The sequence below is a fragment of the Colias philodice genome, chromosome 27 (genome assembly GCF_061535455.1).
Source record: "Colias philodice isolate Cphi_HAF_F1 chromosome 27, ilColPhil1 Martin Lab GWU primary, whole genome shotgun sequence".
In the NCBI taxonomy this organism is placed as follows: domain Eukaryota; kingdom Metazoa; phylum Arthropoda; class Insecta; order Lepidoptera; family Pieridae; genus Colias; species Colias philodice.
The window spans coordinates 6,065,267-6,353,624 of NC_143112.1; the positions used below are offsets into that span (position 1 = coordinate 6,065,267).

At 33.6% G+C, this 288,358-nt stretch overlaps 2 protein-coding genes and 1 long non-coding RNA gene across 3 annotated transcripts; 1 reads left to right on the forward strand and 2 right to left on the reverse strand.

Moving 5' to 3' along the window:
* Positions 1-19,535: 19,535 nt before the first annotated feature.
* sns (nephrin adhesion molecule sticks and stones) lies at positions 19,536-227,169 on the reverse strand. The gene is made up of 29 exons (XM_089711862.1): positions 226,984-227,169; positions 212,291-212,580; positions 204,441-204,590; positions 190,468-190,647; positions 113,545-113,703; positions 104,150-104,225; positions 97,573-97,688; positions 89,865-90,018; positions 68,353-68,489; positions 64,627-64,794; positions 63,171-63,302; positions 45,286-45,422; positions 44,764-44,917; positions 43,365-43,502; positions 41,919-42,083; positions 39,944-40,102; positions 38,130-38,261; positions 37,601-37,681; positions 36,720-36,999; positions 36,035-36,270; positions 35,104-35,212; positions 34,638-34,807; positions 33,207-33,377; positions 31,492-31,682; positions 27,732-27,885; positions 27,005-27,123; positions 26,271-26,391; positions 25,612-25,709; positions 19,536-22,710 (listed from the first exon to the last, which is right to left on the reverse strand). The coding sequence occupies exons 2-29, from the start codon at positions 212,328-212,330 to the stop codon at positions 22,456-22,458; spliced, it is 4,182 nt and encodes a 1,393-aa protein (XP_089567988.1). The 5' UTR covers positions 212,331-212,580; positions 226,984-227,169; the 3' UTR covers positions 19,536-22,455.
* On the forward strand, positions 45,818-46,909 carry LOC149476669 (uncharacterized). The gene has a single exon (XM_089711931.1). It carries the CDS (start codon positions 45,953-45,955, stop codon positions 46,676-46,678), a length of 726 nt encoding a protein of 241 aa, XP_089568057.1. The 5' UTR covers positions 45,818-45,952; the 3' UTR covers positions 46,679-46,909.
* On the reverse strand, positions 167,674-168,406 carry LOC149476670 (uncharacterized). The gene is made up of 2 exons (XR_016317841.1): positions 168,180-168,406; positions 167,674-168,086 (listed from the first exon to the last, which is right to left on the reverse strand). It is a non-coding gene; the product is annotated as an uncharacterized LOC149476670 (long non-coding RNA).
* Positions 227,170-288,358: the final 61,189 nt, after the last annotated feature.

Sequence of the window (288,358 nt, forward strand, 5' to 3'; positions counted from 1 at the left end):
TTCAAGTATAATATTATTAGGCTGATATTTAGGTACTATTTGGTTTCTATTTGGTAAATTTAGGTAGTAACAAGTTATGACGATTCAAAAGTGCTTCTATCTAAGAAATCTAATTGAATAAATACAAGTTTGAGGTGGAATTTGAAATAGATATCTAATCTATATGAGCGTATGGTATATTTTTAAATTTAATCTTATATATAAAAATGAATCGCAAAATGTGTTGGTAAGCGCATAACTCGAGAACGGCTGAACCGATTTCGACAATTCTTTTTTTATTATATTCCTTGAAGTACGAGGATGGTTTTTATGTAGAGAAAACGTAAATATGTACCACGGGCGAAGCCGGGGCGGACTGCTAGTATAATATAATACCAATAATATAGGTATCACGTACGTTCATGTTTACATTTTTCAAATTCAGTGAAAACAATCACCGAATATGAAAGCTTCACAAAAGCTCAAAACAAAGGTGCATTATGATGGTAATTCATTGTGTTACTAGTGTTTGTATACGTAGTATATTATTATTAGTCTGTGATTATTAGTCTGTGCTAGTGTTTTTATTAGCCAATTATTATTACTGGTTGTGAAGTTTCCATAAAAATCAAAAAAGGGGTCGTGAAAACTGTTTATTTAAGAATTCAAAGCGGTATAACAATCCTTTGAGGTGTCGTGTTTATTGTACTTAAAATATTTTTATCGAATTTAACCACCAGGTGACCAAAAATGGTGGTTCACAAAGTCGGAATTTATCTTTATTTTTAAATTTGGTCATTTGATTTTGTACGGCATCTGTGTCATACTATTTCTATACTGCTTTTAATCCATTATTCCCCAACGCCGTACAAAAATCATGGAGACAAGGGGAAAAAATCTCAACCTGTACTTTCGAATTCTCATCTGCACTCAGGTGGACAGCTTACAAGTGACGGCATAGTGCTGAATCTTATTATTTTATGCTCTTATATCGTTCTAGATAGGTCACCTGGTGGTTCAAATGACCCATAATTTTTTCAACATGGGCCTGTAGTCTATTACGTAATGATATTTATTTACGTAGGTATATCAATGCTTAAAGTTGAATAAAGTTCAAACTGAGCTGACTGCATGAAAATGCTTGAAAAACTGTGTTGAATATCAAATTCATTAAGCTGTTTCGGAGGTAAGTAAATAACACACAGACAAACATAATAATTGTAACTTAGTCTTAACTATTACACCAGTTAAAACTAAGTAAAAACTAACTAACTATTTACTAAGTTGAAAGGTGAAGGGAAATTTTGAGTAAACGTGAAAAAGAATTTAAGTTTAAGTTTAATTCTGATTAAAAAATATACCAATGAGAATAAATTATAAATGAAACATACCGCTCGTTCTGGGTAGTTACCTCGCAATTTCGACATTGGATTTAAGAGAACTTCATGAAAATTATATCTTCCAACGTTTTTGTACGTACTATTTATAATATCGCATTTTTGAGGGTAATTTACCTACGTTTTTAATTTTTAAACCTTTTTTCTACCTTGTTTTTATAAGCATGATTACGTTTTTTGGGAACTGAGTTTGCGTTTAATAGGAATTCATTTTATTAATACTATGAGCTATTTGCTATTGAAAGTTTCGTAGAATATGGTCCAGCAGTTTCGGAGTTTATAGATGTGATTATTTGAGAAAATGAGTGCAAGAGATTTTCTATTCTTTTAAAGGTAGTACAGATAATTACTGAGCTATTTTTGAAGATTGATTAAGATTTAAGACTATAATAACTCATGTTACGTGTTTTAATAATAATTTAATACATTCGAAGTCAGGTGTGAAACATAGTCGATATATCATTGGTCATAACTTGTAAGTCAATATATTAAATTAAGGCTTAAGTCCTCTCCACTGAATTAAATATCGGAAGATAACAGGCCCGCAGGTGAGAACTAATATCTCAGATTTTAATTACGGGCAATTCATACAATGGAACAGAGGTGGGGTGGAGCGGACGGTGAATTTTTATGCTAGGCGTCCATTACAGGCGGATCGGGCCGGGCCGCATCGCAACGGGCCGTCTCTAATGGACGCGCTGTTTGCTCCTGCGTCCACCTGTACGGGGCGCGGCGGACCGCCTAGGCGGATTTTATCTAACAGACGCTCGCCGCTCACATCCGCCTGCCTGCGTCCACTAGACGGGTCGGGGCGGGCCGGGCCGCAGCGCACCGCCGGCAGAAATCCGCCTGCGAAGCGATATCCGCCAATGCGTTGCGGCCCGCCCCGACCCGATCCGTCGCTAATGGACGATGTTTCATAAAAAACATAGGCCGGCGTATTTTTGCGTTGCGATGCGGCCCGGCCCGATCCGCCTAGTGGACGCCAGCCATTATACCGATTTTTTTTTTTAATTTTTTATGAGAATAGAAAAAGATGATGTGTTGGATAGTGTTTATTGAATATTTAATTTATTGCATTTTAATTCTTATTGCAAAATCAAAAAAATAACCCGTATTTAAACAAAGATAACGATTAAGTAATTCTTATCTCTATATCCTTTTAAATATATCAAGTTACTCATATCTTTCACCCTTGTTGCAGCGAAACATTGTGATATTTCGTTGAGTAAGTACTTCTGGAATAGTTCTTAAATACGATCTCATTGACGTAAGACTCCTAAATAAACACCTACTTCACAGTTTTCGCTGTTCCAAGCCACATATCTCGAACCATAATTCCCTCAAATTCAGTGGCCAATAAAAGCCACGCTGGCCCACTGCCAACCATCACTGGCTGTCCCTTATTGTCTCCAATAATGAGTTTTACACAATGAAATCATTCTATCCCATGAATATGAGCTATCGCATTTTCTATTGTCTACAGTCATTGTATGAGCGCTTTGTTTGGCTAATTTTATATTTGAAACTAATGGTCTATATTCTAATGTTGGTACTAAATCATCTATACTAATATTATAAAGCTGAAGAGTTTGTTTGTTTGAACGCGCTAATCTCAGGAACAACTGGTCCGAATTGAAAAATTATTTCAGTGTTAGATAGTTTATTTTTCGAGAAAGGCTAGGGTATATATATCATCAGCCAACAGGAGCGGAGCACAGCGGGTAAAACAGCAGGGCACAGCTAGTCATAGATAATATGATTTGAGGTAAAAACTAAAAATAACCGAAACTCAAGGATTTAGGATTTAATATCTATAATGTGATAGTAAATCTAAATTGCTTCCAAATGAACACACAAAAATATCAGATTCGGCTATTCTATTACAAAGAGTTCGGTCACTTGGTAATTTCATCAGTCTGTTTTAACAAATATAACACACTAGCTTCCGCCCACGACTTCGAACGTGCATCCCCGTTTTTCCCCGTTCCCGCAAGAATTTCGGGAAATCCTTTCTTAGCGGATGCCTACGTCCTACATCTACCTTCATGCCAAATTTCAGCCCGATATGTCCAGTGGTTTGGGCTGTGCGTTGATAGATCACTATATCAGTCACCTTTGAGTTTTATATATATTTAGAAAGTACACATTTCAGGAATAATTCCAATTAAATAAAGACTTTAAAATTTTCAATCATCTATCCAAAGCATCACAGCCCTTTACGATATAAAAACCCGTACAAAAAAAGCATGTCAGCTTGTTAAAACCGCGCTAAAAAAATAACTCTACAATAACACTACAACGCTCTCTATTACATACACATGACTGTAAAAAAAACCTCACAAACATATAGAAAATGTGTGTTCATTAAAATGCATTGTTTGTTCATTCAAACATGTTTTTTAGGGTTCCGTATCCATAGCGTAAAACGGGAACTAAGCCTCCGCTGTCTGTCTGTCTCCAGGCTGTATCACATAAACCGTGAAAAGCTGAAATTTTCACAAATGATGTATTTCCGTTGCCACTATAATAACAAGTACTAAAAATAAAAATAAATATTAAGGGGGTCTCATACAATGAACTTTTAAAGATGACTAGCTGCGCTTTGCGGTTTCACCCGCGTGGCTCTGCTCCTGTTGGTCTTAGCATAATCATATAAATTGGGCCTTCCTCAATAAATGGGCTATCGAACACCGAAGTAATTTTTCAAATCGGTCCAGTAGTTCCTGAGATTAGCGCGTTCAAACAAACTCTTCAGCTTAATAATATTAGTATAGATAGTACGGAACCATTCGTGCGCGAGTCCGACACGCACTTGGCCGGTTTTATTTCAATGTTGCCAGCGAACGATTAAAATGTTTTCCAACCTGCGCTATGACGATTTCACGCTGCCGATACGAGATGAAAATTTGATTCTATCTCTTGTTTTGAACGCAAAAAGTTTTGTATGATTTTAACATTCGATCTGTTTTATTAATAGATGCGTTCGAATAGAAATTAGGGACTTTGATGTATGAAACTTTAGTATGTACCATAGAATGGGGCTTTGAACTGTATGTAATTTTATAGTGTTATTTACAAAATGTATACTTATCTATATGATTCCAATAACTATTGTATCTATGTATATTGTATATATCAGTTAAATCTCATTAAATTACTAGCTTTCCGCCCGCGGCTTCGCCCGCGTTCTCAAAGAAAAACCCGCATAGTTCCCATTCCCGTGGGATTTCCGGGATAAAACCTATGCTATGTGTTTATCCAAGTTACCCTCTATATGTGTGCTAAATTTCATGCAAATACATCCAAGGAATAAAAAGTTTCATACAAACTTCTATCCCCTATTTTACCCCTTTAGGGGATGAATTTTCTAAAATCCTTTCTTAGGGGACGCCTACGTTATGACATCTACCTGCATGCCAAATTTCAGCCCGATACGTCCAGCGGTTTGGGCTGTGCGTTGATAGATCACTATATCAGTCACCTTTGAGTTTTATATACATATATATAGATTTTGTTTTTAATCAAAATGTATTATCTGAAATGATAGGAACCTTTTGATGTTATTTTGTAGACGCAGAGAAAAGCTTATTTTAATATACAGATAAAACCTCAGTGGTAATTAATTAAGTCGTGTTGTTAACCTTTATGAAAGAAATGTTAATTTCAACACTATACAGCCAGCGTTACATAACCATCATAATATCTTTTAACTAGCTTTCCGCTCGCGGCTTCACCCGCTTTGTCTAAAACCTCATAAATTATATACTAAAATCTTCTTCTTGAATAACTCTATTAAATAAAACCGCATCAAAATCCGTTGCGTAGTTTTAAAGGTTTAAGCATACATAGGTACATAGGGACAAAAAAAGCGACTTTGTTTTATACTATGCAGTGATACGCAGTGGGTTGTGTAGTATGTATGTCAGTTCCCACGTATCGCTCGGCTACATATATCGTGGTTCCCGTATCAAAATACGGATTTGTCGAATGTGTGTTCCATCGCGACACGTGCAGTGGAACGCACGGAGAAGCGTATGAAGGTCGAATTTGGACCATCAGATGATACTAATTACTAATTACTATTATACATATATGTACTACTAACTATTAAAACAAAAAAATTATATATTATACCTTCAGTCTTGAATCACTCTATCTATTAAAAAAACCGTATCAAAATCCGTTACGTAGCTTAAAGATTTAATCATACAAAGGGACAGAGAAAGCGACTTTGTTTTATACTATGTAGTGATATTTCTGGACGTTGGCTAATGACCAGTCATATCTGTTTTTATTTGCAGTTATTATTGTATATCTTGTTAAGAAAATATACTTTTGTTTGCAATAACTAAGAAAAAGTTTACCAAACGGTGTAGCAATTAAGACTAGTTTATATATAAGTTTTTTGATACTGTTGTCCGTCTGTACGTCGGAGTTTTTCCCTAGCAACTGTAGAAGATATAATAAGAAAGAATAAAACACAAATATATATATTATTTGTTTATTAGAAAAACATATTATTGCTATACCTAGTACACACAATATTAAAGACCGTTTTTAACACATAAACAATGCCTTACAAAACTATGTACTATGTACTGTCTCTTAAACTAGAAAAGCTATATATCAATAAATAAAACCATCGCTTTCAGAAAAAATAAAAGACCATCTTCTTTCAAGAGAGAGTCGAGCATACTTAGTCACGAATTGGGCCAGTTCGAACCCGGAAAGGTACCACACCACTAGAGAAGAACGGCGTAAAATGGCCATCCTTATCGCAGCGGCCTTTACAAAAGAACATTACATTTGCACAAGAGAATAAAAATAATCTTAATCTATACAACAGATATTACAATAAAAATAATCTTAATCTATACAATAGAAAAATGGCTTTCAGTACTGTGGCATCTACCTATGTAATATGTCTTCGATTCTAAATGAAGGCTAGTAAAAACTAGCCTCTTTTTAAAATCAAAGTTAATATGGTAACACGTACATCGTATAGAACATAGTCGACGATAAAATAGTTTAAACTAGCGAATACTAAGTATATTCACTTATTCAGCCCAAATCACCAATATATAAAAATCAAAATCGTATTGCGCTTGTGGGTTAGCTGAGTTAAATGACATCGCCATTTTGTTGTAAAGAAGCGACAAGCCGGATAAAACCAGTCGTAACTGGGTCAGAATGGCTTTTTAGGCTAGGAGCTGACATCTGAAATTTATTGCTTAACCTAGTAATACAAAAAAGACGTGTGTCACTCGGGGACTGCCGTGGTCAAGCTATTGCATGCTATGCCTTCAAGCCACACCTCCGCGCCCGTCGGAGTGGAGAGCGTGAGATTTTTCGTTACTAAATTTCTGGATTCGGTCCCCGCGCTCAAGGCCCGCGATAGAAGCTATGCAATAGCTTAAAAATAAATCCTACATATAATTATGAGTTTGTAGGAATGTTATATAGGTGTATGTTATTCTTGAATACGCGGAATCCACTGAACTGTTTCCATCAACGTTGGTTCTCAGTTTAATGGCCGGTATCAGAGCTGCTAGATATATTCTGCTATAATTCTCTCACATAAATTGAAGAATAATGCATGAAAATATGTCAATAGAAACTTGAAAGATAAGCAAACCCACTTGATGTATTTTTCGCTTATTCTTTACGAACTAGAATAATCAGTGTGTGTCCTGCTAGACCGACACATTAGTTTTATCGTATCCAGAAGTGAACTTAAATCTAATGGAGGGCGAGGAATATCAGGAGGGCAAATTGCTAAAAAACTATTGATTAAATAATAAATGTTCGTAAATAGCTTCAGAATTTTAAGCTTATATTCTGTACTCAAAAGATTTGACAAGACGGTAGTAAAATTTACAAAACTCTATTGATTTAAATAAATTATGAACATAAAAACCTCCAGCATCTCTCCGCTCATACTAACTTGGACCGCTATATAAATCAGCGCACTTTTCTGCCCCCACTCTAATATATTCACAATTGGATGCCAATAAATTCAGATAAATTAACACCCTGAGTGTAAAGAGATTTAATACAACGATAAGCGGATCTATTACTTCGCCGAATTAATGATATTCTTCTAATAAACGGCCTTATTGTGTAGGTAATAAGATCTAAAATTGGGAGGATTATTTGAGAAACTAAGTACTAATGGGACTCTGATGGAACTTTAGCTTTAGTAAAAACTAAACGTATTGAAGTTTAATCCTTGTAATTCAAACGCTTATTAGTTAGTATACGCATTATGACGATTTCATAATGCAGATGAAATGATTTATTTTCCATCGGTTCGGAAAGCAGTTTTTACAGAGAAGAGTCGGCAAGAAACTCCATAGTCTTTTTCTATATTTATACTAGCTGTCCGCCCCGGCTTCGCCCGTGGTACTTACATGTTTAAACTATCCTATCTCTCAAGTTGGATCGAACTGCACATGGTGTGCGAATTTAATTATAATCGGTTAAGTGGTTTAGGAGTCCATTGAGGACAAACATTGTGACACGAGATTTATATATATTAAGAAGATAACTCTACGAAATATTCAGCGCCTACATCGACGCTTCTGAGTTGTCAAAAAATATACTATCAAAAAATAACGGATATGTCCCAATGACTCTATTATACTAGATATGTCCTCACAAAAAGTCTAGCTATGTTTTTATGTTTGTTATTATCTAGTTCTAGGGAATAGGTATAGACAGCAGTGTATTTAGTCAGGACAAATAAAACAAAGTACAATTTTATAATACATTTTATTTTAAATAAATTAAAATAATACACAGATCGCACTTCACAAATCATTTAATCAAGAATATTATTCACAATAGATATAAATATAACAACTATTTACAATTGTTATTAACTACTTAATTAATAAAAATATGAAAACACTGTGTTTTTTATATCTATCTAGGTACATTCCGTTTTTCTTTAGGATGTTACTTTTGTAGTAATTCTAATAATGTAATCTCGAAAACTCTTTCAGATCTTTAAATCGAAGAAAACAATGTTTTTCATAATTTTAGTCTCTATTTTTTAATATTATGAAATTGGAACAAGTTCAACACTTTTTTTGCTTTTTTGTTTGTGTAAGGCCCTTTTTTAGTTTTCTACAGTTTGATTATATAAGGCCATATTTTAATTATAATTTTACATTTCAGCCCACTGAACCTCAGAAATCATCTGGCATCTGCTCACAATGTTCAGTTTAACTTCGACACTAAACTTTTGGTGTCCGTAGTTTTAAAATTTTATCATGCCTGCAATTTAAATTTTAAATTCATACTTATTCATTGTTAAGTTTGACTTGTGATACTCGGGTTTGAGTTGTTTCTGTATTTCAATGTTTTATGTTTTAGTTTCTGAATTTATTATGAATCAATAAGTATGTACTTAGATATTGGTGATAGTTTTTTTATAGATTTGAGGTTGTTGCCTCAATGGTTAGCATGTTTCATCATTTTAAGAGGATAGGTACCTGGCCTGTAAAAAAAGAGCGTGTGTGCCGAGCACATGTGTCAGAAGTAAAACTTCTTTGACAAGATTCAAAGATACAAAAATCGTCGCTTATGACGTGATGGTAATCGGTATTGCCATGACACTTGAAATTTTGCTCTCAACTCGCCGTAAAAAGTTACACTTCAAAAATATTTTTTCATATTAAAATAGTAACTGCAGTTAAGAAAAATAGTTAATACTTCAATGTACACGTGTTCTCTTAGTTACATCTAGGTAAATTGTTACATATTGTACACTAGCCGGCAGCAATACTTAAACTTCTCTTTTATTTATATGATAGTTTCATATTTAGTTCATCAAAATCCGTTCCTGGTTTACGTATTAAACTTTTCAACCGGGTTTAAAAGTGTATGTATGTATGACAAAATATACTTATTACTTACATAGATAGTGAAATATTTTGGGTATAATAGTAACACTAGAAAAACAAAGGTAATATTCATCACAATACATTCGTAATGTGTCAAACTACACCCTCTGGTAAAATAAATATACCAATTTCATATTGATATTTTTAACCTTTGTGAACGAACTAACCCAAAAACTATACAAGTTTTTTTATACATACAATAACAATAAAAATAAGCAAGAATACAATACAAGATTCAATACATAAAATATCTCGATTTCGGTCCGTTTATCGCGAATATCGGAGTAATTCAGACCCCTGTCGGACCCGCATATTGTTTCAAATAAACTACTTAGGGAATGTTAACTATGGTACCGTTTGCAGACAAAGTTAATTAATTTTTGTGTTTTATGGGTAATCTTAAATACGTGTGTGATACGCTATGATTTATTGTGTCAATAAAGACCATTTTGTTGTTTTATTTTTATTTTGGGGATGGTGTGGATATTAGTAAGGTAAAGATACTTATTAGGTATGGATTGACTGTGACTTGATTCGTTATTTTTTTTTTACAAAAGCTATTTTTAATTTGTTATGAAAATTATAACTGATTAATATCAATTTTCGATGTTATTGTCAGTAGGTAAGCTACACACAGAATGAAAGGTTAGACATCTAATGTAACTACCACCTAGGTACCTACTTAATTATTTTAACTAACTTATCACAAAAAATATCTGTTTGTTTAGGCATAATATCTAAAACCAACATTTTCAATGTCGCTAAAATGCCAAACAGCGCTTTCTCATAAATTAATTTGAATTTTTATGGCCTGTCTAAAAATTCAGAAGCCTATAGCAAGCTGGGCGTTATCATTCAAACAACGGTAGGCAGTTTGTGCCGAAAAAGTGACTCAGCGGCAGTCACGTGCATGTCAGTTATTGTGTGCATAATGTAGAGTTATGAATTTTGAGACAAGCTATATTTTATTATATTTTTTAATTAATCGTTTTAAATTCTATTCAGATGACTCTTTAATGTGTCACCATGTGTGTGTGTTTCACCCTATGATATTTTTTTCACCCATAAGACTTTTGTCTTAATATGGGTGATATTTTTTTCACCCATATTAAGACAAAAGTCTTATGGGTGAAAAAAAATCAATTAAATGAAGAGAATGGTATCGATCATCATTTTTTATTTTTCTTCCATCTACTATAACAATTAAATTACAAAAATAAAAAAACATGTTTCTGTATTTTATTTTAGAATTAATTAGTTCTAAATTGTTGTAGCTGTTTCTTTTTTAATATAGCCTAGTGTGTGTTTTTTAATTACGTTTTAATTGAATTTGTGTGCGTATAAGTAATTCAAACGAACATAAACCAAATAACACATATCGTATTAACAGGCTTGTAGTTTGCGCAACAATACGTGCAAATAGACAATATATTAAGTGTAATTGACGTAGTTTCAGTCAATTTAGGTACCTCGTGTTCATCAGTGTGATGCTATAGTTGTGGTTAATTTGCTTTGGCTGATCGAGATTGTCACTTCATGTTCATTGAAGATCAGAGATATCAATGCTAATGTTTATATTATTGGCTTGTCTAAACCTTCATAGGTCTTCTTGTGTGAATGGGCTGATGATGAAGTTTTTATGTAGGTATTTTAGGCTATGATAAGATTGGTGATGATGACGATGCATTTAATCTACCTATGAGAAAAGACAACGACGATGATGATGATGATGATTAATTTATATTAATAAGAAGAAATATAAAATATTAAGTAATAAGCTGTAAGTTTACAGTACTACACTCGTATCTACTTTTATAGCTATATTTATGTTTTTGTATGATATATCTCTATTTATTAAAGAAAGGGTCTAATTAAATATCGATTCATTATATAACAATTTTAAATTTAACTTTTCTTGCTATCCGTACATTTTAAAGACATCAGTCGCAAAGTAAAAGCTACCTATCTTTTACGGGGTTTAAGCTAAACCTAGCTACAAATCAGTTTTTATGAATTTGCGTAAATCGTTTAAAATATTGTTATTATAATGTTATGTTACAATGAAGATTGTATGTGTTTTATAGTTTCACTAGCTTTCCGCCCGCGGCTTCACCCGCTTTATCTAAAACATAATAAATTATATACTAAAACCTTCCTCTTGAATCACTCTATCTATTAAAAAAACTGCATTAAAATCCGTTGCGTAGTTTTAAAGATTTAAGAATACATAGGGACATAGTGACAGAGAAAGCGACTTTGTTTTATACTATGTAGTGATATTAGCTCTAGCCTGTGATTCTTGCTTTAAGCTTATGAATAAATAAATAAATAAATAAATATTATAGGACATTATTACACAAATCGACCTAGTCCCACAGTAAGCTCAATTAAGGCTTGTGTTGTGGGTACTAGGCGACGATAAATATAATATTTAATAAATACATATATAGATAATAACACCCAGGCCCAAGAACAAATAATTGAGTTCATCACACAAATATTTGCCCTGACCGGGGATCGAACCCGGGACCGTCGGCTCAGTAGGCAGTTACTTTACCACTGCGCCAACCGCGTCGTCGAATGTAGGCTATATGTTATTAAAAGTATTTATAAATTAAAAGTCTTTTTTTTCCTTGTAGAAACAAGCGATTTTTCACTTATGTTCATGTTTATCTATACCTAGAGAACTTGAGAGAGCTTTTATTACGTCAATGAATAATAAAATTTAAGTAATAAAAAGGTTTAGCCTACAGATTTAGCTTACACTTATTCTGCTCTTAAATGGAATATTTTTCTTGAAAATCACACAAAACTAACTGAAATTAAATTCCAATCAAAACAAGGAAATCTTTCTCCTCTAAGGGTGCATTTAGTTCAAACGAGCGAATGCTCATTCTAACCCTACTATGTCAAATTATTTTAGTGTACAGGCGTAGAGCATTCTTTCCTTGTTCTAAGTTCATTCTAGAAGATTCTATGCAATGTTCTAATACTGAACAACACTGAATTCGTTTACACTAAAAATCACGAAAGAATGCTCTTGCTCTAGCTCTATGTTCGTTTGGTTTAAATGCACCGTATATTTTTTAAATATATTATCTAAGATAGTATTTGAATTTCAAAAATAAACTGTATAGACTGCTACAAGCTAAAAATTATTATAGTGTTAAGGAATATTTAAATGATCGTGATATTAATATACTTAATATGAATCTTAATTTACTTAATCTAATTGTAATTTTATGTGTAATTTTTGTAATTATTTATTAATGTATTTTATAATTATTTGACTGTATTAATTGCATGTTTTAATTTGTTAAAAAAAATTTGCATGCCATATAAAATGGCCGTATAAGCGAGAAAAAATATTGTATTAATGACCCTATACGAGCAAATAAATCTGTGGTATTTGGTACGTACCACTTAAGTGCAAAATGGTGATTTTTGAGTATGAGCGTTTGAAAGTTTTCACGGTTGCTACCCTGTTGCTACAGATCGGAATAAACTCTTGAGTAAAACAAATTTATGATATTTAAATGTCTATTATGTTCAAGTTTTGAACACTTACAAAAAAAATAAAAAAAATGTTCTAGTTCAAGAGTAATTGTTACTTAACATGTTTGTACCAAAAGAAAAAAATGTTAAAATGATGTGAAAATGTCTAAAACGTGTGTACTTAAGTGGATTAGAGCATATTTATTTGTACTCTTAATTAGTATTTATTCCTATTTTTACCCTAATGGAAAGGATTTTTCATTTTTTTTTCGACGGAGACATAAACAGACATTAAAAAACAAATATTATGGGGAAACGTCTTCCATACAAATAGATTTAACCATATATAAAAACAAAAACGAATAGGAGTGTGATTTGCCACAAATAAGTAGATACTCATAAAAAAGCCAGGAAATATTGTGATTTTCGTGCAATATGCAATTCTCTGATACTCTCTCTACAAAGTAAAATCCTAAAAGTAGTGTGTGTGTGTGGTTCAGAAGTCACGGTAGTTCGCTTGCCTGCCGTGCTAGATGCTGCGGGATCGATCCCATCAACCGACATCTACGAATGTGTCTTTTTCATGCATAAGTAGATTCTCTAATAACCAGAGATACATCGTCTATAACAAGAAAACATCATCATTTCTAATAACAGGAAAACATCGTGATGGCAACCGGGATTTTGGTCTGAAATCACCAACCAGCAGTGAGCAAGCGTGGTGATTACTGCTCATGCCTTCTCCTTGTGAGAAGATGCCCTTACCCTGCAAATAGTTACGAGCTGGATCAAGTCAAATAAAATTTGTTTGTAAAACGTACCACTACAACATTCATTCATAGCTCGTCATCACTGTCACTGAAAGTCATAAGATTGTTTCTAGTCGGGCCATGAGACAATGATTTGAAATAATCATCATAAATTGGATCACTTATTGGCAGGAGATCTAAGAGATCTTTGAATTTCAGAGCATCGATATTGATAGGCTCATTAGAGGCCAATGGGAAAGCCACTTCGGAGACTTCTTTCTTTTTTCAGTTCTCTTAAACCAGAAATACAGCAACTCTTCATTTTCACTCAAAGAGTATTTTTTTAAAATCTACGTCATTAGACTTTTCATACATCAACCAGAAAATACAGTTCTAACCAAATGTAGTTTTGTCTGTTGCAGTATTTCTTTTGATAAAATGAGTAGGCAGTCAATAGTTTAGAAAATGGAAGATCAGATTCATTCGTTAATTTTACATCATGGCGATTGCTGGTCATTTTCATTTATCTCGGGGAACGGAGATGGTGCTGTTTCTTTTTTGAAAATGAATCTTTCAATATCTGCTTAACAGGCAAGATATTATACCGATTTTGACCTGGACAACACTGAATATAAAATAAGCTACTCTATTTCTTCTGCCAAACCGTTAATAAAATGCCATAAGCACGATGCGACTTCATCCGCACCTCTTTGAGCTATTCCTTCATACATAACATAATGGAATGTTCGTTTAGTAATAACTTTGCGGTTTTTAAATTAAAAGTCCAAAGTTTCTTTTATAAAACGTTATATTTAAGTAAGGGAGAAGACCTGTTAAGTTCACAAATAATTTTATTTGATTTGGTACAAATAAGTTAAGTGATGATAATAATTATTCAAGTTTGGTCTAATTATGTTAAGTGCTCTTACGTTGTAAAGGCCGTTCGTTGAATTGAGTATTCGTTTTACAAGTCTATGTTAAGTTATATTAATATATTTGTATCAAATAAAAATATTTTTTTTTGTACTTAAGGGGTTTTGATACAACCTATTTAAGGTATTTCTACTATCAGTAGGCTTACGTGACATAGACCAAACGAAAGAGGACGTTTTTATCAGTATAGATGGCCAGAAAACAAAAAATGGCCATTTTTGCACTTACGAGGTATATACCAAACACCACAGAAATATATTTGAATTTGAGTAACAGAATACCTAATCGTCACTTTAACCTTTTATAACAAACTAGCTGTTCCCAGCGGTTTCACCCGCATTGCTCCGCTCCTGTTGATCTTAGCGTGATGATATATAACCTATAGCCATCCTCGATAAATGGGCTATCTAATACCGAAATAATTTTTCAAATCGGACCAGTAGTTCCTGAGATAAGCGCGTTCAAACAAACAAACCCTTCAGCTTTATAATATTAGTATAGATAATCATCACTTAATCTTGTAAATAACCTTTTATACACTGTATAAAAAGGGTCTGGCAACTTTCGCCTTTCAAAGCACTTAACCGTATTTACTTAGCACAGGTTAAAAATCCTAATCTCGTAAAGATTATAAAAACTTCTGCGAAGTTGTCCAAAGTTAATACCAATGACGGATATGCTACAGGTATATGCTTTTACGTTTTTTCACAGATTGATCGAAGTTTAGTATATTGCGTTAACTTGTTGAGTTGAGATTTGAGTTGAGATTATTTTGCGGAGTTTTACATACATCCGTCATCGCGAACAGGAGTTTTATAGGCCACAGGGAAGGAAATAAGGATGAAATAAAACTACATTAAATATTAGAACAACATCTATTTATTGGAAGGCATAAAATAAATACTACCTAATACTAAATCTTAATCTTATGCAGGCCGCCGGTGACCGGTCGTGGTGAAAAACCCTGAGGGAGGCCTTTGTCCAGCAGTGGACGTCCCACGGCTGAAACGACGACGACGACGACGACTAATCTTAATCTAACTTAATACTAACTAATCTATTTGTGGAGCAATAGCTCTAGCTGCGCTTCGCGGTTTCATCCGCGTGGCTCCGCTCCTGTTGGTCTTAGCCTAATGATATAAGCTTATAGCCTTCCTCGATGAATGGGCTATCTAACACCGAAATAATTTTTCAAATCGGACTTTATAATATATAGAAGATATTCTTAAAATTTGTATTCCTACATAATACTCAATTTTCATAGCTACCTATATGATACCTATCTTTTTTATACAACTACCAAAGAAGTTGTCATTCAAAGTCCAAACTCAAACATCAAAAACCATTTCACCAGAATTCCAATCCAACTTTCAACAAAAAAGTCATCCCTCATTTCTGAGAAAAACTCCCAAAAACGCTTTCCTAGGAACCTTTCCGAAAAATAAAATATTCTTGACTTTTCAACGAAATCTTTAGAATATAGATCGATCTATTGCATTACCCTCTTTACCATAAATCGGTTAAAACCACTTCCATCATGTAGAAGGCCCATTAACATATCAATACAAACTCCTTCTTAAGCAGTATTTTATAGTACAAGTGACGAGCGGTAGCGGTTTTAAATCTGTAGTTATAATAAAACATAATTTGCTTTATGTGCAATGTGCTCATGTAATACCTTCATGAATTTAAATCATAAGATTCTATCTACCCACCTACGTACCTACATCTTTTTTTGTCTCTTTCAATCGATACAGCAAAATGTACTTAACCTTATTTATTAAAATTAGTAGAACATTTTAGGTAATACAAGTAGGCCAATATAGAAAAATTATTATTGGTGCGGATACGAATCCATTTTACACAATCAATTCATAAAAATAGGTACATATTTTCACGGTAGCCATTTTTATTATAACATAAAATGATAAAAAACGTATACAGTAATGTTTGAAAGAGCCCCAGACGAGGCACGGACGGGGCGTTGAAATGTGTAAGGCCCGTCCCCGGAACGGCATGAATCATGCTATACCTATAATCACTTATAAATAAAATCGCTTCGCTTTCAGCACATAACTTGTACCACACTAACCTATGGATATCTGCATTTGACGTTAGATCCGTATTTAGCATATTTAGGTCTAGATTCAGATTTTGGACTTGAATATTAATTCGACTTGCTCAATGCGATTTGCGGTACTTGGCAAATAAGCTGAGAACTGCTGAATTGGTTTTGATGGGATTCAATAGTCAGCGAAAGTTTGGTGTTTTATGAAATTTTCGGTTCGGCTTTCTCATGTTTTTATAGATTAAGTAGATATTAATATAGAGTATTTGCAAGTAAACTATGTATAAAATTTTCAGTCATTCTTATGTAGATAGCCACCACTTCAAAACTATGTTCTAATTCCCTTGCCTTTGATATTTTATACATGTTTTTTTTTATATTATTGCGTTTTAACAATAGTTAAGTTCATCAGCCCTATGTTATCAATTGAAGTGCATTTCTAGTTACCTGGTAGAGATCGCTACCTAGCGATAAGGCTGCCTGTGGCTATTATTTTAGTGTTCAGTTTTTTGTTTATTTTTTGTACTTATTATATAAAGACTTTCCTTCATTAATTCATTCAAACTTGGAGATAAAGACGACTTTTTACATTATTTTCCTTAAATTTCAATATCATTGCACCACACCAAAAATACAATTCAGTTGTGGACATTTATACGAGAATCCATACATTAAAGATGGGACGGTCGGGTGGGATTCAAAAAATTCGCGTCCCATTTGAAGTTTGATAAACAAAACTATGTTTGCTTTGTCTGTTGGTGCTTTGTGATGTGTTCTGTGCTTAGGCGGGGAGAGACGAGCGGTTAAACGCTTGAAAAACGATGTAAAATGTTTTTAATAGGTTATAATTGTGTAAAGTACTAGAAATACGTCAATTGGTAGGACATATTTTTTTTAAATAAACGATATATGATTTGATATCTTTTGGGTAGGTATAACAGATAGGTACGGTGGCTATTGTAATGATGTAATTGCAAAATGCAAAAATTAAAAATCTGCTAAAATTAAAAATAAAATATGATTTATATGAACATGACTTATATTTCAAATTATATTATTAAGCCTACAGCAGAAATGATACGTATACGTATGTATGTCCATAAATTCTTCGAAGTTAATTTTATTAATTTATATGTGTCTTATTTGCAAATTTGTTTGAAAATCAGTTTCATCAAAATAGGTATGCTAAGAAGATATTACAACCTAAAAAATGTGAAATCTACGACTTGTTCAAAATATTAATTACTATAGACTACAATATCAAACTCGATTATTCACATTCTAGAAAGTCGCGGTTCTTTCGCTCGTGTATAACCGCCCTAAGTTTTATTAAAACCCATTTTATACTCCCTCAGAAATGATTTCTTTAAAATATTTCGTGTGTGCAACCTATATAATTATGCAAATGTCCCATTTAGCATACGTCTTGTAAGACGTACATTCATTACTTAGTACTTAATGCATTTAACTTATTAAGTAAATGGTATGTTTTTAACTTATTCATCGTATTACCTGCTTTTAATTCTGGGGCTGCTTCGTTGGTTGAAGTGTGTTGTAATGTAGACTAGCTGTGCCCTGTGGTTTCACTCGCGTCACATCCCTTATTTCATCCCTATATAAAAAGCTTTCTAAAGAAGCATATGTTTGACTCTATTTTCAGTTTAAATTTCATAAAAATCGGTTTTTACCCGTGATTTCGTAGTAGACAGACAGACCTTTGCTTTTAAGATTTACCTAAGTATGAATATTGAATATGTAGTTTATATTTATTTGTAGTATCACTAGTAGGCTTACTTGGTACCCAGAAGTACTACAGAATGAAAGAGGGTGAATACACCACACTAGTTAAAGTCCGTACCTACATCTTAGTGATTTTATGTCTCTTTCGAGAACTATTTCTGTACTAGGTAGTAGGTACAAATTGGTCAAGCCGTTTTTGAGAAATTAAATGTTTTTTAACAATTATTCATTCAATTCAATATTAATTCTATTCTCTATAAATTTATGTATTTAAACAATCTAAGTGCCATATCACACTAGCGGATTGCGAGCGGTTTCAAAGCGGAGCGGGTGCGCAACGAATACGTTGCGGGCGCGCAACGAACACGCCGCGGTTGCGCAGCGAATTCGTTGCGGACGCGTCATTTTGTATACTCTCGCACAAAAGCCAGCCCTTCCGCCTTGCCTAACTTCCATTCAATATTTCCATCGTTTCTGTAGCACTCAATTTTTTAACCGTACTGTGGAAATGCACTTACTTAACAGTTAACTAAAGATGTAATAACAACTGGAGTTGTTAAAAAAAGGTGCTATAAAATTTAATTACTAGGACTTTTAGAATGTACCATACATTCCAAAAGTATGTAACGACTGACCAGTATAATCTCTCCCATAGCAACGTATGTTATAAAGAGATTTTGTGAACCTAATTATGAGCAAAGTGATAGTGAGTTGCTGGTTGCTTGATAAAATTTTCTATTCACTGCTATTTATCTAATAATAAGATAGCCCTGTTTTAGTTAAGGAGCTTTAACATTTATTTCACTAATGAACTTTCTTAATGAGCAATTAAGTTATCTGATTGCATTTCGACCAAGATTTAATAGATAAAACAATACCCTAAACATTAACATGTTATGAAACTCGTAAAAAATAATGATCTCATAATTATTATACTATCACAAGTTATAAGTAACAACCAGCACGGATTCCATTTTGTTAATGAGTGTACATGACTGCGACGTAAACGTTGCGCATCTGCCACGCGTCCGCAACGAATTCGCTGCGCAACCGCAACGTATTCGTTGCGCACCCGCTCCGCTTTGAAACCGCTCGCAATCCGCTAGTGTGATATGTCACTAAGCCAACCGGTCAGTCAATTATTTAGGTATATGTTGTATTTATGTTTTATTTATAACCAGATTAGCCCTGATAGTTCAGATTTTCAGCGATTATTTACGAAACTGTAACAAATTAATGGTAAAAGGGATAATTAAAAGAAATGTTTAACATATATGTTTTAATCAAATTTATGCTGATTACACATGAGCTTTACGTAATATCAAAGTCACATTTGGAATTACCGTACAATTTACAACCTTATTCCCTTAAATGTGAGTATATTTTACAATGAGCATGAGTCCAATTGATTTTATTAACGTTCTCAATCAAAAACTTAACAACCAAAAAGGTTATACGTTAATAAAACCAACATTTACAATACAATTCAAAATTCATTTATTCAAACAATAAATGTAATTAATTCATTTACATTTAAAAATAAATTAATTCATTTACAACTAAAGTCGCTTGAAAAACATTTAATTACTACTGAAATTACGTATTTATTGAATTATTTAACACTGACTACCTAATTTATTTTAGAAATATTGACAGTATGCTTTGAACATTCGATAATTTTAAGGGGCACTAATGAATCTTGATGTTTTTTTGCAATTAGTCTTACTTTTTACATTTATTAAAAATATACTCATATATTCTATTTATCCATTGTACATTGAAAATCTTTATGAAATAATAATAATGTGTAGGTACGTGTGTGTATTTATGCGTAAAGGTATGTGTAATAAATAAAATAACGAGAAATAAAATTATATTATGAGAAAATAAATTTCGAAAACATTCAATTTCAAAATAAAGCTTCACATTTTATGTTATATACTCAATATTTAAAATAAAAATTTTGCCTAATTCAAGAATAGAATTTCAAGAATAATATAATATTCTCGCCATAATTTAACTAAAGCTTGATAATACATATAATAATTTAGAAATTCATAATTCTAAATTATTATATTATTAAGCTTAATATCGAGTTATGTTTCACATGACGACATCGTACTTTTTATTAAATTGTTGTAGAAATAGATTTTAATGTACAACAAAATACAAAATTATATAATATGACTACAATACAAAACTCACATTCTTGAAAGTCGTGGCGTTACTTTCGCTCGTTTATAAGCGTCCTACGTTTTATTAAAACCCATTCTATACCGCCTCAAAATGATTTCTTTGTGTTTTAAATGAACATAAGAAAAACATCCAGATTCACTAGTGCTCCTACACTTAGCCTAAATGACAAGCTCTTGAATTGAAAAACACTCATCTTACTTACATACTTGATGTATGCAACAAAATATAATGAAATTACCCTATTAATTTAAAAGTATCAAAATTTAAGACGAGGAAGAATTTTTCTAGGATTAAATAATTGAACAAAAATTTTGGGCGTTAATTGTTCTAATTCAGTTTTTAATAACTTTAATAACTACGGAGATAGTTTAAATCATCATCATTAATTAATGTCTCGAATGACGTCAAAAAATAAGTCAATCATAAGATTACATTGCGTCATCATTCCCCTCTACCATTGGCTGAAATAGACTCAAATTATCTCCATAGTTCATTTTAACGTACTAGACTTATAATCTAAAGAAATTTTCGTTTCAATTAGTATAGATTTGGCAATACCTTAAGTTATTTTATTCTCAAAATGGCGTAAAATTATAAGGCACGGTTGAGTACTTGACTAAATTTTTATTTTAATTTATATAGAAGGACGTATAACATAGCTACGATGTCTACCTAAAAGTAAGGTTGGCAAAAATATATGAGGATCAACAAACTTTGGCACTTTATCTTTAAATGTACCTATAAGTAAATGAAGTTACATTTATTCAAATAGTCAATGAATTACTTGATATGTCCACAATTGCATACAAAGGAAAGGAAAAAGAAAAACAAAAAATAAAACAAAACAAAAATACAATTAGCTCATTTTTATTTAAATTCGAAAATGTAACATTCCATTGAATGTTCCAAAACATTTTTTGTAAATATATTCGTATTTCGTCGTTGGATGGACTTTCGAAATTTTCAAAATGATTCACAAATTGTTACATTATTGTTCTCAGTTCATCTGCAATAATTTTACATTAAAATAAACGTAATTGAAATAAAAATAAAGAATTAAGTAGCTTAATAACTTAAAAATAAAATTAATAAAAAGAACTTTGGTATCTGTATTAAAACCGATTAATTTTGTATTTAAAAAAGCTATTATAGAGAAATAAAAATTACAATTATATAATCTATTTACAAATAATTGTAAGCGGAGTATAAATTAAAATATTTAATTAAAAACTTATTATTATTGTCAGTTCGCGCTTGAGTATATATTTATTTACAATGAGATTGTAGAAAGACAACTGGCTGTATACAATATACAAATGTGAAGATCTCGCAGTAAATGCAACACATTTCAAAAGAAATAGTTTTTATTCATTTATTAATCATTTACGCCATTCATTCATTAAAACTAAGATTTTCATTTAACAATAAATGCAATTCACATGAACATTCATTTTCATTCAAACATTAACTTTGGGATTAATTCAAAATTTTCCCATAAATTTTGTAAAATAGAATCAAAATCATTAACAATAATCACTATTCTAAAAATCAAAGAGATCCGTCAAGGGAATCATTATAATCGGCAAACGATTAAAAATTACGTACTAAAAAATAATTACAATAACAATCAATCAATCACCAATCAATTTGACATTGATTGTTTATCAATCGCTAATGTCTTTTGGACGTCCTAATGTACAATATTGATAAGTCAGTCAAACAAGGTTTGATAAAAATCAAACGGTTAACTTTCATTCCTATCTAAATACCATGGACACATAATTTGGAGTTCGATCATTGGTATCACAATAATGAATTAATATCTATCTAAAATTTTAACTAGTCCGTGATGTATTTACACTGCACTCGTAATTGAACAATCACTTTACAATCCTGAACAGTCACTTTACAATCTTACACTTTACAATCCCGGAACAATCACTTTACAATCCACGAACAATCGTTTATCAATCAATCACGTTTGACACTTACACTACATGTGTTTCACTTCGCTGGTTATACGATTCATCGATAGTGACGTTTTGTTTTTTGTCCTTTTTGATAGTCCCGTACTGAGGGACATCTGATGTTAGGTTTTGAACAGTTAGGATTTGGTTTGAGCTATTCTGTGGCGTGCTGGAAGACACCGGGCTGCCATATTGGTTGCCGTATTTATGCCGCGATGGGTCTTTTAGTATCGATTGCGGTTGTTTCACGGTTGGTGTGTGATTCATCGGTTGGTGCTGGAACAAAAACATGAGGTTAGAACTGGTTGGTTATTTAATACTAATTTATGTAGCGTTTGTAAGTTTTTATAGACATATATATAACTAAATTAATTTGATGTGATCAGCCTTCTGTGTCCTGCCAGACCGAGACATTTTTTTGCTTCGTCTCCACCGGGAATCGAACCCAGGACCCCTCGGTTCTACGCTCCCGCGTCAACCACTATACCAAGGAGGCGGTCGGTATACCCGATAATCGATAATGTATAATTTTAATAGAATTTTTTCCCGAAATAAGGGATGGTTCTCAATGTATTGCGTAACTACTACATATAGATTATAGGTACATATTTTGTAAAAATAAACAATTATCTCGAATCGTTAAAACTACTCTGCTAAAACGGCTAAAACGGAAACGTTCAAGTCATTTCGTGACTCAAAGAGTAGTTCGTCTAGACTCGTAATTCAGTAATAAAGCACAGAATTACTAAATATTTTTCAACAGAGAGAACTGTCAAAATCACGAAATTTAACTGTGTAAAAAGGAAGTTTTTTGCATAGCACTTTACATAATTTAGACCGCTATTGCGTTGTGCATTTTTTAATTCCTTTTATTATTCTCTTTATACATAACATATTTATGTAAATGAATGAGGAATGAACTAAAACCTGAATAAATCCTAGAAATGCTAGTTTTTGTATTTGTGCCACATTTTTTGTAATACATAATTTCGTGCCAGCTTGCCGTATGCTCTATTTTTTATTGATAGTAAAATGTTCAAATGAAAAAGCTTTTTTAGTCAATATGGTGTAACGGAAGGCTTTTAAGTAATTTCTCAATATAGATAAATATAAATACATAAATATAAATATTTCAGGTAAATTTCCACACACGGCACGATCTGATCCCATACTAAGCTTTCGCTTGTGTTATGGAAATCAGATGGCTGATAAACATACATACATAATTTTAAATAAATACTTATATAGATATGTAACACCCAGACACAGAGCAAACATCTATGTTCATCACACAAATATTTGCCCCGGGTGGGAATCGAACCCACGACCTCTGGCTTGGAAGGCAGGGCCACTACCAACCAAGCCAACCGGTCAGTCAGATATAATTTGAGATAGAGAGATAGAGTTTTAGAGATATAGTTTGTATGTATGTGCTGTTTTCACTCCAACACAGCTGAATATCATAGAGATTATGTGATAGGAATAATCTTGAAGGATCGAATTCAATTTTAGAATTATAGAACTTCAATATACAATAAAATTTATATATCTTTATATTTCCTATATTCGTCTAATTAATTCAGGACTTGGGCCCCTTTAGTATAGGAACAAGTTTATTCAGAAAAAAAACATCAAAATCGGTTCACCCAGTCGAAAGTACTGAGGTTGGTAATAAACTAAAAAAAAATATAGGAGTTGAATTGAAGCCTGCTCTTTTTTGAAGTCGTTTGACAAAATAATCTTTGTATTTCTAGTAGACATCGAACCAACAACTTTCTGCAAAATTTACTAACCCATAATACTGCTATATTGAACAAATAGCGATACTACGTGAATAAATCCATTTAATCTATGAGATTGCCTGTGGATAAATTCATAGATATCAAAGAACACAAAGGTCTAAACAAATTATTAATATTGCATGTTCAAACACACGGACAGGACAATCCTATTTCATATTTATAAGTGTTTAAGTTCCTTTGACTTTTACACTATACGATACGATGTCGGATGCAGATATCTTAATTTAATAATTGTCTACTAGATTTCCGTCCGCGGCTTCACACGAAATATCAAAGAAAAACCCGAATAGTTAACGTTCCTGTGGGATTTCCGGGATAAAAAGTAGCTTATGTCTTATTCTCGGTATTCAGCTACCTACATACCAAATTGCATTGTTATCGGTTCTGTAAAATTTGCGTGAAAGAATATCAAAGCATACATCTATCCATCCTCACCTTTCACAAGTCAAATATGAGTAGGATTTTCATTTATATACACAGTTAATATTAAATTAAATCTAAATAAAAATAAGACTAACCATGATAAAACATTTATTTCTTCACTACATAGTTTAAATCAAAGTGGCTATCTCTGTCCCTATGTATGCTCAAATCTTTTAAACTACGCAACGGATTTTGATGCGGATTTTAATAGATAGGGTGATTCAAGAGGAAGATTTTAGTTCATAATTTATTAGGTTTTATACAACGCGTTCGAAGCCGCGGGCGGAAAGCTAGTACTTAATACATTTAATCCACATCCGATATCGTTACGATATATCGTCCCTTCTAAACAAGTTCTAAAAATACGTAGACCGGAGTCTTTGTGAAATCGTATAAAATAACATGTATTGGAAAATGAATTCCTTGAACGTCACAATTAGTTGGTTCTCTTGGCTTCGGGGAATAAAGGGAAATGTTTTAATGCTGGATTTATTTTATAAAGCCATTTTATTTTATTAAAGTGCTTGTACAATTAGTTTTTCTGAGATGTCTTGTAAGAATTACGTATTGATTTAGAATCGATTCTATGTTTCTCGATGGAAGGGGGGGGGGGTATAAAAATTTATCGATTAAGTTGTAATTAGGTACTTGTTACTTTTCTTTTAAACTAAAGTAAAGCTTTAAAATTTGTATTCATTCTGATATTATGTATCGAACAATTATTAGTGTTGATTAAAAAGTAATATTTCTAATAATTTTTTACCTCACACTTCTGAAACTCCAATCAAATACAATAATATGTCAAATTTCAAATACAAGATGGCGGACAACACAAAACGTTATTTTTAAATTATAATTCATTAAATCATTAATTTTACTTACAATTTGTTACAATTAGACGAAGATTTAACTATAAAAAATATAAGAAAACAAAGAAAAAATACCAAATTACCTGTGCACAGTTCCCGGGATGTAGTACAGTGACGTCAGGGGGCGGGACCGCTAGCTTGTCGAAGCGACGCCGTAATGTACCGCCTAGTGATTGACGATCTGTATGGGAAATAATAATTATTATGTATTGTATTCAGAAAAACAAGGAATATAAATAAAATTCACAATAGCAAGTAAGGAGTTTCTTGCCGGTTCTTCTCCATAGATACTGCTTTCCGAATCGGTGGTAAATGTTTAAAATAAGTTATGACAAAAGTGCTTTTATAAGAAGTCTCATTGAATAAATGTTTGAGTTTGAGTTTGAATATAAATCCAATAAGTCCATAAAATATCAAAATGAAACGGTATAGATTATATTCTAACGAAAATAAATGCGGTAAATTGTAAGCCAATGGTAAGGATTGCAATTCTAATCTAATCTGAATGAATATATGTAATATGAATTCTGATTTGAAAAATTCTTTCGGTGTTAAATAGCCCATTTATCGAGGAAGGCTATAGGCTATATATCATCACGCTAAGACCAACAGGAGCGGAGCAAAGCGGGTAAAACCGCGGAGCACAGCTAGTGTACAATAAATATTTTTTCCTTTCTTTCAATGTTTTTCCAAAATAGAAGAGGTCTAGTAAATAAATACATTAAAATAATATAAAACTTACCGTCCATACAGCCCATAGGGCTAGGTAAGTGTGAAGGCGAGACCCCGTTGAGGTGCGGCTTGTTTAGTGGTTGTGCGCTGTACTGTTGGGGCGGGGTCGGGGTTCGACCCGATTGTTGTTGCTAGATATATTCATATAGATTAATAACAATAAACTCCATATATTTTCTATATAATATGTATTTATTAAATATTATATTTATCGTCGCCTAGTACCCACAACACAAGCCTTAATTGAGCTTACTGTGGGACTAGGTCGATTTGTGTAATAATGTCCTATAATATTTATTTATTTATTTAATTATATGTGTTATGTTATAAGACGGAAAAAGGTCTCAACTAAAAATAATTTAAAATTCAAATTTTAAATAAATACAAAAAAATCGACAAAAGCGGTGGTTCAATACCGTCGCTTCGCGAGCAAATCTTACTGATGTTAAAACTGTATACATATTACCTGTTGTAATAATTTAACTGCATAGGTAAATGTTGTAATTTAAGTTAAAACTTTTAGGTACATGTTCAATTCATATAAAACAGGGTCTATCCGCTGTATCAAATTCTACAAATTATAAATTAAAAGTTAAAACCTTCCTCCAGAACCACACGGTGTAGTAGTTTTTGGGTACATTTTGAATTTATGGGTACATATTGTAACTTATTCAAAACTTCATGGGTACATCTAGTAACTTAAACTACATAACTACGAATTGTAATTTAATTTGAAGTACATACCTGTTGTAAATATTCGCCAATCAGCGGTGGATATGACAGATATCTATCAGACGACATGTTATAGTACGATCCGTCGAGCGGGGGCATGGGGCTTGGTGCCGGGATGTAGTTCTGTTTGCCTGGGGACAAAGATTTTATAAGTATTCAATAGTACTTATGGGAATGATTATTCAAAAAAGTAACTGGTTTCAAAATTATGTAAAAATAATCACTTGTTTAGTTAGGATTTTTTTAATTATTTGTTAAATAGGTTAAAAAGAAGAAAATAATAATGGGGTGAGTAAGATGCGTGAATAATAGGATTTCATTGAAATTTAAACTTTGTTTATCGAAAAACGTGAATTTGACGGTAACAATTACAAAAGAAGTCGGTATCGGTAAACGCTGACGAGCGCGCTAAGTGTTAAAAGAATCTATACCTATTATAACTATACTTTACTTATAATATTATAAATCTGAAGACTTTGTTTGTATGTTTGAACGCGTTAATCGCAGGAACTACTGTTCCTATTATAAATTCTTCTGGTTTTAGATAGCCCATTTATCTAGGAAGGCTATATAACATCCCGATTAAACTAACAGGATCGGAGCAATGCACGTAAAACCGCGGGGTCCAGATAGTTTTAAATAAAAGTTAGCACGTCATGGGCAATAATATCATTATTTATATCAAAGAAATAATAAGAGTAACATAACAAGAGATAAAAGAAGAGTCTATAACACTTACCAGCACTCCGTCCCAGTGTGCTATGTCCACTAGAATCCCTGTTCCGGTGCGGGTGGGGAAGGGTCCGCGCGTGCTCGCCCTCGTACACCGCGTAGTTCGGTGGGGGGTAGTCCAGGGGAGGGGGGATTAGTTGCTCGTCCAGGAGATATTCCGTCTGGAGGGGAAACAATCGAAATTTTTATTTAATAAATGTATAAAACATAAAAGAGTGAAAGAGAAATACTTAATGAAGTCAGTCTCGCATAAGACGTGCACCGTTGTACACGTTAACTAGGCCTTATAAAAAATTAATTATAACAAATACAGTTCATTAAAAGTTTTTGTGTGGGCTTTTATTTCACCAAAACCAGCGCCTATTCACAATAAAGGTAGATTTATAAACATATTAAATTTACGAAAGAAATTAAAAAGAAACAATCCATATTAACACATATATTGATAAAAGTCGAGGAGGTATTCCGTCTGTTACGAGGTTAGTTGGTTTTTAAAGATAACAATGATGAAAATAACGGCGTAGGGATGTGACGACCCCATCGCCCACGGTTGGAATATCTATTAGACAATAGATATTCCACCCGTGCAATCAGTCAACCCGCAGGACACCTTGTGGCGGGGTGTCGGGGAGTAGCGACCCCGCGGGAACCGAGTGCTCCCGGGGGAGGCCCCTGTCTTCATCTCCGGCTTGCCTTAACCGGCCGGCCAGAGTGGAGTCGCGAGAGCTTTTAGCTCGAAGGGTGGATGCGAATCGTAAGTGGCGAGTGGGCACGTGATGCTGGACCCTCAGGGAGCGCGTGATCGTCGTTTAAAGTCCAGGGACGCCTCTCCACCCTTAGCTGCTCACGACATGTTGCCCTCTTGTTGCTAAGTTACAGCGACTTTTTAGAGGGCCCATCTGTGAGAGGGCGAGTCACCGTCTGCCAATATATTTTTACAAACTTTGTTGTAGAAAGGCAGACGCCATAGTTCCTATAGACCCAGTAACCTGTCCACATAGCACCCCTTTCCATAGTCCAGTTATTTATTTCCATTTTTCTGTAATAGTCCTACATCGGCCGCGGACTGCCCAGGGCTGTATCTCTATATAGTGCAGTCATGGGCAGGCTGCGGCTGATGTCCCATAACACATTAAAACTCTCAAAAGGGCCTCTGCGTGTTGGATCCGTGTCCCCACGTAAGCCTTCCAAAAGACCGGGTACCGTCCTTCTGGTGGTACCCGAGTAGTAAGTGATGAAAATAATGATATTATGATAAACATCATTGTATGAGCTTGATATTGATTTTTTTCAAATTTAACAAAAAACTAGCCACGCCCCGCGGTTTCACCCGCGTGACTCCGCTCCTGTTGGTCTTAGCGTGATGATATATAGCCTATAGCCATCCTCGATGAATGAGCTATCTAACAACGAAAGAATTTTTCAAATCGGACCAGTAGTTCCTGAGAATAGACCAGTAGTTCCTGAAAATAATTTAAACACAGTCTAACTTTAAACCAGGGATCTGTCACTTTAATAGTTGTCTATGTGAAATAAGACAAAACCAGATTAAAGAGAACCCGTGTTTAAAGATAAACCCTATTGCCCATTTATATGTTTGCCTTTTTCATTATAATTAACTACCTAAAAATCTTACTTGATAGAAGAATTCGATTACGACGCAAAATTCGAAAGCATTTGATGCTATAAAACAAAATATCATACTTTAAAATCATCAACGCAAGTTTAAAATCGTTATGTTCAATGAAATAGATTTGAATGAAATGTTTAAATCATTGTCGTCAAATATCGTCGAACGTGGAAATACGAATTCAACTTTAGTTTTGAATTAATAATGTTCATAACAAGATATAACAATAGTCCACATTTAGCTATATTTCCACAAATTTAACTGCCTTTCATTGACGAAATTTCAATACATATTGAAAATTCCGGCGATTACGAATAAACATATACAATGACGCCCAAACGCTTAGAAAACATAATATATCTATACTAATATTATAAAGCTGAAGAGTTTGTTTGAACGCGCTAATCTCGGGAACTACTGGTCCGATTTGAAAAATTATTTCGGTGTTACATAGCCCATTTATCGAGGAAGGCAATTGGCTATATAACTAGTCTGGTCATAAGTTCTGTCATTATGTTAGATTTTCAAATTTTTAATGTTTACCGCAAATTTCTTTTTCACGTTCGATTTTTGATTATTTTACGCGTTAAAAAAACGACACACTTTATTAGAATAACGAATTTGTTACATTGTAGTGGACGCATAAAGAAGACAGAGTCGCTGTTCTCGCTCTGCATCGTAGCGGTTACGCGCCAAGAGAAATTTTCAGTTTGATTTAAAATTTACAAATAACACAGAGATTTTTTTATTGCACTATAAATCGATTTAAGTAAGATTCAAGAGTAGAAGATAGGAATAGAAATGGTCTTTGTCGTACGATTTGGACGACAGCAGTGATAAATGCAGTAAAGGTGCGAATAAGGAAAAGTCCGGTCCGAAATCGCAAACAGTTAGCACTGCAGATGTGCCTTAGCAATACCACAGTTAAAAGGGTGTTGAACGAGGACCTAGGACTATGGGCTTATTGTAGAAAAACATCGCATCTTCTTAACACACGCCTGAAGAAATTAAGACTGGATAAATGTCGCGCTTTACTTAAACGATACGCGAGAAAAATGTATCGTGAAATCCTATTTTCAGATGAAAAAATTTTTACAATGGAGGAGTGCTGCAACAAAAAGAATATCAAAGTGTATACCCACAGTAGTGAAGAAGCGTGTCAACGTGTATTTCGAGTCCAACGCGGCCATCACCCCTTATCAGTAATGGTTTTCCTGGGAGTGTCTTATTTTAGCCTAACAGAGGTGTTTTTCTGTGAAAAGGGTGTGAAAATAAGTTCCAATGTTTACTAAAATACGGTCCTAACAAACCTCGTAAAACCTCCTGATCTGACCATGTTAAAAAATCAGCACTGGGTATTCCAGCAGGACTCAGCACCTGCCCACAAAGCCAAGGGTATCCAAAATTGGCTGGCCGCCCATCAGATTGACATCATTCGTTATGAAGATTGGTCATCTTCTAGCCCGGACCTGAATCCTCTGGATTATAAAATCTGGTAATATTTAGAGGAGAGAACCTGCGCTAAATCCTACCCAAATTTGGAGTCACTCAAAGCATCCATTATTAAAGTAGCTGCTGAAATAAACATGGACACGGTGCGTGCTGCGCTAGACGACTGGCCGCGGAGGTTGAAAGCTTGTATCGCAAAACATGGATGCCATTTTGAATAATTTTTATACGAAATTATTAAGTAATATGTAAGCTTTATTGCCACATATAAAACAATAAATATATAAAAGTAACTTTTTGTTTATTCAATAATACATATGTGACAGAACTTACGACCAGACTAGGTATTATCATCACGCTAAAACCAACAGGAGCAGAGCCAAGCGGGTGAAACCGCGGGGCGCAGTTAGTAATATACATATATACCGTTTCTACGTCAGTTTATATATGTATTATAAGCAACTAGCTTTCCGTCCGCGGCTTCGCCCGCGTTTATAAAGAAAAACCTGTTCCCGTAGGATTTCTGGGCTAAAACCTATCCTATGTCCTTTCTCGGGTATCAAAATATCTCTATACCAAATTTCATGCAAATTGATTCAGTAGTTAAGGCGTGATTGAGTGACAGACAGACAGACAGAGTTACTTTCGCATTTATAATATTAGTATGGATTAACAAATACAAACTTACTTGATTCAACATATGCCTATTTGGCATGCTTGGTACTTCAGGTATTGGCGGCGGTTGTCCGTCTCCATCCTGTGAGTATGTCTCAGATTTCTCCGAAACGGATGAAAGGGTCTCTCCAGTCATTGTGTCGTTGTATGATGATGGGGCGTACATTTCGATTGTTGCTGATTTTGACGATTGGCCCGCTTGTTCTGAAAGGTTTTTTATGTGAAAATGATATAATCGTAATGATAGATGATTTTTATTTTAATGTCACGGATAAAACATTTATAGTTAAGTTGATGTGTGAAGTAACAGTTAATTGCTTTTATAGGGTAACCTATTAAAAACTCGAATTTCTATTACTCGAATCTTAAAATCCCGAAAACGGTTGTTAGAACTTTTAAAAGACAGATGTAATGAATGACAACTTTTTAAAATTCCTTTTTTAATTTCCCAGATGAATCAATTTCCAGATACACCAAAACCAGATTTTTAAAAAGTATTTTTTTGTTTCCCGTATTCTCATAATCCAGATATAATTATACCAGATTCTCAGAATACTTTTTTTTGTTTCCCATCGTAACATTTTCCAAATAAACTATTACCAAATTTTCATAATCTTTTTATTGGGTTCCCATATAATCGTATAGCAGATAAACTATTGCCAGATTTTCATAATCTCTTTATTTGGTTCCCATACCATCGTGATTGTACCTTTACTATTGCCTGAAAATAAACATTACCAGTAAGTAAATTGTTTTACTTGCCCATTACAGAAAGGTTTAAGTGTCAAATTCGACTCAGTAGGTTAGGTTAGGTTTGAACTGTGACCCTCACGCACGAGCCGAGCGAGCGAAGCGAGCGTGCCGCGGCAGCGGCCGGCGAGTGCCAGAACCGACTCGCTATTGTTTTACTTGCCTATTACAGAAAGGTTTAAGTGTCAAATTCGACTCAGTAGGTTAGGTTAGGTTCGTGCTGTGACCCCCTGGAAGGATTTCGTTTCGTTTTTCTGGATATCGTTTATTTGAATTTAAAAAATCAAGACATTGTTTGTCTGGATATCAATTAACTGTATTTCAAAAATTTGTGTTTTAAAAATCTGGCTTTCGTGCATATGGATTACGGTCATCTGGATTTTGTGCATTTAGATTTCGTATGTCTGGAACTCATTCGTCTGGATTGTAAAACGTCGTACAAATGAAGAAATGGGCAAATGAAATTCGGAGTTGCGATTATATGGAAAACAAAACTTCGAAATTTAAAATTCGGGGTTATGAAAAAATGTCCAAACGTTTTCGGGATTATGATATTCGGAATATTAAAATTCGAGATTAAGATAGGTAACCCTTTTATAGTTAGTTTGTTTATGTCAAATTATATTTAATCAATTATTACAAAAATTAAGTAACAATTTTTGTTTATGGTTTAATCAAAATATGAAGTCTCACAAAATATTGGCAAAAATTGAATATTGGCAAAAATTGAATATTGGCAAAAATTGATTAAAATAGAGATTTTTTTTACAGTAGTTATCCTTCAGGAATCGAACCCAGGATACCGTCATGATTAAGTTTTGCTAAAGCAAAATAGCATTTAAAATAAAAGAGAGAAATTCACAAGAAAGCATTCTTAGTGATACTAAATAAAATTGCACTCTAAGAACATCTAAAATCCAAAGATTTACCAAAATTGCATTACTACAAGAACGAAATTGTATGTTATAAGCCGCTTACCTTTGAGTCTTCGGGAGCGTCGTTTCCAAACAAAACAAGCGACCAAAGCCGCGTTAATAAGAACTAAAACTACACCAGTAATAGAAACATAAATTACTACGGATTTTGATACATCCGCTGTTTCTACATATTCTGTGGACACTACGTTAAGCTCGCCTACTTCTGATGAAGCTAAAATAAAAAGAAAAAACAAAAAATGAGGCAAAAATAAAAAAAAAACGTGGAGGTGGGAGGTGCTGTAAGTGACGATTTTTTGAAGTGAAACTTGTTTAGACACGTTGAGAAATTTCAAGGTCGCAATGGCAAAAGTCACGTCATGGATTAAGGCGATTTTGGTGTCTTTGAATCTTGCCAAAGAAGTTTCACTTCTGACACGTGTGCTCGCCACACACGCTCTTTGTTTGTGAACGATGAAATAACCAAAAAGATACAAAAAATGCAAAAAAAAAAATTTTTTTTCACAAACATCAAGTACGGTCGCTACATCAAACCTCGAATTCGTTTGTTCGTCCGTCTGTGCAAACAGAAGCCGACCAAAAGTACATTCAAGAGGATAAGTGCCGTGCCCACTATTGTCCCGGTAATAATGAATACCCCGGGCACGTTGTAAGAGTTGTATTCCTCTGAACTTGATTGTACGGACGATGGGAGTACGTCTATGAACAAATTTGGTTTTAACCCAGCCACATAGTTTTTAATAATTATTCTTATACTAGATTTCCGCCCGCGGCTTCGCCCGCGTTTTTAAAGAAAAACATTTTCCCTGCTTTCATAATATTTTAGCCATCTTTTTTTCTCAGTACCTGCACAAAAACCTTTGAAAATTTTATACACTTCTTTTGAGTGATTACTACTTATGAAATCCGCATAGTTCCCGTTCCTGTGGGATTTCCGGAAATAAAAAGTAGCCACCTAACTACGTACCGAATTTCATTGTAAACAGTTCAGTATAGTATATATGCGTGAAAGAGTAACAATAATCCACCCATCCATCGTCATAAAATTTCGCATCTATAATATTAGTAGGATTTGACAAAAACAGTGTTATTATTTTTTTATTTGCTGCTGATTTCACGAAATTTTGACTAGCTTCTTTCGTACTATTTTTAAGTTCGTTCATTCTTAATTTTAATAATCTTTTTAAAAGATTCAGTTACAAGATTATTATAGTACTGTCACACTCAAAGATATTAATTTTATGGTTAGGTAAATAATTTCCAAAAAATACAATTTTAAATTTCTCAAAGAAGTTTAGTTTAATTTAATAAAGAAATATGTTTGTTAGTCGAATATCAGTCTTAACACTGTCATCAAGTAGTATAGGTCATCAGGTAAATATTTATTTAGACCAAAATAATAAACATTTCTGAGTGTGACAGACTTACTTAAGTGTCTTATAAATAGAATAACTTCAAAAATAACTACACTTACTCAATGTAGTCGCCTTAGTGTCATCTGGCCGGTATTTACTTTGTCCAATTTTATTTATGGACATTACAGAAAATACGTAATCTGTATTTCTTTCGAGACCGTGAATAGTGAAAGATGTCGCGTTTCGTGGTGTTACATCTTCATATTTGTATGTTTCGTCGTATATTTTTCTGTAAAAATAAGGTTAATTAATAAAATTATCACCCATTGATAATATTTTGTTCATAACCAATCATCAATCAATCGATCAACCAAACAGTAAAATCGTCTAAATTTATTATGTAAAAGTGGTTATTAAGCAATTTTAATTATATTATTTTATTAATTTATCAAAAATACTTCAACACATTATTATGGTTTCAAGAAAATTACATCAATCAACCAATCAACACAATCAATCACTTACATTCAATCATTCAACACATCATTTTTTCTATCTTAGAGAATTTTTACCACAAAAACTTACCGGAATCGAATCCTGTACCACGAGAACAGGCCACCATCGAACCCGGGCACCCACTCCAGTGTGACCGAGTTATGAGTCACGTTGGTTACAACTACTGATGTTACTGGATCTAAAATATAAAAAATCTTATATATAAAAATGAATCGCAAAATGTGTTGGTAAGCGCATAACTCGAGAACGGCTGAACCGATTTCGATAATTCTTTTTTTATTATATTCCTTGAAGTACGAGGATGGTTCTTATGTAGAGAAAACGTAAATATTATGTACCACGGGCGAAGCCGGAGCGGACCGCTAGTAATTTAATATAGTTTTAAAAGACTAAAAAACATGCTTAAAATCACCATATTTTACTGTCGATCTTTGACAAGTGTACAAAGTTTGAATTAAAATCTGTCAAAGAGGGCCAAAATCCAGTCTAAAGAAGTACTGTAGTACACATAATACAGGTGAAGCTAATAAAAACGTATTAAAAATATGAACTTTAAGTTCGTATATTGTTTGAGACTTCGAAAGAGGTTTAGTTTGGTTTTCTATGGTTTATTTAGATTTAGTGTTCGTGAAGAGGATGGATACGACATTTTAGGAAATAGATAAAAGCTTTGGAAGGTATTCTTACACAAATCAAAGTTATTTTTATAAAAATGTTTCAGAAAAAGACCTGATGCACTATAATTAAGTCGACAAAGCATTACATACATAAATTTATCAATTTAGCTCATATGGACAATTAAACCAAAAATTAAATATTACTAGCATGTCGCCCGCAGCTTCGCCCGCGGGATAAAAACTATCCTGTGTTAATCCAAGTCCTCTATAAGTGTACCAAATTTCATGAAATACGGTTTTGCTGTTTTGGCGTGAAGGAGTAACAAACAAACACACGAAATTTTGTATTTATAATATTACTAGGATTATTATTAAAAACTTACCTGGGGCACTAGTAACATCCAATTTAACCGACATCTCCCCATAACCCAAATGGTTTCTAGCCGCACATTGATATACGCCATAGTCCATAGATGTGACGTCACGCACGAGCAAAACCGACGCAAAAGTTAATGCGTCGATCCGATGGAACTCGGATACGTATTTTGTTGAAGTGTTTGTGGGTAGTTTTATGCCGTTTTTCGACCACGTGAAGTTGGGAGGTGGTACTGATTTGCATCTGTTGAAAATAGTAATAATATAATAAATAACAGGGCTGTATCTCTATAGTGCAGTCATGGGCAGGCTACGGCTGGTGTCCCACAACACAGTAAAGTTCTCGAAAGGGCCTCTGCGTGTTGGATCCGTGTCCCCACGTAAGCCTTCCAAAGGACCGGGTGCCTTCCTTATGATGGTACCCGAGTATTATGGAATTGAGATACATAATAAATAAATATTTTAGGACAATTTTTACACACGGCACAATCTGATCCAATACTAAGCTTTCGCTTGTGTTATGGAAATCAGATGGCTGATAAACATACATATATAATTTTAAATAAATACTTTTATAGATATTATTTAACACCCAAACACAGACACATACAAATAATATTTCATTTTTTAATTTATTTAATTTTAATCAAATCAATTAAAATCTACAACAGTAAAAAATATCAATACACTTACTTGCAAACCAATCGTCCCACTTGTCCAACATTCGTAGCCGACTTCACTATATTCGGCGAAACATCCATTTCCGGTTTGAACGTCATCACCAACGTCACTTCCCGTCTCTCATCACCGATCCCATTGTTCACCACACACGTGTAGTTGCCAACATCATCTCTCGTCACTTTATCGATGATGAGAGTGCTTGTTTGGTTTCTGGTGTCAAATGTGATGGATCGAGATGATAAATCGTAGTCTGGTCGCTCCCATTTTATATGGTCTGGTGATAGCGGGTTACCTGTTGATAAAATTTACGTGTAATAATATTAGTTTAAATTAAAATCTATACTAATATTATAAAGCTGAAGTGTTTGTTTGTTTGTTTGAACGCGCTAATCTCGAGAACTATTGGTGCGATTTGAAAAATTCTTTTGGTGTTGGATAGCCCATTTATCGAGGAAGGTTATAGGCTATATATCATCACGCTAAGACCAACAGGAGTGGAGCCACGGGGGTGAAACCGCGCGGAGCAGCTAGTTAGTTATAATACATATAAGTGGAGTTTCTTGCCGGTTCTTCTCCATAGATACTGCTTACCGAATCGGTGGTAAATGTTAAAAATATATATTGACGTTTCAAAAGTGCTTCATAAATGTTTGAGTTTGAAAAAGTTTGATAAAATGTGAAGTATCAAAATTATGAGTTCGATAGATTGTAAAATGTAATAATGTGAATTATCGAAAAAGTGCACTGAGTTCTTTAAAATTTATCGATTCGGCTACGTAAGAAATGTAATAAAATTTTGAGCTTTTTAGAAGTATTTCGTGGTTTTTATTTCATGTTTTATGTAATCTGTGATATAAATAAAATAATAGTATATGTACTCATATATGACTTACCATTAGCAGCGCAAACCAGTATTGCATCTTCATTAGCACTTGGTACTCCCACTTGATATACTGATTTGATCTCCGCTGCATCTGTTAAACATATTTGTTAATTTACATTTTTATATTAAGAAAGACCTTTTGGTAAAATGTTTGGTAGAATAGATGTTTGATTAATGATTTTTCAATCGTTGGTTAAAACTTATTCGTTGAATAACGTATTAAACTACCATTTCAAAAATGTATACTTCTTGCCCGTATTTGACAGTTTACAGGTGACATTTTAATATTATCGCGTAATACTTTATTGGACGGGTAAGTTTTAACCAAGGATTAAAAATCGGGCCTAAGTTAAATTTTGCTTCCAAACATATTGGAAAATAAAGTTACTAATAAAACTTATTGTTTAATAAAACGCTAAGGAGCGTGTTGTTTCAAAAAACGTTTGGGTACATATCTTAAATATTGTTTGGGTACATATCTTAAAAAACGCTTGGGTACATATTGTTTGACCTTAAAACACAAATGAACAAATACTCACAATGCACAGATACAGTGATGTTTATAACAGCAGCGCCTTGCGAGTTGACAGCTTCACAAGAGTATACGCCAGCGTCATGGCGTGATAGTCGCGTCATGTTCAACATGTTGCCTTCGGAGATTATTCTGTCATCTGTAAGAGATAAGTATTAGATCCAAGAAAAAAGCCAAACTTATAAGACTAACAAAAATATGTTCTATGGAAAGAGACTTACTAACGTCCTAGTAAAGTAAGAAATGAAATACATATAATCGTTAAGTGTGCACAGGCGATTATTCAGTAACTATTGCAGATATCAAAAAACTTTAAACTGATATCGAAAGCCCTTTACCTAATGAGTAAAATGACAATAATAACTTTTTAAAAATAAAACGGGAAATATCCAATAATTTTACACCAAACACCCTGTATAAAGAAGCTTTAAAGTGTGCGAAGCTGGGGCGGATCACTAGTACTAAATTATCTATACTAATATTTTAAAGCTGAAGAGTTTGTTTGTTTGAACGCGCTGATCTCATGAACTACTGGTCCGATTTGAAAAATTCTTGGGGTGTTAGATAGCTCATTTATCGAGGAAGGCTATAGGCTATATATGATCTCGCTAAGACCAACAGGAGCGGAACAATGCGGGTAAAACCACGGGGCACAGCTAGTAATATTGACAAATAAGAAAAACGTACTCCGGTAAACTCGTATAAGAGCGTATACGCACTATGCGGGTAGCCGCATTGCGGGTAGCCGTCCGGCTGACCGCAAGCACAATTATGTACGTAATATTCATTTCTATGCGCACTGCGATGCGGCTACCGCAGACCGCACAGTGCGCATAGAAATGAATATTACGTACATAATTGTGATTGCGGTCAGCCGGACGGCTACCCGCAATGCGGCTACCCGCATAGTGCGTACATACGCTAACACTAAATATTAAATAAATAAATACCACACAACTATTAGGTGACCCATATAGTTTACAAAGCGACTCAACCTACAAACATGTTATATTAAATCGAAATTCCCTGAACTAAAGCCATATAAATTATTATTGAAAATCAAATTATCGAAGCGAATATTAAATATCCTTTCGTATTAGATATTTCAATAATTCCGTTAGATATTAATAGCTTTTGAATCAAGGATTGAGAATGCTCTTGAAAACTATTAAAGAGGTATATATCTATAGTTTATGTCGCCCTGGCTTTGCGCATTATTTTGAACGCTACGTCCGTTCTTATATCTTTATAATTTATATTGATGAAAACTACATGAAAATCTGTTCAGTAGAATTTGAGGTAATCACGAACTAAACATAGTGATGGATCTAAAATAAGAGCAAAAAGCTGATGTAGAAAGCTTTGACGTAGTTTTATAGTATATTACGCCGAATAATAAAGTTAGTTTATTAGAGACCTTATTTTTCAAAAAATAATTTACTATATGCAACTTTACAGAAGTACGTCGAATCAAAGATGGCGCGTAACGGAAAAATGTCACGCGTAACGAAAAAATGTTACACTAAATTTTTTTCCAACCCCGATAAAGAAGTTTCACTTCAAAAAATGTGGTCGTGTACTAGTGTACACACGTTAGAAGTGAAATAGTGAAGTTTAATTTTTTTGTGACTTTATTTTTCAAAAAATAATTTACTATATGCAACTTTACAGAAATACATCGAATCACGCGTGGTAGGGATAACAAAAAGATGGCGCGGAAAAAATGTCACGCGTAACGAAAAAATGTTACACTAAATTTTTTTCCAACCCCGATAAAGTTTCACTTCAATAATTAATGATGTAATTAAATAAAATACTCACTACTCGTAGTATAAGAAGCCTGTGTGATTGGCAGACCATCTTTAGTCCAGGTATAAGCGATACCAGACGGGTTCCCATCAGCTCGAACAGACACTATCAGTTGTTCATTTTCGACACCCACCGCTGTGGTCTGACTCGATTCGTCGAATATTGGCGCGTCTGTTGAAAAAAAGTAATATCACTACATAGTATAGAGTCGGTTTTTCTGTATCTATGTCCCTATGTATGATTAAATCTTTAAAACTACGCAACGGATTTTGATTTCCGCCCGCGGCTTCGCGCGCGTTTTCAAAGGAAAACCCGCATAGTTCGCGTTCGCGTGGGATTTCCGGGAAAAAACCTATCCTATGTGTTAATCCAAGTTACCCTCTATATGTGTGCTTAATTTCATTGTAATCGGTTCAGTAGAATTTGCGTGAAAGAGTAACAAGCAGAAACATATCCTCACAAACTTTCGCATTTATAATATTAGTAAGATTAGGGTTTATACAAAGCGGGCGAAGCCGCGAGAACGTCGCTAGTTATATTATAAACAAAGGTTTCAAATTTTATTTGCAACGAATATACAGACGTGCTGTATAAAATAATATAGTTAAATTATATTATAGAGAAGGTTTAAATTTATGTTGGTAACGAGTACCTAAACTATTAATGCAGCATCGATTAGAAATCAAAGACTTTCACGGGTTTAAATGCGATTTTAATAATTATTATATAATTTTCAGCTATATTTAGTTGAAAATTTTGTTTGTTTGCTTGCTTCAACGCGCTTATATCTGAAACTACTGGTCCGATTTGAATTTTTTTATCTGTTTTCGACAGCCCATTTAATGAAGAGGAAATATTTTATCATGCTATTACTAATATGAGTGGACCGAAGCGGGTTCCACCACGAAGCATATATTAGAAAATGTTTCTGCGAATAACTTTGTAGCAATTCTTAAGGTAAATAGGTATAAGTACTATCGTTATCGATGAATGTATTGAGAAGTAATTTAGGCTAAACCTGGCTTTATCCGAAACATTCAAGTGCACTGGTCTGAACGATTCGATCCCTCTATGTCTCCAATATGGCCGACACACAGTTCAAACTTATAATTCCTTCAGCATTTGGAATGCTTTGAGTCAAATTTCTGCGAATTTCTGGAGATATATGAGATTTTGTCGTGCAATACTGAATTTGGATACTTGCCTATTTTATCAAATATTTAATAAGATGGTACTTTTGGGAATAGCATATAATATATAAATTGCATAATTTAACTTTTATACACTTAAAACTTCGTGTATAATATTCATATTATAAAGGCTATATCTATACTAATATTATAAAGCTGAATAGTTTGTTTGAACACGCTAATCTCAGGAACTACTGTACTGATTTAAAAAATTATTTCGGTGTTAGATAGCCCATTTATGGAGGAAGGCTATAGGCTATATATCATCACGCTAAGACCAACAGAAGCGGAGCCACGCGGGTGAAACCGCGAAGCGCAGCTAGTTATAAATATAACGATGTAAATATCGATCTTGTACCAAAAGAATATATAGTTTAACATGATAACCATGTTTTCCTACATATAATAAACTCAAAGTGTTCTCAATATCATTTAGAAGTTAGAACAAACATAGTTTCTACTACGTCGTAGAATAAAATTTTATTTGTGCAATGGTTATAGGAATTCAGACTTTTTTATATACTGAACCTTATGTTGCAAGAAATAAATATAAAGGGTTTGTTATTTTACCTGATAAACCCTAACAATTTTCGTAAGCAACTTATATTTTGCAACATACTTATCTTAAATCGAAATTTCAACACATATTTAACGTCAGTAATGACTCATTCATTTCAATCCTCAGTTAGGACACATATAACCTCAGTTACAACATCTTAAACCCCAGTCACAAAACCTAAAACCCCGGTTACATTTCTATAAACCGCAGTTAAAACACTTAAACCACAGTTACTCACACAAAACTTTCAGCGTCAAGGCATCATGTACACTCCTCTGTATCGCTTCGTTCATCGCTTGACAAGTGTAAACCGCGCCGTTTAAATCTTTGGTTATGTTTAACTTGAGTTCGATGGTGGATACCGTCCCGCCGTGTAAGCCTTTCTTCATTTTTGTTGGTTGACCTGGCGAAAAAACGTAATATAATACATTAGTTATTTGAATAAGGGCCGATTTTTCAATGCTTGGATAAAACCTAATCGTCGAATAATGTATAAAACTACCATTTTAAAAACGTATTCTAATTGCCCGTATTTGACAGTTTACGTGACATTTTAATATTATCGTGTAATACTTTATTGGACGGATAATTAGTTTTATCCAAGCATTGAAAAATCGGCCCTTATATATTCCTTATTCTTTCAAACATATGTATATGGTTGAAGAATGAACACGAGATAAATACGAATAAAATGAAAAAGAGCTACAAAAGCGAATGTTTAAACTGCACACACGAATATTTGAAATGTCTCTCGTAAATTCAACTTTATCAAGTTGATGATAAAATTCAGAATCAAATAAACGTGACGCTTGAGAGATATATCAAATAGTTGAAAGAAACTTGAAGTGGAAATTAACTTTTACTGCGTTCTTTAATTTCTTTTCTTAACGTTTTTAGTCATCTCCTATTATAGACGTAAAAAAGGCAATGTTTAAAAAGAAATAATCTTCTTATATATAAAAATGAATCGCAAAATGTGTTGGTAAGCGCATAACTCGAGAACGGCTGAACCGATTTCGATAATTCTTTTTTTATTATATTCCTTGAAGTACGAGGATGGTTTTTATGTAGAGAAAACGTAAATATTATGTACCACGGGCGAAGCCGGGGCGGACCGCTAGTTATCTAATATAAATGAGAAGATCGATTTCTTTAAAGTTTATTAAGAAAAGTGTTATACAATCATATTTATTTATAAGTATACTTGATAAAATATCGCAATTATTAAAAGCCAACCCTTTTGACAAATTGTATAAGGAATTTGAACTTAATTATTGACAAAATACATTTTGACATGAAACGAGGTAGTAGTTGAATTGTTATATGTTATTAATTTGAAAGGTATATGAGCACATAACTGTATTTAAATAGGTATGGTGTGCAAAAAAAGTGAATTCATTTATTTACTTATTAATGTTTTTATACATTTTGTTACTTCTGTTTTTAATAATTACGAACATAATATGTACGGTGTTCAAAAAAATTTTTATTCCAGATTATATTCTTTATCACTTTTGGTTTTAGAACTATATCCACATAGTACGGTGTGCAAAAAAACTTTTACTCAATAATAATATTTATACCTACATGGTGTTCACTTTATTAATTATTTATTAGTGTTTTAAATATAATAACGGTGTGCAAAAAAAACTTTTTATTAATTAAATAATGTTTAAATACATACTCTGTACAGGAATCCCATCTCTCCACCAGGACAGTGTGGCCGGTGGGTTACTACTGGCTGCGTCACAGTAGAGCGTCCCTTCGATTCCCGGACGAAGCTCTTCCGGTTCTGCCCGCACTTTCACTGCCTCGGGGGCAACTGAGGGCAAATATATGTATTAATGATGGTGACAATACATTATAAAAATATTAAAAATGATGAAAAATATACGTGTAGGTATTTATGAGAACATAATAATAACAGGAATTGAAGTTTTTACATGTTTAAAGCGGTCACTGTAAGTTGGATATATTGAACAAAAAAAAACAACTGTATACTTAATTATAAGTAAATGTATGAGTTTGTGATATACTTGAACCATGATGGGACTAAATAAGAACTTCTTGTGTAATGTTTTTTTCTCCAACATGTGAAATTATTTTAAAGAAATACTGTTTTTGCTAGCTGTACTATAAATGTATGGATAGCAAAAAAATAATGAAACACCTATATTATTATTATTTAAATCTAAAATAATCATATCTATAGTATTAAATTAATCTTACATTACAAAAAATAGTACTACAGAAGAAGGAAACCCCCACAATATAATTTAAACGCAAGAGCAATTAAAAATGAACCTTATCACCTAGATTTTAAGCGTTAAAATAAATCAATTACCCCACAAACTTGGAAACTTAACGATTAAACTTACATAGCAAAGACTTGTAAATGAAATTCCTTAAGTTTCTAGCTTAGTTTAATCAATATGAATCTTGGAACCTACGAAATTAGTAAATTCTTAATATATTTTGGTAGTATTTTGACTACGTATTACTAACTAGCTTTTTACCCGCGGCTTCAACCGCATAGTCAAAGAATGAGGTATTACGTATTTCTATACAGGCCCGGGTTTAAAATTCGTGTTACAAACCTATCTTCATAGCAAATTTCATCCGAATCGGTGCAGTGGTTTGTATACTCGATCTTGTCCCACTTTAAACGGACAGATATAATTTAAACTTTGTACTTATCAAGAATCGGTGACAATACAATAATATCATGATTTAAAGCACGTTTAATATTAAACTACTAGCTATCGCATAGTTAAAGCAAAACCATCATAGTTCCCGTTCCCGTGAGATTTCCGGTATAAAAAATATCCTATGTCTTAAGTCTCAAACTATTTCATCCGAATCAGTTCAGCATTTTAGGAGCAAAAACAAGACAGGAACTCTTATGTCTCAAACTATTTCATCCGAATCGGTTCAGCAGTTTAAGAGCAAAAAAATGACGGAAAGACAGACCAACAGACTCAAACTATTTCATCCGAATCGGTTCAGCAGTTTAGGAGCAAACAAAAGACAGACCGACACTTTCTTATAATATTAGTAGGAATTATTTTTTAAACTATACTCACAATGTACATTCAAAGTGACTGTTTCAAACAGAGGTATCTCCGTGGCACTATTGGTAGCTTCGCATCTGTATTGAGCCAAGTTATCAGTCACATTTGTAAGTATTGATATTTCGGCAGCTACCGACTTATCAGACACTTTGGTTATCGAGTGGATCTGTAAGGAAAACATTGGTTAACAATATATATTCAAAATAAAGTAATAATATTTAACTATTTCGTATACAGGCACAAACACACACACATACATTTAGTATGTGTAACGTTCATATAGGCACACACACAACTCAGTCAGACATATCATAAAGATAAGAAATCTGTAACATTACTTATTTAGTAGAATTCACACATTTTTCATTGAGGATTTGTAGCGTTTCATCTTGTTATTTATAATCAAAAACATTCAAAAGTAAACACACATATAAATTTTAAATTAATATTAAGTTTATAGTTGTAACTTTTTCTTTTATCATATAAACAATGAAACAATTTATATAAAACATAAAGCATAAACTAAGAATATACCTTTTTATCATTTTTAAACCAAGTGAGGGTAGCCAAAGGATTCCCGCCAGATGAGATGCAAGATAGTTTCTGTACTGTTCCCGCAGCGAGCGTCGTTCCCGGGATGTATCCGGTTATCATTGGTGCTGAAGGAGGATCTGTAGACAAATAAATAAATAAATATTTAATATTTTTTACCTTCTCCACTTGGTTGCCTGGCAGAGATCACTGCTTATTGATAAGGCCGCCAAATAAGCTACATCAACATAATTATAGTAGAACTTCCAACTTCCTTTTATAATGTACTAGGTTTCAGTCAAAGAAAAACCCGCATAGTTCCCGTTCTCGTGGGATTTCCGGGATTGCGTCATTTTCCCGGGATAAAAAGTAGCCTATGTCCTTTCTAGGGTATCAAAATATCTCCATACCAAATTTCATGAAAATTGGTTCAGTAGTTTAGGCGTGATTGCTTTCCTGATAGGTACATTACTTTTTTGAGGGTAGGTGTGTGCCTAGACTAACGTATTTTTCTGTGCTCTCAAAAATAATTGTATATTTAATATTAAAAGTGTTTAATAAGTGTGAATTTATGGCTGAGTGAGATCTGTACCTACCAGCAACATATTTCCTTTAGTTATTCTATAAAACTATTCACAACATTCAAATATTAATCAACCACTAAGTCACAATGGATTCAATCAAGCAATCACTGACAGAGATGACTGAATTATTCACCTCAAAGATGGCAGAGTTTGAAAAAAACCTACATGGAGCTCCAACTACACCTAATTCAAATGTTGTGTCTTCTGAATTTTATGAGTTCCGTTCTTTTGTGATGACCTCGCTGAAGACCTTGCATGCACAAGTTGAGTTACTTTTTAAAATATCAGACCAGCAGGAAACTCGTTCACGCCGCAAAATGCTACTCGTACATGGAGTTACCGAGGAGAGCAAAGAAGACACCACTGCATTGCTCGCTAAAGTACTTGCCGACCGACTCCAAAAACCTGATATAGTGCCAGAATGCTTTACTCGATGTCATCGCTTAGGTCGTGTCAATACTGATAAGCCCCGGCCTATTGTGGTAAAATTTAAAAGTATGCCTATGAGGGATCATGTATGGTTCTCAAAAACCTGCTTCAAGAACACTGGCATTACTATATCAGAGTATCTCACAAAGGCCAGGCATGACATTTTTATGGCTGCACGGAAGAAGTTCGGTATTCCAAGATGTTGGACTCTTGAGGGGAGTATCATCATCCGGACCACTGACGGTGTTCGCCATCGAGTCATTTCACCCGAAGAACTAGACCAAATCGCTTGTGATAGCACGGAGGGTTCTGTTGCTGCATTGAGTAACGCTAAGGACAACAAGGGTACAGTCGCCTCTCGACCCAAGCGTCTTAAAAAGTGATTTTTTATTTGATTTCTGTGGACTCTGTAAGGTTATACCACCCATATGTACCATTTTTCCTTTTAACTCATTCTTTTTATTTTAGCTCATGACCTGTTTATCTCATTCATTTCAATATTTATTCTTAATCTGTGGTATTATACCTGATAATAAACTTTTTTTTACCCTCTTTCACGTAAAAGTTCATAATTATTTTGATCACTTTTGACTTTCCTTTATTTCAATGTAATGTCAAATGTCAATTCATTGTTTTGATTGTGAAATGTCATTATGTCAGAGATACATTGTTTTAGTGGTTGTCATTTCTGTCAATGTTGCCACATAAGAATTTGTGAATTGTGTCGTTCCGTTCTATGTTCTTATTTATTTTTAAGTGTGCTTTACAACATTCCTTCTAGTGCTGCTGGCGGGTATAGGAAAATTACTTGTCATACATATTTATATAATATTTTATTTTTATACACATATTTATTTTCTCTAGTATCTTTTAAATATTTTATTTATTTATTTTGTAAAATTATAATATAATATACAACTATAGCTTTAATTAGTGACAGCGATTGCAGTGATTCCTTTTATAGTCTTAACAGTACCAGTAACAGTTTGAATGATAGTTTCCTGAGCACTGATTATATTCCTATTGATAAAGCGCTTGCTTCGGTATTCTCCAATCTATCTAAAAATTTCAATGCTATCCATTTAAATGCCCAAAGTATTCCGGCTCATTTCAATGATTTACTTGCATCATTTACCAATACTCCTATCCACGCTCTTCTTATATCTGAAACATGGCTCAAACCCTGTCTTTCTTCCACTACCTATTCTCTTCCTGGCTTCAACTTAATACGTAACGACCGCATTGGCCGAGGTGGGGGTGGTGTAGCTATTTACCTACGTGATAATATACCTTTCTCCATCATAAGCACATCTCCCCAGCCACCGCCGGATGATGCGGCCGAGTACATCCTTCTAGAAATAATCCTATCCAATTCAAAATTCCTGTTAGGCGTATTCTATGTTCCTTCTCTCCTTATAAATTATTTCCCTTCTTTTGAAAAAACTTTAGAAAAGCTACGTCCACTCTACGACCACGTGGTAATTATGGGCGATTTCAATACATGTCTTTTGAAAAATGACTCACGTAGTAGAAAACTTTCCTCTATTGTATCCTCCTGTGACTTAAATTTACTTCCTCTTAATCCTACCCATTTTGCTCCTGGCTGTAATCCTTCTCTCCTTGACTTAATCATTGTTTCTTCCACTGACCATGTTTCAAAACACGGACAATGCTCCGCTGATGCCTTCTCCTATCACGATCTTATCTTCCTTTCATATCTTCTACGTCCTCCTAAGAAGAAGCACAAGGTTATGCTGCAGCGAAATTTTCGTGGGATGGATGTCGAGCGTCTGCTTGAAGATGCTAGGAAAATAGATTGGTCTCCTGTTTTCTCGTTTGATACAGTTGACTCTAAAGTTCAAGCATTTAATTCACTTGTAATAAGGTTATTTGACACGCATGCACCCATCAAGTCGATCAAAATTAAACATGCTCCTGCTCCCTGGCTTACCGATGAACTAAAATCTATAGTTCACAGGAAAAACCTAGCCAAAGCCAGGTTCAAAATTAACAACTCGGACGTCAATAGGGAGAAGTATAAAACCCTCCGCAATCGCTGCAATATGATGTGTAGAGATGCACAACGACGCCACATTCATAAATCTGTTGAGAACGGCAACACAGCAAATACTTGGAAATTTCTTAAATCTCTTGGGGTCGGTAAGTCATCTAATGATACTGTTCCGCTTAGTACTAATATTAACTTACTAAATAAACATTTCACTTCTTCCGTTGCTCCTTTAGATAGTAATACCAAACTTAATACTATTAACTTTCTTTCCTCTTTACCGACTCCCAATATTCCACCGTTCAATTTCGCACCTTTCACTGACAGTGATATTAAGAAGAACATATTATCCATTGCTTCGAATGCGATGGGCTGTGACAGTATTGGCCGAGCTATGATTTTACCTATCCTTGACATAGTCACTCCTATCATTTCACATATCCTTAATTTCTCTATATCATCCGCTAGATTCCCTCAAGTATGGAAGGATTCTCATATTATCCCTCTCCCTAAAAAGAACAATCCTTCCTGCTTTTCCGACTATCGCCCGATATCCATTCTCCCCTTCCTTTCTAAAATTCTCGAGAAATTGGTGCAGCAGCAGCTGTGCTCTTTTCTAACGAGAAACTCCCTCCTCGATCCTCTCCAATCTGGCTTCAGAGCTGGACATAGCACGGTCACTGCTCTTGTCAAGGTCACAGATGATATTCGCCTTGCAATGGATAATAAACAGCTAACAATTCTCACTCTTCTAGATTTCTCTAATGCTTTCAACACTGTTGATTTTGACATCTTGTTAGCTGTGCTTGGTTCTCTTAATATATCTCCTGCAGTGTTGGATTGGTTTCGTAGCTACTTGCAGGGACGTCGGCAGTGTATCCGTGTTGATAATACGTATTCTTCTTGGTGTGATGTTACTGCTGGCGTTCCTCAAGGCGGCGTGTTGTCACCTCTCCTTTTCAGTATATTCATAAATTCCATAACTTCTAATATATCTTCTCTCTACCATCTATATGCAGACGATCTTCAGATTTACAGGCACTCTAATATTGAGAGTCTAGAACAAGAAATAAGATGTATGAATGAAGACCTTAGTAGCATTGTAAGCTGGACTCATAAATATGGACTGAAAATAAATCCTAGCAAAACCCAAGCAATAATAATCGGCAGCCCGTATTTCATCGCAAGGGTGTCTGTTGCAGATTTACCTAAGATTTTGATTGAGGGGGTTCAAGTACCTTACAGTCCTACTGTCAAGAATCTTGGTATTACTCTCGACCAAACCCTGTCCTGGACAGAGCATATTAAACTTGTAAGTCGTAAGATTTTTGGTGTTGCTGCAATGCTAAGGCGTTTGCGCAATTTTTTGCCCATATCCACGAAAATTTTGCTTGCACAATCTTTGCTTCTTCCTATCCTCGACTATGCTGATGCAAGCTACTTAGACCTTACTGAGGAGCAATTAAACAAATTAGAACGCCTTCAAAATTTTGCGATAAGATTTATTTTTGGTCTTCGCAAGTTCGACCATATCTCAGACTTCCGCTCACAACTCAGATGGCTTCCTATCCGCCTTCGCCGGAATACGCATCTCCTGTCCCTCCTATACTCAGTCCTTTTCGATCCCAGAACTCCTTCCTACTTAAAAAAGAGATTTGTATTTATGGGCTCATCTCATGAGTGTAATTTGCGCTCCTCTAACAATCTTACGCTTTGTATGCCTGCTCACATTTCCAAATTTTATGATTCATCTTTTACCGTGCAAGCCGTAAGATTGTGGAACTCCCTACCAACCGCAATAAAGCAAGCGCAAACTCTGAATAGTTTTAAAGCTGTAATTAAAAAATATTATCTGTCCTCTTAGTCATTCTGTATTTGTTCTGTTTTACCTTTTTCTCTACTTGAAATTTTATATATCCTCTTCTGCACGTTTTTCTCTTATGTTATATAATTATATATAATTATATCACTACATAGTATAAAACAAAGTCGCTTTCCCTGTCCCTATGTCCCTATGTCCCTATGTCCCTTTGTACGCTTAAATCTTTGAAACTACGCAACGGATTTTGATGCGGTTTTTTTTAATAGATAGAGTGATTCAAGAGGAAGGTTTATATGTATAATAAGATCCATTAAGTAGTGGAGAAGTACTATTATTTTTGAGGTTTCTAATGTGATGTCGTAAAAAATTACATTTATTCCGCTTACATTGCAAACGCAGGCTGAACCCTACGAGTTTTATCAAAATAATGTACTAAGTATTATACACATTGAAAAGGTCTACAGAAAAGTCCGCGATGGTATATGTCTATCTCTTATGGATAACCCACAATAACTTTTTTTTGTCATTTACTTTTTACGACAAATAATGGCTAATTTTCGAAGCGATTTTAACCAATACAGCATTAATCCTTAACCAATTAAATACCATGGATACATTGTTCATTTAATATAGATCTATATGGCCCTTTACACCGTATGATTTAAGTGAATATTTTCGAAGATATTACAGATTTAAAAATTGCAGGACGTAGCGTTTGCGGCCGCCCGGCTATGTATTTTATACCCGTGCGATGCCGGAGGCCGGAGCGGGCCGCTATATTTTTATACCTAACTATACAACGTTCACAATTTTTCTGTAGTGTATTTAGTATCAGCATTGCACCCGTGCGAAGCCGGGGCGGGTCGCTAGTTATATATATTATAATTTTATACCTTTACCTATATCTATTATATTTATGTGTATTCACTTCTTGTAATGCACTATCTACCTTTTCAATCTTTTCATTTTCCTATATCCCAAGGTTGCCTGGAAGAAATCGCTTCAAAGCGATAAGGCCGCCAATTTGTACGGTGAAGATTCCTTCTGTATGAAATTGTATTTAATATCTGTGCATTGTACAATAAAGTGTTTTATTATTATTATGTCTCTCTCCATAATACACGGGTACCACCAGAAGGAAGATACCCGGTCCTTTGGAAGGCTTACGTGGGGACACAGGTCCAACACGCAGAGGCCCTTTAGAGAATTTAATGTGTTGTGGGACACCAGCCGCAGCCTGCCCATGACTGCACTATAGAGATACAGTCCTGGGCAGTCCGCGGCCAATGTAGGACTATTGCAGAAAAATGGAAATGAATAAAACTGGGTTATGGAATGGGGTGTTAGATGGACTGGTATATTGGTTCTATGGGGACTATGGACGTCTGCCTTTTCAATATTAAAAATTGAAAATAATGGCAGACGGTGACTCGCCAGTTCGGTCGATGGGCTCCCAAAAAGGTTACCGAGAATGGCAACAAGGGGGCAACATCAGCTGAACGGCTAGGGGTGTAGAGAGGTGCGGCACCGGTTTCACCATCGCGGGCCCGCGGGCCCGGAGCGGGTTTCCCCGCTATTACGCCATTAGACACTTCCACCCCCGAGCATATAGCTCTGGCGGCTCCACTCTGGACGGCCAACAAAGGCAAGCCAGAGGTGGGGGATCCTGAACCTCGTCATTGTTCACTCCGAACTGCCACAGAGACAGTCCGAAGGTGAGGACAGGGGCCTCCCCCGGGAGCGCTCGGTTCCCGCGGGGTCGCTACTCCCCGACACCTCGCCACAAGGCGCCCTGCGGGGTGACTGACTGCCCGGTTGGGATATCTATTGTAGATATGCCAACCGGGGGCGATGGGGTCGTCACATCCCTACGCCTTTATTATTATTACATTACATATTATAATAAGTTAAATATCCGAGTTAAAAAATTAAAAACTTATGATACAATGTTATTTGTAGATCGTAAATTCCGACTAGTATTAAACATTTTATAAGACCAATCGAAACAATCGTTATACATGCAAACCTATGTATTATATTAACCTATAGGTACTTATTTATCTTCAAACATCTCCATGGACCACCAACAAAGATCCTTGAATAGCCACATCAAGTCTTATGACGATAATTAATTTTAAATTACTGGATTAACTTATAATTACAACTATACAGTACGGAGTAATATCAATTAGTGATTAGGAAGTTTATCATATCGCGACTAAAATAATTACAAATATAATTCACTTTTTTAATTAAGTTCAATAGTAAATACTTATTATTGTTTTACAAATGCTGTAAAATATTTGCTTTGATGGTAAAATACTGATATTTTTAAGCTGTAGACGAAGTTTGTTTACTTGAACGCGATAATCTCGGGAACCACGCATCAGCTTTGAAAAATTGTTTCACTGTTAGATAGTCCCTTTATCGAGGAAAGCTTTAGGGCATAGGCTATATTATTATATTATCGCGCTAGGACAAATGGGAGCGGAGCAATGCAGGCAAAACCGTGGGGCACAGCTAGCTATATTTGTAGTTAAGATACACAGTTCATAAGTATCCCAAAGCGATGTAGTATTTTAATAATTCGATAGAATTAATGTTCATTCAACTTTATTGATCAAATCCGTATGAAGCGTACATTGCGACAAAAGTCGCTTTTTTCGTCAAATTTGCGTCTTTAAATCGCAAGTACTTCACAGCCCTTAGCATTGTTTGCATTATTTTAATAACAGCCGAGAGACAGCGAGTTCTAATAAAATTATATAGTGTAGTTACCGACCTAATGAAGTTATAATACTGTAATAATATACCGAGTTTTCTTTGTTTTTCCAACGAACTTCCAAATGTTTTGAATGTGAGTTTTACATTTGTTTCGCGAGAATTGGTTTAATGTTTTCGAAGTGCTTGTTTAAGAAATTGCGGATAAATATCTGAGAAATTGCTTTTGAGTTTTCATTATGGAGACCCTTGGTACAGTGATTGGGTTATCATTATATGAAACGAGTTTTTGTCAAGTTTGATGCCTGTTTATGGTAACATTTTAAATTTTATTACATTAGTAAGTAATTGTAACACCGAGGGGTCCTGGGTTCGATTCCCAGTGGAGACGGATTAAAAAAAAATGTCTCGGTCTGGTAGGACACAGAAGGCTGATCATCTAATTGTTCCTAGAGAAAATCGATCAGTGAAACAGATGTAAAATGCATCTGCCCCTTACCCCACTAGGGACACGGGACTTCACTTTCAAGTAATAGTGATATGCTCGATTGTCTTAGACTAATTGAATTGCATATAATATCTTTGATAATTTTTTTTATTGTAAACCTACTTATGATATTATACAACTAAAATGGTAATGATAACACTAACATTGTAGATACAATCGTGGTTTTATGTGGAAGATAAAATGTTCATTTGTTTTATTTTGCTAAGTTTTACACTATAGCGAAATTCCCACTTAAATTGCTACAGCCATTTCGTATATAAGCTGGAAGTAACAGACTGATATTTTTATTTATTTAAACCTATAATAGATATTGTAAATCAAATTAACAAACTATTTACATAAAATCAATAATTTAGATTCTAGACCACCCTGTACAACCTAAGCACTAAATTATATATCACTTAGATGCAATCATTTTGTAATAATAACGGTAATGTATGAAGATGAATTATTTATAATCGTACAACGTATTACTAGAAATAAGTTGTATACTTACAAGAATAACTGTCCCCAAGAAACTAAGTACTGAATAGATTTAAATATACCTAATTCAATATAATTTAATGATAAGGAAAATATGTTAAAAATAATTATCTAAATAAAATATAATTATTATATTATTAAGGCGAGAAATATTTAAAGAAAATAAAAAAAATCGATCCTAAGGCAGGATTTGAATTGGCGTCTTTTTGCCATGCCGGGGCTACGCCTAGCAGCTCGAAGAGAAGGAAACAGACCTTTTTTATCCATTCTCATTTATGATAAATACTATGAAACTAAACATTAAATTCATTTCTAGATGAAAACTGTTATTTAAAAAAAATATTAATTTTTTAATATTTCCAAAACATCAGTTACCACACCACAACATAAACATGTACCATTAAAACAGGCAATAGCCAACCCTAATTCAGGGAAATCACGTTACAAGGCAAATATCTAAACGAGGGTTGCCAATAAATAGGTTAACGATATGAACCGATTTCTATATATTATTCCCCTCACGTGCCTACAGATCCGTCGCCATACTGTTATGTTTGACCTTAATTTGCGGGCCTCTTTTATGGTGGGGATAATTTTTATAACAAATTAGGGGTAGATATGTTTCCTCTTAATCCTACTAATATTATAAATGCGAAAGTTTGTTTGTTAGCCCTTCACGCAAAAACTGTAGAACCAATTTTCATGAAATTTAGCACACATAGAGGGTAACTTAGATCAACACATAGGATAGGTTTTATCCCACGGGAACGGGAACTATGCTGGTTTTACTTTCACTACGCGAGCGAAGCTGCGGGCGAAAAGCTAGTAATTAATATAGTTTAAATTAATGCTTAAACTCGGGAAATTATTGTATTGACTCCGATCTTGAAAGTGTACAAAATTTTGAATAAAATCTGTCCGTGTAAAGTGGGCGGAAATCGATATTATATCGTGTTAAACAGCTCCAGAATCTTATCTTATTAACTGTACAAGCAATTTAAAATGTCTAACAAGTTGTTATTATTATTTACTTAGGGTCGATTTTTCAATGCTTGGATAAAACTTATTCGTCGAATAATGTATAAAACTACCATTTTAAAAACGTATTCTAATTGCCCGTATTTGACAGTTTACGTGACATTTTAATATTATCATGTGATACTTTATTGGACGGATAAGTTTTATCCAAGCATTGAAAAATCGGCCCTTTGAACTAAGTTCTCGTTATTATTTATATTAAAAAACTATATATACTCTATAACTACAACGAAATAAAAAACTTAATTATTATATTTTGCAGTTATAAACGAGGCTTTGATCTATAGGACATAAGAAAATTATGATACCTAATCCTGAAATAAGCAGAGTCAATTCATTGAATACATAAAAAAATACATTCTACGTTCCTAACTATGTTTTCTAGACCTCTATGACTAAAGCTATCTAAATTTTTACTTAGAAGGAAGCAATTACGGACCATATTAGAAACCTACAAAAGTAGCATTGCGTAAAAACTATGTAAAAAAGCGTCAACACATCAAATACACCAGACCAACCAAGGCAAAAGGCTAAAAATCTATACGAGTGACGCAGCGAGGAGCAATTAACTCAGCCCTCATTATATTAATGAGAGCAACGTGCCGTCCAGAGGCTGTACAATCGATAAATATGTTTTACATAACGTTGGTTAGGTTTTGATACTAAATTAGAAAATCTATACTTCTATACTATACTAATATTAAAAAGGTGATGAGTTTGTTTGTTTGAACGCGCTAATCTCAAGAACTACTGGTCCGATTTGAAACATTATTTTGGTGTTAGATAGCCCATTTAATGATTTATCGAGGAAGGCTATAGGCTACATATCATCCCGCTAAGACTAATAGAAACGGAACCACGCGGGTGAAACCGCGGGGCGCAGCTAATACTTAATAGATACGAAACAACAAAGAAAATTAAGTAAACTTATTACTAGCGTATTTATGTTAATATGAATTATATTTATGACTTTATTTTTATCGATTTATCAAGAAAAGCAGCTGATCGAAAATAGCTGTCGTGATCGAATATTTTCTACTCTCAAAATTCATCAAACTTTTTTTTCTTGGGCGAGTAAAGTAGCATGATTAAACTATGTTTTCTTGTGTTTAAAAATAAACATTCAAGGAGCGTTCCCTGAGGGTAGATTGAAGTTAATTGTTCGCATTTAAATGTTTTAGACAGGTGTACTTAGAAGAATTTTATTCCGTCTCGACTCTAGCTCTGGGTCGTTGGGATTAAGTGTTTTTTATATTGCTTAGTTTTTTTATAGGTGGTTCTTGCCTCCTTGGTACAGTGGTTGACGCTTGAGCGTAGAACCGAGGGGTCCTGGGTTCAATTCCCAGTTAAGCGAAGAAAAAAAATGTCTCGGTCAGGCAGGACACAGAAGGCTGATCACCTACTTGTCCCTAAAGAAAATCAGTGAAACAGATGTATGCACAATGCATCGTCCCTTATCCCACTTGGGGATACGGGACTTCACTTTTATGGTTCTTGGTTCGATATAATTTTTTTCTTAGAATTGTCTACTAAACCTCAATAAATGTTTGATCCTATAAAACTACTTAGAAATACTTAGAAATTATTTCCATTACGCTCAATTCGGTTAAGATATTTTTATAACAATTATCGTATAGTTTCGTAAATATAATAAAACATACCTTTTGACTTAAATCATTGCATTATCAAAGTAAAATTCATGCAATTCATCGATTATCTATCTGCCTGTTTAATTTCATCCGAATCCCTCTATCCATTTAGATGTATTTATCATACAATCATTCTACAATACCGCGAAACCATTCCCAACTAACAAACAACATTATCACATTCCAAACATACACATTTACATGTATATTAAAACGAACATACAGTTCCAAACACATTCATTATATTAAAGAGAAATTGTCGCAAGTACGAACAAGACACTTAAGTTTTTGCGAGCAAAACCGCGGCACGTAACAAATGTCTTCTCTGTCTATTCATTCCCATCTGAATACGGTTTTTTGTTCGCTTTTAATGGTTTGTACTGAGTTATAAGCGGTAGCGGGTGCTTACGCGGAGCGGTGTGGCAAAAAAATGTGTGACATGTGTCATCTACGTTCTACGCTTAGCTTGTGTTAAAAATGGCCTAATTCTTCATAGTAGGATGATGCTTTCATCATCATCAAGAAAAACTAGTAAGTTTAAAATATGCATAGTACCTATTTTAACCATACATACGTGCTCAAAATGGATCATGTACAATGAATTTAACAATATAAAAAGCTAACCAGTGTTCCGAATATTTTTATCCAGTTTCAAATGCTGTAACTTCCACGTGCAAAAAATGCAAAATATCAGAAAGTGGTTAATAATTTACTAATTTAAATCTTATATTAGTAGATAGTACATTAATAACGAAGCACGATTCAAAATTACATTTGTATATATTTTATGCTATATTATAAGCAAGTTAAAATTTATATAAATTATTAATGTTAAACTGTTTTTGTAGACATACAGAACGACAAAATCGACATTCAACTCAAACTCAAACATTATTTATTTAATTAGACTTCTTTTAGAAGCACTTTCGAATCGTCAATATATATTTTTAACAATTACCCCCGATTCGCAAAGCAGTATCTATGCAAAAGAACCGACAAGAAATTCCATAACTCTTTTAAACTGAACTTAAATAAAGAGAAAAGCAATGTTTCCCCTTTTCCCTCGCTTTCCCTTTTCCGCGCTTTTCCTGTCCCTTATCCCACAAAACAGCAGATGATTAATGACACATAGATAACAAGTTAGCAGTATGCTGTAAAGAGATCGCAGATAGCGGCCATCTTGGAAGCCTTTCATTGATGAGGCTTTTAATTCGTGATTATGTTTGGTGAAAACAATGATTTTGATTTTTTATTTGTTTATAGTCTATTTAATATTTGTATATTTATTGCTTTTAAATACGATTTATTTTTTAAACGACACAGAAATTGTAACACCTTCCTATTATTCTTCTTTAAAGATGAAATACCTTCCTAATGAGTGAAAATTCAATTCATATTTTTCAAATAAGAAAATTGCTATAGGTATGCTAATAAATTAATACAAAAAATTCACAAAATTATGCGAATGTCTTAATAAATTCGAAACATCTATTTAAAATACTTCTAAACCTGAATACCTAGTCAATTTTATAATCGACTAGCGGTCCGCCCCGGCTTCGCCCGTGGTACCTACATGTTTAAACTATCCTATCTCTCAAGTTGGATCGAACTGCACATGGTGTGCGAATTTTGCGAATTTTATTATAATCGGTTAAGTGGTTTAGGAGTCCATTGAGGACAAACATTGTGACACGAGATTTATATAATAGGTATTAAGATTTAGAAGCTAAGCAAACTAACACAAACAAAAATCATGAAACAAAATCCTTAATAATTGTTTTAAAATACCTATTAAAATATTCAGTACAAAGTTTTGAGGTATCGATTAGCAGTGAATAATCAACTAAAATTATTTATTATTTGTATATACAAAGCTTGTAATTAGCGGGAATTGTATAGGCTTTAGTTCGGCCGAGGTTTAAATGTTTAAATGCTTTTGAAGTTTATTTTTAAACAACGACCAAAAGGGTATTAACTGTATATTAATAAGTTTACAAATTGTGTAATTTAAGTAAATATTATAGATATGTTTGTATGTTTGTCTACGTTTTTCAAGTGGGAATCGTGACGATACTTTATTTTGTCACACATGGTAAGTTAATGTGCAAGTTTCATCAAAATCTGTTCATTTATTACGAAGTTCCTATAGACTGAAATATTGGATGATTTATTTTATTTATTTGGAGATCTTGCTTTGTTGAATAATCTAATTCTCAGTTTAATATTAATTCTCTCAAAAGATCAAGTTAAAACTTTCATTTTGATCTATAGATTACATTAAAATTCTTTTAAAGCCATGAATGTCACATATAGTTACCAAAACTAAAGTCGTCCATTCACTCCAATACTTCAAGCTTTATCCACACAGAATATCTACGAATTCGGAAAAAATTTTTGTTCGTGATTGAATATTTTTTTTCTCAAAAAACAACCTTTTACTGGAATGGTCCTTCACTAGCGAATGTTCAGAGGCGTCATGTGCAAGGAATTTTGTAAAGTTTTTTCGTTATCGGTATTTCGGTATGGGTATTGGGTATTTCACAGTGTTCAAATTATAGGTATCTGATGTTATAGCCGAGTTCATTTATAAATTACTAGCGGTCCGCCCCGGCTTCGCCCGTGGTACATAATATTTACGTTTTCTCTACATAAGAACCATCCTTGTACTTCAAGGAATATAATAAAAAAAGAATTATCGAAATCGGTTCAGCCGTTCTCGAGTTATGCGCTTACCAACACATTTTGCGATTCATTTTTATATACAGGGTGTAATCGTTAAGTGTGCACAGGCGATTATTCCGTAACTATTACAGATATCAAAAAACTTTAAACTGATATCGAAAGTACTTAACCTAATGAGTAAAATGGCCATAATAAATTTTTTAAAATAATACGAGAAATATCTAAAAAATTAACTTTAAACCCTCCCATACATTTAGTATGAGATATGAATATCCCATGTACATGGGTTGATCCAAAAGTAATGATAATCAATATTAAACAAGGTCATTACAGTTAAAATAATTATGTATTTCTCTAGATAGTCTTCTAACTAGATAATATACTTCGATATTTTTTTTCCTTAACTTAGAAAAAAAAACTTTGACTTCATCTACAAAAACCCCTCAAAATCGGCCATCACTTCGCTGTCGTCTTAAAATTTCTTGTATCGACGGTGTTTCTTGTGCCGAGGTAAGAGATAGAATTAACTAGGAGCTAGATCTTACAAACAGGGTGGGTGTTCAAGCATTTTCAATGCCGATTTTTGATTGGCAGCCATCGCAACTGACGCTTCGTGATCTGGTGCGTTGTCTTGGTGAACCAACATTCAAGACCGAAGTTTGCCATGTCTCTTTTTATTACTAACCTACCCGCAATCTTTTAATTTGGTCTGTGTAGTAAGAGCCCTGTGTAGTAGTGGCTACCTTCTTAAAATATTCCACATTTCTTCAGCGTCCCAAAAAACTACGGCTTTAATCTATCCCACTAATTTTCACTTTGAAAATCTTCACCGTCACTTTGGAAGCTCGCATCCAGGCCATTGATTGTTTCTTGGTTTCAGCATAAACATGGTGAACCCAGGTAACGCCCATGGTCACAAATCGTGACAAAAAATTATCCTGATCTCATTAAAAATTTAGAAATTCACCCTCTAAATGTCGAATCGTTGTTTCTTCTTTTCGTCGGGAAACATTCTGGCTCGCACTGTTCACATTAAAATTAATGTTAATACTTGGAAACGTGGCCTGTAGATATAATTTTTTTGTGATAACTTAGTGATTACATGAGCAAGCATAAAACATTTATTTTATATTTTTATGTGCACAGGAAATACCCAATTATCATTACTTTTGGATCAACCTATACATTTAATATGAAAGATTTTAGCTTTTTTTTTTGTTTTTTTGGTTTTCTGCTTTAATTACTTCGCAAATTTGGAGGGAAGTTCATTTAGAAACTGTAAATAGACCTCCTCATTGTATTGCACAATAAGGACGTCACTTCGAAAATCTACTATGAATACAAAATGTATGGGAAATAAATTGTATGGGAGCGTTTAATGTAACATTTTTGGTTATTTCTCGTTTTATTTTTAAAAATTTATTATGGCCATTTTACTCATTAGGTTAAGTACTTTCGATATCAGTTTAAAGTTTTTTGATATCTGCAATAGTTACGGAATAATCGCTTGTGCACACTTAACGATTACACCCTGTATAAGAAGATTTATTTATGGTAATAACGTTTCATCGAAATTGGAACAGCAGTTTGAATAATAATTTATAATATTAAAAATTAAATGTTTTTTTTTTCTCTTTTGTTACATCGACCTTTTACAATAAATGAAATGTATTATTTTGTTGAATAAATGTATTCAAAACGGATTGAAAATATATCTACATCAACATACATCTAACGCCTATAACACAAACACACACAGAGACAAACATAATAAATAAAAGCGCACACTTTCTTACTAAAATATTATATAGAACTCGTTCTTAAAATATAATAAGATAAAACTCCCTAAAGCTTAACAAAAATCACGGTCAAGTTAACTTAAAATTAATGTTAACCCGTTCACTTAATCTAAGTTAAAGAACATAACTTGGGGGTATTATGAAGCTCGTATTTCAACACCCGAATATAAAGGTGGTTGTACACCAGGCAGCTCATGAATATGTATCGTTACATACTATTACAAGCTCAATGTAGTAGAACTTTATATCGCGGATTTATCTTTAAATTATTTTATAATGATGGTTTGAATATTTAGATTTTACTCGAACTTGTTTTATGTCTCTCAGATGCGTCTATTTAATGAGAAGATTTCCCAGTGAAAAGAACGCCATTAGTATATAACTTTATTGTCTGTATTAATTTTGTGTGTGCAATAAAGAATTATTGATCTATCTACCTAGCATTCATGCTTCATTCATGCATCTCATATACATTATCCATACTCGACACGGCTCTAGCATGCATTAACACTATACTAGCCAATGACATTTTAAGTAAAAAGGTCCTATTTTCGCAAGTGGCATATCGCAATATTCCTATTCATCCATTGAATATTTTTCGCTTTCTTGGGGAGCGTTAATAACCTAATTAATGATATATAACATCTACGTTTTGACTTATTACCTAATATCATAGATCCCAGCACACTTGATACATATCGCACCATGCATGCACACTTAGCATGCCCTGCCTAATGTACGCACACCTTAACCCTCACAGTTTCCAAGCACGCGTTCCAGTGATGCCGCATCGTTAAGAGACAGTCAGTTTCGTAGCTATGTAATATAATATGAATATACATACATGCTCTGCATATTTTTGTTTTGTTTTATTAAGTATGCTAATTTTAGAGTGGCTTCTTACATTGAATTTATCAGGAATGAGATAATAATAAGAAATATGAGCTATATCATTCGAAAAGTAAAACCTTAATCAAATCGACATAGTAGTTTTTATATAAAACAGTAACCTTTTTACATTTGCTTAGATAGCTTACTTCTAACTTCGGCTTTACTCGCATTGTAACCGGAAAGAAATGCTATTTCAGCGGATATGTATATTACAATACCAAATTTTTTTATATTCGATCATATTTTGTGTGAATGAGTAACAAATATTCATACACACGAATTTTCGAATAAACGATATTTATTTAGATTAGAAGCAATTATAATAACTACATCAATACAACGAAAATAATCTATAATAGTAATATTTTTCATGAAATCTATACCTTACTAACTATCTTCTACGCACCGGACGACAAAAACCATGTTATTTCATATATTAATTCAATATCATTAAGGTTGATTTTTCACTAACCGCGTTAGAGTAATCAAAGGATGACTATAATGCTATCTCACATTTTTCAAAGCGAAAGAGCGAGACAGCGAGAGCATTAATTCGCTAGATAACGTCAAGTGTGCATTGAAAAATCGACTCTAAGACTTTCAAGGGATTCGGGATTATTTTCCTGTGGAATTGTTAGGCTTAGTTGATAGTTTATATGTAATCGTATTAAATGGGATAGTTTGTTTAATAACTGTTTTGTTTTGATATTATTACGTTTTAATTAAATAGTTTGAAGTTTCGTGAAAAGGTATTTGGTTATTTTGATTAGGTTTCTATATAGAGATAGTAAAATTCATTATTTGATATGTGATATACGACATTTTAAGCCATATAGGTATTTGATTGAAAAATTAATTGATTTTTAGGTATGGGTTTGTACCAAACAAACTTTCGTACATTATAGTCTACGGTCAGGTCAGGAAGGTATTCATTCCGAAGCGTATTTTTAACAGATATAGTTAAATTAAAAATATATAATAAGCTGAATTTTTTTTAATGTTCTGAATGTGGCAATAGCGAAACTAGCTATACAAGACAAGAATTAAAAAAATACCTATGGTTAAAGTACCTATTAATAAATTGGTAGCACAATAAAGTACCTATTTAAATAAAAAGAGCGTTTGCGCCGAGCTCACGTGTCAGAAGTGAAACTTCTTTGGCAATTAAAGATAACAAAATCGTTGCCTTAGTCCATGACGTGACGGCATTGCCAACACGCGATCTTGAAATTTTACTCTAGTTATACTTCGGTAAATATCTTAGAAATACTCACATAAAACATTAATAGTATGTGTAGCGACGACATTCTCAGTAAGTTGAGCGTTGATCCCGTGGCACACGACTACTATGGATCGCCGGTTCGATTCCACTACCACTGTGATGTTAGATGTTGTTATCCAACCTCCTGTATAAAGTAAGAAGTTATTAAATCACCCTGTATATAATATATAGTATGCAATTAAATAACAGCCTGTATACGGAAAGAATAAAAAAAATACATATATGTATAGTGACGAACAGTTTAAAACATCCTCTATATGAATAACTATAAATAGTAACTCTTTATACAGAAAATGTAATAAAAAAAAGTCTGGTTAAGAAAACTCATAAACTAATAACACCTTCTATACATTCTATACTTAATATTATAAAGCTGAAGAGTTTATTTGTTTGTTTGAACGCGCTAATCTCAGGAACTACTGGTCCGATTTGAAAAATTATTTCTGTGTTAGATAGCCCATTTATCAAGGAAGGCTATAAGCTATATATATCATCACGCTAAGACTAACAGGAGCTGAGCAATGCGGGTGAAACCGCGGGGAACAGCTAGTCTTTAATGAATAAAATAAAAACATCTGTATATACTTTTGATAATCTACTAAACTAAATAAGAATATATAATATATAATCTAATATAAAAAATTACTGAAATATTTCTTGTATTTAAAACAGTTAACATTTTTTTATAAATGTTGTTACCGTCATCAAAAAAGGGTTAAAAAGTAAATGTAACTTGACTAAACTTAGATGGTATTGCAAATATAAAATATAATAACATATCTTACTTGTATCACACACATTGTTATTTATGTGTACTATCTCCAATTTATCATTTATCTTCTCCTATGATTTATAAGTCGTACAAACACATCGGTTTTTCGAACGAGTAAATGCAAAACAAGATTTACGTAAACAATAATGCTATTCTTTCATAATCATGAAAGAAATAAAACTTACAAACTTGAATAAGCTATAATAAACGAAAATAATTAAAATTTGAGGGAAAAGCAATATTTTCAAATAAATATTAAAGTCTAATATTTTCCTTGCAAACGAAGTCAAAGGAAAACCCACATAGTTCTTACCCGTGGCATTTTCGAGATAATAACTATCCTATGTGTTAATCCAAGTTACCCTCTGTACGCCAAATTTCACGAAAATCCGTTCAGCAGTTTTTGCGTGAAGTACAAACAAGCTTTCACATTTATAAAATATTAGCTTTCCGCCCGCGGCTTCGCCCCTTTTCTCTAAAACCTAATAAATTATATACTTAAACCTTCCTCTTGAATAACTCTATTGAAAAAAACTGCATCAAAATCTGTTGCATATTTTTAAATATTTAAGCATACATAGGACATAGAAAGCGACTTTGTTTTATACTATGTAGTGAAGTAGAATGTGAATGCTAAAAATAAAACGAAACATTAAATTCTTTACGTAGTTCTTACCTTCAGGAGATATAACAGTCCGATTGCTAGCCTCTCTATGATGCTTCCCGGAGACCAGCCACTTGACTTCAGCAGCTGGGTTCGAAGGTGCCGTGCTGCAGGTGAGCGGCACCGGGTCCCCAACACGGGCTTCTGATGGTCCGGATATCGTGACGTGCGCGGGGGCAACTATAAACGTACATAAGATATAAGATATAAAAGATTAAAAAAAAGACGGGTTGCACTGGGGGAGTGCCGGCAGAAGTGAAAACTCGATTCTTAACGTTGAGCATGTTTGATATTTTGGAATGGTATCCGTCTTACGCTTTTTCGATCAGGTCACGTGTCCTGACGCGAGTTTAAGATTTTATACCCATTACAGAAAAAGTGCTCAACGCCGCTTAAGAAGATTTCACTTCAAAAAGATTAAAAACTTTATTTAAAGAAAACTCTTAACGTCCACATAAAATATGAATCTCACAGAATATAATGCATATAATATACCTAATACATGCGTTTTTCTTAATGCCTCATAGAAAATTTCATAATACGTTTCGCAATATGATTAACATTTAAAAACATTAAAGGCTGATTTTGAAAATTTATTCATCGAATATCGTATTAAACTACCATTTCAAAAATGTATTCTAATTGTCCGTATTTGACAGTTTACAGGTGACATTTTAAAATGTTCGTGTAATACTTTTATTGGAAGTGAATTACTTATGACTAACAAGCTTTCCGCGCGCAGTTTAACCAGCTTTTTGGAAAACTTAACAAATGATATACTAGAACCTTCTTGAGAAGCAATCTATCTATTAAAAAAGCTCATCAAAATCCGAAATTAGTTCACCCGTTCACGCGTGATGCCGTGACCAAGGGAAATAGGGATTCATTTTTATATAGAGAGATTTATTGTTTACTATTTATATAAAACATATCTAATCAAAGTTAAACTAAACTGCAAGGGTAAAGGTATATCCACGCATATTTTTCAACACGGAAACTATCAAACTTGCTCAATTTATCTTGCTTAAAGTTTGCACAAAATTTCAAACTAGTTTCGCTATTAGTTACACTATTCGTTACTGTTGTTCAATTAACGTTCATTTCTTCGTTAATTTTGTATACTAGGTAAAACCCGCGGATTTGTTTCTATTTAATCCATACTAATATTATAAATGCGAACGTAACTCTGTCTGTCTGTCTGTTACTCAATCACGCCTTACCTACTGAACCAATTTGCATGAAATTTGGTGTAGAGATAATTTAATCCATCAGTCCTCGGAATCACAGACACAATAGAAAATCTATTGTGTCGCGCCCCGATCGGGGCTTACGGTGGTCAATGGGTTAATACCCTAGAAAGGACATAGGCTACTTTTTACCCCGGGAAATAGGATAGGTTTTATCCCACGGGAACGGGTACTATGCGGGTTTTTTTTGACTGCGCGGGCGAAGCTGCGGGTGGAAAGCTAGTAAGTATGTATAAATCAATCGCAAAATGTGTTGGTAAGCGCATAACTCGAGAACGGCTGAACCGATTTCGTTAATTCTTTTTTTATAATATTCCTTGAAGTACGAGTGGTCCTTTTGGCGAGAAAACGTAAACATGTACCTACAATACATACTTATTAATAACACAAATACCTACTCTGTTTATTATAAAATCAAAAATTTTCACAATGTGGTCAATTGCTAATATACCTAACGATATAATTTATCTTAAACATAAAATTGAAAAAACTGTTAAGTGTTATTTTATTTAAATTCTCTAAAACATCTATAAATATGAAAGTGTAAAGTGTAAATTATAATATTTACTCTTACAGAATAAAAAATAGTATATTATTCTATATGTATTCCGATTAAAACACTCAAGTACATCCAAACTACAAATCCGTTCCCGAGAAATGAAAACGCAAACATAACAGTATTACGAACTGTTACCTCGAATTCAAAGTTAAGATTGTCAAACGTCTCAAAGAAAAAGTAACCTAATTATGTTTAGAGTAAAGGATAAATTCCTTTGATGCTTTGGTCGGTAGAGTGAAACGTTTTTTTAAAACTTTTATACCCAAAGGGCGTGTTAATAAACAATAAGATTGTATGGTGTAAGTATATTCTAAATAATATTAAAATGAATAAAAGAGAGCGTGTGTAACGAGCACACGTGTCAGAAGTGAAACTTCTTTGGCAATATACAAATTTGAATATGTAGGTACTGCGATTCTACTCAGCTACCTAATTGATGTAGGTTGTTGATAACAAAACGCAGCAAGTCAACGACTATTAGCAAAGTGAGGGTAGTTGGGTCAAACGTCGTATAAACATCGTCCGAGCCCCTAGGCACGATTCGTACGAATTTGCCACGAGTCAAAGGAAAGCGGCTTTTTATAGTATTCGACAGCTAAGCATGTTACATGAAATAATGATAACTACATTAACAAATATTCATACACAAAAATACTACATCAAAAGTAACGTCTAACAATAAAAGTTAGAAATAAACGCTTATCTCTTGAATTTGGACCAAACATCCCAAATACAACATTTGACTACACTTCTCTGTGATTGAGTTATTCAGTCAAAGGATTGCTTAATGTATGGGATTTCGAGTGTAATTTTAAGTTAAATAAACTATGTTTTCTAGTAATTAAGTTTGTATGAAACGTTTGAAAATACGGGTAAGTTTTATTTATTTATCAGAGTTGTTTTTTTATCGCAGTTTTGTTTAATATCAAACTAGCTTTCCACCCGCGGCATCGCCCGCGCTGGAAAAGAAAAACCCGCATAGTTCTCGTTCCCGTGGGATTTCCGGGATAAAACCTATCCTTTCTCGGATATCAAAATATCTCTTTACCAAATTTCATGCAAATTGGTTCAGTAGTTAAGGCGTGATTGAGTAACAGACAGACAGACAGAGTTCTCGCATTTATAATATTAGTATGGTGTAATCTATTGTGTGAGAAATTCAGTATAATATTATTCTTTTAAAATATCAAACCATACGAATCCCCTTTGCAAACTAAACTACGTTATTGGCCAAAGTTTCCATGTATGTATTTAAATGTATGAAAATTCATTTCATCAGTAATAAATAGGTATAGTCCGGGATACATCGCCCATTTTTGCAAGTGATTACTATCAAGCTAATTTTTCGTGAGTAGCTTTATTTTGATGAGATGCCCAATAATTTCATGTACGAAACTCTCGATTGTGGTAGCTTACAGAGACAAATTGCGTAATAAATATTTGAGAACCATCAAATCAAAATATTTTATCCTTGTTTCCTCTGGTAGCTACCACAATCGAGAGTTTCGTACATGAAATTATTGGGCATCTCATCAAAATAAAGCTACTCACGAAAAATTAGCTTGATAGTAATCACTTGCAAAAATGGGCGATGTATCCCGGACTAGTAGATAAAAACAGCTACAAAATATAGTGTATTTATTTAAATTAGTACCTACTAGCTTACCGCCCGCGGCTTCACCCACTTTGTCTAAAACCTAATAAATTATATACTAAAACCTTCCTCTTGAATCACTTTTTCTATTGAAAAAAAAAATCAAAATCCGTTGCGTAGTTTTAAAGATTTAAGCATACATAGGGACATAGGGACAGAGAAAGCGACTTTGTTTTATACTGTAGTGATAATATGATTAAATATGAAAATACTTAGCTGATTCTGTTTCGACAATTTTTAAATTATATTTTTATAAATGTATTAAGGTTAATACTTACATAGTACAGTCAAGTCGATTTCAGCTTTCAAAGTGTTGCTTATCATGATGTTCTTGGCTTCACATGTGTATCTCGCCTTATTATCAGACGCGTCAGCCTTAAACGATAAAGCATTCTCCGACATGCGACCACTGGTTCTGTAAAAGAAGAAAATTTTCATTATTTAACTATTTAAAAATGTAAACAGGTCAGTTTTCATTTTGAAACCTAAAAAAATGTTAGAAATTTTTAATGAAAGAAAATGAAATTGAAAGATCTATGTATAATGAAAGTAAGTATATTTAATAAATACATAATTATAATTTAGTAATTTTTTAATTATTATTTTAAACAAACTTGTAAAACGTAAGTTATACTTTAATAAAAAATATACAAGAATAGGTAGGTAGATATTATATTAGAAGTTCCGAATCAATGTTATTTCTAATTCCTCTTTTAGGTAAAAGATTATTGTTGTTTGTAGACAATCAAATGAATGGAATATAATCTATTAAGATCCCGTGTGACAGAGACACACAATATCTCTATCCCTCTCAAACTCAATTACTTCCGGGTTAGCCAGGTAAACTAAAGTTAATAATTTGCCAACAAATAGTTGGTTTCAAATACCAAACTATGTCAATATAAATTATATTCAAAACTTGGCTCGAATTATTCTAAGGCCGTAGACCTAGTTGAGTTTAAACTATAGAGTTAAGTTATGTATAGACAGGACACGAAATTTTTAATTTTGATAAGTATTTTTATAATTGTATAAGCCAGTATAATGAAACAGTAGCTTATTAAATAAACTGATGCGTAACTTGGAAAACTTAATTAATATCTGTTTAGTAAATATTTCGTATACTTCAAACGCGTTCTCTAATCATGAAATTCCCGCGTAGAAAAACAAATATTCCGGTATTCATTAATAACGCGACAAAAAACGTATAAACATTTTAAATATTTCAATACGTAACAAAAGTAATGACATTCTAAATTAAAATTCGCGTTTAAAATCCATTAACATTTTTTACTTCTAACAGTAAAATGTGATAACAAAAAACAGTAAAGAAATTTATTTGTTCCATACAGCACATCACTAGAGTTCCCCTTACCCATAAAATATTCAGCTAGAAACATTTAATTAAATCCCGCGTTAATTGTCACTGAATCCCATCACAGGATACATTTCTCGGAAAGCCTTTAGCAGAACCTAAGGTAAAGACTTCCTTGAAATACTAAATCTATTACGTTCCAGTTTCTGGGAATTATTACAGCTTATGACTAGCTCGCTCTACGGACCGTCGATCCGGGAAAAAAACTTATGCCATTCAGGAATATAATAATTTCCTCAAAAAAAAAGACTCGATTAGTAAAGTATTTCGGTCGCTATCGTGTTAACAAGAAAATCCTCCGCACATACAGACACACGGACGTCCAAGACAGAACTTTTTTAAACTGTTTTTTAACTAGTTTAAATAACAAAAATGACATCAAAAATATCATGAATGTTAAAAATAGTGTTTTTTCTTAATATGTGTGTGTATGTATTATCTTACAAGTGCAATGTATGATACATAAAGACATTTTAAGTTTGAAAAATCAGATGTTTTGCGCGAAGTGACAGTAGTACCCACCTCAACGCTTCGCTTATGAGGCGTGCAATAAATACTATGTCTCTCTTATATTATAAAAGTTTGTTAGTTTGGTTAATCGCGTTAATCTCAGACAATGGTTCGAATTATTAAAAAAAAAAAAATATTGGATAGTCTATTTATCGAGAAAGGCTACAACATCACGTGACCAATACGAGCTGAACCAATGAAAATGTTGTTAAATCGGAAAATGTTAGTTTTTTTCAAACAATCTAATCCTTAGAAGAAATATAGAACTGAAATTGGTACATAAACGATTATACAATGTGTCCAAAAGGGTAGTGACTATATTTTAAGGTCGGATTCTATTAACAATTTTATCGATAAAAACACCCCATATTGGGGGTGCTAACGTCACCCCCTCCAAGACAGAGCTGTTTAAAAAATTTTAGTCGAGTTTTTTACCTTTGTCTATTAAAGCATCCAAATTACGAGTTCTAGACATCCTGTATAAATATCACGAGTAAAGCCATAGCCTTAAAACTAGTATATTTTAGTAAAGCTGCACTAAATATTACAACAGTGTATAAACAAATTTTATTAAAAAATAACCGCCACGTTAAGCTTAAGCGGCATTTAATAGTTTAAAATTTTTCATCGCTGCAGCGAAACATAAAAAGCAGTAATCTGCACTTTAGCCCACTTCATTTTCTATGTGTATTTAAATACTGAAAGTTTTAAATAAGGATGTATGTTGTGAATTCTTAATGCTGGAGGCTTCTATGCGCGAAGTTTCGCCTTTGTTTTGTGGTAGGAATAAAAAACTTAGGGAAACGAAAACTACGGCCTATGTAGGTCAGTGAATTTTATGTAAAATATAATATTATGATATATTATATCTATTTATATAGATAGTGTATCTTAGCGTGATAATATCACCTTTTTCGATAAATGGGCTATCTAACACCGAAATAATTTTTCAAAACAGACCAGTAGTTCCTGAGATTAGCGCGCTCAAACAAACAAGCACTTCAGCTTTATAATATTAGTATAGATTCCAATATCTAACCCTAAAACTAACTCAAGTCTATTTCAATCCCCTACCATAAATTAGTTAATCATGTAAGCGGTTAAGTTACTGGCTCCATTAACTGTACAACATGACTATTGGTTAATTTGCAATGTTGGTATCGTTATTGTGATGTTGGCAGCACTGTTTGGCAGCTCACTGGGTTATATACTAGCGGGAAACGCGGTTCTGTCTGATGTTAGTAGTGTGATTTTATTGTAGGAGGTTAAAAATAGGTTTAGTTATAATTATCGAAGACAAAACAGTATTTAGAACTATTAATAAGCTTGTTAATAAAAATAACAAGTACCTATGTATAAAAATAGCTATATTACATAATAATAATAATTGTGATAGATAAGTAAAAAAAACTGCAATCAAATGGGCTTATCTGTTCCACAGAAATTAAACTAATAACACCACACTTTTTGCATACAAATAATATTCTTTCGAACATATTTTTTTACCTCGATGGGAATCAAACTCACATACATCCAACCATCCATAACATACAATTACGTATGACCCCAGGTCAGCAACAATGCAGAAAAACTTGCATTTCTAAGTATAATAGAAAGTCCCAAGCGAGCAAACACCGTAAAAACGATTGAATTATTAAATTGTTTATTTCCTATAAAATTATGTTAAATGTTGCTCTGTGAAATTGCTTGTACCTATTATTGTTGTAATAAATACGTGAATGTGAACATGTAGCTTTATGTAACTACTGAATCGATTTTGATTTGAAATGTTGTGTAGAGATAGATTTGCAATGAGCATTTTTTTGTTCTACGTGATAAAATTCATCCCTTAAAATACGTACGATAAGAAATATGATTTAGTTACAAATATTAGCAATTGCCTAAATAATATATCTTGGTATATCTGCTAAAATTGCATGGGTAGTCCCATTTTGATATATAAGAAGACAAACATAATCCATACTAATATTATAAATGCGAAAGTAACTCTGTCTGTCTGTCTGTCTGTCTGTTACTCAATCACGCCTAACTACTGAACCAATTTGCATTAAATTTGGTATAGAGATATTTTGATACCCGAGAAAGGACATAGGATAGGTTTTATCCCGGAAATCCTACGGGAACGGGTTTTTCTTTGAAAACGCGGGCGAAGCAGCTAGCTGGCTATATAAACGATGAACATATTATTATATAAAATAAAAACACAAAACTATTTCTTAAAGTCTTTCACTTTATCCATTAAACATTCCGTCCACAAAAATGTCCAGACACTCCGAAAACTAAGAAAGGAATCCTAAACAAATAAAGTTAAAAATTGCGAGCTAAAGAGCGGAGAGTTGTCACAATTTTAAATAAAAGATGCTTCAGAAGTGTCCTTTTATTTCGCCGCTAATAGTCGTAGAGGGTTATAAAATATGTATGGTGGCCACACTTCGGGAAACTGTGGTACACATGTTTGATAAATTTTCGGGAAATTATGTAAGTTTTATTGAATAATTGAACGTTTTTTTCGGTAAATTATAACCTTTTTTATGTTTCGTTTAATATTTATTACGATCGAAAATGTTATAATACTAAAATTTTATTATTAAATCTTATTTATCAGAAGATGAAAAGTATCATAAAAATAATATTTGAAAACACACATGAACTTATATGCATCGACTTATAGAGATACACCACTGTAAGTATTATATCCCTTATAACATACTCATTTTAAAACCATTATAAAAGTTCTTTATCCCCATCTATTATGTCACTTTAATCCAAAGTGAATCCACTTTAAAGTTATCCCCACTTTACCCAACGCATTGTCACCCTACACCGGACAGTACGTACACGATAGAAGCATTACTGAGAGAGAATTCATTTAAACCGTCTCATATAAGACCGAATAGTTACTATTTCTCTTTATATTTCTTGAGTGTAAGTTATCATCATTTGAGTGTCTTTCAGTTAAAATATAATAAGTACTAAAGTTGTTACTTTAAATTTGTTTGTAAGCAATCGAAATTAGTGAATCAATTTTTTCTTTTGAATCGAAGCAATGAGATGTCTATCATGTTTGTGTTATTTATTTTTTGGATTGTAAAGCTAAATTTGGTTATTAATGTAAGTAAATCTTGCGGAAAATATTATATTATTTTATATGACTGTTACCGTAAAATGTAACTGTATTTGTTGCTACAACAACTAAACTGATTTATCCCAGATTTTATCAATTGCATATTCCAATTACTTTGTCTACAATTAATAGTCATTAAGCAAGCCTTTTATACACTTTTATTTTCGACCTCACATATTAGCTTCCACATTTTTAAACTATCCTTTTCCTAAATAAGTAATATCCTAAAAGTCACATTACATATCTATCCCCTACAGTACCAAAAACGCTTAACTACACCCGCTACCTCTCATAACTCGAGCGCCATCATTATAAATTTCCTCTTAAATTTTCCACAGCGTTATTTATTACTTAATCTGGACGCTTCGCGAATGTTTTTAGGAGTTAACTGCTGTGATATTATTCGTTGAATGATGGCCTCGTCTCCGTTTTATACTACAGGGTCTTGAGCGTATGGTGGGGATAACAGCGTAGGTAATTGTAATCTGTACTTGCATGTGGGATAGGGATGTTTTATATCTTGAAATGTATGAAATGAAACGGTTTTACAGGATATAGACGGACAAAAAATAAGTTATGGTAGATTTAGTAGTCACTTTGGTAGTGGTTAAAGCGTTAGTGTAGAACCAAGGGGTACTGGGTTCGATTCCCGGTAGGGAAAGCAGTATTTTTATTTTTATTTTAGGTGCATACGATTGTATACTATCTAGTTTAGGTATATATTTTTATATTTGATAACAGTTTCATTGCATTTAAACACTTATTCTATCAAAACCAAAATAAAATATGTAAAAAGAGAAATATCTTTTAAAGTCCGATGGTTCAATTCTATTACGTTTTGAAATGTTATTTTGAACATAATATTATTAAGTAATTATGTCCAGTAAAATGAGCATTTACAAGAGTTTTACTTTTAAATGAATAACACTCAAAAGGATATAAAATAAATAGGTTTGAGTTTGATAACGTTGAGAGGAATAAAAAGGAAATTCAAATAAAATTCTTCTAGGAAACGTATTGAATTAATTTGAACTATTCCATTTATTTTAATCCTGTTAAATATTATATTAAGGGCTGATTTTTCAATCCTTGGTTAAAACTTATTTGTAGAATAACGTATTAAACAACCATTTATGAAATGTATTCTAATTGCCAGTATTTGACAGTTTACAGGTGACATTTTAATATTATCGAGTAATACTTTATTGGACGGGTAAGTTTTATCCAAGGATTGAAAAATCGGCCCTTAGGGCGTTTGTCCACTACAAGGAATTTTACGGTCCGGCATTCTGATTTTTTACGGTCCGGTATGGCACGCCATTAATCTATATACTAGCTTGTGCACTATACGTAATTTTACTGTCCGACATTTTACTTTTCCCTATTCCGGATGGTTTTTTGTGTCTACGAGTCGCTGTAGGTATAATTGTTTTCGAATGCCCACTTGCTTGGATTTTACTGTTTTTACTGCATATGCCAATTAAAAGCAAGCTCTTGTTTTACTTTCTTTTAGTTGGCAATGAGATTTGAGAAGTCGGTATTGTTATTTTATTTGTATACGTAGTATATTATTATTAGTCTGTGATTTTATATACATTGACCAAGCATTGACCTATAATCATTATCTAAGTAAGTGTTGGTAAGTTAAAGTTCAAGTGGGAATAGCTTTAGCTCCTCGTCACCGATTAAAATAAATAAGTGAAACACGCATTTTAAATCTCTTACGGAACTTTACTTTTTATTATAACGAAGTAATATAATATTTCACCTTCTATATTTTTTACTCGTTTCTTGTAAAATGCAAAAACAATCATTTATGATAGCATTATACCGCCAAACTTCCTTGAACTGTACCGCACTGATCCGAGTAAAGACGGACAGGTGCACAAGCAATTCATCGGTTTTTTCATGCCATACCGGACCGTAAAAAATCGGAATGCCGGACAGTAAAATTCCTTGTAGTGCACAAGCGCCCTTACTCAATTAATTAAATAATTTATGAATATTATTCTTCAATGGTATTCAAATTATTTTACGAAGTTTTTTGTAAAACTTTTACAAGTTTTAAAGGTGTTTAAAGTCTACTAGTGTCTCATAGCATTTTTTAGATAAAATATATGATGATAATTCTACGTATATTATGTTTTAAACTTCAAATATTGCAAGCTCAGAAAAAAAAAACTTTAAAAAGTATGAATAAATTTCGAATTTTTAATTCTCCACACGTGACTAAAACTAATTGGATTCATCGCTTAAAGTTCAAAGCCGGAACTCGAACCCGGGTCCTTTTGACGACTAGCTCCATTTCGCATCCTTAATGTACAAAGAAAATATTTCCCTCTTTATACGATATTGCGTTACGATGGTATAAGTTATGAGCGAGGAGCGGTTAAATTTAATAATTTATTAAATTTCAAGAAGATAATATTAGAGGCTTGCTTGTTGAGGTACCACATTCTAATAAGTATTGTTATAAATGTGTAACATGTCGCAAAAGCAGTATTTTATTGTATGATTTTGTGACTGGATATTGCAGCTAGAATGACTACTATGACTACTTTTTACTGCGGTGAAACATCTGTTTCCTATGAGAATTAGATTTAGACAATATAACTAGATATAGATAATCTATGTTACACATAAAGCTGTCTACAGGTGAATTTTAACAATTGAACAACAATTTTAACAATTAAAAATAACCATGTTAGAACCAATAAATCCATTCGAACATCCATACTCAATAAACATTTCAGTTCTTCAAACACTTGAAAGCAATTCTAACGACCTAAGTGTTTAAAAATCGCTACGCTCATCGCTCCGCTACATCTCATCACTTGTACCACAATCTCAACTACGGATAGGATTGTCTCACATAACCTGCGATGTAAATTAAATATCATTTTATAATAGAACCCATGTTATAAAGGAAGCTTCTATTTCAAAGCGATTTGTTTTATATTTTTGTGTTTTTATATACATATTATAAAAAACTAAAGTGTATTTGTTATTGTTAAGTTGTTTTATGATTTTTACAAGAAACAACACAGGTACAGTTGTGCGAAATATTGTTAAGAAATGTATGTGTACCATTCATTTTTATATCTAACTAGCGGTCCGCCCCGGCTTCGCCCGTGGTACATGTTTACGTTTTCTCTACATAAGAACCATCCTCGTACATCAAGGAATATAATAAAAAAAGAATTATCGAAATCGGTTCAGCCGTTCTCGAGTTATGCGCTTACCAACACATTTTGCGATTCATTTTTATATATAAGAAGATGTGTTATTTAGTAGATAAAACACATCATTGCCAAGTTTCACTAAACTTCATTCAGTAGTTTTAGAGCGATACAAACAAACATTCATCCACTAATCAATACTTTTCCATTTATAGGTATTTTATGCATAGTATTCGAAATAATAAATTAAATAATAAATTTATTGTACACTAGCGGTCCGCCCCGGCTTCGCCCGTGGTACCTACATGTTAACGTTTTTTTTCATAAGAACCATCCTCGTACTTCAAGGAATAGATTCCGCAGCGCACGCGATAACGAATTTTTAGGAATTTTTTACACCTCGGGTTACATTATTGCATTTTTGGTAAGGATCTCTAATTTTTTTGAAAATGCAATATAGCCTATGTTGCTCAGTGAAGATGCAGCTTTCTAATGATGAAAGAATTTTTGAAATCGGTCCAGTAATTTATGCATGAAAACCATACATACATGATTACAAACCTTTCCTCTTTATAATATTAGTATAGATTACTGTTATAAAATTAGATTCTAAAATGCAGTTCCAATGAATAGAAAATCTATATTCACCAGCTCTAGATTCGACAGTCTTCAAGACAGTCCCATACGTTAATAAAAAGATTTTTATTTCGCACAAAGACGCGAGACAAAATGATTAACGACTTACCCGGATTGCCGGGGTCAGAGTTCGATCCCGGGTTAAGCCGGATAAGTAGACGTTACTGATAAGATGGGTTTTTGTGTTTTATGTATATGTAATGGATGGTCCGGTTTTGATGTTGGTTTGTAGGAGTAGATGAGAGGTTTGTATTTTTATACAGGTAAACAACAGGTTGATAGGTAGTAGGTAAAATGTTTAAATTAAAAATATGTGTTTTTTATTTATAGTTAAAAACATTGCATTTTAAACACTTTATAAAGAACGTGATTTAAATCCATTTTAATGACGTTTGTATTAATAATTGAAAATAATGTTTACAAAATATAAACACACTATAAACTCTAATACTCACTAATACTCAATATAATCATTTTAAAATTTAACGTGTCTTAAAACAAAGTCATATCTAACGTATTCTACATGAAATTTTTAAACTTTCAACTCATCATTTTTCCAAATTTCTGTAAACATCACCTCAAAACACATTATTTCTAAAGAATTCTATACATTAAATATTAATATATTTAATTTCCCTTACGGCGGAAGCTCGTAAAAATGTCGTCGGTCCATTGTCGAGCCAGCGTTATGTCGATATCGATAATCGATAAGCCATTCCGGCGCGCATCACTAGTGATGTATTCAAGCTGAGACCGTTTTATAAAATTGTATCGTTGTATTTTATATTTCTATGACGTAGGGTCTTTGTGAATTGCAATTTCAATTTATTTATGGGAGGGTAGTTGTGAAATTTAGGAAGGTTCGATTTTGTTTGAATATATTTGCAAGGGACTAGAAGGTTATGCAGCTGTTTTTTATTTAAACCCTTTTATCCTTATAGACTTTGATTGTATTTTTTTACATAGAGAAGTCATCATCATACCTACATTTTGTACCAAAAACATAGTACCTTATGAATAATGTATTCATATTAACAATCTCACATATCAAATACACACAAATAATTTATTTTCATATTGAAACCAACAAAAAAAAAGAGCGTGTGTCACACGTGTCAGAAGTGAAACTTCTTTTGCAAGATTCAAAGATAATAACATCGTCGCCTTACTCCATTACATGATTTTATTCTCAAAGCGCTTAAAGAAGTTTCACTTCAATAATAATAATAACCAAAATATATCTGTTTTTTTTTTTAATAATTAATATAATCTTTGTTTTGTTCCGAACATGCTCTCTGGGAAGGAACTGTCTTCCTTAACACAGGATTTTCCTAGCTAGGAAGACAGAGCCACAGTGTAAATGTACTGTATTAATTTTGGACTCAATAAAGATATTTTTATAAGCTATTGCATAGCTTCTATCGCGGGCCTTGAGCGCGGGGACCGAATCCAGAAATTCCGTAACGAAAAAACCTCTCGCTCCCCACTCCGACGGGCACGGAGGTGTGGCTTGAAGGCATAGCATGCAATAGCTTTACCGCGGCAGTCCCCGAGTGCCACACGTCTTTTATCTATGAAACGCCCTTTTCCCTCCAGTCACACACATCTCACCACCACACTACACACTTGACCATATTCACCGCGCACATAACTCGCAGAAACGGGAATTCCAAAGAGAATGTTCTAGCGTGCTCTGAATAACGCTAAGTACGATTAAATCTAAATTACTCCCTCGGGTTGTTTGTTTGCTGGGCTTTTTGTATGTATGTACCTACGTGCAGACTAAATAGCTCGACGTTGAGTTTTATGTGAATTTTTGTAAGTTGATTTTTATTTTGCAAGAAGGATATAATCTGTACGTTTTTATATTTAATACAAGTAAGCAAATTAAATTTGAACGTATGTTGTCAAATTACTCAAAAACGGCTGGACAGTTTGGAATATCTTCATAAATTTTACACTTAAACCAGAATTTTCAAAATCAAGCAACCAAGACATACACATTTTACTTAAAAACCTACCTATTCTATAAAAAACTAGCGGTCCGCCCCGGCTTCGCCCGTAGTACCTACATATTTACGTTTCTCTACATAACAACCATCCTCGTACTTCAAGAATATAATAAAAAAAGAATTATCGAAATCGGTCCACCCGTTCACGCGTGATGCCGTGACCAAGAAAAACGGGTTTAATTTTTTATATAGAGAAGATAAACTCATCTACCAAAAATTAACGACAATTCAAAGACATATCCAAAGACCAATCTAATAAACTGAACGGTAAGCAAACATCCCAAAAAAACGCTGGCAATATCGAAGCAAATTTATTATGCAATAAAAGTAATTTATAAAAAGTAATAAAGTCGGGGTTTTGTATGGAAACCAATAAACGGAATATATTCGCAGAATAAAATTCGACGCGGTCATTCTAATTTCCTCTGCTTCTTACTATCTTTTTGAAAGATTGTGTATTATGGTAGCTGAAAAACATATTTGTTTTTGTTGTTTGTAAAATAATATAACTTATTGTGTATTGAAATATGAGATATCTAAACTATTATCTATACTAATAATATTATAAAGAGGAAAGGTTTGTAATTATGTATGTATGTATGGTTTTCACGCATAAACTACTGAACCGATTTCAAAAATTCTTTCACCATTAGAAAGATGCATCTTCACTGAGCAACATAGGCTAGGTTTTATCCAGGAAATCCCACGGGAAAGGGAGCTATGCGGGTTTTTCTTTGAAAACGCGGGCGAAGCCGCAGGCGGAAAGCTAGTAAAGCTAGTAAATATTTGTGGTTTTGTACGTATGTTTGTAACGTTTCACACAAAAACTGCTGGATCGATTTCAAATTTTTCATATACTTAGCTATTCTTTTTTTATGTAAACGTTAATAAAAATATGAGTTAGTAGGTTTTAGTCAAAACTATGAGTTTTTTTAAACTAACTCATGTCATGTAATAAACGATATCGTACTGTAAGGTTTTGAGATATTTTTTATCTTCATACCTTTTACAAACCAAAACCAAATATATTTTATAATAACTACCCTCAGAATAAGCAAATTCTCAGAAATTCTCGTTCTTAATAACTTCATACTCAATTAAAAACTTTTACGTAGAAAATTGGATTACTCAAACTATTATTATTGGTTCAATTTAGATCAAATATTAATTATAATTTGCTGTGAAATATTTAGGGCGTTAGGTCTGAAATTACGAACAAATTGAATATAGAAAGTATAACTTTAACCCGTGGATTCACACGCTAATTTGATACAAAAAGATACGTTGTAAAAGTTCGACTAAAAACAATAGCATATAAATATTACTATGTTCCATAGGATGCTAGAATTTAACACGAAACACTTGAAAGAAAGACCATTAAAATGCACCAAGCAAAAGACCTAATTTTTTTTTTAATCGCCGCGTTTTACCCGTCCGTGTACATACATGACGCCTGTTTGTCACTATCACGCGTCGAACGCGATGTATTACATACACAAGATCTTAAAAAATACTCAAGTGTGTTGCCTAAAAATAAATTTCTCATTTCGAGCGCTAACCTAATGCCGCGCTATGATACAAGTTATGATATATTATACTGCCCCCCTAGACAAGTGGCTCTATTAGCGTAAAGTTCAATAGAATAGAATATGAATGTATGAGATTGACGTAATTAATTGTCGTCGTCGTCGTAATCAAACGTCAATCTCATACATTCATAATCTATTCTATTGAACTTTACGCTAATAGAAAGCCACTTGTCTAGGGGGGCTGGTAAGAATACGATACAACCTCTTTTTCGCGCTTGACGTGCGCTAAGAACGCTTTCATTATTATTTATTTGAAAGAATGAATTAGAATTTATTCGCAGTAAAAATCAAACACATAAAAATACACAAGCAAAATAACAGATTACTACGAAAAGGCTATGGAATCAGCATATGGTGGAAACAATATTTAGCTGAGCCTTAAAAAAACGCGGCGTTCCACCCGCCCGTGTACAATCCGACGCACGTCAGTCACTGTCACTCGTCGATCGGGATCGTATTACGTTATTATTGGATCAGATTTCTGGGGATTTTCCCGACTCGCCGAAATGTGACCGCCCTTTATGTATTGTGATTGCGAACGTCACTGGATTTATTTGTTACGTTTTTACAAGGTTTTTTGGACGTTTTTTGGCAGATATTTAGTTTTTGTTGTTGGAAACTAAAATGATGATTTGGAAGGATGTATTATGAAATGTTAATGAAGATAAACTCTAGAATAGAAATTCATGTCTATATGTTACTAATTCATTGCAGTGTAATCCATACTTATATTATAAATGCGAAAGTAACTCTGTCTGTCTGTCTGTTACTCAATCACGCCTAAACTAATGAACTAATTTTCATGAAATTTGGTATGGAAATATTTTGATACCCGAGAAAAGACATAGGCTACTTTTTATCCCGGGAAAATGACGCAATCCCGGAAATCCCACGGGAACGGGAACTATGCGGGTTTTTCTTTGACTGCGCGGGCGAAGCCGCGGGCGGGAACCTAGTATAAGAATAAACAAACAAAACAATTTTCATTTATATACATAATATGTACCTAACGCACCATAAAATATAAATGATAACTCAGACAAATATATTCATACAGAGAAATCAATACAGGTGAAGAAAGCAATAAAACGTTATTGTTACTTTCCTCTAGTGTTGTGCAATCGATTATCGATAAATTCAATTGTAAGATTGAAAAGGGTTGAAAATTGTCGATTATTTGAACTCCATTGTAATGATATAAGTTCAACGAGTTCAAGTCCCTTTTAATTGGGGCCTAGCTTGTACTTAGTGCTTTATTTAGCTAATTAGACTTTAATGGCAGTTTCGAGTACTAAATAAGAGTACGTCTAAATAGCTTCCGTTCGTAATCGTCGTATAGTAATGATTTTTCTATTTTATTCAAGTAAATACCCGTTTCTGTAATGTCGTAGTTAATTTATTTCCTGTGATAATGTTAACAAAAGATATGCAATTGTGGTATAAATCAAGTTCCGGCGCCGTTTAGGAGATCTTAATATAATTTGTGAAGGGATGTCTTTAATTTTATCGATAAAGTTTTATTTTATATGAAAGTAACAAGTAATATTTCGTGTAACGTTAACGTTACCTATAACGTTGTTGGAACAGAATTTTGATAAAAATATAGATACTGCTTAGAGCATAAAGATACTTTTCTCAAATATTTTCCTAGAAACTCAATTTCGATATATTATTATTAATTTTTCACAAAAACTTACTTGAGTTGGTAATTCTAAGAATAGCACAGCTTTAGAGAGATAATTAAATTATAGATAGTAAATACATAGATAGATATAGTGAAGAATAAATTATGTTACAAGAAAAAGGAACGTCATCTTCAATTAAAAATATTTCAAGAGCAAATGAGAATGTAATAAGAAGCATAATTGGGCACAATTAGGATCAGGTCCTTCGTGCCTTTGAAGTAATACTTTAAAAGTAAAAAAATCTTTTACGAGGGTATTTCGGCCATTAAATAATTTTTAATTATTCATAAATAATAAAATTATAGAAAAAAACTTTCTTGATAAAGGGAAAGTAACGCAATTTCGAGATTATTCTCAGAATGTAACTAAGGAGCAGTCCTACGGGACTTATAAATAAAGGTGGATGAATGCGGTGTTGTTTCTCAAAGAAATATCAAATTATTAACAGCTCGAGTGTTAGGGGAAAATTCGGGAGGTTTTACGGTTTATGGAGATGGAGTATTTATTAAAATATTTAAATGTTCAGAACAGATCGATTGTATATGAATATCAAATGGAATTTTTCCTTTTGAATCGAAGCATTGGTTGTTTGAAAGAATTCAACTACCAGTATGCTATGATCGAAATAATGTTTGGATGTGAATAAGTCTTGCGCCATCACGCAAAAACTACTAAACTAATTTAGTAGAATTTTTGTAAACAGATAGCAGATGAACACGGTTATTGAATCTGTCTGAATATAGCTATTATTTAAACTGTCCATTTCGCAATCATCTTCTTCTTATATATAAAAATGAATCGCAAAATGTGTTGGTAAGCGCATAACTCGAGAACGGCTGAACCGATTTCGATAATTCTTTTTTTATTATATTCCTTGAAGTACGAGGATGGTTCTTATGTAGAGAAAACGTAAACATGTACCACGGGCGAAGCCGGGGCGGACCGCTAGTACTATATAAATTCGAAATTTACATAGTTTTTAACATTCAAGATAAAAATGAGCCACCCTAATATCACTTTCCATATTTTTCTCAAGACACAAAAAGTATCATGAACAAGACTGACTGATTTGCCAGCTTAAAATATTTGCATTAAGTTCCTAAACAAGTGGTTTAATGCAAATTTTATTCACGGACTTGACAGCTTATAAATTAAATTTGAAATATTTTAAGTATAAATCAAAAGGAAAAGTAATGTTTAATACTGTATTTCATGTTTAGTTAATGCAAAAAAAATGTATAGGGGTTTTTATAAGCTATACAAAGCAATGAACAACAAATTGAGAGGGGTTGTGAGTGGCCTAGTTAACTAAAACTACGATCATAATCTTGATTAAATTTATTTTCTAGCTTATTTATAAATTACATAGAAATTCCATTGACATAAAGGACTAAATCATTACAAACGAATGATACAACGAATCACAAACATTATATCATATTTGAACACATTTCATTTTTATCGACAATCCACATCGACACGCCCCATCACTAAGCAACTACATAAATCAAGGAGACATACGCCCTATCTGTTTTCAGCTTAATACGAAACGTCTGGGATAAGGGGAGGGGGTTCCCCCCGGGAGGTTTTTTACCCGTTGTAAGCAAAGTCGAAGTTTTGATAGCATATTCCGTGGATCTGTTTTTGACTTTTAATTTGAGTTTTTCGATCGGAGATTTTTGTCGTATAATTGATGGAGTAGTTTAATGTTGTTCGTTTGTTAGGCTGGTTATACACGAGCGTAAATAAGTTTTTGAACACATTGGGTTTTTTTTTTTTTTTTTTTTGTGTGGTGTCTCTCAATGTTAGCCAGAAGGGCTTCTACATTTTAACGCGGACGCGGGGGTGAACTGAAGGTTCACCCTGGTAGCGACATGCACAAGGGCGTCCCCCCTTGACGGGGACCACGAACCTCGGCTTGAGCTGTCGCTTGAGTGGAGGAGGCCAGAAGGGCCCTAATCGGACGGGCGCTCACCCGGGTGGGCGCGGGAACGCGGAACAAGGGACCTCGTCTTCGCCGGCGAAGACGGTGTACGCTTTCTGCTGTGGTGTGTGCGGTGTCGCGGTTGGTTCGACGTTGGACTTCAATCGCCGAGTCTAGCCGTGCGTTGGCTTTGGTAATGTCGTCGTCGGAGTCGTCCAAGACGTGTCTTGGCCGCCTGCGACGACGAGTGGGATCGGGATTCGCGACGTATGCGATGGCCTTTGTCACCAATGGGTTGGGGTGGTTTTTAGCCTTGTCGAAGTAGCGCTTAGACGCTTGCTTCATCCATTGGGCTATGGTGGGGAGTTCTAGGTCCCTATGTAGGTCCACGTTACGCACGAACCAGGGCGCTCCAGTCGCCGTTCTCATGAACCGCGACTGAATCGTCTGGAGCTTGTGTATGGAGCTGGGGGCGCAATGCGCGAAAACTACACTACTATAAGTGAGGATAGGACGGACCACCGTTTTGTAAAGTGTCACCTTATGTCTAAGGGACATTTTACTGCGACTGTTTATAAGGTAATAGAGCCGGCTAAGAACATAGCTGGCTTTCTTACGGACTGCCTTAATGTGGGCTTTAAATGACATGTGTGCGTCTAGAGTGACGCCTAAGAATTTGGTGTGCTTTTGCCACGGAATGACTTGGCCATAGAGTTTGACACTATCTATGGCCTCGGGGCCGCCGCGCCTGAAGAGCACGGCGGCGCTCTTGTCGGGGTTCACAGTGATACCCCATTTGCGAAACCATTTGCCTAGTGCATCGGTCGCGGATTGTAGGAGTGGAGTTATTCTTTTGCGGTATGGACTCGACACGTAGAGTGCCGTGTCGTCCGCGAAGAGGGATAGTTGCACTTTATCGTGCTTAGGGATGTCGCTAGTGTATAGCGCGAATAGGAGGGGCGACAAGACGGAGCCCTGAGGGACTCCGGCCTGGATGGGACGTGAAGACGAGAGCGTGCCGTCTAGTCTGTAGCGGAAGGACCGGTTAGACAAGTAGTCTCGTATGATGAACACGAGACTGTCTGGCACGCCGAGAGTGTACAGTTTGTAAATCAAACCGTTGTGCCAGACCTTGTCGAACGCCTTCGCTACGTCAAAGAAGACCGCTCCCGTTCTGTGGGGTGTGAGGCGGGTGAGGCCCGCGAGAATGTACTCCGTGATGCGGTGTACTTGGTGAGGACATGAGTGAGCTCTCCTAAAGCCGAATTGTTCGTCCGGGAGCAGCTTTTTGGCAATGACTGCGTCCCAGAGGCGTTTGGAGATGATTCTCTCATAGATTTTCCCCAGAGAGCTGAGGAGACTGATGGGACGGTAACTAGATGCCACGTTCCGGGGTTTGCCCGGTTTGTGGATCCCGATCACAATTGCTTCCTTCCACTTAGCGGGGAAGGTACAATTGGCCAGGAGACAATTGAAGGTGGCTACTAGGAGAGCGATAAGGGCGGGCGGCAGGCTTTTTAGAGCTCTATTGGGAATAGAGTCTCCGCCTGGGGACTTCCTATTGGCAAGTGACTTGATGAGTGATTTTACTTCGGTGGCCGTCGTTGGTGACAAGGGCTCGGCATCGATACGAGGGGTTTCGGTAAAACGTGCGATCTCTTGATTAACTACGTTAATGTGAGTCGAGTCGGTCATGTCGAGATTGGGGGAGCATTGTTCCTCTAAACTGTCAGCTAAGCATTCGGCCTTCTCAAAATCGTCAAAAGCGGGAGGTTGGTCAGGGCGAATGAGCGGTGGCGTGGCGGCAATACCATCAGATTTGAGAGTCCTCGCAAGCCGCCAGTAGGCAGTGTGCGAGGGAGAGAGATCGCTAAGTAAAGAGTCCCACCGCTCGTTGCGTAATTCGTGAATTCGCTCTCTTACCTCTCTCTGTAAGGAACGAAGTATTCTACGGTTTTCGTCTGTCGGTGCTCGGTCGTAGGCGCGCGTCGCCGCGTTCTTATCGCCCACCAGCCTTCGTACGTCCGGGGGCAGATCCAACCGGTGGCCGAGGCCAACGGGGACCCGCCGGGACGCGTATTCAATCTTGGATTGAATGTGGCTGGTGACCGAGGAGACCGCGTCGAGCGCCTCTACGACCGTGTCGATTTTGTCAGGTACAGACTCCAGTTCTGGCGAGTCGACGGGCTGTAAGGCCTCGTGCAACTTTCGCCAGTCTACCTTCGTCATGTACTCTACGGTGGTGCTATCGGGGGGACCCAGTTCGAACAACACGGGCCTGTGATCAGAGTCGAGCTCGTGCAACGTTTCAACGGAGCGCAACTGTAGCGTCACGTTCCGCATCACCGCCACATCGAGCACGTCCTGTCTGTGTCCCGTGTTCTTCGGAAAGTGAGTCGGTTCTAAGGGGCCTACAATCGTGACGTTAAGTAGGTCAGTCAGTCGGTCTAGTCGTTTGCCATTGGCATTCTCGTAGGAGCTATTCCAGTTCCAGTGCTTGCAGTTGAGGTCGCCGGCCAGAATGACCGAGTCGCCCAGTGCAAGCAAGGCTCTGAGATCGCTCTCCAAGATTGCCTTTGACGGTGAGAGATAGACCGAGGCGATTATGACGGGTTGATGACCGGTCATAGACACCTTGATCACTGTGGCTTCTAAGTTAATTAGAGGCGGCGTGTCGATGGGCGTGCAGTGCAAGGCCCTTCTGTAATATATAAGGGTGCCGCCTAAGGGGCTGTTTACGCGGTCGTTACGCACCAACATGTAGTTGGCGATTCGCGGATTGCGGTTAAAAGGCTTAAGGAATGTCTCTTGCATTACTAGCACATCGACACGCCGTCTAGTGACAAAGTCCCTAACTAAGTTAGTCTGTTTGAGAAGGCCGTCCGCGTTAAAAGTAACTACGGAGATCGCTCTAGGTTTAATTCTACTTGTGGTAGCCATTAGGGAGTCTTGTTAAGTTTTATTACCAACTCCCTATGAGCTGCTAATATATGGATTCTCTCTAGGCTGCTTTTGGCATTCCTAAGTTGGTTTGCAACTAGATTTACCTCATCAAAGTTGATTTCATGGATATAATTCATTAAGTAAACGAGGTTTGCGATAGACTCGTCAGGCAAGTCTAATTCGGGTGTGTGCACTTTAGCTGAGGGCTTCGGTGCTATATGTATAGCGGGAGCCGCTGAAGGCGGCACCGCCACGCTCGACTGGGCCTGCGTCACTAGTGACGGAGGTTTCGTCCAAGCGTTTGTCTTGGGAGGTGGAGCCGGTATAAAGACCGGCTTTGGTTGTGGGGGTTGAGCCCCGGCGCGGGCGATCCCGCGAGGTTTATTCGCCTTCTGGCGACCCCCCGCCCTGTGTTTGGGAGCCTTCGGGCAACCCCGGTAGTTCGCGGGGTGACCCGAAGTCTCACATAGTACGCAGGACGGTGGATCCTCATTAGGCAAATCTTTGGACCTCGTGCAATCCTCCGTGCCGTGGTCGCCTAAACATTTGACGCAGCGAGGCCGCGAAAAACAGTTACGAGCAGAGTGCCCGTAAAGTTGACAGCGATGACACTGTCTAATATAGCTGTGGGAGTCGGGTGTTTCCACCTTGAGCCCTGAAAGTTTGCAGCAATGCCGCATTTTAAAAATGTCTTTACCCTTCGGGGTACGATCTAGGACCGCGAGGACCATGTCATATGGTGCTTTAGTGATTCTATTGTGCATGCGGAAGCACTCCTGCACAGGGAAACCTTGGTCTTTCAAGTCATTGAAGACTTGATCGGCAGAGATCTCTTTGGGGATCCCTTTTATAACGACTCTTAAAGAGCGTTCCTCCGGAAGGGGGAACGAATGACCGCCTATGTTTTGGTCTCTTAAATATGAAGTGAAAACCCTGTGATGGGTAGACGTTAATAACTGAACTCGAATGTTGTCCTTAGTTGGACGAGCTTTGAAGGGGATACCTTCATTGTCTAGGTAGGCTGAGATCTTCAGCCACGCGGACTTATCCCTCACGTAGACGGGGGGAGGGGAGGGCGGTTTACGCGTCGCGGCGTTGCCCGCGGTCGGGCCTTCGGGTGCCTGAGGGGCGGATGCCTGAGGGGCGGGGGGCGCACGGCTAGGCTCGGCGCGCGCGGAATCGCGAACGGTCGCGTTCCGTTTGGCGGGCGGAGCAGCATTTTTTAGTTTGCGTCTCTTTTTATTTGTAACGGTTTCGAAACCGTCTGACGAATTTGAGGACTCCGCCTCTGAAGCTATTGACTCTGACTCTGGAGCGCTCTCGCACTCCATAACGGTCGGGGCTTCGAACCCCGCTTCGACTGCCACTGGGGACAGCGGTGGGGACTCAGGAGAGTCCCTTAACGGTTGCGCAACGGGCGCGGCAAGTTTTTGAGCCCCGGCGGCGCTGTGTGCTTTAAATGCATCCAGCACCTCCGGGTTCTCCCTGACTAAGAAAGCCATAAAGGCTTTTATATCTAGGTCCTCCAACGAATCGGACATCCTAACGGTTTTTATTTTTCCTAATCGTCGTCCTAGCGGCCCTCCCCGCTTCCGGGCGGGGGGGGGGGTTGTGTGCCTACACGTATGTATGTGTGTGTGGTGTGTTTGGTGCGTCCCGCTGGTGATAGCGGGGTGAGGTTGTCACTACCTATCAGTTCGCAGGGGTCTTGGAGTGACCCCCTGCGAAAGCGTGACGTGGACCCGTCAGGAGTAGTTTTCGGCCGAGTCCGGGCGCTAGCGAGCAGTTGGAGTACCTGCCCGCCGTGGCAGTGCCTACTAAGAGGACCCCGGACTCACAGTCACCGAAAAGCTCCCGAAGCGGTGAGGCTGTACGCCGTTTATACAAACGTGCGGTATCTGCGCCCCACAGATACTTCCACCGGATGGTGTTAATTTCTCCGAAGCCCGTTTGACACCGTTAGGTGGGCAACGGAGAAACCGCGACTGGCGCGTCGAGAAACAAGAAAGTTAGTTGTACGCTGCGAGTGCAGCTGCGGTTGCACCGCGACTGACCAGGTAGTAAACTACCTGAGCAGGCGGGGTGGGACCGGTCGCTTATCGGTCGCTATTGTTCACAACAAAGGCGCGGGTCACTTCCCGGAATTTGCCTTTCGGCGAATCTCAGGTAGCGGTCCCCCGTCTCTACGGAGAACAATAGACGGCAGGTAGGGCGCTCTTGCTAAGCACGAGTGCTCAGCTCGAGTGCCAAACCCGGTATGCGCAACACATTGGGTGTATACAAGTCTTCAGTATAAAATCCAGAACGCTGGACAAGGTGTATGTTATGTTACATCATTTACATGTCGTGGAATTTTAACTATATATTTGGTTCTTTTACATAATACTCGTAGTTGATGCTTTATACATTATATTGTAGCAGTGATTATGCAGATAGATGATACCTATACTGATAAAATAAGTCTATTTAAAGTTTGCATAATCGTGTAGTTCTGAATCCTCACCTTTTTTTAAGCACAGTTTTTCCATCAGTAGTTTAGTTTACTTTCTATCAATTCAAAGACGAAAAAATCGAAAATTAATGGCGACATTAAAAATTAGGCGAAATTTACCTGCAGTACATAATGTTTAATTTTTGCTATTTCAATTTCCACTACATTAATAATCAAATATTTTTCAAAAACAATTTTATCACTATTAAATAATTACTCAAAAACGAACCTCTAACCTGCTTTCATTTTTATATCTACTAAATACCTACACATTATCATTGAACAATGAATTTAAACTAACCTGTAAGCCATCCGTATCTGCTCTCCATTCTTGTACCAAATAAGCTGGGCGGGCGGATTCCCGCCCCGACTCCTGCACACCAGCTCGAGGCTCTGCCCCCGGCGGACCGTCTCGCCTTCCGCGTAGCCCTCTATGTAGGGCGCTCCTGGAGGATCTGGAAAGGTAGGGGTGGTTAGACGCGGTCGGGTAATGGATGGGTAGACCTTTCTAAGGTGTACTTATTAACTCAGGCCCCGGAATCACAGACACAATAGAAAATCTATTGTGTCGTGGACCGATCGGGCCGTTCGGGGCTCAATGGGTTATAACTTATAATATAGTATTGCAATGAAAGATTACTTCTTGAAATGATTATATGTTTTATTGCTAGCTTTCCGCCCACAGCTTCGCCTGCGTGCTCAAATTTGTATACTAAAATCTTCCTCGAGAACTACGTTATACATTTGTGAAATCAAAATTAAAATCAATGCAGTAATTTGAGATTATCGATGACAGACAGACGCAACGGATCACTTTGTTTTATAATATGTTGTGATAATAATTATATAAGGCGTAACAAATAGTTAAATAATTTTAGTGATTGTAAAGATTTAGTACCTAAAACAAATAAATAAACGCACGTCCTATTGAAATGAGATATATCAAGTAACCAGCAGTCAACGATGATCGAGCAAAAAAAATACCATTATTTCCATAAACAGACAATACCGTTAAAAATCATACAATTAAACAATAATCCTTTACATAAAAAGCGAACAAATTTCATAGTCATAAAGCCATTGAAATTATCGAAAATTCATCGAAAAATATAACAATACAAACAATGAACAAAAGATTTAACGAAAAAATACAGTCGCGTGCAAAAATGTTGAGCGACTAAAAAAATAATATTAAAAACTCATTACAATGAGGTCTCGGAAGTTAAACAAAATCTTCCTTTTGAGAGCTTCAAAGGACAGTGTAAATAGTGAAACGGCTAAGCGTGAAACGAATTTAATGAGTTTGCGGACAGGCGCCGTATATTGCTGAGATATCACCCGGTTTAACTGTTTGCTTTCTTTTACAAGTGTTTTATAGGGGTACCTATGTTTAAATTTAGCTAGATTTTAGTCGTGACATTATAATATCAAAGTTTCTATCGTCTATAATATTTACTGCACTGAAAATTTTCAAATTCGGACCCCTGATAGAATTTTTTTATCCTTTAAAAGTCTAATTTTTCTGTTCTCATAAAATGCTTTTTACTTATTTGAAAACTAACTGACTTTAACTTTGTGGTACCTGTAGGAAATGTTTATATGCTAATCCAGACTGTAATCTATCTCTGCCTAAACTTTCTTACAAATGCGAGCTTTTGTTAGAGTAACATTCAGCAAATGAAATATATTTATAATAGATGAAGCATTTATTGAAAGTATCATTTAGTCTGATTGTCTATTAATAATATTAAGGATTCTGTTTATTTCAAGATAACTGTTAATCGATATTTAAGGTTTACCTATAAGTATCTACCCTAGCTATTCGTATTTCGCAGACTATAAATTATTTAAGCTAACACTTTAGAAACTATTAATATTATATGCGGTATAATTTGTAATTCTGATACATCACTAGATGTGATGAAATAATTTTGGTAATAGCATGAAGTAGCTTTAATTGAGATGTTATTACTTTAATACAATTAAAAATAACGTTAGAAATAAGACTTACATCAATTTTAACGCGTTTTTATCGCAATAAATTTAATTATCAATCATCTCTTGCGCGTTCGTTTTTCCCGAAAACTCGACCTATCGATTCGAAGCTCGAGGTCCTCGCCACTGAGCCACTCCATTGTTTATAATAGAATTGAAGCAATTTATTTTATCTCCATACAAAGCCATCGTAAAATAAAACTCAAGGAAACTACATAAAAACACTTGTAAATTTTTAATTTCCCAACTTAATATTGAAGTTGAGACTTTAAACTCCGTAATAATTTCCTTTCTCTCCGCCGTCAAGACGCCATTTCTCAGCGAACCCTAAAGGAGGGTTTAATTTTTAAAATTGCACGTTTAATTTAAAAGGTCGAGTCATTTTTCTCAAAAGGGAAACCTTATTTACTGCGATGTCACTAAACACTTCTCTACGCGTCTGTACAAAATGTTTTCTTTGAAATCGTGATAAAATACCAGAGTTCAACTTGTTTTAATTTTCTTAATGTCAAATGCTAATGAAATTTGTTTAGAAGAGACATACGAGTATCTAGTTAATAACTGGGTATTTAACTGTATATATAATATCTATTATGATGCAAAATGTTCACCCATTCTATTCCCATTCTATTTTGTTATAGAATTTACCACTTTTACCCTAAAAATGTGAAAAGATCGGACAAAAAACAATAACTATTTATCATCAGTCTCAAATAATTTGTTTAATATGTTTTTTAAACCAACTAAAAACGATTTTTAGTTGATCGCGTTAAACCGTTAAATTTTAAGTTAATTTACTTCACATTTGGTGCAAAGGACGTTCCCAGTCAACTTGAATGTAAACATAATAATTTAACTGAGCGCACGAATTTCTAAAGCTGTATGTTTATGTTTGTAATTATACAGTTATTGTTCTAGAACCTTCTATCACACCGAATTGTAACAGATGATGGTTGAAATCATACTATTTCATTAGTATTGAATTCCATTATATGTATGCTAACTTACAACTAATCTACTACTACTAGTAGATGATCCACGCAAATTAGACTGCTCTAAAAATAAATATTTTGCAATATTTTTCACGATGCTTTTTTAACTATTCGTTTCTTTGGTATTGAGTAGATACATTTTCCAAACAAAATGAGTCATACTTCATAAATTAGCGCGTGATTTTAATCCGTTGTGTTGTATTTCTTTTTAAATACACTTATTATTATGGTTAACAGTTTTGAAGATCGATGTTCAAACGTTAGAAGAAAAAGAAATAAAACACAAGCAAGTGTGCAAAGTTCACCATATCGGTACTTACAAAACGGTGTGATAGGCGGTCCCGTATTAGCGTGTCTTTGTAGCGCGAGTTACGAGAATAGTCACTTATAACAACATAGCTCTTAAATTAATTAACTTTAGTAATTATTTACTACCAGTTAAGACGGATTATTTCTAAAAATGTCTGAAAATACACTAAATATAGAAGAAAAATATAAAAAGCCAAGAAACGTACTGCTCTTTCAGAGATTAGCCGTATCCCATATCGTAATAAAAAAAAAAATACATTATTAAAATATATTTGTCTGTTGGAAAAAACGATATAAATATGATAAAAAAGTCCGTCACGTCTGGCTGTCTGCTCGGTATAAAGTCAAAAACGACTGGACCTATTTTCTTTCTGTTTTCACTAATGAATAGCATGGTTCTCGAGGAAGGTGTCAAATACATTAACACTGCGGTTTAGAATTAGTTGAGTTTTAGACAACGCGGGCGAAACCGCGACGAAAAGCTAGTAAAAAATTAGACGTGTTTAAAATCCGTTAATTTTTTATTTTCTATACTTTAATGAAGAAAATTCCTAAAGTATAAAGATAAAATTTAATACTAACAAAAAAGAACTTATTTTAACATAAATCTCAACACTCACCACCCCCCAGATATTCGAAATCTTTTTTGCGACAACCTAAACACTTTTGTGTTACAGTTCGCTTCTTTTTGCATTCCTCTCTTTGTGCTAGTGATGTGCGTAATGTCGATCGAATTGTATCGATGGTTTGGAAGGGACTACTTACATTTATATTTCCTTTTCACATCAAAGCAGTTGAACCGATTATGATTAATTTTATTAGAAACAGATCAGATAACAGATTTATAAATTTATATTTATAAATTTAGATCAGATAACATTTATTATTGCGTAGATTAACTCAAAACGGACGAAAGTTTAGCAAAATAGTTTACACTATTAAACTTTTAACTAAAATCTTTAAAATGACGTGCTTATTGAAAACAAATTAATACAAGAGAATGAATTTAAAAAAAACTGTAATGTCAGTACACATAATTTACCAACCTACATATTAATTTTGCAATTTACTTCAAATACATAACACATTTAATACCTACCGAAAAAGCATGAATAATTTCCTTTACATAAAACAGCTACAATTTTTATCGACACACGCACATCACTGGGTAACCCGAGTATAGGGGAAAGAAAACATCCATGTAATTATACAGGCTGATGGAATTTAGCATCCATGACACACGCTGTATATGTTCACATAATGGCCTATTAGCTGGCGGCATTTTGAATATCTATACGTAACTGAGAAACGGAAAAATACATTTTGTTATTTAATCTTGTAATGTTTTATTATATTAAAGAAAAAGAACGAGTTTAATTTTTAACTAATGTATCTAATATCATATCAAAAATATATTTTATTTGATAATATATTATCTGTGAAGGAACCCACAATAATTTTCATTTAAAATCAACTATAGAAGTTATATACCGCAAATATGATAAATAAACAAATTAAAAGATTTAATATTAATATTCAACTCATTATAATCATATAGATGTTGAAATAAAAACAGTCACACAAAAGAACATAGTACACACAACTACAGTACCCTCACATCATTACGCGCGGAAAAGCCAAATCTAACACTAAAATGCATGCAAACCATAAATATTTATATCGAATATAGCAGGGTACATTTTGGCCTGTCCCCGCCTGTCCAAACAGTTCGGAATTGCAAAGTATATTTTGTGACGGGAGCCTCGCCTATGAATTATTAATTATCTCCCACCCTGCACCTTGTTAGCGTGTGATTTTACATTTTAAAAAGTGAAAAAGATTTGATGCTTTTGATGTTATTTTATACTGTAGTATTAGAATTAATCGTAATTTATTTTTACAAGACGATAGTGTCGAATAAACATACAATCTTAGAGCTGATAATAAAATCAACTGTTTTTTTTAAAGAAGCGCAGAAGATTCGACTGGTTGAGTCGATTTTGATGATTCTTTTTATATTTCAAAGTGGGTACCTCCCATGTGATCAATATAAATTTTGTCAAGTTCTGCCTATTTGAAATCGGTTTAGTTTTTTGATCAAAATAATTACAATATGAAATAACGAATATTATCGATACAACCCTTCTGAATATCTACCTACCCTCATTAAAAAAATAAAACATCAATGCCCAATTAACAGACGCATTCATTAATTCAACACATTGGATACGGCCCCAATGCTCAAGAGATGAGCAGAATAACAATTACGTAACAGGCCGAATCAACAGTCGATCGCTTATAGTAGTTCAATAATTCATAGGTCGAACGACACTAGACTGTAATGGTTTGCTCGTTATACCCACCGTGCTGCGTTTACCCAGTACTCCGGTATGGTTATTTGAAATCATTAGCTTGCAGTTTTTTCGTATAGATTCGTATTTGGTGTAGACTGACAAATTTTTTATCCAGATATTCAGTTATTTATTCTATGTAAAAGTATCAAATTTGCATTAACTGGTCTATCGCATATCGCTTATTGCATGCATATACAGGGTGTCCCACTGTTGGTATACTATGCTCAAAGGAGGTTATAGTTTTGGATACGCTGAGTACGTAAAAAATACTTATAAAATTCCAGACGCATTTTTTTTCAAATAGATGAATTCTTAAAACTCTATTTTGTACACCCAAAACAAGCAACCCGCCCAACTTTGCCACCCGCATGTCAGGTATCGTTTAAGATTATGTTTTCATAGACAAAATGCTCACATTATATAAGCGGTATATGCCGGCTGCGCGAAGCTAGAGAAGAAAACATGGATTTTCAGGAAAAATTTAACAAAAAATTTTTGACGTAATTTTGTTCTTTAAGTATTTTTTACGTGATCAGTGTATGCAAAACTACAAGGCCCATCGCGCTTAGTATACCAATAGTGGGACACCCTGTATATTTAAATTAGTCCAGTAGATTTGAAATACTGTAGTATGGAAGATGGCCTTAATATCTGTTTTATGATAATTGTGTTCAATTATAGGCAAATAACATTTCCAGGTGCATTAAATTTCTATAATCGAACTATCACATTCACAAAGCATTTCTCAAATTTATCTAGCATATTCCATAGATTAACTTCTTACATCACAGTACAAATGACAACCTCCCACAAAAACGGAAAGTACCGAAATAAAAATTAACGTCCCAGACGAAATATTATCAAAACAAAACCAAAGACAATGGAGTGAATCAGTGCTCGTAAAATTTAATTGTCCAAGAAAAATATGAGTTGGACATAAGAAAATGTCACTTGGACGTAAGAAATGGCTGGTTATGAATGGCGTCACTTATTTGGGATTAGGAGTGGGATTAGGAGTGGGATTAGATGTGGGATTCACTCATCTTGTCGTTATGATACAATTACTTGGAGGTAACAAATTGGAATGCCGCGTCTGCGTTTTATCTTGTCTAATCTATGGCGTTTTTGTGGTGTGGAATATTATGAGCGTACTGGGGATTGTTTTAAAGAAGACTGGTACAATACTTGTGAAAAATGTGATTCTTTATTTATAAATTGCATGTATTTTTAAATTGACTTACAATATGTTTTAAAATTGATTATTAATGGAAATGATTTGGATTTGAAATTACATCATTTTGTTAGGTAAATATACCAACTGAATTGCACATAATATCATTATTACTGAATTCTTTTCTTAGAACAATGATCAAATGTCTTCCGAATTTCGTCATACAAATATCTACCAAGTACTTATACCAAAGTAAGTATGTAAAATCGTCATCTTGTATTCATTTTCATAAAAACTAAACTATTCGCAATGTCTATCATAGATATATTGTAAACTAGCGGTCCGCCGCGGCTTCGCCCGTGGTACATATTTCGCAATAAAAGGTAGCCTATGTCCTTTCTCGGGTATCAAAATATCTCCATACCAAATTTCATGCAAATTGGTTCAGTAGTTTAGGCGTGATTGAGTAACAGACAGACAGACAGAGTTACTTTCGCATTTATATTATTAGTATGGATTATTAAAACAAAATATCATAAAACCAATTAGAAATAGCTTATAGTCTATAGGTAACCTAAATAAATCTTCAGGCCCCCGCGTTGTCTGTAACAAAATTAGGATACCCCATACTGAGTTGTTTTTGGATTACTCGTTTATATTTAGTTCCCAAATTATATATAACTTGGCAATTATTTGAAATTTGGTGATATATTTGCTCATATATCTTCTTATATATAAAAATTAATCGCAAAATGTGTTGGTAAGCGCATAACTCGAGAACGGCTGAACCGATTTCGATAATTCTTTTTTTATTATATTCCTTGAAGTACGAGGATGGTTCTTATGTAGAGAAAACGTAAACATGTACCACGGGCGAAGCCGGGGCGGACCGCTAGTGTTAAATAAAATACATATACAGGGTGTCCCGTATCCGAAGTACTATGCTTGATAGAAATTATAGTTTTACTTGCGCTGATTACGTAAAAAATAGTTTAACAACAAAAAGATATACTTACCTATTTTTTATTAGAAAATCATTTAATCACTTTTAAAATATTTGTATTATATAACTTTTTAAGTGAAGTATCCCTTAACCTACAAGAGAAAATCAACTTCTTCTTCATCGCTAATGTATTTTTATATTAAAAGTAATCTAAAAATGTAATTATAAATTAAATAATTACTTACATAGCACACTAAGTTGTATAGTACTTCGCATTGGTGAATCTCTATGGAGGGCTTCATGACGGGCCTCACATGTGAAATCTGCGTAGTCATCCTCTGATGTCGCTTTAAAATGCACCCTGTAGAAAAAACGATTTATTATTACATATTTCAGGAATATTTCATGACAATTTTCACACACGGCACGATCTAATCCCATACTAAGCTTTCGCTTGTGTTACGGAAATCAGATGGCTGATAATAATTTTAAATAAATACCTACTTATTAATATTATGTACTTATTCGATTCGATTCGTCCGCGTTTTCAAAGAAAAACCCGCATATGTTCACATTCCCGTGGAATTTCCGGGATAAAATCCTGTGTTAATTTAAGTTACCATTTATGTGCTTAATTTCAAAGTAATCGGTTCAGTAGTATTTGCGTGAAGAGTAACAAACATACACATACATCCTCACAACTTTCGCATTTTTAATATTAGTATTATATAATATAAATTGATTTTAAATAATATAAACTGATAAATATGAACTAGATAAACGAAAAAGACATGTTAGGCCAGTGGAAATTAACATTGAATTCGCAAAGCACGATGTAGATTTGAATTTTTGGTATGTTGTTTGGATCAGTTAGGGTGATGTAAATCCCAATTTGCAACTTCGAAAAAGTTGTGCTCGCTGCGCACCACGTGATAAACTGCGAAAATTTTGGACTTTTTTCACTTTTTGCTCTAAAAGTCATAAACTATGCGTTTCCGACAAGTATGATTCAGTACATAAATTAAGGTTATTAAATTTGCAACAATTTAAGCCTAACCGCAGCTCTCTAAACCTTATAACGACTAAACTGTGGCCATTCGAAGATGGTTCATTTTTCCCGAAATATTGAAATTTTTAGTTTTGCTCCCGTTTGAAGCAAAATATTGGCAAAAACCGCTCGTTCTATGAGAAATTCGTATAATAAAGTTGTGGTGCATTTAATTTTCTTTCATAAGAGCATAGAACAAAGTCTGTGAGACAAATATTTCACACACAATATCTGAAAAACAAAAAGAAGGTAGAAATAGATTTTTAAAGAATTGAAACTGAGAGCATATAAAATCATAAAAAGAATAATACTTTTCATTTGCAGGATAGGTAATTAACAAAATTACAAAATTTGGGAAAGTAGGAAAAAAGATTATACGCAAATAATAAACTGCGAAAATTTTGGACTTTTTTCACTTTTTGCTCTAAAAGTCATAAACTATGCGTTTCCGACAAGTATCATTCAGTACATAAATTAAGGTTATTAAATTTGCAACAATTTAAGTCTAATTAAAGCTCTCTAAATCTTATAGCGACTAAACTGTGGCCATTCGAAGATGGTTCATTTTTCCCGAAATATTGAAATTTTTAGTTTTGCTCCCGTTTGAAGCAAAATATTGGCAAAAACCGCTCGTTCTATGAGAAGGTCGTATAATAAAGTTGTAGTGCATTTAATTTTCTTTCATTAGAGCATAGAACAAAGTCTGTGAGACAAATAGTTCACTCACAATATCTGAAAAACAAAGAGAAGGTAGAAATAGATTTTTAAAGAATTGAAACTGAGGGCATATAAAATCATAAAAAGGATAATACCTCATCACCTCATTTGCAGTAAAGGTAATTAACAAAATTACAAAGCTAATTAAATTTACAACAATTTAAGCCAAACCGCAGCTCTCTAAACCTTATAACAACTAAGCTGTGGCCTTTCAAAGATAGTCAGTTTTTCCCGAAAATTTCAAATTTTTAGTTTTGCTCCCGTTTGAACCAAAATATTGGCAAAAACCGCTCGTTCTATGAGAAAGTCGTATAATAAAGTTGTAGTGCATTTAATTTTCTTTCATTAGAGCATAGAACAAAGTCTGTGAGACAAATAGTTCACTCACAATATCTGAAAAACAAAAAGAAGGTAGAAATAGATTTTTAAAGAATTGAAACTGAGGGCATATAAAATCATAAAAAGGATAATACTTTTTCATTTGCAGGATAGGTAATTAACAAAATTAAATTTTCTACAACTTTATTTATGACCTTCTCATAGAACGAGCGGTTTTGCCAATATTTTGGTTCAAACGGGAGCAAAACTAAAAATTTGAAAATTTCGGGAAAAACTGACTATCTTTGAAAGGCCACAGCGTTGTTATAAGGTTTAGAGAGCTGCGGTTAGGCTTAAATTGTTGCAAATTTAATTATCTTTGTAATTTTGTTAATTACCTATCCTGCAAATGAAAAAGTATTATCCTTTTTATGATTTTATATGCCCTCAGTTTCAATTCTTTAAAAATCTATTTCTACCTTCTTTTTGTTTTTCAGATATTGTGAGTGAACTATTTGTCTCACAGACTTTGTTCTATGCTCTAATGAAAGAAAATTAAATGCACTACAACTTTATTATACGACTTTCTCATAGAACGAGCGGTTTTTGCCAATATTTTGGTTCAAACGGGAGCAAAACTAAAAATTTCAATATTTCCGGAAAAATGAGCCATCTTCGAATGGCCACAGTTTAGTCGTTATAAGGTTTAGAGAGCTGCGGTTAGGCTTAAATTTTTGCAAATTTAATAACCTTTATTTATGTACTGAATCATACTTGTCGGAAACGCATAGTTTATGACTTTTAGAGCAAAAAGTGAAAAAAGTCCAAAATTTTCGCAGTTTATCACGTGGTGCGCAGCGAGCACAACTTTTTCGAAGTTGCAAATTGGGATTTACATCACCCTAACTGATCCAAACAACATACCAAAAATTCAAATCTACATCGTGCTTTGCGAATTTAGGGTTTTTTAGTGTCGATTTCTACTGGCCTATGTCGGAATTTTTCAAAGGTATTTTACAAAACGGTATCAATCTATTCACATATCGATGTTGAAATTGATCCCTTTCAATAAAATATTTCGTTTAGCTGAGGTAAATAAAATTGAATCCACGTGCAGTTTTCAATTATATAGGTAAACCGTTTTTAAATTATTTTGTGTTTCTTAATCGGAGAATATATAGTTGAAAATAATATTCAGGTATTTGTACATTTCAAATAATTACTTAAAACATTAGTAAAATATCAAATCTGATATATCATTCAATAATCTATATTTTTTGTAATGAAGATAAGAACCATAGGACAGTTCTTTGGCATCATCATCATGATAATATTATATAACAAAATTATAATGTAATATTGACATGAAAATTTCTTCCGGTGTTAGATAGCCCATTTATCGAGGAAGGCTCTATCATCTCGCTAAGACCAACAAGAGCAGAACACTGCGGGTAAAACCGCGGAGCACAGCTAGTTGAATAAATAAAAAAACATCGACATATCTTCTCGCGTCTCATTTAATTGCCTGACGTCACCTAGCGTCACCTAGCCTCGTTTTGCCTTGCGGCTGACAGCTCCGCGCTTCGCGAAATAAACTCTCTGTACCGGTGGTATTGGATTTTGTTTGAAGATTCTGGTTTAAATTTAACTGGATTAGACGATACTTGAAGATAAAAGATAAATTTCAATTTGAGTTGCTGTAAAATACAATGCATAAACAACAAAAAACAAAGAAGTTCTTTAACACCAAAATAAAAACAACACTTGATTAAAAAAATATTTCCATATAAAATGGCATTTAAGCAAAAATAATACAAAGATGAATACTAAAGAAAATTGTACTATAACTGTATCCTTAAATCTATTAAACGAAAAATCTGGTAAATTTGCGTGAAAGAACGTTTCTAAGCATCACAAATCTAAAGAAAAAGCATACAGTTAATATGCTACTTAATCTTTTGCAACCGTGTGATAACTCCCGGCAAGCTTGACCCAATTATTCCCACTTAAACATGTTTCCAAAGGCTATTCAGGTCAAGCGACACGAAACGTACACCAATAAAATTCTTAAACCATAATCATTATATAGAGAAGAGAAACAAAATCCACGATTTATATTTAGCCCATTTTATAAAATGTGTTGAAATAAATTGCATATTATTCGAGATTAAACCCGCGCTGTCGTGGCTCTGACAAGAGGAATTATGGCGGCTGTAAAATGCACCGAATTTTTGTATTTGGGCATTTTTCAGTATTCCCCGTTTGGTGTCCTTATGTTGCTTGGAGATAAAGTAGCTGGAGATCATTTTCTTAACCTTTAAATTAACCGATTTCAAAAGACCTAAAAATGTGGCGTAATTTCCATCTTCTACACCTAAAATGTTCGATTTCCAAACTAGACAATATGGACATAAGACAACTTTTCATAATAATGCCCTATTAGTAGATACAATAAATGTACCAGCAGTATTTTTCCTACACATTAAAAAAACAAGAACAGTCTGGAGATTATTTCCTTAACCTCAAGCACCTAACAATATCGTCCTACCAGAAAATTACCCAATTAACAGGAACTACAAATACCCAAAAAATTTGGTCCTAATCATCAAAAAAGAAAATTACTTGAAGTTAAAATAGGATAAGACGAGGGGGTTTTAAAGCCTTTTATGCCACAGGAAGGCAAACGACATCAACATGTGTTACCTAATGTCTAGCACGACTCATTAGCATCCACAATTAGATGCTTGAGTCTCGTATTAGTATACAAGCTTAGGTGTCTTGGAATTTTATGGCAGTTCTTTTATGATTAAGGGCCGATTTTTCAATGCTTGGTTAAAACTTATTTGTCGAATAATGTATTAAACTACCATTTAAAAACGTATTCTAATTGCCCGAATTTGACAGTTTACGTGACATTTTAATATTGTCGTGTAAAACTTTATCGGACGGATAAGTTTTATCCAAGCATTGAAAAATCGGCCCTTAGAGCGATTGTTGGACAGGCTTTTGTGACATCTGAAATTTTTGCTAATTGGTTAAGTTGTATTAAGCTATTGCTGATTAGATAAGGTAAATTGTATTGTTTTTTAGGGTTGATTGAATGGTTAGGGATGAAGATTTCTGTACATTTTAGATTCATATATTTTATGGATTTGGTTTCTTTGCTAAAGAAGTGAAATAACTTCTTTCTTATATTAGAATATACAGAAAGATACTATACAGAACTAAGCTACTATACAGAAAGCTAGAAATACTTATCATACATAATTGTATCTTTATACGAACTGCCTTTTAGTACTAAAGATCTTTACACCAATTTAGTTAAATTAACCACGCAACCCCACATTTTCAACGACGAATCAGAAACATTACCGCAATTTTGCCTAACACATTGAATAACAAACAAATTCCAAGATGAATAAAGCTGTCACACAGCTAAATAAATCTGCGAGTTTTGCCCATCAATTTTCAACCCCGTCAAACTTTTGTCCCGTGTCATGTCGGCAAGATGGAATGGGTTTCAGGATTGTTGGATAAATATGTACAATAAGTTTTGATATGCTAACCAAAGCTAGGTTTCTGTTTTATCCTGAACTAGCTGTTGGGTTTTACCCGCAGTGCTCCGCTCCTGTTGGTCTTAGCGTAATGATATATAGCCTATATAGCCTTCCTCGATAAATGGGCTATCTAACACCGAAATAATTTTTCAAATCAGACCAGAAGTTCCCGAGATTAACGCGTTGAAACAAACAAACAAACTTTTCAACTTTATAATATTATATAGTACAGATTTGAGAATTCCAAATCAACTATTCTAATCAAATTTTTTGCCCAAACAAACAAAATCCTCACATTCACAGTCAGTTAAATCAAAACCAGATTCCGTCAGATCCCTGAGCGCCTCAAGTCAGACATTTCACAAAAAGTAATTTATTTGTATATACGTTCATGACAAGGAAATAATGTGTTACGAAGTTTGTATTTAATTTTAACAACCCAATTACTGGGGCTTGGTAAGATTTTTACTGTATGTTTTACGCCTTTGATGTCTGGTCAAGTTTATGCTAACCTCGTCTGCGTCAAGTAAGTCTCGTTTGCGAATGAAGTGGTAAATGTTTAATGTAGGAAAAGCTTTTTTAAATTGAACTTTGTGGATGTATTACAGTAATTTTTAGTTGAAGATATTTTTTTTACTATTTGGATATGCAGTAATTTTTAGTTTCTTGTGTGAAGTCCCATGTCCCCTAGTGGGGTAAGGGGCAGATGCATTAGACATCTGTTTCACTGATCGACTTTAGGCTAAGTAGGTGATCAGCCTTCTGTGTCCTACCAGACCAAGACATTTTTTTTCTTCGTCTCCAACGGGAATCGAACCCAGGACCCCTCGGTGCTACGCTCACGTGTCAACCACTGTACCAAGGAGGCGGCTGTTTTTTTTTAGTTGATTATATTTATTTTAATGCTGTCTTCTTTTCTATAAAGATAGTATTAAAGGACTGTTTGAGTGAATATTTCGTAACTGTCAAACACCACTTCATTTTTTGACATTTTTTTTACTTGTAACAAATATAACAAATGATTATTGATTGTGTAAAAGTGGCTACGTATTTTAATAACGTTATCTATCTATGAAAGTCTCGTTAAAATCGAATCATCCAATTTCGATATTACATACAATAATTTTAGTAAATTTCTATGTTTCAGGTAGTTTAAAGTTTGGTATTTAAAATTATAATTACCTTGATATTGTAGTGTATCTAACTGCTTTAGGATTTCCGTTCGCACTTTCCACCTCTCTGATGTCTTCGTTGGCAACTGTGAACAAAAATATACATTAAATTGGTTTAGAAATTAATTTAAAAAAATATATGAAATTACAGCACTAATTGATGCTTTCTTTTGGTAATATAATGAATAAAAAAAGAGCAAATTTATATGTTATTTTAATTGATATCCTAATCACACACTTTTCCTATGATACAGGAATTTTTTTTGAAGTGAAACTTCTTTATCGGGGTTGGAAAAAAATTTTGTGTAACATTTTTTCGTTACGCGTGACATTTTTCCGTTACGCGCCATCTTTTTCTTATCCCTACCACGGCTGATTATAGTATTTCTGTAAAGTTGCATATAGTAAATTATTTTTTGAAAAATAAGGTCATAAAGAAGTTTCACTTCTTACGTGAGTACACGCACACATTTTTTTTCTTCACAGTGTTACACACATCAAAATCCATACAGCCGTTCGAGCGATATCAACAAACATTTTTCCCTACATATTTACACATACAAATTACCAAAAAATATTATGTAGAGCCATAATTATAAAACCATGTAATTTTTACAAGTTCCAAACAATAGTTTCGTAACTTATTCCTGAACTTGTACAAAACACAGAACCAGTTTTGCATACGAAATTTATATTTTATGGAGCATTTGCATAGAGAAAGTATTTAACATCACCCACTCCACCCCACTGTTATTCTTGAACTTTATGGACTACAAATACATGGAGCTGGTTTTTGTTGTAAATTTTTTTTATGAGAAATAAATTATTTTTTAACGTTATAATTATAACGTTTTTAATTGTACATAAACGCGCTAAAATAAAATCCAGATCATATTACATTTTAAAGCAATAAGAACCTATCAGAAAAAAAATCAAACACTTTAAAGCATAGTTATTTTAGCAAATTGTGAAAATTTTAAATTTCAACTCTATTAATTAGACATCCTGTTATCAATATATTTTCTTTAAAACCTAAAATTATCTTCATTAAAAATCCCTTTTACACACACATACGTCATACACACACTATACAGATTTAGCCCCAAACGAAATGGCCGTAAGTGACAAAACATTAAAACAGCAAACTTACGCGCCAGGGAGGTACTCAAGTTAATTCGACAATTTCGTATTAGTGTTCCACAGAGACTGATTACAGAGTGTACTGTAATCCGTCCCTTGGTACGTCTGCGTTTTATTGTTTTGCTCAAAGTAACAGTATAAATACTAATATTATAAAGCTGAAGAGTTTGTTTGAACTCGCTAATCTCTGGAACTACTGGTCTGATTTGAAAAATTCTATATTTAAGCATATATAATATTTAAGCATATATAGGGACAGAAAAAGCGACTTTGTTTTATACAGTGTAGTGATAGGCTTCCTCGATAAATGGGCTATCTAACACCGAAAGAATTTTTCAAATCGGACCAGTAGTTCCTGAAATTAGCGCGTTCAAACAAACAAACTCTTCTTCGCACTTGTCTTTTTTCGCACTTTAACTACAACGTCGAATGTAATGAAATGTTGTACGTTATAAAAGTTTATACGTGCTCCAACGAAGCAAGTATAAATTATTTTTGTACATGAAAGGCAAAGCTGACAGTATGTATATAAGCGCGCTAACACAAAGATCTACAAGGGTGAAATTTTAGTTCAAAATGTAACGTAAAGTGCGGCTAATTTTATTGACAAGTAGTTTGGGTTGGGAAGACTGTAAGAATTATCATCGTTAGTTTATTTTTGTCCTTAGACAGTTCCTCGATAAGGGATTAGGTTATAATCAATCATGGTCGACAAGTGTAAATTAAAATGTTCAAAGTCATCTAAGTATTTTTTTTTTTCTTTTTCATGCCAGTCACAATATTTTACTTTAAAAACATTGATTATCGATTTTATTTTTAGCACCTTCAACTTTTTCAAAATCGGATACATAAACAACCTAAGATTTTAGAAGTACCCAAAATAAAAGGCCGTAAGTGTGAATTTATAAAATTCCTGATTTGCATAAAAAACGATCAGTATAGAACGAGAAGCAATTAAGTAAAATAATAAATCGAAATCCCTCCAAGTTTGCAGTCGTCATTCATGTCAAACACAAGAGTCTCAAGAAATGATTATTGGTTTTATTTACAACTAGCTGTGCCCCACGGTTTTACCTGTAGTGCTCCGCTCCTGTTGATCATAGCGTGATGATATATTATAGCCTATAGCCTTCCACGATAAATGGGATATCTAACACCGAAAGAATGTTTCAAATCGGACCAGAAATTAATGAGATTAGTGCGTTCAAACAAACAAACTCTTCAGCTTTAAATATTAGAATATATAATAAAAGAAGATAAAGATAAATCTTTCCAATATAAAATATTTTGTATACGGAACCCAAAAATAGGAGAGTTCTCAAAAATCAACGCTGCGTACTCAAGTACTCTCTAGATCATTTAAAAACGAATAATGATAAAATACTGAACATTTCCCATTGCGAAAAATGTTTAATGATTTTTATCTTTATTTAGTACTAGCTTACCGCCCGCGGCTTCGCCCGCTTTGTCTAAAACCTAATAAATTATATACTAAAACCTTCCTCTCGAATCACTTTATCTATTAAAAAAACCACATCAAAATTCGTTGCGTAGTTTTAAAGATTTAAGCATACAAAGGGACATAGGGACAGAGAAAGCGACTTTGTTTTATACTATGTAGTGATTAGCGCGATTCCGCGGCTTCCTCAGATTTGTTTAAAATCTTATAAATTACTAGCGACCCGCCCCGGCTTCGCACGGGTGCAATGCTGATACTAAAAACATTAAACACTACAGAAAAACTGTGAACGTTGTATATAAAAACATAGCGGCCCGGCCGGCCGGTACCGCCGCTAACGCTACGTCCCGCAATTTTTAAATCTGTAATATCTTCGAAAATATTCACTTAAATCATACGGTGTAAAGGGCCATATAGATCTATATTAAATGAACAATGTATTCAAGGTATTTAATTGGTTAAGGATTAATGCTGTGTTGGTTAAAATCGCATCGAAAATTAGCCATTATTTGTCGTAAAAAGTAAATGACAAAAAAAAGTTATTGTGGGTTATCCATAAGAGATAGACATATACCATCGCGGACTTTTCTGTAGACCTTTTCAATGTGTATAATACTTAGTACATTATTTTGATAAAACTCGTAGGGTTCAGGCTGCGTTTGCAATGTAAGCGGAAAGAATGAAATTTTTTACGACATCACATTAGAAACCTCAAAAATAACAGTAGGTACTTCTCCACTATTTAATGGATGTTATTATACATATAAACCTTCCTCTTGAATCACTCTATCTATTAAAAAAAACCGCATCAAAATCCGTTGCGTAGTTTCAAAGATTTAAGCGTACAAAGGGACATAGGGACATAGGGACAGGGAAAGCGACTTTGTTTTATACTATGTAGTGATATACTAAAACCTGCCTCGTATATAATTTTAACTAAATACTTATATAGATAACTAGAGGTCCGCCCCGGCTTCGCCCGTGGTACATATTTCGCAATAAAAGGTAGCCTATGTCCTTTCTCGGGTATCAAAATATCTCCATATCAAATTTCATGCAAATTGGTTCAATAGTTTAGGCGTGATTGAGTAACAGACAGACAGACAGAGTTACTTTCGCATTTATAATATTATAGTATGGATTAACACCCAGACACATTGCAAACATCTATGTCCATCACACAAATATTTGCCCCGAGTGGGAATCGAACCCACGACGAATATATACTTATAATAAAACAGGAATCTCATTACCACAACATAAAAATATAAAATTTCGATATCTACTTAATGCGAAAAGAGTTTTATCAACAAAATCGTATCCCGTGTATAAGTGGAATTCTGAAAAAGGGCTGACGATAAAATGGCATAAAGGGTAATGTCGATAAATCATATCGTCATGCACGCTTTGCTGGTTTTCGAATATAACATGTCGATATTCGTTAGATGCATCACTAGTTCTGTTGATTTAGAGTACTGGATGTGGCTGGTTTAGTGATGTGTTCGAAATAATCTATACTAATATTATAATGCTGAAGAGTTTGTTTGTTTGAACGCACTTATCTCAGGAAATACTGGTCCGATTTGAAAAATTATTTCGGTGTTAGATAGCCCAGATACTAGTTTATTTATAAAATTATAAGGAAATGACTGTTTAAGTTTTTTAGCAAGCAGTTAAGTAATTGATCTGATTCAAAATTCTTCATAAACTGCATTTTGTTATGATTTTATAAATCTAATAATTATATTAAAGTTTGTTTCGTGAGGGTTTGATGAAAATATCTTTTTGTTAACGATTCTAGTATAAGACGAGAAACCTAGTTTAAGCTATGTAAAATTTTCTTACTGAACTTAAATAGCTGATAAGAGCTGTAGGGCTTTATTATAACTTAAATAGCTTTGTGTAATACTTACACAAATGGACAGAAAACGCATAGTAAAATGTAAAACTTCATTCATTTGCTTTATTATAAAATCGGATGTAAATAACTTCTAAAAGATAAGAATTTATATTATATAAGATATTTATGGCCTGTGCCTCATAGGAGGCCTGTATCCCAGAGGCCTGTATGCAGTGGGAACGTATATGGGCTGATGATGATGAAAATAATTTATTAAAAATAAAGATAAAATATATGCACCATCTAGTTCTTTACATCCGCAAACCGTTACTATTTTAATGCCATAAATGACTTTGACGCGACCCTTCAAACGCTTCCCTTATCCAGGATAGGCTTTATTTCGATATTTTAGGGCCGATTTTGCATTGCTTGGATAAAACTTATTCGTCGAATCGAATAATGTATAAAACTACCATTTTAAAAACGTATTCTAATTGCCCGTATTTGACAGTTTACGTGACATTTTAATATTATCGTGTAATACTTTATTGGACGGATAAGTTTTATCCAATCATTGAAAAATCGGCCCTTAGTGAAATATTTTCATAAATTGCTTGAATTGTGTTTTTATAGACATTTTTATATAAATAACGAAGAATACAGTTTATAATATATTATCTTTTCACTCGTGGAAATTTTCATGGGAATGAATTATTCCATAGCCGTAAATAGTAACCTATTTTAGCATCTTGAATATCTCCAAATACAAAATAAATTATATCATTTAATCCTGCTGTTCCGACGGGAAAGAAAGACATACAAAAAAAAACCACACTTTCGCATTTTATAATATTTATTAAGGAAAAATAATAGCAAGGACTCATCATTATCCCATTGAGCCCCAAGCGGCCCGATCGGTCCCAGACACAATAGATTTTCTATTGTGTCTGTGGTTCCGGGGCCTGAGTTATTAAATGATCATTATTTATACGAATTACTATATATAAAAATCATTGCTAATTTACTTTCGTTAGAGATTGACATGAAAGTGATACGATATTTTTATATTGAAACAAAATAGGCTTTTAAAGGATACAAATACAGTTTTCTTTTAAAGAAAGTGATAATTAGATAACTTTAGTATTAGTTATAGAAATTCTTCGATAAAACGCATTTTTTTTTCAGGGAATTTAGCTTCACACTTTCACCTGTATATATGTTTGCTCACAACACGCTATTTTAATAGAAAACTATGGAAAAAGTTACGAAGTGGGACACTCCAGATCTTTGTTGTACTTTTGTGGCCGTGACCGGACCGAAAATATGTGACAGGGCTGTCGCTGGTGAGAAAATACGACGGTGACAACCCTGAGTGATATTTTTATCATTTTGAGAAAGAAAAAATCGATCAGGATTCGATCCCGCGTCTTTCACCCCAGCAAGGCGAAAAAAAATCTCATCGCATTTATACTACATACATTAAACTAAATATCAAATTGATTATTGTTTTATTTATTCTGACGACCAGTTTAAAAAATATGAATGTAAAGAGAGAGAAACCTCATAAATACTGAAAAATAAAATAATTATTTTATCATCAAAACTTAGACAAAACAGCCTATAAACTTTTTAAAATCATGGTGTACCAAAATACTTAAACTCAACGCTTTGCTAACTATTTTAGACGCTAAAGATGAACAAACATTCAAATTAATTCCACTCTTACAAATAGAATACGCAGAAAATACCAGTATTTGTCCATTTTGCCCATTTGAGCATTTCAAGCCAGAAAATCGATAAACTAACCACAACACTATAAACGTCACATTGTCTACACTCCACACGCACATAATAATACACTTGCAAAATTAATACATCGACAATACTAGTGTTGTTTTCAATATCGATAGCGCGTCGATTGTTTACAAATTGAAATTGAAAACTTGTTTAATTAATGACAGAACCAATTAGTGATGGGAAGCCAATTATCGACAAAATTGTTATCATGCTGTTACTTATGGATGAGGCTGGCGGTTTTGAGTTTATCCAGAATGGAATTTGAAATTACAGTGTTTAATTTTAATAAATGAATTTTGGTATTTCCATGCAATGAGGTTGTGGGTTCGATTCCTGGTAAGCAAACAAAAATATCGAAATGGTTATTTGTTAAATAAATTAATATTATATGTATAAGTAAATTGATTTTGAAAACAATGTTTTATATTTAAGTGTAACACCGTATATTTTTAAGAAATGCGTAGATTTTAATGCTTTTTTAGAGGTGACGTCAATTCGATAAACCTAAGTATTTAAAAAATACTATTTTAATGTGTAATTAATGCCTTAATTAAGCTTTTATCGACATCGACTGCATTGACGATGCGATGTTTTCATTACCCGAACAAAAACATATACTGAAGGTATAAGTAGTTTTTCCCTGAACGCATTATCTCAATAATTTGTTTATATTTTTCATTTATAAGTACACTAAAACGAAACAATAGTTTGTTTATCATTAGCGGCTATACACTGCAGGACAATAGGCTCTGATTTGACAGTACAGCTAATAGACGAATCAACCACATTGTTCCCTAAATTACAGTGCAATTATTTTGTCATTTTTGTATTAATTAATATTACCCTCGTGTTTTGTAAATTGATCGATTGACAAAATTTTCGTTTTGGAAAAAATCTGAAATTAATTAATTAAAATTTACAATTATTTTACCTAAGGAGAGCTTAATGCTTATATTTTATACTTTACTAGCTGTGCCGCGTGGTGTCACCCGCGTGTCTCCTGTTGGTTTCAGCGCGTCTTATACATATATAGCCTATAGCCTTCCTCGATAAATGGGCTATCTAAAACCGAAAGAATTTTTCAAATCGAATCAGTAATTCCCGAGATTAGCGCGTTCAAACAAACAAACTCTTCAGCTTTATAATATTAGTATAGATTATCATGTAGGTACCTAAAGGTCGCCCATCTCATGTTAGTGAACTTAGCAGATCATTTTTAGCAGATCAAAAAAAAAATGTGAGTTCTTATCGCGTGCAGTTGAGTTCTACAGTTCCTGATACTTTTTAGAAATAGTTCTGGCGTTTTTACCTTAAAAAACGACATTTGAAAAAATTTATCTGCCAACTTCCCGTAGCAGATCATTTTTAGCAGATCAAAAAAAAAATGTGAGTTCTTATCGCGTGCAGTTGAGTTCTACAGTTCCTGATACTTTTGCACGCCTCATAAGCGAAGCGTTGAGGTGGGTACTACTGTCACTTCGCGCAAAACATCTGATTTTTCAAACTTAAAATGTCTTTATGTATCATACATTGCACTTGTAAGATAATACATACACACACATATTAAGAAAAAACACTATTTTTAACGTTCATGATATTTTTGATGTCATTTTTGTTATTTAAACTAGTTAAAAAACAGTTTAAAAAAGTTCTGTCTTGGACGTCCGTGTGTCTGTATGTGCGGATCCTTTTTCTTGTTAACACGATAGCGACCGAAATACTTTACTAATCGAGTCTTTTTTTTTCTCTTACGCTTGAGTATGCTCAGGAATAGAACCCTTTCATTTTTCAGGGTCTGATTCGATGTGGTTTAATTGTTATTAAATAAACAAAAATAATAATTAATAAATATTTATTAAAAAAAAATTATGAGGCGTGCACTTTTGGATTTTCCAAATTATTTAGAAATACTCGCGTAAAATGAAACACTAGAAAATTTATTTATGTCATATTTCATCACGCCGTAGCACCATGCCGTAGCAGCATGCCGTAGCATCATGCCGTAGCATCACGCCGTAGCATCATGCCGTAGCATCATGCCGTAGCATCATGCCGTAGCATCATGCCGTAGCATCATGCCGAAGCATCACGCCGTAGCATTACGCCGTAGCATCACGCCGTAGCATCACGCCGTAGCATCATGCCGTAGCATCACGCCGTAGCATCACGCCGTAGCATCATGCCGTAGCATCACGCCGTAGCATCATGCCGTAGCATCACATCGTAGCATCACACCGACGCATCACGCCGTAACACATGCCGTAGCATTACGCCGTAGCATCACACCGTAGCATCACAGCGTAGCATCACGTCGTAGCATCACGTCGTAGCATTACGTCTTAGCATCACGTCGTAGCATTACGTCTTAGCATCACGTTAAGCCGGGTCCAGGTCGGGTTTTTTCAAATGTCGTTTGTAAAGGTAAAAACGCCAGAACTATTTCTAAAAAGTATCAGGAACTGTAGAACTCAACTGCACGCGATAAGAACTCACATTTTTTTTTTTGATCTGCTAAAAATGATCTGCTACGGGAAGTTGGCAGATCATTTTTTTCAAATGTCGTTTTTTAAGGTAAAAACGCCAGAACTATTTCTAAAAAGTACTTATCAGGAACTGTAGAACTCAACTGCACGCGATAAGAACTCACATTTTTTTTTTGATCTGCTAAAAATGATCTGCTAAGTTCACTTACATGCCTATCTCATCATCCGTTCTTAAGAGGAATATATTTTCCTGAGGTTAACTTGTTCAACGAAACAAACTTGTCAGCTTTATTATAGTTGTAGCAGTAGGTATAGAATATTTATATACCTAATAATATTTTGTAAAATTAAATTGTAATACTGAAATGATTTAAAAGAGCAACTATGGAGTTTCTTGCCGGTTCTTCTCCATAGATACTGCTTTCCGAATCGGTGGTAAATGTTAAAAATATATTGTATTGACGTTTAGAAAGTGCTTCTCGAAGAAGTCTAATTGAATAAATAAATGTTTGAGTTTGTTTGAGATTGAATAAACTATATTACTACGTTAGGTACTATATTTACAAAAAAGGCGTAATAGATATAACCGCTTATAACTCAAGAACGGCTGAAGGGATTTCAATGATTTTTGCTTTATTTGATTTGTCTCTTCTTCGATTACGATAATTACTTTAAAAAGTACATACCTCTATCCCCCTTCATCTCTTGATTGCCTCTATACCATACGATCTTAGCAGCTGGCTTCGCATTCTGTACTTGACACTCGAGGACCACATCCTCCCCCTCTTTTACCTCCAGTTTCGAGTTGTGGGGGTGGTTCACGATCTCCACTGAATTTGGGGGTGCTGAAACAAAAATATATGGTTAATACAGTACATGTAAATACGATTGAAGCATGGAACATGGGGAAACACGTTGATATAGTACCTATAAATTTAAAAAAATCCAAGATCATGTAAGATAGTAAAATAACTATAATACTACATTTAATTGCATCATACAGATATATGATTTATTTTTATTCATAGTTTTCAAGGTTTACGAACGGACGAAACTACGAAGTTGATATAAATGAAATGTGTAGAACAAAAAAATGGTTATTGATAATGACAAAGCCGTAAGAGCAGTTTTTTTATTAAACTAAAATAAATAAATTGCAGCAAGTAATGTCACCAAATGGTCATCAGTCATCACAATTCGTTAAAATCTATACTAATATTATAAAGCTGAAGAGTTTGTTTGTTTGAACGCGCTAATCTCGGGAACTACTGGTCCGATTTGAAAATTTTTTCGTTGTTAGATAGCCCATTTATCGAGGAAGGCTATAAGGCCATCACTCTAAGACCAACAGGAGCGGAGCAATGCGGGTGAAACCGCGCGAAACAGCTAGTAAACTATAATCTTAAAACTAATACAAACATCTTTAAACGTTTGTAGAAATTATACAAAGTTTTCATTTGGATTTAAATTTTGTTTTCAAATAATTCCCTAGCCACTTAAAACTAAACAGTACTACTCAAGTAATAAAGTTTTAAATTCTGTAAGCAGTCTTCATTGGTCCCACGACTCTTATATTAAAAACTATTATAAACACATAGTTATCTTTTAAATATAATTCATTGTTGAAGTGAAAACTTCTTTAGGGGCGTTGGGTATAAAATCTTAAACTCGCGTCAGGACACGTGGCCTGATCGAAAAAGCGTAACGGATTTTTTTTTAGCACACTTATATTCCATGCGTAAGACGGATACCATTCCTAAATATCAAACATGCTGAACGTTAATAATCAAGTTTTCACTTCTGCCGTCACTCCCGGAGTGCAACCCGTCTTTTTTTATAAAAAACAAGCTGTGTTCCACGGTTTTAGCCGCATTGCTCCGCTCCTATTGGTCTTAGCGTGATGATATAATATAGTCTATAGCCTTCCTCGATAAATATGTGTAAATAATTAAATAGTGAAATAATTTTTCAAATCGGACCCGTGGTTCCTGAGATAAGTGCGTACAAGCAAACAAACAAAGTCTTAAACATAACAAACAGCTTTAGAATATTAATATAGAAGTATTGATAAGTACAGTTAAAACAAAATTATCTTTTAATTGTTTTTATAAAAATTAAGTCCAATTTGGTCTATTCCCGCGCAAATTTTTCACCAAAATGTAATCCGACATGAAATGATTTAACGGAAAATATTCGCTTTGCGCCAAAATTTAAATTTATGAGTTTAGAATGAAATATTAATATTAATAAGGAATTTGTCAAATATATTTTTTATCTTGACAACCGTGGCGGTAAATTTTGCGGTTTGTATGTGGATTTCTATTTTCTTTGTTTTTTTCAGGAAAAATTGAATTTCATTTGGATACAGTATTATATTTAATAGTCGCTTTCCACCCGCGGCTTCGCACGCTTTGTCTAAAACCTAAAAAAATATATGTTAAAACCTTCCTCTTTATAGTCTGTCCACTATAAGAATTGCTTTTTGACAGCTCGACGGGTGATACCAGAAGTGATGTTCAAAAGATTATCGACTGTTGTACCATTTCAATTATAAATTCAAAATATTATCATAAATCGAATCAGGTACGTAAATAATAATTACAACGTAAACGTACTAATAAGATATATAATAATAAGACCACATATCTATGCATTGTATGTTAAAACTAAACTAAACTAATATTTTATTATTTATTGGTTTCTATCTTACAATTTGGTTGTCTTTACGTTTAAATTATATAACATAATAGAAAAGTTTTTCTGTATCGGATATATTTTAGAAAGTATTTCTATCGATTATTTTAATCTATCGACCCATCATTGAATAATTCTGTGTAGGCATCACTAAGTGGGCGGGACCTGTCCATGAAGTACGATAATTACTTGTATGACATTTTAACATAGACAATTCAATTAAACATAGGCGTGAAGCTGTCAAAAAGCAAATAATATAATGGACAGAGTATAATCATTCTATCCATTAAAAAAACCGCATCAAAATCCGTTGCGTAGTTTTAAAGATTTAAGCATACATAGGGACATAGGGACAGAGAAAGCGATTTGTTTTGTACTGACTATACTACTGTCTATCATACTGTAGTGATTACTGATGAAAATATTTGTACCATTTTATTTGTTTTAAGTTCTCAAATAATAGAATTTAGTACGAATAATACAATAAAAACATTTACTCCGAATTACAAATATAAATAACTAGACTTTGTTTTGTTCAAATAAGTTAATCTAATTCTATTAAATAAATAATTATTTTAAGTGAAACTTTTCCACTTGACAATGTGTTTGTTTTTAGTATTATCGAGAAAAACAGGATTACGTTACCTTTTAATGTTGTGAGAACTAAAAAGACATTTTATTATTATGAAGTGAAACATCTTTAGGCGCGCTGAACGTAAAAGCGGGCGAAGCCGCGGGCGAAAAGCTAGTATTAGTATAATTCTAGTGATAGTTTTAGTAGATACAGATATAGATATTGACACAAATATAGTCTATATCTATATATGTACCTATATAAAAATGAAACCCGTCTTCCTTGGTCACGGCATCACGCGTGAACTTTTTGACCGATTTCGATAATTCTTTTTTTATTATATTCCTTGTAGTACGAGGATGGATCTTATGTAGAGAAAACATAAATATGTAGGTACCACGGGCGAAGCCGAGGTGGACCGGTAGTAGAGAATAAGTTTGTCACACCAAACAACACTTCAATCAAAACTAAACCGCATTTTACACAATTTCAAGTAATATAATATCGATTTCATAATGCAGCTTGTAACCGATCTGACCGCAAGATCAGCCGTGGGAATACTCGTTGTTATGATTTAAACCGCATCTTTATAGGATCATTTTACTAATTACTAGCCGTCCGCCCCGGCTTCGCTCGTGGTACATATTTTGCAATAAAAAGTAGCCTATGTTCTTTCTCAGGGTCTAAAGATTGTCTGTGCCAAATTTCATCAAAATCGGTCCAGTAGTTTATGCGTGAAAACCATACATACATACATAAATACATACAAACCTTTCCTCTTTATAATATTAGTATAGATATATAACAATTTATTTTAATAATTGGACACTTAATAAAAGCGGGGAATAATAATTTCATTCCCTATTTCAAATCTTAATCGAAAAATGTAAACAATAGGAAAATTAGATAAAAAATTCGAGAAAGAATCAAACATTCGCCGGCTTATTTTAGACCTTAAAAATTTTCAAATATTTATAAATTGCTTTTAAATTATAATTTACCTAAGTACGTAATATTATGATTAAAAATTTAAAGCTATCGGTGTAAAATCTTCAGCATTTGATCGCGGAAGAATTCCAACCAATACCCGCGGCCCCATCATTAAAGCGGCTCGGCGGAACACAGTGGGGTTTTAGTTGGTAAGAATCCGACATAACCCACGGCTACTTCCCCGGGGGCCGTGGGTATCTATGCAAGATTTCCCCACTTTAAAAAAAAGGTCTTCAGCATTTTTCATTGCTTCATTGCAAATGGCAAACTTTCGCATTAATAATAATAGTATAGAAACATTCAAAATTAAATATCTCGCATATTGCAAAATTCTATAGAATATCTAAAACAAACTTCCGCTTTGCAAAATTAATACCAGAATCACTGTTTATCAGCGGTTGTTACGTAATTAATGAACAAACATACGAAATTAATAACTTCCTTATACGCGTACGTCACGATTCACGACACACCCATGTGAGAAAACATCATCAAATCAGTTACCGCCTTTGTGTAGATTTGTTACTTAGATAATGAGTAATTCATATTAAATTACATTAAGTTTCGTATTGAAATATATTTATAAGTAAAATTTCAAGGATTTTACTCCCGAACCGTGGTGCAAACTTTGATGAATTTAAAAAAAAATGATAGACGGAACCATAGAGTTGGAACTTAATAAAAATACTACTTCAAGATGAAGAAAAGAACATTTAAAATAGATTACATATTTACTCTCGAACTGTTATACAAACTTAGAATATGTAATTAAAAGAAAAATGTTGTGTGGTTTTATGAAAGCACGGTAAAAGTGAAACTGTTCGAACGGTTCCGAACACTGCTTTGTGTAGCGCATGTCGCGTGACGGTCGGCTGCCGAGTAGGTATACCTACTCGGCAGCCGCGATACACGCGACATGCGCTACACAGACCAAAAAGTTTGAGACGATGTAATAAAAGTTTCACTTTAAAAATACATAGATGGAGCCGTAGAATTGAAACTAAAGTCTAAATTAAAAATAACACCTTACATAATAATTTAGATTTCATTCATACAATTCTTGTGTGTAACCAAAATCTCTTGACAATTAGTGTGAACAAAACAGATTTATAACAATGTAAGTGTGGTACAAGTGAAAGGAATTAGCGTTAGTTTAAATATAGTTTTAAAATCGAAATAATACTTATTGTAATGGGATTAAAGTTTAAAATTGTTTAATGATTCTTATAAATAAATACCATTTATTATTATTTTATACTAACTAGCCCACATAACTTTTTTTGCATTTTTCATTACTGCTGCGCTCCTAGCAGTCGTATTATGATGTTATAGTTTTCCCGGATATAAAGTCTAACAAAAGTAACAATAATTTACCAATTTTAAAGAGTATTTATTCATGGAATATATATTCATATAACATAAGCCAAATCGTCAGTTTTATAATATTAGTGTAATAAAAATCGCTTCCGCTCCAAACTCGTGACCACGAAACAGGATATTGCTGTCTAGCGGACGGTTCTGCTCCCCTGACTCTATACAAAGGTGGGAAACTCCGCTTTGTTGTGGCCAGTGGTTGACAACCCTCGGCGGGTTATATTTTTTATACTTTTTTCTCAATTTTTAATACACTATCTTCGTTTTGTTGAGATTTTTACGTCATTAATTTGAAATGCTCGCTGTTTGTTCCTGTTTTGCTAGTGTATTATTTATTATGAGTTTTGTAGAGCTGGGTTTTTGTTGGTGTTTTTGCTTGTTTATGTATATAGCTTAAGTAGGCTTTAATATTTAACAATACAATATCCAGCCTGATTATTCAATATACTTCACAATAGGCATTTATTTAAATTATTAGAGTACTCTAGCACGATTAACAAACGAATCTTGCAACCAAGATTGATAAAACATATCAGCTGAATGCAATGAATAGTAATATAAAAATAAAAAAATGTGTGCGTGTACTAGTGTACACACGTAAGAAGTGAAACTTCTTTATGACCTTATTTTTCAAAAAATAATTTACTATATGCAACTTTACAGAAATACGTCGAATCACGCGTGGTAGGGATAAGAAAAAGATGGCGCGTAACGGAAAAATGTCACGCGTTACGAAAAAATTTTACACTAAATTTTTTTCCAACCCCGATAAAGAAGTTTCACTTCAATTATCTACTGAATAAGAAAGAAATTTCATCCATCATATAAAAAGGTCGAATGTGAATCAATCTTTTTACCTATCCTGGAACGAAAAAACAGAAAAAATTATATTTTAACCTAAAGAGCGTACTTTGCATGACTCCAAAAACCCTCAAGTCCTTAGCAGGTTATTATTACTTTACGTTCACGCGTTCACTCGTTTTGGGGTACCGTATGAACAATCTAAATAAAAATATTATAACCTTAGGGACTTAATTATACCTAAGGGTTTTTGCTATAGAATATTGTGTCAATAAGAGGTCGGAATTAACTAAAATTTATAACTAAAATTTATAAATAAACATGAAAGGAAATCGTTTTACAATTAAATACATGTACTATGCCAATTTTCTTTGACGTCATGATAAGTATCATGCGGGTGTATTTAATTTATTTAATATCTTTTATCTTCACTTTATATCATAGGTTTATTTTTAACCGACTTCAAAAAAAGGAGGAGGTTATCAATTCGGCCGGTATGTTTTTTTTTTATGTATGTACACCGATTACTCCGAGGTTTCTGAACCGATTTACGTGATTCTTTTTTTGTTCGATGCGGGATGGTGTCGAATTGGTCCCATAAAAATTTTATTCGGATAGGCCCAGTAGTTTTTATTTTATGAGCATTTTTGTCTGTATATTTGTAAATTTGCAAGTGCAAGTTTGAAGTCGGTTGTTTTTAACGCAGTTATCACTTGTGATACAATATATTATTATAGTTTAATATGCACTTTCATTGTTTCTCTTTCTACAACTTAAGTGTTGAAATTAGTAAATAAATGCGATCGGTGGTAAATGGTAAAACTATGTTATGCCGATTCAAGTGCTTCTAGACGAAGTGTATTTGAATTTTGAATAAAAAAATGTTTAAGCTTGCGATATACTTTATGTCCTTAAAAGGTGGGCAAAGCACCATGCTGCTATTATATAGGTAGCTTCGCTTATTATACCATATAAAAATCTACGGAACCCGCATTCACAGCCGACACACGCTTACCAGACCTCAAGTATTGGCTCACTCGAGCGTTCAATCCGTTGAAAAGAATTTCCTTACAAACGGAAATTGCCTGAAAAATGAAAGCCCGAAGCTCCCTTGAATTTTCGGACACGAAGAGTAATTCTTGTTTATTTATTACTCGAAATGAATTATTGCGACGTTTATTTTGCGGTTTAAATTTAGGTTTTAGTGGTATCTTTGCAGTGTTGAAACTGTAGGGCTTTGTGTATTGATTAGACTGTCTATCTAGGTTATATCAGATTCCTATGAGTAGAAAAGAAAATTGGTACATAACTTGATAAATTTCTATTTCTTTTTAACCGACTTCAAAAAAAAGGAGGAGGTTATCAATTCGGCCGGTATGCTTTTTTTTTTATGTATGTACACCGATTACTCCGTGGTTTCTGAACCGATTTACGTGATTCTTTTTTGTTCGATGCGGGATGGTGTCGAATTGGTCCCATAAAAATTTTATTCGGATAGGCCCAGTAGTTTTTATTTTATGAGCATTTTTGTCTGTATTTGTAAATGTTGCAAGTGCAAGTTTGAAGTCGGTTGTTTTTAACGCAGTTATTGACTTGTAATATTTAGGGTGCACTCACACACATCAGTCACCGTCACGGCACGTCACCGGACAGGATTAAAAAAAAATATGTATCAATAGTTCTAGTATGACTCTGTTCCCACACGACAGTCGCCAGCACGAAATCTATCAGTGACGTCACCGGTCAGGCACGTCAAATAATCTTTCCATACATGTATCATACTTTTATCCCCACTCACCCGGTGCCGTCACGTCTCAGTTCAGTCAGCGTCGTGCTACCGTCAATAATTGCTACATGTTCTCTAGCGTGACACACGTCTAATCACTGACTAACCTGATGTATGTGTTCAATGATTCAGTCAAACCGGCGACGTGACTGACGGACAACATGACGGCGACTGGTGTTTGTGGATACGTACACAAACCGTCACCGATCAGTCATCGGTGACTTGACGGTGACTGATGTGTGTGAGTGCACCCTTAAACTGTCACGTACATAATACGTTTACATTATATGTGTTTGATCCTCTTTCAAGCGAAAACCACAGAACACGTTTCTACAATACTCGGCAGTCATAAAGCTTATGTACCAGAATAACACATTTGTTATAGAAATACTTTAGTTATATAACACCTATCCAACTATCTAGATACATTTAAGCTCAATTAGTACAAATCCACACGTACCGACCCGATCTAAAACACTCGAAGAAATAAAAACTTTGTTAGAAACACAGCGCCTTTTTAATTAGGCTTTATCTCCCTTCGACAGGGTGGGAGTTGGAAAAGTCAATAATTACCTTTGCTCACGGTCGAAGGGTGATATTGATAGGCGAAAGCGATAAGCGAATTAAAACTCAAACATTTATTTATATAACACTACTCTCTATCCTTGTTTTAAACAAAGAGGAATTTCCCTATAGATATATGTATATTATAGAAGCGTTTTTGAAATGTCAAAGTACATAATGAAAGGAGACTATTTTTTGTGGGCCCACCAAGACTCGGTAACGTATAGTAATAAAAAAAAAACGTGTAAAAATATAAAATTATATTATGAATTTTGAAGCTTCGTTGTTTTACAGACGAAACCGGAATCATGAAATCGAATTAAAAAGCTTTATTTTGATATCATCCCTGCTGTAGTGCTGTCTAGAAACCAAGAACAATGGCCAACATTAAAAATAACTGGAACGAAACGTTTTTATCGATAGAATAAAAATAAAAATCACTTTAGAAACTGTTTTTATTCCTATTTATATGGAAGAATGTGATTGATAGCGATTTTAAATCCTGTAATTAATCAAATAAAACAATTTGTTTCTACTAAGCTAAAAAAATCCGTGTAACGAAACGTTACATCTATTGGCTGCTTTGATAGACGTCAGATTCTTCCTGTCGTAGTTGTAATGTTTTTAACATAAACAATGTTTTTATTTCCTATTTTAAAATGTAATTGCTACAACTTAAGAGCGTTTAATATTACAATAGAACATGAATAATAGCATAGCTGTGCAAATGGCTACCTATATCCTAATATTATGTACCTACTCCTAGTCATAAATCACGTACCTACCTACCTACTTAACTAATAATTTCTTATTTAATCAGTTTTCCCATTCGCTAAAATCGCATAAGGTCCAGAAACTTGAGGTACACACACTTATATCACTTATTTTCTATACTATTTATAACCAAATCGGGTCTCTGTGTTTGTGGTAACTTCGCTGTTTCCGATTTCCGAGCTTGGAATCGTGACAATGTATGTGATGTTTTCTAATATTTATTTATTCATTCATTTAAATATATTATACCCAATGATTCGGATGGGTCACACAAGACAAATCGCTCATTATCAGTTAGTTTTTATGTAGGAATGAGGTAAATGTTTGCACATCGTGTTTCTAAGGATTCCGGTTAAAACATGTAAAAATAATGTCACCACTGTAATCTGGGGACTTCAAGGAACAAATTAACACACATTTCATTAATATACGCTAAGAAATTGAGGTGGGCCTATTCTCCAAACAAAAAAAATCGTCTCCTTTATAAGTGATTCAGAAAGCAGTTTCCATAGAGAAGAGCCGGTTAAAAATATCTGTAGATGTTTATTTTAAAATTAGTTGGAGAATGTATCAAACATACAGACCAGAACAAATTTAATTTGTAGAACTTATTTCAAATCATCTCAATTCTCAACTAATAAATCCAATCAATTATAAGAGACAAGTTTCTTATCCGAATATATTTCATTAATTGGCGACAACGAGAAAACGTTCGCGCTCAGTGGCGTGTTACTAAGGAAAGGCTTATGTCCAATAGTAGACAACTATAAGCTGATAACGATGATCATAAGCTGTATATAGGTATGTCAGTTACATGAAAATAATAAAATGAATTCAAATAGCTTAATAGGTGTGTCAAAAATATCTACCAACAAAATCGCTCCGCTCACCGCTCCGCTTATCACCATATCCACACCCTTAAGCACTACTTCTAATTGCATCGGCACTGCTCAATCGAATTAGTACACGCTTTGTACATTTCAAGACACTGCGATATTTCACGCTATTATATTATATTAATAATGTTCAATTGTAGAGTGGTTCCAATTACGAGGTATTATTTTAGATTGTTTGACTAGGAAATTGAAAAAATGTTGTGTGTTTGAATGCTAAATGTAATTAGGTACACTTTAAATAAGCAAACATTACATGTAGTAAATGTAACAGAAAGAAATAATAGCAATTATGTATATAATTAGTAATTACTAAAGTAAAAGCGATGGATGTGTCCTATTAAAAACTATGAAATCTGATAAAGTAAGATCTATCTTGATCTCATGAAAGTTTAATTCCGAAAAATAACTTTGAATCTAACTCAAATTCAAAAAATAATCTTCACGTTCTACTATACCTAAAAACACAAAACAACCTTCAAACATTCTTCAAGTCACAGAAAACTCGCGAAGTATGCTAACCAAACAAAGTTCGAGCGACGCCGCGGGGCAAGGCTAGTTAGCTCTTGGAAGTTCACAAGAAAATGTTAGCCAACTAAATGTATTGGCACTGCTAATAAACGGGTGAAAAGTTTTATTTTACTTTATGTGTATTTATTTTTTATTGTATTTTTTTATTGTATTTTTTTTACTAGTTGTGTTGAGTAGACCCGGAGACTAAAAAAAAACATCCAATATGTTATTATTCTAATGTACTAACATCTTCCCGATTACAAATAGAGCGTTCGACGAGCACACGCGTCAGAAGAGAAACTTCTTTGACAAGATTCAAATATAGCAAAATCGTCGCCTTACTCCATGACGTGACGGTATTGCCATGACGCGAGCTTGAAAATTTACTCTCAAATCGCCTTAAGAAGTTTCTCTTCAAAAATTATTTCACTGTTAGATAGTCCATTTATCGAGGAAGACAAAAGGTACATATTACACGTAAAGACCAATAGGAACGGAGCAATGCGGATAAAACCGCGAGGCACAGTTAGTAATTAGTATAAAATATAAATTATAAAACACATATGAATGAACACGATCATACAAAAATGTGTGCGTGTACTAGTGTACACACGTAAGAAGTGAAACTTCTTTATGACCTTATTTTTCAAAAAATAATTTACTGCAACTTTACAGAAATACGTCAATCACGCGTGGTAGGGATAAAAACAAGATGGCGCGTAACGGAAAAATGTTACATTAAATTTTTTTGCAACCCCGATAAAGAAGTTTCACTTCAAAAACGTCTACACTAAACATCTAAACGAAACCACCGGTTATTAACAAACAAACAAACAAACATTATTATTATAAGAATTAAATGATAATTGGTATAAACTTAGATAGCGGCAAGTTTTATTTATTTTCGGTACTTTTGTAATTAAGCTTTTGAAAATATAATATTTGCTTAACAAGTTAATTTTTATCTCGATCCGTCACGCGGCGCCTTTACATTTTGTTCAAATAGTGTGTTTGTGTTGACAAGTTGTATCTACTTTGGTTAAGTTCCAAACTCTTAAAGTAAATTTAGTTTAACTATAAAGGAAATAGACCGTTAAATAAATGTGTCTGTTTAAATTAAAACCAGTGTTTCTAAGTATACGAAATCTGAAACATAATGCTACTAGATTTCCGCCCGCGGCTTCGCCTGAGTTTTCAAAGAAAAACCCGTATAGTTCACGTCCTGTAAGATTTCTGCGATAAAATGTTTTATTCTGGTCTCCAGCTATCTACATACCAAATTACATTGTAATCGGTTCAGTAGTTTTTACGTGAAAGAATAACAAACATCCATCCATCCATACTTACACACTTTCGCGTTTAGGATAGGATTTAGGTCAAAAACTTTGTAATCACTTTCTGTAACCTAAACTAAAACTAATCTACGTCAAATACATATTATATAACAGTCCATAAACTATTATCTCAAAGCATAAAAGTAGTTCCATTTAAAACCACTTAAAACATCACTCCAAAATATTAACCCCAATCCCAAGGAACAAGAGCAGTATATGCAAAAAAAGCAGATAAAACACATCTAGGCCATACGACACAAACAATTTACTTCGAACCGAATAAAAGCTTATTTTCAAAGACATAACCGTATCGTGTTAACGTCTCAGTATTGCCAAGTCGCCAGATTGGACAGCAGCACAAGTTTATTTTAGAAAATATTACACTAAAAAATACTATTAAATTCTCTTTGTCTGGGCGCGTAATTTTCTGGCTTCTCAAATGCGTTTATCCAATGGATAGTTACCGTAAATTCTAGACGCTACATTTAACGATAACCAATTTCAATAGCATGTTATGTTAGAAATATAATTATATTTAGACAGAGCTCTATACGTGGCTTCTTTTAAAACATGCAGATATAAGATCAAAAAGTATATCAATGGTATATTAGTTTTCGGTTTAACACAAAGAAATTTATCATTAAGATGCACAAATTAAAGTACCTCGTTCTCTTATGGGACCGTTGATATCACTCACATCAATTATAAATCAAAATCTCGATTCATTCAATCATATCTGATTAATATTTACTCTGCCAAAACAATACATATATTCCTCCGATAATAATAATCAAACTTAGAACTTCTTAAGCTTCCTTTTATTGTCACCAAATCGACCAAGGCGTAAACAAACAACAAATAAAAATCAACACCTGGCCTAGCAAGAAGCATCGATCCTCCAAAGGTCTTCATAATGCAACTTACGACATCCCAGTCTCTGCCAAAATACAAGATATTCATCACAAAACATAGTACACTTGGCAAGGAACGATGTATTGTTTAATTTTTAGTTTTATCCATGGATTTGGCTCGGGCTGTATATCGATTTTGTGATTTCTCAAATATAATGTTGGGATTATCTGGAAATTTCGCTTGTACGGACCATTTTAAGTACGAATTTAATGTTTGATTTAGATTGGTATTTCTGGATTTAATATTTTCAAGTCGTATGTTAGCGGAATATTGAATCATGAAATATGGCAATACTAGATTTCCGCCCGCGGCTTCGCCCGCGTTTGGAAAGGAAAACCCGCATAGTTCCCGTTCGCATGGGATTTCCGGGATAAAAACTATCCTATGTGTTAATCCAAGTAACCCTCTATATGTGTGCTAAATTTCATTGTAATCGGTTCAGTAGTTTTTACGTGAAAGAGTAACAAACATCCATACATCCTTACAAACTTTCGCCTTTATAATATAAATATTAGATTATGGCCACGTCATGATGAATGTGATAATAGATTTAAAAATAATATTTATATGACGAATTACGACGTATAAGGTCTCATATATTTCGATAAATATGTAAAGTTTATTCCTAGATATATCAATCGGGTAAAAAAAACGTAAGTGTAATATAAGTACAATAAAATATTATTATCTACTAGCGGTCCGCCCCGGCTTCGCCCGTGGTACAAGTTTAAACTATCCTATCTCTCAAGTTGGATCGAACTTCACATGGTGTGCGAATTTTATTATAATCGGTTAAGTGGTTTAGGAGTCCATTGAGGACAAACATTGTGACACGAGATTTATATATATATATATATGTATTAAGAAGATTGACCGCCAAATTGGATTACGTATGATGTGACATCTGTTTAATATTAAACAGATAAGATAATATTTAGTGTAATGGATTTACTCAAAAACTACTTCAACAATTTTAAACATTATTTCAACCGTCGAATTATTAGCTATTTCTAAATGTCATAAGACATAATATACTAGGTGTGCCGCGTGGTTTCACCCGCAGACGAATCCGTGGAAAAAAATCAATAATTTCTAGATCTCATATGTTATTGTACCGAATTGTATACGTTTCTAATATATGTGAATCGGTATTTCTCAAAAGGTTAATATTATATCCCTACTAGACCCTATTAATCCCTACTAATATTATAAATGCGAAAGTAACTCTGTCTGTCTGATGAAATTTGGCACAGACAATCTTTAGACCCTGCAAAAGACCATAGGCTATACCTTTTATCAAAACACCACGCGGGCAAAGCCGCGGGCGGAAGCTAGTAATATATAATACATATTATCTCTCGTTGAAGTCGTTGAAAAATTACGTTGATTGCCACATAATATAGAACCTTATTTACCAATATTTACCATCGATTTTCTATTTGCTCGTCACGTTTGGTCTCCCGGGTGCCGTCCGCTAACTCAATCATGATAGAAAAAGTTTCAAATAGAGTACTGGATATGCCATTCTTATGTATTTCAATATATTTTTTTTTTAATTTAGCTTGTACTAGCGACCCGCCCCGGCTTCGCACGGGTGCAATGCTGATACTAAATACACTACAGAAAAACTGTGAACGTTGTATATAAAAACGTAGCGGCCCGCTCCAGCTTCGCGGAATACCGCCGCCAACGCTACGTCCCGCAATTTTTAAATCTGTAATATCTTCGAAAATATTCACTTGAATCATACGGTGTAAAGGGCCATATAGATCTATATTAAATGAACAATGTATTTAAGGTATTTAATTGGTTAAGGATTAATGCTGTATTGGTTAAAATCGCTTCGAAAATTTGCCATTCTTTGTCGTAAAAAGTAAATGACAAAAAAAAGTTATTGTGGGTTATCCATAAGAGATAGACATATACCATCGCGGACTTTTCTGTAGACCTTTTCAATGTGTATAATACTAAGTACATTATTTTGATAAAACTCGTAGGGTTCAGCCTGCGTTTGCAATGTAAGCGGAAAAAAATGTAATTATTTACGACATCACATTAGAAACCTCAAAAATAACAGTACTTCTCCACTATTTAATGGATGTTATTATACATATAAACCTTCCTCTTGAATCACTCTATCTATTAAAAAAAACCGCATCAAAATCCGTTGCGTAGTTTCAAAGATTTAAGCGTACAAAGGGACATAGGGACATAGGGACATAGGGACAGGGAAAGCGACTTTGTTTTATACTATGTAGTGATGATGAAATATAAGGCTGTCTTTTCTTAATGATCTAAGATATTAAAAAGAGAGATAGTGAAAATACCTACGCTGCATGTTGAGAACCTCTGTTATTTTTTAGAATGCAAAAAGATAGATTTGTAACAGAAAAAAGATCAGTAGTTACAGACAGATATAATGTGTAGGTATTTTTGACCGACTTCAAATAAAAGGAGGATGTTCTCAATTCGGCCGGTAGATTTTTATTTCTTGTTTTAAAATATAATTGAAACCAAATGCTGATTATGTCGATGATAGCATATTTAACACTTTTTGAAGTACATAGTTTGATACCGAAATTGTTTTGTTTAAAATATTGTATACGAACATTACTATAAACCTCAGTGGTTTTTTGTTTCTTATAAAAAAAAATAAAAAAAAATAACTGAGAAATTTACAATAAGACTTTTAATATAGTTAATTTTTGATAAGATCACCTTCTGTATTATATTTTATATGCATCTTTATATCTTCCTTGTGTACATTAAGTGTGATTATTACTATTTCTTAATGATTTTGTCCTTAAAAATAACGAAATAATCCAGTATCCATACATCAATGTCAATGTATTCAGAGTTATTGATCGACTGGCTACGTAGATAGAATTGTATACACTTTGTAGTTATTACTTGTTACTAGCTTTCCGCCCGCGGGTTTGTCCGCTTTGTATATAAATATTTTTAACAAAAAACTATACCGCTTGCAAATGGTCCGAACTGAGGAAACCAACCGGAAAGCACTAACTTTAAAATGAATAAAAAAACATCATAATCGGTTCATCCAGTCCAAAGTTCTGAGATAACAAACACACAAAAAAATACAGTGGAATTGAGTATTCTTCATCTCTGTCGGAGGGTTCATAAATGTTTTTCAAATTATAAAAGTATTAGGGTCTACATAGTTAATTCTAGATAGAGACAGGTCTTTTTAACTCGGAATAACTTAGCCAAAGCCTAAACTATATTTCTAACCACATAAGTACTAATTTTTACATCATTTACACTAAAAATTAATTCCCATATAAATGCTTAGCCATTATCAATTGAGCGTAGTATCTTATAATCCGCATTGGTCTATATTTGGCGGGAGTCCAGACGCATTGTTTGCAATACATGCCGCCATCTTGTGACGTCACTTCTTTGTGTTTTAACGGTTATAAACTGGGTCTATTTGGATTTAAATGGCTAGTTAAATAAGAAGGTAAGATGTGATGTGTGAATTTAATATTGGTTCAGCAGTTTTTGCGTAATTTTGTGACATTCATACAAACTTTAGTTTATAACATTATTGATATAAATAAGGATATTATTGGGATTAGTCTGGCCGATGAAAAACATGTTTTAGCTGATTCAGTTCTAAGGATACGAAGATCCAAACATACAAACATTACAAGTAGTAGTAATTAACTTGTCATAATATCGGTTTTATCATAATGAATTGAGCTTTAAAGCAGTTAAATTTATTTATAAAACCGCTTTCCACTAAATATCAATGTTTTAGCAAATAACGTGTTTAGCGGCCAATTTGACGAAATTAAACTATTAACACTTTCACAAAATAAACCGAGTAGGTAAATTAATTTTAATAATTTGTGCATTACTGCGGCTATTCTAACTTTGTAGGACAAGTTATAGGACTAAGCGATTATGTATTTAACCGAATTCAAAAAATAGTGTTCAATTTTTTTTATTTGTTGCTATAATTAATAAATAAATAATAATTCTACAACAAATTAGCATTTGATAATGAGCATTAATTTTAGATGAAAAGGATAAGCTTGTTTTTTTTATATTAGGTATGACTCTAAATAATAAGACTAAGTAGTAATCGTTTACAAATGTAAGTAACTTAAACTTAAAAAAGTTTAATTTCAATGAAAATCGCTGCAGTAATTTTATGTGTATAAAACGATGCACTTATAACGATGAGATCTTGGAAATGTTACAGCAAAAACATAACGTTGTACTAAATTTAACAACTTTTAAAATATTTACGCAAAAAAATCACCAAACATATTAAAACCCCTTTCATATACATCATACAAAAAACAAAATACCGTGCAAGCGAAATTCATTAATAATGTGTTTAATCTTTCGATCGAACCCGCGACCCTAAGCCAAAATACATTTTTCAACACAATCGCTTGATAAATTCCAACATCAATTGTAGCCATGTGGTGCCATAGTGCCAGATGGTATTATTTTAGATAAATTATCGATTTTACTTTGAAATTTCGTTTTATTATGGTTAGAACAATGATATCTATAATCTACACTAATACTATACTTTTAACACAATATTCCTCCATTTGTGTTTTCAAAAAGGCGATTTTCAATTAGACTGCAGTTGTTGTTACTTTCTGGGGATTTTGATGATTTTTTTCAAAGATGTTGGGAATCGATCCACCATAATCTAAGACCATAATATACCTAGGTTATTTTCTTCTCATACTATTAGCTAAAACTTCAAACACGTACGAGGAAATTTCGAAAATTCCAAAGACATTTGACACAATAATTAACATCAAAGTCTTTGTTTTTGTTATCATGTTAAAAATCAAGTTCACATTAACATTCTTCTATCAAAAGGTTTTCAATAGACATTTAATTGAAACTTCAAAATTTTCGTTTATAAATGACGGAAATTATAAAATTATTGCGTATCAGTAACCAAGTATTTTGGTATTAATCGATTTGAAAGTAATTTGAACTTTATAATAATAACGTTTAATTGCTATTTGATTATGTAGGTACTAGATCTGACGCGCGGTTTTACCCGCTAAGTCACGGGCAAAATTCATAGGCTATTTAAAAATCTTAAGAGGTATATTTTTTAAAAGCGTCTTCTACTATGTTTATTAACACGCCTTTATTATTAGATTCGCCTGTATGTTTGTATGTGACTGACTAGCTTAAAATCGATTTTAAACTGATACCTATATTTAATTCAAACTTTGTACTTTTACCAAGTACCTATCGGTGAAAATACAGTTATTTCATGAACTGAAACTTCTTTAGAGTAAAATTTCAAAGTCGCGTCATGTCAATAACGTCACGTCATGGAGTAAGGCGACGATTTTGGTATCTTTGAATCTTGCCAAAGAAGTTTCACTTCTGACATGTATGCTCGGGACACATGCTCTTTTTTAGAAAATTTTGTACTACGTAACAGTAATCTGTGTACTGTAATAGACAGACAGACTCTCCCATTTCTAATTTAAGTATGGATGTAATACCGTAAAGTTTGAAATAATTAGAAATGCCAAGCTTTGATATAAAATGAGGAAGTATTTAACTGTGGGAACTTCTTGTTTCGCGTTTAATTATAAAACAAATTAGAAGTTAAAAATAACGTATTAATTAACTTTGATTTTTGTTCACGTAAGACTTAAGATATTTAAAGTATTATGTCTTAAAGAAGAAAATAAAAGAAAATTTTAACAGACTGTATTCAAAACTATCTCTACCCCGTTTTACCCGCATTGCTCCGTTCCTATTGGTCTTAGCGTGATGATATATAGCCTATAGCCTTCCTCGATAAATGGACTATCTAATAGTGAAATTTTTTTTCCAATTAGACCCGTGGTTCCTAAGATTAGCGCGTTAAAGTAAACAAACAAATACTTTAGCTATATAATCAGTAGTAAATCGTAATATCTACTGTGATATAAGTATAGATATAAGATTTTAAGCTATTGCATAACTTCTATCGCGGGCCTTGAGCGCGGGGACCGAATCCAGAAATTCCGTAAAGAAAAAACCTCACGCTCCCCAATCCAACGGGCGCGGAGGTGTGGCTTGAAGGCATAGTAGAATATGTTGAGGGATTAATTAGAAATGCTTTTTATAGGCTTAAGGTTCTGTATGGCTTCAGGGAGCATCTGTCAGAAGAAGTGCGAATATTACTTACCGAGTCCCTAATTCTTTCACTCTTCAATAATTGTGACGTTGTGTACGGTCCACGCCTTTACGGGAAAACAGAACGAGCCATTCAGCGAGTACAAAATGCATGCGCTCGTTTCTGTTTCAAAATACCCAGGCGAGCACACATCACACCGTATCTAAACGACAAAAAAATTGTTAAGATGAAAGAAAGAAGGACACTGCATCTAGCGGCACTCGCATTTCGGCTGATTAAAGCAAGACGACCTGCATACCTCTACGATAAACTTACGTGGATAGACGATTATCACGCTCTCAATACGCGTAGTAAGAATACCAGTCAGTTGGTAATACCGAAGCATAACACCTCAGGCTTCAAGGGTAGTTTTAAGTACGCCGCGTCCAAAATTTGGAATGACTTACCGCCACCTTTAAGATTGAATCAGGATATCTCCTTCTTAACATGCATTTATTTATTTATTATTAATATTTATATACTTCCTTATCTATATATTTATTTTAAGTACCTAGACTTAATTCTTTTTTTAATATTAAGACGAACCGCAATCGCCGGTACAGCCTGAAAATCAGCGCTGCTTTTGTGCAGCATTTTGCTGAGGCTGTCTCCGTTTGCCTAATTGTAAGATATTTTATAATGTGTTTGGCTGTGTTTTTTTCTTGGCAATAAATTTCTTTTTCTTTCTTTCTTTCTTTCTTTCATAGCATGCAATAGCTTTACCGCGGCAGTCCCCGAGTGACACGCGTCTTTTTTTGGTTTCATCATACTTATAAAGGTTATTCAGGATTCGAATTTAAAACCTCTCGATCCTAAAACCCTTTTATTAAATAACAATAGGTAATATGAGATGACCAAAGTCTAGACTTTTAAGTGCTTTGTGATAACGAGTGTCATACCTATATTAAAAAAAAGACGTGTGTCACTCGGGGACTGCTGCGGTAAAGCTATTGCATAGCATGCCTTCAAGCCACACCTCCGAGCCCGTCGGAGTGGGGAGCGTGAGGTTTTTTCGTTACGGAATTTCTAGATTCAGTCCCCGCGCTCAAGGCCTGCGATAGAAGCTATGCAATAGCTTAAAAGAACTATTTATAAAGGAATTTCGATTTATTTATATCCTAAGTTTCAAAGACATAGAGCAAAATATATCTACAGGTATTATATTATAACAAATAAATACTTTGAAGACATAATGACGTTATAATTATGTTATATTAGAAACATAGTATAAAACAAAGTCGCTTTCTCTGTCCCTATATGTCCCTATGTATGCTTAAATCTTTAAAACTACGCAACGGATTGATACGGTTTTTTTTAATAGATAGAGTGATTCAAGAGGAAGGTTTTAGTATACCTATAATTTATTAGGTTTTAGACAAAGCGGAATAAGCCGCGGGCGGTAAGCTAGTTAGAAATAAATGGTATTTTAAATCGGTTAAAAAACTTGAGACTTTCACATGTTATGTATTTAAATGATTCATAATTAGTGTAATAAATAAAACCTTTAAGAATGAAAAATTATTATGATAAAAATATACGAAATAAATCACTATTTAAATCCGTTAAAATCCGTTTTAGTATTACTAATGACACAACGTCAATATAAACGTAACAATAAAACCGTGGGACCGATAATTAAAAAGCGGGAACATTAAGCATTAAGCAATTAAAAATAAAAGGGACGCTGAATAAAGGCAGCAATTAGTGAGATCGTGCCAAATGTCGCATCGCGAGAGCGGCGCGCGAAGCGAGCGAAAGCGGGCTGCGTTGTCATGGTAACGACGCGACGTTGAATGTTGCGGGGTTGCTGTAAAAGTGCTTTTCCACCACGCTTCGCTTTATACATGTCTGTGGTTTGAAGTTTGAAGCGTTTAGCGTAGCAAACACATTCCTCGCTACACATCCTCGCAAATTATTTGGAAAAACACCCTGGGCCATACAACCAACAAATGATCGTCAATGTTTGCCACCATTACGGCGATTATGAACATCTACAATGAAGGCCGATTATTCATATTGAGGGCCTCTACACTATCGTGATAACGCTGCCTGCGCTGGACGAGTAGAGGCAATTATTGACGGCCCATTAGCATGTTTATGGCCGTTCCCAATATCGTATCTATCTTCGGTTTGACCCTACTAAAGATAGAAAATGCTATCTATCTTTTGTTTTGGCGTCTCAATAAGCTTACTAGCGATAAGCTAACCTATTTCTGATCGCTATCTATCGTCTGGAAGACTAACTGCTTACTAGATATAGATATATAGTATATTTTTCTCTTTGAATTTGTCTATTTGAGCGTCCCAATAACGTTTTGATAGCTGTCAGCCAGTTATGGCCGTTCCCAATATCGTATCTATCATACGATATATAGAACATTACTAGCTATCGGATATAGCTGTCTATCTTTAACTGTAGTTTGAATATTGGGAACGGCCATTAGTAGTCATATAGTCATAAACATTTGGTAACAAAGTTTAAATTGAGATGTAGCGGAGGTGACAGCATGATATTGGCATGTTAATGTTAAATTTGATAAATTTAAAGAAAGTTTCCAGCAATATTCTCGTTAAAATGTTGTGTTTACACTTTACATTATTACTATTTAAGTTATACTGTGAATTACATTATTACTGACATATCTAGGAGACATAGAAGTTTCGTCTTTCTCATTCATATCGCAAATTTTCTAAACAAATTGAGATATACATTTAAAATCGCGTTTGCTTATTACTTACGCCACACAACAATAGCAGCGTGCGATGATCTATTGCGATCCGTAAACCACCCTTATCATAACGGAATAAGGTAGAAAATTGTTTCAACAATATTTGTTAAGCATTTTTTGCGAAACGTCACTCCAATTAATATTAGGGATAGGTCCAAATGGTCGATTAAGATTTGATTTGACATTAAATTACAGGTGTATTAGATACCTTTAACGATGTAAGTTATATCTATTGAAATTTATTTAATAATATTTAACAAGAAATTATTACAAATATGTGTCTGTTTAATTTTCACATATTTCTCTTTGTATGAATTTATTGAAGACAAGTGATAACTGCGTTCAAAACAACCGACTTCAAACTTGTACTTGCAACATTTACAAATACAGACAAAAATGGTCATAAAATAAAAATAACTGGGCCTATCCGAATAAAATTTTTATGGGACCAATTCGACACCATCCCGCATCGAACAAAAAAAGAATCACGTAAATCGATTCAGAAACCTCGGAGTAATCGGTGTACATACATAAAAAAAAACATACCGGCCGAATTGATAACCTCCTCCTTTTTTTTGAAGTCGGTTAAAAATATTAGGTATTTGTGTAACAATAAAAAATCATGTTATGTATAAGAACGAGCGAGATGTTCTAACACAAGCATTTAAATGCTTATAAGGATGTCTCAATGACTAAAAAAATGGAAACAAAACTGAGTAAATATTTTTGATTTTGATTTTGAAATTTAAACATTTTACTTTTTAATACTGAAATAAATAAACAGGTATATTATATCAAAACCTTAAATAAAATTGTCTTTAAATATAACAATTAGGACATTATTCATATTCAATAACAAACAAGAATGAAAACCCAAGTGTAAAAGCTAGTTCATAATTTTTCCTGATTAAAATCTAACCACCTAGGTATTGTATAAAATTTACTCAGTAACAAGTTATAATTAAGTTAAGATTTATGAGACTTGTTAAGATTTTCCTTTTTGACTTAACGTCATATAAAACAATGTTTTTTGCTTGCTTTAAACTCGGATTTTTTATAGAACGGCAGTTAAGTTGAATATCTAATTTATATACTGAAACTTTTAGATTTAATTAAACTAAAATACGAAATTTAATAAGTATATGCGACGGTATAAGCGTACTCTACATGACAACTCAAAGTTTCATCATAATTCGACCAACAGTTTCGTCGTAATGGAAATAAAAAAGACGTTTTATCCTTACAAATGTTTAAACATTTTCATTTAGTTGATTGATATCTTCTGTACACACTTTACAAGACTTTCTATTCCCCAGTAATCGAACTCAGGACCTCTAGTTGACGTTACAACATTAAGCACTGTACCAAGAAGTGTTAACAATCTATAAAGGGTCCGCTTTATCGAAGCATATGAACCGCTAGCCATGTAGACATAATTAACGATGGTCCTAGTTATGTTAGTATCCTAGGAAATTGATTTAAAAGTTGTATTTTAAGTTTTTAATAAATTCTATTCTTTACGAATTTGTTATTAAAACGGTTTCATAGTATGAATTTATTTGACGAATCCATTTCGATAAAACTATAAAACTTGATGAAACAGAATTCAAGACTTCAATTCCAAAAAAAATATATTAAATATTGAACACCCATTACTTTAACAAACAACCCAATACAAATAAAAATTAATCACTCCATTAAATTATCAAAGGCAATTAAATACGTGCAGCATCTGTGTGTCCTGCATATACTAGAGTGGGTATAATTACGTACGCAGCGCGTCTCGCTGCTCGCTCAGCTGTGAGGGCCGCAGGCGGTTACGCGGCGTATATGCAAAATATACAGATGAAACGTTTTGGTTTTGTGTTGTATGTGTTGTGTGTAATGATGTGTTGTAACTTGTTGTTAATGTTGGTTAAGTGTCGTGTTGTTCGTAATTTGTATGAGGTGTTGTAACTTGTTGTTAATGTTGGTAATGTGTAGTGTTGTATGTATCGTGGATGTGTTGTATTTTGTTTTCAAATATAATGTTGGTTATAGTAAAAATGACACGATAAAAATACACATGTTTAGTTTAAAAGAGCAGCTACTAATTTCTATCGACTATTCTTTGTAAAAACTTTCCGAAACGGTGGTAAATTATTTATTTCATACCATGTCTTATGACTATGATGCGCTTAAAAAATTAACTTAAAGCTAAAAGATAAGGTTTTGGAATCAAACCCTGAACTTTCTCCTGCACTATAGATACGTTTCATATTTAAATACATTTGAATTAAAATATCATTCACATGAATTATTAAGAAGTAATTTAAAATTCGTTTATCATTCAATACATGCATGTTATTTAAATCAACGAGTTTAAATTTCACTTTGAGTTTTATATATTTTGGCGTGTTGCTTATTCGAATACGAAATTTTATTATTTTAATTTTTCAAAGATAAATTATAATATTTACTTGAAAATGGGATTTGGAACTGAAATAATTAGTGAAAGAATAGTTTTTTTGACAAATGGTAAAATTGAATCTAAGATTACCTTTGAATTCATTGAAAACTAGGTATCTAGTCTAAAATCACTATTCACATTTAAATAATGACAACACTCAAATTTTCTTTACGAAAAATCAAAACATTTGTCACTAACACTGCACGTCTCGACAGATTTCGCTCTTTATCAAGCAAAGCCGCGGGCTAAACCATAACCGAAGGGGATTACAAATTTCGATTACAGGCAAATTGAATCCTTTAATTAGCCCCATGCCCCAATTTGCCCCAAGCAAGTAATTCCGTCCCCAGGGCGAAATATCGCTGCGTAAACTTAATTTTAGCTTTATCTGCTGTTTAGACATATACTATGCTAATTTGTAATCTTTTGAATGGCTGGGCTTTAATTATAGTTAGATTAAAGTAAATTTAATTCTTAATACGTAGCATTATTGAGAATTAGTTTTGATGTTATAAATTTGTTAGTTTGTCTGTTTGGAATGGCGAAAATGGCTTCTATCGAAGCTTGGTGTTTGTGCAATTGTAATACCTATCCTATATTTATGAATAAAAAAATGTAGAACCACATTCCTTTGCAAAATATACCTGTAAATATTTTTTTACACCTACGCATTGTATAATTTAAATATACCTGCCAAAATTAAAAACGACAGTTACTAAAAAATCTAATCTGAAAACGTATTTTCCACAGTTTCCCATCAGAGTGTATAAACAAGCTATAATTGTAACAAAACAAAGGCTTCCAAAAACAACGTACCTTTTATACCGACTTTCTTTTTAATTAGCACTGTTCGCTTTAATAAGGTCTAATTTCGCGTAACAAGAGCTGATAAAGAACATTCGATAAGGTATAGGGCACGTTCATAGTGGCTTCCTATAAGGGTACGGCATTTTGAGCTTTATTGAGCTTTAGTAAGAAATAAGTTATAATGTAAGAAAAGAAAGATAGCATATTCATATAAATCAATAAGAGAAATAAATATACAAGATTTTAAGGATTTATCGATAATAATATTGAAGGGAATTTTGATGAAATTTTCTAGTAGGATAAAGCAAATAAATAAGTAAATAAAATATTTCAGGACAATTTTCACACACTGCCCGTTCTGATCCCATACTAAGCTTTCGCTTGTGTTATGGAAAATTCGAGTAGTCGTTGATGGCTGCTCGTCCGACCAAATGGCTATCAATGCCGGGGTCCCTCAGGGATCAGTTCTCTCCGCAACACTCTTCCTGCTACACATCAACGATCTGCTGAAACCCGGTATCTATGGGTACGCAGACGATAGCACTGTTGTGGAGAGATATGTATCCAGCGCGCGAGCCAGTATGGCACAAATCCAGTCTCTACGGGAGGCGATGGTTGATCGCATGAACTTGTCCTTACAGGCGGTCTCTGACTGGGGCGATGCCAATCTGGTCAAGTTCAATGCTACTAAGACCCAGGCGTGTCTATTCTCCGCTAAACGGAGTCCATTCCATCTGACTCCGACTTTCCAGGGTGTATCCGTACCTATAACCAACCCCCTCGAGCTTCTTGGCGTCACCCTGACGCCTACTCTGAACTTTGGTTCCTATATAGAATCCAAAGCCCAAGTAGCCTCCAAAAAGCTTGGAATTCTGGCGAAGGTGAGACAGTATTTCAGCCCGGGACAGTTGCTCAACCTTTATCAAGCACAAGTCCGATCGTGCATGGAATACTGCTCTCACCTCTGGGACGGTTCCGCCAAGTACCAGCTAGAGGCGCTTGAGGCGATAGAGAGGCGTGCCAAGAGGCTTATAAACGACGATGAGCTAGTAGGCAAAAAACTCCAGAGCCTCGCTCACCGTCGCAGAGTGGCCAGCTTATCGGTTTTTTACCGGATACACTTTGGTGAGTGCGCTGCGGAACTACACGAACTTGTTCCGCCATCCCCATTCTTCCATCGATCGTCGAGGCGCACAGATTCTAGGCATCGCCATATGGTGGACGTTCCATGTACCCGGACTAAGCGGTTCGATTCCACATTCTTCATCCGAACCGCGAGGGACTGGAACGCGCTTCCTGAATCTGTGTTCCCCGACGAGTACAATATGGGGGTCTTCAAGCGAAGAGTGAACCGGTACCTACTAGGGAAGCGCGTACCATCTGAGACCGCATCTAGCTTTCCATCAGGCGAGATTGTGGTCAAGCGCTTCCCTATCTAGAGTAAAAAAAAAATATATAATTTTAAATAAATACTTAATATAGATAATATAGATAATATAATAGACAGAGCAAACATCTATGTTCATCACACAAATATTTGCCCCGAGTGGGAATCGAACCCACGACCTCTGTCTTGGAAGGCAGGGCCACTACCAACCAAGCCAGCCGGTCAGTCAAAAAAAAGTATAAATAGATTATGATAATAAGCGGATTAATAGCCAGTTTTTGATTTAGTGTATGTACTATCCATTTAAATTGGTCTATATTCCTTGAACAAAGGTTCCTAAAGCGTTGTCACAATAAATTCGTACATTAAGAACACGCCTTACGAAAAATACGCGCAAGGAAAACTCCACCTTATGACATACACCAGCGACGCTACTGTCGGACATTTTTCAGAAAATAATTCACTAAATTCCTTTCTAGATATTTTGTGATAAGATATGAAGCTATTTTCACATTACAGTATTCATTTCAATAGGTATTTATTATGTTAATAATTTATTATATTAAATTATATATTAAATTTATTATGTTAACACATTCTTTACAAAAAATCTCGACGAGTACTTTTTATTTTTTATTTAATTAGGATTTAAGCTTTCCGCCCACGGCTTCGCCCGCGTTGAAACCTAATCTCTACATAGTATAAAACAAAGTCGCTTTCTCTGTCCCTATGTCCCTATGTATGCTTCAATCTTTAAAACTACGCAACTGATTTTGATGCGGTTTTTTTTAATAGATAAGAGTAATTCAAGAGGAAGGTTTTAGTATATAATTTATTATGTTTGAGACAAAGTGGGCGAAGCCGCGGGCGGAAAGCTAGTAAATTATCTTATATATAAAATTCTCGTGTCACAATGTTAGTCTGCATACTCCTCCGAAACGGGTGGACCGATTCTCATGAAATTTTCTGTGCATATCGGGTAAGTCTGAGAATCGGCCAACATCTATTTTTCATATGTACCACGGGCGAAGCCGGGGCGGACCGCTAGTATACTATAAAACCTTCCTCTTGAATCACTCTCTTTTAAAAAAAACCGCATCAAATCCGTTGCGTAGTTTGCCTAAAGGACATAGGGACAGAGAAAGCGACTTTGTTTTATACTATGTAGTGAAGCGTAGATATTTCACTACCCACATATTATATAACATACATATCAATCGATATTTGGTAGTAACACAATTTGGTTTCAAATATCAAACCACGAACACCGCATTCATAGAGTATTATTTCAAGTATGTATTGAGTAATATATTGGTAACCGAAAATAGTGTATTGTATTTGTTACAATTTAGTTTATTTATCTAAAAGTGAAAGTTACGTTAAAATCTGTTCAGCCATTTCGGAGATTTACCGGGATTAAATATGGGATTAACTTAATTCATAGTCATTACATATACCTACGGGAAAATAATAGTAGATAAGTAATAAGATTTTAAAAGAATCTAAATTTTTCTACTATTAACCTATTAAGTATTAAGTAATTTATAAACTTTTACATTGAAAACTAACCATCTTCTCTTATATATAAAAATGAATCGCAAAATGTGTTTGTAAGCGCATAACTCGAGAACGGCTGAACCGATTTCGATAACTCTTTTTTTAATATATTCCTTGAAGTACGAGGATGGTTCTTATGTAGAGAAAACGTAAACATGTACCACGGGCGAAGCCGCGGCGGACCGCTAGTAAAAAATATTTATAAAAACTACTGAAAAACCTTCAACATTGTAAAACGCTACAAAGCGTACATTTTAAGTACAATCCAATGCTTCCAATTAAAAATAATAAAATAGAAATTGTGCACAAATAATACGTTCACACTACACTCGAAAACGGCTAAATAAAAACGAATACGATTTTAATTATAGGAAACACTAATGAGTAAACTTTAAGTTTTCAAAAGTAGGTTAAGTTGGTAAGACCTTGGGCGAAATGCTTTATATTAATATTACATTATATAATGTACTTATAAGAAATCTTTATATTTATTTTGTTCAACGTACATACTAGTTATTGCACCTGACCTTGTCCATTTCGTATGGAAATAGTAACGCGCGTAAGTAAAACTGGATTTCAATCGTTGGTTAAAACTTATTCGTCGAATAACGTATTAAACTACCATTTTAAAAACGTAATCTAATTGTCCGTATTTGACAGTTTACGTGACATTTTAATATTATCGTGTAACACTTTATTGGACGGATAAGTTTTATCCAAGGTTTGAAAAATCGGCCCTTTCACGAATACAATTTGTGAAACAATTTTTTTTACTACTTTTTTTCTGTAATATATTAATCGATAATAATTCGATTCGATAATTTATCGATTTATTTTATTTATTATTGAAGTTGTACTATATTCCCACAATTCTTCAATTCCAATTACTTACTATACTAATCTCGACCTGTTTCAATTTTACTAGGTATATGATGAGACGTAATCCCTACTAATATTATAAATGCTAAAGTAACTCTGTCTGTCTGTCCGTTACGCTTTCCCGCTTAAACCTCTTAACAGCAAAATCGGCTGAAATTTGGCACAGACAATCTTTAGACCCTGAGAATAACATAGGCTACCTTTTATTGCGAAATATGAACCACGGGCGAAGCAGGGGCGGACCGCTAGTATATTACATAGACGTATACGATTTTATCATAATTTATATCCGTTAAAATATCTTTCCTAGCCAACACATAAACGTCAATTCACTAACATTTATTCTCTACTAGCGGTCCGCCCCGGCTTCGCCCGTGGTACATATTTACGTTTTCTCTACATAAGAACCATCCTCGTACTTCAAGGAATATAATAAAAAAAGAATTATCGAAATCGGTTCAGCCGTTCTCGAGTTATGCGCTTACCAACACATTTTGCGATTCATTTTTATATATAAGAAGATTATAAAACCAATACAAACTTACAATACCTACACACAAAAGAAAATACCATTATATCTCATATTTATATCCATTTCCCCTCGTAACGACCGTATATATTTTTATTTTACTTAACATACAAACGAAACCACAGTAATGGGGCCCTAAATTGTGTCTGTCATATTTATTTATTTAGGAGAATATATCCTTGTTTACTGGTTTTCGTGGTTTGCTTATTTTTCTTGAACCACACCTATCCGTAACGGAATAAGGTTTTGATATACAATTTATTATGTTTTAGCATGGACCAATAACACAAGGTTTTAGTCATCGCGGGCGAAGCCGCGGGCGGAAAGCTAGTAGATAATAAACTATGATTTAGTACCTATATTTTTACTTTATCAATTTATATATTTTTGATGCAAATTATAAATTTAAATTCTATTCTTTTAAATACTACATTACTCAGTACATTACAAACAAAAGGATACTTCAATATAATTCCCAACATCCAACAAAATTAACTAGAGCCATCAGAAAATTAATCAAAACTTAATACAAAAAATTACGAAACAGCGAGGTACCGTCAGCAAATTCACGCAGAATTTTATTCAAGCACCTTGTCAAAAAATTACCCTGCCAACTTTGGAATGATTTACGATTCACGCCTTAAGGGGTTGGAGATAAAATTAAGAATAATTTTCGTCTGTTTATTAGAACCGAGATTCTTCGTCTACTTAATACAAACCTCTATTTTTGAAGATAATTATTATATGGATGTAATATAGGTACAACATTCATACAATAATTTAGCTGGTTTTAACTTCAACCGACTAAAAACATAAAGTATAAACTACTCGATTAAGATGGTAGCTTTCTAATAATATAAAGCCGAAGAGCTTGTTCGTTTTAACGCGCTAAACTCAGTACCTACTGGTCCGATTTGAAAAATTCTTTCGGTGTTAGGAAGAAGAAGGCTATGGGCTATATATCATCACGCTAAGACCTAGGAGCGGAGCAATCCGGGTAAAATCGCGGAGCACAGCTAGTGGTAAGATAATTTTTTAACTCGTTGAAGTAGTTTTCGACACAAATTTTAACAATCAAAATACTTTAAGAAAAAATTGTATCTATAAAATTTTAAGCACAAAATGTGAATTTATTTATCTTATTTTCTAAACAACCACATATATAACAGCAAACAGAATAAACAAACATAAAAACTACAGAAAATAGTCAACGATGTTACCGAAAAAAGTATTCGTATAAAAAATTCACGCGTTTGAACCAAGTCGTATGTTTCTTTATCACGCCCACTCGACTGATTGAAATCGATGTGTTCGGAAACACAGAATTAAAAGGGAACAGAATATTCTGCTAAATATGTAGTATAGGAATTTGAGTGGTTTTGGGATAGCATTAAGACTTAGGTTTGATTACCAGTAGGAGGTACCTATGTTAAAATGTCTTTCTTTTGGTAGGATAATTATATACACTTTTTATTTCTTTATTTAGGTACCTTTGGTATGTATCACTTATTATATAAAACTTTAATTTACGACTTCCGTCTCTCTCTCTCTCTCTCTCTCTTCAGCCTTTTTCCGTCCACTGCTGGACATAGGCCTCTCCTAAAGCACGCCATAGAGCTCGGTCTTCAGCTTTTCGCCGCCATTGAGAACCAGCAACCCTGCGTATATCATCGCTCCACCTTGCTACAGGGCGTCCTACACTACGTTTGCCGAGTCGCGGTCTCCACTCTACAACGCGTTTGCCCCAACGGTTATCCGTTCGGCGACAAATGTGGCCAGCCCACTGCCACTTCACTGCGACTTCCGTCACTTTACTAAAAAAAATTATAAAAAAGGCATAATGAAGCTTTCAATCCGAAAGAGAATCAAAATCGTAATATTTTTTTTAATTAGTTTAAAAACATACAAACAAATAACAATCAAGTATTTAATAATTAAGTCACCTTATGAATCTTATATATAAAAATGAATCGCAAAATGTGTTGGTAAGCGCATAACTCGAGAACGGCTGAACCGATTTCGATAATTCTTTTTTTATTATATTCCTTGAAGTACGAGGATGGTTCTTATGCAGAGAAAACGTCAACATGTACCACGGGCGAAGCCGGGGCGGACCGCTAGTTGTAAATACAATATCACTTACATTTCATATACCTATATACCGAAACTAAACACACTAGAGACCACGAAATTAATGTTTGTCCACCAAACATCGTCCATGGTAAGTTCCTTAGGGAAATTCGATTTTGATAAAACCTGGCTCCATTTACTGAGACAGTTAGCAGTAATGACATATAATCTTTATATAACTAGCTTTTTGCCCGCGGCTTCGCTCGTGTAAGGAACAATGGAAAGAAATGTTTCTTCGCTAAACATAAATCATAATATAAAATCACTCCGTTGCGACGTAAAAGACATATAATCAAACGAATAAACAAACCAAGAAACACATTTATAATATTGGTAAGGAAGTAGGTATAAAAGATTGTTATAGGTAAAAATCATACTATTATAATACTAGATTTCCGCCCGCGGCTTCGCCCGCGTTTTCAAAGGAAAACCCGCATAGTTCCCGTTCCCGCGGGATTTCCGGGATAAAAACTATCCTATTATACAGGGTGTCCCACTATTGGTATACTAAGCGCGAAGGAACTCGTAGTTTTGCATACACTGATCACGTAAAAAATACTTTAAAAAAAATTACGTCCAAAATTTTTTGCTTAATTTTTCCTAAAAATCCATGTTTTCTTCTCTAGCTTCGCGCAGCCGGCATATACCGCTTCTCTAATATGAGCATTTTATCTATGAAAACATAATCTTAAACGATAGCTCACGTGCTGGTGGCAAAGTTGGGCGGCTCGCTTGTTATGGGTGTACACATAGAGTTTTAAGAATTCATCTATTTGAAAAAAAAATGCGTCTGGAATTTTTTAATTATTTTTTACGTACTCAGCGTATGCAAAACTATAACCTCCTTTGAGCTTAGTATACCAACAGTGGGACACCCTGTATATATATTTTGGTTCAATAAATGATTTTTATTTATTTATTTTACATGTGCTAATCCAAGTTACCCTCTATATGTGTGCTAAATTTCGTTGTAATCGGTTCAGTAGTTTTTACGTGAAAGAGTAACAAACATCCATACATCCATACATCCTTAAAAACTTTCGCCTTTATAATATATATTAGATATTAGATAGATTAAATTTGTTGAAAGTATGTAACTTGTTACTCTTTAACAAAAAAAATGTCTGGAAATGGATTATCAGTATTTTCTTTATAGAAAAGATAACAGAGTAGACCTGATGGCCAGAAAGCCAGAAACATTTTGAAAATATAGACAGAAGCTACTTTTATTCGAGTAGCATGAAAACAAAACTGTCCTGTGCTAGTCAATAATTTTTTGCTTTTTATTGTGTTAATAAATTAAAAAAATATATAATTTAAGTAAACAATTAATGTCATTACTATAATACAATAGCAAAATCAATACGACTATGCGATTGTAAAACTGACATGATTTAATAGAGCAACTATGGAGTTTCTTGCCGGTTCTTCTCCGTAGATACTGCTTTCCAAATCGGTGGTAAATGTTAAAAATATGTAATGACGTTTCAAAAGTGCTTTTTCGCTTCTATAAGAAGTGTAATTGAATAAATAGATGTTTGAGATTGACTACTCAAGGTTACTAACCTCTATCTACAAAATGATATAAAAATTCAAGTGCTTATAAGAAAACCCTTTTACTCACGAAAATACCCTCAAGTCATCAGATAGTGATATCTTCAGATAATATCTCTATAATGGACAAAGTTCCATACTTTCGAGTTTATCACTTGAGTAATAACTAGGGTTGTAACGGAGGCCTACTTAGCGGAGGCGGAGGCGGATGCGGAGGTGAAGAGGTTCGCCTCCGCGGATGCGGAGGTTAACGGAGGCGGAGGCGGAGGTGTAATTTGTTCGGAAAATTTATAATTATCGTCTACTTCTACAAAGTACTGCCAAATTTCACTAGTTTTCGGCTTCATCACGTTATTTAAATAACATCTATACTAATCTATACTAATATTATAAAGCTGAAGAGTTTGTTTGTTTGTTTGTTTGTTTGTTTGAACGCGCTAATCTCGGGAACTACTGGTCCGATTTGAAAAATTCTTTCGTTGTTAGATAGCCCATTTATCGAGGAAGGTTATAGGCTATATAACATCACGCTACAGCCAACAGGGGCGGAGCCACGGGGGTGAAACCGCGCGCAGCAGCTAGTAACTAATAATTACGCACAAAATTACTTAAAAGTTAAAACAATCACGGCTCAATCGCGGTACCGAACGCTTTGACAAGTTGATTCCTATAAATTTATAAAGAATAGAAAAAATTCGATCACGAGGCGGGACTCGAACCCGCATCCTTCGCGCCATTCCGGGGCGGATGCCTCACCAACTCAGCCACTCGTGACCCGCCCGAGTGATCGAATTTATTCTATTCTTTCAGTTTTTTATGTGTCTGAAGGGACACACCATTTTTTCTATTCTTTATAAATTTATATTTATAAAGCATTTGAATGCCATAAAACCAAAAATATAAATTCAACAAAAAAGGTCGTGTTCCATCGTTACAATATTGTATTCACTGAAAAGTGCTTCATATTGGTTGAAATGGTTGTTAATCATCTCAATAGATGGCGCGCGGTGTGTCCCTTCAGACACATAAAAAACTGAAAGAATAGAATAAATTCGATCACTCGGGCGGGTCACGAGTGGCTGAGTTGGTGAGGCATCCGCCCCGGAATGGCGCGAAGGATGCGGGTTCGAGTCCCGCCTCGTGATCGAATTTTTTCTATTCTTTATAAATTTATATTTATAAAGCATTTGAATGCCATAAAACCAAAAATATAAATTCAACAAAAAAGGTCGTGTTCCATCGTTACAATATTGTATTCACTGAAAAGTGCTTCATATTGGTTGAAATGGTTGTTAATCATCTCAATAGATGGCGCGCGGTGTGTCCCTTCAGACACATAAAAAACTGAAAGAATAGAATAAATTCGATCACTCGGGCGGGTCACGAGTGGCTGAGTTGGTGAGGCATCCGCCCCGGAATGGCGCGAAGGATGCGGGTTCGAGTCCCGCCTCGTGATCGAATTTTTTTCTATTCTTTATAAATTTATATTTATAAAGCATTTGAATGCCATAAAACCAAAAATATAAATTCAACAAAAAAGGTCGTGTTCCATCGTTACAATATTGTATTCACTGAAAAGTGCTTCATATTGGTTGAAATGGTTGTTAATCATCTCAATAGATGGCGCGCGGTGTGTCCCTTCAGACACATAAAAAACTGAAAGAATAGAATAAATTCGATCACTCGGGCGGGTCACGAGTGGCTGAGTTGGTGAGGCATCCGCCCCGGAATGGCGCGAAGGATGCGGGTTCGAGTCCCGCCTCGTGATCGAATTTTTTCTATTCTTTATAAATTTATATTTATAAAGCATTTGAATGCCATAAAACCAAAAATATAAATTCAACAAAAAAGGTCGTGTTCCATCGTTACAATATTGTATTCACTGAAAAGTGCTTCATATTGGTTGAAATGGTTGTTAATCATCTCAATAGATGGCGCGCGGTGTGTCCCTTCAGACACATAAAAAACTGAAAGAATAGAATAAATTCGATCACTCGGGCGGGTCACGAGTGGCTGAGTTGGTGAGGCATCCGCCCCGGAATGGCGCGAAGGATGCGGGTTCGAGTCCCGCCTCGTGATCGAATTTTTTCTATTCTTTATAAATTTATATTTATAAAGCATTTGAATGCCATAAAACCAAAAATATAAATTCAAGTTGATTCCTGTTATTCATTCACTCACACTCCCACCACCCGCTTGGCCGTGTTCCCGTGGCTTAAGCAAACTCGACCATTTCACTTGAAAACACGCAGCCGAGCGGCCGCGTCGCCTAGCGTCGCTCCTTGCGCGTTGTTTGTGATCGTAAATGAACTTCCGATATGGCTCCGCATAAATTTTGCGGAGGCGGATGCGGAGGCGGAGGTTAAATTCTTTGCGGAAGTTCCGCAGTAACGGAGGCGGAGGCGGAGTTCCGTTACAACCCTAGTAATAACTCTTGGTCGTAATTTCTGAATACATTCGGGTGACTGTCACTTTTTACTTTTACAATTTAATATTAAAATAATCATATATTTTATAGGTTTTATGATTATTTAGCCAGCACATTATTTTTCGAATAATATTGCCAGTAAGTGATTCTTATGTCATGTTAATAACAAAATAAGTACTATTTTCTTGCGTTTGAGTGCTGATATTTTAATGCATTTAAACGTAATTTATTCAACAATAATTTTGAATAAATCGCGTTTAAAATGCGTTTTTATTTTACATGTGTTTGATATTTTTCAATAAAGTGACAAAAAAACATGAAATTTTAACTTCAAATATGAGTTACAAATTTTTAAATTAAATAATAATTCAATTTAACAATTATCATCAATTATCACTTAAGTATAATACCACAAGAGCTTCAAAATTATCGGGTATTTTCCGATAGGTTCGTTGCAAACAAATGAAGGAGTCAAGTTTTTCATGTTAAAAAATCACGAGCGCGAATTTTCACAGCAATCACTGTCACTATCAAATACAAGGAAAAACAACCAACACGAAATGGTTAAAAGAAAATCACGGATTCCATTTTCTCAATATACATATTGATGTTTTCCATCTACTTATCTCGCTCACATAGATATAAGAAAAGACATCGAAAGGAATTGAACCTATTTCTGTACTAAAACACTGTCATAAGTCATGATAGAAAGGTTTTGTGGTGATTTATCTTTAAAAGGGACACTAAGAGGGCATTTTTTATAAAAAAGAGCATGTCGAGGTGAAACTTCTCTGGCAAGATTCAAAGATACCGAAATCGTCTCCTTACTGCATGACGCGCCGCGCGGTTTAACCCGCATTACTCCGCTCCTGTTGGTCTTAGCGTGATGATATAGCCTATAGTCTTCCTCGATAAATGGGCTATCTAACACGGAAAGAATTTTTCAAATCGGACCAGTAGTTCCTGAGATTAGCGTGTTCAAACAAACAAACTCTTCAACTTTATAATATTACTAGCTGCGCTCCACCGTTTTGCTCCGCTCCTGTTGGTCTTAGCGTGATCATAATTACGTATATATATAGCCTATCCTTCCTCGAGCCTTCCTCGATAAGTGGGCTATCTAACACCAAAATAATTTTTCAAATAGGACCGGTAGTTCCTGAGATTAGCGCGTTCAAACAAACTCTTCAGCTTTATAATATTAGTATAGATACGGTCACAGTGGAGAATATAAAGCAAAACACATTCCTCGTTACAACCACACCGTACATTAGATCAGTATTTCTTTGCCCCTAATATATTCAGAGATGGTTCGATATAAATCAGCCTGTAGATGGGACATCTATCTTTGACCTCCGAAACGGGACTTTCGTAGCAGTATTATCTGTTTGGGGTTTAATTGATTTTTGGGGATTGGTTTTAACTTATATTTAGTTTATGTTGATATCTGTACGTTTTATTGTATTTACTGGTGTACATTTTCGTTCGTTGTACCTTAATTTTTCATTTGTAGTTCGTAATTTTTCTTATTTTAACAGCTATGTAAACATGCAACCTACATTATCTATAGGTACTAATATTAAAGTGTTTGTTTGAACGCACTAATCTCGGGAAGTACTGGTCCGATTTCAAATATTCTTTCCATGTTAGATAGCCCATTTATCGAGGAAGGCTATAGGCTAAATATCATCACGCTAAGACCAACAAGAGCGGAGCAATGCAGGTGTAACGACGGGGCGCAGCTAGTTAAAAATATAATTTTAAAATAGAAATATTTAATACTATCATCATATTAAACGACAGGCAAATAAATATGACTAATAAGGTAAGGTAAGGTACATTAAACACTATAATGACCAATTATAGGATAAAATATTACAATACTTAATATTATAGTACTTGATACTAAAATTGTTTAACAATCGGGGAATAAACATGAAAATTGTACAAGTACCTACAAAAGGAGTCAAATAAAAATATAATTTTCCATATAAAAACATTTCAAGAACGCTTAAGTAGCAAAAAGATTTGATTGTAAGAATATTAAGTACATATAATATAAAAAGTATGTACTGAACGTATTTACAATCACAATAACATGTTCAAATATGTTCTAAATTCTAGTTCTTATTACAATCTTTTCTTTCGCGTTATCTAAATAGAAATCATTTACACAAGAGAATAAAAACTGAAATAATCTAGCTAAGTGAAAATAGTCCACTTTTATCTCTGTAACAAATCTATACTAATATTATAAAGCTGTTTGTTTGTTTGAACGCGTTAATCTCAGGAACTGGTCCGATTTGAAAAATTATTTCGGTGTTAGGATAGCCCATTTATCGAGGAAGGCATCATTACCATGACATGATCAGATCAAAATCGCGGGGCACAACTAGTCCATACTAATATTATAAATGCGAAAGTAACTCTGTCTGTCTGTCTGTTACTCAATCACGCCTAAACTACTGAACCAATTTGCATGAAATTTGGTATGGAGATATTTTGATACCCGAGAAAGGACATAGGCTACCTTTGCGAAATATGTACCACGGGCGAAGCCGGGGCGGACCTCTAGTTTCTTATAAATGCGATGAGATTTTTGGTAGTAGCAAAAAATATCATCATTTTTAATAATTTATCATTTTAAGAACATCCTGTAGCTAAAAATTACTCACGTAAAAATATATTGTCTCAAGTTGAATCAGGCCATATTTGACGAGATACCAAATTGAAATTCTAAACGAGTAACCAATATTAAAGTAGGTAAAATACCTGGCCAAATAACTCGGTGGACGTTTCAGGACTCACTAAGGAGGGCGCTAGGGCTGCCACTTTGAAGTTAAGGGAGCTAGGAAATAGTTTTCAAGTTACCAAGTTACTGTTACTAAACGTAGATGAAATGAAGGTAAATATTATTGGTGTGTTGAGAAAAAAAAGCAGTGATTCATAATAATAGCCGTTTGTAAGTTAGTTAGGTATTGATATTGTTACATCATGTTCAGTAAAGATAATGCTTTTTAGGGCCGATTTTTCAATCCTTGGTTAAAATTTATCCGTCCAATAAAGTATTACACGAACATTTTAAAATGTCACCTGTAAACTGTCAAATACGGACAATTAGAATACATTTTTTAAATGGTAGTTTAATACGTTATTCGGTGAATAAGTTTTAACCAACGATTGAAAAATCAGCCCTTAATGGCAAAATAATCTTATATATAAAATTCTCGTGTCACAATGTTAGTCTGCATACTCCTCCGAAACGGGTGGACCGATTCTCATGAAATTTTCTGTGCATATCGGGTAAGTCTGAGAATCGGCCAACATCTATTTTTCATATGTACCACGGGCGAAGCCGGGGCGGACCGCTAGTATACATATAAATTGGTTAACTGGTATTGCTCGAAATCGCAACAAACAGATAAGGAGTCATTTCCTCCCCTCTGTACAATATTATTGCAGATAGCAATCTAATTTTCTTATTAATAGCAAAAAAATATTATTAACAAGTTTTCACAAATTACGTAATATACGGTTGTTTATAACATTATAACATTAACAATGTAATTTTTATCGTAAGTATATTATGATTTGTAATCCAATTGAAAGCCAAACCCACACAAATAGTGGACAAAATCAGCATTAGCTTACAAAAATAAATGCCCCTCTCACAAATGAAGATTTACTACAAATAATGTAACATTTGCCGCACCCTGTATAAAACTGCTCTCAGAAAGCGGCAACCCTACGTCAAGGGGTCTTTATTTGACGTTACCAGGTGAAATAATGTTTCGGCAAGAATTTCTATAAGGTTTAGAGGAAGCAATATTGTTTTATATAAACCGGATGTCTTTGTAATTACAAAATTTGATTTGATGAAGGTAATTATTTAGTATTTGAATTTGGACAAATGTTATTAATCTATACTAATATTATAAAGCTGAAGAGTTCGTTTGTTTGTTTGTTTGTTTGAACGCGCTAATCTCGAGAACTACTGGTCCGATTTGAAAAATTCTTTCGGTGTTAGATAGCCCTAATATCGAGGAAGGCATAGGCTATATATTATCACGCTAAGACCAACAGGAGCGGAGCAATGCGGCTAAAACCGCGGGGAACAGCTAGTTTTTGATATTGTAACCGAATTTGTTTCTTTAATTGATGGGTTTGGAATCGTTTAACAGTTAATCAATTCGCGCTTTGTTTTGTCTGTTCGTGGAATTTGAATTGGAAAAGTACGTTTTATGTTTGGTTCATTTGGTCTCTTTTTAACACGCTTTTATTAAAATCTTAATACGGAGAAGAATCTGCATTTTCATCTTTACTTGTTAACCGACTTCCAAAAAAACGAGGAGGTTATCAATTCGGCCGGTATAATTTTTTTTTTTGGATGTATGTACACCGATTACTCCTAGGTTTCTTAACCGATTTATTTTATTTTATTTTAGTTTACATAGTAATATGAATTCATAGATAACAGAAACTGAAAACTTTAAGTACATTAAGTTAAATGTATGTTTGTATGCGCTTAGGACATACCTTTACGGTCTAAGCTACATCTAACATGACTCAAGGCCGATTTTTCAATGCTATGTTAAAACTTATCCATCCAATAAAGTATTACACGATAATATTAAAATGTCACTTAAACTGTCAAATACGGGCAATTAGAATACGTTTTTAAAATGGTAGTTTTATACATTATTCGACGAATACTTTTTAACTAAGGATTGAAAAATCAGCCCTAAGTTAAATGTATGTTTGTATGCGCTTAGGACATAACTTTACGGTCTAAGCTACATCTAACATGACTCAACCATTAGAGAACTTACTGAATAGGTAACTGACTGGTATTAAACAAATCTATGACAATAATACAGTTACAGGCTTTAGAATTGTTAGCATACATAGATGGACATACAGCAACTTTGTTTAATAATATGTAGTGATAAATAATAATTAAATACAGCCTGTGACTGTCTTTGTGAATATTTAAAATGGGTCGGTGTATAAACTCAAACTCAAACATTTATTTATTCAATTCGACTACTATTTAGTAGCACTATCGAATCGTCATTACATAAGTATTTTTACATTTACCACCGATTCGGAAAGCAGTATCTATGGAGAAGAATCGGCAAGAAATACGTTTATTTATTATTAGCTGTTCTCCGCGGTTTAACCCGTATTGCTGCGCTCCTGTTGTTCTTAGCGTGATGATATATAGCCTCCGCCTTCCTCGATAAATGGGCTATTTAACACCGAAAAAATTTTTCAAATCGGACCAGTAGTTCCTGAGATTAGCGCGTTCAAACAAACAAACTCTTCAGCTTTATACTATTAGTATAGATTAGGATAAAATCAAACATTTATTTATTCAATTAGACTTCTTCTAGAAGCACTTTTGAATCGTCATTACATATTTTAACATTTACCACCGATTCGGAAAGCAGTATCTATTGAGAAGAAAATAAAAGATTGTTCACATTATTTCTGTAGAAACAATATCTACAAAGAAAATGTAATTCTACGTTTATAAATAAAACAAATCTTTTTCCTACAATTTACCTATTCATAAGATTATGAGGATATGTATGTTTGTTTGTTATTCTATCACGCAGAAACGGCTTATGATTCAGTGAAGGGAAGATTATCTTTATCTAGGTTACATGAATTATATTGATAGCTACATATATCTTATATGTACATTAATTAAATTAAGAAGTGTACAAAATACTTGAAACAATTACATACATATTATAAAACATTACAATCGAAAGCCGACTAAAATTGAAACGTCAAAGAGGTCTAAATGAATATTAAATCACGCCAAGACTAAAAAGGCTTTCATGATATATTACAAGCAGCATATGAGAAAGGGTAGGATCCACAAATTGCGAAAAGGCGCGGTCACACAGAGCGAGCATCCTCGCGAAGAAAGCTTGTGCCTTGTGGAAGCTAGGTCAGTGTGGACGTCAGTGATAAGTAAAGAGGTAGGTAGATAGGTTTACAACATAGAAATCTAAATAACAAGACACATAGAAGTGCTATAATGTCATAATTCGTATGAAAACCGCTGTCGCCAAAATCAACACATTCCAACCGAAAGCTAAACAGTACAGTACACAAGTAAACTATGCCTTTTATTGGACAGCTTGATTTTAGTGAAAACTAACTTAACTATTAAATTAAGCTTTTGAATATGTATCCTAACGCACGAATTTACGGTTTATTTTAGAATAACATCCCTAAGTATATGAGACTTTTTGCTCCAATACGAACAAACGTGATAATAAGAATAGATAAGAATGGTCGACTGTGTCATTCATTGTTATTTCGATTACTATGGTGACACTCGTAATACTTGTAAATATTCTATAATTTTAAGGAAAAACGGCATTATTTCTAAAAAAAAATATTTTCCGATGAAATATTATTCCTTTATAAGTATAATTACAACTTGTGGAAGAATTTCCGCAATGGGAATTGCTGAAACACACCATGTATACACTCATACGTCTCCAGAGCAACTGAACAGTGACGAATGCACTGGTGATGTGAAAATCACCTGAGTGGCGACAAGGTCACGCACGCTTACGACTTCTAGTGTCTTGTTATTTAGATTTCTATGGTTTACAACAATACATTGATCTTCAAAACACCACATTAGACACGATTAGACGTCAAAGTGCCATCGCATGATTCAACTTTCGCAGATACAACTGAAGTAAAATTTAGCTAATTAGACGTGCCACTCCCGGGGTACTAATAACCTACACCTTTTAACCTATAATGTCAATGGTGGTATCTCGACCGAGGTAATGACGTCACACGCGCTTTCAGCTACGCTTCGCCCACACGGTTTCGACTTTCGAGCAATTGCTTCGCGAGGCTGCTCGCTCTGTGTGAACCCGCCTTTTGAATTTTCAAATTGTAGCCGTAATTCATTGGGAATTAATTCTTGCGTTAAAGAAACGTGTCATAGGAACGTTGTGTGAATAATTTGTGCGGCTTGCTTTTTAGCTTTAGTTTATTTTATAAAAGGGATAAATTATAAATTGAGTGTACGTTTGTCATACATAACTACTTAAAATATGTTTTCATGTATGTTTATTGTATTTGACTGGCCGGTTGGCTTGGTTGGCAGTGACCCTGCCTTCCAAGCTAGAGGTCGTGGGTTCAATTCCCACCCGGGGCAAATATTTGTGTGATGTACATAGATGTTTGCTCTGTGTCTGCGTGTTAATTATCTATATAAGTATTTATTTAAAATTATATATGTATGTTTATCAGCCATCTGGTTTCCATAACACAAGCGAAAGCTTAGTATGGGATCAGATCGTGCCGTGTGTGAAAAATGTCCTGAAATATTTATTTATTTATTACATATTATTAAGATATATTAAGAAGGCTACGCACAGAACGGAAATTTTAATAATTATAGCAAATCCATTATGAAAGTTAGATCAACGGCTTGTTATTAATACAACAATATACCTACTTTAATAAAAATGTAAATCCTCATAATAAAACCTATTAAATCCTACAAGCAATATGTTTGTAATTTGAACCCAGATTGCACAACTAGGATGAATTCAAGGCGCGAGGTGTAAATCTAATAAAATCGGGCTCCCTTTATATCTCTGTTATCATGTGAAATGGTTTCTCGTACATACATACATACATACAATATTTTGTTCACACGTGAGTAGCGTAAGGTGAATGTATCTTTTGATTTAGTATGGCCGAGTTTTTTTATAGATCGTGCTATTTAAAAGAAAAGATATTTTAAAACTTTTTCAGGTTTCATATCTCGCTAACAAGTTAACAGTTTTTGTTGGAATTATATACTTAACTAGCTGTTGCCTGCAGCTTCACTTGCGTGGAAATGATAAATTTTCATGGTATAAGTTTTCATCCCCTATTTTACCCCTTTAGGGGATGAATTTTCTAAAATCCTTTCTTAGGGGACGCCTACGTTATGACATCTACCTGCATTCCAAATTTCAGCCCGATACGTCCAGCGGGTTGGGCTGTGCGTTGATAGATCACTATATCAGTCACCTTTGAGTTTTATATATATATAGATTTATGAATAAGTAACGAAATCGCAAGGCACGTTATTGTTTCAATACACAACCTCCGGACAACATTTTTCTTTTGTGTAAACATTTCTTTATTCAATTAGACTTCTTCTAGAAGCACTTTGAATCGTCATTACAAATTTTTAACATTTACCACCGATTCGTATACTTAATTTCCCAAACAAACAAACGAAAATCGATATCCCCACAGCCAAAGTATAAAAACCATTACCGGAATAATTACCAGAGATAAGGCCATCTATCTAATTCAACTTTGCGAGATAAATTCAACTTTGCAAATATATCTAAAGACTTCAATAGTCGAGTTAATTTGGCTCTTGAAAAGTTTCCAGCGTTTCCAATTACGGAATTCTTTAGTTCACCAACGTGCAGGAAATTCCGCTAAGTTCCACCCCCAAAACACTTGAGTATTGGCAAGCTAAACTAGTATAAATATAGTATTTTATTGTGTTTGATTTACGCGAGTATTATACACTAGCTGCGCTCCGCGGTTTCACTTCTGTTGGTCTTAGCGTGATGATATTATACTATAGCCTTCATCGATAAATGGGCTATCTAACACGGATTTTTCAAATCGGACCAGTAGTTCCTTAGATTAACGCGTTCAAACAAACAAACTCTTCAGCTTTATAAAATTAGTATAGATTTAGAAATTAAAGACTAACCGAGACCACGCTGGTTGCAAAGTGTGCGAAACGTCGGGATAATAATATAATGAATAAATCGCGTTTAAAATCCGTTAATGTCTTTAATTTCTAAATGAAGAATGTATTAAAAGTTTTATATAACAGTACAAATCGTTTTGAATCACTTTCTCTTCAAACTTTTATGCTTTTAAATTAGGTATACGTGCAATTTAGAAATCTGCGTGGGAATCATTGCGATTTGGTAATAGAAAACATGTTTAAAAAAAGATAGATAAGACTTAATAAATAATTATTTTAAACAAATACTAAACCGCCTTTACATTGTCCGAAATATAAATGGGACAACACTAGCTTTCGAATAAAAAGAAATCATCAAAATCGTTCACTGATGTTATTAGATTAAGAAAGCCAAAAAAATACAGACAAGTATAAAACCTCCTCCTTTTTTGAAATCGGTTGAACAAAATAAAAATTAAGGAAGTTTATATGTTAGTGAACTTAGCAGATCATTTTTAGCAGATCAAAAAAAATGTGAGTTCTTATCGCGTGTAGTTGAGTTCTACAGTTCCTGATACTTTTTAGAAATAGTTCTGGCGTTTTTACCTTAACAAACGACATTTGAAAAAACCCGACCTGGACCCGGCTTAACGTGATGCTAAGACGTAATGCTACGACGTGATGCTACGACGTGATGCTACGACGTGATGCTACGGCATGTGTTACGGCGTGATGCTACGCTGTGATGCTACGGTGTGATGCTACGGCGTGATGCTACGGCATGATGCTACGGCGTGATGCTACGGCGTAATGCTACGGCGTGATGCTACGGCGTGATGCTACGGCATGATGCTACGGCGTGATGCTACGGCATGATACTACGGCGTGATGCTACGGCGTGATGCTTCAGCATGATGCTACGGCATGGTGCTACGGCGTGATGAAATATGACATAAATAAATTTTCTAGTGTTTCATTTTACGCGAGTATTTCTAAAAAGTATCAGGAACTGTAGAACTCAACTGCACGCGATAAGAACTCACATTTTTTTTTGATCTGCTAAAAATGATCTGCTACGGGAAGTTGGCAGATTATTTTTTCAAATGTCGTTTTTTAAGGTAAAAACGCCAGAACTATTTCTAAAAAGTATCAGGAACTGTAGAACTCAACTGCACGCGATAAGAACTCACATTTTTTTTTTTGATCTGCTAAAAATGATCTGCTACGGGAAGTTGGCAGATCATTTTTTCAAATGTCGTTTTTTAAGGTAAAAACGCCAGAACTATTTCTAAAAAGTATCAGGAACTGTAGAACTCAACTGCACGCGATAAGAACTCACTTTTTTTTTTGATCTGCTAAAAATGATCTGCTAAGTTCACTAACATGAAGTTTATCAGCTACCAAAATATTATCAAGACAAAAATCGCTAAATTTTCCCAACCACATTAATATGCAATGAAAAGTACTTAAGATTAAAATTGATGATTGTCTCAATCTCTGAGTCGTATAAGTTTAAGAAGGCTTGATAAATTACGTATTAATCTCAACGTATTTAGAAAGTTAAAATGTTAAAGTGTTCAGAAAAGATGTTTGTAATCTATATCTTATCTTCTTCTCTTATATATAAAAATGAATCGCAAAATGTGTTGGTAAGCGCATAACTCGAGAACGGCTGAACCGATTTCGATAATTATTTTTTTTAAATGTTTGTGGAAGTCCAAGGATGGTTCTTATGGAAAGAAAACATAAACATGTACCACGGGCGAAGCCGGGGCGGACCGCTAGTCATTTAAGAAAATAAATTACTTTAAAACTTTCTTACCGCCGCGTTCAATCTTCTTGATAATGGAACTTACCTGAAAATAAAGAAATAAACATTAGTATTTTTATACAATAAAATTATGGATTAAAAATACACTATAAGCTTCACGAATTGCTGATAAAGACTGATATGGATTATTCCCCATAGTATGGAACCCTTCGTGCGCGAGTCCGACTCTTTTTTTTTTTTGTGTGGTGTCTCTCAATGTTAGCCAGAAGGGCTTATACATTTTAACGCGGACGCGGGGGTGAACTGAAGGTTCACCCTGGTAGCGACATGCTCAAGGGCGTCCCCCCTTGACGGAAACCACGAACCTCGGCTTGAGCTGTCGCTTGAGTGGAGGAGGCCAGAAGGGCCCTAATCGGACGGGACAAAAAGAGTCCGACTCGCACTTGTCCGGTTTTTGCAAAAACTTTCTACGACAAACCAAACTAACCATAATTAACACATTGCACAGTACATCAGCTGTATTAACTATAAGACGTTACATCAATTTGGCTGGCGAAGATAATTAATATAATAGCACGCTCTTGGCACGTATCGTGTCATATTGCACACTAAATCACTATCGGTGTGACGCCGGTCGGTGGGTATAACGAGCATATAAAATTTGATAACGTTTAATTACTATTGCGTTTATGAAGGATCGTTAGAGCCTTTGTCTTTGTTTAGACAGTAATTTTGATGGAGTTATTGCATGTAATTAAAACTATAAAGATAACAAGGAATAACTAGAAATCTTTGTTTTTTTTTTTCAATAAAAAGCAACAGAAAATTATAGTAGGTACTAGGTACCTATGTAAAGAAAATTGTGGAAATCGGAAATATTATAGCACGATAGAACGGTGGAGGAAAATTCATCAAAAGTTGAAAAACAAATTCAGTATTTCTGTAATTACGACACGAAGTGTGTCATGCGTTGAATAAAACGAAAAAACATGTTTTAAATCCGTTAAAACCGTTTTAAACATCAAATATAATTTAGAAGGCTCAAACAGACATAACCTTGTTACTACGATACAGAATCTAAACTTTTAATTGCTTGAACAAAAGTGATAAAACTCTAGCATACCGTAGATGTACATTTTACTAGGGATTTACGATATATGCGATAAATTTTACGGGGTGGCAACTTGAAGATTGTCGTAAAAATTTGTTTCATGCAAAATTTTGAGCAATACTTTGGTTTATAACATTTTTATGGATATTTAAATCTACGTAACAAGGAAACGTGGGGAAAATGATAGTATAAATTTTGAATTTAAACAATGAATAAAGAAATCAATCAAATAGCAAAGTTGCTTTTTTATCATAAAATTGGTGTAGGTACTTTAATAAATTAACATTAAAACATACTGCTCTTAATGAATACTTAAGTATAACATTTAACTATTAACCTATCTATACTGATATTTTAAAGCTGAAGGGATTGTTTGTTTGTTTGAGTGCGCTAATCTCGGGAACTGCTGGTCCGATTTGAAAAATTCTTTCGGTGTTAGATAGCCCATTTATCGAGGAAGGCTATAGGCTATATATCAACTCGCTAAGACCAACAGAAGCGGAGCACTGCGGATAAAACCGCGGAGCACAACTAGTTACAGTTAAAATAACTTGTTCTTTAATAAACTTTACTAAACTGCTGTGTTAAATCAACTCTAAATTGTAACATACTGTTAAAAATAACAACTACCATTAGAAAGTTAAAAGCCATATTAATATAAAAGAAATGTGATATTTTGTGGTCAATGTTAATTTATTTATCACGAACACTTTTAAGGTCAAAAAGCCACAATTAAATAAAACCCACTAAATCACTGATGTGTGACACGGATTTAGGATGTACAGACAACATATTAAATAAAATATATTTTATATTTATTTATTTAATTACGGGTATCTCAGTTAGGTACATAAGTCTAAATAATAAGGTTGTTATAATAATATGGATGATTTCATAAATCTTTTCATTAGTGAAAACTATAAATTAAATATTTGACATTCTGATTTATAATGCCACCCAAAAAACTAAGCAGTATGTATTTCTTTTTAAGCTATTGCATAGCTTCTATCGCAGGCCTTGAGCACGGGGACCGAATCTAGAAATTCCGTAACGAAAAAACCTCACGCTCTCCACTCCGACGGGCGGAGGTGTAGCTTGAAGGCATAGCATGCAATAGCTTTACCGCGGCAGTCCCCGAGTGCCACACGTTTTTTTTTTTATTTTTACGCATTAAAAATGAATGACATAAGAATTCAATTCTGATCATCACTAAATGTTTTCATACCAGTGAACATGCTACTGTAAAAATGATCATTGTTCTAGTACCACATTTCATATTCATCAACATCATTTTCATCAGGTCGTTATCCACCACGCTATTATGGCTAGCGCATACATACAACATTTAGTTGAACAACTATTTTGTTGTGTCTCATAAGTACCTAGCAATATATACGATTTCATATTATTTCCTATTCATAAATAAATTTATCTCTAAATAAACATTACCTAATCATTACCTCTCACCAAATATTTATTTCAAAACAAAATTATCGAACAACAAAAACTCAACGAGTACACCCCTAATGGTGTACCGTCAACAAAATCAATAACCTAATATCAAGCAAACAACCGAAACCTGACAATTATAGACGAATTCAATTTGGATCGGATTTTGGATTTTTATTGGATTAACCGTACAATCCGGCTCTGTCACCGAACTTAGTATACAAAGGTACCGTCAGCAAATAAGTTTGGATTTTTTATTTGGAATTTTGGTTTTAGCGTATTTGTATTTATCGTTTATTCTGATACATATAACCCAAACGGTTGAATGAATTTTATTAAAATTTTGAGTATTGATAGATCGTGATTCGTGGCTTACGTGAAACATTAAAGTAAGGTTAATGACCTTTATTTGTACTAACATTTGTCCTTAATAATGGATATTATCGTTTTTAACGATACATATATCAAATATTATTAAGCTATTGCATAGCTTCTATCGCGGGCCATGAGCGCGGGGACCGAATCGAGAAATTCCGTAACGAAAAAACCTCACGCTCCCCACTCCGATGGGCACGGAGGTGTGGCTTGAAGGCATGCTATGCAATAGCTTTACCGCAGTGCCACACGTCTTTTTTATTATTTTACAGCAGAAAAGACATCAGTTTTATTTTACCTTAAATTTAAACATCCAAATACATTTAGAAGCCATGTTGAAACATTTAACAAATCCCTTTTAAAACCAAAGTCAAAACCAATTATTTTCACTCTCACAAACAAGATATTTTTAATATTACCCACTTTTTCATATTTCCGCGGATTATATTTCTATTTCCGTTCATTTCGTCACAAAATTATTTTTTCCTGTGATTATAATATTATCTTCAAAGTGTCTATTCTTGTTTACGCTGACTTTTTATTGTCGTTTGAAAACAGGGGTTGATAACAATTATAGACTGGCTTTAGCCCGCGACTTCGCTCGAGTTTTACCTGAATAAATAGTCTGTTTGGCAATGCTATCCTGTCTTCTTCTGAGCTGTGTTTTATAAAAATAGATCGAGCCGTTTTTATGTAAAAGAGATGCATACATACAAACTTTTACGTCCACGATAATAGTAGTTGGAAAAGCTTTTCACCCTACTTCACCCGCGTACACACGTATGAAAAAATGTAATTTTATGATGTATATAAAGAGCGGCCTTGTCACTTAAGAATGATCTCTTCCAGGCAACCTACTATCAATAATAATAAAATAAAGATTGAGATAGGTTAAGTAGTATTTATATTCCCTCATATATTCTCCATAAATAAATATTATTAACTAATAAATAATATAATAATGCTAATCAAACTCCAAAAACAACAAACCAGAAATCTTAATTCCACAAACAATCGAATCGATCTCCATAAATTCAAAGTTTCCACACACAAATCAATATTCATTATGCGTACACTCAAAAGGGCTCGAGAGTTTGCGAAAAAACTTTTCCAAACAAACAGACGAGCCGGAGATTGATGACTTATAACGCTTGTGGTTCACGGTTCAAATGTTCAGAGAACAACAGCAAGAAAGGTATGCACTATTTGAAATTAAAATTTTAATTCCATAGAAGTAAATAGATATATTATTTACTAGGAAAAATTGTTAATTTATACTGTGACAGTTACAGTTACATTGCTATGATCTTTGGTCTGAAAGGCATCGATACCTGTATTATTTTTTGTTGGCTACTTCTTACATTTTTACACCCGTTCTGTATTGTAGGGGGTGAAATAGTGGAAATAAATTTATCTACAAAAAGCAAACGAAAGAAAGCCACACAGAAGGCTTGTCTTTTAATCAAAACAATAACTAGGTATTTTTCGCTAACCTTTGAACCGAAACATGGGATCCGATTTAAATAAAATTTGATACAAATACATGTTAGTACATAAGCACGTAGGCTATTTTACCCGAGAAACAACCAAAAACTATTGATACTCATATTAAAAATCACTATTGTTCGCTATTCTCTACAGCAGTGTGTCTCGCATTGTTTGAGAGGTTATATGAAAAAGTTAGAAAAGAAAATATATCGATCAATCGTTTGGCACCAACTTTACATTTGCATTCCGGGTCCCGGGTTACCAACTTTCAAAATAATTTCAGGATCCCAGGATCTCATATTATAATAGTTAAATTCTATGTACCACAATCAAGATTATTAAATGTATTGATAAGCCATTTTATTACTTGTACTTATGTTATAATTATGGAAGCTACTTACGGAAAATCAGCTTGTTAGTAATAAATTATGAAAAGTGTACCATCAATGTTTCAATCCAATAATCTAAGAACTGATTGTATACAAAAATAAACTAACTATTACTGGTTAGAGTGGAAATTATAATTAGTTCCATTTACACATAAACTTTCAGGTTCAACTGTAGATTTATTCGAAACTCGTGCTTTTCCGAAATTATAAACGAAACAAAATATCATGATACACAAAGAACATTATACTTAGACATAATTCTGTATTTTTTTTAATTATATTAAAGGTAAAAATGTGTATGTTTTTCCTAAGGAACCTACGCGCTTCTATTTCGTTTCGCTGTTTTAAAATTCACCCACAATGCTAATAAGATTAGAAAAGACAGCAAAAATCACGTGCTTTCGCTAGTGAAGCAATTCCTAAAATCTCATATGAAATATTTAGCGTTCACAGTTCGCATAGTTTTAATATTTGATACAAACGATCCGTAAATTTCCTTTCTATCTCCAAGATGGCGCGCTTATTTTTTCACGTTTTTTCTGTGTAAACCCTGTACTATACTGTATAAGCTATACTATGAGTTTTATAACGCTTTGACTCAATCAGTTAAGCAATGAATATGTTTCATAACATTTAAAAGTCAAGTCAACACCTTAAACTTTTTAGGTTCACAAATTTTGTAGAAATGTATTATTTGTGTTGATATTTCTGTTTGAATGTATTTTTTGTAGATTTTCAACATGTTCAATGGTTCAAGCCTTCTGCTTTTCGATAGAACAATTCTGTTTATAAATTACGTAAATAAACTCTTTAGTTAACACGGGAAAGCTTTTACGTTACAGATATAATTTTGAATAATAATTATAATATAAACTATGTGTATTCATTCAGTGTCCCGCCACATCGTTGTTTCCATAGCACAATGCTTATTTGTTGAACACTGGTCTAACATAAATGTTTAATTGTAAATTGTATATTGACAAGTGAGAATAGTTACAAAGAAAATATTAAATTAAACAATTATTATTCACTAGGTTTCCGCCCGCGGCTTCGCCCGCGCAGTCAAAGAAAAACCCGCATAGTTCCCGTTCCCTTGGGATTTCCGGGATTGCGTCATTTTCCCGAGATAAAAAGTAGCCTATGTCCTTTCTCGGGTATCAAAATATCTCCGTACCAAATTTCATGCAAATTGGTTCAGTTGTTTAGGCGTGATTGAGTAACAGACAGACAGACAGAGTTACTTTCGCATTTATAATATTAAGTATGGATTATACCAAAAACTTATTACTCTACTACCTTTCTGTATTGAATAGAAAGATTACCGAATTATAATAATATTAGAAAGATATATCGCTATCGCCTAGCTTCCACTGTGCACATGCTTAACGTTTCCCCCGGGATAGAAGCCCGTCATCTCATCCAGGGATTAGATTACAACACTTGTATGAAATATTAAATGCGTATTCTGTGACTTTTGGTGCTGTACATTTTATTGCTTTTTCAGTTGATATTAATTTTAATGTCCGCGATTTATACAAGCATTTATGGAATACAAGAGTGTGGTGTATGTATTTAAAATCAGTGGTTTAGAGGTTTATTTTGATTCCGGTAAAAATAGGTATATACTTTAGTATTTGATTTCGGTAGAGGGAAAATATATATTTTAACGATTAAGTACACTTCTGTTGTTTATTTTTTATATATTTTTTTTACACTTACTTATATCAACCACCTATGTCCTGTGGTGGGATATGTAGGAACGTTTCGCGATTCAATATCCTTTCTGTTATAGTTGCCTATAAGAGATTTTTTTAGCAATAAGGCTGCCTTTTGAACACTTGCCATATTTTTCTGTTTCTTATACGTTATTTTATGTATTCTAGGATTGAAAACAAATAAATAAATACAAAACCTATTTGGCTATATGACATACAGTTACTTATTGTTCAATTCACACACAACAAAGCCACAATCTAAGTTAAGTTCAAGTTAAAAACTGTTTACTTTCTCACAGTGCCGCTATGCACAGAACAAACTAAGTTATCTATAGCATGTTTGTTTTAATTATAATATATAACACCTGTCGCGGTGAGCTTTAAGTTTCCTAAGTAATTAATATGTCAGTTTGTGTTATGCAAAACTACTGAAACGATCTGGATGCAATTTTGGTAAGGTTTTGTGTCTGATAATTTTAAAATAAGATACACTTTTTTATATGCAGATACATTTTTATCTGTTTACAAAGATATAAAATTCAATTTTAATTGTATGTATGTATACTTTTCTATTTAAATTACTAGCTGTGCTCCGCGGTTTTACCCGAAGTGCTCCGCTCCTGTTGTTCTTAGCGTGATGATATATAGCCTTCCTCGATAAATGGGCTATCTGACACCTAAACAATTTTTCAAATCGGACCAGTAGTTTCTGAGATTAGCGCGTTCAAACAGTCAATCAAACAAGCTCTTCAGCTTTATAATATTAGTTTAGATTGTATATAGCGATATTTTCATTATTTAAATACAGAAAGGTTAGCAATTTATGTGTAATCAGATTACAAACACAATATTACAATAACATATAATCAAACCCACGTACCATGTAATTTATAAGCGCCGTCACAGTATCGCACATGTGTTAAGTGAATAAATATTATATGGTTGCACTCAGTTACCTGCTTAAAGAGCATATCGCACGGTTATCAATGATCACTTGTTAACAAGTTAAGGAATAGTTTGGTTAGATATGAATAATTTTAAGCGTCGTTTAAAAGGCCGTTTTATGTAGATTTTTTGAACCGATTTTTATAGTTTCTATGTATATTTTCAGCGATATTAATATGATTTTGAAATAGTCGTTTATAAGGTCATTCGCTGTAGCTTTTTTCAAACGGATTTTATATACCTATGTCATTTTTATGTATCATTTCGATTTAAAAGTCTAGTTAGATTGATAAATATATAATACTATTATAAAGGCGAAAGTTTGTAAGGATGTATGGATGTATGGATGTTTGTTACTCTTTCACGTAAAAACTACTGAACCGATTACAATGAAATTTAGCACACATATAGAGGGTAACTTGGATTAACACATAGGATAGGTTTTATCCCGGAAATCCCACGGGAACGGGAACTATGCGGGTTTTCCTTTGAAAACGCGGGCGAAGCCGCGGGCGGAAATCTAGTATATAATATGTTGGAATTTGTTGATTTTTCAAAATGTAACAGTATGTAACAGCATTTATTAATACAATCGTATTTTTGATATTAATATTAATACAAAATGATAGATACCTCAATGACACAAAATAGCTTAATCGATTTTGATAAAACTAACATTAACATCTACAGTTCCACAAGAACAGCTAAGCAATAAATTAACTTCATGTTAACACTTAGTTGGACTGGTCACACCCACTTGCCTGCTTAACCCTTAATTACTCGCGTCCATTTAGTTACACTTACGCTCGCGTGGGGTATATTTAACCCCAATTTTAAAGGCACAATAACACATATTCTTAATGACATACTTTTATTTTTATTATAAAAATTAGAAAGAGACAACATTGTTCTAAATTATAATACTATCTTTAATCAATATAAATATATTAAACTTTGAAAGATAAAACTTTAAATTTAGGACCTTTTTATTCAATACATTTATCACATATCAGAGTGGAATGGTCGTGACAAACTTGCTGGTGGAATTTGGCACAGATAAATCTTTCTTTTTTATCCTTTGACCTTGGACAGATATGACACCTTTTATATGTTGTCGATGGACCACCTCTGGAAGTGGGGCTAGGATCCTGAACTTGAGCATTTTTTTAGCTGTTTTTGTATGGTCCTAGGCAGTGTGGTAAATATAACCATAGGCCATCTTTTTGTTCTTCTGCCGACGTTATAGTTAGCACACATTTGGTTGAGTTGTGGTCACTCTGGATCACGTCCTCGTCTACCTCATCTTCATCGGAACAATCTATGATGCTTTCTTCGTCGTCTTCCAAACGCTCAACAATCTGGTAGTCAGAAAGACGCTTACTTGCCATTTTAGGCGTTCTTACCTAAAACAAATAAACATAAAACAAAGATAAGTAAAAAAACGAACCATTTAGTATATGTACTGCACATTATAAAATAAAAATACACATACTCACTCGTCCAAAAAAGTTGCACGAATACTCGCGTGGGGCAATATATACCCCAGACGCGATCTCCTGGCACAACCACACGATATGGAGCGGCGCTCGCGAGTGATTCACGGCAGGGGAAGGTATTTAGGCAGCTACTAAGAAAGGCACGCAGGTAGCTTTAAAAATGGCGGAGATACGACGCTTCAAATACGCCGTGGGGTTAGATATACCCCACGCGAGTAATTAAGGGTTAAGCACCATATAGCACGGTAATCGATGGTTAAACGCCGTTTAACTTAAACTGTTGTTTTAGATTTAACTCGATTGCTGGTTTAATTAAATAATTAAGAATTATTTTTTATGAACTACTCGTAAAAATGTCTACTTCGAATAAATTGATATTTAACGGGAAATTTTGACTTTTTCATGTTACATGAAAATAAATTAAAGATTTTTTTAGTGAATTTTCTTTACACGTTGAGAGTACCTAAAATTTCAAGATCTCGTCATGGCAATACCGTCACGTCATCTAGTAAGGCGACGATTTTGGTATCTTTGAATCTTGTGAAAGAAGTTTCAGACGCGTGCTCGGCACACACTTTTTAAATTTATAACATAACCCTCCACTGCGCAGTTAGTTAAAAAATAAATTGTTACATCAAAATAAGTGAATAGGACATTACATAAACGGACAATATAAACGTAAACATTATTAATAGCAATATAATTAAAAAAAAAATGTGAGCCGTCATGGGACGCCTGGCAGATGTGAAACATCGTTCGGTTTACAAGTGAGCCTATAGATGTGTATAGCGTGGCGACCCGTCGCCATGGCAAGCGTCGCCACGTCAACAATTCGGTTTACAAGTGAGCCTATAGATGTTTCACATCAATAATAATTTAAACCCGTTACAATACATATCAACGCATATCAATTAATTGAATATAGCGAAATAATTAATTTGGTTCTGCATATTATTTAATTATTTATTTTCAATAACAGGGTTCATAGAGTAACATCATAATATTTACGAATACAATTATTGAAACAAAAGCGTTCTCGATAATACAAAAAACGATTAAATCTGTACTTTATATTATAAAGTTGAAAAGTTTGTTTGAACGCGCTAATCTCAGGAACTACTGGTCCGATTTGAAAAATTATTTCCGTGTTAGATAGTCCATTTATGAAGGAGGAATTATATATCATCACGCTAAGACCAACAGGAGCGGAGCCACGCGGGTGAAACCGCGAAGCGCAGCTAGTGTTAAATAATAAAACTTTAAGTTGAAGGTTCCATTGCTACAACGACACTGTTATAGTATTATAGAATAGAATACTAGCGGTCCGCCCCGGCTTCGCCCGTGGTACATAATATGAAAAATAGATGTTGGCCGATTCTCAGACTTACCCGATATGTACAGAAAATTTCATGAGAATCGGTCCACCCGTTTCGGAGGAGTATGCAGACTAACATTGTGACACGAGAATTTTATATATAAGATATACATAATAGACAAGTCTGAATTAACTATGCAACATTTCAAATATTACAAAATTTAACTTACATTTTTAAACTGAACACAAAAGTTTACCTCGTACATCTGGATTCAGAAACGTACAGAGTAATATCACAATAGACGCAATCAGTTAGCAAAACAAAGCATTCGTACCCTTAATATTTTCAATACTCTATTTATTCACCTCTGAAGTTATATAAATATTTATTTTGCGATGTTGATTTTTCTCGACTCTTTTCTATAGATGTCAAGTGTTCTTTAAACGGGATTTTGATTTTTGGCGGCAATACGGACGTTTTTCGTTTACGTGACATTCGTGGTTCTTAGAGAATTCGTGGAACTTATTTTTGCAGTGCATTGAAAAGTATTTCATTTGATATTGGTAAAATATAATAAAAATACTGTTTATCTATATGTATAGCTATTTATACAGTCGACACATTGACATATTATACATATATTTGTAGGTAGGTATATAAATCATGGACAATATACCTAAGTACAGCGAAATTGTAACAATTTTTAAATAAGTACCTATGAACTCAAAAATGACTAGGTTATGAAATGAATGAATGAATGAAAAATTCTTTATTGTACACTAAATACAGAAACTAAGAGCTATATTATTTTTCTTTATCAAAACCCAAGCAAAGTCGGGTTAAATATCTAGTGTTTAAAACTATCGTATTATTAAACACTACGATTTGCTTTGTCAAACATAAACTCAAAAACAAGTTAACCGATTTTGAAAATTCGTTCCCCAACAATAAGCTACATTATCTGCACCGCACAACATATGTTATATTTCCTAATCAAAACCCAAGCAAATCCGGGTTAAATACCTCATAACAACCATAATATAATAGTGATGGATCGTGCCAAAAGCAGTTATACAATTCAATTTATTCCGATACAGAACTAAATATTCGGAACAAATTCACAACGATCTATGAAATTGTAGATCATGCGATTGATTTGTTTCATAAGAGTTTTATTATTATCTAGACATAGTTATTAAGCTTACTGATTCGGTTTTATAATACGACTAGCTTACAGTCTGCGGCTTCGCCCGCTTTGTCTAACCTTTTTTTTATAGTGGGGAAATCTTCCAAAGATACCCACGGCCCCCGGGGAAGGAGCTGTGGTATGTCGGATTCTTACCGACTAAAACCCCACTGTGTTCCGACGAGCCGCTTTAATGATGGGGCCGCGGGTATTGATTGGTATATACTAAAACCTTCCTCTTGAATTACTCTATCTATTGAAAAGAACTGCATCAAAATCCGTTGCGTAATTTAAAAGATTTAAGCATACAAAGGGACATAGGGACGTAGGGACAGAGAAAGCGACTTTGTCTATATGTACGATACTATGTAGTGATTAAGTTTTAATGATTCGGTTTTTTAATACGAATATGGTAGTTTTATTAACAGGAAGCTATATAATCCTTCACAGAGAAGGATATCTAAATAGTCTAGTTTCGGAAATCGTGATTCGTTTTTACAAAGTTGAAGTAGAAAAAACAAGAAAAACCGCACTCATTTGTATTCATTCTATCCATTTAGAGTCAAATCTCGTATGATAATTGATAAATGATTTTTCTGCAAGAGTTAAAAAATACCTAGCCAAAATAATATTCAAAATTGTCACTCCCTTTAACAAAGATTTAATTTTCAAATTGAAAGCGAGAGAAATACAATAAAAGCCACCTTCAGAAACAAAAAGGGGCCTAAAATGTCTCTCCACTACATTCTGTTCCAATCAGATCATATTAGCGCTCGCCTCCTCAGCGATACGTCCATATTACCAAAAAATAGCGTGACAGAGACAGAGCATACAACAAGCACGCGCGAAACAGAGACAGCTGCACACAACGAAACAAAAAGACGAGACAGAAATACGCTCATTACACGTGTAAGAATGAGATGGCAAGATCAATTTCCGAGATTAAAACTATCGCGTCGCTTGGCAGCTAGAATCTTTGTACATTCAAAAAGAAAAGGGCTTTAACATTTTTAATCATCTTCAAAGGAATTTTGGAATTAATTAAAGTTTCCTCTTGTGAATGTGAATCTATTACTACATATTTAAAACTTGGAATAGTGTTAAATTTTAGGCGACAAAAGGTTGGCATTGGAGTAGATTTTAGATTCGAGGAAATTATTTCAAATACGTTGATTCATTTTAAATCTAATTAGACACCGTCTGAAAGAAAGACAACTTAGAGGCAAAGATAATTAATTGAATAATATCGTTATTAATATAATATTTAAATACAAATGCTTGTCGTTTTATAATAGCTGTTCATCCAAAGGTTCACTTATGCTTTCCCGTATCACTTATTACACTTATGGTTATTAACTATTATGACTGGAACCTTTTACTTAAAACATTAAACCTATGTATCCAACTGAAATAACAGTTTCTTCTACATGCATTCAATTCGAATAATGAACTTGAAATAAAGACATTTTTATCCACACTTTCTTCAATTTGTATCCTATATCCTATCTGTATGCTACCTAAAACCGCCTCGCGCGACCGCGTCGGTACAGTGGTTGACGCGTGAGCGTAGCACCGAGGGGTCCTGGGTTCGATTCCCGGTGGAAACGAAGAAAAAAAATGTCTCGGTCTGGCAGGCACAGAAGGCTGATCACCTACTGTCCCTAAAGAAAATCGATCAGTGAAACAGATGTGTAATACATCTACCCCTTACCCGACTAGGGGATATGGGACTTCACTTTTATGCTACCTAAAAACCCAGTAGATTAGAACAAAACATTCTTTACCAGAACAATGTACCCATTTCGAGCCACGTCAATTCATATGAGCTGTAAAGCAGAATCCAGAGCAATATAACCCAGTAAGGTGAAGGCCGTAATTATCTACTCCGAGTCACAATTACATTCGCAGCGATATTAGGCTGTGGAAAACCGCCGTTTTGCGTTTTAAGTTTTATGAAAGTTGTCAAATGCTACCTTTTTGGTATGTGAATGTGAACGCATCATGAAGTCTTGTTGATAGTACTTCATAATAGTGATATTTGTGTATTGAAGACTTATTAAAAGAGGTATTTATAAGGTGATATTTATTACACTTCAATTTAGGTATCAGTGTGTACGTAACAAATGCAAACAAAAGCAAAAATTATAATATCTGATTGTAACTTTATTAATTTCAGTGATATGGAATACAGATATGACATTGTTTGACTAAGAAATAGATCATTATATTGAATATAATTATATATAAATATAATATATATTTAATATATTTAAAGAACAACAAGAATTTAAAATGGATAAGTGAATTCGTAGTATGATAAAATATGTTTGTATTTTAAGTTACCAAATGCATTTAAAGCTTCAATTTACTAAAGAAAAAAAAGAACACGAGAGAGAAATATTTTTTGTTTGATATGATATAACAGACGACGACGATGATATAAAACGACTGAACTCAAATTGTAAGATATTTCATAAAAGAACATGCAATGCCTTTAATCAGTACAATTAATTGCAAAACCGTTCTTCAATAAATTCCCCAAACACAGAACGCATCTATTTATAAACATTATCATCTTCATACAAATAGTTTTCAAGGTACGCAATATTTTATTTCTATAAAACATTTTTCAATTTCCGACACGACTGTCCGCCGCAGGCTACAAAAATACATATTGCTTCTGATAGATGTTGCTACCTGATATTTTTGCTTTTTACCCAAGTGAAGTGAGGTTTCATTTTGTATTTTACACTAGGTTCGTATGGGCTGTTTATTGGGTATCTTGTGTATTCAATTGTGGCGTAAATAACGATAACCTTGAGAAACTTGACAAAATTCGATCACACGATTCGAATATTTTCAAATTTTTTAAATTTCTCATTTAGGTTTACAATCCATACTAATATTATAAATGCGAAAGTAACTCTGTCTGTCTGTCTGTTACTCAATCACGCCTAAACTACTGAACCAATTTTCGTGAAATTTGGTATGGAGATATTTTGATACCCTAGAAAGGACACAGAAATCCCACGGAACTATGCGGTTTTTTCCTTGACTGCGCGTGCGAAGCCGCGGGCGGAAACCTAGTTAAATATAAAATGTAATGAAAACCTTTTTTTATGTTGAAGTCTTAACGATAGCTTACCAATAACGATAAAACAGATAACTCTAATATCATTTACATTTTTACAAGCAAAATGGACATGACAAAAAAAATCTTCTTAAAAAGCTCTTGTTTGTAAATAGTAGACATAATTATATGCAATTTAAAACAATGGATATGTTGGAAATAATTGCACAAATTCCATGAATTATATATTTGAGTTTGAGTTTGAGTTTGAGTTTATGAACTTATCTCACTCTAATGCTTCACCAAAACAGAGATAACCCCTCTAAGGAATCACAACATAGTATAAAACAAAGCTCGCTTTCTCTGTCCCTATGTCCCTATGTATGCTTAAATCTTTAAAACTACGCAACGGATTTTGATGCGGTTTTTTTTTTAATAGATAGTGATTCAAGTGGAAGATTTTAGTATATAATTTATTATGTTTTAGACAAAGCGGGCAAAGCCGCGGGCGGAAAGCTAGTAGCTAATATACGAAAGAAAATTATGAAAAAAAATCTCCAGAAGAATCTTGTACAAGCTATGATAAAAATGGGAATGTAAGGAACTCCATAAATGCGCAAACTAATGGAATTTTTACCGGGACAAATCTAAAATTGATCGTAGCTGAGGAATTCCGAGCACACGCCATCTTTAAAATGGTATTTTAAATTAAACAATGCGGAATATAGATGATATCATATTATTTTCTACTAGCGGTCCGCCCTGGCTTTGCCCGCGGTACATATTTACGTATTCTCTCAAAAAGAACTATCCTCGTACTTCAAGGAATAATATAAATACGAATTAATGAAATCGGTATAGCCATTCTCGATTCATTTTTAATAAACAGATTATTTGAACTAAATTTTAAATAGTGTTCTAATTGATTTAACTAAATTTTAAATAGTGGTTTAATTGATTTAACTAAAAATAACAATACCTATTTTAAAAATCACAAAAAAGACGTGTGGCACTCGGGAACTGCCGCGGTAAAGCTATTGCATGCTATGCTTTCAAGCCACACCTCCGCGCCCGTCGGAGTGGGGAGCGTGACGTTTTTTTCGTTACGGAATTTCTGGATTCGGACCGCGCGCTCAAGGCCCGCGATAGAAGCTATGCAATAGCTTAAAATCCTATGTCTTTTCCTATTAAAAAAGGCTTTTTCTTTTTTTCCCGGATCCTTTGGGTGAATCCAGGCAAAGCGGCTTATCTGGTATAATGGGATAGATTTTTGTGAAGTCATAATTAGCATCCTACTTCCTACTGTATATACAGTGTGAAAATTTTCGATGGGCCCTGGAGGGAAAGTACTTGAAATACTAAAGATAGGGAATTTTACTAAAACGAAACATTCCTTCATTTTTAAAAAGATATAGAACTGCATTATAGATATAGATTTTACTACTTGAATACTATCCCAGTTTTATTAACCGACTTCAAAAAAAAAGGAGGAGGTTATCAATTCAGCCGGTATGTTTTTTTTTTTTTTTTTTATTTATGTACACCGATTACTCCGAGGTTTCTGAACCGATTTACGTGATTCTTTTTTTGTTCGATGCGGGATGGTGTCGAATTGGTCCCATAAAAATTTTATTCGGATAGGCCCAGTAGTTTTTATTTTATGAGCATTTTTGTCTGTATTTGTAAATGTTGCAAGTGCAAGTTTGAAGTCGGTTGTTTTTAACGCAGTTATCACTTGTAAAAACTGATAACAACTACTTTAGTAACAAAGCATGTGTATAAATAAATCCCATGAGTTGCGTCACACTCATATACCGTACTATTTGCTTGAATTTACTGTTTCTCCCATTATTTAGGTTATTGTTTGTTGTTCACGCCTTTACAAGTTTCTTTCGTTAGTCAAACATCACAACAATGTTTTGTGTAGCATCGATTTTCGAAATGACATTATATACTACTATCATATTTTTTGTTGATTGGTGTAATATAATAAGTTTTATGAAGGTCCTAGATTCAATCCCGTAAAGGAAAGGTTTAAATCGTTCTTTTTTTTCAACTATCAACATAATTTTAAAAAGCTAGTATCCTCCTAGCTTAACCTCAGAAAAGTACTTTTTATAGACGGTAATTGCTTCTGGAAATCATAGTTCTAATACGAAAAGATAAAAACCACATCCATCAATTTCAGAAGCTCAAGCCACTTAAGAAGCCTTAGGAAACAAGCCCTAGCCCTACTAAAGTACACTAAAGGTCAAGTGATTTCGTACAACTGCGGAAGTAACCGAAAGATAGATATATACAAAAACATCAAAGATAGTGACGTCACGCCACACAAAACATACACCATCAGAATAAGATTAATGCTCAAAAGATACGTCACTCAAGATAATCTCACGGGAACCGCTTTCAGTTACTGAAACTAGCATTTACTGTTATCTATATACTAATATTATAAAGCTTAACGAAACTAGCTGTGTCTCGCGGTTTTACGCGCAGCGCTCCGCTCCTGTTAGTCTTAGCGAGATGATATATAGCCTATAGCCTTCCTCGATAAATGGGCTATCTAACACCCAAAGAATTTTTCAAATCGGACCATTAGTTCCTGAGATTAGGGCGTTCAAACAACTCTTCAACTTTATAATATTAGTATAGATAGGAAGCTGCAGCAAAATACTTCCACCTACACTTTTAAAAGAAAACATTTTAAGACCAGCAATGGCAAAGGAAGATTTTTCGTTCTCAAAAAATGTAATATGCAAGAAACATGAGTTTAAAAATTCAAGTCACTACGTTTTGCATTAAGCTGTCGTCCTCAGATTTCCCTTAGGTTTACAAGGTAATGCCTTAGAAAGAATTAGAATGTCTGAAGAATTTTGTAACATGTTACGATTGTAGTACATTACTTTTTATTTTTGTTTTGAGTTTGAGTTTGAGTTTGAGTTTATATCGGTTTTTGAGGTATAAATAGTATAGTTTCTTGCGGGCTCTTCTCCATAGATACTGCTTTCCGAATCGGTGGTAAATGTTAAAATTACTACTTACTTACTAGTACTTTTCGTCCAAAATTTACATCCCTATTTAAATCAATCAATCATATTGGTTTAGTAGATGTTTCTGCAAACAAACTAATTTAATCTCTTTTACAAACATTTGAAGTATACCAATTATTCCGTGCATTCAGACAACATGAAATTAAATGCAAGACTGCATTGTAAGACGTACGGTCGTACTCTAAATAAATACAAATGAATTATGTAGAACTTTTAAAGTGGGGACAATGTATAAGAAAGCTCCTTGAAACAGCAATTGATTTCTACAACAAAGTAGTAAGATTTATACGGAATTTCTTCCTCTTTAGATATCTGAGAAAGACCTCGTTTAATTGTGTTTTCTTTGTAAGAAAAACGCTGCCATCAGCTCATTAATTTAAGAAGTATTTTGGTGGGTTAGGACGTATATAGGCTGATAATGGTTTGTCCAGATTTCCTAGTTCTTCAGTTATTCGGAACTGGGACTCAAATTTCCACATATTTTGATTTATAAACTTTACAGTCTTTATGGTCAACATTCATTTAGAGAGACTTCTTTTAAAATGTTTTTAAATTTTCATGTTAAATAACAGTTTAGTAGTAGCAGTTGTAGACGAAAAAATCAATCCGATTGAAGTTCTATCTCTACATCCCTGACAAATAGAATGTATACTTCTATACTAATATTATAAACCTGAAGAGTTTATTTGTTTGAACGCGCTAATCTCAAGAACTACTGGTCCTATTTGAAAAATTATTTCAGTGTTAGATAGCCCATTTATCGAATAAAGTTATGGGTTATATATCATCACGCTAAGACCAACAGGAGCGGAGCAATGCGGGTAAAACCGCGGGGCACAGCTAATCTAATATATAGGTGATTCTATATTCCCTTTATAACACAACTAGCGGTCCGCCCCGGCTTCGCCCGTGGTACATATTTCGCAATAAAAGGTAGCCTATGTTCTTTCTCAGGGTCTAAAGATTGTCTGTGCGCCAAATTTCATCAAAATCGGTCCAGTAGTTTATGCGTGAAAACCATACATACATACATAATTACATAATTACAAACCTTTCCTCTTTATAATATTAGTATAGATATTCATATACCTGAAGAAACTCCATATACGTATCTAAGGCAATGTGACTACACCAATTAAAGTTAACGGAGACCATGGGAATGAAGAACAATAGTATTCGTGGGAGAAATGTATGGGAAATATGATGGATTTCAAGATATGTTACAGTTCTAGCGCTAATGGTTCTCGGATTTTGTTTTCTTATAAATATGGAAACGTAAAGTCCGCGTCGCTTATAACTATTATTAATAATATTTTGACACTGGCCGATTTTTCAATGCTTGGATAAAACTTATCCGCACAATAAAGTATTACACGATAATATTAAAATGTCACGTAAACTGTCAAATACGGACAATTAGAATACGTTATTAAAATGGTAGTTTTATACATTACTAGTGGTCCGCCCCGGCTTCGCTCGTGGTACATATTTCGCAATAAAAGGTAGCCTATGTCCTTTCTCGGGTATCAAAATATCTCCATACCAAATTTCATGAACATTGGTTCAGTAGTTTAGGCGTGATTGAGTAACAGACAGACAGACAGACAGAGTTACTTTCGCATTTATAATATTAGTATGGATTCGACGAATAAGATTTATCCAAGGATTGAAAAATCGGCCCTGTCTATTTGACTTGTTTTTGAATACGCTTATAGCTTCACCTGTATGTTTGTAACCGACTCCTGACTCGAATTTGGCGACTTCAAAGATCGGTGACAATGTAATAATTTCATGAGTTTATTCAAGAGTTTAACGCGTGTATAAAAACTAATTTTAACCTACTATTGTATCTTTACCGAGTAGCATTTTTTTAATTAAGCAGGATAATTAACCATTGCTGCTTATTGCGATCATAATTTGAATTTGCCAGTCAGTTCAATTCACGGCGTAAACTATCTGGAAATAAGGGGTCATAATACGGCCCCAGAATAAACTTTATCCTTATTAAAAAAATTGATATAAGAGAAAACAATACAAAGTTTTATTTTGTTACCTGCTGATCAAGAAAAACATTTTTGTACCAAAAATAACAAACGCACAAACAAAGACTGGAAGTTCGAAACGAAAACGGGAAAGTATCTAACAGAAAACCTAAGTAAACAGGTAAGAATTTTTGTTCAAAAACAGTTTAGTCGATTTTTATACATACACGTATAGCATAGCTAATTCAGGTAACACAGGAACTGGTAACATTTCATTTTGTACCTTTTAGAGAAGCGCGCTCCATCTTAGGCCACATCTCAGCTTACCATCAGGCGAGGTCGTGGTCAAGTGCTTCCCAATCATACAATAAAATAAAAAAATCCTACTTTAAAATGTTATAGATGCAAAAGTAGCTGTCTATCCTTCTGTCTGTCTCTTCTTCACGCCTAAACTATTCAACGCGGGCGAAGCCGCGGGCAAAATATATAGCTAGATTACAATAATATAGCTAGGTTAAATATATAGCTAGTCTATACATACTTATATATAAAATGAAACCCGTTTTCCGTTGTCACGGCATCACGCGTGAACGGGTGGACCGATTTCGATAATTCTTTTTTTATTATATTCCTTGAAGTACGAGGTAGGATACGAAGTACGAGGATGGTTCTTATGTAGAGAAAACGTAAATTGTATACCACGGGCGAAGCCGGGGCGGACCGCTAGTTTAAAATAATAAACTACAACCAGAGTTCTATAAATGTCACGATAGTCCTAAAATACAAAATACCCAAACTAATCTTAACCCCATATCAAACATTTAACCACATAATTAATCGTAAATTTCCTTTGAAAACGTTAAAACTCATCACCTAATGGTTCCGTATAATAATATTCGCATAAAGGATTCCCAATTCCCTAATGCAATAATTCATTTTGCGTACTTTCACCGAATTAATAGCACTTACAGCGAAATGCAGGCGATTGTTCCATTTAACTGAGTTAGAAAAAGACGTATTGTCTCGTACATTTATGTTTATTATAGTGCAAAATTTACTTTCTTTTAAAAGTAGATAGTTATTACTAAAATCTAAACGATACTGAAAAAAGCTTTACTCGCTTGAAAGGCAAATTTATCATAACACGATCAATAAATTCAGATGACAATATTTATAATTTACTTTTCTTGTTATATTCTGTCTATTTACCCAAATTATTCAAGATTTTTATTTGTATCTTTATACACAAAAACTGCTTAACCGATTTGGACAAATTTTCATTAGAAGAAAGCTACATTATTAACAGTAACATAACTATAATATTTAGTTTTGACCTACACGGAGCAGGGTAGTGCGACTAGTATAGTAAGATAAAAGCATCTAGTATCTAGTGTAGCACCATACATCTAGAACATTTTATTTATTTATTTATTTATAACACTTCATTGTACAAAACAATATAGGTGAGGTACAAAAATTTTGCACAATAGGCGGCCTTATTGCTACACAGCAATCTCTGCCAGGCAACCTGGTAGGAAAGGAAATGTGAGAAGAATAAGGATAACACATTCCTTACTTATACGCAAATTCCCAACAGAAAAATAAGAATTCACACAAAAACTCGCAAATTAAATATGAAACGTCGTAATCCTATAATCGTATCACCATACCATATTTTTTTAATAACCCGAATAACCGTTTATTTCTCGTATAATACCGTAAATGTTCGCTGGGACAATAAAAATGTAAAATATTGTACTTTTTATATTTCCCTATCAAATGTTTCGCGTGAATGGCCCGCTTTATTTAGAGGTTTTATTGGGTTGCCCTGTGTGGTGTTTATAGAAATTATGCATAATCGTCGTATTAATAAGGGTTAAAAAGTCGAATTTAAATATTTTAGATGCTTTAATTGTCAGAACAGATAAAGAAATATAAGCTGGTAAGAAATTCTGTAGCGGCTCCATTCAAGATTAATTTAAATTATTAATATTGTCGATTACTTAATAATTATTATTTAAACGTAATTCCTTAATCCATTATTCTCTATTAAAAAGAAACTTGACAGCTCATTCGACACATTTTGAAAAAAGAATAGAACGTGGCGCCAAAACTACGCGTTTTTTTTTTCATAATGTCATTGTCACTGTCAACTACAAAAAAGCTTTAAAAAATGTTAATTCACATTTATAAACAAAATTCTTACACATGTATCCCAAAAAGACAGTATTAAACTATAAATAGTACAATATCACTATTATTTATACGAAAAGACATCAATTTCTAACAATGGAGCCGTATAGCGTTCAGTGCTGCCATTTATTGTGATACAACGATACCTTAAACATTCTGGTAACATTTCATTTTGTACACGTTATTTTTTTAATTTTTGGCAAGTGTACGATGGTCTTTATGTGTTTATAATGCAAATTATGGACTAATGTGACTGTTTATTATTTTTTGAGTTATTAGGTAAGAAATTTTGGAGCATAATTTACGTGATAGTTCTAGATAAATCTTTACCAATATTTTTACAATATAAGGTATTTTTTATATAAATGTGTAAATACATTATTTTATAATTAAATATGTCATTTTATGCAGAATATAAATTCATGTTCTATATAAATGAAACAGATTTTAGTGCCTTGAGAGTAAAATTTCAAGGTCGTGTAATGGCAATACCGTCTTGTCATCGAGTAAGGCGACGATTCTGGTATCTTTGAATCTTGTCAAAGAAGTTTCACTTCTGACACACACGCTCTTTTTTTTATAATCGAAACATCGAATAATTATTTTAAACAGATAATCAATTTTTACTTTCTTATTACTTTTTTTAGAAGTTTTCACAATAGCTGACTAAAACATGCTATTTAATTTGAAACAGATAAAAGGCAAGTACCGTGAAATACAGACTAATAGTCGTTCAGAGCGCACCACGGTCAATGGTCGTGATTAATAGATTTTAGTTTTATTTAGCTCTAATTGTTGTAATAAAATTGTATTGGAAAGTGTTGTTTTCTTGTTAAGAGTTCAAATTATTTATCGAGACTTTTTTTATTATTGTTGTAGTACTAGCTAAATCCACGGCTTCACTCGATGAGTGCCCGGATTAAATAAGTAAATATTTCAAGACAATTATCAGACACGTCACCATCTGATCCCATACTAAGCTTTCGCTTGTGTTATGGAAACCAGATGGCTGATAAACATACATATATAATTTTAAATAAATACTTATGTAAATAATTAACACCCAGACACAGAGCAAACATTTATGTTCATCACACAAATATTTGCCCCGGGTGGGAATCGAACCCACGACCTCTGGCTTGGAAGGCAGGGTCACTACCAACCAAGCCAACCGGCCAGTCAAATGTTAAATGTCTATAAGGTTCTAAGTAACAAATTTCTTACAGAACATACTGAAAAGGCACAGCTTATTACTGAGTTGGTCCCCTTTTTGCTAAAGGTCTGCCACACTTTTGTCTTATTCTGTGTTTTTTTGTATTCCTTATTCTTTTTATTATATCTGTTGTTGGCTTTTGGCGAAATAAATTATTCTTATTCTATTCTTAAAACTTTAAAATGGCTGGTAACCTACAACATCACCTACTGTTATACCCATGCCTTCATAAACTTCATTTTATATTTCTTCGAGGAATCTTTACAATATTGTAAACCAAAGAAAGCCTTAATAACTTTCTTTGACGAGATAATTCTCCGTTAATTAAAACCTGAGAGCAGACGACGCGATAAAATAGTAATACAAAAGATGATGTAAAAACGAATTATACAAATCTAATAATATTATTAATGTGAAAGTCTATGTGTATGTTTGTTGATGACTAAAATAATGTACTGGTTTTCATGAAATTTAGAATAGAAATAGTTGATCCAAGTTTAAATAAAAGCTTTATTTTTATTAAAAATCCTACACATGATAACCTAAAAATTAGGAATAGGTGATGATAGTTGCCCGTGATTTTGTCGAGTGAAACCATGGAGCACTTAGTACATTAGTGTTTTTATATATTTATATGTATTTCATATAAATATTGATATACACATAATATGTAGGTATACCTATCATAAATCTTTAATACACACAAGCATAACTAAATCTACAGAATTCACGGAACCTATAACCGAAATAGTCAAAACTTTGAAAAAGTCACAAAGCGTGCCGCGTTCCCAAACTAGTCTATACATATTATAAAGAGGAAAGGTTTGATTTTTTGTTTGTTTGTTTGTATGAATTGAATAGGCTCCGAAACTACTTGGCAGATTTGAAAAATTCTTTCACTGTTGGAAAACTACATCATTTCTGAGTGAAATAGGCTAGGTTTTATCCCGGAAATCCCACGGGAACGGGAACTATGCGGGTTTTTTTTTGAAAACGCGGGGGAAGCCGCAGGCGGAAAGCTAGTATATTAATATTATCTCATATGAAACAGTACTAACTCAACCCAACTGAACTCAATTCAGGAGTTCCTCAATGAAATTTAATGTAGAAATTGTGATAGTTGCGAAATTGGAATAGTTTCAAAGAGTCAAAGGCGTGGACATGCAGGATTAATTATTAAGTCATTACCGTTTCGGCGGTTACCGAGTTATGAATGGACACACAAAATTATTAATATTTAATTAAAAACAGATTATCCACATGCAATAGGTCAAACTGAAACTTATTTATTCAATTATCAAAATTTCAATCGTCTTTGGTTCGAGAAATTATTAATTCACTACATAATATAAAACAAATTCGCTTTCTCTGTCCCTATATCTCTATGTATAATTAAAACTTTAAAACTACGCAACAGATTTTGATGTTTTTTTTTTATAGATAAGTTCAAGTGGAAGGTTTAAGTTATAATTTATTAGATTTTAGGCAAAGCGGGCGAAGCCGCGGACGGAGAGCTAGCTAGTCAGACACAAAATGACACGTTTAAAATCCGTTAAAATTCAACACAGTTGCTCTAATAAAAACACATATTTCGTAACAAACGAAATACATTTGTCATTTAACACAATCATTTATGGAAAGTGCTAGAAATTTAAATTGTCACCTCCTTATAAAAAACCTTTCACCCCCTTATATGGCAATTAACGTCACTAAATTGTTTAACACATTAAAATGGATGCTATAGTATAAACTGGTTTCCGAACGAAATATAATTTTTATGTGTACAATTCACGGTTTTAAAAAGTTTAGTTGGATAAATCAATTTGAGTGTGCATTCCAATAGCATTAAAACAGACAATTTTAAAGAAATTGTTAGATACTCTTAAAAGTATGAAACCCCGTGTCCCCATGTGGGATATGGGGCAGATGCATACATCTGTTTGACTGATCGATTTTCTTTACGGACAAGTAGGTTAGCCTTCTGTGCTATATAAAGACATATTTTTAGTCAAATCAATGATATTTAGGAACTTTTATTTCTATCATCAAAATCATCATCACTGTCATTATGACCACCAACACCATCATCATCACTGTCAAAACCATCATGATTAGTATTAATATCATCACCTTCATCAATACGAATATTATTATCATCATCACCATATTTATTCCCATTACCAGGAACACATACATCACAAGATAGTTAATTCCAATTCTTACTGATCTTAAAACTGCTTGAACTCAAGTTATATATTTTAACAATTAATATTATAAATGTGAAAGTTTGTATGGATGTATGGATGTTTGTTACTCTTTCACGTAAAAACTACTGAACCGATTACAATGAAATTTAGCACACATATAGAGGGTAACTTGGATTAACACATCGGATAGGTTTTATCCCGGAAATCCCACGGGAACGGGAACTATGCGGGTTTTCTTTAAAAAACGCAGGCGAAGCCGCGGGCGGAAATCTAGTTTAACAATATAACGAGCATAAAGCAAATGCTTGAATTCCAAACAAACTTTAAACGAGTACACAACTCATAATAAGCAATGGAAGTCGCATATCATTGGTTTTGTTAAACTTATTCAAAAGTTTTAATTCAACTGGTTTTATCAATATGGCGCATACAAATAATCGAGAAGAAGATTTAAAAATAGACATTTATTTATTTATTTATTTATTAGACACACCAATAATGACTCAATTAATACAATTTACAGAAATACATTAATAATTATTTCATAAACTGAATTGCCCATAAAGCAGGCGTATACAACAATTATAAAAAAAAATTGTCTTAAAATTTTTCAGTTTTAAAAGTCTAAAAATACATAATCAAATCAAACTTATCATCCATTGACGAAAAAAAAATAAATATAAAACATAAAACATTGTGCTATTGGCGTTCAAAATCAAATTTATTTATTTAACTAGATATCTTTTGAATCGTCGTAGAAATTATTAGGTTCGGAAACCAGTTTTATCTATACTAATATTATAAAGCTGTAGAGTTTGTTAGTTTGAACGTGCTAATCTCAGGAACTATTTTGGTCCAATTTGAAAAATTATGCTATATGTGTTAGATAGCCCATTTATCGGGGAAGGCTATAGGCTATATATCATCACGCTAAGACCAGGAGCGGAGCACTGCGGGTAAAACCGCGGAGCACAGCTAGTTAGTACATAAAATTTAAATTAAGTTATTTCTTGGCTTCGAAATTTTCATTAAAAAGTTCTATTGTTATGAATCAACATTGACGGATTAACTAGCACAAACAGACAGACAAAACTTGGAAACAAACATAGAAAGTTGACGGAATCATCGTACATGACTTATCTTGCAGATTTCTTCGTGAACTACTAAATGACTACTAAACTACTAATTCGTGAAATTCTAATCTAGAGTTTCCTAAACTCCACTCTAAACCCTACAGCTTACGAATCATTTAACCCTTACCTATAAACGAAAATAACTGCCGTTTGTGCCCATTCTATAAATATTTTAAAAGGGTAAGATAAGTTAGGAGGGTTTGCAAATTTTATACACGAAATTGCGAGTGAGCGAGACCGTTTAGAGCGGGATGGAGATGGGATGTTTGAATTCATTGTTATTGGGTAATCTAGTGTTAAGGCACGGTGCGTAGCGTCAGCAAAATAGTCGATATCTTTTTGTTTTTTTTTTGGCAGTTGTCGATTCAGTTTAATTGACGTCGAATAAAGGTAGTAGGTATATTTATTACAAAAATGTGGCCATAGCCATAGTATAAAACTATAACTTTTTTAACAATAATTGGCGCTCAAGTAGTTACTGTTTTGATTCGTTATTTAAACAAACAAAATTGTTTTGATAACTTTATTGTCGTTTTTATACTTCTTGAATGATAAATGTATGATCATGTTAGATATGTTTGAAAAATAATGTGGGTATTACATGAAATAATATTTAGGAAAATAAAACATTTAAACAGAGAACTTTCAATTTTTGAATGTTACCTATATTGTTATACTTAGTTAACATTTTTAACATTTAGATTTAATAAACTACTAGATAGTATATACAAAGAAAAATTAGCATTGAAGTTTTGAAACGATGGTTTCTCACAATATTATTTCAAAAAAGACATCGTCAAATTAACAAATAGATTTTTATATACAAAAAAAAACAGTATTTAATATGCTGACCGTACCAGTTACCTGGTTTTGCTATCGCGGCTATTTGAGAAAAAGTAAAGCTTTACATAAAGGTGAAATATATCAGAAAACAACTCCTTACAAAGAAAAAAGTTTTTACAGGAAAAGAAAAATGGCGATTGGTGTTATAAATTGTCTCTAATTTTATTATGCGGGGGTAAATTCTGAGCTCAACCAACTGGTACTTCGATATTCAATTTTTATATTATAAATGTGGGTGATAGAACTTGAAATACCTTTATCGACATATGCTGCCATTTTTTTGGTTGGTGCTCACAAAACAAGAGGAATAAAGGATTCAAATATTTTATGAAAATGTAATGTGTGTAAATTTTTTCCTATTTCAGATCAAATCTAAGTATTACAATTTAATTAAAAAATGCTATCAAGTGCTCAATGCATCGTCGGATCGAGATTATCGAAAAACATTATTAAAATCCTAGAAAATTTTCATTTCCAACAAAATTCACCGAACGATACGTGAACACGTGAAAATTATTAGTTAGATATTAATTAATAAAATAATATGTTTATTATTAAATCGTAGGTAGGTACATTACTTTCTACCACAATTCCATTGAATAAACTTATTTCCAGAGGCGGAATACAGTTGCTTCTAAGTTGTGCAATTACATAACATATACTAACTTGATCTAACTTTAAACTACACAATAGCAGAACTTAGAAAGAATACGGGACAAAGAATTTATTTACTTTTAACATTAGCTTTATCTTCTATCTTTGTAAACCAATGTTAGTTATTTACTCTGGAAGCTTGAAATCTAGACATGTAGGTACATAGTCATATGGTTTAGGGGTTAAACTTATAGTACATAGAGAAGATTCGATATCACTATGACTTTTGAAATAATAAGATGGCCATGTTGCTTTTTATCAAACTCTTTTATAAAATAATAAATATATTTTATAAAAGACAGTCGACAGGCTACGTATAACATATAATAATTCAAATTTTAATAAAGAACAAATTAAAAGAAATTATTCAAAATCTATATCTAGATACTAATATTATAAAGAGGAAAGGTGTGTAATTATGTAAGTATGTATGTATGTATGGTTTTCACGCATAAACTACTGGACTGATTTAAATGAAATTTAGCACACATATAGAGGGTAACTTGGAGTAATACATAGGCTAGGTTTTATCCCGGAAATCCCACGGGAACGGTAGATACGTAGGTTTTTCTTTGAAAACGCGGGCGAAGCCGTGGGCGGAAAGCTAGTATTATATAAATAGCACAAAGATTATAAGTAATATTAATAAAAAACCGATCAGAACACGGGCTATGTAGGTATGACATCAAATAATTCAGATTTTAATAAAGAACAAAACAAATTGCTTCCAAAACTAGTTCCCTAAAATGAGGCAAAACCGCGATTCAAACAATGTTTCCATGAAAGCAAACAATACTAAGGGTAAGAAATGCTTATTGCTTATTGGATACGGAACCAAATAATTTGAATAAAAGGATCTCGTAAAGTAGTCGCGGTCCTATTATTGCGTTTGGTAGGGATGGGCTGATTTATCGACAGTTTAAAGTGATCGATACTTTAATATGAATTACATTGTCGAAAAAGACGTGTAGCACTCGAGGACTGCCGCGGTAAAGCTATTGTATAGCATGCCTTCAAGCCACACCTCCGTGCCCGTCGGAGTGGGGAGCGTGAGGTTTTTTCGTTACGGAATTTCTGGATTCGGTCCCCACGCTCAAGGCCCGCGATAGAAGCTATGCAATAGCTTAATAATTTACACAGAAGTAAAAGAACCAACTAGATATTAACTGTTTTAGTTAAGTTTAAAAAGTGCCACATTTTGGAAAGAAATTGAAATTGCTAACGTGACATTGTAATTTGTAACTGATGTGATGACTACTGATATTTTCAAGGTTTTATTGTTACGTAGCAGGATTCTTTCAAATACTTACCATTTGATATTCTAATCTTTTGGGTACAATATTCCATGTCAAATAGAAAATGTCAAGTGATTAAATTCTTTTTAGATAATAAATAGCACATGTCCGACCAGAAATACACATGAAATAGTTTCAAGCGTAAATATAAACCATCAAAACCTGAGTATAACAATTTTGAATATATTGCAAATAAACAATGTGTCTCGTAAAAAATACGAACCACATCAAACGTAAACGTACTTTCCATCGCAACAATTTATCGACACATCCCACCCCTAGCGAACCTATCACGTCTTTGCTCATAAACTCAGAATATCTGACCTCCGATTGATAGCGGGTTAGACCCATAACCTTTGAGTCTTTCCGTTTATTTCGCTGACCTTTCCACACTTCCAAACTATTACGATTTATTTGAAGAATATTGAATTTTGTAGTAATCTTCTTTTTTATTGGTTATATTCGTGTGACGTCAGTTTCAGTTCATAATATTATTATTTTCAAGTTTCAACTATAGTTTTTTTACTTACATAATATCAAATATTTCTTTTGTATCTTTTTATCGATATATTTAATATGCATATAAATTTATTTTAATACTAGCTGTTCCCCACGGTTTCACCCGCATTGCTCCGCTCCTGTTTGTCTTAGCGTGATGATATATAGCCTATAGCCTTCCTCGATAACTGGGCTATCTAACACCGAAAGAATTTTTCAAATCGGACCAGTATTTCCCGAGATTAGCGCGTTCAAACAAACAAACAAACTCTTCAGCTTTAAAATATTAGTATAGATAGGATAGTATAATACCCAACCCTTCTATTTATAACTATCCTACGAAAACTATTAAAAATAATATTAAACTCCATCAAACAAGTTTACATGTACCTAACATACCTAGACCCAATATGAAACACAAAGAAAAACACAAAATGTCAGATGTGCGCAACATTTTGTGACATCGCCATTTTTTATTTATTCCTAACAAACGTTTGTACACGTTTAAATTAATGCACTCGTTGTTAGCCCGACTCCGTTTGTCTAGAAGCAACGTACAAACAGACGAGATGTAATTGTGTATATTCATGGCGTCTGGCTTGCGAAACACCGTTTATATAGTGGAGTAATTGAATTGTGCTTTTGTATTTTTTAAAGAACTTGGAATCGTATGGGGCTTTGTTTTGGGAGATACAGGTTATAAAATGAAGCCAATTATATTTTGATTTTTGTTATTCTGGGCGGTTAAATAAAATTAGAGGCATAGGTTATAATATATATAAGATATTATGTAGTACAAATTGTTACAATAATTTAACCTACAGACTACGTTATATGTATTTCTATTCGGATACAAATATTTATATCATAACCATCATGTTTTTGCTTTGCTTCCAAATAGTTGATTCTTGGGGCCCCTGTTTACGCAACACTTTTCCGGGACCTTTATCCTCACTACCTTTAGCCCCGGGGCCCTAAAATTAGGTTAACCGCAACTAAAAACGCAATAACACTTAAAGAAAGACGTTAAAAGCGAACGTTAGCGGTGGAATATCCGTGTACCCGGTTAATATTCTTAATTCTTTTTTCCCGGGAACTCTTAATTATCCAATGTTTTCGGAACCGAGTTTGCATTAAAAATTAATTGCGGCTCTCTTTGATATTACTCGAGGTGAATGTTTTAAATGTTGTTTTCGGCTTGTGTGGGATATTTCGCGAAAATTATGGCGATCTTATTTATCTAGTTGAGTAGTTTAAATGAGTATAAATATAGTGGATGTAGCTGATGAAATGTATGTCTGTAAATAAATACGAATTAATGATCAGTAATTAATAAATGATGTAGTTTTATCTGTCAAATACGAAATAGGACAGCAATTATGTATGTCCTGTATTTTAGAATCTAGACCGTAAGCAATTATATATTCTAGAAAGTAGGTATATAAAGCAGTAGATATATTTAAACAAAAGTCTACTCACACATATAAAACGACACGTTCTTTCATATAAAAATCTTTTAATTAATAGCCTTTTAATTGACCAACTTTGTCAAATTTCTCACGATAGATTAATCCGGATAAACCAACCTTAAGTCCTGCTTAAAAAAGGTTTGCTACCCCTTATCCCCTAACAAACTACATGTACTTACATATAACAGTCAGCGTCGCGTTCGCCCGTATCACCTTGTGCATCTGAGCCGGTCCAACTTGGCACTGATATTCAGCGTCGTCCTCCAGAGTTACGTTCACGATCCGAAGGTTGTACACCCCGTGGCGGCGGTCCCCGAACATCGTGTAGCGCGGGTACCCCGGTATTATTGAGGAGAATCCTGGAAAATTGAATTGTATTAATATCACTACATAGTATAATACAAAGTCGCTTTCTCTGCCCTATGTCCCTATGTATGCTTAAACCTTTAAAACTACGCAACGGATTTTGATGCGGTTTTTTGCAATAGATAGAGTGATTCAAGAGGAAGGTTTTAGTATATAATTTATTAGGTTTTAGACAAAGCGGGCGAAGCCGCGGGCGGAAAGCTAGTAACGTATGTAATGTAAAGTCTTCGGTAAACATGTTCTTCGATTAAAATGGAGATGGGCAGGACACAACCAAAGGCAAAAAGATAACCTACATATTTCAAAAGCGATTCATTCATGATAATATTTGTTTGATATTTGTCATTAAAATATGTAAGTATGAATGAAGATACCTAAATATTTATTTTATATAATTTATAATCCAGCATGAATACATATTTCAATAAAACAAAGTAATATTTTATTTATTTTGCGATTCAACATTAATTTTAATTAAATACTGTTCAGTCATAAATAAAGCTTTTTAAGAAATAGGTCACTGACCTTCTTACTACTAAAAGTAACTAACTACATAATAGTAATAAACAGTTATTTGGAATAGACCAAGAAGCTTTTATCTTATGAATAGACTATGACTCATAGTTAACTCTAAGGACTGTTTTCACAGCATCTTGATATGTTCTGTTGAGTATATGTACATATTACATTATCTGTTATTTTAATTGATGGACAAAATAATAAAGTATGAAAATTTACGCCAAAAAATGTCAAACAATCAGAGATATCAGCAGGCGATGAAACCATCCTAAGTCTAAATAGCTCATATTTATTGCTGTTCCTAAAATAATCACGTAAATCGTATAAAAAACCACGTAACCATTCACAAACATAAAAAAAAAACCACCTTCATTTGTTCGAAAGTCGCTGAAAAACCCTAATAACTACATAGCGATTTCGTTTGTTCGAACGTCGGTTAAAGCCCCTAATAACCACATAGAGTTCTCGTTTTATCGACCTACTTAAAATACCCATAAAACAACATAAAACTGGTAATCCAGTGCACAAATAAAAACTGAAAAACTTCAGCTATAAATTCCTCTGCAGCGAATTAACACTACTCAATCGCAAGTCAAACAAAAACTTAGTTCCAACTTAATGCATAAATTTAAGTTAGCGGTCTAAGTTATATGTAAATAAATATTCGAGTTCGTTTGTTTGTTCATGTTTTTATAGAATGCTTGGAAGTATATACAGGGTGTAATCGTTAAGTGTGCACAGGCGATTTTTCCGTAAGTATTACAGATAACAAAAAACTTTAAACTGATATCGAAAGTACTTAACCTAATGAGTAAAATGACCGTAATAAATTTTTAAAAATAAATCGAGAAATATCAAAAAAATTATCTTTAAACGCTCCCATACATTGTAGGTATGAAATATGAATATCCCATATACATTTAATATGAAAGATTTTAGCTTTCTTTTTCTTTTTTGGTTTTCTACTTTAATTACTTCGCAAATTTGAAGTGGCATTTTCCACGCTCTTTCCGGACATTTTCACGCATTTTCCGGGGATTTTCCGAGCATTTCCCGGGGATTTTCCGGATGTTTTCAAGACATTTCCCTGGCATTTTTCAGGCATTTTCCACGCTCCTCCCGGACATTTTCACGCATTTTCCGGATATTTTCCGGACATTTCCACGCATTTTCCGGATATTTACCGGGATTTTCCCAGGCATTTTCCGGGAATTTCCAAGGCATTTTCCGGGGATCTTCCAGGCATTTTCCGGACATTTTCACATTTTCCGGATATTTTCCACGGTTTTTCCGGAAGTTTCCACGCATTTTCCGGATATTTTCCAGACATTTTCCGAGCTTGTCCCTGGCAGTTTTAGGGGACTTTCCAGGCATTTTCCACGCTCCTCCGGAAAATGTCCGATTTTCACGCATTTTCCGGATATTTTCCGGACATTTTCCACGCTCCTCCCGGACATTTTCAAGCATTTTCCGTATATTTTCCAGGCATTTTCCACGATTTTTCCGGAAATTTCCACGCATTTTCCGGATATTTCCGGACATTTTCACGCATTTTCCGGATATTTTCCAGGCATTTTCCGGTCATTTTCACGCATTTTCCGGATATTTTCCGGACATTTTCACGCATTTTCCGGACATTTTCACGCATTTTCAGGATATTTTCCAGGCATTTTCCGGATATTTTCCAGGCATTTTCCGGACATTTTCCGGAAATTTCCACGCATTTTCCGGATATTTTCCGGACATTTTCACGCATTTTCCGGATATTTTCCAGGCATTTTCCGGATATTTTCCGGACATTTTCACGCATTTTCCGGATATTTTCCAGGCATTTTCCGGACATTTTCACGCATTTTCCGGATATTTTCCAGGCATTTTACGGATATTTTCCAGGCATTTTCCGGATATTTTCCACGGTTTTTCCGGAAATTTCCACGCATTTTCCGGATATTTTCCGGACATTTTCACGCATTTTCCGGATATTTTCCAGGCATTTTCCGGACATTTTCACGCATTTTCCGGATATTATCCGGATATTTTCCAGGCATTTTCCAGGGATTTTCCAGGCATTTTCCGGATATTTTCCAGGCATTTTCACAAAATTCCACGCATTTTCCGGATATTTTCCAGACTTTTCCGAGCATTTTCCGGTTATTTTCCGAGAATTTCTCAGGCATTGTCCGGGGATTTTCCCAGCATTTCCCGGGGAATTTCCGGATGTTTTCCGGACATTTCCCTGGCATTTTTCGGGGATTTTCCAGGCATTTTCCACGCTCCTCCCGGACATTTTCACGCATTTTCCGGATATTTTCCAGGGATTTCCCGGAAATTTCCACGAATTTTCCGGATATTTCCCAGACATTTTCCAGACATTTCCCAGGCTATTTCCGGTTATTTTCCGGGAATAACCCAGGCATTTTCCGGGGATTTTCCTACCATTTCCCGGGGATTTTCCGGACATTTTCCAGACCATGTCATTTACAGGCTATGTCAGGGAAATATTTCTCGATTTATTTTTAAAAATTTATTACGGCCATTTTACTCATTAGGTTAAGTACTTTCGATATCAGTTTAAAGTTTTTTGTTATCGGAAAAGTCGCCTGTGCACACTTAGCGATTACACCACTTACACCCTGTATATGGTAGTTGATTTGATATTTTTTATGGCATTCAAATGCTTTATAAATATATTTTTTTAAAGAAAAAAAATTGAATACGAGGCGGGATACGAACCCGCGTCTTCCGCACCTATTAGGATCTTTGCATTCGCCATACATATTGTTATTATTTATTACATGCCATGAAGCCTATTTTACTGGCCAAATATGTAACTCATTTTTAAAATTTTTGATGTGAAACTTCTTTATCGGGGTTGGAAAAAAGTTTAGTGTAACATTTTTTGTTACGCGTGACATTTTTCCGTTACGCGCCATCTTTTTCTTATCCCTACCACGCGTGATTCGACGTATTTCTGTAAATTATTTTTTTGAAAAATAAGGTCATAAAGAAGTTTCACTTCTTACGTGTGTACACTAGTACACGCACACATTTTTTTTAACATATAAGTCGAGTATTTAATTTAAATATTAATGAACAAACATACAAAAAATACTTCAATAGAATTACATAGTTTAGTTATAACCCGACCAATTATTTTAAAAGTAATTCAATCATCGATTCCTGGATTCGTAACTTTTTAAATTAATCGGATTAACTTCTATTAGGTTGATTAAAATATCCTGTAGCGAATAAATTAAGCGAATATTTAATTAAATGTAGTGAAAATTAACCTTTTGCGGATTCGAACCCTGGACTTCTGCTAATTGATACGATGAAAAGCTTTGTAATTAGATAAATCCTTTGACGTAATTTATTTAATTTGTTATCTATTTAAATATTTTCAACATTACAGGGTTGTAGTTAACCTAATCTTCTTCCTATCTTTCTTCTTATATATAAAAATGAATTGCAAAATGTGTTGGTAAGCGCATAACTCGAGAACGGCTGAACCGATTTCGTTAATTCTTTTTTTATTATATTCCTTGAAGTACGAGGATGGTTCATACGTAGAGAAAACGTAAATATGTATCACGGGCGAAGCCGGGGCGGACTGCTAGTATAATATAATATTATGATTAGATTCTAGCTGATAGGTATATGGTCGAACTAATAAAGTATGATAATATATTATCTAGTTATTTCTTTATATTGGATACAAAAGTATCTGTCTCTATTTAGATAAAATATAACATGCCTCAAAAGCATAAATTAACAATTAAACAAAAAACTCCAAACCATTCAAAACTGAACCTTATAGGCCAGTGGAAATTAACATTAAATTCGCAAAGCACGATGTAGATTTGAATTTTTGGTATGTTGTTTGGATCAGTTAGGGTGATGTAAATCCCAATTTGCAACTTCGAAAAAGTTGTGCTCGCTGCGCACCACGTGATAAACTGCGAAAATTTTGGACTTTTTTCACTTTTTGCTCTAAAAGTCATAAACTATGCGTTTCCGACAAGTATTATTCAGTACATAAATTAAGGTTATTAAATTTGCAACAATTTAAGCCTAATTAAAGCTCTCTAAATCTTATAGCGACTAAACTGTGGCCATTCGAAGATGGTTCATTTTTCCCGAAATATTGAAATTTTTAGTTTTGCTCCCGTTTGAAGCAAAATATTGGCAAAAACCGCTCGTTCTATGAGAAGGTCGTATAATAAAGTTGTAGTGCATTTAATTTTCTTTCATTAGAGCATAGAACAAAGTCTGTGAGACAAATAGTTCACTCACAATATCTGAAAAACAAAAAGAAGGTAGAAATAGATTTTTAAAGAATTGAAACTGAGGGCATATAAAATCATAAAAAGGATAATATTTTTTTCATTTGCAGTATAGGTAATTAACAAAATTACAAAGCTAATTAAATTTGCAACAATTTAAGCCAAACCGCAGCTCTCTAAACCTTATAACAACTAAGCTGTGGCCTTTCAAAGATAGTCAGTTTTTCCCGAAAATTTCAAATTTTTAGTTTTGCTCCCGTTTGAACCAAAATATTGGCAAAAACCGCTCGTTCTATGAGAAAGTCGTATAATAAAGTTGTAGTGCATTTAATTTTCTTTCATTAGAGCATAGAACAAAGTCTGTGAGACAAATAGTGCACTCGCAATATCTGAAAAACAAAAAGAAGGTAGAAATAGATTTTTAAAGAATTGAAACTGAGGGGATATAAAATCATAAAAAGGATAATACTTTTTCATTTGCAGGATAGGTAATTAACAAAATTAAATTTTCTACAACTTTATTTTATGACCTTCTCATAGAACGAGCGGTTTTTGCCAATATTTTGCTTCAAACGGGAGCAAAACTAAAAATTTCAATATTTCCGGAAAAATGAACCATCTTCGAATGGCCACAGTTTAGTCGTTATAAGGTTTAGAGAGCTGCGGTTAGGCTTAAATTGTTGCAAATTTAATAACCTTAATTTATGTACTGAATGATACTTGTCGGAAACGCATAGTTTATGACTTTTAGAGCAAAAAGTGAAAAAAGTCCAAAATTTTCGCAGTTTATCACGTGGTGCGCAGCGAGCACAACTTTTTCGAAGTTGCAAATTGGGATTTACATCACCCTAACTGATCCAAACAACATACCAAAAATTCAAATCTACATCGTGCTTTGCGAATTTAGGGTTTTTTAGTGTCGATTTCTACTGGCCTATTATACCTTTCTATTTAGATACAAAATCGCTTGTTACAAAACACAATTGGTAAAATTCATTTTGCATTGACACACACACACACAAAACGAGTGACCTGTGCACTGTGACACGTCCAAAGACGGGCTGGTGTGTGGTACAAGTGAGGAGACGTAGCGATTATTGAATAAATATGATGAATAAGTTAATAAATAGGAGTGACTATAGTAAAATTGAATTTATTTTCAAATATTCAGATGTAACCAAATCAAATTTCATTAAAAATTTAATTTTATCAAAATATTCTATTCTTCACATGTTTTGTCATCAGTTGACGTATTTAAATGGAAGCATTTACATTGCATTACATTATTAATAAAATTTCTGATCGGAAAGTGCGTTAGTGCATAACCAGCATTTAATTATAAGTTCTCACAGAGAATTAGTGTTACTTGTATTTGTTGAGAAATATTATATTTTGAATTACAATTAAGAAGAGAGAATACCTGGCCAACAAAAACTATTTAAAAATAATAAGTCACTTGGACAATTACAGATATCTCTCAATAGTGGTTTAAGGTTTCTTTAAACCGCACTATAAAAAAAATGTGTTCGTGTACTAGTGTACACACGTAAGAAGTGAAACTTCTATATGACCTTATTTTTCAAAAAATAATTTACTATATGCAACTTTACAGAAATACGAATCACGTAATCACGCGTGGTAGGGATAAAAAAAAAGATGGCGCGTAACGGAAAAATGTCACGCGTAACGAAAAAATGTTACTAAATTTTTTTCCAACCCCGATAAAGAAGTTTCACTTCAAAAACTAATCACGTTCCAAATGCATTGCCAATACAAAATGTTCATCATTTTAAATTGATAAATATCAGTGCAAAATTAATAAACTCATGACTTAACCCACCAATTACAATCCATACAGACTCAATCCATTTAGAGGCAACCTCAAACGCTGCGATGTACTTTTGTTTGTATTGTCCAACTGAATGGTCTCTACGTGCTAGTTATACTGTGTACTTGTTCTGAATATAATACGTTGTATTGATTGGTGCTGTACAGAGGCTGTATTGTGTTGAATTTGATTTAATTTTGTTTGGTGTTTGATAGAGTCTGAATTTGGTGGATATATATTTTAATTTAAATAAATTTGACACGAATTTACAAAATTTTGTCATGTGCTTATTTTAAATGCAATAAAGGATTTCCATTTAAAAACATTCCATAAATGCAAAATATCAAATAATACAATAATATTTTTTTTTTTTTTATTCTTTATTTTTCAAGGGACTTTGTCGCTTAGCGACCACGTCGTCCCGTAAATTCCATTAACAATCAACACTTAAATATAAAAAAAGTGTGTGCGTGTAACCTTTACGCGCGATTGAAGTAAAACTTCTTTGGCGTTGACGACATAATATATCACTGAAATGATTAAATATTAACTTAAATAAATAAATATTATATTATAATTTAATTATATTTATTATTCATGTGCTTTACAAAGATTATTTAAATGTTATATTAATATTATTCATTCGAAACAGGTAATTGAATGTCATCATAATTTCTTACGTACGAAATTATAGGTTTGTGGTAACTATAATGTGAAACATAAATTTTACTCTCTAAATTTGCTACTTTTCTTGAAAATACAGCATCTATCGTTATACCGAAACGCGTTGTTGAATGAAGTCGAGAAGTATTCATAGATAAATCAAATTTTTCTTCTAAAAAATCAATTAACGGCTGAGATTCCTGAGAGCGAAAATTAACATTAAAATCTCCAGTTAGAATCATCGGTAATTCATGATAATTACTATTTAAAAGTCGAGAACCTTCAATTGTGAAGTGAAGTAATTGCTGATGAATAAATTTTATGATATTTGTCAGGCTAGTATTTGTAGAAATATAAATAACAACGATAATCACAGGTTGGTCATTCGTATTAACACATCGAACCAAGGCGATGTCACCAATTTGTGAAACCTCATCGGAAATTTGTGATAATATAGTTGGTGAAATATTTTGAATTGGTGTTACATTGTTCAGTGTATCTGTAGATGAATGATATACAGCTACTCCACCAGCAGTTGAGTTGGGTCGTTTGTATTGGGTAACGCAATAAAAATTTTCAATAAGAATTTGTTCGTCATTTTTCATCCAAGTTTCGGAAAATAACAGCAATGTGGACCTTTTTAATACTTTATCATTCAGATCAGAAACATGAGCACGTAAACTTTGGCAGTTGAAGGAAAATAGTGTAATGTTACTCTCATTTACAAGGTTATATAATTCTTCCTGTTGTGTTATTAGGCGAGAATTTGAAAGTCTTTCAAATTCACACTGTAAATCAACTATTCCCCCTGGACGCTTTCTTCCATGATAAAATTTGTTGTCATCGGTGTTTGAGACAATGAACAATCCATTTATATCAGTTACTCGTGATAATGCTACATATAACAGCTGCTGACTGTGACTTTTATTGTATTCATAAACGATTTGATCAAAAGTACCACCTTGAGACTTATGTATTGTAAGCGCACAAGCAGATACTAATGGAAAGTGATTTCTCTTTGCAAATATTGTCTTATTTCTATTCATTGGTACAGATGACGATCTTCGTAAAATTGGGACTGCTGTTCTACTAATGTTTAGTATCTCTCATATCTTACCAGGAAACTCAAGCCATAAGCGTATGATGTTATCACTGTCATCACGTTCAATATACACTAACTTTCCAACACAACCGTTGGCTAAGCCATCAGATACATCAATATTGGTTGTAATAATGTAAAATTTGTTAAGAACTAATATGATTTCATAAGGCGATCCTCCTGTATCAATAACTGACATTTTATGAAATTGTTGGCGTACATAATATGCTTCTTGTTCAACTGAATGACAACCTATATACATATCTGTTGCTATGGATACTACTTTGTCTTCAGCAATATTTAAAATAGATTGATTATAATCCGCAACATGTTTATTTTTATTTTTAATTTACTTATTTTAAAAGTAATAAATAAACAAGTATATTTAGAGATTTTCAAAAAATTTTGCAATTTAAAATAATGTTTTTAAAACTGTTGAATTTTTCATTCACTTTGCTATTCACAATTGATCCGTTTGAAAATTTGAAAATAAATAATCCTAATTGATTATGATATTTGCCACTAGCTGGCGTATAAGTCAAGAAGCGTGTAGTATATGACATATACTTACAACCAATCAGAATTATTATTTTTAAATGGCGGAAACTACGCAGACTATAGTAAGCGTTACTTCCGTCAGAAAAAAAATCTGAGTTACTCCCTAGTCGCGCCTAAAGAAGTTTTACTTCAAAAAGTGTGTGCGTGTAACCTTTACGCGCGATTGAAGTAAAACTTCTTTGGCGTTGACGACATAATATATCACTGAAATGATTAAATATTAACTTAAATAAATAAATATTATATTATAATTTAATTATATTTATTATTCATGTGCTTTACAAAGATTATTTAAATGTTATATTAATATTATTCATTCGAAACAGGTAATTGAATGTCATCATAATTTCTTACGTACGAAATTATAGGTTTGTGGTAACTATAATGTGAAACATAAATTTTACTCTCTAAATTTGCTACTTTTCTTGAAAATACAGCATCTATCGTTATACCGAAACGCGTTGTTGAATGAAGTCGAGAAGTATTCATAGATAAATCAAATTTTTCTTCTAAAAAATCAATTAACGGCTGAGATTCCTGAGAGCGAAAATTAACATTAAAATCTCCAGTTAGAATCATCGGTAATTCATGATAATTACTATTTAAAAGTCGAGAACCTTCAATTGTGAAGTGAAGTAATTGCTGATGAATAAATTTTATGATATTTGTCAGGCTAGTATTTGTAGAAATATAAATAACAACGATAATCACAGGTTGGTCATTCGTATTAACACATCGAACCAAGGCGATGTCACCAATTTGTGAAACCTCATCGGAAATTTGTGATAATATAGTTGGTGAAATATTTTGAATTGGTGTTACATTGTTCAGTGTATCTGTAGATGAATGATATACAGCTACTCCACCAGCAGTTGAGTTGGGTCGTTTGTATTGGGTAACGCAATAAAAATTTTCAATAAGAATTTGTTCGTCATTTTTCATCCAAGTTTCGGAAAATAACAGCAATGTGGACCTTTTTAATACTTTATCATTCAGATCAGAAACATGAGCACGTAAACTTTGGCAGTTGAAGGAAAATAGTGTAATGTTACTCTCATTTACAAGGTTATATAATTCTTCCTGTTGTGTTATTAGGCGAGAATTTGAAAGTCTTTCAAATTCACACTGTAAATCAACTATTCCCCCTGGACGCTTTCTTCCATGATAAAATTTGTTGTCATCGGTGTTTGAGACAATGAACAATCCATTTATATCAGTTACTCGTGATAATGCTACATATAACAGCTGCTGACTGTGACTTTTATTGTATTCATAAACGATTTGATCAAAAGTACCACCTTGAGACTTATGTATTGTAAGCGCACAAGCAGATACTAATGGAAAGTGATTTCTCTTTGCAAATATTGTCTTATTTCTATTCATTGGTACAGATGACGATCTTCGTAAAATTGGGACTGCTGTTCTACTAATGTTTAGTATCTCTCATATCTTACCAGGAAACTCAAGCCATAAGCGTATGATGTTATCACTGTCATCACGTTCAATATACACTAACTTTCCAACACAACCGTTGGCTAAGCCATCAGATACATCAATATTGGTTGTAATAATGTAAAATTTGTTAAGAACTAATATGATTTCATAAGGCGATCCTCCTGTATCAATAACTGACATTTTATGAAATTGTTGGCGTACATAATATGCTTCTTGTTCAACTGAATGACAACCTATATACATATCTGTTGCTATGGATACTACTTTGTCTTCAGCAATATTTAAAATAGATTGATTATAATCCGCAACATGTTTATTTTTATTTTTAATTTACTTATTTTAAAAGTAATAAATAAACAAGTATATTTAGAGATTTTCAAAAAATTTTGCAATTTAAAATAATGTTTTTAAAACTGTTGAATTTTTCATTCACTTTGCTATTCACAATTGATCCGTTTGAAAATTTGAAAATAAATAATCCTAATTGATTATGATATTTGCCACTAGCTGGCGTATAAGTCAAGAAGCGTGTAGTATATGACATATACTTACAACCAATCAGAATTATTATTTTTAAATGGCGGAAACTACGCAGACTATAGTAAGCGTTACTTCCGTCAGAAAAAAAATCTGAGTTACTCCCTAGTCGCGCCTAAAGAAGTTTTACTTCAAAAATATAAGTACAAACTACAGTAAACAATGCAATCAATTTTAATACTTACAATAATATTTAAAACTGCTATTATTTTTTTTTTTTTACTATAAAAGCTCCAGTATATAAACAGAAAGATATACACGACTAAGTAATACCATAGGTATAAAAAAAGATCAGATATGACAAAATAATAGGAGGATATTTAAATCTGTAAGTAATTTTACTTCATTCAAACAACAACACATACAACCTATCAATAAACAATATAAAAATAACTTCAATGCATTCAAAATCCACATATAATTTACGGAAATTTTGATACATTACATAACGATATCAAGAGAGCATTATGTGTTGGCGGTCCGCCATCTTGGATTCAAAGTAACGATGGATACTTGGCTTCGGGCACGAAATACACTGATTTTAAACAATAAAAACACATTTTTATATTTATTACCCACCCTAACTGCACTTTGAAGCTAATTTTAACTGCTTTAAAACGATTTTCGTAAATGTGCATTTTTATTTATTATTCTGAGTTATGTAATATCGTAGGTTTATACTTTATGCATAATTCAATTTCTTCAATCTATGGTAATTAGAATTTAATCACTACTAATAAATAACGTTTAACTGACCGTTTGTCAATGTAACAGCTGTTAACTGGCGATTAATAATATTAATTTGTAAACGAAAAGAAAGCAGCTGTTTAGTCTTAACAATTTTATGTTTTACGAGCGAAGAATTACTTGTAAAGTAAGGCTGGTCAACAAGAATTTGTTCATAATGCTACATTATCCTGCTAAAATAACTTAAGAGTACGGTCATGTTACAAAGTGTCAGGATATAATCACGATATCGCTTTCAAAACCTTAATAAATTACCTTAAACTGACCACAAAATTAGAAGTAAAAAAAGATACCACACATAAGATTAAAGATTAAGATTACTAGCCTCTCAATCCTTACTATAATGCCACAGTATCTAAGGTATCTACTTATCTTTATGCTGTGCATAATCACAGTAACTATCACAATATATATTATACTAGCTTTCCACCCGCGGCTTCGCCCGTTTTCCCGTTCCCGTGGGATTTCCGGGATAAAAACCTATCCTATGTCCCGGGGTAAAAAGTAGCCTATGTACTTTCTCGGGTATCAAAATATCTCTATAACAAATTTCATGCAAATTGGTTCAGTAGTTAAGGCGTGATTGAGTAACAGACAGACAGACAGAGTTACTTTCGAATTTATAATATTAGTATGGATTAGGTTAACTACAACCCTTGTATGCAGAGGCGGCTCGCCCTAAGGAGCGCTGGTGCAGTGAACTCCCATAAATAATTATAATAAAATCATACTCCTTAATTTAATTATTAACATTAATTATTATCTACTATTTAAAATCAATCGTAATCTTTAAAACTACTGTTAATACCAATGAATATATCCATCATTCCATCATCCCATACACCTGTAAATACCTACTGTATTATGTAACGCGCGAAGCGGTGCGCTCACGATTGCGCTCCAATGAAAAAAGATTTAGTACATTTCCTAATACGAAATCCAATAGGAGTGAAAGAGAGGGTTTTGCCAGAGCCCTGCGCGTGAAACAAAAGATTTTCTATGGAAAAGTAGCAAAATTCGGAGCGCCGCACCCGCAAACGTTGCCGGTTCGTTTTTACCGCCAGGCAGGACAGCGATTGCGCGCGAGGTTGCCAGTTACCACTTCTATAATATAAACAAAACACTCGAGTCAACTTCAATGCACGCGCGCGATTCATGTAATTTTCTAATTAAAATTATAAAATACGTGTTGAAATAGCCTGTAGTTATCAGTATTACTTGTGAGTGTTAAAATGAACAATAATTATAATGTGGCGTTCATTAAAAAGTGTGTTAAAACGTTACAAATTCGGCTTGAATGTAAAGCTAATAAGGGACCGCCACGGCCTGAACTTGATCTTACGCAAAAATGTAAGTACGACAAAAACGAAAACATATACGCGTGTGTTTAAATCTGAACAATATGTGAAAACACCGTGGTTGTGTGTTTGTGATGAAAGCAACAAACTATTTTGTTTTCCGTGTCTTTTATTTAAAGCGGGCGCGGCCGGCGGAGGTGAGAGTGCTTGGACTGAAACGGGCGTTGACGACTTAGCTCATCTTTCAATCAAGATGAAAAAACATTCACAATCTCGGTACCATTTGTTGAATGAACTGCAATTGGCGTCTATCGGACGACCGACGACAAGACATTCGTAAAGCACTAGATTCCGCGTAGGTACCGAAAGTCAATACGCGAGTTCAATGACCGTGTCGATGAAAACAGACATATTTTACGAAGGTTAATAGATTGTGTCGTATTTTGTGGTGCATTTCAAATTGCTTTATGGGGGCATGATGAGTCTTCGGAATCCCTGAATCCCGGAATCTATATAATATATATTTTTTTTAATAAATTGTACTGATTTACACCATGTATTTTCAGTATTTTATTTCAAGTGAACACCCATAAAATTTTGTCACGAGCCGCCTCTGCTTGTATGTACTGTGTACAGTAAGGCAACGACATTGATGTCGTGTGATGCCGCCGCCAATGTAGGTACTTAGGCTGTCACATGCAAATATGCTGGCTGCTGGGGACCACCCTGGAGTACTGCTGTTGAAAGCTAGCTATGGAGAGCACTACGACAGTAACAGTCGAGTGTAAGGGGCACTTACCCAGCGCGAATCCATCCTTGGCCCACTGCACCTGGCCAGCCAGGTTCGCCACCGCGCACTCAAGCACGGCCTCCGAACGCTCCTGCACGCGCAGGCTTCGGGGGACCACCCTGAAGTACTGTTGTTGGAAGCAGGTGGCCGTGGAGAGCACTGCAACAAGAATTTTATACATATTAATAAAAGAAGAGAGATAGAAGAAGGAAATTATATTTATTAATAGGGAAACATAAAACTAAGGATAAGAAATTGCCAGTGGTAGAGGAGCAAACAACTCAGCATCAGCCATGCTCCAACTGGATTCTCAAGCTCCAGTTGTATGTGGGATTTTGGTTTATACCTTTATGAAAAGGTGCGTTATTTTACGTATGATATTACAATTATTTCCAAAATAAATTATTTCTTACTAGCTGTGCTCCGCGGTTTTACCCACATTGCTCCGCTCCTGTTGGTCTTAGCGTGCTGATATATAGCCTATAGCCTTCCTCGATAAATGGGCTATCTAACACCGAAATAATTTAATCGGACCAGTAGTTCCTGAGATTAGCGCTTTCATCCAAACTCTTCAGTTTTATAATATTAATATAGATTATTTCTTATATCTAAACTACAGATTTAAAAAGCACTTTAACTTTTCCCTAACAGCATATAACATTCAATATTCTAATTGTTAAATAGTTTTTTCTATACATAAATTCAAGTTTTTCCAAGCACTAAATCTTCCTTGAAGGTCAGAAAAATAAGTTCTCAATAAAAAGCGTAGTGCCTAGCTCAGCTCTAAACCTTGGTGCTTAGCCAACACTTACGTACATGCAAGTGTGCTTCAAGTGAAGGCTATACTTGTACTTATTCTATACTTGTAGACTAGCAAGATAGGGCGGTTTTGCCTGTTCCTATAATATATTTATTTCTACCGAAAATCTATTTGAATAAAGTTTTTAAATAATAACTAAGTAATAAAAGTAACGTTTTTTTTGTATGTAATGTCTGTTTGTATTTGGTGGTACATAATCAAATGTAGAACTGGTTAAATATGGTGCGCTTATAAGCTATGCATGCTGCATGTCAAATTTCACCGAAATGCATTTAGTAGGTAGTTCTAACTACATATAAATAAATATGTTATAATAAAAGCGAAAATATTTTTTTTTTGTAAATGACTAGCGGTCCGCCCCGGCTTCGCCCGTGGTAAGTATCTACATATTTTGCAATAAAAGGTAGCCTATGTTCTTTCTCAGGGTCTAAAGATTATCTGTGCCAAATTCCATCAAAATCGGTGCAGTAGTTTATGCGTGAAAACCATACATACATACAAACCTTTCTTCTTTATAATATTAGTATAGATATAGATAAGTGTTTCTAATAATTAATGTAACTGCTTGTATTCAATGCATTTGAAATGTTGTCTGTATACTTAATGATTAATTTCTTTAGAGTGGAAAGTCGTAGGCGCCAGCTAGTTTTATAATCAACGTAATATTAAATTCTTCATAACTAGAAACGATTGATAATTATCAATTAATAATGCATGAGTATCCATATAAATAAAAAGTGAACTCGTTTAGCTGTGTGCTAAAAAATGAGATTTTTCTTATCTAGTAGCAGTGGCAGTCGTATAAAAAAGTGGAACTATTTTTATTGATGCAATTCATATTTTGCTATTAACTTGGAAGTACATAGTACATACTTCTATTTTTTATAACCTATACCTAATTAAAAATATTATGAAATAACTTGGATAATGATTGTTTATCTGTCAAGGTATCAACATTGATAATAATTATTTATATATCTGTCTGTCTGTAGGTATAGTATGAAGATATTCTTCTGCTTTGCTTACCGAAGAATATTTTTAATAATCAAAATATAATACTTACTAGTGGTCCGCCCCGGCTTCGCCCGTGGTACATATTTCGAAATAAAAAGTAGCCTATGTCCTTTCTTGGGTATCAAAATATCTCCATACCAAATTTCATGCAAATTGGTTCAGTAGTTTAGGCGTGATTGAGTAGCAGACAGACAGACAGAGTTACTTTCGCATTTATAATATTAGTATGGATTAACTAACAGAACTTTTTAAATAGTGAATTCGACATCAATTTACCTTAAAAATACATTACTTCTACTTCCGCATAATAACTTACAAAACACATTCAAAACAACACAATTTTTCCAAATATAAAAACTGAAAATTTTCAAGCAAGCATCGTCCTTCCAACGAACCTTGAAAACTGCTGAGCAAAAAACGTTGATTCACATCAGGCTAATATGATAGGCGACAAGTGTTCTTATAAGGCGACGCGACGCTCTTCAGAGGTGAATGCTCCTTGGTGTGGTGTAAACCATAAGCTTAAGCGTTTTTTACATTAAAAATAGCTTGGAAATAAAAAAAAAAATATCCGATTTATAAGAATAAACAGAAGACTTCATAGATCATTCCGTTTAGCTTGGATATGTCTGTTAAAAAGTAATTTAGGTAGTAATATTTAAATTAATCGGTAACGATTTACGTCAAAAGCTGGTAAACGGTGAAACTAACCAATAAATTCGTGTAGTTGTATAAAATTTTACATCACCGTTAATTAATAGAGCTTGCATTTATGATATTATCTACTACATAAATAGGCGCTCGTCTTTTTTTTTAAAGTAGAAATTACAAAACATATAGGCATTCTCACTCGGGAATAGCGTAAAATGTGCAAGTACAAGAATTTTGAATTAGAATGCAATTTAAAAATACACCAAAATAATATGTTGATCAATGGCATATTTAGCATTTTACAAGTTTCCTCCTATACAGCGTAAATAAAGTACAAACCAGAATTTTTTCATTCTGTATTTTTCGTATTTTTACCTACAAGGATGTAATCGCTATATCTCATAACTTCCACCACATTAAGGCCAGTTTACACGAAGCCTTAAGCGGCGTACGCACGAGGACTCAAATTAACCGTCCGACTTTCAATTGTCACTCAGACAGACATACAAGCTTTTGTGCGCGACTCCGCTCGCGAGGCCTTTTGTAAAATAATTATAGTTCGTGAGCTTTGTGGCGGTGGAAAAGTTTTTAGCTGTTTTAACAATGCGTAATTTATTCGTATGAAAAGTATATTTTGTATACAAAAAATGCGGGAATTGTTGGAAATCTTTTGTTGTGGAATCTGATTATTGTGAAGATAATTTTGAGGGTTCGATTTTTCTGAGTGAAAAATGCAGTTGAAATTATGTAGCCAATGTGATGTGATAGTTTTGAGTTTAAGATTTTACATAATCTATACTAATATTATAAAGCTGAAGAGCTTGTTTGTTTGTCCGTTTGAACGCGCTAATCTCGGGAACTACTGGTCCGATTTAAAAAATTCTTTTGGTGTTAGAAAGCTCATTTATCGAGGAAGGCTATATTATATCATCACGCTACGACCAACAGGAGTGGTTTTTTTTTTTTTTTCAAATTAAATTTTTATTAGACAAAGATTTATTCTAAAACAAGCGAGGAAATACAGGTTATAAACTAAAGCATTTATCTTAATGATAGCGTTTAAATCTAGTCCAATACAGGTTTCAGTTATTTCTCAAGTATGTTTAAGGTTTTGTACTTGTTATAATGATTACATGTTGAGTGTACTTGAAATAAAAAGATTCGTTTAACCGACTTGAAAAATGTGTATGTCTGTTTAAAAATATGTAGGAACTAGCTGTGCCTATGTAGGAACGGTTTCACCCAAGTTCAAAACCACGAGCAAAAAAAAATGTATTACCTACTTCAAACTTTTAGAGATAGGTAGTTTATTTTTTTCTTATTTTGTGTGCTACGCTTGAACTTTCAACAAATTTTCATTTATAATGTCTTCCAAATCAGTAGGTACAGTGGTTTAACCATTAATCCGTAAAAAACATAGAGATATTCTTTATCTTGTTTAATTGCGATCTACCCTTATTTTTAGCTAAATTGAACTTTTAACTGCGAAAAAAATATATATTCCGAATAATATATAACCCGATATGAGATTTTCTTCTAACTGCAATTATAATAACAATTTCATTTTATTTACAAATACCCGCAAAAATACCATTAATAGAGGGTAGGTATCAATAAAATTCAACCATAAAAGTTATGATTTGCTGACGTGGTGAGATTTATAGGAAAAATATCAAGGGGAAGTTTAGCTGGAGTCGACAAAACACGGAAGTGCGTGTCCATTGTAATACGACACGGTTTTGTAAAATTGTTGAAAAACATGACATATAAGCGTATGAAATGTAATGGATAGGTACTTTTCTAATGTGTATGTGAGTTTGAAGTGTTGAAAAAACTGTGAACATGTTTACTAACCTGATAGGAAAAGGCGGTTTGTTTTGCGAGAGTGAGGAGTGTATTAAAAAGACTGATTCACGATTTATGTATTAACTTAATTATTGAAGGTAACTTGGCAAATATATAAATTAACAACCTATGTAGTGTCGAATAGTTCTATTAAAACTTCATATAATTAATACAATCATAATTTTAAAGAAACAAAAAAAATATATCGTGTTAATTAACATAAAATGTAATAACACTGAGCCAAGACAATAAACACAAAACTTAAAGAAAGTTTAAAAAACGACACCTCTGAATAAACAGTAATAAAATGAAGGATTCTCTCAAGTCCATCTTCAGTACTTTCATCGACACCTCCATTTAATTAAAATTTAAAGTCTTAAGAAACAAATAAAAACTGAATTAATTCGCCTAATCTTAGAAGTGAAGTCCTGATTCAGGGGAACGTAATATCATCAATATTACAATTTCTCAAGTCTTGAAGATATTCAAACTTTTAAGCCATTAATATAAACTTTAATTATTATTGAATATAATCTATAGTTCAATGATTCAATAATAAATTTGTTAGTAAGTTTGGCTGAGTTATTATCTTATTGCGTCTAAGTAATAATCGTATGTACCTATCGTATAGGTAAATGATATACTGTACTATAATAATATACTGTAATAATATACATATAATATAATAATATAATGTAATAATATAATAATATACTGTAATAATATAATAATATACTGTAAATCATATTAACTATAAAAACTGTATTGATTTTGTTTGTAGCAAGGCTTTCGACCCACAAATCCGTATCAGTAGGAAATCTATTTTCTTCTAGTCTCTACATTTAAATGTGAAATATTATAAAAAAAGAATTGACGTTTTTGTCTCTGTATCGAATGGTTAATTAAAAACATTCAAGCACACACACTAAATAAAATTCGTACGTTTGGTTTTAAAAAGGAAAGTAAAATATCGTGACGTGTAACAATGGAAACAGAAAACCATCTCCAATTCGGTATTTAGTCCCGTTTGCAAATAAGTCAATTACTTTGACATTTGATTGGGGGGCAGCCAAGCGTGTGCCGCGTGAAATGGATTCCGTATTATGATATCATTTTGATGTCACGATTCTTTCAAGTTCACTGTATATCACGTTTAATTATTATTATTTTTTATAGATAAAAGCGACTACATATAATGGGCCCTCTTCACAATGGGCAGTGTTGGCGATTAGATACAATTACGATAGTGTAGTGTGGTAGAGAGCCTAAATGTCTATGATCTTATTCATAATCGCCGTAATGGCGGCAAACACCGACGATCATTTGTTGGGCCAACGCTGCCCATTGTGAAGGGGGCCTATTACAAATTTAGTGCGATTCCTTATCCCACATAGGTGTTAATATCATGTAGATAGGATAAATATTAAAATGTTATATGACTCAGTAACTCTATCTGTTGGTATGATTTCACGCCTGAACGGCTGCACCGATTCAAATGTACATAATAGGTATCGTTATTGCATGAGATAGATGACAAATCGAACGTTTGAAAAGAATCTAGAATATTTATCCCAAAACATGAAACTTTATACTAATCTATGGAATTCCTTTTTTTATTAAAAAAATATTTTAAGATTGTACCTACTACATATATACCACATAGTACATACTATGCTTTTAAAATAAAAATACCTTAAATGGTTAATAATATTTGTAATTGCTCTGCGCATCAGATATCAATAAATCTAAATTCCATAGTTATATAATACCAATCAAAAACCCATTTCCCAATAATAAAACCCAAGGGCCCCTAAAAGTGTTCAAAAAGAAAGATTGGCCCAACTTTAGGGTCCGCTTTGACAGTTCACTTGTTCAAAATATCAAGATGTCGGCGGACGTTCCTTTGGAATATTTATCGCGAATTTTTACGAGTTCCGAATAAACTTTCCACCGCTGTTTCATATTTAATACGTTACTAGCTATCTGCCCGTGACTTTGTTCGTCTTAACGTCAGTAATGTACGGTATAAATGCTAAATGTACGTCAAATAAAAATGGATAAACTTGCCTACCCTCTTCCTATTTAGAAGATGTACTTTTAATCAAATTTTGAATAGGTACATCATCATCATCATAAAATAAACAAAAATGTTTTTTTTTGTTTCTCATAAATGGAAGCATGGTGGAACTAATAAGTTTGAAATCATGTTGTCTTTGGGTTCATCACTTCAATGCAGTACCTATTGACACACTTAAAAACCTGTTTGTTTCTTCAGCAGTATGGGCGTGATAACTATGCAGATTATCTATACTAATATTATAAAGCTGAAGAGTTTGTTTGTTTGTTTGAACGCGCTAATCTCGGGAACTATTGGTCCGATTCGAAAAGCTCTTTCGGTGTTAGATAGCCCATTTATCGAGGAAGGCTATAGGCTTTATATAATCACGCTAAGACCAACAGGAGCGGAGCACTGCTGGTAAAACCGCGGAGCACAGCTAGTTAGACTATAATATTGCATCATATATTTTGAACCAAGCCTTTTATATGTAAAACCCTCACATTCGACAAAAACAATTAAATCAAAGAATCTATTTTGTAAGAACTCGGTTAAAAATACAGCGATTTTAAAGTCAACCCCTTACCCTTAAAGACTCTTAACTTAAGTGGCATTTAATTAATATTAAATAGTTCGAAATACTTAACATCCCTTCTATTTATTCAAGAGTCGAAACGGCTGGATTGTTTTGTATACGGTTCATTGTGTCGAGAGATTTGTAAATATTTCTTGTTGGATTCAATTGTTTTGAATAATTCTAAATATATAATAATTGTTATTTGTTATTTAGGGGCACATTAAAGTAAGCAGATGGTAATCATTGAAAAAAGGGAAATAATATAATTACAAGCTCTGAACAAGATTTTACTAACTAAAATCAAACGCAAGGCAACTTTTAAAAAAATATAAAATTTTCGAAACGAAACTATCTATGTACACTAAAACTTATTCAAAATCGACCAGCCGTTCAGGTGCGAATCAATAACTTCGTTCAAAACTTACAAATTTCCTTTCAACGGAAAAAGGCTTCATATTTCACTATTAATTAGTCCCGTATATTCAAAATTAAACCTTATTTATATTATTTATAGGACTTTAATTAAATTTTTAATCATCGACTATTGAAACCGACTGAAGAGATATTCATTGAAAATAATTACCATCAATTCGCTTTTACTCTGATTTTAAAATATCTTCTGTCTCAGGTCATTATTATTTATAACTATAGATTGTGAAGATTCTTTATTGAATTATATTTATATGTAAAACTTATGTTTCTGTTTTCAATGAGTTATATCTTAGACTTCTATACATGTATATTTGTAATGTTGTCTTTAATTTTTAATGCTAAAAACTGCGTTGTTGATTCAAGAATTATTTCCTCAAAAATTACTTAATTCTATGTACCTTGTTACCTATAGAAGTTCTACGTCTAAGTATTTATATTACCAAAATTAATACCATATTACTTACCACAAAAAATGAGGGTAGAAATCCAAAATTTGGCACACATTTTGATGTTCGTACAACACACTGCACATATTCCACTGGCCGATACAAAAATCACCGACACATTGTCACCATGTCACTCATTACCGTGTCACGCAACTTATTACCGAGTCGCGTAACTCATTACCGAGTCGCGTAACTTATTACCGATTCGCTAACTTATTACCGAGTCGCGTAAATTATTACCACTGTTACCGTAATATCCACACTGTTACACTTTGTCACGACGATATACGCGTCACCATGTCAGCTATCTGTAAAGAAAGGAAACAATAATTAATTAAAACTGACCATTATTTACAGAAGTATAGGTATTTCTTAGGATTTAAACCTTTTGAGATATGCTAGTAAAATATATATTTATTCACATATATTTTAAGTGGTATTTAAAGAGATGCCTATGCAATTATTACTAACAGTAAACCTTGAGAAGAAAATTAATCAACAGAAAATAACAAACTAAATTTAATAACCAACAATAACGAAATTTTGAATACCTTCTCACACTACCTAAACACTAATTTGAACCGTACTTTTGACCAGAAAATCGAAATTTCAATGCCTGCATCTACTGCACCAACACCCGCGTAAAAAGTAATCCTAGCCCGTAATAAAACACAAAAAGTTACATTTCATAGATTTTATAGTGAACCATAAAAAATATTTAGCGATTTTACGATGGACGAATGAAAAATGACACTTTATGCATCTTCCAAAAACGTTAAAGTTACATCGTTAAATCAATGTGCCGTTAATTTTTTATGGCGATGGACCTTTTATAGTTTCTACTCGAAGACCAGAGGCCTGATCGGTCCATTGATAATTCAAAAGGAGGATGATGAAATCATTATGTTGTAGGGGATCAATGGATGGCTAAAATATTCATTGTCTCTTGTGAAAGAATGGCAAAATTATTATAGTGAAGTATCTATGGATATAAAAATACAAGTACTATGATGATCGTATTATAAGATACAATATAGTTCAACTATTTGTGAAATTATAAAGATCTATAAAATTCATTCGCTGATAGGAACAACTAACTACAAAGTTGTCTAATAATAATTCGTAAAAACTCCGCAATACACAAAATAGATTAAATAGTTAGTCACAAACGAGACAGTAGGTACAAAGTTTTTATTATTCCTGTAACTAGTTATATTCTGTAAAATCTCTGACTTACGAACACATAATATGGCGTAGCCGGGAAGAACACAAAAATATAACTTGTGTCTCGAAATTTAACTTTCTGATATTGAAAAATTTTTTAAATCAGCCAAGATGTTTTGGAGTATTTCTCCTATAGGTACACAGAAAAACAATCAATCGAAAATTTCATCTTCATAATAATTGTGTAGATTAACAGGCAGATTATAATGAAAGTCGTTTGTGACTCTAAAATTGATATATAGCTAAATAAGGCCTTCACTAACCGTAAAACACCAATTATCTGGTTAATGGTAAGAAAGTTCTGGAAAGATGACGTCACGAAGTATTAAGTTAAGCCCACATGATACTCATTAAGTGTTTCTTTAGAAATTTGAAATCGTTGCACAAGCTTGCCCACGCGACTTCGCCCAGTTGCTTTTGGATGGTGTAATTTATACGAATTATACGATTGAGGTTGTACTGGGCAGCCATTGAGTTTATTATAATACTATCTGGTGTCCGCGACTTCGTTCACGTGAACTATAGACGTGAACAACTAGATGATTTTAATTCAATTAGGTGTAAATCATATAAAAAGGTATTACATTTCATCCCGAAATTCCAAGTTAACAATTATATTTCAAATAAATTTTAAAAAATCGCATTACACAAAGAACGTTACTTGCGCTTGCATATGATAAGAAAGTCAATTTGTGTCAGCTTAGAACAACTTATGAAGAAATGTTTCCTGTAATAAAAATTTTGATAAAGCAAGATTCTTTAATAATCGAAACAAATATAACATGTTGAAAATTTCCGCGTATTTGAAAGTATAATAAATATCAATTTATATTACTACAAGAAATATTAAAATATATCTTGTCACAATTAGCCTTTTAATTTCCAAGTAAAGAAAATAAAAATAAGGACCTAAAACCAGCTAGAAACAAACGATTACAAGTCTTACTTAATAGCGGAAATAATTAGAAAGTTTGAGAAGTAGGCAATTAAGATAAATAATTAATAGCATTTATAATCAATTACGTTTTATTTATAAACAAATTCCAAGAAATCAATTACTCTTTAAATTCATCACATTATCACTACATAGTATAAAAAGTCGCTTTCTCTGTCCCTATGTATGCTTAAATCTATAAAACTACGCAACGGATTTTGATGCGGTTTTTTCTTAATAGATAGAGTGATTCAAGAGGAAGGTTTTATGTAATTTATTAGGTTTTAGACAAAGCGGGCGAAGGGCTAGTATTCTTATAATCAGCTAGCTATAATCAAGTTAAAAACTTGATGTAAATTTATAAAATCGCTTCCGCTCGTCTTCTAAAACCCAGTTTCTGTAAAACGGCCGTAGGTGTATACAAGTTGGTGAGAGGCAATTATTTTGTCTACTCGTCTGTCTGTTGGACCTCTGTTTGTTATGTCAATGGCTTTGTTTATAATGCCTATTAGCTGTACGAATTTTACAAAGCCTCTGAGACAGTAGACTGAATTAATTCAGTGAATGTGGAATAAACATGATGTATATTAAAGTATTTTACGAGGTAAATTATCTTCTTAGTTCAAATAGACTGTGATTTGTTCGTATGAAAATTGTAATCCCATCAAAAACATCCTGTAAAAAACCCAAGTCTCGCAGCTCAGTCTTTCTACCGTCAAAAGTTGTGAGATCCATGTAATACCAAGTCGGTTAATCTATTTAGTGTCTACTTGAAGGACCTTCTGTCTTAAGTTATTACATAAGTTATTATCATGCCAATATTAAAAATATTTAACGTTTTAAACAAATAGATCGACTTGGACATCGCTTGATTTGATTATTAGTATGTATCACACTACACAGCACGACGGGCCAGCGACCAACAGGAACGAGAGTTTCAATCGCGTGAGGCGCGAGAGACTAAAGAATCTAATATAATATTGTAATATTCATTTTGTTTTCATGCGATGTCCAAGTCGATCTATTTGTTTAAAACGTTAAATATTTTTAATATTGGCATGATAATAACTTATGTAATAACTTAAGACAGAAGGTCCTTCAAGTAGACACTAAATAGATTAACCGACTTGGTATTACATGGATCTCACAACTTTTGACGGTAGAAAGACTGAGCTGCGAGACTTGGGTTTTTTACAGGATGTTTTTGATGGGATCTCACTTCTTTTTGTAGAGCCTTTCTTTTTGATACCACCACCAACCACCAACTGCATAAATAACTTTGTAATCCCATATATTTATATGGGATTACAAAGTTATTGATGCAGTTGGTGTATTTGGAAAACTGGACCGAAATTACAAAATATTTAAGTTTTCCCATGATTAAGACACTAAACTCTATATGTATTCCAAATATGAAGCTTCTAAGTCTGCTAGAAGTGCCTTGGACTTTTGATGATCGGTGAGTCAGTGAGTGACAAAATTTAGAAACTTTAACAAGTTGTCATTCTTAAACTACTGGTTCAAATTGACTGAAATTTTAAATATTCCGTGTTTATACAATGCCGGATTAGTTACTGAAGATTCAGGTTTCTTGCTTTATCCACAACCGAATTATAGGGGGTCGAAAAAGGCCCGAATTGCTTCGAGAAAAGGATGGTACGGCCGTGCCGCTTTTTTTTTGCTCGACTTGGCGGGGGCACTGCCGTGCCCCCAGATTGATGTTATTAATTTAAAATTCTATATTGAGTGCCCCAGGGGTCTGATTTGGGGCCTATATTATAACTATCGTTTACAATAACTAATACTTATGATATCTTATTTTATATGTATTGTAAACAGCGTCTTTTAATTCCGAAATCTAACAATCAATTCTTAATTTATTCAAATGATACAGATGTATCACAAATAAATAAAATGTTGATACAAATTAGCATTTCAAACAGATATAAAATGAAATACGCGAATGAATTATTTATAAATTGAATAAAATTAATTTCATTAATAACATTAAGGTCTATAGATGCTCAAATACAGAATTAATCCAGTATTTAAACAGTTAACTGACAGTAATGTTAATATCTATGACATGACAAGTGAACTAAAATGGACAAACCGCAAAACCACAGCATTTAACCCAAAAACGTTTATTTACAGTCATTTGTATGTTCTGTCTCTTTGTAAGTTTTTGTGATAACTATCACCCCTTTCATTAGCTCTATAACTATCCCTTTATGTGTTTTTCTTTTAATTTAATTCTTGTATAAGACGACCCAAATTCTATTGTTATTTTGTAAATATATAAGGTGTTTTAAAGGAACGGTAGTACGCTTTTGATGAAGCTTTCTACATATTCTTATCGTTACTAAAAATTGTCAAAATAACTATTATCTACGATTTCATACATGAAACGCCTAGCTAGAACTTCTGCTTATATTGGTATAAGTACCTAGTTAATAAATTAACATGGAATAAGCAGTTAGTAAAATATACAAAAACAGTAACAAAACATTTTAAAAAAAATGTGTGCGTGTACTAGTGTACACACGTAAGAAGTGAAACTTCTTTATACTTAATCTTATTTTTCAAAGAATAATTTACTCTATGCAACTTGACAGAAATACGTCGAATCACGCGTGGTATAGGTATATTAAGAAGAGCTGGAACGTCAACACATTTACACATTGCACATGTTAGGCCGGGAGATACTGACACAAAATTTCGGGTCATTTGTAACAGGATGGCTGTCTAGAGGGGTCTTAGTACGCAATGACAAAAAGAACTATTTATAATCATTCAGGAGTTGTTGAAAAAAAATGTAGGGTGGTACAAATCGTTTGGCGAGAAAAAAAAATTCAAAAATTTGCAGATTTTCGGCGGTATGGTGGCCATTTGGAATCGTCCGAAAAGTATGGCATGGCGATTTTTGTAAATGTCTGCACGATGATGATTACCTGTGCAAAAGATAGCCTGGTACAAATGTTTGAATTGTTTTTTTTTTTAATCAACGCATCGCGTCGGTATGGGGGGCTGTAAGTTACACCGGAAAAGTATGGCATGACACTACCGCCTACATCTTTTTTATGGGCTATCGGTGAATTCTAAAATTTTTGTGTTACAAATCGTTTGACTTTCGCTATTTATCCGACGAGTTCGACTAACGCCCACGCGACTAGTCCACCGGTACCAGCGTTCTGAGTTCTGACCATCATTTTTCTTTTAGTCATTGCGTAATAAGACCTCTGTAGAACCGCCATTCTGTTACAAATGACCCGAAATTTTGTGTCAGTATCTCCCGGCCTATGTATGTGTCATATTTTGCAATTGTTTATAAATACAGGGTGATGTAATTGGTGTAGTACGAATATCTAAATATCTATGAAGAATTTTGTGATACAGTAAATGGAAGAATTATAGACTATTTTACAGTATTTAATAAAATCATTTAATTTTTTTGTTCATTTTCATTAGAAAATATGTCAATTTTTCTCACTAAGGTGGAAATTTGGATGATAAGGATCTTGTTAGAAAAATATAAATTTTGACTAAAATCGGCATTTTTTTTTTCAAAAATCAAATTACTAATTAATCAGAGTTATCACATTATTAAAAAAACGCCCGTTATTTAAATCATTATCAAAACAACCATCCGTGTGTTGGGAGTAAGCGCACGTGTTATTTGTATTGTTTTTATGACCTGAAATTTAATTATTATTTGATAATTGAATGATTACTAATACTTTTATCCAATTGATTATTATTAGAATAAATAATTAACTTCATCAATTGATTTACTTTTAAATTATAATTTTACAGGTAAATTATGAGAGCTTTCATAAGTATGTAATTATATTTGCATATATTTATCTACAACGCACCCATTTTACAATTCAAGTCTAAAATGAAACTAGAGTCGCATTTATTTTTGAACATACTGTAAGTGAAATTGCATAAGTGTGAGTACTGTGAACATGCCAGCTTTCCCTAATTGACCGATAGGGATAAGAACAAGATGGCGCGTAACGGAAAAATGTCACGCGTAACGAAAAAATGTTACACTAAATTTTTTTCCAACCCCAATAAAGAAGTTTCACTTCAAAAATCACATTTTACGAGAACATCCAAGTTCACAACGGTCTCAAATCTGTCATCACATTTTTTCGCGCCATCAAAGCTCAAAAAGGCGCCAAAACAACATGAAACAATAAAACGTAGGCATGTGGTCGTGTGAACGTTTACATATGGCCACCATCTTTTATGACGTATGTACTAGCTTAAGTACTGAGTTAGTACTTGTTTATCAAGAATCCAAAGAAAAAGCACACATACACGCACACATACAAGTACACGTATAGTTTTAAATAGATCATATACTACACTAGCTTTTCGCCCGCAGCTCTGCCCGCGTAGTCAAAGGAAAAGCACAGTTCCCGTTTCCCCAACTTTCGCATTTATAATATAAGTATTTATGTAGTATAATATTTGTCTTTTTTTATTTAATTCACTCTGGGAAGGTCCTATCTTCCTAAACAGAGGATTTTTCAAGCTAGAAAGACAGACAGGCTCTATTTTTTTTTTTTTTAACGCAGATAATGATAAGAATCGATGTTTCAATATAATTTAATTCTGTTGGATCTCAAGGCCCGATTATATTTTCTCCATTGATTTTCGTGTTATCAAAGATTCTATCAACAAATAGCAAATATCGGCCTAGGGGTAAACGAGAGACTTGTTGAATTGTCGGTAAAAGATTTTGTGTGATACGAGATCCTTCATCAATTGGATGTTCACTAAATGGAGAACACTAGAGCAATTACTATAGGAGTTATATCTTTCTAAATAAATAAAAATGAATCGCCAAATGTAGATCGATTGGTAAATCGCCTAAGCGTAAAACTCGAATAATTCGGGTAATTTTTTTGTTCTTGTTAAGGCACAAGGTTTTTATGGAGAAAAAACGTAATAGGGACAATAGGGCAGAACAACATCTGCCGGGGTAGCTTATATTATGTAAATACATACCTAATAATAATAATGTATTATTACGATATTAATAGGCGTATTCACTATTTACATACCCATAATGTCCCTGATATGATGTCCCTAACAAATTTTGTCGTATATTTCCACACAGAATAAATCTATGTTTTAAAAACAAAACAGGAATCAGGACGTCATGAAACCTGTCCTTAAACTAGTAACTTATTTCCTAACAAGTTTTCATACTAATAACCTCAAATCATAAACTGAAGCCAATAATTCTACACAAAGATACCCTTAAAATCAATGCCATAACCAAGAACAATGCTCGAGCATCTGAAGTTACACCAAAACTTGTTAACGCATGCCTTAACGACAATACCTCAAATAGTTTCGGATTTACGTTTGATCCTACCTTTAGACTCGGGTCATAAGCCATCAAAGGGTAACTTGTAACAAGATTTTCAAATTAAACCCACAGAAATGTACAAAAACTGATGTAAATAGAATTTGTAATGAGCAGGTGTAAGGTAAAGATGGGGTGGCTAGTGGTTCGTATAGATAACCTTACTAATTCGATCTTTTAACCGGTAACGTAATCGTATTTCTTTTAAGTTTCGTAGAAATAATTTTGCCAAACAACTATACACAACAACATTATAAATTATAATATAAATTAATCAACATACATATAGGTTACCAAATAATTCGATTAATTAATAACTACAACTTAAAAATCTAAGAAATTACTAACACCTTTATTTACAGAATATACATTGCTCGACCTAAAACCAATTTTAAACTTTTTTCTGACACATTTAAAAAAAAAACGAACTTATTTATTAACCGTACAAAACAACATCAATTTGCAATATCATTAATCATTATGTACCCAAGCAGTTTCAAGATATCATTACAATTTATGAATTCTTACTATAAAATAAAAACCAATCATGCAACCGCTTCCTACAATTTATTCATTTATTATTATATGTCAAAAATCGTACGTCAAGGACCAATATAAACGCACCATGTGGCTCGACCGTTGCCTCTACGCGGGAGTTGCCACCGCGTTTCTTATTTTTAGCCCCTTTTTTATTATATTTGCATGTGGCTAACAAGACATTGTTGCTATGTCAGTTGACAATTAAATATCGTTTGAATTAGCAACGAGTGTGATCATTTACGTATGTTATATGATAAAGATGTTTTGCATACCCCAAGGTTCATGTTTGTGCCCAATACTATACCTAATGTTTGTTAATGATTTGTTTGTAAATTATGATTATTGCTAAAACGTGTTCAATCCATAATGTATTAAAGGTAGCGATAAATATACATATTTTATATTTATTTGTTTATAAATTTAGATTTTACTAAGCAAATATAAAATTATTATCCTTTTAAGTGGCCTTACGCGCGATAAACTAATAAAATTCATCGTAACAGATTCACGGAAACTTAGAAAGGGTTTGAATGAATATGAATAAGGAAGGGGAGGATAACGTACAAAAATACAAGTGCACGTTATATTATATTGAGAGTTTTCGTCACATATTACTTCCTATCTTTGTATCCTGTCCTACGCTATACTACCTGCTACTACATTTTGCTTTCATGTGACACAATTTTAAGTTATTTAATAGAACAATTTCTATTTTAAATTTAATTACCAATTTACTATCCACCAATTTCGTCTTGCCTAAACAAAATGTCGCTCACACTTTCAACTAAATCCAATCAAAACAGAACAAGTTTGTCCGGTGTTTTTAATATATTAGCAACAACGTGGGAACGGTGATACTTGCAACCGGTTCGAAGCCTCGCAGGATGAGGTACATCCGCTGGCAACTGGTTATCTCAATGCGATTTATAGACATTTGATAGTTCTTTAATAAAAGGGTGAGGGAGGTTTGGTCAATGTGAAGTTTACGATACGTTTACTAACAGTAAGTCTACATTGTGTAAAAATTAATGAATATACTAAAACCTTGTCCATTCACCACTCTGTCTTTTAAAAACGCTATCAAAATCGATAGCGTAATTTTAAAGATAGACAGGGACAGACAGACGGACAGACTTTGTTTTATGCTACGATGGTAGGGTTTCTTTCGCCACTGTTGGTAATGTCCCTGTCCCTATTTGCAACTTTTTTACGTTAACCATCATCCATAAACATTTTAACTTTTAGACTTGTTAAACAGAATATTTTAGCTGTGAAACAGAGCACCGGCATTTTAGATCAGCAAAACACAGCCCACAAATTTACACCTAGTTTTAGCATTTACTTTTGTAAGTCAGGAGAAAAGAATTGAAATCAATCATTTTCTAATAGAGGAAAGGGCATATTCACATACAAAGTATCAATACGTAATTGTAACTTCACAAAGTTCAAGTATGAAACTTGACTACTGTTAAGTTTCATAACTTCAAATACTACTTGTTTGTAAATACAAGTTGTAAATAACAAATAGCCAATCCTACAACGACCGCCTCCTTGGTACAGTGGTTGACGCGTGAGCGTAAAACCGAGGGGTCCTGGGTTCGATTCCCGGTGGAGACGAAGAAAAAAAAATGTCTCGGTCTGGCAGGACACAGAAGGCTGATCACCTACTTGTCCCTAAAGAAAATCGATCAGTGAAACAGATGTATGAATAATGCATCTGCCCCTTACCCCACTAGGGGACACGGGACTTCACTTTTTTTTTTTTAATCCTACAACGCTTTAAGTAAATGGGAATTCAGTAAGTAGGTATTAAGTGAATAAGAATTGAACTACCGAATCCATACTAATATTATAAATGCGAAAGTAACTCTGTCTGTCTGTCTGTTAGTCAATCACGCCTAAACTACTGAACCAATTTTCATGAAATTTGGTATGGAGATATTTTGATACCCGAGAAAGGACATAGGCTACCTTTTATTGCGAAATATGTATCACGGGCGAAGCCGGGGCGGACCTCTAGTACAAAATAAATCTAAATTCGTATAAGAAGTACCTAAAGGAAATATCCATTTGGTGTATTCCTTATTTTATCTCACCAACATACAAAAAACGATCAAATAAACAAATAATTTTTCCGTTTAAAAGTTAAAACCCTTTCTATATTTTCATGCATTTTAAAGAAGGCATTCATTAATTATTATTTATTCTTTCATGACTAAGTAGATACGTAAAACAAATCGAGAAAAACTTAATCTACATACTATTATATATCGTATCGCATAATGTATGACAGTGCCTTTAAACAGACGTTAGAATTTTTAATTATTCTCAAACACAAAAAAACATCCACCTTGCAGCATTAGAATAAAAAAAATGTGAACTTAATTATCACAAAAACCCGTTTTTAATGCGTATCTGACATTTCTATTCATATCCATACTAAATACTTAATTATACAAATGCGAGGATAAATCTGTTTGTCTGTCACTCTTGTGGGGCAAAATTACTCAAACGATTATATAACTTCAAAGATATGAAAATTGTTTAAAAATCAATATCACACAGGAAATTTTATTGAATTTTTTTATGCGGTTTCGCTCGTGTTTATAATAAGCGACCGCATAAAAAATTCTCTAAAATATTCTACTAAAACTCATTACATCAAAATAGCTGCACATATTTTGATTAAATATCTCACAGGGATAGACAAGTACAACATTTTTTTCTAAGCAAAGCCATTGATGAAAAACTGTGTTTACAAAATGACAGGGATAGTTATTTTATCCAGAGCAAAGCTACAAACGAAAAACTGTGTGCACAAAATGCAGCTAACAATAAATAATTGAACAATCTATTTCAAAGTGGATTCAACATCTATTTTTTTTTTCAGAAATCTATGTTCAATGAGATTCTAAAAAAAATCTATACCAATCTATAGTCTATACTAATATTATAAAGCTGAAGAGTTTGCTTGTTTTTTTGTTTGAACGCGCTAATCTGAGGAACAATTGGTCTGATTTGAAAAATTATTTCGGTGATAGATAGCCCATTTATCGAGGAAGGCTAGGCTTATAGCCTATACTATATCATCATGCTAAGACCAACAGGAGCGGAGCCACGCGGGAGAAACCGCGGGGCGTAGCTAGTTAACAATAAGAACAACCTTTTTGAAAGTCGGTTAAATTCAAGCTATTGTAATCAAATTCAAATATAGTAACATCTGAAAACGGAATATAATTGATAACAGACCATATGTGTACGCCCTGTATTGATAAATATTGCATCTGTGAAATCATTGAGTTGAATGTTTCGTCATCTATACAAAATTGGATATGAAAGTCTGTCTGTGTGTCACGGATAAACGATAATATCGATTTGATATTTTTGAATGAAATTATGTAATTTAAACACTGTGCAAAATCACTACATAGTATATAAAACAAAGTCGCTTTCTCTGTCCCTATGTCCCTTTGTATGCTTAAATCTTTAAAACTACGCAACGGATTTTGATGCGGTTTATTTTAATAGATAGAGTGATTCAAGAAGAAGGTTATATATCTATAGTATATAATTTATTATGTTTTAGACAAAGCGGGCGAAGACGCGGGCGGAAAGCTAGTCAACACCTAAAAGAAATAGGAGTAGGTGTCTAGTAGCTAATAATATTATAAAAATGTACTCAAAACTATACAGAACGATTTCAAAATATAATAATTAAAAAAAGCTACACGTCAAGAATAATTCTTGAGTGACATAAAGGTAACATTTCTTGTTTTTTGTATAGGTGAGAAGCTAAGCAGAGTCGGAGCTAGCGACTTGTATTACATAATTAGTATAATATAAGGTCAATTTATTAATCGAGTTTCCCATTCATAAAATCGAATTGAATAATATTAATATTTAAAATTTTAAAGCTTTGCATACTAATTTTAGCACAAATATTATATTTTTGTTGTACCTAACAAAAATTAGTACTATTCGACTTTATAAAAGTATTATTTTTCAATCAACATAATGTTTGTTGAAAAACCTGTATCAATTTTGATGAGACAAAAAACCTATCGAAGCTAGGCAAAGTCCGCGGTATTTTCTAGTTAATATAAATGAAACAATTTTGTAGCAAATAATACCTTGTTTCCGCTAGCAATAATATAAATAACTAAATTGATGTTTTTGAATCAGCATTATTACAAATTTATTAGTACCGGAAATCTATTAATTTCAACAACAACTCGTTCCCGCGACTTCTTTTGTACTGAACACGAAAAAGTACTCAATATATATTTCTGTATCTATTTAATATGCTGATTTACATCAAATTCTATTCAGCTGTTTGCAAACATCTTTAAACTTACGTAATTTGTAAAACAATATAAGTACAATATTTGAAAAAAAAATACGAATTTTAAACAGGATAAAATGTAACATTTATCTAGTACTAGCGGTCCGCCCCGGCTTCGCCCGTGGTACTATTTCGCAATAAAAGGTAGCCTATGTTCTTTCTCAGGGTCTAAAGATTATCTGTGCCAAATTTCATCAAAATCGGTCCAGTAGTTTATGCGTGAAAACCATACATACATACAAACAAACCTTTCCTCTTTATAATATTAGTATAGATAACTTATGCAGTGACTACGTATTTAGTAAGTAGGTATTACTTTTATTATAGATCTATACTAATATTATAAAGCTGAAGAGTTTGTTTGAACGCGCTAATCTCAGGAGCTACTGGTCTGATTTGAAAAATTCTTTCGGTGTTAGATAGACCATTTATCAAGGAAGGCTATAGGCTATATATCATCACGCTAAGACCAACAGGAGCGGAGCCACGCGGGTGAAACCGCGAAGCGCAGCTAGTGCTAAAGTCAAGACTACGTGCTATCCCATCACTGATCGATTTTCTTTACCTTATAGTTTTAACAATGAATAAACCTACTTAGACCGCCTCCTTGGTACAGTGGTTGACGCATGAGCGTAGAACCGAGGGGTCCTGGGTTCGATTCCCGGTGGAGACGAAGAAAAAAAATGTCTCGGTCTGACAGGACACAGAAGGCTGATCACCTACTTGTCCCTAAAGAAAATCGATCAGTGAAACAGATGTATGGATAATGCATCTGCCCCTTACCCCACTAGGGGACACGGGACTTCACTTTAAAACCTACTTGGTTTCTAATTTATAAACACGATTCAAAGAGACGGTTGTATAATATAATTAATAAACCCTCTACCCTTTGATCGCGAAATTAATTTGGCTTAGGTAAACATTAAAATTACATTTTTAGAATTTATGGAATTTCTGTGAAAATTGTGATTTAATAACTCAAATATTTTATCAAACGTTGGGGTTATGGACTTATGGTATACTTAGACTAGTTAACCGACTTTAAAAAAGTTAAGTTTTATCTCGAATATCGTAGAAATTAGTATCTACTATCTACCCACTACCCAGGTAGTCGTCTACTCTAAAGTAAACCTACTAATATTGTGAACAAGCTGTGCCCCGCGGTTTTACCCGCATTTCTCCGCTCCTGTTGGTCTTAGCGAGATGATATAGGTAATATTATAGCCTCGACAAATGGGCTATCTAACACCGAAAGAATTTTTCAAATCGGAAAAGTAGTTCCCGAGACTTGCGCGTTCAAATAAACAAACAAACTTCGGCTTTATAATATCAACAGCTTCATACCTAGATTGTAATGCAAAATACCTAAACCATGATTAAACCCTTTACTTTTTACAACTAACACAAAAACGTAATAGGTACTTGAGCCTGTTACTTTTCTCAATTTAATTACGACTAACGAAGAAACTACATTTAAGCACCCAGAATCCTAGATAAGTTAGGCTTTATCCCAAGCAATGTCTAGAATTTTCTACTACATACCTAGGTACATACCTACCTACATTGTTGGCAGTTTGTTTCAGAGAATATTAAGTCCCTAGGTACATTTAGTGCTTACAAAAAAGTCTAGTAGATTTATAGTCTATGTTCGTTTTAAATGTAATCTTATGATGTTAAAAGTTTTAATTTAGAAATTTTCTACTACCTATATTTATATTATTACTGTATATCTATAGGTGAGTAATAGATAAGTACATTTTAAAACAACCAATTTTGTTTTTTCCTATAGGTAGACGGTAAAAAATGAACGTTCCAATTTCGAATTTTCTAATGTTCCATTTCTAATTGTTAATTTTCTCTAATTTGCGAATTTTCTCAACAATTTGCTTATTTTCGTGTCTATTAATAGATTCTAATTAGAAAATAATGTTATATTCGTTTAAATTTAATGAAGGCTATCGTTTTGGTCGGTTAATATGGAGGGTGGATGAAAATTCTTTGTCATAACATATAAGTATACCTCCTTATTATTACCTATAGTTAATGAAACATCTTATTAAAGATTTATTGTGTATGTTTGATCTCAAAACACGATTATCCACAACATATCAAAGCGAACGATACGTTTTCTATTCGATCCCGAGTTCTACCTAAGGATTTCTTAGTTTCCTACAAAATCGACACTGAAGTTTATCTAAAAAGATGCCACCCTTATTTTATTATTCATAGGCCGATATAAATTCTAAGAACATCGATATTTAGCCACTTATCGTAGCATATTTGCTTACTTTGTTAATGTCACAAATCCAGCCTCCGCTCACAGTTTGAACACAGATTAATAAAGGTCAACACACTATCACTGAATTAAAACACATCCATGGGAACCGGTTATCCATTCATAAAATTTTGTACACAACGAGCACTAGCCACAGGTGGGAAAGACGCGGCACATACACGTCTTCACGCGACGCGAGCTCGACGCGGAGTGGACAAATTAGGGGTGGGGTAGAGGGGTGATCATTGCCCGGGGAGCTTGAGACCTGCGTAGCTTCGTTGCGTACATCTCTGCGTATTCGTTTATGCAAATCGTTTTAAAATACATTTGATACGCTGATTTGTTTTATAACAGGTTGACTTTTCAATTCGGATGCGTTATAGCTAGCAGCGAATATAGTTTTCGTTCTAAATTTGACAGGCGTTGTTTTTTTTTTTTCTTACAAGCATGGGCTGTGTCAACATGTGTGAACTTTGACATTTGATTAGCATTAGGTAGCGTTGATCGATTTACTATAAACAATTACGAGAAAGCGTTTATTTATTTAGATTTAAATTACTTACAGGACAAAGCTGTTTCTATCTGTTAAGTATTGCCAATAATTGCTAAATGGTTAATTAATGTAATGAAAAGCTATTGGTTAATAAATAATTGCGTCACCCTCGAGTTTCTGGGTCGTTAATTTTTAGATTCTAAATTCCCGTTTTCCCTCGAAAGAAGCTTATGCTTTTCCAGACTATTAAATTATCAGAGCTATCTTTCTTGCCAAAAGATTCCTTTCTATATATTTTTGCTATTATATACCTAATATGTGACATTGATAATGAAATAGATTAAGAATTTATTCAAGTTTAGATTCGATATAAATTGATATTTATTAGAGAACATGATTATTAATTAAAATATTTACATAATGATTATTTATTGGTCTGATATAGGTACATATACATAATATAGTTACCTACGTGGTTATCAGTTTATTAACAGATATTTTAATAATAATTTTTAAAACTTATACGACGTACAATAAAACCTACCTACAATAATTTATCTGTAGCTAATTAAATGATGTCTAGACACATCTTAAATAAGGTAGGTACCTTACTTATCTGTTTTATTCTATTTAATAACACACGTATTTTAATTTTTAATAATTATTAGAAGCAAGATTTTTAATATTGTAAGCTCTAAACGTAGATGAATTACCTATAAATTTTCTGATTAGTTTCATAATAAGTTTTCCATAGAAATAGGTACTATGATAGAAAACAATATCTTTTTCTAACATTTCCTTATCATCAAATTTTTAATCAATGACGCTTTGGAAATATCAAAAAATCTACGCAAAATTACTACTTAACTTTTATGACATAACTCGTTTGCTTGAATCTTTATAAAAAATTCTCAATGACCAAAATCCATTCATCATTAAGCTAAAATATAAAAACAAGTGTATTGATAACAGTGGTTTTGGTGTCAATTAACACCAGTATAACATGACCTCTGTAACAGGCGTGTTAATATGTAAAAATGGGTCATAAATGTTTGGCTTTATAACACGCATTTATTATCTTCACCTGTATAATGTATATTTGTATGTGAACGACTCTTTAAACGGACAGATTTAATCTAGGTATATAATCTTAATATCTTAATACTATTATAAAGGCGAAAGTTTGTAAGTATGGATGTATGGATGTATGGATGTTTGTTACTCTATCACGTAAAAACTACTGAACCGATTACAATGAAATTTAGCACACATATAGAGGGTAACTTGGATTAACACATAGGATAGGTTTTATCCCGGAAATCCCACGGGAACGGCAACTATGCAGGTTTTCCTTTGAAAACGCGGGCGAAATCTAGTATTATATAAAAATGAAACACGTTTTACTTGGTCATGGCATCACGCGTGAACCGGTGGACCGATTTCGATAATTCTTTTTTTATTATATTCCTTAGAGAAAACGTAAATATGTACTACGGGCGAAGCCGGGGCGGACAGCTAGTTCTTTATACAATTATCAAGGATCGGTAACAATACAATAATTTCATAAGTAAAAAGTGTGGTTTTTAGTTTTCATTGACTAGGTATGTATATTATTTTTGGTACCGTGTAGTGATAATATGTTTTTTACTTTTTTTATAATTATTTATTTGGTTAACGTTTATTTAAATAACATATTTAAATTAATTTGTTTACTTTGTAATATCAAAATGTATGGATTTCCTAGAAATTCAATTTGGCATTTATTACTAAATGATAAAATAAAATAGCAACACATTTTACATGTTCGAGTAAATTTTATGGACGCTCGTTTGTAAAAGTCAAAGGGCATAGAAAAAGACCCAACAAATGTTTGTCCCATAAACTATACAACATGTCAAGATGGGAATTTGTTTATGATACGTCAACAAAACTATTGACAAACCAAAACACAGGCTAAATATCAATAGTAGATTGTTTATGTTCAACTACAGATAAATTATGACGCTAAAAAATTAGGTAGCCGTCTCTTGCCCCGTTTTTTGTTCCCACATAACTAGTTTTTTTTAAATGTCTATGGTATCAGGGTTGCCAACTTTATGGCGTTGTAATACAGTTTATAATCGAACTTTTAAATTTCTAACGAGTCGCTCGAACAGAGGTCGGTCTTGTTTTGGTAACTTTTTTTGTTTTTTTTAGAATGTTTGAAGCACAGGTGTTTTGTGTCTCATCCCTTTTATTTCGGTGGCGTTTCTTTCAATGAGTAATAGATTTTGAGATTACGTTCGATTTTCAAATGATGTATTTCGATTTTGATTTGTTTTAAAACGTATTTTATTATTCTTCTGATACGGCAAACGTTTTTAGACGATAATTTAAGAAAAAAAAGCTTTCTTTCCCACGCTTTTTAATATCCTTGTTTAGTTAAGTTTTGTTTATTGTTTTTGGAATACCTTATCCGTTTTATATTACCCGCGTACTTCAACATCAAATTATAATTGAAATACTGACGTTGTCAAATCGGTTACCCATCAAATAAATTACCGCGCGTTACGTTGCTTAACCTAAAGGAATGTAACGTGATTTTAGAATGCAATGGTATTTAAATGTTCTGGGAACCAAGGATATGGCTAAATGTCAGTTTTTATATATAAATATAAATATAATACTTAGGACATAGCCACATAGGACATTCACCATTCACTAGGTCACAGATATTTATTTAAATTAAACACTAACGACTTGCTTGTGTGTAGACTGTAGAATATTTTAAATGTCACATTATACCTACTATGAATTCAGTAAATGAAAATGTTTAATAATATTAATAAATTAATAATTATTATGTTTATATGAGATGTTTTGAACTATACTGAGCTAATTATTTTAGTTTAGAAATGTACTAAGTAGGTAGATACCTAGGTACATAATTCAATTTTTTCGAAGGGTTGCAATTTTGTAAGTAGGTAGGTGCATAAGCGTGGGCACAGATCACATAAACTACTATGAGCGTGGGTATAAAGACAACAATATTGACCGCATGTCAGTTTGCTAAATTCACATGTCCTATGTCCTGAGATATTTAAAAATACTACAAAAAAGATTAAATAAAAAAGAAGATATCTAGGTATTATCTTAGAGATTATGTCACCCGCAACCAGAAATATAATTGCACCCATTTACTTTCTAAAATTTAAAAAATATAAACAAACTTGCGTGTGATAAAATAAGAGAAAATTAATAATAAATTACACGTGAAGAACAAAACTAATAATGACGGACTCGTTTTACGCGCGAACGGATATTATCGTAAAAAATAATAAAAACAACTTTTACATAGCTTTATCTCATGGCTTCTCTTGTATGTTACATTGATAACCTACAGGCTAGTTATTCAGGTATAGCATTATTTCTTTGTATAGGTAATACCTCCTACCTATACAAAACAAATAATGCTCATATATTAATGAAAACAAAGTCGTTTTCTCTGTCCCTATGTCCCTTTGTATGCTTAAATCTTTAAAACTACGCAACGGATTTTTTGCGGTTTTTTGTAATAGATAGAGTGATTCAAGAGGAAGGTTTTTGTGTATAATTTATTAGGTTTTAGTCAAAGCGGGCGAGGCCGCGGGCGGTAAGCTAGTTAAAGTATAAATTTCAAACTATATCTGTGCGGAATTTCATCAAGATTCATTCATCTGTTTTTGTGACAAGCGTCCATTCTAATTGAGTAAAAAAAAACGCTCATAAGTTTTGCCGAGCGTTTTTGTTTTTATTTAGTTGTATTTTAAAACAGGCTTTAATGAAATTATTGAAACTCATGAAATTATTGTATTGTCACCGATCCTAAAGTGTACAAAGATAACTGTCCGTTTGACTTCAAAATCGAGTTAGGAGTAACATAGGTACAAACACACAGGTGAATCAAACGAAGACGAAGACGCAGGTGTCATATCACTGTCTCGCTTGCACACCGGAAACTCGTGCGGTTGGGTATCGTGATGGGTACCTATATTTGTTACATAAATATCTATTTCACGAACTTATGTGGATATATTTTGGTATTCCTTTGCAGGTAGGTATTCTAGATATCTAATCTATCTTATATATCATAGAGAGAAAAGATTTGTTTTTGTATGTATGTGTTTTTAATGTTACCACAAACACTTTACTACTTGGCTGATTTCAAAAACTCTTGCAACAGTTGAAAGCTCTATTTTTCTGAGACATAGATATAGGCTACCTAAGTACCTAGATATTTACCAACTAGCTGCGCTCCGCGGTTTCACCCGCGTGGCTCCGCTCCTGTTGGTCTAGACTCTAGCGTGATGATATAGCCTATACTCTATAGCCTTTCTCGATGAATGGGCTTTCTAACACGAATTATTCAAATTGGACCAGTAGTTCCTGAGATTAGCGCGTTCAAACAAACAAACAAACTCTTTAAAAAGCTTTATAATTTAAAAACACAGACAAACTTTCCGAACGATTTAGTTTAATTATATCTGATAGTAAATATCCATTTTTCACTCTCCTCTTTTCGTTTCTTCCCTTTTTACACGCTTTATATTAGCTTCACCTGTATGTTTGTAACCGACTTCTTTGGGCGCGATTTTGACCCACTTTAAACGGCCAGATTTCGTTCAAACTTTGTAGATTTATTGAGGACCGATGACAATACACTAATTTGATAAAATAAATAATAGTTAAAAAACACGCGATTTATAGAAAACCGAACTAAAAGCGTGTTTTTTAGTTTTTTTAAACTATTATTATTTATAATATCTACTAACATAGTGATAAGAAATTACTAACAAGTGGACCTATGTTGTTCTGTTAATAAATGAATTTGAAGTATTTAGTGATAATAGGTAGTTCTTCTTTATTAGTTAGTTCTTTAAAGAAACGAATCTTCAATGGCGGCGCTTATCATTCCCTCTCGCTCACACACGGCCGTACGGTATGCAAAAAAAAATGGAAAAATAAAATCACTAAAATGTATTTGATTTTCCCTATAATAGTTTTTATCATAAATTTACAATGACAATTATGCATTTGCGAAAGTAAATAATGTTTTATTGGAATTTGACAAAATATGTTCTTTGGGAAAAGTTGTTCAGTTTTATAGGCTTATTACAAGTATTATGGGGATTTTATTACATTCTGTATACGTAAATATGATAATTCATATAAATACACAAATACAATAACAAAAAAGTTTGTCAACAAACAATTTGAAATAATTAATAAAATAATTATCAATTTACGTTATTTTTATTTTCTTTTTTGATGATCCTACCATCTGTCAAAGTCAGCTTTGGCCGCCATTGAAGATTCGTTTCTTTATTGAACTGACTAATACTACAAAAGATAATATAACATAGTTGTGTATTTAAGTATCTTGGTTAAAAAGCCGTGAACCATGACGTTGAGTCATGGGCCTGAATGAGCACATCGGCCCGTGGGAGCCATTTTATTGTCTTTTGTATGAGGGGATTTTTAATGACGTTTTTCAAAATGGTTTTGGGCAGGTTCGGTGTCTTAAAGAAATGTTTAAAAAAAGCGAATATATGGCAATTACGTAGGTATTTAGGTTAGTTTTGGAAATGCATCGTATTATAGTTTAATATTTTATTTTGTGAATCAATCAATATTGTGTTTGATTTTACGCGAGTATTTATAAATAATCTATACTAATATTATAAAGCTGAAGAGTTTGTTTGTTTGAACACGCAAATCTCGGGAACTACTGGTGCGATTTGAAAAATTATTTTGGTGTTAGATAGCCCATTTATCGAGGAAGGCTATAGGCTATATACCATCTATAGACCAACAGGAGCGACGCACTACAGATAAAACCGCGGAGCACAGCTAGTTTGAACATCCATACATTAAAACTTTCCCGTTTGTAGATAATAAAGTTAAGATTAGCAATTACCCTGAGTCCTATAAGGTCAATGACATTAGTGTTTCATATTTAATTCATTTAAACATAAATGTATGGGAAACTAAATCTATTCACGACTCAGTGTGACCTAACAAATCTTAAATACTGTTTGTTTGTATTTGATTTAATGCGATAATATACATAAAATACACTTAATATATTGAAAACGAGTTTTATTCATAAATTATTCAAATGTTAGAAAAAAACAATGAATGAATAGTGAAAAAAAGAATTTGATTTGTATTCATACAAATATGTTGCGCCTATATTTTAATTTTTAAGATTAAAAAATTAAATCCTAGATAACCTTTTGGCAACATTCAAGTCACATTTAGTTATTCGTATACTTTTAACCTAGCTAATATACCTACCTAAATATGTAGATATATAATATAAGAATCGTTTGAACTTGAGTTTATATCTTACTAGCTTACCGCCCGCGGTTTCGCCCGCTTTTCTAAATCCTAATAAATTATATACTAAAACCTTCCTCTTGAATCACTCTATCTATTAAAAAAACCGCATCAAAATCCGTTGCGTAGTTTAAAGACAAAGCATACAAAGGGACATAGGGACAGAGAAAGCGACTTTGTTTATACTATGTAGTGAAATTCTAATCCTAGAATATCAAGTCATTAATGACCTAACATATAGTCATAAACAAACATTATTCATTAAATAAAAACTATTCATTCGCTTCATTAACTCCACTTTATGTGAGAATCTCTCGCTGCGATCGGTTTCAAATAATTTATTCAATTTACATGCAAATACTCGCTTTTTATCATTTAAATTACTGATTATTTTTGTTGCGAGCAAATTGTGATTTTATTTGCTGTTTCGTTTTAATGTATCTATAATTAACGACACAATGATAATTTAATTATATACATAATAATAAAGCTTTGCTTTTTGTTTTGTTTATAATGGACTAGCTTTCAGTCCGCGGCTTCGCCCGCATTTTCAAAGAAAAACCCGCATCGTTCCCGTTCCCGTAGAATTTCCGGGATAAAACCTATCCTATGTGTTAATCCAAGTTACCCTCTATATGTATGCTAAATTTCATTGTAATCGGTTCAGTAGTATTTGCGTGAAAGAGTAACAAATATAAACACCTACACATACATCCATCCTCACAAACATTCGCATTTCGATATTAGTAGGATAGGATAGGATATAGGAAATAGTCAAAACCTACTTAATCGAACATGAAAAAATGTTAACCAGTAGATTGTTGATAACAATACAATAACTCAATCAAAAATCGTCCAGCCGTTTAACCATTAACTATATAAAACACGCAAACTAAGGTTGGGTCGCCTAAGATCGGACGCATATGCCGAAAATTTTATACGTACTGTATTTTTTATTGTATTTCTCATGATTCGATGTCGTTTTTCTGTTGCGGTCAACTGTAAATTGATGACAAAAAAATATTGTTTAACCCCTAATTTTTTGGTTTGCGTAGATGCTATCTATCTAAGCAAATTTAGAGCCTAAAAAGCAGACTTTTTTCGACTTACCATAGTGAAGAAAATAACAGTTCGGCCGAAGATCGGACTATGTAGTATCTTCACTTCTATGCGTTTAATAATAATGTTAACATTAGGAAAACATCCGGACTTACGTCCATACATTGAGCATCAATGATTGAGTCAGGAAATTCCTCAAAAAATTTGACAAAGAAGTTTTTTTTTTTATTGCGTTTTTTTAGTCCGGTCTTCCCTCCTCATCCTAATTAAGTTTCTCAAACTTTTATCCTCCGTGTTCTAGGACTAAATAATGAAAATGTACCTAAGGTCTGATAGTCAGTCGTCATTGGATAGTTAAATATATTAAAAGTTAATAATTATTGCGCATTATTGCATAAGGCGCAGTCAAGAGCTAAACTTCGGTCCGATCTTCGGCATTGGGAGGGAAGATCGGATCTTGGGTTGTGAACGTCCTAGGCGTAATCAAAGTATACAGATGGAAAGAGGATTCGCTAATTCTGCCCCAAAATAATTAATTATATTATTTCAATGAAAGTACTCTCCACAATGAGCCATCAAAATTTTGTAGGTAAGATCGGATCGACGATTTTCGCCACAAAATACACCTTTTCTGCTGAATCACCTGTGTACACGTCCCGTCTGGTCGCTGGCCGGCCGCAGAGTGAAGAGAGGGGCAGAACAAAATGGCGAATCTAGTAGTGTTGGTAGCAGTAGAGAATATTGCCTAGTTTGCGAGTTATTCCATGCATCCGATCTTATGTCACATCCGATCTTAGGCGACCCAACCTTATCACATTGAAAATAACAATACAGGATTCATCTTAATAACTAGATGACTAAATCCCTAAAATTTAAAACCACTGAAATATAGATCTGATTCATGTCTCGTTCAGAAATGTCTCAAAGAAATGTACACGTTTCCGGACGGATACCGTTAATTTTATTAGTTAGCTGTTATTTGATATTAGTAATTAATTATAACAGATGACATGTTATAAAGATTAATTGTCCGTATTTATGCAAAATGGAACCACTCGACAAATTTCGTTTTTTACTTTTATTGAAGAACTAGCTGTTGCCCGCGACTTCGTCCGCGATTCGGTCGTTTTTCGTCATTCGTCGTTTAAAAAAAATACGTGACACTTTATTTTTGAATGTTCTTAATTGTCTCTTATAAAATTTAACTACATTAAAATTGAATACTCTGATAAGAAAATCTTAAAATCATCGAAAATCATAGACATCGAATATCTGAGGAAAACATGAATGAATGTGATTTAAATTCTACATTTCTTAGTAATTAAAATAATAATCTAAATTAAATGTAGATTAACAGTTTGAGCGCACCATTATAGAATATGTACCTAAGTAATCAATTACGTTAGTTTAGATAGTAACTTTACTAAAAACACGATGACTTTCTTTCGCGCTCGGTACCACAAACTAAACATGTTTGTGGTACGTGGCCCGCGTCACTTTACCCCCCACGAGTTCCCCTCCGTTGCTATGCGAAAATACATTCGTCGCCCTACTGTAGGAAAAATTGTAATACTGTGGCCTGGGCGTTATAACACGCTCAGGGAATTCCTGAGTGCTGATAGACTTCCGTCTATCGGCATTTATACCAATTTTATATTAATATCACCATCTTGAGGAAAAGCTTCTAATGTCGATTTAAAATTATTATATACGGATTAACCTGATGAATTAACATGTTCTAAAATTGTGAAATGAGTTCAGTTTTAAATTCGAGAAATATTGATTTCTTTTATTCGATTATTCGTCGTAGTCGAATACAAAATATATTTAAAAAAACTTAGGTTGGCCTTCAGGCAAAAGGGATCCTATCAAATAATAAACTTGACCTTGTATCTTAAAAGTAAGAATGAAAGGAGCATCTGATAATTGTTGAGCACCAAAGGATCATTTAAAACGCAATACTATAAGAGCTAATATTGTCTAAGAACTGTTTAGATTGCACATGTTCCTCTAAAACTTAAAAGTAGTGATTTCAAAGGTTCCGGCGTATCTTCAAACGAAAGCCGACTCCTTACTCCACTTTAAAGCATTACAAAAAGAACATACTACGTTAATATCGCCTATACAGAAGATGATCTGTAATCAATTGTGAGGTTATAAGCAAACCCACTTTTATATTATTTTGTCGGACCACACCACCGAATTTTTAGATTGATCTTCTATGGTCCGGGAGCCAGCAGCAGATTTTATGACCAAGTTCCTCTCAAGCGGTAATTAGTAAAATGCATCAAAGTATAGTATTATGAAGCCTCGTGAACGTCAGCTGGAGCTCGGTTGGGGGGAAGAGCGGTTGTAGCCTCCCGTATTAGCTGACGGTTTTTCCACCAAGATATAGCCAGCTGACATATATATTTATCCACAGTTACATATAAGCTATCATCAGGTAAATTTTTGTTTGAGAGGAAATAACGGAAAATAAATTTTTCTTTAAATTTAACTTTCATGTTCGAGACACCAGCTGACGTATAATACACCATGTTGTAACCAGCTGACTATTTTTTTCGTTGAGATATTGGGTTAGCTACAATTTGACAAATTTTTAGCTGAGAGGAAATGAATGAATGAATGTATTTTTTTTTCCTATGTGCGTGGGAGGCTACAACCGCTCACCCCCCCAACCGAGCGCCAGCTGACGTTCACGAGGCTTTATAATACTATACTCTCATGCGTCTGACGAATTATCTCTTGAGAGGAAATAGTTAACCAAATTTGCACCTGGCTCCCTAACCACTATGTTTACCTCGTCATTAAGACTATGTCGAAATCTGTCTGCAGTAAGACGGGCCTCTCGCTATTCGTCCGTTTAAAGAGACCAATAGTTTCAATTCTTAATCTTTCATTAAACAAACTTATTAATCGTTCTTGTCTCAAATAATGGTAATATTCGCGTCCCTACTCTAGTCATTGCTTATGCTCATGTTCATCTTCGAGAGATCGAATAATATTATGGTGCACCCTATTATTTGTCAAACGGTCTTCATATTGAGTAAAAGTTTCAGAATTCTCGAGATAAAATATGACGATCGTGATCAGCTGTGAGACGTAATTCCCTCTCAGTGAGGGTTTCGGTCTCACGGGATAGTACAATATGCCATTTGCGATCAGCTGTGAGACGTTATATATACCCTCTCAGTGAAGGTTTCGGTCTCACAGGATAGTACATGCCGTTCGCGGTCAGCTGTGAGCCGCAATTCTCGTTGTGAAGCGGTTTCAGGTTCGGCATAACACATGTTGTTTTCGGTCAATAGTAAGCCTATTATCTCTAACGATCCTTGAGAACTCTTATTTCTCATTTTCTTAACTTTGCTCGAATTTCGATATATAAAGATTTTTTAGGTGGCACTGATGCGGGTGAATAAAAATTAAGTTAAAACGGACTAAGAGTGTTATAATCTCAATCATCATCATCAATACATATAATAAAATTGTGGAAAAGTGATGTCTGTACAATTAAAATATGTAGAAAAAAATTAGCAGGTGTTATTATTATCGAGAAATCGAGAGAAACCATTTTTTTCTCTTAAAAGCTCCCCCCCTCGCACTTCCCGAACTCCGATTGACCGTAATTTATTTTTCCTTACATTTTTATCATATCCTTTTCTAATGGGTTTCATCCTACTGCGATTTTTTTTTGTTTCAAAAATTATCTACCCTGGTGTATAGGTAAATTTTCCACATAAAATGTCCTTTAAATTATGTCGTATTATATTTTTAACCCCCGACGCAAAAAGACTGGTGTTATGTGTTTGACCGCTATGTATTTCTGTGTGTGTGTGTGTGTGTCTGTCTATGGCACCGTAGCTGGCTAACAGGTAAACCGAATTAGATGCGGTTTTTTTGTTAGGCAGAATATTTTCCGACGCTGGTTCTTAGATAAAGTGTATCAAAATTGGTTCATCCATTTATTATACCTACATAGGGGTAAAAGTGGGGATGAAAAAAATGAAAGTTATAATTTATTTTTAAAGATCGTCGGGAAGTTTATGAAATTATTTATTCCTTTTTCTATACACTTTTCTTCGTCTCAACGGTTTAGTTACGTGCTCTCTCTCTCTTCAGCCTTTAGTTACGTGCGTGAGACAGGAAACATCTAATTTGGATTTGTTTCTGGATTTGATAAAAACTGAGTATCGATTAAGCTGATCAGTGGCTACTGGCTACACCATAGATTATTAAAAACATCCGTTTAAGAAAGGAAGGAAATAGAATTTGCTCCTCTCCCCCCCCCCCTGGTTCCTAAAAAATAATATGACATAATTTAAAAGAAATTTTACGTAGAATTAGTTAGGCATTTCTTTTTTGATTTTCGATATTATATACTAATCATAATTTTTAATTACAATAATATGTAGTAACTATTTGGTATAGGTTAGGCATTTCATTTCTTGATTTTCTTTAATAATTTGGTACGTAAGTTTTTTAGCTCAGTTTAGTAAGAAATTTTAATAACAATTCTTTTAATTATTTATGGTAGTACAACAGTACAGTATGGTTGTACGTATTTACTCAATAATTGTATGTTACGTAGTAATTCAGCATGGGCGTAGCCACGGTGGGGCTGGGTGGGGCGCTTACCCTGGCTTTGATCTGGTAGGTACTAATTGTGAAGGGGAGTGGGCGTGGGCGTGGGATTAGGACTGAACGTGGCATATGGCGTGGGAGTGCGAGTGGGCGCGGGAGTGGGAGCATGAAAATAAAAATGATTTTTTATTGTTGCCCCACCCTGAGCCCATGGTCATAGGTCCCATAGTCACTATTCCACGCGAACGAAGTCGCGGGGACAGCTAGTAGACAAATATAATCAGAAAGCTTTGAACTTCTAAGCTCAACCATAAAAGATAGACATTTATGATGTCGAGAGATATTTTTTATATAATATGGAGAACATTTCTTTCATACTTGATTTCTGTGTAGCTTTAACCATTAAGATACACGCATTAAGAACGCACACGCGACGTAAGCTTAAAAATGGAGTTGCTGCTCTGCTCACGAATATGAAAAATAATTGTACCAAGTTTCGTTTAAATCCGTCGAGTAGTTTTTGTTTCTATAACGGTTATACAGACAGACAGACGGACAAACATTTTTGACGTCGATGTCGATCTCTAATCACCTCGTGATAGTTATTTAGGAAATATATTTCATGTGCAGAATTGACCTCTACAGATTTAATATAAGTAGGTAAGTAATACATATATTTAGATTCCAATTTCCATGTAACGTTAAATTCGACTATACAATAACTAACAGACAACGCAGCTGCAGGTTACTCTCGTTTCCGTAAGTTGAGGCGGCTACATATTCGGTCCTAATAACATGACTTTTTGTGAACGAAACGACAGCGCGGTTTAATTCGATGGCAACACCATCAGAAAAAAGGAAATATTTTTAACTTTGAAAAAATATTATGATTTACACTATTAATACTATTTTAACATTAACACAAAATATAAGACTGTGAGTGTGTAAAAATAAATCCAGCTAGTTTCACATCACACTTATGTTTATAATTAGGTATACGACATGAAAATATATTAATTACCAAGCAATAATCATACAGATAAATACTGAACAAAAGTATTAACAGTCAAAGTATATTTTTACTAACAACATGTAAATGATGAAGGAATAATAATTATCAACGAACTAACCTTTTTGTATTAGAGTCCCGCCTCGTGATCGAATTATTAAAACACGAAGATTTTTAAAAATGTAACCAATGAACACAATCAATATTAGATTAACTGTAATGGTGTCTAGTTTGACTTAAAATAATATACATCTACCCTCACTTTTAAAAATGTAGTATATTCACACGAATTATATAAGCGCACCTTATAGGGAAGGGAAGATTTATTATATGTTAAAGAGTTAAATAAATAAATAACATAATTATATTTAAATTATTAATTTTTAACATTGTGTTCAGTAGTGATAACATGTAAATTGATTTGATTTTTACGAAATCTCATAGATGGCGCTGAATCAAATTTGTCTTTATAGTACTAAGATTCATTAAACAGTTTCTCTGCCCAAATTACGTAAATGACGTAGTTTTTATAGTGTAAAGCTAGATAATAGCATGGCTTACTCAAAAACAACATTTAAACATGAGTCTTTAGATTGTACGCTGTCGTAGTACACGGAATACGTAAGAAAAGTAAAGGTTCACAGCTCCTCCCCCGGAGGTGATAGCATGATAATATGTTTAAAAAAACCTCACACGACCTGTTAGTAATATTCATGCAAAATTTGAAGTCAATCTATGCAGTACTTTTCGAGATTAGCTCGGACAAACATACAGACAAACAGACAAACAGACAAACAGACAAACAGACAAAAATTCTAAAAACTATATTTTTGGCTTCTATATCGATTATAGGTCATGGATTATGTATTCTTTTAAAAAAATATTCAATGTACAGTTTTGACTTTCCTACGATTTTATTATATGTAATATAGAAGATACTCATCCAAAAGTGGTCTAAATTCTTATACAAACAAGAACCACATGATTTTTACGTTGGAAACAAGGTATACTAAAAGCAGAAAGGAACCACCAGCAACAACGAATAATACCATATTAAGCAAAACCGAACCACAGCACCACGGGACTGCTTTGTTCAAACAAATAAACGATATTACTATCCTGTCATTTTATACAAAACAGATCCACACCTACTTGGTACCATTATACATTACACATATTTCTATTAATAACAATTATTTTTAATACACAAAATGGAACCAGGTTTCTGTGGTATGGTTATGCGTAAAATAAATACATAATTTAATTGTAATTTTTTATTGCAAAATAAAACCACAAGCATTCGGTTCTATTATGCATAAATAAATATTGTAAAACATTCTGAAACCCATCATCGCTATATGGAACCAAATGCCTTGACTTGTTACAATGCTTCTCATCTTTAAACAACGTATTTCATTACTTAAATAGCTCAAAGTGCAAAACTCCAATTTTTTAAGTAAAACGTCGAACATCTGTCAATATAGGTGACATTCAGCGAAGTAGTTCGAATACGTGACGGTCTTTTTTTCCTCCGCGAAGTAAGTTCTATTGTTTTTTTAATTACCTTTAAAATTAAATGTGAAAATGTTTAGTAATAAATAAATAAGCAAGCAATGAGTAAGAAAAGCATTGGAGACGAACACCGAAGATAATAATGAAGATACAACGGGTAAGTAGTTTTATTTAATGCATTTAAGTACTTATTGAATCTGAGATGCAGGTACGCTTTATCCACTTTTGATTCATTCCCGATTGTGGTGTGATTTTAAGAAGATAGTTCATTAAATAAGTACAAGAGGAATCCTCTGTGGATTTACGTATTTTAACGACAATGTCGTTGTTCACGAAGGCGCGGCGAGTCGAATTAAGAGTCATTTTGTTACGATTCATCTGTCATTGTGAGATGAAACTACTAAAGTCTAAACCCTGTTTTAAAAATAACTGTCGATGATCTAGGTACCTACCTACTATTTTGGTAAAATACGTTTAGATTCAGATTCAGTACAGTACATTCAGCCACATCATTCAGCGCATATAATTATTTGTTTGATTTTAAAACTCGCGCGACTACTGTTTTGACCGGAACAAGGCCCTAGCCTGCGAAATTCAAAATTTTAACAAGTTTATTTAATTTTTTGCTAGGGTTGCCACTGTTGCGTATGATTTTTAGGGTTCCGTACCCAAAGGGTAAAACGAGACCCTATTACTAAGACTCCGCTGTCCGTCTGTCTATCCCTCTGTCTCATGAACCGTGACAGTTAGACAGTCGAAATTTCATATGATGTATTTCTGATGCCGCTGTAACAACAAATACTAAAAAACAGAATAAAAAAAGACGTGTGGCATTCGGGGACTGCCGCGGTAAAGCTATTGCATAGCATGCCTTCAAACCACACCTCCGAGCCCGTCGTAGTGGAGAGCGTGAGGTTTTTTCGTTACGGAATTTCTCGATTCGGTCCCCGCGCTCAAGGCCCGCGGTAGAAGCTATGCAATAGCTTAATAAATATTTAAGAAGCTCCCATACAATAAGCCGTGATTTTTTTGGCGTTTTTATAGATAATGGTACGGAACTCTTCGTTGCGCGAGTCCGACTCGCACTTAGCCAGTTTTTTGTACATGGCGCATGTACATACAACATACTTAGTCGTCTAGTAGGGCACGGCTTTATAAGAACTAATAATATTTTGCTGTCGCCATATACCTACCTACGTATAAAAGCCACGCGGCTTTATTGTTTTGATTTAAAGCTTTTTTTATACGTATAACCTTAAACGTCGATGCCTCTGGAGAAGCTTTCTTCACCTTCTAGCGATATTCAGTCCATATTACATCTCATTCCACAAGATGCACAGTTTTTATAACGGTCTCATTAGTGATGATGCAATAGAAGACCACATAGATGGACTAGACACGGTGGATTTCGGAATCAAATTTGATGATAACGTCGAATAAACGTCCTATATAAGTATTATTTTATATATTTTATTAATTAAAGCTTTAATTACGATATTATAAATACATAGTTTCATTTATATCATTAAATCCCTGGGATGTGGTTCCTTTTTGTATAAGAGAAAACCTATCAATTGATAAATGTTAAAAGGAACCACATGCACATTTTCTTAATTATCTAGAAAGTTTAAGAATATTCAGAGCAAATTTATATACACATACTTAAATAAGTAATTTATCAATGAATTTAAATAAAATAAATTTTAATTTTACTTCATATAACAGAGCTGCAAATGTTTTTGTAAATCCTTTGATATCTCAGAAGTGCGTTTTTGCTGGGTGGTTCCTTTTTGCTTAAATACGGACAATTATAAACATATAGTAAAAGAAAGATTAGAGATTATATGAGATTAGGTTTTTAAACGTTTACTATCTGTGCAAAAGAATGGGAAAAGTCATCTGTTCAGTATTTGGAGGGAATTTTTATTATAGGACATTATATGATATTATTACACAAATCGACCTAGTCCCACAGTAAGCTCAATTAAGGCTTGTGTTGTGGGTACTAGGCGACGATAAATATAATATTTAATAAATACATATATAGATAATAACACCCAGACCCAAGAACAAATAATTGAGTTCATCACACAAATATTTGCCCTGACCGGGGATCGAACCCGGGACCGTCGGCTCAGTAGGCAGTTACTTTACCACTGCACCAACCGCGTCGTCAATTTTTTATACCTTTTAGTACCTAATTTCGATAAAAATCTATAATATAGATAGGTAATAAACATCCATGTACCATCCATACTACAAAAATACATGTTTAATCTACTTATTAAAAAAAGAGCGTGTGTGCCGAGCACACGTGTCAAAAGTGAAACTTCTTTAGCAAGATTCAAAAATACCAAATATGGCCTTACTCCATGACGTGACGGTGTTGCCATGACGTAACCTTGAAATTTTATTCTCAACGCGCCTAAAGAAGTTTCACTTTAAAAATCTAGAAATTCTTACATAACGAAACTCTAAACAAATTTTCTTCTTCGAGTCAAACCAAAATCTTAGAACAAAAAGTCCATTGAGTCGCCACTCGAAATAATTGAATGTAACATTAATGGTAATTATAATCCTCCCACGGTGGATGAACGATGATATTCATGGGGTCTGCTACTGCGGTCGGTATACAGGGTGCTACAGAAATCGGTCGGATTATATTACAAAATAATATTTGTAATTTTTGATAATAGTTGTATACCTATTTTGTAAAAAATCGTGATAAATAAAACGCTTTATAGTGGTATTAGTTTAGTGTAAAAAAAGCTTTTGCTTCCTTTCCTTTTAACCTACAATTAATTTAGTGTAAACCTTTGTCGGTATATTTTTGAAATAAACTTTATTTGTTTGTATATTTGTTGTTATGTTCGTTACCATTCGGTACCAAATAGTGCTTTTAATTGACTGTTAACTATAAGCTTCCAAGACTAAGGAACATATTATGTTTTTTTTATAGATCAATGGGTTATGGGTAGGTCAATAGGTTTACGTTCTGCGTGAAATTCAAAAATACATACTTCTATATTATAAATCTTTTATCTAGCTCCTGATAAATTAAACCAAAATTTATGATAATCACACCATATATAGACCTTATATAATATATAAAAGCGAACTACATAATTCATTTACCAACTAACGTCAATAAACTATCGATAATAAATTAAAAATCAATCAAAAGTGAACATCCTGTATCACACCTCCGTAACCCCGTCACACTCTACAGCACCCTGTGTGAGAGTCCCACGGCGTCTTACTATTTCAACATCTTATCTGACCAGGGATGGACAGACTTACTAACTTGGATTTTATATGCATACTTATACATACTAGCCGCTTGTCCCGGCTCCGCCCGGGTTGATTCGGGATAAAAAAAATAAAACAAGAGTACCTAATACCTATAGATAGGACAATATTATGCATAGTAAGTAGTCGATTATCCCGGCTTTGCTCGTGTTAAACAAGGGCAAAATAAAGGTAGCTTAAGACACTCAAGACGTGGTTTCCTAATGGTAAATTTATTTTGTAAATCGGATTAGTGTTTTAGTAAGGTCGTAACTACTAGTAAAGTATTACATTATCTGTGGTCGTAATAAACAAATTGTATTGGTTTTAGTCATCTATAAAAGTGAAGTCTCATGTCCCCTAGTGGGGTACGGGGCAGATGCATAATACATCTGTTTCACTGATCGATTTTCTTTAGGGACAAGTAGGTGATCAGCCTTCTGTGTCCTGCCAGACCGAGACTTTTTCTTCGTCTCCACCGGGAATCGAACCCAGGACCCCTTGGCTCTACGCTCATGCGTCAACCACTGTACCAAAGGGCAGTCGAAGTTTAGTCATCTATGTTTCTAATGAATTAAATGTAAGCATTGTATGGACACAAAAATATAACAGTGTATTTTATTGCGTGTATGTAGATGCTTTTTTTATGATACAAACATAACATTTTTAATAACCTAGGTGAATAAATTTGAATACAATTAATTAATACTTAACTCCATAGTATAGTATAGTAATCTATCTTATTACCATACCAAACGCCAAAAATGACTAAACAAATTCGCCATAAACAACAAATAAAAACAACATTAAAATGTCAAGAAACCAAAAAACATATTCTCAAAATATTCGATCACATTGGTATGTCATTTTTTAAAGATCGACATATGTTTAAATATCCAAAAAGCGTTGTTATCTATACATTGCTTGCTGTATACAAGTCTGTTGTTCTCAAGCTATGAAAAGGAGCGATGAATACAAAACGTGCTCGAGTCTCAAGATGTGGTTATAAGAATTGAAATGAAAGCCTTTTTTTTGAGTGAAACAGGTGGCACGTACAGTGCAGTGCAATAAAAATGGAACGCATTATAGATTTTTAAATTATATTTTTAATTAGAGAGCGATGTAAAGATGTAAATGGCAGTAGTTAACTGTTTTAATTAGAGTGCGATTTTTATTGTTTACGACTGGTTTCCTGTATTTGATTGTAAAATTATTCGGAATGTCATATTCCAGTACATTTTATTCAGTAAGCTTTGTAATCATAACGTCATCTGCAGAATAATTTGTCATAAAGATAAAAGATACAAAGCTTTCAATGCCCTAAACTCCTTCCATTTTATTTAAATAATTTTTCTACATAAGTACAAGTTAAAACTAAACATTCCTTAGGTTTTTGTACATACGATTTTAAGATAAGGTTATTTACACATTAAATATTCAGATTTGCAGCGTGTCTTCCTAATCTATACTAATATTATAAAGAGGAAAAGTTTGTAATTATGTACGTATGTATGTATGGTTTTCACGCATAAACTACTGGAACGATTTTGATGAAATTTGGCAGAGACAATCTTTAGACCCGGAGGAAGAACATCGGCTACCTTTTATTGCAAAATATGTACCACGGGCGAAGCCGGGGCGGACCGCTAGAATTAAATATAATTATCACCAACTGGATACACTATTTTGCCACGCAGTGTACGCCGCAAGCGGTTAGTATTGTCGGCACCTGCGACGCCGGCTGCGCCATTATTTTGTATTGCACTGTACACTATATAGTTATATATGTTTATATATAATTCGTGAGTAAAACAAGTTGGAATTTTTGAAATAACATCTCTGAATTGTGAATGGTTTAACGGCCTCTTTATTTTTTGGATAAATGACTGTACGAAGGTTTATAATATATATACTAGCGGTCCGCCCCGGCTTCGGCCGTGGTACATATGAAAAATAGATGTTGGCCGATTCTCAGACTTACCCGATATGCACAGAAAATTTCATGAGAATCGGTCCACCCGTTTCGGAGGAGTATGCAGACTAACATTGTGACACGAGAATTTTATATATAAGATATATATATAATCTATATTAAAAAAAATATTCAATGTACATTTTGACTTTTCTAAGATTTTATTATATGTATAGATGTTAAGCTCGACTCATTTATTAGTGATAAGATGAAGTTGGTTTGTTTGAACGGGCTAACCTCATCAACTATTGGATCGATTTCAAAAATACTTTCGCCGTTGGATATGTACATTGTACGTGATACCTGAGAGCTATTTCGTGTATCTAATTAAAAACCAATTATGAAATAAGTTGTAAATTACAATTAGGCAATTTTTTTTTTGCTTATCTACTACAAAACCCAGCAAGTATTTCATAATTAAGTATTTAAGAAGCGAAATAATATTTGTTTAGATTAAAAAATAAATACGATAAACTAAACGATGGAAACAGGTAATGTACATTGTACAGTTTTTCTGCTTGTACGCGGGTAAAACCGCGGGGCAGAGCTCACTCACAACACATTACATACAAAAGAACAAACAAAAATACAAACATTAAACTCGAAATGCCATTTAATTGAAAAATAAGCATTTAAAACGGAATAACATCTGTTGGTAACAATTTATAAATCATATTTCATTCTAATTCAATTAGTGTTTGCGTTGAATTATGCATTTCGCTGCATTTGTGTTGTTTGTTATTTGTTGGTGCTTTGCTTTAGTAGATTGAGGTCCTGGATTCGAAGCACGGATGGGACAAGACGATAAATAATTATTAATTACTAATATATGATTAACAGTTAAAAAAGAGTTAAGGAAGAAACTCGACTAAAATAATTTGTTTATTATTTTTTATACGAATAAACGCAAGGCAAAAACAAAACGAAGAATTCCTATATTGATTTTTGATCATTGTTTGATAGTTAAATAATTGATTTCATTCAATTGTCATGATTAAGAAAAAGCAAATATTTTGTTTATAAAAATAGAAATTTCCTTGAACATTTGCATGCTGTGTGTCGTCGGGAAACATGAGATAAAATAAAATTACCTTATTATTTACATTGTGACCATGTTTATGCAAATAAATAATTATAAATTATCATGTCAAAGAGAGTCATTTCCTTTACCGATTGAAACTTAATAATATGTGCAGATAAATTGCAAAAATCAATTCCCATTTATTCTTATTCTATCCTTTGAAGTAACCACGTTTACAAAATAAATAAAATACTCAACGAGTGGTCGCTTGTTGCAGCGTAGTGTTGCGTGTGGCCGCGTGTTGCCGCGTGTTGCCGCGTGTTGCAGCGTGTGGCCGCATGTTATTGCGTGTGGTCACGTGTTGTTGCGTGTGGCCGCGTGTTGTTACGTGTGGCCGCGTGTTGTTGCGTGTGGCTACGTGTTGTTACGTGTGGCCGCGTGTTGTAGCGTGTGGCCGCGTGTTGCGTGTGGCCACGTGTTTCTGCTACTACCGACTAGTTTGAAATTGCTTTGTTCTGTAATAATTTGGTTTATAGTGTTACTAGAGATTACTATTTTCATTGTTTTTGATTTATTATATTACTACACAAATTTTACAATTCCATTTTAATAATATGTACCACAGATTATATTATAACTTTATAATTGTATGTAAATAAGTAAAGATAGGTTAGCTTCGGGGGAGGCACGTCGAAATGTGGCTATAATTAGCCAGCCAGAAATAGTTCGAATATTTAATAATTAAATAATTATTTAATTATTTAATTATTTAATAATTTCGCTCACGATAGTTGAATGCCATAATATCACTTTGGCGTCTAACCGTGTGTGCTTTACCGTGCTTGAAGATCGAATGTTGTCAGTTGTGTTGGTAATCTACTCGTATATAAACCTTTTAACTTATTTATTGTTATAACTAGCTTCCCGCCCGCGGCTTCGCCCACAAATATACTAAAACATTCATCTTGATTCTTGAATCACTCTATTAAAAAAACCGGTGCGTAGTTTTAAAGATTTAAGCATACAAAGGGACATAGGAACAGAGAAAGCGACTTTGTTTTATACTATGTAGTGATTCTAAAAATACTAAAGGAAACCAAAAACTGATTAAAATCTGTACAACGATCACGCGTCTCATTAATATTGCTACCGGTCACCTCAAAACGTGTCTCGGGTTCGATTCTCGCGAATTTTGTTATTTTTTGACAAAAGTTGTGAATATGGGAGTTTGTGTTTTATGTAATGGTAGGTTGTTGTGATGTGTTGTATGGAATATTATTAAAATACTAGCGGTCCGCCCCGGCTTCGCCCGTGGTACATGTTTACGTTTTCTCTACATTAGAACCATCCTCGTACTTCAAGGAATATAATAAAAAAAGAATTATCGAAATCAGTTCAGCCGTTCTCGAGTTATGCGCTTACCAACACATTTTGCGATTCATTTTTATATATAAGAAAAAGATGAGTCATTTTGATTATTCTGTGATAAAAACGGTAAAGAAGTTGGTAAAATAATTAAGAAGAAGATAATCAAGGGTCATAAAATAGCTCGAAAACTGAACTGTTATGAATACATATTGTTAAAAAAAATGCTCTATTTGGGCTTAAAGCGATGTACCTACATCTATACTAATATTATAAAGCTGAAGAGTTTGTTTGTTTGAACGCGATCTCGGGAACTACTGGTCCGATTTGAAAAATTATTTCGGTGTTAGATAGCCCATTTATCGAGGAAGGCTTAAAGGCCTATATATCATCACGCTAAGACCAACAGGAGCGGAGCCCCGAGCCACGCGGGTGAAACCGCGTAGCGCAGCTAGTACTAGGTGTATTATAATCCCTATATTACCGATAGTTGAAGTAAAATTAACATTATTGAAATTGATATTTTTGGTTTTATGGCATTCAAATGCTTTATAAATTTAAAATTTACATTAGGAAAATTGTAGGTATAATATTATAGTTATAATAACACAACATCTCACTGTTTTCTCAATCCTTCGCACAGGATTAACAAAAAAGCCCATTTTCGTGCAATTAATAAATTTATGGGGTCCGACAAGACGGCCATTAACCGTTCGTTAATTAATGTCCCATTTGGGTCCTGTGGGAAAACAAATACAAGATAATTCCGAGTTTTCTTGTTAACGCGCGTGTTTGCTTTTTAATGACGTCATTCGATTAATTTATGACATTTTGTTGTTACGGTATTGTCACTTCAGAACGGTTGTAAAGGTCTGGATGGAATTTTATGAAGTGATTAATTATTATTATAGTGCATGTGCTCCTTATTATAAGTAAAACCGCGAGCTAATGCATATCATAATATATACCATACGAAAATTATTTAACGGAAAATAATTTATTAAATTATGCAACGTATTTAGATGCGGTTTTTTTTAATAGATAGAGTGATTCAAGTGGAAGGTTTTAGTATATAATTCACTAGCTGCTCCGCGCGTTTTCACCCCCGTGGCTCAGCTCCTGTTGATCTTAGCGTAATGATACCTATACATATATAGCCTTTCTCGATAAATGGGCTATCTAACACAGAAAGAATTTTTCAAATCGGTACAGTAGTTCCTGAGATTAGCGCGTTCAAACAAACAAACTCTTCAGCTTTATAATATTAGTATAGATTAGGTTTCAGACAAAGCGGACAAAGCCGCGGTTGGAAAGCTAGTATCTAATAAAAGGACAAGAAATTCGATTGAGAAACATCGCAAGCTAAAGCTACAATACAAAATAAACCTTAAAAAACTCAACCATTTTGTATTACTCTTAATAAACGGACAGAATACAAAAAAATACATGCAATTTCTATTTTCCACGCGCCTCCAAAGGATCTTCTGAATGGCTCATTAATTAACGACACTATTAATGGCAGCCATCTTGTTGGACCTCATAAATTTATTAATTAGAATGGAAATAGGATTTTTCGTGTAGGCAATCTAGTTTAGTGGCAACGTTCATTTTAATTTAGCGTTATTGTGACTTATTTAATTATATTTTATTGTATATAATATAAATATATAATTCAGATTTTTTACTTAAACTTTTTTAGAGTTTAACAATAATATTATATAATTAACGATCGGTTTTAATAAATGTCATTTTTTGATAATTTCCAACTTCAGCGTTTTATAAAATTGAATTAAATATTTTGAGGATTCAAAAGCACTTCTATAAAAAGCATAGTTATATGAATAAATGCTACTTCTATCTAAAGTTCGGTCTAATAAACACATGTAACATGTTTCTATTACTTACTAGCGGTCCGCCCCGGCTTCGCCCGTGGTACATATTTACGTTTTCTCTACATAAAAACCATCCTCGTACTTCAAGGAATATAATAAAAAAGGAATTATCGAAATCGGTTCAGCCGTTCTCGAGTTATGCGCTTACCAACACATTTTGCGATTCATTTTTATATTATAGAAGATTATGTATTTATAATTTACAATGCTATTGATGTGTGTTTGTGTGTGTTGGAATAAATGGTTTCTTTATTTTAATACTAACATTAATAAATAACTTTTCCTTATCCAGTGAATTACCCAAAACCAATCTACTATACGAGGTACAAATCCCGAAAAAACCCATATTAACAACCCATTAAAACTAAATATTATCCCGTAATTACGCTAAGCTCACCGGTCCGAACCGGTTGTAACTCACGCTATTATCCGGATTAAACCGGTTACAGGCGATTAGTGATGTCCCCGGTTAATAAACGGGTAAATTATTATTAATTTATAATAATGCGATTTTGAAAGGCTTTAACAGTTACTGTGATATGACGTTTGCAATTGTGTATGTAATTAGCGGTAATGGTTAGTGAATGACGTTATTCAATTTTCGGTTATTTTGAAGTTGATTCAAATAGCTTTATTGTAGCATATGGAGTGGTATTTTGAAGGTTTGAAGTTTTAATGTACATCACTACATAGTATAAAACAAAGTCGCTTTCTCGGTCCCTATATAGGTATGCTTAAATCTTTACAATAAATCATTTGAACTTTGAAGTTGAAGTTTAAAACTCCGCAACGGATTTTTTTACTAGATAGTGACTCGATAGGAAGGTTTTGGTATACATCTATATTTTATATGGGACAAAGGGGCGAAACTGGGGGTGGAAAGCTTTAGATGAATACATCTTTATATATAAAAATGAATCGCAAAATGTGTTGGTAAGCGCATAACTCGAGAACGGCTGAACCGATTTCGATAATTCTTTTTTTATTATAATATTCCTTGAAGTACGAGGATGGTTCTTATGTAGAGAAAACGTAAACATGTACCACGGGCGAAGCCGGGGCGGACCGCTAGTATGTATATAAATAAACAATGTAGGTAGTGTTTATGTGTGATAGGGGTTTGTTTGAAATTTTATTAGGATTTGTTATAATTGTAGTCTCTATTTCAAAACCTTTATCTCTGAGTGTTATCTTCTAATTAATGTAATCTCTTCATTTCGGTGTTTGTGTCAATCCCTAATACATATATTTATTTTAATAAATTATACAACAATAAATTTTATTGGCTTTCTTATAAAGTATTGCATGAGAAAATCCGTGGAACGAAGGTAGTTTAAAATAGAAACAGGCAAAACCCGATCTTATCTATCTTTTATTTAGGTTTAAAAGAGATTGATGTGAAAGGTCGTAAATTATTTTAATATATAGCCTATCTGTGACTGTTTCTTCTTATTTAATTACAATAATAAGAGTAGGCTAGATAGAGGCAAAGATTCAAACTCATACTCAAACTCAAACATTTATTTATTCAATTAGACGTCTTTTAGAAGCACTTTCGAAACGTCATTACATATTTTACACGCTTTATATTAGCTTCACCTGTATGTTTGTTTGTTTGTAACCGACTTCTTTGGGCGCGATTTTGACCCACTTTAAACGGTCAGATTTCGTTCAAACTTTGTAGATTTATTGAGGACCGATGACAATACACTAATTTGATAAAATTTTCTATTTTTTAGTTCGGTTTTCTATAAAAAGCGTGTTTTTTAGTTTTTTTAAACTATTATTATTTAACAATTACTACCGATTTTGTAATAAACATACTATTTGTTATCTGCTTATTTGTTATACGTTTAAAATTCAATTTAAACTAAGCTTTATAAAGTTTAGGATTTTAAAATAAAGTATACATTGACAATTCATGGAAAAAATGAAAATTAATATTTTTACTTTCAGAATTTTCACGCAGTTTCTTTTTCTGTGGCCGCGCCGATGAAAATACTAAAGAAATAAATTACTCGACCATTATTTATTGTTAAAAAGGCACAATATGTTAGAAAACAATTCGATGTTGGAGCAGAGGGAATATATCAGAACTACTATCAAAGATAAATAGACTCGATGTTACTGAACAAAAAGTAGCCCGCGTCCGTTGTCTATCAGAGAGTTTTATGTAATACTATGACATTTCTTCTCCTTATTTTTTATTTTTGGTACAAAAAAAACTTTATTTTGTAAAGTGGAATAGCTTTTCTGTTGTTCATCCTGTGTATAATCTATACTAATACATATTATAACGTTTGTTTGAACGCGCTAATCTCAGGAACTACTGGTCAGATTTGAAAAATTATTTCGGTGTTAGATAGGTCATTTATCTAGAAAGGCTATAGGCTATACATATATCATCACGCTTAGGCCAACAGGAGCGGAGCAATGCGGGTGTAACCGCGGAACACAGCTAATTTTTTATATATTACGTCATGAAGTGGTAGAATTCTGTTGTTCATCCGGTGTATAAATTGTTTTTATAAAAATATGTCTCTGTGTTAAAAAACGCTTTATACAGACTGCATAGTGCATTGTTGAGTTTACGATTTGAGTACCAATTAAAATATAAGTGGGATCAAATAATAAAGTTATTTTTTTGAATTTATTTATTTAACTTTATCTATTACGTTAAGTAACTGTATGAAAATGTCATAATATGTTTTTTTAATGATGAATATTTATTATTTGATATCGATAGTAAAATCTTAAAATAAGTCTTGCGAAACTGTAGAAATTCTGTAAAATTATAATGAATGAAAATAAAGCAGTATTTAAACATGGTTGAGACAATTTTAACATCAAATACTAAATTCAGATAGCGGGTAAAGAATACTATCATAATGTCATTACACCACCTACACCAGTTTGTTCTTCAAATGTCTTTTTCCTGTATTTCGATACCATAAAATTTGACATTTATAATATTATCCTCTCCTAAAAAAATCACAAATTAAAAATATTAATCACTATCACACTATTACATAACACCGTCCATACCAGTCGGGTCGTCAGAAAAAGCGACACCACGGGTCGATAGCCGCAGGTGCACCGGACATATGCACTTATACTGTTATCGTTTCGATGCGTTTGATGACGTCACGTGAATTTAACGGTTTTAAAGCCGGATTTAAAACCTGTTTTTGGTGGAGGAGGAAATGTTATGTGTTGAATGAATGGAGAATGTATAAGTTTGATCCTAAGATGTTAATGGAGTTCAAAAAATTAAAAGGACTGTTGTTTGTCCTCTTTTAAAAGTTATGATAACTTAATATGACAACTTATAATAAGTTAAAAAGTTAAGTGAGAAAATCTGTCGGTGTAAACAGTCATTTATATAAATATTTTGACTAGCTATCCGCCCGCGGCGAAGCTCGCGCTGTATAAAACTTCATAATATTTTAGACATAGTAAATCAATGCAGAGAAAAGAAAATTCCTCGGTCTGGTAGGACACAGAAGGCAGATCCGAGAGTTACCGAGAAGAATAGAGCCTCCAAGTTCAAGTCTTAGTGTGGGTAATGCCAACGTCAATGTAGGCCTGTTTATTAAATATCTCGGTCTCACCCTAGACGGGCGCTGGGACTTCGGGGAACATTTTGATAGACTGGTCCCAAAATTAAAAAGATTTGCAGGCTACTTGCAAAGGCTGCTGCCTAACCTAGGGGGGCCTAGCGAGGAAGTTCGTCGCCTCTATGCAGGTATCATCAGGTCAATGGCCCTCTACGGTGCACCTGTTTGGGCGAACAGACTATTGCTACAACGTATAAGGCGAAAAGTCTATAGTGTACAGCGCATAATCTCCATAAGAGTAGTAAGGGGCTACCGTACAATCTCTTATGATGCATCTACGCTTCTTGCTCGATATCCTCCACTGGATATTCTAGCATTAATGGACGCAAGAATCTTTTGTGAGATTAGATCTGACTCCAACATTTCTGTTGATATAACGGATCTTCGAAGACAGGCTCATGCTGATGCGTTAGAGACCTGGCACTATCGCCTTACACAGACAAAAAGCGCTAGACAGCGGGTAGTGGCGGCAATCTTACCGAATTTCCATTTATGGATTAAAAGACGCTGGGGGACAATTACTTTTAGGATGGCCCAAATATTCACAGGACATGGATGTTTTGGTGAATATTTACATAGAATTGGACGGTCTTCGCAGGAAAATTGTCATCATTGCGATGCGATCTGTGACTCGGCTCAACACACACTCGAGGTATGTCCTGCTTGGGCTATGCAAAGAATGGTTCTAATTCAAGAAATTGGATCTGATCTATCTTTGTCAGCAGTAATTAATGCTATGCTAAGCAGTAGATCTGCATGGCAAAGTGTTCAAAATTTTTGTGAATGCATTATGCTCCAAAAAGAGTCAGCGGAGAGAGCTAGAGAACGAGCTAATGCTGGACGACGTTCCAGGTGATATATCACGACTACTATCGTTGATATGCATGGATTGAAATATGGATTGAAATAACGGAAAAGATGTTTTCCTTCTCCGATTTCGCGCTATACACTTAACTACACTGGTAGTTTAGGACCGAGGGTGGTTCAAGGGGGTATTGAGCCACCTATAACATCTTCCCGGTCCTGTGACTGTCCTACCTACTCTGGGTAGTCGATAATGAGGCAGGGAAGCCACGTAGTCTGGCATATAGCTGCGGGAGCTCTGGTGCGTTCTGCGAGAGATCCCGGAGTCCCCGCTATCATGCTTTGGGTTTGGCCGTCGAGGAGGTTTTAGTGGGTAAGAATCCCACATGCTCTCTTTTTCCCCCAAAAGGGAGTATCTTTTGAAGATTTCCTCCCCGTTACCAAAAAAAAAAAAAAAAAAAAAGCTATCCGCCCGCGGCGAAGCTCGCGCTGTATAAAACTTCATAATATTTTAGACATAGTAAATCAATGCAGAGAAAAGAAAATTCCTCGGTCTGGTAGGACACAGAAGGCAGATCACCTACATGTCCCCAAAGAAAATCGATCAGTGAAACAGATGTATGCATAGCACTGCCCCTTACCCCACTAGGGGACTTCACTTTTTAAAATATGTTCTTGCCTGTAGTATATTTGACAAGTTTCCCCAAAAACGTAAGATAATACACAATATAATGACAAAACAAAGGCCAGAGTCCTCTAAAGGGATTTTAATGAATGAAGCAATTACGGCTCCGCCATTTTTTAGTAATTACAGCCGAGGGATCATAATGAACACTTCACTTTTATTGTATACTAGCTGTTGCCCGCGACTTCGTCCGCGATTAGGTCGTTTTTCGTCATTCGTCGTTTAAAAAAAATACGTGACACTTTATTTTTGAATGTTCTTAATTATTGTCTCTTATAAAATTTAACTACTTACATTAAAATTGAACACTCTGATAAGAAAATCTTATAATCTGAAGAAAACATGAATGAATGTGATTTAAATTCTACATTACTTAGTATCAAAATATAATAATCTAAATTAAATGTAGATTAACAGTTTGAGCACACCATTATAGAATATGTACTTAAGTATTAAATTACGTTAGTTAACATAGTAACTTTACTAAAAACACGATGACTTTCTTTCGCGCTCGGTACCACAAACTAAGCATGTTTGTGGTAAGTGGCCCGCGTGACGCGTCACTTGACCCCCCGCGAGTTCCCCTCCGTTGCTATGCGAAAATACATTCGTTGCTCTATTTTAGGAAAAATTTGTAATACTGTGGCCTGGGCGTTATAACACGTCCAGGGAGTTCCTGAGTGCCGATATCACCATCTTGAGGAAAAGCTTCTAATGTCGATTTAAAACTGCATACATACGAATTAACCTGTTATAAAATTGTGAAATGAGTTCAGTTTTAAATTTGAGAAATATTGATTTCTTGTATTCCACTATTCGTTGTAGTCGAATACAAAATATAGGGTAAAAGTGGGATAGATGCCGCACCGGGATAGATGCCTCATTTCCAAAAAACCTCACTTCCCAGAGTCGTGACTACGAATTAATGATTTAAATGCTGTTGCTGGTGTTGTTTGGTGAAGACGTGTTTCGCTAGTGCGTGTTGTAATATCCGCGGCGAACTTCACGAACACGTTAAAATTTAAAAAGGTTGATATTTGCCTTTGCATAACTTTATAAGCATTAATAAATTTCACTATATTTCTTATTATGTCTATACACTGGTTCATTAATTACAAATCTAAGTGAAAATAGTGGCTCTTTTGTTTTTATTTAATAAAAAAATACTGGGGCAGCTATCCTTATCAAAAAGTATAGTTGCCCCTTTTTTTTCGAGGGATAGATGCCCTTAGGGGCCTCTAAGGGCATCTATCCCTCAATACATATTATGTATATGCTATTATCGATAATCACAGGTACCGTTTATATTTTTACCTGATTGCGCCAGAGGTTTTCTCTATGTTAACCGATTTTACTCGTTTAATTTGCTTTTTTTTGTTATGTATACTTACTTATTAATGATCTGCCCTTATACTGATTGTAGGAGAACCACGCCACGAAAATACAAAAGAAAAGAAGGAGTGCGAGCGCAAGTATATTCTTGGACAACAGAACAACTATGTTAACATGACATTTGCTGGTTTATCATATAAATTTTATTAGATTTCGCGTTTATAGAGTATGTAAGGCATCTATCCCACTCTGCAGGCATCTATCCTCAAAAAAGGTGTTCTACAAAAATGTTTATTACACATTATCTATAAATGATAGGATAAAAAATATATATAGTAATTCAAAACAGATAATTAACCTAGCTATATTCATACAAAGTGTTCGTATAAGATTCATGTTTTTAAAATTATGAGGCTATTTCAAAAAGTGGGGCATCTATCCCACTTTTACCCTATTTAAACAAACTTAGGTTGGCCTACAGGCAAAATGGATCCTATCAAATGGTAAACTTGACCTTGTATCTTAAAAGTAAGCATGAACGGACCTTCTGATAATTATTGAGCACCAAAGGATCATTTGAAACGCGCTACAATAAGAGCGAATATTGTCTAATAACAGTTTACATTGCACAGTATGTTCCTCTAAAAGTAGTGATTTCAAAGGTTCCGGTGTATCTTCAAATGAAAGCCGACTCCTTACTACACTTTAAAGCATTACAAAAAGAACATACTACGCCTTTACAGAAGATGATCTGTAATCAATTGTGAGGTTATAAGCAAACCCACTTTTATAATTGTCAGACCACACCACCGAATTCGTAGATTGTTTACCTCAAGTCATTAAGACTATGACGAAATCTGTCTGCAGTAAGACGGCCCTCTCGCTATTCGTCCGTTTCCAGAGACCGAATAGTTTCAATTCTTAATCTTTCATTAAACAAACTTATTAATCGTTCTTGTCTCATATAATTGTAATATTCGCGTCCCTACTCTAGTCATTGCTTATACTCATGTTCATCTTCAAGAGATCGAATAATATTATGATGCACCCTATCATTTGTCAAACGGTCTTCATATTGAGTAAAGTTTCAGATTCTCGAGATGAAATATGACTGTCGTGATCAGTAGTGAGACGTAATTCCCTCTCAGTGAGGGTTACGGTCTCACGGGATAGTACAATATGCCGTTTGCGATCAGCTGTGAGATGTCATACCCTCTCAGTGAAGGTTTCGGTCTCACGGGATAGTAGGGGAGACCGGGTTTGGTTGTCTCACGGGTTGGTTGTCACAGCGGTCTTAACACAAAACTGAACTATCGAATAAGTCTGTTGAACAGCGTGGCAAGAGCGATACAGTGACAACGCTGTCCCCACTTCGCGTCAGACCGCCCCGATCTGCCGTGAGGGCGGAGGGCCTCACACGTGTTTATTGTTTTCGCACAGATTTTTTATGATATGAGGACCGAATATGCTCCTCATAACATCACTTTTTGTGAACGAAACGACAGCGCGGTTTAATTTAATGCCAACACCATTAGAAAAAAGGATTATTATTAATTGTGAAAAAATATCATGATTTACACTATTAACTCTTTTAACATAAAATATAAGTCTGTGAGTGTGTAAAAATAAATACAGCTAATTACACATCAAACTTATGTTTATAATTAGGTATACGACATGAAAATATATTAATTACCAAGCAATAATAATACAGATAAGCAGTGGTGGCTCAGTGGTGAGACCTCGGACTTCGAATCGATAAGTCCGGGGTTCGAGACCAGGTGAGCGCGCAGGAAATAAATTGATTTTTCAATTTATCTGCGCATGTTGTAACATCACCACTGCTCGAACGGTGAAGGAAAACATCGTGTGGAAACCGACATGTCGAAGAATTAAAAAGTTCGATGACATGACGTGTCATCCGCCAACACGCACTTGGCCAGCGTGGTGGATTATGGCCTGTACCCTCATAGGAGGCCCGTGTCCCAGCAGTGGGAACGTATATGGGCTGATGATGATGAATAATACAGATAAATATTGAACATAAGCAGGTATAATGGATATTAAGTAGTATTAGTTAAAATATACTTTGACTGTTAGTCAAAGTTTATTTTTACTAACAACATGTAAATGAAGAAGAAATAATAATTACCAACGAACTAACCTTTTCTATAATACTTAACGCGGCACATTTTTCAAATTATCTTGCTCAAACATGCTCAAAAATTTGAGGGTTTTGTTGGAACTTTAATATGTCAAAACTATGATATATCTAAACTACGATACAACTTGCTTGCGGAAATGCTCATTACAATTGTGAATCTAAAGAATAACTAACAACATACTATTCAATTTTATTGAGCTGATGAATATCTTTTGCCTGGAAGAAATCACCGTCGCCTAATAAATATACTGTGTTTTCTTATAAAACCGTTACATAATTTATTTTATCTACTTAAATAATGAAAATGATATTATATTTATAAAATATAAAACATATTATGTAAAATGATTAAAAATAAATAAATGAAGCAACTACGATTCAAAGAAAACGTCTTTTTCAGTGTTAAAATGCTCTTAGCAATCCTGGATGATGAACTGTATCATGTACTCTGATCCCAGTACGGTCGGTACCTCGATAGCCATAACGATAAATATTATAATCAGATAACCGCAAAGTCAAAATAAAAACATTACTTGTACAGTTGTGAGTGCAAAATTTACGTTTCATTTGGAATAACATTTTTTTCGGTACTAAAACGTAGTCGTTTGATATGTGGTTGGCTGCCCCTCCTCTCCTGCCTGAAAAATATCCTCCAAAATTTCCCGAGATACTTCCAATGATTGAACCATTGGACGTTGGACATTAACTTCAGTCAAAAATTGACGAAGCGGATGATTACTAATTTCCACTTAATCCTCGCTGCTACTATCTTTACCATCAAATCATCAATTTTCAAGTGGTGTTGTAAAAATATCAGCAGAAATCGTCTTCCAAAGGCGATATAATTTTATGAGCATTGAATATGTAAATAACAAAATCAAAAGTTAACTGTAAATCTATAAAAAAATCTACTTACAAATAAAATTTTATCAAAAACTATTGTTCCCAATGCACCTCAAAATAATAAAAGAATTCATCATTTTATTATTTCATTCTAAAAGTGTAATATAATACCTACCAACAAAAAACATGAATTGCTATCATTATAAAAAATAAATACCTATAAGTAACAACTTACTTTTTGTGGGAACGCATGATGGTGAAAATTCACAAAACACGAAGATTGCATTTGATATTTTTGGTTTTATGGCATTCTATTGCTTTATAAATATCACTACATAGTATAAAAAAAGTCGCTTTCTCTGTCCCTATGTCCCTTTGTATGCTTAAATCTTTAAAACTTCTCAACGGATTTTGATGCGGTTTTTTTAATAGATAGACTGATTCAAGAGGAAGGTAGTATATAATTTATTAGGTTTTAGACCAAGCGGACGAACCCGCGGGCGGTAAGCTAGTAAATTTATAAAGTACGAAGATTTTTAAAATTGTAACTAATGAACGCAATCAATATTAGATTAACTGTAGATAATGGTGTCTAGTTTTACTTAAAATAATAAACATCTACCCTCACTTTAAAAAAATGTAGTATATTCATTATTTACACGAAATATACCTTATAGGGAAGGGAAGATATGGGCTAAAGAGTTAAATAAATAACATAATTATATTTAAATTATTAATTTCCAACTGTGTATTCAGTAGTGTTAACATCTAAATTGATTTGATTTTTACGAAATCTCATAGATGGCGCTGTTACAAAATTAACATTATACAACTTACATTCTTTAAACTATGTTTCTCTTCCCAAGTTTTTATAATGTCAATGTGCATAATTTTTATAGTGTCAATCTAAATATTGTCAAACAACATTTATACATGCGTCATTTGATTATTAATTTCCAATAGTTAACGTGTGTTTGATTTTTCTAACACTTCATAGATGGCGCTGTTTCAAATTTGTCTTTATTGCTAAGATTCATTTAACTGTTTCTCTGCCCAAATTACGTAAATGACATAGTTTTTATTTTGTAAAGCTAGATAATAGCATGGCTTACTCGAAACCAACATTTAAACATGAGTCTTTAGATTGTACGCTGTCGTAGTACACGGAATATGTAAGAAAAATAAAGGCTCACAGCTCCTCCCCCGAAGGTGATATCATGATAATATGTTTAAACTATCCTCACCCGACCTCTTAGGAATATTCATGCAAAATTTGAAGTAAATCTATGCAGTACTTTTCGAGATTAGCTCGGTCAAACATACAGACAAACAGACAAACAGACAAACAGACAAACAGACAAAAATTCTAAAAACTATATTTTTGGCTTCTATATCGATTATAGATCATGGATTATGTATTCTTTTAAAAAAATATTCAATGTACAGTTTTGACTTTCCTACGATTTTATTATATGTATAGACGAAAAATATTAACTTTTTCTTTGAATTTCTTTTATTAAACAGAGTCTGCTTACATCGTTATAATTCCAAAAATATAGGAAAATTTATAACTATGTAAGCGATGTTACATCTTAATATAATAGAGAAGATATTTTATATGTTTGTAAATTGTAATGGATAAATATGAAACTGCTTGACCGATTTTGAAAATTACTTTTTTAGTAGAACTATTCGTGGCTCTATTGTTTTTTATTAGGGTAGAGTCGGGATAACCAAATATGTAATAGGTAATCATTAAAGTTGTACATTACACAAATTGTCCAAAAGTAGTACATGAATCACATCTATACTAATATTATAAAGCTGAAGAGTTTGTTTGTTTGTTTGTTTGTTTGTTTGTTTGAACGCGCTAATCTCGGGAACTACTGGTCCGATTTGAAAAATTCTTTCGGTGTTAGATAGCTCATTTATCGAGGAAGGCTATAGGCTATATACCATCACGCTATGACCAACAGGAGAGGAGCCACGGGGGTGAAACCGCGTGGAGCGGCTAGTGATAGATATACAACGTATATAATTTTTCATGTACTTATTTCTAGTATAACACAGTATCATAGTATTATCCACCACATGACCACAATATTATCAGTATTTATAAGCTTCGTGAAGTAACATATAGGTTAGATGCATTTCAAAATGATCCATAAAGAAATTTCTGTCAAAGACCAAAGTACATAAATAAATAAATAAATAATAAATATTATAGGACATTATTACACAAATCGACTTAGTCCCACAGTAAGCTCAATTAAGGCTTGTGTTGTGGGTACTAGGCGACGATAAATATAATATTTAATAAATACATATATAGATAATAACACCCAGACCCAAGAACAAATAATTGAGTTCATCACACAAATATTTGCCCTGACCGGGGATCGAACCCGGGACCGTCGGCTCAGTAGGCAGTTACATTACCACTGCGCCAACCGCGTCGTCTCTAAGTACATAAGTAAGTGTTCAGCCATATACAGACCTAAAATTATTCATCAGTCTCTACCAGGTATCGAACCTAAGCCATGTAGCGTCTACGGTCTTGCTATAACCACTGTACAAAAGACTCTTTAAATACAAATTTAATGTCGCGTTTGTAACAATGATTTTCTTGACCGGAAGTGACGTGTAACAAAAGGGAAACGTCCCCGGAAGTGACGCCATAACGCCTGGCGAAAAAATGAATTTTGGCGGGAAACGAGCGACTTCCGGTGTCGGCGCTAACTTGACGAATTACGTGTGAGGTAACGGTTTTAAATATTGCATTTATATGTTATGGGAAAAGTGATAAATATAGGCATTTTCATAACAACCGCGTATATGGAAGACTAGATTTCCGCCCGCGGCTTCGCCCGCGTTTTCAAAGGAAAACCCGCATAGTTCCCGTTCCCGTGGGATTTCAGTGTAGTGGAACATCCATACATCCATACATCCATACATCCATACATCCATACATCCATACATCCATACATCCTTACAAACTTTCGCCTTTATAATAGTATTAAGATTAAGATGAAAATCCATGGAGGGTTGTCGCGTAAGAATCACAGGACAGTTCTTTGCAGGCATATTATTACTACCTATGTGGAATTAAATTGTAATATTGACATGATTTTAAAAGAGCAACCATGGAATTTCTTGCCGATTCTTCTCCATAGATGTCTACTGCTTTCCGAATCGGTGGTAAATGTTAAAAATATGTAATGACGATTCGAAAGTGCTTCTAAAAGAAGTCTAATTGAATAAATAAATGTTTGAGTTTGAGTTCATTACCACAAATAATATACGTGTTAATTTAATTTGTAAATTAACTCCTAAGTTAATCCATACTGCATGTTTAACCTCAAATAGCGTGTAATAACACTATATCTACCTATATTGCATTCTTGGCGAAGCGTTAGAGATACAGCACTCAAGATAGTTAATTTATTAGATCGATAATGATATTCGAATAATTGAGGTACCTACTGGATATCTATACTAATATTATAAAGCTGAAGAGTTTGTTTGAACGCGCTGATCTCAGGAACTACTGGTCCGATTTGAAAAATTATTTCGGTGTTAGATAGCCCATTTATTGAGGAAGGCTATATATTATCAAGCTAAGACCAACAAGAGCGGAGCTATACGGGTGAAACCGCGGTACACAGCTAGTTATAAGTTCATTTATTTAAACTATGAATAAGTTTTATTCATTGCTAAGGTTTAGCTTCTGTAAAAGATAGGGATAGCGCTTTTAATCGCTTTTAATAGCGGTGAAATAAATTTGAAAATTTCGATAAGTACCTAGGTTTTTAGTTTATTTATTAGGTACAAAATGCAATAATACTTAAAATGTTTGCAATAATACGATGATTTTAATTTTTTTTTAATAAAAAACAAACACGTGTCGATATTATAAATTATAATACCAATCACCAATCACTACTCTAAATAATGCCAAACGTTATAATAATGACAATTTATAAATAACTAGCTGTGCTCCGCAGTTTCAACCGCGTGGCACCGCGCTCTTGTTGGTCTTAGCGTGATGATATATAGCCTATAGCCTTCCTCGATGAATGGGCTATCTAACACCGAAAGAATTTTCCAAATCAGAGCAATAGTTCCTGAGATTAGCGCGTTCAAACAAACAAACTCTTCAGCTTTATCTTTATATATATAAAATTCTCGTGTCACAATGTTAGTCTGCATACTCCTCCGAAACGGGTTTACCGATTCTCATGAAATTTTCTGTGCATATCGGGTAAGTCTGAGAATCGGCCAACATCTATTTTTCATATGTACCACGGGCGAAGCCGGGGCGGACCGCTAGTAATATATATAAGTATAGATTTCTTGAATAAATTGCAGAGTTGATATCTTATTGACGAATACTTTTTCAATATTCGAGCGGTATTGGTGCATCGGAATGCTAAAAATTTCAATCTAAATCCAAGTTTTTGGACTCGTATTGCAACGTGGATTTACGCGTATTTGATACGGCATTTTTGTGATATATAGCTTACTAGCGTTTTGCCCGCAGCTTCACCCGCGTAGTCAAAGAATAACCCGCATAGTTCCTGTTGGATTTTCGGGATAAAACTATCCTATGATTTTATCCAAGTCTTGTGTGTGCCAAGTTTCATGAAAATCGGTTCAGCAGTTTTTGCGTGGAGGAGTAATAAAAAAACTACACTCACCGGCACGGAATCTTGGCCACTGCAAATTTTTGGGTAAAATAACACAATTTCTTTTCTACTACAAAATTCAATAAAATTTTTATCAAAACTAGTTACTTTAATGTTTTTACTAACTTTTAGTAATAATTGGAAGTTTATAAGAAGTACTACCGCGTAGATATGAATTAAACAAGAATTTACGCTTTTCCTGTGAAATTTAAATGATTTCTTAAAAAATGCACAAAAATTAGAAAGAACGTAGCCATAAAAAAAAATTGAACCTTTGAATATAGGATGTTTCCTTCTCTTTCCTTAAACACTGTTTGCATCCAGTCTGGCATACTCTAGAAGACATTTTTGATGTCCACTTGAGCTATAGTGTACCAAACGGCCCCAGCTGTATTTCTAAGCTCATTTAACATTGGTGCTGGGTTGTAATCGAACTTTATGTTTCTTTTAAGCATGTCCCAGATGTGTTCTATTGGATTAAGATTCGGGCTACGAGCTGGCCACTCCAATTTTTCAATAATAACCTCTTGAAGGTACTCTAATACGCATCGTACGACACGCGGACGTGCGTTATAGTGTATTAGTAGCAAATTTTCTTCACTGATAAACCTGTAATAGGGCTGAACATGTTCCTGGAGAATTTCCTCAATGTACCTGATCAAATTTAAGGCATTATCTACGATAACTAACTCCGTGCGAGCATCGGAACTTATACCTCCCCATACCATTATTGACCCTCCATGAAAAATCGCAGTTTGAGTGTGGTGATGGGTGAAAACCTCTCTTCTCATCTCCTCTATACTGACTCTTGGCTATCAGAAGCTCTTAAACTGCCTTAGCAGTCATCTGTGAACACCTCACGAGCGCACTGGCTGTGGGTCCAGTTTTCATATTCTCGTGCAAAACGAAGACGTGCTTCTCTGTGATGTCTGAGGAGTTTTGGACGGCGTGCTGGTCTGCAAACCTTCAAATTAACTTCCTTCATTAGTCTTCTCACCGATTGCTTACTCACATTTCTTATCCTGGTGTTTTAGAGCCGGTGGCGTATCTCAAAAACTGTCAGAAAGCCATTTCTGAGTATCTCTTGAACAATAAACGGGTCTTCTCGAGCTGATGTGCACCTCACGCCTTCATTTTCTGGTCTGCACGTGTAGCTACCAGTCTCCTGGTATCTTTTCCATGCATAGTGCACCGCTGAACGTGGTATGTACTGTACATTAGGTACTTTACGTTGCGGCAGTCATTGGTCTGACATTGTGATGGCCTGAGCAGGTTGTCCAGATGTTAACGGCATTTTTTATTGTTTGTTATGATCATTGACTACAGTACAACAATAACAATATCTTAAAACGTCATAAACGATATCGAAAAAAGTTTAAAACGAACAATTCGTAACTTCGGCTTAACCGCACAAATCACAAATTTCGAGTAACTCTTAAAAAGTGGTAAAAGATTATTCTCAAACTTAATGATTTCTTACCATAAAATTAAACAAATAATATGTTAACATATCTGCATACAAAAAAATCGTGAAAAACCCTTCAAACTTTTTTTATTGGCAAATTTGTAAGTGGCCAAGATTCCGTGCCGGTGAGGTATTTATTGATTCTGAACTCTTTCTTAACAAAAGTGTATGTTTTATAATTTAATAAAGAATTTATAACTTATTTATTATTAAACTAGAGGTCCGCCCCGGCTTCGCCCGTGGTACATATTTCGCAATAAAAGGTAGCCTATGTCCTTTCTTGGGTAACAAAATATCTCCTTACCAAATTTCATGCAAATTGGTTCAGTAGTTTAGGCGTGATTGAGTAACAGACAGACAGACAGAGTTACTTTCGCATTTATAATATTAGTATGGATTATCATTATTATAGTTGGTAGGTACTTGAAATGTAAGATTTCTCGAAACTACATAATTGAGTTTCTCGATATTGTTTTGAAAAGCTTATGCTGAGTTGTTAAACCTGATAAAGTCCTACAAGTGGGAGAAACCGCAGTATAAAGCTATGGCTATCCTAACTAAATGTATTGTTATAAATTCAAAGTAGAGCTCTATCTGTCTGTCTATCTCTTTTTCACGCTTTAACCACTCAACCGATTTGGATGAAATGTAGCATGTACAAAGATAGTTTGAGACATGAGATTAAGGACATAGGATAGGTTTTATTCCGAACCTCGGATATTTATAGGGAACGGGAACTGTGCAGGTTTTCCTTTACTACGCGGGAACTAAATTATTTTTTTTTACAAAAAGGTGAAGTCACATGGAAAACTAAATTTTAGATTTCTTCTATAGGCACTTTTTAAACGACATAAACATACCCATTTACTAACGCTATCAATAAAAAATGTTGTGTGGTTTTATGAAACCACGGTAAAAGTGAAACTGTTCGAACGGTTCCGAACACTGCTTTGTGTAGCGCATGTCGCGTGACGGTCGGCTGCCGAGTAGGTATACCTACTCGGCAGCCGCGATACACGCGACATGCGCTACACAGACCAAAAAGTTTGAGACGATGTAATAAAAGTTTCACTTTAAAAAACAATATTTAATTTACTACGTAAATACATACAGCCAAACAATGAATACTATCTACTTATACATATATCAGGTGTTTTAGTTTTTTTCAAGGATAATTCCATCATTATCGATATATGAAATGTCAAGGACACATGACCTTGAAATAATAATTTAATAGGCAGGTGTGATGGTAATTTTTGAAAAGCAGCTGACATATAAATAACTACCATTTAGTACATCACCTTTGTAGAAATACTATATAGGTTGTAATTAGGACTTTTTGTCTGTTTGTACGCGTGCCAATGCAGTAAAATATGTTTTCTTATTCGTAGGTCAGGTGACATGTTTATAGTTTGCATACTTTAGATGCGTTTTTTATAATTAACTAGCGGTCCGCCCCGGCTTCGCCCGTGGTACATGTTTACGTTTTCTCTACATAAGAACCATCCTCGTACTTCAAGGAATATAATAAAATAAGAATTATCGAAATCGGTTCAGCCGTTCTCGAGTTATGCGCTTACCAACACATTTTGCGATTCATTTTTATATATATAACTAGCGGTCCGCCCCGGCTTCGCCCGTGGTACATATTTACGTTTTCTCTACATAAAAACCATCCTCGTACTTCAAGGAATATAATAAAAAAAGAATTATCGAAATCGGTTCAGCCGTTCTCGAGTTATGCGCTTACCAACACATTTTGCGATTCATTTTTATATATAACTAGCGGTCCGCCCCGGCTTCGCCCGTGGTACATAATATTTACGTTTTCTCTACATAAGAACCATCCTCGTACTTCAAGGAATATAATAAAAAAAGAATTATCGAAATCGGTTCAGCCGTTCTCGAGTTATGCGCTTACCAACACATTTTGCGATTCATTTTTATATATAAGACTAGCGGTCCGCCCCGGCTTCGCCCGTGGTACATGTTTACGTTTTCTCTACATAAGAACCATCCTCGTACTTCAAGGAATATAATAAAAAAAGAATTATCGAAATCGGTTCAGCCGTTCTCGAGTTATGCGCTTACCAACACATTTTGCGATTCATTTTTATATATAAGATTAATTAATACTGAATAGGCAGACGTACGTTAATAAAAATGTTTATTTAATAATTACTTAAGTATGTACCTAAATTTATGAAATACAGTTTTTCAGGGAAACTATCGAAATTTTTCTTTGTTGAAATATTATTTTTTTCTTTCAGTTATTACATTGATATTAATGGATAATGTATGTACTAGGATCATAAATGGTAATATTTTTGGTTTGGGTGATTCAAAAGTTCAAACTTGAATATTTGTGTGTTACGTTTTTCAATATCTATAAGTAATTTAAACTCTACCTATCTCGATTTCTCATTAAAATCAACTCCAAAACATTGAAACCATTCTCAAACATTCCTTTTAAAAATAATATAAATACCGCATCCACAATTCGCACATTCCGGTCGATCGGTGGCAGTTTTAAATTTCCTCGCAATCGGCGGACACCGGACGTCCGAACGGACGGCGCGTTCCGGATCCCATCCGAGTAGAGCTTAAATGTTTTGTATATCGAATACAATCGGCTTAATGAATTGGCGGTTAGCTCTTGGAGTATAATCGCTGATTACTTAATAGTTATTACGTATTGCGTATAGGCACAGACTAATAATAATATACTATGTATACAAGTATAGGTAATGATAATAATTCATTTATTTATTCAACGTAGAGCCGATTACACATTTTATACAATTTCACTTACATGCTAAATTATATAATAAAGATTTAATAGATAATATTATAAATATTAATAATTTTTAATTTGAAATCTGTTCTTACTGTTCTTTTCTTATTTAATGAGATGTTTGTGTAATTGGATAGTTTTCCTTATAACTGATAAAAAATGTGAACTTGATTTACAATAATTTTAAACCAATGGATCGGTCATAACACGCCAAATTCATATTCAAATTCAAAATACAAACACAAAGTTTACTTTGATTACTTCTATAATCAGATGAAAAACATAATATACTAGCGATCCAGCCGGCTTCGCCCGTGGTACATGTTTACGTTTTCCCTCCATAGGAACCATCATCGTACTTCAAGGAATATTATAAAAAAAAACGAAATCGGTTCAGCCGTTCTCGAGTTATGCGCTTACTAACACATTTTTAGATAGATCAGTAACAAATATTTTATCTTTACCCTTTCACCCAGTTTTTTTACTATATTTCAACATATTTACTACTAGCGGACCGCCCCGGCTTCGCCCGTGGTACATATTTCGCAATAAAAAGTAGCCTTCCTTTCTCGGGTATCAAAATATCTCCATACCAAATTTCATGCAAATTGGTTCAGTAGCTTAGGCGTGATTGAGTAACAGACAGACAGACAGAGTTACTTTCGCATTTATAATATTAGTATGGACTATACAGGGTGTCCCACTATTGGTATACTAAGCGCGACGAGACTTGTAGTTTAGCATACACTGATCACGTAAAAAATACTTAAACAACAAAATTACGTCAAAAATTTTTTGCTAAATTTTTCCTGAAAATCCATGTTTTCTTCTCTAGCTTCGCGCAGCCGGCCTATTCCGCTTCGCTTATGTGAGCATTTTGTCTATGAAAACATAATCTTAAACGATAGCTCACGTGCTGGTGGTAAAGTTGGGCGGGTTGCTTGTTATGGGTGTACACATAGAGTTTTAAGAATTCATCTATTTGAAAAAAAAATGCGTCTGGAATTTTATAAGTATTTTTTACGAACTCAGCGTATGCAAAACTATAACCTCCTTTGAGCTTAGTATACCAACAACGGGACACCCTGTATATACGTACTAAAGAAACAACACTAAAGCGAGACAAATTAACAATAGCTATGAACAGGAAGACATGGCTATTGTAAGATTAATCTATTCTTTATATTACTTGAACCATTTCATCGAAGTTTATGTAATTTATTTTTTTAACCGACTTCCTAAAAGGGTTATGTCTTTCTAATTGTTTGTGTGTTTGTATCTTTTAACAGTGTGATTTTTGAGAATGCCACTGAGTTGATAAATTATTAAATAAAGCATTTTTAAGTAACAGAATTTGGGCGCCAAATTTAGTCTTCAATTATTTCCTACTAGGTTTTAGCTTTGCCCGCGTACCTACACCTAGTCAAGCGAAAACTCACATATTTCCTGTGGGATTTTCGGGATAAAAACTCCTATGTGTTAATCCAAGTTACCTTCTACGTGTGTGCCAAATTTCATGAAAATCGGTTCAGCAGTTTTTGCGTCAAGGAGTGACAAACATACAAACTATCGCATTTATAATATTAGTAGGATAATGTGACTCAATATAATATTTATATTTGACTCAAAATAGTAAATTAAAAAGTACTACAATGAGTACATGAAACAAAAAATACGCACTATTTTTTCAAATTACATATTCCAAATACGCATCTCTATAAACTAAATATGTATCACCTGATGACATTTCCAATTTGAAGGTCAAGAACAGCAGCTGGAGCAGGTGCCTATAATAGTGCCTCAAACACCTGGCCTATGGCGCATGCTTATTGCTTATGTATATATATTATGTACCTATTATTAAAAACTTTGACTAAATATAGACACTAAATATAGGTTATCGATTGTGTTGGAAGAAAAATAAATATAATCTATAGGTACTATAAATATTATAAAGCTGAAGAGTTTGTATGTTTGAACGCGCTAATCTCAGGAATTATCCGATTTGAAAAATTCTTACGGTGTTAGATAGCCCATTTATCGAGGAAGGCTATAGGCTATATATCATCACGCTAAGACCAACAGGAGAGGAGCTCTGCTGGTAAAACCGCGGGGAACAGCTGCTAGTCACTACATAAGTAGTATAAAACAAAGTCGCTTTCTCTGTCCCTATCTATATTCCTATGTATCCTTAAATTTTTAAAACTACGCAACGGATTTTGATACGGTTTTTTAATAGATAAGGTTGTTCCCGAGGAAGATTTTAGTATATAATTTATTAGGTATTAGATAAAGCGTGCAAAGCCGCGGGCAGAATGCTAGTAACGTATATGAAGGAACTGTTGATTTTGACGAATATCTATAAAAATAAATTAAAATAAATAGAAGGAAGAGACAAGAAAACAGAGTCAGATTTAAAATTTTAAGTGTTGTTTTTGAAACTGAAAGAAAACTTTCATTTTTAAATCTGATGCTGTAAATCTAGTTAATATTTTAAAAATTAAATATTATATTATCTTTAATAGCAATATGCACTATTAATGGACTATAATAACTTCATCAATCAAACAATCAACAAATCATAAATAATCAATTTTACGACTGCCATAACAAATGCACTAATATATTTATTTAAAAATGCAATGAAATTGCAGACAAAGTCAGATGTACAATCTATCTTTAAATAATAACAGCAATTAAGCATTTATCGTGAATGTAAAATAAAACTAACTTCAGCTTAACTTGGCACGAGTCGGTTTGCACCTGTCATTTAGATCGTGTGGTATAAGTTATAAAAGACTAGCTTTCCACCCGCAGCTTCGCCCGCGCAGTCAAAGAAAAACCCGTATAGTTCCCGTTCCCGTGGGAATTCCGGGATAAAATCTATCCTATTACCCGGGATAAAAAGTAGCCTATGTCCTTTCTCGGGTATCAAAATATCTCTATACCAAATTTCATGCAAATTTGTTAAGTAGTTAAGGCGTGATTGAGTAACAGACAGACAGACAGAGTTACTTTCACATTTATAATATTAGTATGATTTTATTCTGATATAAACCTTACATAAACATAGATAAATATTATATATAGACTCAGGTAATACAATACTGTACTATTAATATAAAGGAATAATGTACCTTCCTATAAGTGAAAGAATCTCCAAAATTTGTTCATACTAATGATTTTTGAGATCACTTCACAAAACAACATCGTAAGCTTACAAGCTTAAAGAGAAAAAGCTTTGTTTTCGTGTAGCATAAGATATAATAATTGTTCAGTTGTCTGTATTATATAGCCAGCAATAAATTATTCTTATTAATGAATTTTTGTAGACCTTTATGCCCTGTACATGTCCTGTAACTCGATTAAAAATATACTTATTAACAAATCCGAAGAGTTTGTTTGTTTGAACGTGCTAATGCCAGGAATAGCTGAACCGATTTATTTATTTTTTGGATATCTACTGAGTGCTATAGGCTATTATAAAATATGTATCATGTGTGAATTACTGGACCGATTTCAATATTTTTTTCACCATTAGCTATGTACGTGATCTCTGAGTGCTATAGGCTATATATGTACCACGAACGAAGCCGGGGCGGACCGCTAGTTATAAATAATCTATACTAATATCACAGACTACTAATATCTATTCTATACTAGCGGTCCGCCCCGGCTTCGCCCGTGGTACATAATATTTACGTTTTCTCTACATAAGAACCATCCTCGTACTTCAAGGAATATAATAAAAAAAGAATTATCGAAATCGGTTCAGCCGTTCTCGAGTTATGCGCTTACCAACACATTTTGCGATTCATTTTTATATATAAGATTATTATACAGATGAAGAGTTTATTTGTTTGAACGCGCTAATCTCAGGTACTACTGGTCCGATTTGAAAGATTCTTTCAGTGTTAGATAGCCCATTTATCGAGGAAGGCTATAGGCTATATATTTGGACGCTAGGACCAACAGGAGCGGAGCAATGCGGTCGGTAGTCGCTTACAACTTGTACCACGCGACACATCCAAAGCATCCAAACAAGAAGTAGTCATGTCACCTGCACTATTAATCGATCTTTCCGCATTTGAAACATCCATATTTGGATGGTTGTAACAAGTTGTTTAATTACGCAGTTATTTTAACTGTTAAGTGGTTACTTTTAAATATAAGTGAGGGTATGGGTTCGATTCTTACTGGTAAAATATTTAATATTGTTATTAATTATTTAGAAGGTAAAGACTGTATGAAAATGGGTTTTGTTAAATAGCTCTTGATATTAAATTGTGTGTTAAAAGCTTGTTTATTGGTTTCTGTATTCATGTCTAAATAAATAAATATTTTTTAATAAATAAAGAGCAACTTACGTTTAATGTGTGAAATTATTAAAAAAAATGTGTGCGTGTACTAGTGTACACACGTAAGAAGTGAGACTTCTTTATGACCTTATTTTTCAAAAAATAATTTACTATATGCAACTTTACAGAAATACGTCGAATCACTCGTGGTAGGGATAAGAAAAAGATGTCACGCATGGCGAAAAATGTTACACTAAATTTTTTTCCAACCCCTTTATAGAAGTTTCACTTCAAAAAAAACTCATCATCTATGAGAAGTAAGAAGTAAATTACTAAAATAAGAAACACAAAAATACAGTTGAATTGAAAACATCCTCTATATATATATATTTATCATTACTCTTCTTTTCCAGTCGATTATCTATTCAAAATACAGACGAAGTCACTTGACTCTACTAGTTATGAATCACTACATAATATTGCACCGATTTTGATTCTGTTTTTACCGTTGAATAGAGGAAGGTTTAGTATATAATGTGTTGAGTTTTAAACAACATGGGCAAATCCGCAGGCAACAGCTAGTTACGCAGAATTTGAATTCCTGAAAAAATACGTTCCATCTAATCTGTTTCTGAATTAGAAAGAGACAGATCGTGCTATCCCTGTCGCACAGTAATTAAACGGCAAAGGTCGAAATGGCAAATTGGGTTGAAATAAAACCAATGACTTAGGCCTTAGTGGTTGTGATTTAAATTATTATTGAAGTATTATTGAAGTAAAACTTTAGGCGAGTTGAGAGTAAAATTTCAAGGTCACGTCATGGATATCGTCACGTCATGGTAAAGGGGACGATTTTGGTATCTTTGCATTTGTCAAAGAAGTTGTATTTCTGACACGAGTGCTCGACATACACACTCTTTTTGACTTATTGTATTTTTAAAACAACCTGATAATATGTTGAAAAGAAAATAAGAGCCACTTGTATACTATTTGAATGTTGATTAAAATTTAAAATTAAGTTTCACAAAAATTTAAAATACGTAATTTATCTATGAATATTATGATAACATGAATTCCATATTATAAATGCGGCAGTAACTCAGTCTGTCTGTCTATCCCTTCTCAGTATAGTTAAATATTGTGTGTTATCTTATAAATATTAACAAATTTGCAATTTTATCTAAACACGTCTATCACATATTTTGTTTTTATTAATTTTCACTAGATTTCCGCCCGCGGCTTCGCCCGCGTTTTCAAAGGAAAACCCGCATAGTTTCCGCTCCCGTGGGATTTCCGGGATAAAACCTATCCTATGTGTTAATCCAAGTTACCCTCTATATGTGTGCTAAATTTCATTGTAATCGGTTTAGTAGTATTTCCGTGAAAGAGTAACAAACGCACACACATCCAAACAAACTTTCGCATTTATAATATTAAGTAGGATTTGTTTATTTTTATTTGTTTTATTTTGTTTTCTTGTAGTTTAGTAATTATTTGTAAGTTTTTTTGTAACTCCAAAAACTTACCAAACAAACATCCAAGTTCACCATTACAAAAACAACAAATTAAATATTAAAAGCTCAAAGAACCAAATATTTATAGTAAATTATCAAGTTAAGACAATTATAATTGGACGGCAGACACGCCGTGACAAGGGTGCGATTTCATCAATGCTCTATTTTCAACGATTCGAAGGAATTACGGAGCAATGAAATTATAATGAGCTTTGACATTAGGCTGGTGATGGACGAGCGGTTTTTTATGGCTTAATTACGAATTTAATTTTATGTTATAGTAAAATATTTAAATGAAGGGAAAACGCAATTAAAATTATTTCTTCGGTAAAGTCAGAAATAAATATTCAATCGTGTTATGTGTCTTATCTTGTCATCAAGAAGGATATTTGAAAATTACAAGAAATTCATTCATATATTGTTTTATACATAGTCATAGTTTGTTTTAGCTGTAGAAATTACTACTATGATATGCATGTTTTCCATTTCTTTTAGTATTATGTATTTTAATTTGTAATGGTACATTAAATTGTTAAGTAAATACATATTAACTGGACGGATTATAAATAAAAAAGACGGGTTGCACTCCGGGAGTGCCGGCAGAAGTAAAACTTGATTATTAACGTTGAGCATGTTTGATATTTTGGAATGGTATCCGTCTTACGCTTTTTCGATCAGGTCACGTGTCCTGACGCGAGTTTAAGATTTTATACCCATTACAGAAAAAGTGCTCAACGCCGCTAAAGAAGTTTTCACTTCAAAAATATTTATATGTGTAAAAGTCCCAAAAATCTCTCAATGAAAACTCTAGAATAACGTTTCTTCCTGTTGGTGAAATAAATTTTCAAACACACACAACTTATCAAGCAAAACACAAATTTTTCCTTCTTGTAAGAAATACTACCTAGTAGATTACAACAGCCATAAATTAATAGTATTTCATATTACTTACAGACGTTAGTCAGTAAACAGCCTAAAAGCCTGATAAATTCGCGAAATACGGGCGCCTGAGGAATTCTAGCGAATAGGCGTTCAAAGGGCGCCTGTAAAATATTTTTGTTTGAGCAAGACGAGATATTTGTATTTAAAAATGAAAATTTGAAAGAGTCAGACGGTTATGTAATACGAATCTTTGTAAATTGATTTAGACTCTCAAGGTTGTTTTAGATGATTAATATTGAATACTTAATACTATTGTTTTAACGAGTTTGTATTTAATTATATCACTATCGTTTTCGTTTTAGTTTAAAATAAAAAATATAAGACATAAAATCTTATATATAAAATTCTCGTGTCACAATGTTAGTCTGCATACTCCTCCGAAACGGGTGGACCGATTCTCATGAAATTTTCTGTGCATATCGGGTAAGTCTGAGAATCGGCCAACATCTATTTTTCATATGTACCACGGGCGAAGCCGGGGCGGACCGCTAGTAATTTATGTAATTCGAAACAAAAACCAGCCTACAGACCTATTTATTACCTATTATATCGTTGTTAGTAGTACATAATATCGCCTTAGTATTTACATTATAGGGATTATAGGGATCACCGACATATCCAACGGTGAAAGAATTTTTAAAATCGGTTCAGTAGTTCCTGAGATAAGCATGTTCAAATTTACAAACTCTACCCTATAATAATATTGAGTATAGATAATTCGTATTTCCTACATGTACGATAAACGTTAAAATTTACAAGACCACAAAACATTACATTACAGTTTCCTAATTTTATTACAATTTAAACAAAACTATTCTTTTTGTATCAAGTTCTATCCATTTACAAAATCTAGGTCCCGCCATTAATCTAGGTATTGAGAAAAATGAACAAAAACCAATGCATTGAACAATAGTGGAATCCAATTAAATGAAAGAATTCTCTTTGGTCACAATTTTTAATTCGAGTGTAGATCACGGGCGGGCTCTGTACTACAGTTTTGTGTAAATTATTTTGTTTTATGAATTAATTTTGTTAAAGTGAAACTTTTATTACATCGTCTCAAACTTTTTGGTCTGTGTAGCGCATGTCGCGTGTATCGCGGCTGCCGAGTAGGTATACCTACTCGGCAGCCGACTGACACGCGACATGCGCTACACAAAGCAGTGTTGAGTGTTCGGAACCGTTCGAACAGTTTCACTTTTACCGTGGTTTCATAAAACCACACAACATTTTTTGTTTAATTAATTATTTATTATACAAAGATTGAAACGAGAAATATGATACGAAATTGATCTGAGTACATTGAATAAGTAGGTATGTAGTTAAAAGTGAGTGTGAAAAATACAGAAATGTAATTGAAATTATTTCTTTTACTACGTAGTTAAAATCTTTTAATTTAAGAACGAAGACGTTATATTACATATTTTAACTTTGTTTCACCTGAATTAACTGGGACCTAAAATAATAAAAAAAAAAAAACACAGACCTTCCTCGTCGAACATTATTGTAGAACATATTATCATAATTCTTTATTTACGATAAACATGGATTAAAGATGTTACATTTGTTTTCCTTACAGTAGGTATAGCATGTATAGACGCTATTAAAAAACAGCATGCAAATTATTATTATCTTCTTATAACTTTAAGAAATAAATACAATAATTATAAGAAACATTAAACATTTTTTCGAAATAAAAATCGTCATAGAGAAACCGCACGCTATGGGCCTCATTTGAAGAATTAAAACTGGACAAAAAGCTATTTTGAATTTCGAATTTGAAACAATTAAAAACTCATTCCAGAAAAAGCGCGGCAAATGTTGACATCCATTTTCACTGATTTGAATTTTATACTAAACATTTAGGTTAGAATTAAAAATTTGCACAAAAACGATAAATTCAAGCAAATGCGTTGGAAATAGAAACAGTTTTTTATTATTTTTAAGGGAGAAATGTTTATCATGACTGAATATTTCACGATTATAGAAAAAGCTCATTTATACTCTGACTAGTTTTCCGCCCGCGGCTTCAACCGCGTAGTCAAAGAAAATCATAGCATATAACCTATCCTACGTTCTTTCTCTGGTCTCAATCTATAGCAAATTTCATCAAAATCGGTTCAGTGGTTGAGATACTAAATAATAGATAGTAGTACAAATATTAATAATACATTTTGATATAAAGATTACTAGGTAAAACTTTAAATGGACATAATAATATAAGCATTAGTTAAACAGGGAATTGAAAACTGAAATAGAATGGAAATTAATTCAAACTGTTGTCAATAACAAGTTAAAAACACGAGAAAACCCGGGTGAAAAGCGAACACAGAAGAATTCAAGGAATTATCACTTAACTCACAAGAATAATTAAGGCGAAGTTAGATTAAGTCGTTTATTTCTTCCATATGTGAATGTAATTTGTTTTCAGCTTGCTTTTAAGGCCAAGATGTTCACAAAGATCTGAATTTTAGGTGAAGGTAAATAATTTGAAGTCCTACTAATATTATAAACTAGCTTTCCACCCGCGGCTTCGCCCGCTTTGTCTAAAACATAATAAATTATATACTAAAACCTTCCTCTTGAATCACTCTATCTATTAAAAAAAACCGTATCAAAATCCGTTGCGTAGTTTTAAAGATTTAAGCATACATAGGGACATAGGGACAGAGAAAGCGACTTTGTTTTATACTATGTAGTGATGATGCGAAAGTTTGTGAGGATGTGTGTGTGTGTGTTTGTTACTCTTTCACGCAAATACTTCTGAACCGATTTCAATGAAATTTAGCACACATATTGAGAGTAACTTGGATTAACATATAGGATAGGTTTTATCCCGGAAATCCCACATAGCAAAATTAAGTATTTCGATAGCTCATGTTTTATTCTTATAGGTCATCAGACGGATTTAGAATATAGAAAATATATCTATCTAAATAATATATAAAAAAGGTGATTGACTAACTGACTAACATAATGATCTATCAACGCACAGCCCAAACTGCTGAAATTAGGCATGCAGGTAGATGTTAGGACGACGGCATCCGCTAAGAAAGGATTTTGATAAATTCTACCCTTAATCTTAAGAATAAGATACATAAGAAGTATGAGCTATAGAAATTAGAAATACTTAATTTTAATAAGAAGTGAAGTCCCGTGTCCCCTAGTGGGGTAAACGACAAATGCATTATTCATACATCTGTTTCACTGATCGATTTCATTTCGGGACAAGTAGGTGATCAGCCTTCTGTGTCCTACCAGACCGAGACATTTTTTTTCTTCGTCTCCACCGGGAATCGAACCCAGGACCCCTCGGTTCTACGCACATGCGTCAACCACTGTACCAAGGAGGCAGTCACTTGATTTTAGTACAGTCGGTTAAATATAAAGACTAGAGAGGTGATTGATTTACAGCCTTTAAATATTTAATTAAAGGTAGCTAAAATAAATTCAATGTTAACACCCACAGTATGGAAATAGCCGTAAATAAGTCGTAAAGTTATTTCTTAATAAGGAAGTCATTAAGTCATATTCCGATATATTATCAATTAATATCTTTGTTGTGTCTATCTCTTTAATCCTTCGATACTTTGTGGGGAGAAATAATAGATATTAAGCTCTTGTGTTTTTCTAATAGGATTCAATTTATTAAGATTAAAAAATATATAGCTACAGTATGATTTTAATAAAGTATTAGTATACAGGGTGTCCCACTATTGGTACCTATACTAAGCGCGAAGGTACTTGTAGTTTTGCATACACTGATCACGTAAAAAATACTTAACAAAATTACGTCAAAAATTGTTTGCTAAATTTTTCCTGAAAATCCACGTTTTCTTCTCTAGCTTTTTTGTCTATGAAAACATTATCTTAAACGATAGCTCACGTGCGGGTGGCAAAGTTGGGCGGGTTGCTTGTTATGTGTATACGCATAGAGTTTTAAGAATTCATCTATTTGAAAAAAAATGCGTCGGGAATTTTATAAATATTTTTTACGTACTCAGCGTATGCAAAACTATAATCTCCTTTGAGCTTAGTATACCAACAGTGGGACACCCTGTATAATATCATTTCAATTATAATTATTATTGCTGTGTAGTTATGTATATTGTATAAGTATGTATGTTTTGTTATGTTTTACAAACATATGATAAAAAGTTATTCGCTGAATAATCAATTAATCAAAGCGGTTCCAATTGCCTGACTTTTGACATTTTACAGGTGATGTGTTTGGTATCATTGGATAGATCAATTGATTGATTTAAACCAGCCGTTCATCCCATAGTATTTACAATTACTTAGATTATCTAGATTCTGGACGATATTAATGTAATTCTACATATTATATCTACAGGGTGTCCCACTATTGGTATACTAAGCGCGAAGGAACTTGTAGTTTTGCATACACTGATCACGTAAAAAATACATAAACAACAAAATTACGTTAAAATTTTTTTGATATTTTTTTCCTGAAAATCCATGTTTTCTTCTCTAGCTTCGCGCAGCCGTTATATACCGCTTCTCTAATGTGAGCATTTTGTCTATGAAAACATAATCTTAAACGATAGCTCACGTGCTAGTGGCAAAAATGGGCGGGTTGCTTGCTATGGGTGTACACATAGAGTTTTAAGATTTCATCTATTTGAAAAAAAAATGCGTCTGGAATTTTTTAAGTATTTTTTACGTACTCAGCGTATGCAAAACTATAACCTCCTTTGAGCTTAGTATACCAACAGTGGGACACCCTGTATATATATAAAAATGAAACCCGTTTTCCTTGATCACGGCATCACGCGTGAACGGCTGGACCGATTTCTATAATTATTTTTTTATTATATTCCTTGAAGTACCAGGATGGTTCTTATGTAGAGAAAAAGCAGATATGTACCACGGGCGAAGCCGGAGCGGACCGCTAGTATATTAATATAAATAATATCAAGCTATTTGTACATTAACGGGCCATAAACCTAGGTGTCGTTAAGCTATCAAAGTAGAAAGCTCGTAAATCAATCAAGCCTGTCATTGTTTAATACTTCCTTACGATTCGAGCTATCGGTTTCTATCGATAGGCAGGGAGCTGGTTAGGAAATTAGCTTGTTGATGTGTAACCACTTTTTCTTATAAAAATACGCTTATACACATGTGCCTTTCTGAATTGATAATATGTATTGCTGAATTGATAGAATTCTGAAATAATTTTTAAAATCGATAGAGTGGATTGCTAAGATAAATAAAACATATCTTCTTCTGTGTAATAAAAGAGTAGCTATAAAAGTTTATTATTTTTCAATGGTGCTGAAAAATATCGTGCATTTTTTATAAATTTCATTCTTCATTCATATATTTATACTTTCACGTTTCTTAGTGTTGTTTAAAGGCAGCAATTAACTGTAGGTAAATATGTCAACTTATAATGTAGCCTGTAGGTTTGTGATTTACATTATTTTACCTAACAGTTTTTGATGCACTTTTTTTATTTAAGAATAAATGTGTAACAATTTATATAAAACGCACATTCACTTAAACACAATATGTTATTCCGCATAAAAAGCAACAACCAGAAAAAATAACATACGTTGAAGAAAAACAGAACCGTCTCCCGCACTATTAAAACAATTACATTACACAGTAAATGGCCATAAAAGCTATTGTTTGGTTTTCCTTACAAATATCGTTTAAACTAGCTTATACTGTGGTTTTACTTCTATAACAAGTTAAATTAACATAAGTATTTGTATGTAATGCAGTTCCCTAATGTATGAACCGATTTGGGTGCAGTTGTGAATAATTGATAGTCTTGTGTGTTGAGATGGTTCCTCTGTAAGTGTGTTTTGTGGAAGTAAAGGCGGTAATTCAGGTTTTTTGTGGCAACATTTTACATTTCATAGCTAATAATTAGTTAGATACTAATTAATAATATTTTATTTGCACATATTCTAGTAGTATTACTTGTTTACTATAGTCCTTTCCACCTAAGATGATTTCTGTGACACATGGATTTTTGACACGTGTAGAGATGTCTTTACTGAAATCATATCAATTGTTTTCGATAATCGATAATATTTTAATTATGGAAATGAAATCGATTTGAATAAAGTACCAAAATTAGTTTTTTCGGCATTTCGCCAACAATTAACTAAGGAAACTTAGCAAACAACAGCAACAAAAAGTCAACAATAACAATTAGTAATAATAACAGAATACCACGTAAAGTATCATTATAAAAAATGCAACTTGTATGCACTCGTACAGACGATTGACTCGATTGACAAACGATCACAAGATGGGCGCCGATTATATGATTTTCCAACTCTATGATTTTTCAACGATCCATTTCATGTATACACAAATTGCGTAGGTATTATATTTTTGTGTTATTTTATTTTATTTTTCATTATATTAAACTAAACAATACTGTTTTCGATTTATAAGTTTAATGTGTTTTATTTTTATATTTTTGGCAATAATTCCGCCATAAAATAAAAATATTATGCACTAAAATTATTTTGGCGTTTTAAACATAAAATACGTAATTCGGAACACGATGAAGTGTCACAGGAATCATCATAGGTGAAAAGGACTATAATGAAATATTTTTTCTTTCTTGTTTATTAATAAGAAATAAATGGTTCTATTGTACCCAAAAAATCGGGATTTTTTTTAGTTCTCTGGTGTTCTGTAAATAATACTAATGTAGGCTGATTTCATCAAACTATAGTCCTTTTCACCTATGATGATTCCTGTGACACTTCATCGTGTTCCGAATTACGAATTTTATGTTTAAAAAGTCAAAATAATTTTAGTGCATAATATTTTTATTTTATGGCGGCATTATTACCAAAAATATAAAAATGAAACATCTTAAGCTTATAAATCAAAAACAGTATTGTTTAGTTTAAATATAATGAAAAATAAAATAAAATAACACAAAAATATAATACCTACGCAATTCGTGTACATGAAATGGATCGTTGAAAAATCATAGAGTTGGAAAATCATATAATCGGCGCCCATCTTGTGATCGTTTGTCAATCGAGTCAATCGTCTGTACGAGTGCGTCAGCCTTGTATACAAGTTGCATTTTTATATTGATACTTTACGTGGTATTCTGTTATTGTTACTAATTGTTATTGTTGACTTTTTGTTGCTGTTGTTTGCTAAGTTTCCTTAGTTAATTGTTGGCGAAATGGCGAAAAAACTAATTTTGGTACTTTATTCAAATCGATTTCATTTCCATATAGAATATTATCGATTATCGGAAACAATTGATACGATTTCAGTAACCGACATCTCTACACGTGTCAAAAATCGATGTGTCACAGAAATCATCTTAGGTGGAAAGGACTATAGTTTAAAATGCTATAGTGAGGTCCTGTGTCCCCTAGTGGGGTAAGGGGCAGATGCATTATAGGGTAAAAGTGGGATAGATGCCCTACTTTTTGAAATAGCCTCATAATTTTAAATACATGAATCTTATACGAACACTTTGTATGAATATAGCTAGGTTAATTATCTGTTTTGAATTACTATATATATTTTTTATCCTATCATTTATAGATAATGTGTAATAAATATTTTTGTAGAACACCTTTTTTGAGGATAGATGCCTACCTAGTTGGATAGTTGCCCCACCATGAAAATACTAAGGAGGATAGATGCCTGCAGAGTGGGATAGATGCCTTACATACTCTATAAACGCGAAATCTAATATGTAAAATTAATATGATAAACCAGCAAATGTCATGTTAACATAGTTGTTCTGTTGTCCAAGAATATACTTGCGCTCGCACTCCTTCTTTTCTTTTGTAATTTCGTGGCGTGGTTCTCCTACAATCAGTATAAGGACAGATCATTAATAAGTAAGTATACATAACAAAAAAAGCAAATTAAACGAGTAAAATCGGTTAATATAGAGAAAACCTCTGACGCAATCAGGTAAAAATATAAACAGTACTTGTGATTATCGATAATAACATGTACATATGTATTGAGGGATAGATGCCCTTAGAGGCCCCTAAGGGCATCTATCCCTCGAAAAAAAAGGGGCAACTATCCTTTTTGATAAGGATAGCTGCCCCAGTATTTTTTTTATTAAATAAAAACAAATGAGCCACTATTTTCACTTAGATTTGTACTTAATGAACCAGTGTATAGACATAATAAGAAATATAGTGAAATTTATTAATACTTATAAAGTTATGCAAAGGCAAATATCAACCTTTTTAAATTTTAACGTGTTCGTGAAGTTCGCCGCGGATATTATAACACACACTAGCGAAACACGTCTTCACCAAACAACAGCTCATGCGTACCCGAGGTGCGGGATGATAGGAGCTCCTATTTAAATCATTAATTCATAGTCACGACTCTGGGAATTGAGGTTTTTTGAAAATGAGGCATCTATCCCCGTGCGGCATCTATCCCACTTTTACCCTACATCTGTTTCATTGATCGATTTTTTTAAGGGACAAGTAGGTGATCAGCCTTCTGTGTCCTACCAGACCAAGACATTTTTTTTTCTTCGTCTCCACCGGGAATCCAACCCAGGACCCCTCGGTTGTACGCTCACGCGTCAACCACTGTACCGAGGAGGCGGTCAAAATTTATAATTACTTTTAAATAACTATCACATACAAAAATAATTCATCATAATAATGTTATCCGTACAGATCCCGGATAAGTTTTATAGCTTTGCCCGGACAAGTTTCTAAGACCGTCGGGTGTAATAAAAGTTAAATTTCAGAACTGCTATAGCCAACTATACTATGGTCTTTTTGTATTTTAATTTTTGAGATTTGACATATGTATTTTTATTAGCTGTGTATATTTTATTATTTTATCGAAAGTACTGTTTTAAGGAAGAGGAAAGATTTGTTTGTTTGCTCGTTTCGATTTAAATCAAACTAAAAATTTAATAATGATAACCGTATTAAGTTTTACGAGCTCTTTTTCCTTAGATAACTAACTGTGCATAAGCACAGATAGAATAAATGTATGCATAACACAGATTATTTAGAAACTAAGATTAACATATTATTGAGCCTTTTTTCACAACTTCTGGATATGTTCCGTTTAGCTTATCTATCAGATAGATATTAACGCACTACTTGAAAATGCTATCAGAGACTCTATCAGCGAGTAGTGAACTAATTCGTAATCATAATTTTTATATACATTAACATTCGTGTTTATTATTATTTCCCTGTGTTTATAATATAATTAAAATGTTTATATTCCTTAAAATGTTCGTGAAATAACATGAAATTCTTAATAAGTTTGACATGTAATGTTACCGAGTTTCGAACACAGATGTAATAAAAGTTTTACAACGCGAGCGAAGCATGTAATTCATGTTAAAATTATACAAATAATTTACTTTATTAATTAATTTGTTGAAGCATTTTCATGTTTTCAGGTTGTTTGGGATATTGCTCATGTGGTTAGGTAACTTATTAACCGACTTCAAAAAAAGGAGGCACCGACATCAAATAGTAAATAGCACAACTAAATAATATCTAGTAAATAATAAAAATGTTGTGTGGTTTTATGAAACCACGATAAAAGTGAAACCTATGCACAAAATTATCGTATTTGTACGATAATTCAAACTCAAACTCAAACTCAAACATTTATTTATTCAATTAGACTTCTTGGAGAAGCACTTTTGAAACGTCAATACATATTTTTACATTTACCACCGATTCGGAAAGCAGTATCTATGGAGAAGAACCGGCAAGAAACTCCATAGTTGCTCTTTTAAATCATATCAGTATTACAATTTAATTTTACAAAATATGTAAGTAACTGTATATTATCATAATATGCCAGAGAACTGTCCTGTCGTTTTGTAATCATCGTACGGTTCGACCGTCACGCGACATGCGCTACACAGAGCAAAAAGTTTGAGACGATGTAATAAAAGTTTCACTTTAAAATCAAATCTTTTTTATTTTTTTATTTTTCCGTTTTTGAAGACGGTTTTTTTTAACGTAGTTATTTTATTAGATTTTTAGTTTATATGATTTCAATCTTTTTAGCATATCACTAAAAACAATTGCTTTCCGTTGTCTGTCTGTCCCTATGTTGTTGTAGTTTTTTTTTATATAAATAGAATGGTTCTGTAGGACAGTTTTAGTATATTATTTGTTTAATATCGGCAAGCTTTTAATCTCTATACATATATAAAAATGAATCCCTATTTCCCTTGGTCACGGCATCACGCGTGAATGGGTGGACCGATTTTGATAATTATTGTTTTATAATATTCCTTTAAGTACGAGGATGGTTCTTATGGAGTGAAAACGTTAGCATGTACCCGGACGGACTGCTAGTAGATATATTATATAAAAATGTAAATGTAACTCATAAATGACTGAACCGATTTGGTTAAAGTATTTTTTACAGATAAATTATTTCCTGGCACACATACTTTTTATAACACAATAAGAAATAACACGTACATTAGTCTGAAGAGTAGACTTCTGGTGTGTGCTCTTACCCATCCATATAAAGACCGCGCGTACCATCGCTTAACCGGCATAATCTACATAGTACATTAAAATGTAAATAGAGAACATAGTGTCAGGTATACTGTGGTGTTGCGCGTGTTATTTACTTGCAGGATACTCGCGTCCTTTGTGAGATAAGTGCTGGGTAGGGTTGGCACTTGTGCGTTTTTAAATTAGAGAATTTTTTTGTACATGGTAATATTAAGTAAGACTTAGCAAAAGCGAAAGCGATTAAAAATGAAATGTGTTATCACTTTATACAATTTAAATAAGAAACATGAAAATAATAATGATTTTCCATCCATCTAAAGATTCAGTGATATGACCAGATTTAATTTTAAAACACCTACTAAATTGGCCTTGTATTATGGCCAAACAAAAGCACATCATATAAACATTATCGTTCGTCGCTAAGGAGTAATAAGTTGATGATATAACACATACCTACAAATGTTTATTACAAAGCTTTTTCCTAAATCGAATTATCAATAAAATTCCAACTAGATTGATTTATTTGTTTATTATTGAGCAACCTTATCTCGACCTTATTAAATAAAAAATAAAGTATAATCTCATTATTTTCGCAGACATCATTTTAGCGCCTAGTTTAATTCCCTAGACATTCTGTTATTGGATTTTTCCATTACAATTTCTCCCTAATTGCCTGAACATTGAGCGCCTTTTACGTACAGACCTTTATATCTATTCTATACACAGATAGTTACTAACAAGAAAAACATTTTTTATTAACAGAAAACTCAAACTCAATCATTTATTTATTCAATAAGACTTCTTCTAGTAGCACTTTTGAATCGTCATGACATATTTTTACCATTTACCACCGATGGAAAGTCATTCAGTGGGATGGATACTAAGAAAACTAAAACTATCTACCTATACAAAAAGAATCATCAAAATCGGTTCATCACAACAAGCACAATAAAATACAGTCGAATAGAGAATCTCATTTTGTTAATTAAGTAATTCACACTTTATCAGCCGAAAACAAACAGCACCAAAATATATAATATTTTAATTTACACACTTTCTCCCGTGTGCCAACCCTATCGATGTATAAAGCGCAATTCCGGAACGCAACCCGCGACCCCCCTTCCTTCCACTGTAAGTACCTTGGCATGTAATTTTTGTAATTTTTCCTTCCAACATCGCGTCTGAATAACTTCGGAT

Bases quoted from the DNA above. Each gene is read 5' to 3' on its own strand.
- LOC149476669 (XM_089711931.1), top strand. From the start codon at position 45,953: ATGGATTCAATCAAGCAATCACTGACAGAGATGACTGAATTATTCACC.
- sns (XM_089711862.1), bottom strand. From the start codon at position 212,330: ATGTGTGCCAAATTTTGGATTTCTACCCTCATTTTTTGTG. The intron at 64,795-68,352 runs GTAAGTATTAAC...GTACGTTTATAG, and splicing joins AATCGACTTGACTGTACTAT to TTGCCCCCGCGCACGTCACG. The intron at 37,000-37,600 runs GTAAGTCATATA...TTTTATCAACAG, and splicing joins ACTGGTTTGCGCTGCTAATG to GTAACCCGCTATCACCAGAC.